The following is a 270890-nucleotide window of genomic DNA, read 5'->3' as shown; positions in this document are numbered from 1 at the left end:
CAAAGAGAAAATGGGTGTGAAACACTTAGTCATGTTTCCAGAGGTTCTTTTTTTTTTTTTTTAAAAAGATTTTATTTACTCATTCATGACAGACACAGAGAGAGAGAGAGAGAGAGAGAGAGAGAGAGAGGCAGAGGGAGAAGCAGGCTCCATGCAGGGAGCCTGACATGGTACTCGATCCTGGGACTCCAGGATCACACCCCAGGCTGAAGGCAGGCGCTAAACCACTGAGCCACCAGGGCTGCCCTGTTTCCAAAGGTTCTGATGCAGCTGTAGAAGCCTTCTGTGCAAGGGCTTGCTTGGCTTTGGGTGTGCCTTTGCATCCTCTCTGATGCTGACCCAGGAACCGTGTCTTCAGAGCTGAAATGCCCTTTCCTCTCCTCCTCCCTTCTCTGCCCTCAGGCCCCCATCCAGACCCTCTTCTGTGGCCCTTGGAGAAACAGTGGGTAAAGGCCACATATCGCAGCTTCGGCCCAGGGGTCTATGCCTCAGGCAGGAGCCATGTCCCATATCACACTGAACACCAGTGGAGATCTCTCACCTTCCCCCAGTAGGCGGGGCTCAGGTGGTTTCTCCCACTTCCAGATCTACCCAAAACCAGTGCTAAATCCAAGCTCAGTGCCTGAAGGATGTTCCATCCCCCCCAACCCCCCATCTCCATCCACTACAAACAGGAGAGGAGATAAATATCAAGAGATATAGAAACAGGGATCCCTGGGTGGCGCAGTGGTTTGGCGCCTGCCTTTGGCCCAGGGCGCGATCCTGGAGACCCGGGATCGAATCCCACATCAGGCTCCCGGTGCATGGAGCCTGCTTCTCCCTCTGCCTATGTCTCTGCCTCTCTGTGTGTGTGTGTGACTATCATAAATAAATTAAAAAAAAAAAAAAGAGAGATACAGAAACCACTAGAGATGGAAGAAATGAGAGGTGAGGCAGGAGAGGTCCCCAAACTTCACACACCTGAACAAAGAGGGGATTTTATTTCTTATGCTTGTGTTTAATTTGTACAACGTGCCCCAGTAACTCATGGAAGTGAATGCAAACAAATACATGTGGCCTGACTGCCTCTGGACAGTTAGGTCAAGTCCTCAGGGGACTGTAGCTGTTACTAGGGACGGTTGGGAGACCCAGGAATCCCTAACCAAAGGAGGATTCTAGACTCAGACACCACATGCCGGCACTCAGGGCAAGGGCCAGTGCTAGAGCACACAGCACTGTTTTGTACATTTTATTATTAAATGTGCCTTCTTTCACTTTTGCAAGTATCCCAGTTTGCTCCCCATCAACACTCCACAACTGCTGACTCTAGTCTCCAGGCTTTGTAGAAGGGGAAATGATACTGTGACATCTGACAGTTGCAATAAACTTGGCATCTAGAATTCTGCTGAGTGTCCATTGGGGTTCCCATAGGGAGCTTTCTTTCAACCTCAGCTTTGAAGGGGGGGTGGGGAGGACAGCCCTATTCAAGAGTCAGCTGAGTAGTGTGAAACTTATTAAGCATCTACTATACGTAAAACATAATATTTAAGCCAGGAGTTATAAGGTACACAAAGATGATTTACTGCCTTTAAGAAGTTTATATTCATGGGCAGATATACGAAAATAATGTTATAATATGTAAGGAAAAAGGAAATAAAAGTAGATGTGTAAGCAAAGGGTTATAGGAACCCAAGGGAATCTGAAGAGAAAGGCTAGTAAAGGAGATAATAGTTGATCTGAGTTAAAAAAAAAAAAAAAACATGGCTTGGGATGCCTGGGTGGCTCACCAGTTTAGTATCTGCCTTTGGCCCATCTGCCTTTGGCCCAGGATCCCAAGATCGAGTCCCACATCGGGCTCCCTACGTGGAGCCTGCTTCTCCCTCTGCCAGTGTCTCTGCTTCTCTCTTTCTCTCATGAATAAATAAATAAAATCTTTAGAAAAATAATAAAAATAAATAAATAACCATGGCTTATTTATTTAAGTGCACTCAATGCCCAATGTGGGGCTTGGACTCACGACCCCGAGATCAAGAGTCATACCCTCCACCAACTGAGCCAGCAAGTGCTCCAAAACATGGCTTTTTTTATTTTTTTAAAGATTTTATTCATTTATTCATGAGAAGCACACAGAAAGAGGCAGACATAGGCAGGAGAGGCAGGCTCCCCGAGGGAAGTCCGATGCAGAACTTGATCCCAGGTCTCTGGGACCATGCCCTGAGCCGAAGGCAGATGCTCAACCACTGAGCCACCCAGGTGTCCCCAAAACATAGGTTTTTTAAACAAGAGGATTGGGGCACCTGGGTGGCTCAGTCAGTTAAGGGTCAGACTCAATTTCAGCTCAGGTCATGATCTCAGGGTTGTGAGATTGAGCCCTGAGTCAGGCCCCACAACGGGCATGGAGCCTGCTTGAGATTCTTTCTCTCTCCCCCTCTTCCCCCCACCCCATCCTTCTCAAAAAAACAAACAGGAGAGGATCAATTGTTTCCAGGCTAATAGAAAAGACTTCAAGGTGTGAAAATATTGGACTGTTTCTAGGAATACCGAGTAGAAATAGAGGGTTGGAGCCAGGTAATAGACACCGTGAATGCCAACCTAAGGAATATGGGCCGTTTTACGAGCAACTGTCCCCTGAAAATTTTTGCTGGGCAAAGTATTTGACCAACTTGCATTTTTGGTCAGCATTTTGACAATAGTATATACAATGGTCCGGAGAAGGCCACTGAAGCAGGGAGACTGGTTATGAGCTGTAGCCACAATATGAAAAAAGAAGGGAGGTGGGCCTGAATTAGGGCAGAAGCAGAGAGAGAAGGGGGTGGTGGTGGGAATGTGTAGGCCCTGTAGTAACGGATTTTATCAGGAAGGGACAGGAGAGCTGAAATCATTCAAGGTTTCTAGACTTAGTCTAGAGGCTAAGGAGGCCAGAGGACTGCTGATTGAGACAAGGAGCCCCATTAGACTTCTGAGAGGCTGTCTGAGGCACCCAGAAGATGCCGCTGGAGGCGCTCCCACTGAGGAGGAGACAGGCCAAGCCCGCAGCTGTGCCTGTAGGAGTGAAAGATCCATGGCGGGGGATGCAGTGGGCAGAAGGCAGGAAGTGCCTCCCTTTAAGGGGCTAAGCAGTGAGAGAGGTGAGGGAGACAGACGGGGAGATAGAAGAAGAGAAGGGCAGTAAAGGAGGGGCTCCTTAGGGGGGAGTCTCTCACATGCAGCAGGGACTCGCTCGCTCGAACAGGACAAGCACACAGGAGCTCTTCCACTGATACCGTTACCTTCTTGGAAGGTAAACCCAGGGAATCAAAAAAAGGGGCTGTTTACCTTAGTGCCGTCCAACGGGACATTGTGCAACGATAGGGACGTCTCATACTTGCACCACCCAGGACATGTGCCACGGTCACAGGTGCCTACTTAGCACTTGGTACATGGCAAGGAGGAACCAAATTTTAACTTCAGGGCCAGCCCCCTGAATTTTTAAGACGGCAGTTTACAGAAATGGCTAGGTTTAAGGTACGATTTCCGCTGATGATCAGCAGAACCAATACAAAGAGTTTAAAAGCCTTCTTGGCTGCACTCGACACGATATATTGAGAAGCTTTAGAATGAGTACCTTTGGAATGGTGTTTAATTCTCAAGGAGTTCAACTGAATGAACTGGCTGAAAGGGCAAATGCATTGTTTGAATCACTGAGAATTCTCAACAAACCGCTCGTTTAAAGTATATTTCAGCACAACTGCTTGCCTCCCCACAACCATTCACACCCGCCCCACCCCCCATTAGCAGCAGGGCAGCTTTATCTGGTGACTAGGCCCAGGAACACAGGCTGAAGGGACTAAAGCCCCTGCCATGATGATTCCAGGCATGCTGGAACCCTGGTAACCAACCTGCTCTGTCACTGGTCTTTCCAGCATGGGACTCCATCATTGGATATTCAGAGCCAAGGCTCTTGGACCCCAAAGCCATTCAAAGACATCTTTTAAACACCAAGAGTGCTACAAAATCCAAAATAATTTTATTCACTTTTTCAGATTTTTGCTTCCACAAGGTGTTCAGCAAACATGCTAAGGCGACAGAATGTCTAGTTGGTCACGACATGCAACGCTGACCATTCAGTTGATGACAGCAGCGACCACGCCCACCTGAGCTACTGGTCCCACAGCACAAAGGGGGTTTGCGGGAACACACGGAACCACACAGCAATCAGCAACCTGAGGTAGGTCTCTTTACAGTACAAAAAACTTCTACACCAGTGTGAGACACTGATTAGCAAGAGCTGCTTAAAGTTGCAGACTTTGGAGGGAGACAGACTGTGTGACAACTGCAGTGAGAGAGAACAGACCCACAAACTCCTGAACCCTGTCACTGAACTGCGGAGGTGTGAGACCAGGCAAATGAAAAAAGTACCACTGATGAAAGCAGCAGCTGGCCCCAGGGTTTGGAGCCAACAGGTGTAGGAGCTGGAGAGCTCTGTGCAGTGGCCAGCGTTAGGAACCTGAGGCAGTGGGACACTCTGTGAAGAAGAGACTTGATTCTGGTTAAGAAACAACAGCAAAAAGAGGAAGGCAGGAAAGAACCTCCCCCCGTCCAAGGAATGTTCTTCCGTGATTCTCATTCCTGACAGAGGGAGTGAAGGGGGTTCTGGGGGTCTGGGGCTTTGCCCCACTGCTCTCCCGACGGAAACAGTGAATGACAACAGGACAGAAAGCAGGAGCCCTGAGAATTCACGGCGCTCTGCGTGGCCTCCAGCAGCCCCCTCCACCTGCCCTGGGTGTGGGTGTGCAGGGACACAGAGGGGGCCCCTGGAGGGCCCGCTATTGCCACACATCTTCCTTTTCAACACCCAGAGAACCCGGCACCGTGAAACCACCAGCCGAAGAAGAACAGTATGCTACCCTTCCTACAATCTAATAGCAAAATCAGATCTCTAGTACAGCAAACTGTACAAAAATGATAGAAAGGAATTTGCACTGTTATCAGGACAGTGCTTATTTTAATATAAAATAAACAGCTTACATTTTCACTGTAAATATAGGCTATGTACAGAATTATATATAGATATAGCTACACATATAAAGCTTCATTATAGGCCTCTGATACATTTATAATAACGGTTCCCTGAACCTTTTAGAGTGCAATTAAGAACAAAAACTAAATTTTGTTTACATGAATATGGAATAAATACAATAATCAAAATATGACTCTCCCTAAAATTGAAACACACAAGCCAATCCTGAACTGCTGTGCGAAAGATAAAATTGGGAAAGGCAAGGTTTCGGCAGGAGGACGCGATGAGGGGCCTGCCCAAGGCAGGGGATGGCAAATGCTCCAAGGAAAAGAGACGTTGGTGGCGGGAAGGAGTTAGCCCTTGACAGCGACCTTGTTCTCCACAGCAGCAAACATGGCATAGAACCGGGAGCTGTCATTGGACAGAAGGACTGATGGGGTGTCGAACTCCACCACCTGCAAAGGAAGGAGACACGTCACTCAGAGTCATTCAGAGGACCACTGCCCCAAAGCCCCCTGGGGGCAGAATCACAGTGACACACAATCCGATGAGTCCTGCCATGCCCCTGTGTGTTCCACTTTTGATTTTTTGTTTTTACTAACCAGGGCATAAGCAAAGGGTTAGAGTCAAAGACATCCAGACCTCCTTCACATCAGTCTCAGGGGGAAAAAAAATTACAGCTCAAGTCAAATGCATAGTAGGCAAATGTCATCTTGTGTAAATTGACCCTAACCTATGGATGGAAAAGGAACAGCTCAAAATACCCACTTCACAGAATAAAAAGGAAGTAAGTCATTTGGTCAATTATCCATTCCTATGATGGACTTCTATGTAGCCACGGAAAATCATATTGCAATAAAAAAAAAAAAAAAAAAAAAACCCTGAATGATTTGCTGGTAGAACCTGCATTCCATGATAGAGGCAGAAAATGTCACATACTCACTTTCCCAGCCTTCTTGCTAGCGGGCCAAGGCATGGGGCACAGCCTTGACCAAGGAGAAGTCTCTGAGATGCTTCTAGGAAAGGCTGTTCTGCCCAATATAGGCATGAGGACAAAGTACACTTCCCCAGGACTGCTTGTGTGAGGATGTGATGTTGGGTGCTAGCACAGACATCCCACACCATGAGGAGAGGGAAGGTGGGCCTTGGGTGGAAGCTGACACAGAACCTGACCTCGCTGAGCTGCTGAAGAGCCAGCCACCCCTCTGGCCTCTGGCCATGGGATGACAGACTCCTACTATTCACCTCTTTCATTCCAGAATTGTGTGTCCGCAGCAGAGCACATCCTACCCACTAGAGTCTGGGTGTATAGGGGCATGAAAAATGCTGGCAGGGGATAAATTAATCTATTATGAATTACTGATGCTTGTCCCTGAGGAGGTAAATGACTTAACTTATTTTTGCCTTTATGCTTTTTTCAGGTTTTCCTAAAATTACAAGGCAATTTCAATTCACGCGAAACAAAAATTAAGGGAAAAGAAGGACAGAGTCCTTCATAAAGAGCCAAACAATCCCCATTCCAAAACATTAGGCCACTCGTAGAAACAATGTGGTCTAGATGTGCATCTTTTTTTTTTTTTAAGATTTAATTTATTTATTCATGAGAGACACCGAGAGATAGAGAGGCAGAGACCATAAGCAGAGGGAGAAGTAGGCTCCATGCAGGGAACCCGACGTGGGACTCCATCCTGGATCTCCAGGATCATGCCCTGAGCCCAAGGCAGACGTTCAACCACTGAGCCACCCAGGGATCCCTAGATGTGCATCTTTAAGAAAGAACTTCCCAACTGTTCTTGGTCCCCTCTACTTTATTATATTCTATTTAATACCTATGTACAGAGCAGTAGCTCTGTGTATCTAATGCATAATAGAATCACAGTAAACATTTAGGATAATGCAAACAAAGATAGTAACAAAACACACTAACATTAATATAATTTCAAAATGAGGAGAAAAATAATGAATTCCTATGTTCTCTCAAACTCCACTCTGAAGCCCAGCTTACACCTGTTATATTAATTGCTTTTCTCAGTACTTCTCCACAGAAGGACAGAGTGGTCCTGCAGTGTAAAACACTGGCTTTGGAGTCGCTGGCCTAGCTCAGCTCCAACTCTTCCTTCCTGTGGGCTGGAGATAGGTTCAGTTCCCTGAGCCCATCTCCTCTTTTGGAAGGCAGGGTTAAAACATCTGTCTCTTTCTCAGTGGTTGTGATGATTAATTACATGTTGAGAGACAGTATGTAAGGCCCCTAGCGTGGTGCCTGACACGCAATAAGCATTCGATGGAAGTGGCTATTTTGGTGGCCATTATTATTAATCAGAGTTACACTTGTAACTGGCTTGTTATTTCTGCTAAACCGTGAATCTACTGCCATCCCAGGTGCACACAAAGGAGGTATCTGTTCAACATAAATTTACTTAACATCGTGAGTGACATACTAAACATCTACCATGTGCAAAGAATGTGGTATGGAGCCCTGCCCTAAGAGAGTTTACAGTCTAATAGGGGAGATGGGGCATTAGCCAGCTACCATCAGAGGAGGCAGAGGAGCTACACAAGAGGGGCACATCAAGTTTAAGGTGGCAGAGGCAAATCAGGGTATTTAAGCTGTGTCTTTCAGAGAGACAAGCAGGCTGTAAGCAGACAGATGTGGGGATGTAGAAGAGGGAACGAGAGGAAAAGGCATTGGGGGGTAGATGGAACCGAGTGAGAAAAGACCTAGGGGAACCAGCTTAGGGAATGCAAGATTGTCTACAGCCATTGGCACCTGCAAGGAGAGAGTGGGAAAGGAAGGCAGCGGGGCTGGGCCAGATTGTGGGAAAGCTTGGAACACGAGTGTAAGAAGTTTGGCACCACCAAATGATTGCAAAAAGCAAACACGAGGGGGCCGGATTCAATACACCTTGGGCAATTCTTGTGTACATGAGTTAATTAGTCAAGTGCTTGAGCTCTCTGACCTAAGTCAAAATGTCACTTTTACAAGCAACAAAAAAGCAGGTATTAAAGCAAAATGAGAACCCAGTAAGAGTGCCCTTACTCGATCTCTGGCTTTGGAGGGCTCTGTCCCTCCCAGTGGCAGCCAGATTAGAGTTGCTAAGGCTGCTTATCTGAAAGCTAAGAATAGCACTAAGATGGCAATCAGCCCAATCCTGCCAGTGGCCAGTTTTCCTCCCAGATGAGGCCACATGCCAGCCTCAATCCCCCAGGGGCTCAGTACCTGTCCCTGGGCCAGCACCATAATCCTATCAGAGCCTAGGACTGTATGTAGGCGATGGGCAATTGTCAGCATGGTGCAGTCAGCAAATGCTTCTCGGATGGTCTCTTGGATTAATAAATCTGTCTCTGTGTCCATGGCAGCAGTGGCTTCATCTAGAATCAAAATCTGCCAGAAAAGAGGAGAGAAAGAAAGATCCAACCAATTCCTTAGGCATTCTACTTAATCTAGGTTTTGCTGAAATATATTTCATTGCTTGAATTTTATACCATAATCTGTCTTTCCTAAGTAGGTACACACATGTGTAAAAGGATCATTTTGCTTAGAACAGGTACAACTCCAAACCCATGCATTTGCCTTCATTTCCACAAATAAAAGGCTATGCATGTGATACTGATCTAACAAAGTGCTTGCCCCTGCTTGTTCTGTGACTCTAAACATGAATAATCTTTCTGGATCTTCCTTTTCTGGTTTACAAAACAAAGTGACTGTATTTGATAGCCTGGAGGTCTCAGTCTATAGTTTCCAAGAGTACTACAACTACTCACTGGCCAGAAACAAAATTCACCCTTTGGAAATTAAAGGCTCAGGGAAGTCTGAAGGCTCAAAAACACCTGTATACTCAGATTGGGTCAAGGTGAGTTTAAAAACATCTTTGGGCATGCTCCTAAAAAGCTCCACTGGGCTTGGAGCCAGAAGTCCCTTTGGACCTCATGCCGCAGGGAAAGGCCATCCTTCTTCCCTGCCACTCCACAAACCACCTTACCTTACAGTGACGGAGCAAGGCTCTTGCTATGCACAGGAGCTGCCGTTCCCCCACTGAGAAGTTATCTCCATTCTCCATCACTTCAGATTCAAGTTTCAGAGGTAGCTGAGCAATCTAGGGAGAAAGGCAGTAAAGACTAGAAGAGTCAAAAAGTAAATTTTTGGGGAAAAAAACAACTAAATTTTGTCAAAAATTCAGGGGCAAAAATAAACTATTTTGAAACAGCTGAAACAATTAGCCAAGAATCTGGCTCATCTAGTAAGAAGGTAAAGGTGTGATGATCACGTGTACTAGGACTCTCATTTTTTATGACATTCCATATTTCAAATATACTATTCTGTTAGCCTCATACCATTAAAAGGTCTTAGAAATTCCAGTATTTTCATGTCCCCAAATCCTGTCAGATTGTGGCCCTAATTTTTGGTTCTGAAAATATGGTCATGGAATAGGAGATGGAGATAGCGAGATTGCTTTTCCTGTATTCCAAGGTTATAGGTTTATGGCTGTCAAACTTGCCTTTATAATAAGCTATGAGCCTACCTGTCAAATGAAATTGTTTGAAGAAGCCCAATATATAAGTGATTAAGGCAGAACTGACCTAGTTGAATCAGGACAGGGGATCCTGAGCTTGACTCAATTCAGGGGCATGAAAGATCCTATTCCAGGTCAGGGATATCATGTAGACTGTGGCCTCAGGAAGGTGCGTGCTGAGTTACTCTAAGAGGTTAATGACTCCCTTTGCATGCTGCATGCTTTCTGTAGGCTGCATATACAGAGGTTTCAAAAAAGCATGTTATACTTAAAAGAATTATGGAATCTGAGTGTTGGTCATTAATATCTTTGTTAATCAATGGATAGCAAAAGGGCAATATGACCATGGTCAAGAGATATCAACTTTTATGCCCCTTCTGAAATGCCTGGGAAGCCTTATCTAAAGTGATCCTACACAGCTATCCTGGAAACAAATGGACAGGCCAGGTTAGACAGAGGCAGCCAGAGAAGCCTGAGGAGTGACCACAACATCACTACATTTCCACTCTTGAAATTCCAGCAAAGCCCTTCCTCATTGCTTCACTTACACATTCTTTCATGTGTGTCCTTTCTAGGGCATCCCAAATCTGGTCTTCAGTGTACTGGTTGAAGGGATCCAAATTTGACCTAGAGAGAAGCACAGTAGAAGTTTCTCAGTGATCCAATACGTAAGTGACCATACCACAAAGGCTGTCTGTAGTATAAGTTGAAACACACCTGGGAAAAGGAGGGATCAAAGTCCTCAAAGTCACAGAGGACTCACTCCCCAGCCAGCCTTAGGTAGACGTGCGGCTGTTTGCCTGTTACAGGAATGTATCTGAGAACAGGTTAGGACTCTCTGTCTTCTTTATAAAACTTCTTTTTAAAAGATTTTATTTATTTATTCATGAGAGACAGAGAGAGAGGTAGAGAAACAGGCAGAGGGAGAAGCAGGCTCCCCACAGGGAGCCGTGGGACTTGATCCCAGGATTCTAGGACCACACTCTGAGCCGAAGGCAGACACTCAACCGCTGAGCCACCCAGGCGTCCTCTTCTTTATATTACTTTTATTATGTAAATAATACAGGTTACAGGAAAATTAAGAAATACAGATACATGAAACATAAAACCGAAACCAATGATGTTTTAATCACCTCTAATCAGACCGTCGGAAGCAAACACAGCATTTTGGTATATACATGTTGAAATACATCTTTGTGTATTTTGGAAAAACAACTTCTTTCTTCTTGATGCACCAGGGTGAGAGCCTGTCACTGTGAACAGACTTGAGGGTGACTGGCTGACCAGGAGGAGGAGCTCCAGCCAAGCAGAAAGGAGAGCGTCAAGAGCAGCTCAAGAGGAAGGAATTTACTGGTACAGAAAATCAGTCTGGGAACTATTCTTGCTTACTGGACCAATAGGGGCTATATCAAGAACATCAAGGATGATACCAGAAGAATAGAACTAGACATTTCTGGAAAAGGCTCTTTGTCATGGAGGATGAAAGTGGAGAGGTGGTAGTGGAATAGATAATTGGTGGAAATTGGGAGATTACATTAATTTTGGGGTGTCTTGTTTTCATCTAAACATGACATTTACAAGTTTTAGGTGTAATTTGCTTAGTTTAGAAAATTATACTTCCCATATGGGAAACAAAGTCTTTGGGAAAACTTCAGCTCCATGTCTCATTTGTCTCCATGTCTGGGGTTACTAATCCCAGGCAAGGCAAATGCAAGCAGGACATTACCCCAGAACTCCACCTGACAGGAGGAAACATAGGCTACCACCTACCTTGCCCATCCCTTTGGGCCCCCTCTGGATTCTCCAGAGAGACTGTAACTGGCTCTGTTCTCTTGTGCCTCTTGCCCTTTGCACATGAAACATGCACCTCACCCCTATCCTTTTGCTTAAGAGACGCTGGTGAAAGCAAGGGCTCTGGGGACAGACTTACTGATTTCTACACAGGTTCTATTACAAGTGTGTGACTCTGACCAAGTTAGCCTAACTTCTCTATGCTTCAGTGCCCTCAAAAGGTTGTGACAGCTGCATTTCACATGTAGAAAGTATTCAGAGCTGCGCTCACTGCATGGTTGTGTGTGCAGGAGCTACTATTAAGATGATATTATTGTCATTGCTGTGACTCCTTGCCTATGATTCTTTCTTGTCCTTCAGGCCACAACTTAGATGCAGAAAGCATCTCCTGGCCCTTAAAGCCTGATTTAGGTGTCCTCATGCTCACTCTCATTATGGCACTTGTCACTCTGTTGATTTGTCTCTGCCCCCATTGGATCAGGATCCTTGTCTGGATCTTATTTACTGTTGAATCCCATGTACACGGTCTAATGTTTGTTGTAAGAATAAAAGAACATATGGCCTTACTTGACTTCCTGATAGGAGGCATCAGTATGTGACAATTTAAGCATTTTCTGTAATGACAGAGGAAAGGAACAGTGTGGTGGAGCATGTGCACATGTAGATCCAGGCAGATTGGGCTCAAATCCCCACTCTGCTTCTTATTATCTCTACAACCTAGGGCAAACCACTCCTCAGTCTCTTCTATACAATGGAGATATAGTGACATGACTCAGTAGTTTCCTGTAAACATTTCAGACAGGATGTACAGTACCTGGAACACAGCAAACATTTACTCAGTGGCAGCTATTAAATTCACAAGGTACATGTGGACATGTTAGCTGCCTGGTTCCAATGCTTGATGGTTTTCTGATTCATATATTCAATGTACTTTCCAAAGTACATTGAACTTTGGAAGAGTTCAACTCTTTCCTTAGAAAGAGTTCTGATAAAGTCCTATCTGTGAAAAGTCTGGATGGGGAAGACCAATTTTCTATAGGCATACCATCTAATATCTAACATCTTTGCAGGCATAATTCTTAAGAAGGTGGTCCAGTTTACTGATAATCTAAACTGTGAAATGACAGACCATGGGCTAAGTCTAAGGAGAAGTACACCTGTTTCTATTCACACTGGAAGCCCCAACCCTCCCTAACACTCTAGAGTCTGTCTGCACAAACATCCGGGTTGACAAGATTAACATTTATTGTTCTGTTTTGTTTGTTTGTTTTTTTAAAGATTTTACTTACTTGTTTGAGAGAGAGAGAAAGCACGAGCAGGGGGAGGGGAGGGTCAGAGGGAGAGGGAGAAGCAGACCCCTCGCTAGGCAGGGAGCCCAGTGCAGAGCTCCATCCCAGGACCTTGGGATCATAACCTGAGCCGAAATCAAGAGTCGTTTGCTTAACTGAGCCATGTAGGTGCCCCTATTGTTTTGGGCATTTTCTGTTGCCTCTTAGGAGAATCTTCTACACTTACACACTATCAGTTTAGGGACAGACTGAAACCCATGCTCGCTGTCCCGCGTCTGAAGGATAAAAGATTAATTATACTTTTGCCTGGTTCAACAACGACTGCTGAGAATTCTCGTGGGGCAAAGTTAGCAAGACAACTTTCTGAGTGACATTTATCTATGTGATGATGCAAGTTTTCACAATATTCTCTCTCCTATTTGTGTGGCCTCATATTGGACCTCTTCATGTTCTATAGCAGAATTCCTGACCTTTGGGGTCATAACAGAGGTCCCATTTTTGAATCATAAACTTCAGAGTTCTTTAAAAAAACTCACTTTATTAACTTATTATTATTATTGTTCTACCTTTTAAAAAAAAAAAAAGTTCCTTAGAGCTCTTTGTAAGAGCCTTTTGTAAGTTCTTACTAAACCTAGAAGGAAGGGTACTCCACCAAGGGGAAATTATGACCAGTTACAAATAGGGGTAATGTTCTAGTTTGCTTGGTCTCCTGCTCGTCACCCCCACCATGGTCTACATGCAGCCAAGCCACAGACCCAAGCTGAAAAATCACCCTTGCCCTTTATAGGGAATCAACTCTGATCTTTGGCTGTAAGAGCTGAAGTCAGGATTAATATGTGCTTTAGTGCTGGGCTGCTCTACATCTGCATTCTGCTCTGACTCTAGTTCTCATTTAGAGCTTCTGGTCCCTCTTCATGGGCCTGAATCTCCTCTTGGCAATCCAGTTCCAGTAATTCAATTCCTGTTGTGCTTCAATGTACCGAGTTCTCATCTTGAAGAGAACTTCTTTGGTCTCTGAATGCTGTTCAGTCTCCACTGTTGAGGTCTAGTTGCCTGTGGAAAATCCATATTACTAAAGGCTGGAATTTCCAGCCCCAGTAACTTGATCAATTGTCACCTATGGTTTGACATTTCACTTTCTCAATTTCTAGTTGAGCCCATCACCTACTGCTTAAATCTGCCCCTTCTTTACCTGTTCCTGGCAGGATTGTTTAAGTTTAGGTTCTGGATTTTACCACTCGTTCAGGTTCCTTCTACTTCTTCTAAGATGAGTCCTTTGCACAGAGGAAGACTTCAATAAATATATGCTCAAGACCGAAGGAGTCTATAATGCTAGTTTCCAGGCTAGGAACATGTAGATAATTCTCCTAGACTTTTAGTCTAGGAAGTGTTCTTTAAAACTGCACAGCAATGCCTATTATTATGGGTTGAAGTATGTCTTCCCCCAAAAGAGAAGTTGAAATCTTAACCCCCAGTATCTTTTTTTTTTTTTTTAATTTATGATAGTCACAGAGAGAGAAAGAGAGAGAGGCAGAGACACAGGCAGAGGGAGAAGCAGGCTCCATGCACCAGGAGCCTGACGTGGGACTTGATCCCGGGTCTCCAGGATCGCGCCCTGGGCCAAAGGCAGGTGCCAAACCGCTGTGCCACCCAGGGATCCCCAACCCCCAGTATCGAAGAATGTAATCCTATTTGGAAATAGGGTCAGTGCAGGTATTAATTCATTAAAATGAGGTCATTCGGTAGAGTGGAGTAGAGTGGGCCCTAAATCCAATATGACTGGGGGCACCTAGGTGGCTCAGTGGTTGAGCTATCTTTGGCTCAGGTCATGATCCCAGGGTCCTGGAATTAAGTCCCGCATCAGGCTCCTTCCATGGAGCCTGCTTCTCCCTCTGCTTATGTCTGTCTCTCTCTCTGTGTGTCTCTCATGAATAAATAAATAAAACCTTAAAAAAAATCCAATACAACTGGTGTCCTTATAAGAGAGGGTCACATGAAGGCAGAGACACAAAGGGAAAAGGCCATGTGATGATGGTGGCCGAGATTGGAATAATGCACCTATAAACCAAGGAGCACCAAACACTGGTGGCAAACCACTAGAGGGTAGAAGAGGCAGGGAAGGATCCTCTCCTAAAGGTTTCAGAGGGAGCACAATCTTGCTGGCATCTTGATTGCAGACGTCTAGCCTCCAGAACTGTGAGAGAATAAGTTCCTGTTGTTTTAAGCCATCCAGTTTGTGGCACTTTGTTGTGACCTCCCTACAGAACAAATACACCTAGGAAGCCCATCATGTACCTCTTACCAGACACAGTACACACGCAGTAGCCTGCTCACTGAGGAGCCTGCCCCTTCAGATTCTCTGTGGGTGACGACTCAGCAGAAACCATGGATAGGATTGATGCTCAATCCTCCTAAGCCCATCATACCAGCGGAAGGAGCCACCATAAACCAAGCAATGGGTCCCAGATATATAAGGAATATTTACACACACCAGGAGGTGCCATACACACATTAAGCCACACCAGACTGATCTCAACAGGGAGCTCAATCAGGAATAGAAGAAAATACACCCTCTTTACGGAAGCCAGATGGCCCGGAGTCTGATCCACAAACAGAAGTGAAAGCAAAGTTATGCATCCATAACATCAAGAGTCTTGGCTGGGTGGATGGATAGAGAAAAAAGGCATCTGAACAGGAAGGCACCTATTTTTAGTAGTCAGAAGTCCTAGGGTCCTAATGTTGCCAGAACTGCATTTTCATCTTTGGTTCTTCATATTTTATTTTTAGCAGTATTCTACGCTTGCCTTTTGGCCACTGCAAAATGAGGCCATGAATCTCTCTGAAAGTATGAGAGGAAGCAGGAATGCCTCTCTGACACGTGGGGAGACACTGCTGCACCACACTGGCCTGTCATCATGATAGGTGCCTCCTGGACAGCCTAGGGCCTCAGAGCAGGAGACCTGGGACCCACAGTCCTTCTGCTATCCGGGAGCAAAAGGGGAGCTCTAAATAGTTATTCAGGAGATTTTGAAGATGCCGGAGGGAAAAAAAGGTAACTAAAAGTCAGGCCCTGGGGAAGCAGGCTTACCTCTGGCTTTGGAAACACAACCCCTCCCATCACAGGGTTGTGATGGAGAGTGGGGGTCATGAGAACTCCAGGAGGGGATACAGCATGTGGTGTGTGAGGGCCCAGACAGCCCAGGTTCAAATGCCTATCTTTGGGCAAATTATCTAACCTCTCTGGATTTCCATTTCTTCATCTATAAAATCAGAATAATAGTACCTACTTCATGGAGTTTTGAGTATCTGAAGAATTAATACATTAAAATGCTTAGGACAACATCTGCCACATACTAAGTTCTCAATAAGCTTATCTACGTTCATTACTGTTGTTCTTTAGAGCAGCAGTGTCTGGCACAGAATGACCTTTTCCCTTTTTTTAAGATTTTATTTTATTTACTTATTTATTTATTTGTTTGTTTGTTTGTTTATTTGACAGAGAATGAGAGAGAAAGCTCACAAGCAGGCAGAGTGGTAGGCAGAGGAAGAAGCAGGCTCCCCGCTGAGCAGAGAGCCCAATGTGGGGCCTGAGCACCTCTTCCCTTTTTTTTAAAGAGCCAATTTAGGTTCACAGCAAAACTGAGAGGAAGGTAAATATTTCTTATATATCTTGCTCAGAATGACTTCAGCAAATGTTAGAGAACACTCTGTGTTCTTGATACAGTTATTCTAGACTTTGTATTATTTTCTCATATTAAGACTAAGAAGCTTTTGGGAAATCCCAAGTTCCAAAGAAACTAATACTATCAAAAACAAAAAGAAAAAAAAAAAGAGGGAGAGAGAAAGAAAGAAGGAAATAAAGAAAGCAAAAAAAAAGTTAAAGGGGCCCCCTTCAACAACAGAATAATTCAGAGAAAACCGTAAGACCTTGAGGTTCTTTCTTTTCTTTTTTTTTTTTTTTTTTTTTTTAGGATTTATTTATTTATTCATGAAAAACAGAGAGAGAGGCAGAGACATAGGCAGAGGGAGAAGCGGGCTCCTCAGAGGGAGCCTGATGCAGGACTCGATCCCGGACCTCAGGCCCTGAGCCAAAAGCAGACACTCAACCGCGGAACCACCCAGGTGTCCCAGACCTTGAGATTCTTTTTTTTTTTTTAAGATATTTATTTATTTATTCATGAGAGACAGAGAGAGAGAGAGAGAGGCAGAGACACAGGCAGAGGGAGAAGCAGGCTCCATGCAGGGAACCTGATGTGGGACTTGATCCCAGGACTTCAGGATCATACCCTGGGCTGAAGGTGGCGCTAAACCACTGAGCCATCTGGGCTGCCCAGACCTTGAGATTCTAAGAAAGAAGCTGCTTCAAATTTAGAACATCTTCCATTCCCCCTAGAGTGCTAACTGCTTCCGTCTGAAGGCGTGTGGGCCCAGAATGAACCAAAGAAGAATGGGTCAGTTGGGCTCAATTTTGCTACGATTTTGAGTTAGGAACTAGAAATATTCCTCAAAAAGTAAAAATTTCATGGGTAGATCAAAAGGGAGAGAGGGCATCTGAATAGGAAGAAAGAATACTGCTTCTTGCTAATGAATGGCCACCAACAGAGATGCTCCAGGTGATGAGAAGATGCCCAGCCCCTGGAAGCAGAGTGAGGCTCACAGACAGTGATAGCTGAGGACAGATTCACTGTCAACCACGCGGAGCTGTCAACTATCTCAAAGGGTGGAATGCACTGCAGGAGGGGCTGGTTAGGGCAGAGGGGAAGGCTCTCAGGAAGCACAAGATCCTCTGGGGAAAGGAAAGGAAGGTACCGTCAGGGCCATGAAGGAGGGAAGGTCGGCAAAAATGTTTAAGGTCAAGATGAGAAGAAACCTCTTGTCTTGGAGCCAGCTATCACAGCAAGAGGCACAGTAAAGGGACTAGTCACAGAAACATAGGCCTTATAGCTGGATAAGGGAGGGCTAGATGCAGCTATTGTAATGGACAGAGAGTCCGGCTAATCTAGGGAGCAGTATGGCCCCAAATGATCTGGTCTGTAATTTAGATTATATTTGTATGAGAACAATTAGACATTTTTATTTCATCACCTTAAGTTTCATTTGATTTCGGTTTCATCTTGCTTTCACTCTGAGAGTTCCTTATGTTTTTTTAAGATTTGTCTTATTTGTTTTTTTAAAAAGATTTTATTTATTTATTTGAGAGAGAGAGAGAGAGCAAGAGAAAGCATGAATAGGGGGAAGAGGGAGAAACAGGCTCCGCGCTGAGTAGGGAGCCCAATGCAGAGTTCAATCCCTGGGATCAGGACCTGAGCTGAGGGCAGATGCTTAACCAACTAAGCCACCCAGGCAGCCCTATTTATTTATTTGAGAGAGAGAGAGCAAGAGAGTGAGCATGAGTGTGGGAGGCAGAGGGAAAGGGAAAGAGAATTCCAAGCAGACTCCGTGCTGAGCACAGAGACCCAATTTGAAGCTCAATCCCATGACCCCGAGGTCATGACTTGAGCAGAAACCAAAAATCAGATGTTCAATTGACTGTGACACCCAGGCGCCCAGAGAGTTCTTTATGTTTTAACTGCATGTTGGTATCTCAAGATGAGTCCACCCTCAATGCTGGTTAATGGCAGTAAACATAGTTTCCCAGTTCAGGGTCTCCAGGAGACCTCTGAGAACAGCCGGTCTACTCTGTCCTTGCCTTGGGAAACTCGTCATAGGCTTTCTAATTTTCTAAGAAAAGCAAAAGAACACCAAAAGCTGAATGTTCTTTGGGATTTGTATGAGGCCTGAGAGAATAAAAGGAGGAAGATGATAGGTCTGGGATTTAATTTGTCCTCAGTCTCTACTATCGATTTAAAAAGCCAAAATTACAGCTAGCAGAACATGAAACTTACGTGATTTCCTAAATTTGTGCAGCTGACTGCCCAAATAGTATTCTGAGCTCAATAACTAAAAACTCAGGGCAGTAGCACACCAATTATAAGCTTGTCCATCAAGTAACATCATGTCTCTAGAGCCAATAACAAATGGCCCCAACTCCCATGAAAGCTGCACTTCCATGATGTTCTATGAACACCAGCTGCACATTCCAGCAGGTCAGTTCTTAACCATTAATGCTAGTATATGTGCTGCCAAAACAAGCGCTTATCCATTAAGCCTCTGATTCACAGCCCCAAATGAAATGCTATAAAATTTAAAAATGAAAAGTGAGGCTTCTGGGTGGCAATGCATTTAAGAGTCAAGTTTAACAAACTGTGTTTTTAATTCTTTTCCAAATGATGACTAAAAAATGGTTCTTTTGTCCTGAGCCAAAAACTGTAAGGCCAATTATATTCTCCAAGGCATTCTTCTGGCATCTAAAAATAGAGATTTATGGGAGGGAAGAGCAGATTTGGCGACACCTCTCGATTTCTTAATTTTAGAACCGAGTCTTCAATAAATTCTCATTTTCTTCTGACATTTGACCTTGTTATTTCAGTTCCCAAAGGGAATGACTGAGCATCATCAACAGATCCAATCTATGCCACCCAAACTAATCAGTGTTTGGAGAAAATGCCAAAATAAATAAACCCAAGAGTGTCGACCCTACTTGCGGGTAGGTGGGAATTCATTTTATCTACCAGACCTCCTTCAATCAGTGGGTTCAGCTGGCATTTCCAAAGAAAGGGAGGGGACCTAATTTTAAAGACAAGTCTGTGCTTATCTGAAATTAAGTTGGTACCAATTTTTTGAAGACTGCTAAAAATTAAAGAAATTCAATTTAAAAAAAAAAAGAATCCAATTTAGGTCAGCTATATAGTTAAAGCTATTTTTAGTTCAAAGGAGAAGCAACTTGAATAGACATGGACATGAATCATAGAACTTCATTGTTTCAAGAAGGCAAAAGCTGAAGTCTAAGGGTGAGGAAGGATAAGGTATAGAGAAAGTCAATGGGATTATATTTCCTTCTTCATGACTACTTTAACAGATCAAGAGGAGGAATTTTATCTTAGGTATCCTGGCAGATTTCAGAAAGAGGCATCATTCCAGAGTCAGAACCAAAGGTGGGGGAAGATAACTGGAAAATAAAAACACATGAGTAATAACAATGCCTGAAAACCACCGTGAGGACTGCAATTTAGAGCGCACATGGCACAGATGATAATATGGAGGAGGAAGATGAAGGATGATGGGATGAGGCTGCCAGTTGCTACTGCTCACTGAAGCTCACCATTTGCCAGAGTCAGTGTGTGCATAATCTGTATGAACCTATTCAATCTCCACAACCAGAGTTCTTTTTTTTTTTTTTTAAAGATTTTGTTTATTTATTCATGTGAAAGAGAGAGAGAGGCAGAGGGAGAAGCAAGCTCCATGCAGGGAGCCTGATGTGGGTCTCGATCCCGGGTCTTCAGGATGATGCCCTAGACTGAAGGCGGCGCTAAACCGCTGAGCCTCCTGGGCCACCCCACAACCACAGTTCTTAATAATATCCCCACTTTATGGATGAGAGAATGAGCTTAGGCGGGGTCAGGTAACTTGTCTGAAGCCACAGAGCAGAGATCTGAACCCAGCTCTCTCTGACTTCTTCACCACCATGCTCTGGGGCCCTCAGCCCCCGTTTCATTAATGAGGTGGCTAGTATGGTGGAGCTGCCCCTTACTTCTGCAGGAGGAAACACACAGTGGTGGGAAAAGCACGAGATCAAAGGCCACTAGATGGTAGTCCCACACAGGGGCTCTGAAGTGCCCATCTGGCCTGAACTGCAGCACAAAGCACATGAGCACTCAAGATCCTTACCTGACAGTGCCACTGAACAGCACTGGTTCTTGAGGAATAATGGACAGTTTGCTTCGGAGGTCAGCAAGCCCAATATCACTGATTCTCACTCCATCAATCTTGATGCAGCCTCCAGATAACTCCACCAGACGGAAGAGGGCCATCCCCAGAGAGGACTTGCCTGAGGAGTGAAAGATATGCAGAAAAGTAGTTCAATTAGCAAATTTTGTGACAACAAAAACTGGTTTATTCTCCTGGGACAAAATCATCTGTTTTTCAAGTTCTATGCAATTATTTCATCTGATTAACTAAGATAATTGACTAAGATAACTAAAATGATAGCCAGAAACAGGAAAAAAAGGCACTCTACTGAGCTACTGAGTATATACATTCAAATCTCACAGCTTCAGCCTGAGAGGGAGTCTGACGTACTACCATACTTTCATGAGAGTAAATAGGAAAAATGCCTGCTTTTCACCTTAGGAGTGGGTACACAGGCTTTAACACATCTCAGGCAAAGTAAGAACAGAGTTCTTAGAGCAAGGAGCTAGGGGCAAACCAGAGGACAAGATGTTTTCTCTCTCTTTTATCCTCTTATGGTAGCTGAGAGAGAAATAAGACAAGACCTTCCACAGTTTTGGGGAAAACACACAGGGAAGGAGTAAATAAGTGCCTATAAATGACTCCACCATGATAAGGAACTGTGATAGAAAAGCAGGTCTGAGGGAGAAACTGATGAGGGCAGTGTTACAGTGATGAGTAGGACAGCTTCTCTTAATTGAATATTTTATTTTATTTTATTTATTTTATTATTTTAAGATTTTATTTATTTATTCATGAGAGACACAGGGAGAGAGAGAGGCAGAGACACAGGCAGAGGGAGAAGCAGGCTCCATGCAGGGAGCCCGATGTGGGACCCGATCCCGGGACTCCAGGATCACACCCTAGGTGGAAGGCAGGCGCTAAACCACTGAGCCACCCAGGGATCCCCTGAATCTTCATCTTAAAAGTTATATAAGAAGGGGGGCGCCTGGGTGGCTCAGTCAGTTAAGCATCTGCCTTTGGCTCAGATCAAGGTCTTGGGGTCCTGGGATAGAGCTCCACATTGGGCTCCCTGCTCAGCGGGGGGGCCTGCTTTTCTTTCTGTTCCTCCCCCTGCTTGTGCTCATGCCCTCTCTATCTCAAATAAATGAAATCTTAAGAAAAAAAAAAGTTATGTAAGTAATCCAAGAAGATAACATCAATCTCCCATAATCTCACTACTGTTACTTTTGATACATTTTGTTTCAGTCCTTTTCTCTAGTGTAATTGAGATTACACTAGAGATACAGTATTATAATTGCCTTTTTCTACTTGACATTATATAACAAGCACTCAACCATATTATGAAAAATTTTACAAATTAAAGTTTTAGTGGCTACAATATATTCCATAGTAGGGATGTGCTCCTACTTATTTGACCAGTCCTCTAACGTTGGACACATAGTTTATTATAATAATGTTACTGCATATGGATTAGTACTCAAATTGTGCTCTTGCTTCAGATGATTTCCTTGGGATAGATTCTCAGCTCTGAGATTACTATGGCCAAGGATATAAACATTTAAAAAGCTATCTCTATAGTGCCTCCACCCCCGCTCCCCCATCTAAAAATTAGACATAGTTGGGTCTGCCTTTCTGCAACTCAGATCCGTGGTTTAGAGTTATAACTATAGGTTTTTAAGGATGCCTGGGTAGTTCAGTGGTTAAGTGTCTGACTCTTGATTTTTGGCTCAGGTCATGATCTCATGGCTGTGAGTTCAAGCCCCACATTAGGCTCCACCCTGGGTATGGAGTGTACTTTTAAAAATAAAGAGAACTACAGGTTTTTAGCTGTTAGACAACTTTACCTTAGCTAGATGCCTGGTTCTCAACCTTCCTGCTCTTCTCCTGCCTCCATGTCCTGAAAGTCCTCTTGTGAGAGCCTCATGACTTTGTCTATTCAGTGTCTATTCAAATACCCTGCCTTGCCCTCACTATTTCCTGCCATATCTCCACTGTTGGGATTTGTTCCCTGGGCAGACCCCTGTCAAACAACTAACGGGGACCCTGAGAAATGTACACGTTCCTTTTTTTTTGGTATATAAATTTATTTTTTATTGGTGTTCAATTTGCCAACATATAGAATAACACCCAATGCTCATCCCATCAAGTGCCCCCCTCAGTGCCCGTCACCGAGTCACCCCCACCCCCTGCCCACCTCCCCTTCCACCCGCCCTAGTTCGTTTCCCAGAGTTAGGAGTCTCTCATGTTCTGTCTCCCTTTCTGATATTTCCCACTCATTTTTTCTCCTTTCCCCTTTATTCCCTTTCACTATTTTTTATATTCCCCAAATGAATGAGACCATATAATGTTTGTCCTTCTCCGATTGATTTATTTCACTCAGCATAATACCCTCCAGTTCCATCCATGTTGAAGCAAATGGTGGGTATTTGTCGTTTCTAATGGCTGAGTAATAGTCCATTGTATACATAAACCACATCTTCTTTATCCATTTATCTTTCGATGGACACCGAGGCTCCTTCCACAGTTTGGCTATTGTGGAATGTCCACCTTTCTAAAGCAGCAATCCTTGCAACCATCTATTAGAAATGAGCTGGGAAATCAAATCCATGCAGCAGGAATCTTTTATTTATTTATTTTTGAAGATTTACTTATTTGAGAGAAAGAGGGCATGAGATGGGAGTGGTGGGGGCAGAGGGAGAAAGAGAGAGAGAGAATCCCAAGCAGACTCCTCACTGAGCACAGAGCTTAATGCCAGCTGGATCCCAGGATCCTGAGATGACCTGAGCTGAAATCAAGAATCGGGCACTTAACTGAGCCACCCAGGTGCCCCACAGCAGGACTCTTAAAGAGGAGTTTTCCTCATACAAGTGAATGGCTTTATTCAGAATTGGGGGGTCTGGTTAGTGGCCCCCTACCCTCATTTAAGGGATGCAATGGGACTCCCTCACTGCCAAGGCAGTGCTTTGTTTTAAGATCTAAACTAAGGAAGGAACCGTCCTCAGATAAATAGACCACGCTGTTCCACTTTAACAAAAGATGTCACCTGGACTGGAAGATTTTATAGTTCTCTGGATCTAGATAGGATATGCTAGTAAAAGAGGCCATGAAGTCCTCACAGTCATGTCCATGGTCTAAGAGTCTTTGAAGAAGCTTGTTAGGATTAGTGTTTAGACTTTGTAAGTCAGGCTATTTATAATCTTTTTTTTTAAATTTTTCTTCTGTCACTGTTTATAATTTAATAAAGTCTTTTTAAAAAGATTTTATCAAAAAAATAAAAAATAAAAAAATAAAAATAAAAAGATTTTATCTATTTATTTGAGAGAAAGTGTGCACACATGAGAGAGGGGAGGAGCAGAGGTAGAGGAACAAGCACACTCTGCTCTGGATGCAGACATGGGGCTCGATCTCATAACCTGAGATCATGAACTGAGCTGAAACCAAGAGTCAGTCGCTCAACTGACTGTGAGCCATGCAGGCACCCCTGGTTTAATCAAGTCTTTTTTTTTTAAGACCTTATCTATTTATTCATGAGAGACACACATAGAGAGAGAGGCAGAGACACAGGCAGAGGGAGAACAGGCTCCATGCAGGAAGCCCAATGCAGGACTCGATCCCGGGACTCCAGGATCACACCATGAGCCAAAGGCAGACGCTCAACCACGGAGCCACCCAGGTGTCCCAGGTTTAATAAAGTCTTAATAGTTCAGTCTGTCTTACCCATATTAAAGGGAATCACAGGAGATATCAGTCAGAGCTTTCAGGAGAGCAGCGTACCCCCAGGAGCCAATGTAGCGGAGGGAATTTGAGGGAGAAAGCAAAGGAAGAGCTTTGAGGACAGCCACCCTCTTTGGCTGACCATTATCCTTCCAGCATAAAAAACTTACAGTGTATTGTTTGGACATGAAATAACTCCTTCAAATAGAAAGCAGGAAATGGCTTTTTCTTCTCATCTTAGCAAGTTCCTTAAAGTAAATTGGCTAGAAAAGATACAAGGCTTTCTTTCTTCTTCTTTTTTATAATGGAGAGAAACAAAGCTAGAAGAGTTTTGATGCCAAGGAAGCATGGAGCCCAAAAACTGATGAGGAGTGAACCAGAGGAGACTTCTCATACCAAGTAAACCAGTTAGTAAAAGAAAACAAGACTCAATCTTTGAATTGAGGAAGGTAAGAGGGAAAGAAATGAATTACTCAAGTCTTGACCCTAGAATTCTAAAGGGCATAGAAGTAATATGAGAAGATTTCTTTGAAACTAATGTCAGATTAAGAAAATGATTTCTGTCTTAACACAGGTTCCTTATTTAGAGCTGCATTAGCATCTGATAAATATGAGGCAACACTAGCAATATGTCACAGATGACTTAAATTTTTTGTGAATTTTGACCTCACAGAAATAAGCATATTCACTGCAGTACTACTCATAATAGTGAAAAATTGACAACAACATCAATGCCCTACAATTGGACTGGTTTTGTGTGTGTGTGTTTTTTAAGATTTTATTTATTTATTCATGGGAGACAGAGAGAGATGCAGAGACACAGGCAGAGGGAGAAACAGACTCACTATGGGGAGCCCAATGTGGGACTCAATTCTAGGACCTCGGGATCACACCCTGAGCTGAAGGCAGACACTCATCCACGGAGCCACCCAGGTGTCCTGGGAACTGGTTAAATACAAATTATAGTATTTATTATTATATGGTATTCCATATAAAATGGAATTTTATATCATGCTGTGTAGAATTCATGTCATAGGCCACTAATGGACATAGAAAAATATTTGATAGATTTAAAGGCACACCATGAGACAGTGTTTGTAAAATGACCTCGTTTTTGTAAACATACTTGTAGATAGAAAAAGCCTGACAAGAGGCGCCTGGGTGGCTCAGTTGGTTGGGCAGCTGCTTTCGGCTCAGGTCATGATCTCCTGGTCCTGGATCCAGTCCCACATCAGGCTTCCTGCTCAGGAGGGAGTCTGCTTTTCCCTCTCCCTCTGCCCCTTCCCCTGCTTGTGCTCTGTCTCTCAAATAAATAAATAAAATCTTCACACACACACACACACACACACACAAAGCCTGACAAGATACCCACCATTGTATTAACAGTAATTATCTCTGGGTAGTGGAGATAGGGTGCTTTTCTCCTTTTGTACTTTGCTATATACTCCCAAGTTTTCTGCACTGAGAATGTATACTTTTATGATCAGAAAAAAACACTGTTACAAAAACAGAGTTGAGAATACACTGAGAAAATTGGCTTCAGAGATACCATTAATACAGAGCTGCTTTGAAGCAATGAGAGTAATATTCAATACACAGCAAATCACAGACCCCAAACTTAACTCAGATAGGTTCAAACATTTCCCCAGAGACCTCTGCATACTCTTACCTGATCCGGTCCGCCCCACAATGCCAATCTTCTCCTTGGGTTTGATGGTGAAGGACACTTTCTTTAGAACCAGAGGGAGATTCTCTTGGTACCTCATCTCTGCATTCTCAAAGGTCACCTCTCCCTCCTGGGGCCAGTCAGGAGAGGGAGCCTTGTTCTTAATTCTGGCAGGTGCTTCCAAAGAGAGAGTCTGGGGAGACAGAAGTGACTGGATCAGACTGACCAGATTCTGTGGGAGTTGAAGGCTTCTGAAGAGAAATAAAACCCAGACAACAGCCCACAGAAGCAGCTGCTGCTCTCTTCCCTTCCTATGGGAGATGCTCTCGGCAGTAAGTGCCTCTTACTGCTAAACTAGACAGTATGATAGTGACTAACTTTACACTTAGCAGTTTACAGTGGCCACCAAGCAGCATCTAGGGGAGGGCAGTCGGCTTTCAAATTGTTTTCTATCTTACAGAATTTCTCCACAAAACTGAAGGTCAAGGGTGGCGCATGAAGTCTTCCATGAGCTCCTCAAATACAGCACTTTTTATCGGAATTCTTTCAAAATATTCTACTTGAAACAAGATTCCACCATTTGAAAGCCAATGGCCCAAACCCAGAGGAAGGAAACTACCATTTACTGAGCATTTTATCAGATCCTGGCATTTGGATGTTATCAGTCACCCCAGGAGATATAAGACCTAATTCCAATTTGCTACCAGTTGCTGTGTGATCTGGGTATATCTATCACCTCTTCACTCTAGGTCTTAGTTTCTCATCATGGGGACTGGATTAAAGAATCATGAAAATCTATCCAGCTTTAAAATGCTGTGTTCATGTAACTGGGTAGTTTTTGTTACCAACACCTTGCAATGTTTTGAAATTTTCTGGCGACTAGTCATAGGACTTTACAGCCTTATGGGGAAGTGAAAGCCAATAATGGCTATGGTGCTCTGGGAGGGGTAGGGGGTGTGGGTGTGAGTGCAGGTGGAGCCTGAAGTCTTGAACTCCAAACTGGAAGGGCTCCATGTTGGCAGTGGCATCCAGGCTAGGAACTGGCAGTGAGAGCCATTCCTCAGAAATGTGACTGGTTTGTGCAGGATCCACTCTACTATGGCTGACCATCACCCTGACTTCTCCAGCAAGAGACTCTCACCAACAGCAATATTAAATGCTCCATATACATATCGTCCACAGACATGAGCACTGGGCAAAGAAGCCAATGGATAAATAAAAGGAACAGCTATTAGCAGATATATTAGATAGCCATCTGCCATTCTTTCTGAAAATAATAATAATATGTAAGCTTAAGAAATATCCTACAATTAATGAGGTTCATTGTCAAAACAATTCAGCGAAGCATGTCTGCTGGAAAATACAGTTTACATAATATACCAGTTCTCAGCTGAACATAATATACTAGTTCAAAACCATGTTTTCATTATTCAATTATTTGGAAATTGATGATAAAGTCTCTGGGAAATCCACAAAATAGGTAACTCCTATGAACTGAGTTAAGTTGGAGAATCTTAAGTACTCATGCCTCTGCTTCTCTCTATAGAAAACTGCCTTCAGAGTTCCAGCTAGGACATGCCATGGCAGCAAAATGCTGCAACCCCCAGCAACACTGCAGGGGTCACTAAGGCAAGGTGTGGGAAGAGTCAGTTCATTTTGGTATCAACTAAGTTAACTGGTTTCTAAACTATAAATGCAGTTTAGAATTGGCTATGGAGCTTTTAAAACTTCAGAAGCCTGGGTCTCACCCCAGACTGACTGTATCAGAATCTCCAGAGATGAGTGATGCCCAAGCCTATCTCTGCTAAAGCTCAGCAGGGAATACAGATGGCCAGCCCCAGGTAAGAACAAATGAAGTAGAATAAGATTTAAAACAATACACGGTTTTAAACAATGTTAAGGAAAATGTTACAGTAGTCAGCTTAACTCAGCTAATAAAATTCTAGACATTTTGTAAATTAGCTGATGAACCCACATCCTTTAATCAGACACAGTTCACAAGAACGTTTAGAAACCCTTAGGATAATCTCTTCTCCATTCCACACATGCTGAAGAGAGTGCTGGTCCTCCCTTATGAGAAAAAAAGCATCCTCCTTGCACAGCCCCCTGAGGAAGCCAAAGGATGAAAGGACCCTGTGAAGGGTCGGACCACAGTAATAGGCTTTAGCTTCCTGACCTTGATGTAGTGGTTGATCCTCTCCACTGAGGTGAAGCGGGCTTCTGTCTCGGATGCCAGTCTGACGGTAAACTGGAACAGCCCCGTTAACTGGTTAACAAGAAGCAAAATCCAAGAAAGAATTCCTTATGAACACATGTCAGGACACCACTAGAAAACCTCTCCCATCTAGAGGATGACAGTTCAATATATGAACTGAATTGGGCACCTGCAGCAGCTGGTTTTACAGACCAAGTCATTCTCTAAATGTTCAACACAATGCTTATTATCCCCCAATCAACTGCAATTCTCAGTGAATGCAGGTGGCATTGTGGTACTGCTGGCACTGGCTTCCCTGTATCCAAAGGCTTTCCATCCATCCTTACATTTCCAGTACACATATCTGCAGCTGAGTAACTTCTGGGCTTCATTCAGAGAAGCCTGCACCTGCTCTGGCTGTCACAACAAATGGAGATATTTATCAACCTGTGAGCAACTACTGAGAATGCAGAACCCCTGTGTGCTTCAGACTGAGGATCCTGAACCACAGTGCATACAACATATATTCTCCCCCTTCAAATAATCAACTAAGTCTGTGTAACATGGACAGACATCTTTGGGAATCTGTGAAGATACATATCTCTTCTTGGTTCTCATGGCTACTTATTTATTTTGATCTTTCTGATATGGAAAAATGTCAAACATAAACAAGAGTAGAAAGGGCAGTATAATGAACTCCCAAGTACTTAAAAACCTGTCAACCTATAGACAATATTGTTTTATCTATAGCACACCACCCTCTGTATGTGAAAGCAAATCCTAGACATCCTATCATTTTATCCTTATTTTAGCTTGCATCTAACACATACTCTTTTTTAAAAATTTTTTTTAATTTATTTATGATAGTCACAGAGAGAGAGAGAGGCAGAGACACAGGCAGAGGGAGAAGCAGGCTGTATGCACCGGGAGCCCGACGTGGGATTCGATCCCGGGTCTCCAGGATCACGTCCTGAGCCAAAGGCAGGGGCTAAATCGCTGCGCCACCCAGGGATCCCTCTAACACATACTCTTTAAAAACACAATACCATTGCCCAATACCATGATGATATCTAAAAAATTAATCATAATTCCTTAACATCTTCAAAATACTTAGAGTTTAAGTTCCCAATTATTCTCTGAGCTATTTAAGACCTTATACTATCCCTAGGGGCTGGGTCTGCATATGTAACAGTTTTGGGAAAATCAGGGGCCTGATAATAAAATGCATATAAGAAGCATATTGAAGACATAGTATTTCTTAGAAGACCAGGAAGAGGCCAGAGATGAGAGGGTGGTGAACACAGAAACCCATAATTAAGAAACTATTTTCAAAATCATGTTTATTTCTAAATAAATAGCACCTATTTCTTTTGTTTTTGTTTTTTTGTTTTTTAATTTTTTTGCACCTATTTCTTAAACACGTGCAACAGGCTTAAATCCCTTTGTTCCTACATACCACCCGTACTGTCTCCCATCCTCCCCACCCTAGCCAAGTCCAGGATGTTACTAGCAAAGCAGGTGGGCAGAGGCTCTAGGAGTCAAAGACTTAGGGAGAGCCCCCTACCGTGCTTTGCAGAGGACTCAAGCGAGCAAAGGTAATGCTCCAGCCCAGGGCATGGAGACTGACCTGGACAGCATAAGAGATGGCAAGACCCGAATAGGCAGGGGGAATCTGTCCGTGCATGAGAACGATCATCAGCCCGGTGGTGGTGATCAGGGCAATGCTGATGAGGTCCAGCCGCACAGCCAGCCACCGCATTGCACACGTGAACAAGAAGAAAGGACCTTGGTTGTTATCCAGTAGCTCCTGGTACCTGTGAGGGAGACAGAACACCTAAGAGGCAAACAAAATAGCACAGTACCCTGGGAGTGGGTGATGTCAGAGCATTGGTGAATTACGGATGGAGCGCTTTCAAGTATTTCCTGTTTGTCACTAGGAGGATATGGGAACCTAAGGACTACAAAGGATTCCAGGCGCCACACATAGGACAACTTGAGGTTTTCTAGTTTTACTAGTCTCTAGTTTTCTTAGTTTCAAAGAAACATGTTCAAAATATTAGTGGAAAAAATATCTATGTTGAAAGTATAACAAATGCACAGGGAAAGGAGACCAAATAAAGAGGTTGGTTAAGCTTTAGAAAAATATCTTAGATCCGGGGTGATTTCCTCAAAGAGACAGGCTACATAGGCAAATTGCAGAAATGCCCTAAGACCTGGAAAGATAAACTTGCAGACTGAACATTGTCAAGTAGAAAACATCTTCTGAGGCATTGCTGTTGGGTAAAACGGTACTTGCTTCCAAGACCATGGAGCACAGAACCAGAAATTAAATGACAGTAAAAAAGATCTGGACAATCTTTGCCACTGAAGGAGCAAGACACTACTGTCAGCAGGGGTCCCAGGGAGAAGAACAGACCCCATCCAAAGGCTTGGGTGTCACATACACATATAACTAGAACTCCCTTTTTTTTTTAAGATTTTATTTATTTATTCACGAGAAACAGAGAAACAGAGAGGTAGAGATACAGGCAGAGGGAGAAGCAGACTCCATGCAGGGAGCCCGACGTGGTACTCGATCCTGGGTCTCCAGGATCATGCCCTGGGCTGAAGGTGGCACTAAACCACTGAGCCACCCAGGCTGCCCATAATTAGAACTCCCAAGCAGGAAGTCTTGCCAGGCAAATAATGCTTTGCTTTAAGAGAGACAGATGACAGACAGACACACAGACAGATAAAACCACTTTTCCTCTTCATATAAGATGTTTGGAGAAAATTTAGGAAATGCAATAAAGAAGAAAATGAAGTATTCTCATGGGATCCCTGGGTGGCGCAGCGGTTTGGCGCCTGCCTTTGGCCCAGGGCGTGATCCTGGAGACCCGGGATCGAATCCCACGTCAGGCTCCCGGCGCATGGAGCCTGCTTCTCCCTCTGCCTGTGTCTCTGCGCCTCTCTCTCTCTCTCTCTCTCTGTGACTATCATAAATAAATAAAAATTAAAAAAAAAAAAAAAAGAAAATGAAGTATTCTCACCACTCAGTTAAAACCAGGGTTAATATTCTGCTGTATCTTCTCTCAGCATTTATTTTCAATACACTTCAATGTATTCATATGTATGTATGTACATATACCTGTTTGGAGCTTATTTTACTGTTTTTCTCTTAAAGTTAGGATTATTTTTTTGAATTGTTTAACCTAAACTCACTTTTTTTTTTTTCTTTTTTAGAGAGTGAATGTATGCACAAGTGGGTGGGACAATGGAAAGAGAGAATCCCAAGTAAGCTCCAGGCCCAGCACAGAGCCAGAAACGGGGCTTGATCTCAAGATCATGACCCGAGACAAAAATCAAGAGTTAGATGCCTAACTAACTGAGCCACCCAGGCACCCCTGTCTCATTCTTTTTAAGGGTCACATAATAATCTATATGGGTATACCATAGCTTATTTAACTAGCTCTCTCGAAGAACATTTTTTTAAATTTTTATTCCTTTATTTATTTTTTTATTTTTTTATTTATTTATGATAGTCACAGAGAGAGAGAGGCAGAGACACAGGCAGAGGGAGAAGCAGGCTCCATGCACCGGGAGCCCTATGTGGGATTCGATCCCGGGTCTCCAGGATCGCGCCCTGGGCCAAAGGCAGGTGCCAAACCGCTGCGCCACCCAGGGATCCCTCGAAGAACATTTAAGTTAGTTCCAATCTCTTGTTAAAACAAATCTCCACAATGACAGTCTATGTATATAAATTTCTCATCTAAATCATATTCAGTAGCTAATATGCCAGTCTAATGTCAATGACCCTCACTATTCCAAAAAGAAAAAGAAAAAGAAAAAAATAAAAAAAACCTCTTTCAATTATAGCCATTTAGAGTCCAAAGCCAATAGACTCCAAACCTATATTTTTGTCTTCTCATTTGCTTCAAAAGGACTTCTGGCAAATGAGTGAATTTTAATCAGAGACCATTAGATCACTAATCCTCTTGGTAACAAGCTTTCCAATCCCCAACTCTGGCCGTGAAAGGCCTCTTAGGCTTATTAAATGCTGGGATGTTGACTCCACTTGGAGCCCTCCGGCCACCATCAGCACTGACCTGTGCAGAAATTCCTGCCCTTTGTTGTAGGCATGAATGGTGGCAAGGCCCTGTATGCTAGATGTGATGTGGGAGAGGAAAGGCGACTGTGTGATATTGTCCAGACGCTTCAGCTCTCGAATCAGGACCCTGGAGAGAGAATGAGTTCTGTGTCAGAGCAGTAGACAAGCAACCCTGGCTTCATCCCTGGGAGACATGAACACTTCTTTACCTGGAGACAATGTGCAGAACTGAAAAGAGGATGAAGAGGGGTCCCACTGCCACCAGGAACCATGGGAAAACTCCAGCGATCATTCCAACACAGAAGAACACCAGGATGACATTCTGGATGAACATTTCGGCCTGGAATGGCAGGCGTACATCCACTGGAGAAACCATAAAGGAACAAATGTCAGACTGTTGGGATCCACAAATAGGAAAAACGAGGCCAAAATTTTTTTATAAACACAAAGAGATTCCACAAATTCTCTTTCTGAAATGTCTGTTGTCTTTTAAATCAAAGAAAAATCTAGAAATCTGGTTGATCTAATTTTCTCTTGTTCCAAGAAAACCTAAATGATCTTTCTCCCCCAGGCCCCCTCCTAGGTTTACTAGGCTACCCAACCCCTTTGGGTTTTCTTCATCTCCTCTGGGCTATCTCCTATTCCCACTTTTTTCCCCCACTTTTGGCTGGAGTATTTTCATAAAAATCCCAGACATGTTGGTATCACTGATTTTTTTTTCTTTCCATCTTTTCTCCATTTGTGTGTGTGTGTGTGTGTGTGTGTGTGTGTGTGTGTGTTTAGCAGAAATGGGATTATATCATGCATCAGTTCTGTGTATCAGTGATGGTTCTGATCCCTTGTTACCTCCAGCCATGGCTTTCTGTTGGCTTATCAACATCTGAAACAAACTCCTGTGGAGGCAGCACAGGAGGGTGATAGTTAAAAGCATTAGCTCTAGGGTGAAAAGATCTGGGCTCAATTCCCAGTTTTGTTATCTAATAGCTGTGAAATCTTGGGCAAGTTATTTAACCTTGCTAGACATTAGCTTTCCCATGTATTCAGTGGGTGAAACAATACCCATCCCATAGGGCTACTATGAGGATTAGGATAATGTATCTGGAACATTCAGCACACTGCTGGTTACACAGTAAGCCCTCAATAAATATCAGGTGCCATTATTATTATTATGGGCCATGAGAAGTATTTAAGTTCTGGTGCTGGCACAGCCCATGCAGCATCCAGAAAACCTGCCAGAGGTTGTAGGTGTCCAACATCCAATGTACTACTCTCAAAGTAAACATGTTTTGGAATCTCAGATTCTCCCATCCAAAGCATTTATGCAAACTCAGTCCTCTGAACTTGTTTTCAGGTTAAATGAAATCAAACAAGAACTTAGACAACAGGTGAAAGCAATCAGATGGGTCTTTAGCCTAAGTACAAGCTGCAACCCAGAGAAAGTCCAAAAGCAAAATGTTCCTGGTGTGGATGCCAGTAACTACCACACTCTCTCAAGAGTGTAAAGATGGACAGATGTGTACACCTGGTGCGTCACTTAGAAGGCTAGAGAGCACAAGAAGCTGCAGCTTGTGCTCCAGAGCATAAAAGAAGCAGTGAGAAATACCTTCATCCATGTCTTTGGAAAACCTGTTGAGAATCCTCCCCGTGGGGGTGGTGTCAAAAAACTTCATAGGGCTTCGAAGGATCCTTCGGAAAAGTTCGTCATGGAGCCGGGAGGAGGCTCGCAGTGTGCCCTAGGAGCAAGGGACAAAGTGATCAGGGCACAGAAACTCAGGGACTCAGGAATACTCAGTTCCTATTTATCCAGATCACAATTCCATAGGACATCCACTCCCAAAGCTGGAGAGGGGCAAAGGGTCATGGAAGAAAGAGGTGGGTACTAAGAAAAGGCTGAGACTAATGGGCTACAGATCATTTCAGCTACAGCCATCCTGCTTCAGAGGAGTTCCCCTGTTCAGAAATAACCTGAGAGAGGCCATGCCGAAGCCTCACCACATAGTCACCCCCGAAGCCACCACTGCCTACCTTGACAAAGACAACTCCTCGAATGGCTTTCAGGATCAGCATGACTGCCATGGAGAGGGCGTAGATGCTGGCATAGTACTGCATGAGAGGATTGTCCTTCATGCTGCTGCTCATAGAGGTCTTGTTCCCCTGAGTCACTGTGGTGTTCTGTTTGGAGGCAAGGCTCTGTGAGGCAAGATTCCTAAGGGCAGCCAAGAACTCCTACTCAGGGCCATTCTCAGCTCAAAGGAAGGTGCAGGATAATGACTGTGCAAGCTGGTTGTGGCAAACACAAGGCAGGCTTTGCCCCCCACTTCTCTCTTTTCCAGTGGATGAGGGCAGACAACCTTCAGGTGTCCTACTGCTCCATGAGTTCATCAGGGAGCAACTATTTTTTTTAAAGATTCATTTGTTTATTCATTAGGGACACACACACACACACACACACACACACAGAGACAGAGACACAGGCAGAGGGAGAAGCAGGCTCTTCGCAGGAGCCCAATGCAGGACTTGATCCCAGATCCCATGATCACGACCTGAGCCAAAGGCAGTGCCCAACTGCTGAGCTACCCAAACGTCCCAAGGGAGCAACTATCTTGTGAGATTACATTAGGGGCTTGTGTTTTTCATCCCAGGTAATCCTTGTTCATTAGTTCTTTCGATTGAAAACTAGAGCAGTTTTCCTAAGAACAGCCAGAGAACACAAAGAAACAGCCACATTCTTAGGCATATAATTTTCCCATTAATGAGTAACCTTACCCCACTTCCTTGCTTGATCCAGTAACTCAACCACCAATTGCTGAAGGCGGTGCTGCCCACATTCAGCATGAAAAGGGAGATAATGACCAGGAATGCCAAGGGGCCCCCAGCAGCCTGGATGTAGACACCATACACTGACCAGGGCACCGAACCCTGCCCCTTTTCTTCCAGTTGTACCAGCTGCCCTAAGTAGGAAAAACAAAAACAAAAACACATGAACTCAGCAGGAAAAGGCTACTTTTCCAAAACTAAGTACCTATAGAAGAGCAGAATCAAAGAAAACCTATAGTTTCACATGGATCTAAATTAGAATTATTTCATCCTTTTTAGAATATTCTTCCATTTAACACCTACTAAGCACTACCATGAACCAGGCCCATGATGAGGCCCTGGAGCAGTAAAGATAATTAAGACTACATCCCTGCCCCTTGAAATCTGGCGGAGGACCCTTCTGTAGGACAGACAGATAAAATAAAACACATAATTATAATAAAATATGCTAAATACAATGCTAGAGATATATGCGGGGCAGCATGGGAACATCCAGGTGTACCTAACCTCCTTGGGGGAGCTGTTTCAGGGAAGACTTTCTGCTTTCTGTATAACTTCAAAAGGCACAGCAGGTTTGACCAGGGAGGGCAAAGGTGATCCCCGAGACAGAGGTGGGAAAACAGCAGTATGTACAGCCAGCCAGTTCAGCAAGGCTAGAACATGAAGTGCACCTGAAGAGTGGCAGGAGATAAGGATGACCAAGGAGCCCGTGGTCAGAGGATAAAGGCATCTGAACTTCATCCTTCAGACAAGAACTTCTTAGGTGGTCTCCACACATGTGAAAATCAGACTCCCAGGCTGTGGTTGGCAGTATCAGCCACCTCTGGCAGTGAGCAGCCTCATCTATGCATCCCAGTGTCCCATACAAATGATGACATTTTTCTATGTGTGCCCTATCAGGACCGAGATTAGAAAGCACTGCTTTGAAATGGGAGGCTGCCACAAGACTTCCTGCAGGAGAGTGAGTCGGTTGGTCTCAGAGAACTCAGTTCTCTGCATAGAGGACAGATTTAAAAGGAAGCAGCGGGAACACTCTAGGTGCAAGATAATGGCAGCCAGAACCAGGGTCATGGCAATGGGGCTGGCATTTCAGGAGGTAAATTCAGTAGGCCGTGTCAATCAGTTGAGGAGGGTACCTCCTGGAGGCTCCCTGGGATGGTCAGGTGACTGATGCTGATGCATTAACCCAGAGAAACAGCCCTACAAAATGCCAGTGCCTCTCTATCACGGGCAACATTTAATTATCTTGGAACAAGCCTCACGTGCCTGGAGTACCTGAAGAGTTGTGAGTATCCAGGTCAGGAGCTCTGTATGAGAACAAATGCTCCCTCAGGGTTTTCTGGGGTTTTTAATACTGCCTTTGCCAGGAACTGACAGATGACTCAGCCTTCTGTGTGGTGTTTGTGTGCGTAAAGGTATCTTAAATCACACCTAATTCAAAGTCTCATACACGGTTTAAGAAAGAAAAGTGGCAGGGTGTGCTAAATCAGGATGGTCAACTCTTAACAGCAAACATCTGTGCAGTTTTAAGAACAAGGAAATGAAAACAGGCCCAGGGCCAAAGCAGCGACAAACTCAGAAGTCCTGGATTCATAACATGAGGTGACATGGTGACACAACAAAAAGAGCTTTAAAACAGGGCTGCATTCTTTTTTCTTTCTTTCTGGTAAACTGATAGGCAACTTAAAGTTCACAAAGATGATAATGCCAGAGGTATTATAAATAGCCTTCCTAACTCAATATTTTTTTTTAGTTGATAAGATAAGGGATTTAAGAAACCGGAGCCAGGACTCTGGCTGGGGAAAGTCAGAAGGGAAAAACCTGTGCTGTAACTCTTCAGCCTGGTCCTGCTGTAGCCTCATCAGAAAAAGCCATGAGTGTATCATTCTAACAAGGGAGACTTTGAAGATATAGGCATTGCTGGTGCTGAGCATCTCTGCCTAGACTAGCACCAAGTTTTATTTTATTTTTAAGATTTTTATTTTTAAGTAATCTCTACACCCAACGTGGGGCTCGAACGAATAACCCTAAGATCAAGAGTCGCATGCTATACCGACTGAGCCAGCCAGGCGGCCCCATAGACTGGCACTGACTTTAAAAGAGCAGAGGTCAATCACAGGAGGAAGGGTGTACCTCAACCCATCATTCCGTTTTTCCTTACTCAAGATGACTCAGCTATGATTACAGACACCTGACCCACAATGTGTAGAGAAGAGGATTAAAGGTCATTCTTACTGCTTTGGTCTGTTTAAGCAAACAGAAAGCGCCTCATGGTCTCCCAAAATTATACAAGAGTTTGTTATTCCAGAAATATAAGGCAAGAGACTTACAACACACAATGCTGTCAAACATTATGAATTACCACTTGGCATACTTTCTGATAAACTTGAATGATAATCTAAAATCTTGAAAAAGGTCATTACCTTCTTCCGGCTTCACTGCTTTCTCCTTTTTTACTGATCCTGTTTTAGGACCCTTGTCTTGTGATTTCTTCTGTGAACCACTGGTTTCTTTTTTGGAATTAATCTAATATTAAAAAAAAAAAAAAGTGTCTCCAGTTACAGTATGGCCATTCAGAAAAATGCCCACAGGACATACTGGAGAATGATCTGTCAAGCTGCTGCTATTCTTGAGAAAAGATACATCAAACCTCTTAAAAGGGCCACCGCCTTGTGCTTTCTCAACTTCTCCAGTCTTTGAGATTTGGGTTCCTATCCTGTTATTCCATTGACACTGCTCTCTCCAATGTTCTCATCCATTCCAACTTGCCCAAAGTTTTAGGGCTGGGGTCATTTCCATTCCTCTCATCTCTGATCTCCACATTACTCAATCAAATCCTAGATCTGATCATTTCCCACTGCTCCCACAGGATACATTCAAACTCCTCAGCCTGGTTTTGCAAAAAAACTCCACATTCTGGCCCTTGCCTGACTCCACATGTTCCTCTCCCACTCCTGTGGCTTCTACTCTTCAGCCATACTGGATTTCATACCATTCCTCACACCACACTGTCATTCTCCACTTCTGGACCTTTGTCCACACCGGTTCTTCATTTGGAATGCCCCCCCCCCTCTTGTCCCAACTCAGTTACAGTTGTTCTCATTTGGAAGGATTCAAATCTTATATCCTCCCTGAGGCTATTTAAACTCCTCTAGAACTCACCCCTCCCCTGTTCTCCCAGGCACTTGGTTAGTACTCCATTATAGCATGTTGCTGCAAATGTGGCCTGGTGTTTTACAATTGCCTGTAAAAGCATAGAGCATCGGTCTTTCCTAGGAGATGGCGAGTCTCTCAAGGATGAGATGATGTCTGATGCGTGGTAGTAACCTCTACCAGGCATAGCACCAAGCACTGCCTGTAGTAGGGCACAAAGGGACTTAATAAACATTCATCACTGAACCTGAGATAATGGAAGCTGCTTAATGCTCTCCTTTTGAAGTTCCTCTTATTATCTTTATATAGAAAATTCCCTTCTATAGTTTAACTTCATTTACTTCTTAAAAGATTTTACTTTTAAGTGATCTCTACACACAGTGCAGAGCTCAAACCTATAAGCCTGAGGTGCCTCAGTGGCAGTCGGTTGAGCATCTGACTTAGGTCACGATCTTAGGGTCATGGAATTGAGCTCTCCCTCTCATTTTCCCCTCCATGTCTACAGTGAGGAGGAAAACTTCTGAAGAGTCCAAAGTACTCTGAGAGTCATAGGGAGAGTCATAAAATGGATTCAGGTGTCTCTATGGAAGTTCCCGGTGACACTCTAGAATGCTTGTTATTCCCAGAAGCCTAAAACACATCGGTCACAAACAGTTAGTTGTACTGTTTGTGAAATCAAATAAGATGACACCCAAAGACTGAAATAGGGCTCCCTGACTTAGGTCACGATCTTAGGGTCATGGAATTGAGCTCTCCCTCTCATTTTCCCCTCCATGTCTACAGTGAGGAGGAAAACTTCTGAAGAGTCCAAAGTACTCTGAGAGTCATAGGGAGAGTCATAAAATGGATTCAGGTGTCTCTATGGAAGTTCCCGGTGACACTCTAGAATGCTTGTTATTCCCAGAAGCCTAAAACACATCGGTCACAAACAGTTAGTTGTACTGTTTGTGAAATCAAATAAGATGACACCCAAAGACTGAAATAGGGCTCCCAAGAAGTCCTGATACTCTGTTTTTATCCTGTGCACACATCAAAATGACCTGGTAGCTAAGAAGTAGCTTTTAGCCTAGCTTGAGTGCACCCCTAAGATCCAAGGTGACCACAGAATAAGGAGCTCAAAATGAGAGTAGGTTGGCGGTTGGCAAGAAAAAAAAAAAAAAAACTCTTTGGCTAGCTCTACCTAAATATACTCTATTTTTTGCCTAACTTGGAGTCTAGAGTAAAGCTCTGGTAAGCTGTCATCTTTCTGTGTTGCCACAAGAGGCAGGATAGCAAGGCAGAAGGAGCACTGTGGAGTCAGGCCGCCCTTTCAGCAAGCAGCTTACTTTTCTGATCTTCCATTTCCTCAGCTTGTAAAAGTGGGGGATAATCCTACTTCACCACAGAGCTCTGTTAAAATGACTAAATGGGATGACATCTATAATGTGTCTCATCCAGTAAGTGGGACACAGTAGGTGTCAGTTAATGAGTGCCAAGTTAGCAGCCAAGGCACCAGGGATCATTTTCAAATGTATGCAGTATTTCACTTCTCTTCCCCCACTCTTTATTCACTTGTTTATTTAAAAAGGAGAGTCATAATGCTTCAATCAGGAATGACGGAGTTTACAAAGCTAGGTTATGACTAAACAACAGCACACACTGAACCTATATCCTTCTCCCTGTCATTGCCTCAGTAATTTGTTCTCAGTGGCAGAAGACACCAGCTCAACCAGCCCCATAATCCTGCTCTCATAGAGCAGCACCGGTATGTGACCTAAACATAGGACCCTGGTCGCCAGAAAATAGGGCCCCTGCCTATTAGACAGAGACACTGGGTTCAGCTGAGATCTTTCCATCATCTGACTATGGTCATGTCTCCCTTGCTAGAAAAGAGGAGATGCCCACGAATGCCATGAGAATCTTACCTCAACAGGTGGTGTCTCTCCCAGCAACAGGTTATTAAAAATGGTAGCATAATCACCATTTAAATTCATCAGTTCCTCATGGGTGCCTCTTTCTGTAATACAGCCCTCTTTCATGAAGATCACTTCATCACAATCGGCCAGGTACTGGAGACAAAGGCAGGGACAACACAGTGTGGCTGATATTGTGCAAATACGCTGAATACCCACACCCTCCTTCAGAGGTTCTCATCTGGAGGCAACTGAGCCTCCCATGGGACATCTGGCACTCTAGGAGACCTTTTTGGTTGCTGGGGATGGGTATTGCTGTCATCTAGTGGATAGAGGCCAGGGATGCTCAGGACAGCCCCCCACAGCAAAGGGCTATCTGCCCCAAAATGTCAATAGTGCCAAGAGTGAGAGAACCCCTGCTTTAGTTTACTGTGCCTTGTGATGCGGTTCAAGGAGCATCACCTCTAGTGTTTGACAGAAATCTGTTGACAGAGCCACATGAGCCTTGCATTAAACTTCACATCCTTTCGCCGCAACCAGAAGTACATATGACTACAGACTTTCTGCGGCAGAGTGGGGGATTAGCCCCCTAAACTTGACAGCATATGCAAAGCAGATGGCAACATCCTGGAGCTGCTCTCCAAAGTGGCTGCTTGTCTTGGCATGCCAGAGGGAGAAGAGCTTGTTTTCCTTAAACAGTTCTCACTTGCATATAGATATTAACACAATGCTTTCCAAACCATCTCATACCCAAACTCCAGTTGCAGCCTACTCCTCTCAGCCCTTTTACTGACTGATTTATATGCAAAAAGCTGACAGGCTCCAAGGCTCTCTCATTCAGATGGCCATCTGGTACATGGGTACAGTGAGCTTTATTGGTACAATGGGCTGGGGGCTATTTGCTGAGGAAATTAACACTGATGATTCCAGGAACCTCTAGGGAGTTCTAGAGAGGGACTCAAATCAAGCCCACCACCCTGTTCCTGATTTCCCAAGCCAAGGTGGGCAGCCTGGGAAAGGACCCGCCCCATACCTGTAACTGGTGGGTAACAAACAGAACCGTCTTAGACTTGAGGTGCTTCTGGATAGCACTGTTGAAGATATGGTTGCCCACATGGGCATCTAAGGCACTGAGGGGGTCATCCAGGATGTAGATGTCCCGGTCACTATATAAGGCCCGGGCCAGGCTGATCCTTTGGCGCTGCCCACCACTCAGATTTGCTCCTCTCTCACCAATCTAGAGGAGTCCAGAAAGCACAGTGAGTACCTCCAGCTCAAGTCCAGTACCATGCTCAGTGATCACCGTGGTCACTGCTCCTCTCAAACCAGCTCCTTCTACTGAATTCCCCACCTGGAGGAATTGCCACTCCGATCCTCCAGGGTTCACATTGGAACTGGGGGAGCCAGACCAGAGGAAGACAACTCCTCCTCTCCCATAAACAGCTGGTTACTCATCTTACCTCTGGCCTTACACTCCCCCTGGACATACCACTCCAATCCATTCTCTGTGGGCAGAAAGATCTCTCCAACACACAAAGCTGACCATGTCCCACCCTTGCTAAAAAGTCTAACAGCCCTAAAAATAGAAATCTAAACAAACATGTCATAGAAAGCAGGCCCTTTACCATCTGGCTCCATGGCAGTTTTTTAGCCTCCATGGCCAACCAACCTCTCTTCCACTCCCTGGGATCTAAGCCATTTTTTTTTTAGTTTTTTTATTTATTTTGATAGTCACAGAGAGAGAGAGAGAGAGAGGCAGAGACACAGGCAGAGGGAGAAGCAGGCTCCATGCACCGGGAGCCTGACGTGGGATTCGATCCCGGGTCTCCAGGATCGCGCCCTGGGCCAAAGGCAGGCGCCAAACCGCTGTGCCACCCAGGGATCCCTCTAAGCCATTTTAAATTATGTGTCTATTATGAACCTTTGCACGACTGCCATGCCTTTTTTTTTTTTAAGGATTTTGTAAACTTTTATAAAACAATTTATTTATTCATGAGAGACACAGGGAGAGAGACACAAAGAGACATAGGTAGAGGGAGAAGCAGGCTCCCTGCGGGGAACCCGATGTGGGACTCAATCCCAGGACACTGGGATCGTGACCTGAGCTGAAGGCAAATGCTCAACCACTGAGCCACCCAGGTGCCCCTTCATGCCTTTTCTGTACTATACCTGCTCAGCTCCAGCATCCTATCCTCTGTGAAACCTCCCCCACTCTCTTCTTTACTATTGCCCAAAAGAAAGGGTGCTCTTTATTTTCTTTTTTAATTTAAGTTTTGAAAGGGGACTCTTTTATCAGCTTATTTTGTGCTTATTTTGTCAAGTATCTTATCCTTTCCACTGTAAGCTCTTTGAGGGCACAGATCATTATCCTATTCCTTTATATTCCCAGTGCCCAGCAGTTCCTGCACATGGGGCTGGCACACAGCAAGCATCTGATAAAAGTTACTAAATGAACACATGGATAAATCAATTGTCAAATGGTAACTGGCTCTATAATTTAAAAACTTGTCTTTAAAAAAAAAAAATTAATCAAATTCAGAGATTTCAAATTTGAGCATGTATCAGAATACCTGCAGGGCTTGTTGAAACAGATGGCTGGGCCCTGGCCCTAGAATTTCTGATTCAGTAGCTGTGGGGTGAGGCCTAAGAACGCATTGCTAAACCACTTCCCAACAAAACTATTGCTGCTGGTCTACTATGGATCTGGGGACCAAGATCTGACAACAAGTGAACGAATGAAACCATTCACCAAATCTGGTTTGAAGGATTTCATTGAAATCAGCTGAAAAAAGTGCCAGCCCCCAGAGACCTTCAGGGCACGTCATGGGAAAGAAGTGTCCAGACCAAAGAACACAAACCAGTGTTAAAGACACACCTCTGCAAACTGTTCCAGGGCAGAAAGCCAAAAGAAGATAGACTTTTGCTAAGGCCTTTTCCTTTCTAATTGAAGAGGGCTCTTCTAAAGACTGTATATGGGTAAGGAGGCTGGCTGACAGAACCAAGTTCAGAGAAGAACAAGCACATACTTGACTTATGGTTTTTAAAATGAATAGTGTAGAAAACATTAACTCCGAAGTAACAATGGGATGTTGTTTAAAACCCGCATGACATATGGAGCACCTGGGTGGCTTAGTCAGGCAAGCATCCGACTCCTGATTTCAGCTCAGGTCATGATCTCAGGGTTGTGAGATCAAGCCCAGCATTGAGCTCTGCACTGAGTGTGGATCTGCTTAAGATTCTCTCTCTCTCCCACTCCCTCTGTCCCTTCCCACACCCCTTTGTGTGTGTGCATGCTCGTGCACTCTCTCTTAAAAAAAATTTTTTTTTTAAAGATTTAAAAAATCTACATGACATATGAAATATTTGGGGCAGCCCAGGTGGCTCAGCGGTTTAGTGCCGCCTTCAGCCCAGAGCGTGATCCTGGAGACCCGGGATTGAGTCCCATGTCAGGCTCCCTGCATGGAGCCTGCTTCTCCCTCTGCCTGTGTCTCTGCCTCTCTTTCTCTCTCTGTCTCTCATGAATAATTTTTTAAAATCTTAAAAAAAAGAAAAAATGTATATGCTTCAAACAAGTAGCATTGATAACCCTGCCCTAAGGATCAAATGCTTTCCAATATAAAGTCGCAATGAAAGCAAAACTCCCTGTGTAGGCACTCCCACACTTAAGATACATTACTAAGAGGTGGCTCTGGCACAGGCCTGCCACCTATCTTCCTCTCTGCTAAACACATTGTCCATCAGGGGCAGAAGGTCTGTACCTCAGTCAGGTCACTGTTGGGAAGAATGGCCAGGTCAGGCCTCAGGCAGCAGCTGTTCAGCACAGAGTTGTATCTGAAGGACATAAAGAGACTTAGCATCAGGGTCATGGTTGGAGGAGAGCGTGCTGACTTGGGCTGCCTTGTGTCTCACACGGCCAAGACGGAAAGCATGACAGAAACCAAACATTCCTTGCCTTTCTTCATCAAATTCCTTCCCAAAGAGGATGTTGTCTCTCAGAGTGGCATTGAGGATCCAGGCCTGCTGGGCCACATAAGCGAAGGTTCCACTGACTGCAATGCTGCCCTCTAGAAGTGTCATCTAGGGAGACAGACACCATCCAATGGCATCATGATGCAAAACCACCATCCTAAGCCAACAGAACCCCCCACAATTCCACAATGGAGTTCAACATTTGGGTAATTTCTTTGGATGCTCTTTGGACCCGAATCCAGACCTTGCCTTCATTCCACAGAGAGCTACAGCAGCAAAGAAAATAAAAGTACTCCTTGCTAAAGTGTGATACAAACCCAGCATAATCTACGACTTGAATGAACAAACAATTCATTCAGCAACCCATAAGCTACTCTATATCCTTTCTTCCTAATTGCAAACTATCTTAACTGAGGGAAGCACTAGAGCAGAAGGCCCTTTCAGAAGGCCCCTGGGGAGGATGCTGCAAGGATTTAGAGCTAGTTCCTGCCTCAATTCATCTATAGAATTAATTAATCCAGGCTGTTGGCTAAACCAGCTGCTTCTGCAAAATGAGGACCAAAGGGAAAAAAAATCGTTAGACATCAACTAGTATTATGGAGTATCCATATAATGAGGATGGACCCTCTGGTTCAACATGAAGAGACTGCATGATGAGCCGTGTGCTTTGAGTTGTGTTTTCAGCCACAGTGATTGATATTATTTATCCATTTTATCCTCTGTCGGGGTTCCTTTTGGGACAGACATTAGATATCTGTCTTGGATAAGGGATGTTACAGCTTGAAACAAAGTTTTGTTACCCATCCTTCACATCCAAGCTTGCCCTCTCAAACACTGTTAACACACAGTGTACGTACATGGGTGTACCCACCACACATCATAACAGCGGTACAAACTGCCCACAAACTGGTAAGTGCCCTGCTTTGCACCCAAAGTGCTCAGAAACCCATGGAGGGTCTACTGCAGAAACTCAACTCCTCTGGCTGTAGCAGCAGGAACACCCACACTGCAGACTGCCAACACAGAATTAAACTCCCAAGAAGTGAGGCCGACCAGCATTACCAGCCTCCCTGTCAGAGAGATCGCTGTCAGGATTTGATCTAGAAGCAAAGCCCCACTCATTTTCAACCTAACCATCACCCACTCAACATCACTTCCCCGTTCATTTCCCCTGTGTCTCTTATCATTGATCCTTAAATCTGACCCTGAAATTATCAGAACACCTAGGAGGTTTTGGCTGTTTCCAAAGCCCAACCAATGAAGAGTCTCATGAAGCAGTGGGGTGGGGGTGCTATCATTCCAGATGATTTGAACCCAGCTTTCCTCAGACCACACTGGGTACCACTGCTCTGGAGGAGAGCCACACTCTACCAACTGTGACAGTGACACTGAACAAGACAAAATATTCCATAACAGGGACACCACAAAACAATCTTCCGCAACTCCCTCTTGCATGTGTTTAATTTCCTCAATATGGATAAATAATTCATTGGACCTTATCCGCAGGCAGATAAGAATAAGTTCAAGTTTATCTGCATCTTGATCATCTAAGCCAAGCTAGTTTAATTCAAGATTAAAAGCAGGTGGAAGTACCTTGTTCCTTTTCCCTATTATTTGGTTTGAAAACATAGGAAGACATACATTTGTCTTAGCTGGATGACCCTTGCACCTGCCCCACTCTAAATGCTGACAGCCCTCTGCCAGCCCCTCTGCAAACCATTCACATTTTGCCTTGTGCTATGCTTGTATGTCTAGAAGCCATAGCTCCCAAGCTAGACCATCAGCTCCCAAGGGCATAATTCTTTCAATGGTTAGGTTGAAAACAGAGTGGTGCTTTGCTTCTAGATCAAATCCTGACAGCGATCTCTCTGACAGAGAGGCTGGTAATGCTGGTCAGTCAGTTCTTGGGAGTTTAGTTCTGTGTTGGCGGTCTGCCTCTCATCTCTGACATTTCCCAACACGCTGTCTGGCATACATGCAGCACTCAATAAATATATGCTGAATAGAAGAAGGCAGGAGGAGTAGATGGCTCCAGCTATGTATCAATCATTCCTTAGGTATCCACTGAACCCACTCCCAGATGCGATGCTGCTAAGGGATGGGAATGTGGTGGGGGGGCAGGGGGCATAACACAGACCAAGGGTTCATTTTGTTTCTACCTTTCCTGACTCTCTTCGGGAAGTAAATTCATTCTTCCCAAGACTCTTCCAGAGAAGAAGCAGATTCCAGAGAAAGAAGCAGAAAAGGCCAAGGACAAAACAAAAATATTACCTGGCCTAAAATGGCTGAAATGAGAGAGGTTTTTCCACTTCCCACACTGCCACAGATTCCAACCAGTTTACCCTGGACAAAGCACATAGAGAAAGGAAGGTCATTAAAGGGCCACTGACCACTCATCTCTAGGTACTGCTACTTCTTCGAGAAAAAACACATTAATGACAGTCCATCTAGAGGGGAACTATCCTCCTGATGACCCTGCAAGTCACTTACCTGTCAGCCACCTACTTCACAGGGTTTTTGTGGGGATACATAGGAGAAAATATCTGTATAACATGTAACATGTTAAATGTTACATGTAAGCCATTTAGAGAACTTAAATATGCCACACACAGGAAGGTATCCCACATCACTTTTAGAAAGGCCCAGCCTCTTTCTTACTTTTTTGGCAACCCATGGTTTTTCTGATTCTTTATTTTTGTTGTTTTTAGAAATGGGGGCAAGGCTCTTGAAAATTACTGCTTTGCATTTGATTTTATAGGATTTTTTTTCTCTAGGGCTTATGAATTATTTTCAATAAAAACTCTGTGCACCGCTGTTTCCATTTTTTTACAAAAGATTTCCAAGAAGTCATCAATCTCACTTAAAAATTAAAAGTGAGGGGGATAGCCTGATTTCCCCCTGATTCAGTGATTAACTGAATCTCCCCAGGCAAAATAATGAGTTCTCAATAGGTGGTGTTGAAAGTTTTCAAGAATGGACAGGCAATTTCAAAAGGGCCACTCGTTAGGGCAGCTGGGTGGCTCAGTGGTTGAGCATCTGTCTTTGGCTCAGGTCATGATCCCGGGGTCTTGGGATCGAGTCCCACATTGGGCTCCCCTCAGGGAGCCTGCTTCTCCCTCTGCCTATGTCTCTGCCTCTGTGTGTCTCTCATGAATGAATAAATAAATAAAATATTTTTTTAAGAAAAAGAGTATGGATTCTGGAGGCAGACAGGTCTTGATTTGAACCCCCAGCTCCAGGAGCACCTGCTAACTATGTGATCATGGTCTGGTGACTTACAGGGTTTCTCACTGGGCTAAAAGCAACTTCAGGGAAGGAGTGATCTTTATAGACAAAGTACAGTGTCTTGGACAATGTTGGACAAACAAAGTTTCTGACACGGTCCCAGAGTTTGAAAGATTACAGCCTTGTAGGAATGAGGAAACCAAGTCAAGGGTTCAATCTCTACTTAAATCAGTTAGGTTTTACAGAGAGAAAACTCTGTTCTCATGACTCGGTGGTGACTAATAGAGATAACAACAATGAAGTGCCCCGGGCCCAGAGGATCTCATGCAAACATTAACTTCCCTTCCCCTCCCTGAAGAGGGGGGGCTGGAAGAAGTAAGGGTACCCCTCTCCAAATAGCTAAAGGTCTGTCATGTGAATGTGGGCTCTAAAGGGTAGCATGAGAATCAAAAGAAAGAGTACATTTCAGATGAATATAAGGAATAATCCTCTAAGAGGGCTGATTATAAATGTAATAGAGCTGCCTCAATAATCAAGAAAACTCTTATTAAATAAGAAGCCTGTTGTTAAAAGTTAACACTACACTAGTGGTTTCAGGTGCTCTCACTAAGGACCATCTCCCACTCTTGTTTACAGCTTTCAAGAGCTGGGAGCTTTGTTGTTCTCTCTCCAATTTGGCTCTGGGTCCATGTAACATGCCTCAGCTGATATTGATATATGCTGCATTGAAACCCACCACTCCCTAGCTCAGTTATGTAGGTAAACATGTCTCATCACCACTCTTGGTCCAAGATATGCTTCTCCTGGATTAACTGTTCTCCTACGTTGTTACCCTCCATACTCTTCTGAAGCCAGAAGCTAGAATGTTTCTCTTCATATGTAAGTCAGATCTTATTCTTTTTTTAAAGATTTTATTTATTTATTCATGAAAGACACAGAGAGAGGTGGAGACACAGGCAGAGGGAGAAGCAGGCTCCTTATGGGGAGCCCGATGTGGGACTCAATCCCAGGACCCCAGGATCATGACCTGAGCCGAAGGCAGACGCTCAAACCGCTGAGCCACCCAGGCGTCCCAGATCTTATTATTCTTCTCCAAACCTTGCAATGGCTTCTCTTCCCACTCAGAGTAAAAGGCAAAGTCACTACGGGAGGCTCTGGCACCCCAACTGCCTCTCTGCCCCCTGCATCTGCTATTCTGTCCCATGCTCACTCTGCTCTGGAAGAGGCACACTGCAGACTTCAGAGCCTCTGTGCTTCTGTTCCTTCTGCCTAGAATGATCTTCCCAGATATCCATATGGCTCTCTCCTTCACCTCCTGGCTTTTGCTCAAATATCACTTTTTAAATGAGGCTGCCCTCAGGCAGCCTGTTTAAATTGCAACCACACCTGCTGCGGGTCCCAGCACTCCATGGTCCTCAGAACTCTATCATCCTCACAGCCCTTATCACCATCTGACATACCATATATTGTGCTTGTTTACTATCTGTCTTTGCCCACTAAATCATAAGCTACAGGAACACAGAGAGTTTTGTCTAGTTGGTTTTCTGCGGCTCTAGCCCCAGACCCACAACGGGGCCTGACATAAAGCTGGCATTCCAAAAATAGTCGATGAACAAATAGATATACATCTCGGACCTTCTGAATGGTGCAGGTGGTTCCCTGTCACAGACTATCTGCAAAGGCCTGACCTGGAGTCTGTTGTTGTCACTCTGCACAGAAGCCCCTCTGAGAGACGCTAGTCCTCTGCAACCCGGGCTGTGACATCATTCATCATAATGATCCTTCATTATTGCCAATTGTTAAAAATAATTACAGAACCAATACGTTGTACACCTGAAACTAATACATTGGCTATTAATTATGCTTCAATAAAAATATATAAATAATCACATAGATTTGTCAATAACAGCACGGAGAGTTCTTATATGGACCAGAGTCTATGCTATGCACGGCCTAGTGGTAATGAGAAGCTCACCCAGAGTTATAATAACCAGAAATAATTATTAGAACTTATAGACAACTGTAACAACTAGAATCTATTCAGGGCAGAGTCTTAGAAAATCCACTTGAATGCTTCATTTCCTTGCTTGTAAAATGAGCATCTCATGAGATCAGTTGGTATTAAGTTCTCCTGTTAGATGCCTAAATATTCCTTTGTAGAGTTGGAGCTGGCCAGATTTGCTCTTTAGTTCAAAACCAGTCCCAGCCACAAGGTACTCAGGTGTAAGGAAAGCAGCCACTGGCTCTTGCCGGAGAAGATGCCCTCAGATACCTGCAGACAGACGGGTTGCACGTGGGGTATGGGGAGGCACAGGGCTTACCTCCTCAATTTCCAGGTCGATGTTGTACAATGTCCTCTGCAGGCGGAGGTTCCCCAGGTGAATGTGCTTGCCCTCATCCTCCTCGGGACTGGGCCGCTCGTCACTGTCCAGGAGGAGGTGGCCTTTCTGTTCTGCCAGCACTGCCTGCTGCTCAGCACGCTGCAGCTGTCTCACCTTCTCTTTCTTGCCCCTGGCAGCCCTCTTGTCTTTTTTCGTTTTGGGGGTCAGCTTGGGTGAGTTCTGGATACTGGAGTGGGAGGAGTCCCATGCCAAGGTGGCATTTTTCACCTCTATCTTGATGTGAGGGCTGGCTGGTTTTTTCTTTATCATGTGAACCTCTTCCATCAGAAACAAACTCTGATAGGAGTTGTGAGAGAGGTGCAAAGATGAGACACTGGATCAAGACCAGGGGGACAAGCCTAGGGCGCACACTCACGTGGCAAAACACATCAGGCTATACAGTGGAAGGAAGCTGAAGGGCAAAAGGTAGCTCATTAGTGTAGCCCAGTCTCGGGCCCGGCAAGAGGTCATGGGGGTGTGGGGACACCCTCAGGAAGGACAGGGGCCTTCTCAGTGGCTCCACTCTCTATGCTACCAATCACATCCTAATCTGCCTTTTCCTTTCTACCAATCTACTGTGGTCAAAGTGCACTTAACTAACCCATATATGCAGCCCTTTGTTCTCACCCATGACTTGCTGAAAAGCAGGTAGTAAAATGCAAGCAGAAAAAACAAAAGGCATGTTGCTCTCCTAGACGGGCCCTCAGCACACCGTTTCCCTTCCAGAACACTCCTGCAGAACCTCAAAGTCTGTACACATCCCTCACCAACAACGTGACATGTGTGTGTGGGGAGAGGCAAGCTGAGATGGTAACCAGACCTAGCTTGCTTGGGTTAGAAGGGAGTACCAAAGGTTTTATCGCCAGCAGAAGGCCTCTTTTTTTGCCAAGTTCTCATGTCTTCAAAGTTCTGCTTTGGAACTTGTGAGGATTCAAACCAAAGGAATGGACTTGGGAGGAAGTGAAGGATCTCTCTCTCTCAGAAACATCCTTGGGGAGACAACAAGACTTTCCATCCTCTCATTCTCAGAGTCCTTTTGAGTTATGTTAGGGAAGAAAAGTGGAATGATTGAAAAGCTAAATATTTCTGAAATTAGATTTGAAGCACTGACCATAATAAACCTAATTATTTGTGCTCATGATTTTGAACCCAGTTCCAACAGCTCTCTAAACTGCAAATCTCCATAGAATGCTATCCCAATTGGATTCCCAATATGATTTTTAAAAATTTTTAATAAAAAATATTTTAAACATTAGACTTTAGATAAAAGGTGACTTTCAGGGTCAAGACTCTGCTTATTTACTGAGAACCCTCAACTATTTTAAAGTTTGAAGGTGTTATTAAATGTAACATATAATCTCCCTCCCCTAGAGTAAGCCCTTTCTCCTACATCCTAAACTTCAAGCTTTGATTGCCACATTCCTAATCTCCAATCTTCCCAGAAGTGTCATGGTTCTAAATACCCTCGATAACCTTCACTCTTCATCAAACTTAGGTTTAATTTTCCAAAACAGCTGTTGCTTTCACTCATTCAGAGCCTTCTGGAGAGACTGAGCTAAGAATAACCTGCCAAATATTTTGACCACCTTCACAGAATAAAACCGTACGCTGATAGAATTCTCATCATTTGTCTCCTACAAGGAGTTATTAAAGGGATCCTTCAGGCCTCAGTGGACAATGAAAAAAACAAGCCAGTGCTCTACTTTGCACAGCTCCTTCTCCACATTTCCTTCCCATGGGCTTATTGCAGCCTGTCTTCCTCTTGAGACATGCAGAGGCATACAAGGGCCTAACAGCACTTGAATTTATATCTACCTGGACTGGACTCTGCCAGGACAACAGAATCTTAGATGTCCATAAACCATAAACCTCAATTTTACTATAGAATACCGACTATCAAAACACAACCCTCATTCACTCAGAGTGTATCTGTTGAGCAGAAAAGAGGACAGAAAGTTGCAGATAAAATACAGGACATCGGGCAGCCCCGGTGGCTCAGAGGTTTAGCACCACCTTCAGCCCAGGGCGTTATCATGGAGACCCGGGATCGAGTCCCATGTCGGGCTCCCTGCGTGGAGCCTGCTTCTCCCTCTGCCTGTGTCTCTGCCTCTCTGTCTCTCATGAATAAATAAATAAAATCTTTAAAAAAAAATACAGGACATCTAGTTACATTCTGATTCTAGAGAAACAATGAATAATTTGGTAGTGTAAGTATGTCCCATGCAGTTATTAACTAACTGGGTGTCCTACCTGTCCTACCTTTTTATTTGCTAAAAATGAGCAACCCTATACTGACAACAATCTTAACAGAGAAGTCTCAAGGTGGCTTCTTACTGTCTTTCTACAATGTTATCATCCTCCTGATAGAAGGTGGAGAAAGAAGGGGAAGGGGAGAGAGAGAAAAGAAGAGAGAGAAGAGAGGCAGGAGGAGCCTGCCAAGAAGAATAAGACAGAATGGAACTGAAGTCTCAAGGGGCATATAATACAGCTATGGGTGATTTTGCTTCTATTATTAACTCTGAAGTTTCCTGGATAGAGGAAGGAGCAGTGGTGTGAAAAGCCACCTGCTAATGCAAGTCCTCATTAGTAAATGAAGAGAAGCCTGTCCTTGAGAAACAGGGAAAACAAACCTATACTATAAACCCTTATTCTTTCATCCAAAATGTTACCAAATCCCTTCATTAACAAGGACAGGGGGACAAACTTATGGTCAAAATATATGCTTTCTAACATGACTAGGTATTGTAGGTTTAGCAAAATAAAGCTCTGATTACAATTAGACCATTTCTTTTATATGGCTCTGGCTCTTAGCCTTCTAGCAGCCAGGCTGGAGTGAGAGAGGGCACAGGGCTGGGGGATGCATTATTGAGGACTGGCTTTCTTGCCCAAACAAAATTCATCTTGTTAACTATAAATAAGTAGCATATAAACAAATCTTGGAAAGCTATTCTCCATTCTTCATATTCTCCATTATTCTCAATTGTTTTCTCCTGGAACATGTAAGGTGAGGATGTTAATGCCTCAGACACCTGAGCCTCAAAAGCCTTCAAGTGACCAATGTTGCTTTTGCATTGTTCTCACTAGTTAAGAAGGCTTGGCAGGAGTGTAGGAGCTACTCCCTATAGGGGCATTGTCACAGAATTCTAGCCCATACAGGTGCTGCTCCTTTTTAAAAAGTATTAACCACTTTCAAATATCCTCCCACCCTCCAGAATCTCTATCTCTCTTATATCATCTATTTGTATTGTTCTGAAGGCATAAAGAACACAGTTGAAGTGTGATCAACTAACCACCTCTAGAAAAGACCTGATACTTTCCTAGCTGCACTTGCGACATGATCTCATTATATGACTATTCCCAGGTCACTGCATTTCCTGCATCATGAGCAGCAATTACAGGGAAGGAAAAAGAAAGTATCGTAAATGGCTTAGCATCCTGACCAATCAAAATGACGACAGCATTTTGGTAGAGGTCGACAACAGATCAAGGTGAGGAAAAGCTGACAGTCACCTAACAGTTCTGATCTTCCAGGTTTGAATTACTGAAAGTCCCAGGAAGTTAGGACACATACCCATGTCAGGCCCAAGAAGGGCCTGCCTCCGAAGGGGAACACAAATCCTGGGAGCACAGAATTGATGGGCTGTCCACAAAAGGTAAAACTTCACATTCACTTGAAAAGTTAACTAGCCCCCTCCCTTAATTCACTCTCCTCCACTGCTCCCTTTCTTACCAACTTGACCGAAGGCTAAAAGTGAACAAAAACCAAGTTTGGCCAGCCTTGTGTGGCCCATTGGAATAAAGGCAGCAGTTAGTTTTGCCAAGGATGGCTCCTGCCACGAAGGAGGGGAAGGGAGCCACTTACTTTAAATCTGTCAACAGCAACTGATGCTTCCGAGAGGGATTTTACAGAGAATGGTGTTACTTTCAAAGCAAAAGTCATGGAATTGAAGACAGTCACCACTGTGAACGCCTGAAAGTAGGAAAAGAAAAGAAACTAAGATGGATTAGAGTCTGCAACAAAAATAACAAAACATCATCAATTTTCTTTCAGATTTAAGGAAGGCTGCAACTTTATGTCAAAGTTGGTATGAGTCACATATGCTTTTTTTTAAAGATTTATTTATTTATAGGGAGGAGAGGCAGAGAGAGAGGGAAAGAGAATCCCAAGCAGACTCCCCACTGAGTGCGAACTCAATGCAGGGCTTGATCTTGTGACACTGAATCATGACCTGAGCTCAAATCAGTAGTCGGATGCTTAACTGACTGAGCCACCCAGGCACTCCACATACACTTTTTTTTTTTTTTAAGGTACAGCTTTTATGAGACCTTCAGTTAAAATTCTAGTAAATCTGGGACACCTGAGTGGCTCAGTGGTGGAGCATCCGCCTTTGGCTCAGGGCGTGATCCCGGGATCCCAGGATCAAGTCCCACATCCGGTTCTCTGCAGGCAGCCTGCTTCTTCCTCTGCCTGTGTCTCTGCCTCTCTCTCTGTCTCTCTCATGAATAAGTAAATAAAATCTTAAAAAAAAAATTCAGTAAATCTGAACCAAAGGATGGTCTGAATTTTCAGAATTAAATCCAAAGTTGGGTTAACTTAAAACAAACCATATGTTATTTATATTTAGGGCTGAATCTCCACTCTTCTACTTCTTGGCTTAATCCCATGAAAGAAAAATAATGATTACTGGTAGCACCTCCAAATCCAGAAACAAGAGGACCAGAGCATCTCTATGTGCGGTATTTCTAAAATCTTCCCGAACCCTGAGAATCCACTGACCTGTGCTGCTGTGAGATCAAAGCCAAGGGTCATGTGAACAGAGAAAGTCACCACACTGGCAATCACCATCACAATGGGAGCCACACCAACAGTGATGCTCTGAAAGTACCCAGCTTTTTCCAATATCCGACGTTCCTCCTCTCGGATTTCTAAGAATAAAAAGCAAGCCAATTGCTGAAAAGCAAGCCAATTTGAAAGCAACTCAAAAGAAACCATGGGACATTGGTCCTCTGTCACTAAAGAACACTCGGTAGGTCTTCAGGCACATAGGGTTTAAAACAACTCTTTAAAACCTGTGATGCAAAAGCTAGGTCAACATGACTACCAATTATTACTACTAATACCAGTACATAAGCCTGGGGTTTGAAATGGAATCAAGTCACAGAATGAACCTAACAGAAAGTAGTCCCTACTTATCAGTGCAATGATCATCCGCCTTACTCTGATTTTGCTTGCAAACATCTTCCATCTAGAAGGAATGAACACAGTAATTGTATCTGCAGTTGGCAGTTTCGTTTGCTTGCCTGGTTGTTGTGTATTTCTGGCCAGGTAATTACAGAAAAGACCATACCATGGTAATGGAGAATTAAAAAGAACTCAGGTTAAAAAAAAAAAAAGAAGAAGAACTCAGGTTTATGACCGTGCCTACCATACATCAGTGCTGGGTAGAGGCTTTCACACAAAAAGCAGCGAGGATGATTGACAGAAGGTGAGTGAAATACAATTTTTGTAGGTAGAATGATTTTTCTGAAGTATTTGCAAAACTGAGATCCTTATTAACAGAGCAACCCTAGAGTATTAAAGACCATGTTGTAGGAAGTAGGACAATAGTGGCAAGTTTTGTATATGTGTTTTTTTAAGTTTTAAACATAAAAGCAATTTTCTGAGCAGCTTTGCGCTCACCTTAAAGGTATTACCACTGCCCAAGAAGTTGGGAACTACTTCAGAGCTAGCTCCTAAATCATATTTGAAAAAAATCTAACCCATTGTTTTCACATTTACCATATACCTTGCCTAAGTCCATAATGAGAACGAGTACTCTTTTCAAACTTACACAGGTAAAGATACCAAATTCAGGGGCTGAAGGATAAGTAGACTCTCAGAAAGAAAATTATAAAACCATATAAAAAGAGAGGCAGAAAGGACAGCTGCCTACAACATGCTTGGCAGATATCCAATTAACATCCATTGGTTCCATTCTACTGGCAATGAATTCACTACTTAACAAGGCTGCCTAACCCACTGCTGGACACCTCTCAGTGGCCACCTCCTACTGATGACCACTGATAAATAAAGTTTATGAACTGGACACAATGTTCCTGAAGGTTTAATTGACAAGCCAAGCAGTTAAAATAAAACAGCTTCCTTGATCTGAATGCTGGATTTCAATTCAACGGAAAACTCCATTAACTGTTGCATCCACCACGTATTGAGGTTAGTTCACTATGAGGTGGTCAATTAACAGCCCATATCTTTTATACTTAAGTTTAAATGTAAATATGTCTTCTTTTTTCAATTGTGAAGTGTCTTTAAATATACCCCTCTTAAATGTCATCTTTTTTAAGGCCCATCATTCTAACTTTTGTTGAGACCTTTTTGAATGTTCCAGTCTCTAATTACTCCTCCAATCATTGTGGCATTTACATATTAGACATGTTTATGTCTACGTTGAATTTACTGATAGGATAACCAGGATAGGCCTTGTTACTCAACATAAGTCTATTGTTCGAAGATAAAAATAAAAAACAAGCCAAAAGCCCCAATGGCTGAGCAGCTGAGCTAGGCCCAGAGTCCAGCTGTCCTGACCCCTAGTGTGGCACTTCTTCCGCTCCTCCAGGATCTCACACCTCACTTACTACCTGTGATGCACATATACCTGTGGCAGGGAGGAAAGGGTGGAGCTCTCAGGAGCCACTTGATATTGTTTTCTATGATGTCTTCATGGCCAGGCTACAAAATTATGGGCAGGATGACAGTATAGATAGGGAGCTTTGAAACTGAACGTGTTGCTTATAACTAGTGTAGTTATCTTGGGAAAAATCACAATTTTCTGGTCTTAGTTTTCTCCTGTGTGAAATGAGATTATGAGTTCAAGTCTCTAAGATCCCTTTCAATATAAAGATTACAAGATATTATAATATCTGTAAAATATTATGATCCTATGATATTAGGATCTAGCAGCTAACATGCTCAGGGAGCAAAGACATAAAGCTCTTCTACCACATGCACATATGAAATCTGAAAACTCACTTTGAACAATTTGAGAAAATGCCTTGACCCAGGCATACATTTTAATAAATTTAATGTAAGTGAGAACTTCATTCATCTTCTGGACACGTTCATCTGTGGTAGTCACACATTTTCTCCTGAAATATGCAGTGATTCGTGACACAAACATCTGAAAGGAAAAGCGAGGTCATGCCAAGTCAGAGTTTATTCAAACTTAAGAACTGTCTAGTCTTTCTGGGAAATAAATTTGCTCAAGATTATTATAAATAAAATGAGCATCTGTAGTTGCACTGCCCTTTAGTAAAAGTGGTCTATTAAATTATAATAAAATATTATTTAATTCTTATCTCTTTGTAAGGAAGTTAAGTATTTGTTCTCATAGTAATTGTGGATATTGAGTGCTACCAAAGGGAAGCAGAAGAGCCATATCAGTTAGCATCAAATTGAGACAGACTCAGACACTCCCATGTTCTCAAGGACAGAGTTCACCTGCTGGCCTCCTCCTTCTCTCAGACTCTCTTTTTAAGTCTCAGTGAGAGTCTGGGCCTTTATTCACAGGACACCTTCCTCTCAAGACAAAATTCTGCCCACATGGACTGAATACTGTCTAGCTCTTTTCAGACTTTTCCAAACCAGGTACCTGCTCTGAGGAAATTTCCAATCAGAGATGTGATACCTCAGCAATGTCTACTATATAAAACCTAGTGGAAGTTAACTCATGTAAGGAGAAGCTGCTGTGATACAGCAAGGAGGCTTACTCACCATTGCTGGATAAAAGAGGATAAAAACAGCTGATCCTAGGAAGCCTGTTGGTCCTAGAATAATTACGTTATAAATCATGCCTAAAATGGCAACAATGGGTCCTCCAGCCAATAAGCTGCCAACTGCGGCTGCTTCGAACATCCTCTGCCCGTCGTTGGAACACAGGTTGATGAGCTATAAGACACAAAGGGCAATGAGAGGACCCTGCAAGAATGCTGGCCACTGGCCTCAGGAGGAAGAAGAAAGACAAAGCAGAGATCCAACAGAAAGGAAGAGCTCAAGCAGGGAGCTCTCTCTGTTCTGAAGCAAACACCCTTTACTCACCTCACCCACAGACTTCTCTTTAATGTTCTTTAACTTAAGGATCTTCTTAAACGCCATGGTGAGGATGGCCCCCCGCAATCGGACACCAGTTCGGTAATTCAATGCCCAAGTCAGTGCCAGCGACCAAGAGCGCACGACTTCCGTCAGGAGGAGGCCCAGGACCAACAGCAAGCTGTACTTGAGGTTAGAATCTGTGACCTGGGTGTATTCCAAGAGGTGTTTCACCACGAAGGCCTACAGGGAGAAACACATGCTGCTGTCAACATCTCCACTGCACCCACACACCACGCCACAGTTTTATGTTAAGTTAGAAAGAGGAAGCAGCTCCACCGTACAGTGGCACATACAATATGCAGAGGAAGACCCTAAAGGACCAGGTACGACTGACTCTATGCCTGCGGATATTTACTCAGGGCGTTTCGCAGGAGGTAGGCCTAAGCTGAGTTTTTCTTCCTTAAGGACACCACCAAAACCGTTACTCTTTCTAATGTAACATAAACCTGTCCAAGAGCTGAAATTAATTCTAAACACCGGTCATTAAAAAATATATATTGGACCTTATTCCAGTATCTCCACACATTGATACATGTCTTTAAAGGAAATTAAGACCTTTTTTTTTTTGGATCGTTTCAAACGTGCTTATTTGATAAAAAGGAACAGTGTACCTACAGTTGGACTGGGGAAGAGTGAGAAGTGCATTTGCAAAACATTCCTGAAAATAAACATCGGCAGTTTAATAGTACAGAAGAAAGCAAACAAAGCAGACTATCCAAAATCCAGAAACCCACCCGTGGGCCCTCCCCCGCTCCCCGCTCCCTCCCAAAAACAAAAACATGTTACCTCAGGTAGCATATGTCTAACACCACCTGCAGTGAGGGAAGGCAGCCAGCCCCCAAGAACCACCGAGTGCCACCTCCAGCTCTGAGGTCCTGCAACGCCGGAGCACACACTCACACAAGGCACATTCAGCAACAGGATTAAATACCAGGAAGTGGGAGGTAATGTACTTTTATTGAAAATGAAAAAAAAATAAAAGTACCATCTTCAAAGAGCATCTCACAGACACTGTACAACAGGAGGAGCATTGCGGTAACATACATGGGAACATACAGAGTCGAATTTTACAAGGCTAGCCATCTAACAGGTCATCTGGCCTCCGACTGTCGTTTTAGCTACACATAGTGGAAATACAGAATAGAACCGATATCTGTTTCCAGAGTCCGGAGTAGTACATCAAGCTGACAGCACTTAATCGATTAAGGCTCCTGAAGCTGCAGTGAGTCTGCAATGGAGTAGATTCTCCAGGAATAAGACCTTGCTGCTTAAGGAAAGAGAATTAAAAAACAAAGCAAAACTAAAAACTCCCCAAAGCGGTAACTCTGCTTAAAATCACTGGGTGCTACTGGTTCAGCAGGCTGTATGACGAGTGACTTCTGTTCAGGACAGAATACAAAAATCTAGGCCTCAAGGAAAAACTGGCGGCATCCTTCAAGAGTCTTTTTTCAAGTCCTTGCAGCTAAAATTGATCTTGCCGAAAATGAAATAAAAACAAGCCACAACAAAAGAAAGCCAAAGCGATCCCCCACCCTGAAGGAAGGAATAAAAAATAAAAAAAAAAAAGGAACGAGGAACCCATCCACCCAACTACCCCGGATCCTCATAGCACAGGGTACTGTAGGTGGAAGCCAGCTCTGAGTGACAGACAAAAATGGAGGCCAGACACAATTGTCCTGAGGCGGCTAATGCTGAATTCCAGAACCCAGATGCTCTCTGGGCTAACTGGCATTTCTCATTTTTTCCTGAAAGGAAATTAATACCAGATGTCCGCTAGATCCTAAGAGATCCCCACCAATCAGATTTCTGTCAAGCGTCGGTTAAGTAACCTGATCAAATAAATAGGAGGTTTCAGATTCCGAGAACTATTGTATTCCACCTCTCCCCTCCCTCAGATTTTTAGGTTTATATCCACTGTTTGGGTCACCACTGCATACAGCTGGGTTGTTGGTTTACTAGCAAGAAGATTGGCTTCTTTTCCAGTATGCAATCCAAAATGTGGAACTGAGTCACTGAGTGGCAAGGTCAAGACCCCATTTTTCCTCACGTGAAGCAACTCAGTAAGATGGCGGTGCCGTAAAGCATTTTCTCACACACCTCGGCACTGATGGAACAGTCTCCAGAGGAAGGCGTGAAAGGACAGCAGGTTGTAGTTTGGGGTTCCTTCCTTCCCATACCTTTACAGTGCCATTTTTCAGCACTGGGTAATAGCATTAGTACCTCCCAGAGGTGGGGAGCCCGGAGGGAAGGTAAAAAGACATAATAACGAAGGCTTACATTATGTAAAACTTTCAGGGGCGGGGGAGGGGAAGAGGAAACAGCAGATTAAAAAATTTCCAACACAGAGGGTTTTTTTTTTTTTTAAAAAAAGAAACAATTACATTTCAAACCATTTTGTATGGAATAAAGAAAAAAAGGTTCTCATGAAAAATCCAAGCAAAATTTAGCTTTAAAAAGTTACAAACTTAGCATTTAAATGTAAACAAACTGGGAGAAAACTCGAGATTGTCAGCATAGCTGTCTGGCTGTGGAAAGCATTCCCAGTGAATAAACATTACCTTACCTGAACTCTTGGCGAGAGATTCTGCTCAGCTTGACTCTCTCATTCTGACCGCAGAATACAGCCATCCTGAAAATTCTAAAGAACAGCTTCTGTCACTGGTTCCACTACAGAGAGACTCCCCCCAAATCCAGATCCTGACAGCACCAAGCAAGCTGCAGCTGGGGAGAGGTTGGGAAGGTGGAAAACTTACCTCTCTAGAGGCTATTCACTGCTCTTTCCCCAAAAGGCCCTTGAGCAGAGTTAGCATTCACCAAGATATAGCACTGCAGGAGGTAGCCTTCTCTTGCAGATCTACAGGGTGGATGCTAATTCTTTACACAAAAATCAGAGGTCAGGCCTGGTCTTTTTAAACTGTTCAAATCCAAGAAGGCCACATATCATCTCTGTAACTTTAGCAAGTCTGGCCACTCTGCATGTTAGGTCAGGACCATACCCTTATACATTCTGGTACTTCATTAACACTATTGTGACCTCTGGACACTGCACAGAGCTCTGGTCCACTGGCATCACTAAAACCTCGGATCATCTTGATGTACAGATGTCTGGCCAGTTAAAAAACATACATACACACTAACTTGGTGGTTTCATATATTCTGAATATGGCTATCAAGGTTCAGCGATGCCTGAGGGGAGAAAAGAACTATCCCCATATTTGGAGAGTAAGTTCTTTACATGGATTTCTGTAAGGACAGACTAAGCCAGTTGGAAAGTTGTGCCATATTGGAAAATGTGCAGAAATCTAAAATGGATGTCCTTTGAAAGGATTTAAATCCACAGAACAGAAGGTACGCTCATTGCTAGCATGAATCTCAAAACCAGGCTGATTCTTTAATTTCCAATTAAAGATAAATTTATTAGAATTGGTACTCCAAAAAAAAAAAAAAAAGAAGAAGAAGAAGAAGAAGAAGAAGAAAAAGAAGCTTGCTTTGCTTATAGTTTTAAATCTTTCTATCATTTAGAGAGACTATGGATGGGACCATTGCTTTCTCAATTGTTCGAGGATGGCATCCCATGAAATAACACAGGCCTTAAGTTGCTCTTCCCCAACAGGGTAGAGAGAAGGAAAAATGTGTTGCTGTTTTCCTATTAAAGGAAGGCTCTCAGTGTTTCCCTGGCATCTAGAAGAGTTTACTAGAGTAAGCATTCCAGTATGCTGTAGCTGAAAAGAGAGAAAAAGGAATAGGCAGATGCTCCAGGGAGTGACTGTAGGCCCCCAAACTGAAAATGCATAGGTACGTTTTATTCCCAAATAAAAAATTAAAATCTCAACAATCTTTGGAATTTCTTCCCTTTTTGGTTTTGTTTTTTGTTGTTTTTTCTTTTTCTTTTTTTCTTTTTTTGGCATGGGGGGAGCCAATGAACTTCTTGCACTGGCCAAATAGAATCAAGAAAGCTTACATATTGTGCTACCCAGTTCCAAGAATTCTACAGAAGATTCAGAGCAGCCACCAGCCCTGTAGTGAAACAATGACAGAAGCTCTTCTTGGGGGAAGCTGGTCCTATGAAAATGTTTGCCATTTTGGTCAGTAACATAATATTCACTCACATGGTCTCTCTTACTTAAAACTTATACAAAAGTGTGTTAGTTGGTCAATTAATATAGAAACCTAATACCAGAAAAGTAGTGTTCTCTGCTTGAGAAAAGAGATCAGAACTTTTAAAGGCATCAAACATTTAAAAAACAAAAAACAAACAAACAACAACAACAAAAAAAAAACAAAAAACTGCAAATTAGTTTTACCTAATCACCATGCATCTTAGGCATATACTTACCAAAACCATGAACCTCCAGCTTACCCACACACGGAAAATGCACAGTATAAGTAGTACTACTGCTCCGATGCCTCAAGGCAAATATGTAGAAAATAGATTTAATCAAAGTCTCAAGTGTAAAGCAGCACAGCAGGTGTAAGAAACAGGTGTCCAGAAAACAGTGTGAACATCACTCTCTTACCTACTCTGCTTCAGTACACGCTAGGAAAAAACCACGGCTGCCACCCCGACACCTGCCACACAGTTTACACTATAAACCAAAACTTAAAATAGACTCCAGGTTGGACTCTAAAAACCTCAACACTCATCTAGTTTCTTCGGGCTCATTGGCCACAGAACCACCAAACACCTGACAACTCTGCCTCCAGGCATTCAGTGTGTCACCAGCACTAGCTCAGCAGCCTATGCCACACAACACTGCTCTCGCCCACTCACAGCACCACAAGACACATCTTCCCAAACCAAGACTGTCGTTTCATGTCAACACACAGCAAAGAAGCACAGTCCTGCGCGGAGCCAGAATCATTCATCTTCACCCGCCCCAGGAAAGCAAGCCAGTTCCAGCTCTTCTCTGGCAACACGGCCGCTCATGCTTTCAGCTGCTGACCAGCTACCATTCATTCCAAAATCAATGGTTCCCTTCCAACAGACCTAGAGGCATCTCTAAGGCTGCTAACTAGCCCAACGGTGAGTACAACCCCTGCAACAGAACAAGAGTGTTAGAGCTGGCCATGGCCGGGCCCCTGGAGACTGTCAGAAGGGATGGTTAGAACTTACTGGTCCACTGAAGCCAGCCAGCTGCGTGATCATCAGGCACACGATGGAGAGGATGAGCCTTGTACGGCAGAAGATCCACACAACCCTTCGGAGGGAAGCAGCGTCTGGCCCAACTTCATTCAGCTCTTCTTGCCACAGTCTCTCTAGTCTTAACAAGGGCACATGTCCTCTGTTACACATCTCCCCAGGTGATCAGACACCCTAGTTTCCCTCTTGCCATTGCTTTTTGTCTCCAGGCTTTGACACCACTCACACCAGCCTCTTCTTTGAACTAATGAACTATGTACACAGACTTCACCTTCTGGGGAAAAATACCCTTCCTGGGCAACTACATATTTACCCTCGGGAGCCTCTCAGGAGACAGGAAATGATGAGAACAAAAGTCCTTCCTTCCACCCCAAAAAATTATCCCTGAATAGAATTCATTTATGGCTAAGAACTTCCTTTCTCAAGGGTCCCCAACTCTTTCTGAAGGATCCTATGGTCAACTGCAAAGTTGCAAACTAAATTTTAATCATGATAATCAGCTACCACAAAAATGCATTCTGTCACAAGGCAGCAACATAATTTCCCTGTAGACTCAGGAAGAGAAGCAGGGCTGAGAGAGAGAGAGAAAGCCCGTGGTTAAAACAGGATTAAAGGTGAAATAGGAGATAAAGCAGAAGAGCAAAGAGAAAGTCATCCCCAGTCTACCCTCCCTCCACAGGACAGCTCAGATCCTAAAAGAACACAGAGCTGAGGGCGTCACACTGCTGGACTCCCCCTGCTAGCTCAGGCCCTATACACCCGGTATGTGGGAGACAAGGGTGGACCAGAGACGCCTACCTTCTGCAGTTCACGTCAGAAGACTCGTGCTTGGACAAAGACCACACATCCTCCATTGAGAGCTCCCCCTTCCTGTGGGCCATGCGGGCCAAAGGAGAAAGCCAAGAAAATGTCATGCAGGAGAAGAGCCCAGCATTGTCCACTGGGTGCTGGTGTCTAAGGAGAGAAAACCCAAAGCACGAAATTGTCAATGAGAGAGGCTAGCCAGCATTTATAATACACTGTTTATTAAACACAGTTCCTGACTAAAAACAGGTCTTCCCCAGTAGTCGAATCCTAGCCCAAATTTTCAAAGATGCTTTTGATGCTTCACAGCAAGTCATTAACCGGCAGAGTCTCTTACTTGGAAGTGGTCCGGATGGGCTTCAGAGCACTTAAGCTATGATGGTACTTTCCCTTGGGATGTTCCTCATCCAGGATTCTGAGCTGAGAATGCATGGAGGCATCCAGAGAAAGGCCCTCAGCTCGGGCTGCTGTTTCCAAGGCATCTTGGCATTCCAACTGTTTCAACAGATAGCGAAGGCAAAAGATAGAGAGAGGGGGCAAAAAAGCACTGTTAATGAACGTTAGAGGAACAGAGGGGCAAATCTACCTGATGTAACAGTTTCAAACTGCAAACCAGATTCCCCTCATCTGAGAAATCCCAAGGGTCAGGGTTAAACATGAACTCATTTAACCACTTACTTAAAACTTTTCTTTTCTTTTCTTTTCTTTAAGATTTATTTATTTATCATAGAGAGAGAGAGAGAGGCAGAGACACAGGAGGAGGGAGAAGCAGGCTCCATGCCGGGAGCCTGACGTGGGACTCGATCCCAGGACTCCAGGATCGCGCTCTGGGCCAAAGGCAGGCGCTAAACCGCTGAGCCCCCCAGGGATCCCCTTAAAACTTTTCAATTCTTGAGCACTTTTAGGTTCAGAAAAATTGAACAAAAAGTATAGAGAGTTTCCATAGACCTCCTCATCTCCCTGTCTCTTCCCGGTCTGCTTCCCCCATTAGTGACATCTTACATGAGGGTGGTACATTTGTTACAACTGATAAACCAATATTGATATGTTACTATTGACTAAAACTACAGTTTACATTGAGATTCACTCGTTGTGTTGTACATTCTAAAACTTATGTTTTTATCACCAATGTGTTTTATCTTTCATTTCCCAATGTGGAGTGAGAGTCAATCATTTCACTAACTGCAAATTCTATTGCCCATTTTCTATGACAAAAACTTCACAATCACCCCCCAATTAAACAGCTCTGTCACAGAGAAAAGCCAGTATGAACATATATCTCCCCTCTCTCTTCCTTATCAGCAACAGGGACAGCAGAATAGGGGCCCACACCCTGGCTGCACAGCTAAAGAGCTCCAACAGCTAGATGTCTGCTCCATGAAGCAGAGGGTCTCATGACCTGACATACAAAGTTAACCATATTTACCATAAAGCTTAAAATACCAATTAATCACATTAACAAAAATACATATAACCCAAAGTCTAACTGAAGCAGAAGAGGGTGGGCCAAGAATCTGAACACTTCTACCCTTGTTTACTCTAAAAGTACTCAAAGTTTATCCCTTCTTGTTGCGGAAGCAGAAGCATTGTTTTCCTCAGATAAGGATTATAAGTACGCCATCATTTTTCTCACATTATCACAAATATTTCCAGCAATGACTGGAAATAGCAAGAAAGAACAGGTCCTCAAATCAAGAAAAAGTTAAATGGTGCAGCCCCTTCCACACTGTGTCTTACACAGGCAAAGTCTCTGTTTTTATGCACCACCTCTTTTCCACACAGAGCAGAGGCCACTCAAATATTAGCGGAAATGGATTTGTGCATGGAAGTACCTGTATGTCTAGGTGGCTCTCTCCTCAAACACAGCAGCTTTAGTTCATAAGACAGTTATGCATCTTAATATAAGGTATTGCTTAGTATCAGTAAAGTACACAGCCTTGGCAACTGGGAAACACATTTTTGTCCTTTTGACAAAGGCAAGGTAGACAGTTCAAGAGAATAACAACATACCATAACAACAACAACAAAAAAAGTCAATATCAAGAATTAACTCTTACATAAAGTCCTTAGGCATAAGGTGAACACTTATTTCGTGGTTAGGGACTGTGGTTGCTGAGAGTCAAGAATACAACAAAGGTAGATTTTTTTTTCTTTTTTGGTTTTGTCTGTTTGGTTGGTTGTTGTTTTTTTTTTAATATTTTATTTATTTATTCATAGAGACACAGAGAGAGAATGAGAGGCAGAGACACAGGCAGAGGGAGAAGCAGGCTCCATGCAGAGAGCCTGACGTGGGACTCGATCCAGGGTCTCCAGGATCACAGGCCGCAGGCGACGCTAAACCACTGCGCCACTGGGGCTGCCCTGGTTGGTTGTTTTTTGAACCTTTAAGCTGCCTATAACCACAAGGAGAAGAAAATCATTGGATTAAGAAAGGAGAAAGATACACTAAAAATACAAACATACCTATTATAAGGAAATAGAAACTGGGAATATGTACAGAGTAGGTACAGAATGTTGTAAGGATATCAAAAAGATCTCCAAATATTTAGAAATTATGTAGGGGTGCCATTTTGGCTCAGGCAGTTTGGCAACTGGCTCGTCATTTCTGCTCACGTCATGATCTCTGGGAATCAAGCCCTCCAACAGCCCCCACGCTCTGCAGGCAGTCTGCTTGCGAATCTCTCTATTCCTCTTCTTCTGTCCCTCCCCCTGCTTGCACACTCTCTTTAAAAAAAAAAAAAGTTTTGCAACACACTTCTAAACAACATGAGTTAGGAGCGCTTGAGCAGCTCAGTCAGTTAAGTGTCTGCCTTTGGCTCAGGACATAAACCTGGGGTCCTGGGCAGCCAGGAGTCTGCTTCTCTCTCTGCCCCTCCCCCTGCTCCTTCTCTCTCTCTTGTTCACTCTCTCAAATAGATATATAAAATCTCTAAATAACATGAGTTAAAGAATATGTCAATTGGAAATTAGTAAATATCTTCAACTAAATGGTAAGAAATTATAGCACATCAGAATTTGTGGGATAAAACTAACGCAGAACACAGAGTACAGATGTGAACTCTTCAAAATAATATATTAGAAATGAAGAGAAAGTGAAAAATCAATGCTCTAAACTAGGGGTCAGCAAAATTTTCTGTAAAGGACCAGATAGATAGTAAATATTTTAGGCTTTGTGGGCCAAGAGGCAAAATCAAGGGCATTATGTAGGTACTTATATTACAAAGGAAAAGAAATTTCCACAAAGTGTTTGACAAAATTCAAAATACAGTAATAATTGAAAAATTTTTGGTAATACAGATCTACTAATGAGAAGAATGGAGGACTAATATTTCACTTAACTGGGGTTTAAAATAGTTTTCCCTAGGGATCCCTGAGTGGCGCAGCGGTTTGGCGCCTGCCTTTGGCCCAGGGCGCGATCCTGGAGACCCGGGATCGAATCCCACATCGGGCTCCCTGCATGGAGCCTGCTTCTCCCTCTGCCTGTGTCTCTGCCTCTCTCTCTCTCTGTGACTATCATAAATAAAAAAAAAAAAAAAAAATAGTTTTCCCTAGAATTAAAATCGATCAAAACCTTCATCTCTTAATGGCTGATTTGTAATAAGATTTTACAATTTCATCTTTGAAAATGTCTTTTCACAGAGACAGGTACTGCTAAATACTGAACATCAATCCACGAGTACATGATTTTAGTTGAGCATATTTATCTTTTGGAAGGCATAAGAGAATTCTATTAGACTTTTCTCTTGACATTTGCTTTTATTATGTCATTATATTCAGATTAATCACTTCCAATTGAAAGGTAGAGGTTTCTAAAAGACATCATTAAATGGATTTGTTTATTGTGGTAAAACACATATGAAAACTGCCATTTTGACCACTTTTAAGTGTACAATGCAGGGGCATTAATTATATTGAGAATGTTGGACAACCATCGTCACTATCTCTAACGTAAATGGATTTTGAAATATGGAAATTTCCTTTGTCTTTTATTGAGGGTCTAAACACACTGCCAGAACCGTAACTTAAACTTGGCAAATACAGCCACTACCAATCTGTATGGGAATGGAGATCTCATTTCTTATTTTAACTTTGAAAGTATAAGAAGCATATAAAGCAGCTTGAGATTACCTGTGATTCAAACATAGTTGTCACTGAAATTACTTTATTGCAGAATCATTTTACATTCCCACTCGCAATGTATGAGAGATCCAGTTTCTCCACATCCTCACCATCACCTGGTATTATCATTTTTTTTTATTTTAGCCACTCATTTAGGCATGATTCGATATCTCATTTTGATTTTGATTTGCACTATCTTAATGGTTAATGATGTGAAAGATCTTTTCCTGTGCTTATCTGCCACCTATACTTCTTTTTTTGGTGAAGTATCTGTTTACGTCTTTTGCCCATTGTCTAAGTGGGATGGTTTCATCGTGTTGAGTTTAGAGAATTTTTTATCTACTATGGACTCAAGTCTTTTGTTAGATGATTCGCATATATTTTCTTTCTTAATTGGGCCATTTACAGAGCACAAGTTTTATTTTTTATTTATTTATTTTTTTTCAGAGCACAAGTTCACAGGCAGAGGGAGAAGCAGGCTCCATGCACCGGGAGCCCGATGTGGGATTCGATCCCGGGTCTCCAGGATCGCGCCCTGGGCAAAAGGCAGGCGCTAAACTGCTGCGCCACCCAGGGATCCCCCAGAGCACAAGTTTTAAATTTTGATCAAGTTTAATTTGTTGATTTGGTTTTATGGATTGTGCTTTTTAATGTTATGTCTACAAATGCTTCATCTAGCCCTAGGTCATGAATATTTTCTTGTATGTTTTCTTCCAAAAGTTTTACAATTTTTACACTTAGAGCAATATTTCACCTTGAGTTAATTCTTATACAAAGTGTAAGATTTAGGGCAGCCCCGGTGGCTCATCAGTTTAGCGCTGCCTTCAGCCCGGGCATGATCCTGGAGACCCGGGATCGAGTACCACATCAGGCTCCCTGCATGGCACCTGCTTCTCCCTCTGCCTGTGTCTCTGCCTCTCTCTCTCTGTGTGTCTCTCATGAATAAATAAATAAAATCTTTAAAAAAATCTAAAAAAAAAAAAACAAAGTGTAAGATTTAAATGATTCTTTTTTTTGCCTATAAATGTCCTATAAATGTCCAACATCATTTGTTGAAGACTACCATCTCTTCATTAAATTGCTTTTGTACCTATGTGAAAATCAGTTGCCCATACGTGTGAGTTGATTTCTGGACTCTATGCCATTGACCTATTTTTCTCTCCCTCCAATGATACCACTAACTTGATTACTATAGCTAGATAGTAAGTCTTAAAACAGGGTAATGTGATATCTCTAACTTTATTCTTCTTTTTTAAAATTGGTTTAGCTATCCTAGTTCTTTTGCTTTTCTAGGAGAATCAAGTTTAAGAGCTAAGGGAGTTTTGTAAAATCTTTTTTTTTTTAAGATTTTATTTATTCATGAGAAACACACAGAGAGAGGCAGAGACATAGGCAGGGGGAAAAGCAGGCAGACACTCAACTACTGAGCCACCCAGGTGCCCCGTAAAATCTTTTGACATTGCAGCATCAGAAAAGGAAAGCTTGGTATGCCACCTCTTACTATTCTTACATGAGAATGGCACAGTAGCATTAAGAGGAAACAAAAATCTTCACATCTTGTTTAATGCATTCTTTCAAGAAATGACTTACTGAGCACCTATGTACAAGACTGTTCCAGATGCTGGGAATAAGAATATGCCAATTTCTATGTGTATAGTACACTAATTTTTCTTCATCTCTAAAATGCCAACTTCTAGTTTTCAACAAAACCTATGAACATTAAAGTGAATGGACTTAACAAAATCCTCTTATTGCATGAGTTTTGTTCCTTTTATCATTCATAATGATGTCATATTCCATCACCTCCTGGGTCATAAGTAACTTTCTGTGATGGAGAATGTCAAATACAGAGCCTTTTTTTAAAGACTCAGATGAGGGACGCCTGGGTGGCTCAGTGGTTAAGCACTTGCCTTTGCTCAAGATGTGATCCCGGATTCTTGGGATTGAGTCCCATATCGGGTTGCCCGCAGGGAGCCTGCTTCTCTTCTGCCGATGTGTCTGCCTCTCTCTGTGTGTGTCTCATGAATAAATAAATAAAATCTTTAAAAAAAAGAGACTCAGATGATGGGGCACCTGGGTAGCTCAGTCGGTTAAGTGTCTGACTCTTAAGTTCAGCTCAGGTCACGATCTTAGGGTTGTGAGGTCCAGCCCCACTTCAAGCTCCACACTAGGTGTGAAGTCTGCTAAAGGCTCTCTCTCCCTCCCTCTTCCTCTGCTCCATCCTCCTCCTTCTCCTAAATAAATAAATAAATAAATAAATAAATACAAAAAGACTCAGATGAGTGTTGACAGGCAAGATTTCATCACCCCAGAAATACCTTGAGTACCATTTAGCATTTAGTAATTTAGCGTTAGTAAATATCTGCAACATAACAGCCACTGAGAGCTCTTCTACTGCTTTTGATTTTAGAACAAGAAACTCAGTATAATTTTACCCTGACAAAAATTAAACCCCCATTAATATGGTTGAAATTGCACTAATCCTCAAATTTTCACATAATAATAAAACAGGGAGTAGGAATTCCCACAGTGTAGATACAAAGAAGTCGACATTGTTGACCTAAGAGAATCAAAAGCTGCCACTCTAAACCACCCACCTTCCAAATCATATCCCATTTTTCCTATACTGCTTCCTATACTGTCTACCTTGTCATATCTTACCACCTCAGTGAGGATAAAGAAATATCTGCACCTAGCTCCTTCTCTTGAAGGTCTCTCAAAGCAATAAGCAATAGATGTTGTAGCTGTTGGCAAGAATTCTTGAATGTTAAAATAACATTAGCAAGAAATCAAGAGAAAATCCTCTTACTCCAATAAAACTATTTCTCTTAAAGTAGTATTAATACCTCCATAGGTACACTTTCCTCACAATTGGAGGTCATTGTGAAGTATAGTGACTTTGAACATGGATGTTAGAAGACAGACGACATGGGTTCGTGTGCTGATTCTGGTGCTGATTCACCAACCTTCAGCATGTTACCTAGCCACTTTAAACTCGTTTACTCATTTTTACAATGGTGCATGCACTTACCACATAGTGTTGAGAGGAACTAATGAGATAATGAAAAGTGCTTAGCAAAGTATGTGCATATAGTAAACATTTAACACGTACTAACTACATTACCAATTTATTCATCTGATAAATCTTACAGCCTATTTCAACTATTTCCTCTCTTCTTTAGCTTTCCCTGACTCTTTTATTTATTTATTTATTTATTTATTTATTTATTTATTTATTTATTTATTTTATTTATGATAGTCACAGAGAGAGAGAGAGAGAGAGAGAGAGGCAGAGACACAGGCAGAGGGAGAAGCAGGCTCCATGCACCGGAAGCCCGACGTGGGATTCGATCCCGGATCTCCAGGATCGCGCCCTGGGCCAAAGGCAGGCGCCAAACCGCTGCGCCACCCAGGGATCCCCTTTTATTTATTTTTGCAGTTGTTATTCTTTTCTTTCTTTCTGCAAACCCTTGTGTCAAGTGCTGACTCTTCATAGATCCCAGCAATGGAGGTGTTCTACTGGATACAAACCCAGACCCAGAAGCAGCTTGTCTACAAATGGTTTAGCTCAGGTGCCCCACCAATGTGTGTGATAGGTGAGGGAGTGACCCTCTTTCTGGCCCCACCCTGTTTCTCCTGAGGAGCTGCAGTCTCCATGGAGTGGCCCTCCTGCAGGGATGGTGGGAAACCAGTTACCCTAGTTCAACCAAGGCCCAGCGGTGCTGTTGATCCTTTCACCTGAGCCAGATTCTGACTTAGAGGAATTCAGTCATAATCTCCTGACTCTTCTAGGATCAGAAAGTTTATTTCCTCCCTCCTATGTCTTTCCTGTACCTGTGGTTGCCTCTAGTAGGAGTTCCTGAGATATAGGCTGTCTTATCTTGCTTGTATCCGCCCTGTGTGTGGCTCGGAGTTGAGCGTAGAGCCTGCGTAGAGACTCTCTCTCTTTCTCTCTCTTCCTCTGCCCCTCCCTCCATGAGCTCACTCATGTGTACACTTTCTCTCTCTCTCTACATATATATATGTCAATTAAAATATCTTTATGTTGACTCACAATCTACATTATCATTTAATGCTTCATGATATACCACTGAGGAAACTTCTTAACCATCCTATTTCTGTTTAGATTCCCCACTGTTTTTGCTTATCATTAACAGTATGATAAATAATTATAATTTATTTTTCTCTTTCTGAATTATTTAGGATAAATTCCTAAATAATGGAGGATTACAGGATTAGAGAGTATAGCTCCTAGCAATTAGACATCTATCCCATTTGCCTGATTAACCTTATTACAGAACACGTAATCCAGAATTATTGCAAAAGAACTGCTGCGTTGCAAATTGGTCCCTGTACATGCAAGGCAAGGGGAGCCTGAAGAAAGAGGCAGACCACTTCAGACTGGTAGGTGGCAAGTTCAAGCAGGAGGGGAATTTACATGAGGCTTATCTTAGGCAGCCACAAGACAAGTAGATCTCTGTACCTGCCCACTAAACATAAGAGTTTATGCAAGGGCCTTCACTGGGTCTAGTCACGTATACCACCCAATAGTCTCAGCAACACACTACCATCTCACAGCAATGTCCTAAGAATAGCTTTTTGGAGTGGGTAAGACAAGTAGAAGCTACATTCCAAGGACAGGGGAGTGGGTAAGGAACCTGTGATTGCCTAGGTCGAGCTCACAGGTCAGCTGGCAGTCATATCCTCCTGATGACCTTCCCCAACACTCTAGCCTTTACCTCCAGCTCCTACAATCTCACATGTCCCTTCTTCCACAATGTGCCCTAAGTAGTAGTCAGCAAGGACTTTCATTTGCATGGTGGTAGCCCCTTTGACAGCTAACTGGCTGCAGTGAAGGCAGATGCCACAGCAATTACACAGGCACATAAAAGAGAAAACCCAAATTAAGATAATGACCAAAATCAGTGCTAACTTTTCCACCAAAAGCCCCATGTTCCAAGCCACTGATTTATTAAGTCCCCTGGGCTGGGGGTTGGATCACTCAGGGCATTTACATGTACCTTCATCTGATCTAATAAAAATGATACATTAGAGACTCATCGGGTATGCACATGTAGCATTCTGTCTGGATAATGGTACAGGTGCCTCAATGCAAGGCAGTAATAATGTCCAAGGCCATTCTATTTTGGAGGACAGCTTTTCTCATTAGAGACATTCAGTGTTCAATAAGGATGGGCATTGTTGGCTATCATTTCCTTAATGTCCTCCAGGCCAATAGAGGGAACAAAGAAGGTGGTCAAATGATTGTGTCAGGGGAAAAGAGAACCTACCCACCGAGCCTTGAGGAGAGGGAGGCTGGCAGCCTTAGTAACTTGACCTTGTTATACAGACTATATACCTGGCCAGGGAGGCAGCACTGTTAGGCATGAGGGAATGGACTGGGGGTGGGATATACCAGACCAGGATGCCCACCTCTTTCCTTCTTTCAATGGCACAGGTTCTACTCTAGCATAGTGAGTTTCAACAACAGGATCCCAGTGGAAACTGAATAGTTCCCCATCATCCAAGGATATGAACTAACTCGCCAATCCAGGTGAGACATCTCATTGCAAATTCCAGGGATGATGGGGCTTGGTGTTCTCAGTAGCACAGCATGTTAATCCATGGTGAAAGTGGGACAATGGCTCTTTACCATGTCATCCATACCTGTACAGTGTTGGATGCCTGAGCAGGGGTCCCCAGTCTGGCATATGGGACAAGAGGGCCTAATGGTTGACCATACAAATGTATTAAAGCCTGGGGAAGTACTTGAGTCCACTTGACCAAAGTGGTTTTATCTATTAGTAATTATATCTGCTGCTTTAAGATTCCATTTTTCCTTTCTACCAACCTAGTACGTGCAGGCAATAGGGGCGATGGAACATGAATATGTCCATTCAATGTCATATTCTTTTGTTCAGGCTGAAACACCATGACCTTTGCCATGTGACCTCTGATCACTGTCTAGTTGATTGACAGTATCTGTACATGGTACTCAGCTTCTCTAATCCCCTTCTTTAATTCCCTAATGGTGGCAGCCAGTTTGTGTGGCAACAGGGGAAAGCTTGGGTGAGATCAGATGCAGTGTTCACACAACCCAAGGCATATTTAGAACCCTCACTCTGACAGAAGCCCAATAGAATCAATTTGCCAATCTCTCACAAGTTGAGAACTACAGTGGATTGCCCCAGATTCCTTTGGCAGTTGCCTTGGGTATTGTTTGGAACACAGAGAACATGCTGTTCTTACATTAACCAAATCACTGTATTTTAAGAGCAATCTGGCATCCTGAGCAATACAGCATCCCACCTGGGCACAATGGTGGCTCTTCCTTCTATGCACCTAGTCTGCTATATCTACTAAAGGGCTCATACCAGAGTTAGGGTATCAGTTTCTTACTGTAAGAGGGTGTCAGTACCTTATAAGCTGGAAGACATTGAGGACTGTCTCAGGCTCTTGCAGGTGAACCCAAATGTACCCTCGCACATCCTGACCACACAAAGACCCACTTATAATCATCTACTTCTCAGCTTCCTATTGTCCAAACCACAGGGCTAATTCCTTTAGAATAGCCCAACTGTTGATGTAAAGGGTTAACAGTAGGACTCAATGAATGACCACCAGCCAAATCACTCTGAGTTCAGCCCATTGGCTGTCACATTGGCTTCTGTCTGAGATGCTCTACCTGGAGGAGTGTTCTATACACTGCTAGAAACTATTGGTGTAAGGGGTTATATCAGGTTTCTGTTTCTTTATACAGCTGGGACCAAATTCTATGGATACTCTCTGCTGTTGTCTTTGCCACAACACCTGACTCACATCTTCCAGAGTCACAGACATATCTAACTCAAATGGCAGTCCTCTTTGGGAGATGCCCACAGCTTTAATCTACTTCATTAGGTTTTTGTCATCTCAAAGGAGGCTAGCTACTCTGATCCCCAGTCCCACACATGCCCTTTCTTTACCAGGTAGCGGTGGTAAAGGGGTAAGGGGTGGAGGCACTGTGTCAGGTGAGGAATAAAAGTCCTCTGAAATTCTCAAACCTCTACAAAAGTTTATAGCTCTTTCACATTCTTAGAGGATGAACAGACTTATACCTTATCAATACAGTTTCTGCGGGACGCCTGAGTGGCTCAGTTGTTGAGCATCTGCCTTTGGCTCAGGGCATGATCCTGAAATTTCGGGAATGAGTCCCACATAGGGCTCCTTGCATTGGAGCCTGCTTCTCCTCCCTCTGCCTATGTCTCTGCCCCTCTCTGTCTCTCATGAATAAATAAATAAACTCTTTATAAAAAAAGAATACAGTTTCTAGGAAGATGCCCATCTTGACTCCCAAAAATTTCACAGCCAGTGCCTGGGCCTTAAATTTTCTATAGGTACACTCCTATCCTCTCCCTCACAGATGTTCCAGCAAAATCTGCAGAGTGTCCTGCAGCAGAGGCAAGTCTTCACATGTTAACATTATATCATCAATTTAATGGGCCCATTTTACTGATGTGGAGAAGGTGAATAGGGTCAGGTCTTGGACTACTATCTCATGACATATTGTGGAGCTATGTGTGTAGCCTTGAGGAAGCACATGAAAGGTCCATTACTGCTCCTCCCACATGAAGGCAAACTGATCATGGTTATCAGAAACCTGTACTTGTCAGTCTTTTCCGTGAATCTCTTTGAAGATGAAGTACTTTTGCAGGAACACTTTGGCAAAAACATCAAAATAAAACAATAAATGTCTGTAAATGACAAAAGACTTAGAAATGGCCATGGTTAAGGATCTGATGAGAGTTCATTATAACATGATTGACATGAAAATTTGGTTATTTCTGTGACACCCTTTTGAAAACAATAATGAGAATTATGACTGAATTTATATCAGATTTTTAGAAATGTACAATTTCTGGAACAATTTAAAGAAAGTTTAGCATCACTTATTTGACAATGCTTCCCATGAAATTTAATATACCAAATAAGCCCAATTAGTTCAATGTCTTCCTTTCACAAGGACAGAGAATACATCTTTTGCGATGTCGCAGGGATCCTCTGAAAAATCCCAAAGTAAGTTCATTCAACAACAACAAAACTTCATTAGAATTTTATTTATGGGAAGTTTGTCAAAAATACCAAAAGGTTTAAAACACTCAATTAGATTACAAGCCACTGTGAAACAATACTTAGTTATCCGTTCTGCCAAAGTGACAGTTATAGACTTCAAAGTCTAATACAGAAAGTTACAGAATTGTAAAAAAGAAAACACAAAACAAAACAAAACAAAACAAAAAAACTAGCTCTTTTAATAGAGAAGACTCAGTTTTCTAAAATAATCAAAGACCTGATAAAGATAACATGAGGCACAGGAAATTATTTCCAAAAAAAACATAGAATCTTTGTTTTCTAGGCAGATTACTTGAAAAGTAAAGAAAAACCATTCACAGTCTCATCAAGAACGTCAGACCAATAGTCCTAGAAAACTTTGTCCTTTTAGCAAATGAAATAAAATTGTTTCAGTTTTACATGAGTACATTATTGATGTTAAAAGTTATTTTTCCTTAAACCAATTAAATAAAACTCCCTTTACATAATAATTTTGGCAACGCCCTCGGGAGATAAAAAAAATCACATACATAATATATATCCAGAGACATACATAATATGCAGACAGACACAAACAGAGATCCGATAGCTTTCATTCCAAAAGTCTAGCCATGAATCAGATATCACTCACATGGCTAAAGCTTTTTGGGGCAAGGGAGCTTCTACAGCAGTTTGTATTTTGAAAAGTCCCTTTTTCTGCATTTATAAATTCAGTCTCTGTGGGCAGTATTCATTTTGGTTATCTCCTGGGGTGTTTACATTTCAAAGACATGATAAGATTTACAACCTCAAGGGGGGGGGGTGGCACAGAAAGACTGTAAGTTTTCTCCTAGGAGTTTTTTGAGTAATTGCTATTTAGATCTTTCTTCTGTATTAAGGGTTAGACAGCACTGGGCATTTTGTCTGTTTCACTATCAAACACCACAATATCATCCCTTTCATTCTATTCTCTTCACTTTCTAGAAATCCCCCTCATAGAGTCCTAATCAGGCTTTGTCACAAGAGCTTAGACTTCAATGCATGGCAGCCCGTACCCTCCTAGCTTTGCAAAATGGCACACTATGGTCTCTAACCCTACTCATCTTGTAGCCACTCAAGAACAGTCTCGTATGTAAGTTCCCTTGTATATTAAACCACCTACCAATCTGGAGTGGTCTGCTTCTTTCTTTGGTGTCTTCTTGCCCTGAATGTATGGGGGCTGGTTTACTGCAGGAGAAGCCAGCTCACTGTGACAGCCATTCTCTTCCCTCCTTTGCCACAGTGTGCTATGTGTGGTTTCTCAAACATGCATCAAACCTACTGGCATTTTCAGGGTGTCCCAGGACTCATGTGGGGGTCCACAAGCATCTAAGATATGGGTCTTCACCCCCATATCAAGGTTGATAGCCAACCAGGGTTCTATCCCAAGGAGGATGCCTCTTTTCCCATTGTCATTTCTTTGGTCTCCTGGCTGGCTTGCCAACTGTATCAGCCCCAAACCAAACCAGCACCCCCAAGGAGACACCAAAGAAAGAGGCAGACCACTCTAGATTGGTAGGTGGCAGGTTTAACAAACCAGGGAACTTACATACAAGACTTTTCTTGAGTGGCCACAAGATGAGTAGGTCTCTATACCCACCTGCCAGAATCTTAAAAGTTTCTATAGAAGCCATAACCAGGTCCAGTCCTGTATACAATATAGATGGTTGGTCTCAACAACACATTACTATCTCAAGCCTACATCCCTGAGGCAGCTTCTGGGAAAGGGGAAGGCAAGTGGAAGCCACATTCCAAGGGCAAAGGTTGGGGTGAGGAGCTTCCAATTTTAAGCGTCCAGCTCATGGGTCAATTGGTAGTTGCATCCTCTTGATGACCTTCCCCCAACAGACTATTAGCTTTAGTACTTTCAGGTTTATTTTGTTGACCTGAAGCTACCTCTATCTAACCTACCCTGGGGCTTTAGCAAGAAATAGAGGCAGCTAGGGTAATCTTTCTTGTTTGTAGCCAGATCTCATGACTAACATGTATCTGTAAAGGCAAACTGCTTACTCGAAGATGACAGATTATTTGGGCAAATTAATTTATAACAAGCCAACACAGCACTTACTATATGCCAAGCATTATGTCAAGTACTTTATAGATATCACAATGCCACATTCCTTTCAAAGAAAAAAAAGCCAATAAACCACCACTCTACAAGATGACCTTAAATGTACCTTTATAGACAGCTCTCCTGTTTTCCCCAGGATGAGTATCAGATTAAAATAAACTATGACTCTAACTCTGACTCTTTTCAACTAACCTCATGATAAGCAAATGGTAGTTTCCAAAGTCAAAGTCACAAGTACATGATTAGAACAGTAGAATGTACATAAACAATTTTACTTAATTGCAAAAGAGTACTTCTTGTTTTTAAACCAAAGATAAACAGGTGTTAAAAGATAGATACATTATACTTATATTGAAACATAAAATTTAAAAAAAAAGAAACATAAAATTATTTTTATATCACCCTGCCAGTAACTGCACAGATGTCTCATCCTCCTAACTATTCTACTGGAGGCCTAACTTCTCTCTAGGCTTCCCACAAAAGTTTATGTGGCCATGCAAGGCAGGAAAAAAAAAAAAAAGTTTATCTGTTTAAAGGTAAAGGAAAACTAATCCTACCATATTAAAGTAAGTTGCCAACATTCTAAGGTTGAATGGATTAAAAACGGAAATGAAGCAAGAGAAAAGACTTAATATACTCAAACTATAAGGGCTTACTATGTGAAAGTGTAAATAATATAATAGAGAAAAATGATTCAGTGAATATTGTGGGACAAATAACAGATTAAAGATGAATAAACTGAGATCCAGGTTTCACACTGTGATACTGTGATTTATAAGAAGTATATATCTGGTGACTTAGATAACCAAAATATATTTCTCCTATGTATTTGATCTTCATCCACAGCTATTGGATCATGGCTCCAAAACCTCTTAGAATTTTCTCAGTGCTGAGAGTGATAAAAGCGCCTTTTACTGTCTTAATCAAAGTGACTTTTGGCACCCAAAGTTGGGGGCTGGCTGCTGGGAGGACCAACCATGTGATTAAAGGGTTGGAACATTCAGTCTTGCCCCCACCCTGGGGCTACAGGTTGAATTAGCCTATGGCCAGTAACTTAGTCAATAATGACTATGTAATGAAATCTCCATAAAAACTCAAAAAACACGGGATTTGGAGAGTTTCCAAGGATGGTGAGCACATGGAAATTTGAAGAGACTGACACACCTGGAGGTCCATGCCCTTTCCCCATATCTCACCCTGTGTTTCTCTTCATCTGGCTGTTCATTCAGATCTTTTATCCATAAAATGATAAATGTAAAAGTCTCCCTGAATTCTGTGAGCTGCTGTAGCAAATTAAAAGGACTTTAAGGAGGAGATTGTCGGAACCTCCCATCTGGAGCCAGCCTGTCAGAAGTACAGGTAACAAACAACCTGGGGCTTGTGGCTGGAGTCTGAAGTTGTGAGGTGGGCACCTGTTTTGTAGGACTGAACCCTTATTCTGTAGAATCTGATGCTGTCTCTGGATAGTGTCAGAATTGAGTTGAACTCTCAGACATCCTGCTGGTGTCCAAGAATTACTTGATGTTGTGTATAGGGGATGCCCCCACCCCCCATGTTGGAAACTGGGAACACCAACATCTAAAGGATATGCCATGTATTAATCCATTTGGGATTAATTCCAAAAAGTTACATTAAAAAGATGAAATAAATAGAAGAAAAAGAATTAAATAGCTTATTTAAGCTGAGCTATGGGAGGGAGGTAGTCTCCATTTTCGCCCAAAGCCAGAAACTTATCAAAGGCAAAATGGATGGTTTTAAATATAAAAAGGAAAACTTCTGCAGAATGAAATTTACATTAAGGGGAAGGGAAATAAAGCTAAAGAAGTGACAAGGTAACATATATTTGAACAGCCCACTTTTATTGAAAAATATATGATTTTTTTTAACCTATTCATTCAACAAGCATTTATTGAAAGGCCTCCTGTGTGCCAGGCATTGCTCTAGGTGCTGGGGATGCAAGAATGAACAAAGAGACCCCATACCTCTATATCACTACCCTCCAGCAGGTTACTTTCTTGTATTTATAAAATGTCAAAATACAGAATAATCTACTAAATTGGTTCAAAAGCTTCTATCTCTCAGCCTCTAAATTCAATGTCACCAACTAAAAATTCTAAATTTTAAGATACAATTCTACATACCTCCAATACAAGGAGGGAAGTGTTAAGACAAACATACATCATCTGAACATGATCTAATTTTTAATATGCCACCAGCAGGTATCAGAAGAATAAACTGGTAATATGTAGCACTCTACAAGCTCTTTGTCTTTATAATAGTAATGTATGAAGGAAAATTTACCAAAGAAAAAAATAATTTAAATCCAATGGTTCTATAGGAACTAAATACCTAAAACAAAATTAATGGCTAAAGTACATTAGATCAAGTACATCAGGCTCATTGCTGTCCAATACAAATACAACGCAAGCAACAAATGTTAATATAAGTTTTTCTAGTAGCCACATTTTTTAAAAGGTGAAATTAATTTTAATAAAATATTTTATTTAATCTGATAAAAAATGTTTTATTTTAAATATGCAATCAACAAAATTGTAATAATGCAAAATTATGTACATTTTAATATATGTAATAAATAGTTCATTAATTACATAATGTGAAAGTGTAGTAATTAAAATTATTAATGAGATGTTTTACACTTTTCTGTCCAAGTCTTTGAAACCCAGGGTATATTTTATATTCTAGCAAATCTCAACTTGGACCTCATATATTTCAAATGTTCAGTGACACATGGCTACAGTATTTCACAGTGTATGTAGTCCCTTAGTTCTCAAGGAAGGGTGCTTTTGCTTGCCCCAGGGGCATTTGGCTATGTTTGGAGACATTTTTGTTTGTCACAACTATGCATCCAGTGGGCAGAGGCCAGGGATGCTGCTGAACATCCTACAATGCACAGAACAACCTCCCACAACAGAGAACTAACTACCTGGCCCCAAAATGTCAGGAGAGCTAGGGTAGGATAGCCCTAATTAGCTAACCAGCTCATATAGTATTTGATATATGATGATCTAGGGGGATGTCTTTTATGAGGCCTATTTATTTTTGATGTTAAAGTATTTTAACAGGAATTTAACAGTATTTTTAAGGTATTTTTTAAATCCTTTTTAGAAGTAATTTTTTCAAGTTTCTCCTGAGATGGGATAAGGGCACCTATTTCTCTAAATGTGCACTGCAGACTGAAAAGACTTTCCACAGCCAGATGACTCGGCCAGAGAGAGGCATCTGCAGCAGTTGATTCGTTCCAAAGGGAAAAATACTGCTTGATCCAGGAGCTGAGAAAACACTAAACAAGGAAATACTACTGCCATTTATATCCTCCTGAGGCTTTTGTAGCTAGGAGATGCTGAGCATTTTTTGTCCTACTAAGGCGATGGTGAGGGGGCACAATGCGGGGTACTGGGGAGCTAAAAGGGGTCCCTGAAATCCAGGTTCTGCTCGGTTCAAATAAAGGTCAGGGAAACACACAGTCATATTCATGTCCATCTGGTGAAGTAAACAAGGGAAATTTGATCCATTAGCAAACAGAGATACTTGCATAAGACTTCCTCACCTCTTTGCACTCTAACACCATCCCCATGGCTGGGACAATTGGCGCACCTATCGCACAGCTTGACCACCGTTTAACTGGTTTGTCCCATCCCATTTTAATAGGCTGCCAGAGCGGAATGCCTGCTGACAGGGCAACCATGGGCTTTTCCCTGAATGGAGGCCGCTGGGACAAGATACCAGGGGCCAGAAATCATTCCCCAGACTGAACAATCCCTTCCTGACAGCAGGACAACAGCAGGACAGCCTTCCTAAGCCAGGGGGCTGAGGATTCATCCAAGTTGTCCCTGAATGCAGGGATGGCAGGAATCAACTGGCAGTGCAGAGGCGCCTCTCAGCTTCTGAGAGGATTAAAGGCTGCAACACTCCTGTCTGGCACACTCCACAAAAAAAAAAAAAAAAAAAAAAAAGAAAGAAAGAGGTATTTGGGGCACAGTCAGAATAGACTGGCTTCAGATCTTACAGCACATTCTCCCTCTCCTCTCCTTAATTCACAAGATCTTAACACAACCACAGAATGGGCAGCTTCTGGCCCAAGTAAAAGTTTTTTCTTTTTTTTTTTTAAGATTTTATTTGTTTATTCATGAGAGACACACACAGAGAGGCAGAGACATAGGCAGAGGGAGAAGCAGACTCCCCACAGGGAAGCCCAATGTGGGACTCAATCCTAGGACCCCAGGATCACGACCTGAACCGAAGCAGACACTCAACCACTGAGCCATTCAGGTGTCCCTCAGGTAAAAGCTTTTCTATAGATGTCTTGGCCCTGTAGCCACCTTTATGACAAACATCTAGAGAGACAGACTTATTAAGGGCACTCTTGTATGAGCACACATAGATCTCAAGAGACTAAAAATACTGAAAATTAAATTAAAAAGAAATTAACATTTTCTTTTAAATTAGCAAAGAAATTTAAAAAGTTGATACCCTCCCAAGACTAGCTAACTTCAGGTGTTCACATCCTCTCTACCTCTAACAAGGTAAAGAAAACTACAAAGGACATTTCCTTTTTTTTTTTTTTAAGATTTATTTATTCATTTATGATAGACATAGAGAGAGAGGCAGAGACACAGGCAGAGGGAGAAGCAGGCTCCATGCCAGGAGCCCGACGTGGGACTCGATCCTGGGACTCCAGGATCGCGCCCTGGGCCAAAGGCAGGCGCTAAACCGCTGAGCCACCCAGGGATCCCCCAAAGGACATTTCCTCTCCCAGTTCCCATCCCATCCTTACTCCAGTGGGTTAGGGACATGATCTTGACTATCTCAAGCTCTTCCTTTAAGAATTTCCGTATAGGGGCAGCCCCAGTGGCTCAGCAGTTTAGCGCCGCCTTCAGCCCAGGGCCTGATCCTGGGGTCCTGGGATCAAGTCCTACATCGGGCTCCCTTCATGGAGCCTGCTTCTCCCTCTGCCTATGTCTCTGCCTCTCTCTCTCTCTCTCTCTCTTTTTCTCTCTCTCATGAATAAATAAATAAAATCTTAAAAAAAAAAAAAAAAGAATTTCCAGATAGTGGCCACTTCAATCCAAAGGGACAGCAAAATTCTAGAAGGCAACATTCATGGATTAATCCATAAGACCAATGGATAGAACTTAACACCAACACCATGGTAAACAGGTATTTTTCTACAGTTCATAACCTAGCATTATCCAATAATCAGCAGGAATTTGAGGGCTTTCAGTTGTTTCATAAGCTAAATTCCAAGGAACTTATTCAAAGTTCCTATTACACTGGGGTGTGAGATTAACGTTGCTATTACAATGATAAAGTCTTAAAGGATTAAACTGAAAAATCCATCAGAAGAGAAAAAAGGACTCATAGGAAACACTTGGAACCCCATTGGTTGAGGGGATAGAAGAAACTTTATTCCATGAGATCTACAACAGAGGTTCTCTGCAATGGCTATATATTAGGATCACCAGGGCAGCTTTAAAACATGAGGGCAGCCTGGGTGGCTCAGCGGTTTAATGCCCCCTTCAGCCCAGGGCCTGATCCTGGAGACCCGGGATTGAGTCCTGCATCGGGCTCCCTGCATGGAGCCTGCTTCTCCCTTTGCCTGTCTCTCTCTCTCTCTCTCTCTCTCTCTCTCTCTCTCTCTCTGTGTGTGTGTCTCTCATGAATAAATACATAAAAAAAAATTTTTTTTAAATCTTTAAAAAATAAAAATAAATAAATAAATAAATAAAACAACACGAGACCTACTCCAGAGATTGGTTTAATTGGTTTGGGATAGGGCGCTGTATTGTTTTAATATTTTTCAAGTGATTTTAACATGCAACCTAGACTCGGATTTAGATTTAGATTTAGATAGAATTTTGCTCTTTTGCATTTGACAAAATCTCATCAAGACTGTCAGGCTTTAGCTTTCAAAGAAAAAGAAAAAGAATCCAAAGTAAAATCTGTACATAAGACTTCCCTTAGTGCTTAGTACCACACATACAGCCACATCAGATCCTTAGTGTGAGACATTAGCAGTTCTGTCACGTGACCCCAGTACTGCAGAGCGAGGCTGTAACCGCCAACCATGATGAGAAACAAACACAAAAATAAAGATTTGGGCAGCTTGGCTACTTTTCTGCTCAACACTGTATCTGCTTTGGTAAGCAGAAGTTTTCACCTGATATCTAATAACAGAATTAAGTTGATTCCCTGAACAGCTAATTCACAAAATAATCTTAAATAATTAAAACATATATAAGATCTAATTACCTAAATAGGCTAACTCCCTAAAAAAGAGGATAAAGAAGGGATAGACAAGCTTAATTCTGCTAATTAGTGAATGTTGGTGCACCAAATTAACTTCACATTAATCTGTAATTTTGATATTGAGAGGTTTGACCAATGCAAAGACTTCTAGAGGCCTTGTTTCCTGTTCCTGGTATTGACCTTTTTATTTTTGATTAAGAGAAAGGGAAATAATGTTGAGACATTAAAGAGAGCATCAGCAGAAGGTGACCTAAAAGCAAAACCAAGATTTCATTGAAAAAGTTTTCATTAATCATTTGTAATGTCCAAATTATATATCTTAACACAATAAAGACTTCGGTATTTAAAGCTGCTTAAAATACAGGAAGCTGTTCCAATACTTTTCTTCCACTTTGACAGAAAGCTTCCTTAACTCAAGCCAACAGGCTATATTTATTTCCCTTAAACAGCATTTCCTAGGAAAGAAGCAGCAGCCCTACTGCAGACAGCATAAAAGAGCTCATGATCATGGCAGCAGGCCAACCTCAGGAGACCCATGGCACTGTAGATTCATTTCACCATGCAAGAAAGCCACTCAGGCTCTGCACCAGTAACAGTGCTGTTGTCACCTCCACCAGAGGACTCTGGGCTGCTATTGGAAACCAACATGTGGCACCAAGCCAGATAACCGTATCACACTTGTACTGAGCTTTATACAGCTTTATAAATGCCTACAGGGAAAAGAGGAAAAAAAAAAAAAAAGCAGGTGTTCTTACTCATCGTATCACTGACTGTCCAAAAAAATCTGCTGAGTCACTAAGTACCAATCAAGAGAAAAATAATGCAGAGACTGCAAATACTAATCTCCTTCATCCTGCTCTCCTTCCTAACAGCAAGTGGACTCACAGGTAATATTCTTGACTCTGAAAATACAAGGACATAGACAAATTCACATACCCTTAGTCCATACAGAAAAGCTTTCAGAGTCAAATCTCTCATAACAGTAGTTGTTCTAGGTAGAGGGGTTAAGGGTAATCTATGTTTTCTGCTATCACCTTCTACAACTTTGCACAGTTTCTACAGTGAGGCCATAATTCTTTCTTAATAATATGTCTTAGAGGGATCCCTGGGTGGCGCAGCGGTTTGGCGCCTGCCTTTGGCCCAGGGCGCGATCCTGGAGACCCAGGATCGAATCCCACATCAGGCTCCCGGTGCATGGAGCCTGCTTCTCCCTCCGCCTGTGTCTCTGCCCCTCTCTCTCTCTCTCTCTGTGACTATCATAAATAAATAAAAAATTTAAAAAAAAAAAAAAAGGATTCTCTCTTAAAAAAAAAATAATAATATGTCTTAGAATCATATTTCTCAGTAAGAGATTAGACTCACATCCTTGACCCCTAGGATATAACTTCAGCTCACCAAAATACTTCAAATCACTAATTATGAAAACTCCAACCAAGGTTAGAGGGCCAGTCTCACACGGAACTAGGAGAAACACAAGTGAAGATCACTGGACTTCATGAATACTTGCTTTGTTAGCTTTTCTACAGGCAAAACATTCTAACTTGATAGAAAATTCCACCACAAATTTCCACTTGAGAAAAGGAAAAAAAGAGTGAGCAGTCATAATGGCATATGAACTTGAGTTAACTTCTGCTTATTTTCCGTTCTTCCTCTTTTCCTAGATTAGACATGTTTTGTGAAGAACAAGTCACCCTTGGCTTTGGCTTGAGAGCAGCAAGCAAAAATGACTACCTACAATAAAAAAAAGCTTATAGAAGTGCCAAATAGCTTTGTCTTGCTCAAATTCTAATTTTAAGCAACTAAAATCCAAACTCTTTGGCCCGTGATTCAAGAACACACATCATCTGAAACTCACTGACCCATCCCTCTACATCTGTGACTCTACACTTCATGCATAAAGCCAACAGGGCCTAGTCCTCTGTATCTGCAGCAATTTCTTCTGCCAGTTCTTTACTTCTCCACCACATTACCTATACCTCAAGTACCGGTGAATGCCACCTCCTCCTGAAGTATTCCCTGACCTCAAAAACCGAAGCACTCTTTCCTTCTTATTAATTTCCACAGCACCTAAATTACAATAATCTGCATATGTGCCTATGAGTTTCAGGTTCTACAGCAGGGCAGGCAGGACCCACACCAGTTTATTTTCATCTGTACCAGACCACTTTGTTCAGAGCTGTGTGTGCAGCTTGGAGACTGCTGAATAAAAAGATGAATAAACATCTCATCTTAAAACAAACCAACCAGGGCTTGTGGAGTGGCGTGATCTACATGTGCATACTGAAAGCAATTGTAAGAAAAGGAGCCATGCCAGGAGAATCATGCTTCAGACACAGTCAGTGTATAGGAGCAGTCTAGACATAAATCTTCATGTGGGTTCAAATAATGCCGGCCTAATGCCAGCCAAGGTTAGGACTTAGGCTCAAAAAATTTACAGCAGCAGAAGACACTGCCACATGCACTTCAGGATTCAAGGATGTCTGCTAAACATTAAATCATGTGTGGCCACAAGCATTAACTCAATAGTCCTAAACAAAGGTAAGTGTAAAGATGAATGATTTTTACCTGAATTATCTCTATGTTGATGGGATACAAATATTTGAAGATGTGACTGATGAGAGCATTTTTTCCAAAGGGTATTCCAAAAGTTTCGGCCACAATATTAAGAAATGGGCAAACTGTGTACTATGAATTTGTTTACAGCTTGAGAAAAAAAAAATCGCTGGCCAGTTCAAAATCAGAATTTGTTCCTTGGTGCTTTGCTTCTGATTTATGGTTTGACACAGTTTCATGTTTGCATGTCAACTAAACCCATGAAAGGCTAATGGTGGTAAATAAAACCTTGTTTGCCAACTAAGAGCCACAGATGTATCCTTATCTTTTGTTACTCGGAGGTGCTGTTTTTTATTTCTGATGGATACCTCGCATCTGAGAGGCCCTATCCCAGATTTCCTCCTTAACAGCTAATACAGAAATGATAGTTAACAATCAAGTGACATGATGGGATCCCTGGGTGGCGCAGCGGTTTGGCGCCTGCCTTTGACCCAGGGCGTGATCCTGGAGACCCAGGATCAAATCCTACATCGGGCTCCCGGTGCATGGAGCCTGCTTCTCCCTCTGCCTGTGTCTCTGCCTCTCTCTCTCTCTCTCTGTGACTATCATAAATAAATAAATTTAAAATAAAAAAAAAATCAAGTGACATGAAATTGTAATCTCTAACCAATTAGCTCCTTTCATTTTTTAAAAATATATGTTTATATAGCCATCCTGCTTCCCAACTACTTAAATTATCCATTTTTATACCATCTCTGAGCCAGAAACTTTTTATCACCTTGCTAGTTCTCTCAGCAAACTGCTAACATATGATATAAGTTCAAGATAAACGTGTCTAAGAAATTTGGGGTTTCAACAGGTAATAAGATCCTAGGGGGAATGTGAACTTTTAAAAACACCTGATAGTTATATATATATATATATATATTTATATATATTATATATTTATATATTATATATTATATAATATTATATATTTATATATATATTATATATTATATATTATATATTATATATTTATATATATATATATTATTTATTTACGATAGTCACAGAGAGAGAGAGAGAGAGAGAGAGGCAGAGACATAGGCAGACGGAGAAGCAGGCTCCATGCACCGGGAGCCCGACGTGGGATTCGATCCTGGGTCTCCAGGATCGCGCCCTGAGCCAAAGGCAGGCGCTAAACCGCTGCGCCACCCAGGGATCCCCTATTTATTTTAATGTATATAAAAACCAGCCTGCATAAACCTATGATTTTATTGCTTAGGTCAAGGATGAACAAAAAATAGAAACCTGGTAGATTAAAAGAAATACTTTCACTAAAAAAAAAGTTCAGAGGGTACAAGGATAAGATAAAAATCATGAAAACAGAACTCAAATTTAAAAGTCTGGGAAACACGAAAGGATAACGAAAACGAAATTCATGTGGACTTCCGAAATTTTATCAAAGTGGTATTAGCCTTCCTGTTTCTTCAAGATAAGACTTAATCACATGAAGGAAACTTGCTGTCTGGGAGCTGACTTAATTCAGGGGACAAAAGGCACAACAGTGTCTCTATTTCCAGCTCTTCTCCACCTGCAGAGGAAAAGCTGGGCTGTCACTACCACATTCTAATGTCAATTTTACTCTAACCAACTAGACAGAGACCCTGGCCCCAGAAATTTCACCAGACCACACATAGCTTCCCAGGTTCCACCTCTCTCTGGTCTAGAAGACATCCTTGAGCAAGCTTGCTCACTCTCAAGGCTTCATCTACATGATGCATTAATGACTTCAAATTTTTCCCCCTACTCCTTGCCTGTGTTCTATCTACTGATCACTTTATCTGGACACACTCAAATTCAACTTGTTCAAAGCAAACTCATTCTCACCTCCTGAATCTTCTTTTCCCATACGTTAGTTTGGGGATTCACAGTTTTAAATTCTTATCACCAATCCCATGCTCCACCCCCAGTACTTCCTTCTCCTTCCAGAGATGTCCCTAAGTCTCTCATCCATCCTCACTATTATGCTTGGACACGGACCCCTGGCCTCTCTCATGTAATTTGGCATAGGAGCCTCCTGACCACTCCTTATATTTTTGTCTCTCCCTCCCATATGGTTTTTTATCACACTGTCTCAAAACTAATCTTCCTAAGATAAAAATCAAGTCTTAAAAATCCCTTCTCAGCTTAGTATCATTAGCCATCAGGTAACACAAATGAAAACTACAATGAAACACTACAATGAGATATCAGACATACCCATCAGAATGCCTAAAATATAATAATAATAACACCAAATACTGGCAAGAATGACAAGAAACTGGATCATTCATATATTTTTGGTGGGAATGTACAAGTGTATAGCCACTCTGGAAAAGAGTATTGAAGTTCCTTATACAACTAAACATGCACTTACCATATGACCCAGCAACTGCATTCCTGGGCATTTATCCAGACAAATGAAAGCTTATTCACACAAAATCCTATACACAAATGTTCAAGGCAGCTTTATTTGTAACAACTACACACTAGAAATAACCCAAAATGTCCTTCAACAAATGAATGGTTAAACAGACTATGGTTCCTCTATAACATGGAATAGTACTCCCAGTTAAAAGGAAAGAACTATCTATAACATAGAATGCTACTCACAAAAAGTACGGATATGTACAACAAAGTAGATGGATCTCAAGGGAATTATGCACAGTGAAAAAAGCCAATCTCAAAAGTTATATACTATGTGATTCTATTTATATAGCATTCTTAAATGACAAAATTACTGAGGTGGAGAACAGATTAGAGGTTGCCTAAGGCTAGGAGAGAGGGGCAAGTAGGTGGCTGTGGCTCTGAGGAAGGTGAGGGTAGCATGAGAGATCTCTGTGATGCTACTGTCGTGTGTTCTGACTACAGTGGTGGTCACACAAATCTACACATGTGAAAAAACTGCATTGAATACACATACACAAACCAGTGCCCACAAAACTATAAAACCAGTTAAGTCTTAATAAGATAGATGGATTGTATCAATGTTGAGATACTGTACTACAGTGATGCAAGAAGTTACCATTGGGGGGAGCTGGAAAAAATGTATATGGAATACTGGGGCACCTGGGTGGCTCAGCTGGTTAAACATCTGCCTTCGGCTCAGGTCATGATCCCAGGGCCCTGAGATTGAGTCCCAATTTGGGTTCCCTGCTCAGCGAGGAGTCTGCTTCTCCTTCTCGCTCTACCCCTCCTCCCTGCTCATGCTCTCTCTCTCTCAAATAAATAAATAAAATCTTTTTTAAAAAAACAAGTATATATGGAATCTGTTTGTATTATTTTTTTTGTTTGTATTATTTTTTTGCAAATGCATGTGGATCTACAGTTATCTCAAAATAAAAAGGGGGAAAAAACCCTCCCCAATAACTTCCAAGAGCTCCCAAATGGCCATAGTAAAACATTCCTTAGCATGGCATGCAGAATTTTCTCCTTCACACCCTAAGCTCTAGAAAACTATTCTAAGATCTAACATTTACTGAGCACAGGCTATGTGGCAGGCATCATTCTAAGCATTTTGTATGTATTTGTATTTGTATGTATGTATCTAATTTAATCCTCAGTGATCCCATGAGTTTGGCTCTACTACTAGTACTATTTTATTCATAAACCACTAAGCACAGATGACATAGTAGCTTGAAAGCATCTCCACCCAATCATTCTTCGAAACCCATTTCTAATGCTACTTTTGTGACTTTTTCCAGAGTTAAGAGCTATACTAACAGTGCCTAGCACTCAGAAGATATTCAAAGATGTTTAATATAAGGCCCCGATAAATGACACAAATCAGTTACAAAACTGGCATCTTAAGGATTTGACAGTGATTGTGTTGACTATGTTTCTCCAAAGTTAAGCTTGAATAGGAAAGCACTGTATAATATACACTGTGGACAGAAAACACCTATTAGTGAGAAAATGTTGATTAATAAAGCAACAGCTTTCATATATCAAAGAGGGACAGATAATGTCAGGCTAATGAAACTCCAGTGTCAGCTGCAAAGTCACATGATTCTCAAGTTTTCACATAACAAATACATGAATGCAAACTTCACCTTCCCAAATCCAATCACCCCCATCTTCCTTATTAGTTACTTTTGCAATTGAAGAAAAGGTATAATTTTTTTTTCAAAAGAAAGATATCTCTTCCAGTTTAAAATGTGTATTTCATTATTTCCCTTGGAGAAAACTAGATTCTTATCTAAAGGCTCCTTCACATTCACGGATTTCCTTAGAAAACTTAAGAATTATACTACAACAATCTAGAATTGTTCTAATACTCTGAAATCTGACTGAGTCCCTCCAAAGATTCACATTTTAAACACAGACAACAGAGGTAGAAGGAAAAAAACAATTTTAAGTACACTCATGAAGTTTAACGGTTCATATTCCCTCTGGTCCCTCCCCAGCACCTCCACCCCCATCCCCATAAGCTGACTTCTCTTAAGCAAAGCCTTTTCAGAAGGCACCAAAGGGCAGTATAAGCCAGAGAGAGAACTCAGAGGAAGAAATAGGTGGGAGGCCGAAGCCAACCTCTCCTCCTTCACATGCAACCATAAATTCTTACCAGTGACCTAGAGCCAACAACAAAAATGAAACTTCTTTTTAATGATGCATTAAATGAGAAGAAAAAAAAAAAAAAGGTGTGGTGTAGTATAGCAAGTAGGTAAGAAAAGGGATTCAGGAAAGGAAATACTGACCGGTCGAGTTCTCTTATATTTGGAGTCCTCGCGGTCTCTATGCTGCCCAGAAGTACTGGTTCTCTCCCTCACATTTCTATAACCAGGACTAGGGATGATATACTCTTTTCCTATGTCGATATCCTTCATCTTCTCTGAGTGGAGGTGCCAGGGCTCACAGACTTTTGGTTTCACTTGAGAATTTCTGAAATTAAAAATTATCAAGGAATTACACTGTATGTTAATTATACCAGAACTTTCAAAATACTTTTAGGAACTTTAAAAAATTTCATCAGAGAAAGGTATTTCCTATGTTTTGCATGTTCCTATGCAAAAGTACTTTAAAATAGGAAAAAAGAGGGATGTCTGGCTGGCTCAGTCAGAAGAGCATGCAAATTCCAGCCCCATACTGAGTGTAGAGATTAAATAAATAAATAAACTTAAAAAAAAAATAGAAAAAAAAAAGGACAAAAGTTTTCTTATTGTATCTACAAAAAATAATTCTTCAGAACTTTTTCAAGTGCCATTTCATTTTTTAAAGAAAGAAACTTCAGTGTAGGAGAATCAAGAATGACTACTTCCCACCTCTAAAGAGGGAAAAGAATTAGAAAAAAATAAACACATTAGTAAAGAGATACTGACCCCTTCGAACTAAGCTCAAACCCAATGTATAGAGAGCACTTAGGTAAGTCTCTTAAAAAAAAAAAAGGCTTTAAGCCTGTTCCAAGCATTCCAAACTTCACAATTTTAAAATGGATATCATTCCTTCTGCTAAATGTTACTAAATGAAAACTTGCAAAGCACTTATTCTACCAACAATAACTCAGCATTTTTATAATCGGGTAACAGATTTGTTGATGTTATTTTAAAGCTCCATGAATTTACACAGATAAAATACAAAACAATATTGCACCTTAACTTTACAAACAAATTCCCCTTGGGGTACTGAAAGTGGTCTAAAATTAGACAGTGGTGATGGTTGCACAACTCTGTGAATGTACTACTGAAACACTGGGCTGTATATTTTAAAGGGGTGTATTTCATAGTATATAAATTATAACTCAAAAAACCTGTTATTAAGAAACAATAACAAAAACAGATTCCCCATCCTGTCCTACAAAATTTTAACCTAGTATTTCCCTGAAACTCTGTTCTAAACCCCTGCTTGCCTGCCTAACTTTAATCAATATCCTGTAATGACTCTGGTAAACGTTTTTCCGACTCAGAGACTGTTCAAAGTTTCCCAGACACAAGCTGAGAAAACACCTTTCGTACCAGCCTCACTAAAAATTAAAGAAGTGTAGATGTCTGTGCTGCCTTTCGGATGCCATAAATTCCTACCTATCACCACGTCTTAAAAGTACTACTCTGCGGATAAAATTCTGACAGCTACAATTCATTTTTCAAGATATCAGAGAAAAGGAAAATACTTACTAAACAAAAAAGGAGTAACTCTCCCCCATACAGACACACTTCTAGCACACAGAAAGCTTGACTTCTGGCCTCTCAGAAGTCTGGTTCATGTACCCTGAGTTGATACTGCTAGGTTACTTATCTTTAAAAAAAAAAAAAAAGAGTCACCTTGTCCAAGGACAAACTGCAACATAAAGAACACCAGCTCACCATCGAGAGCACAGCAATCACGTCACTGAGACCTCATTAAGCCTAAACTATAAACAGACCTGGCATCTGCCAGGGTCCCTGATGTCGGATGCAGCTGCGGATCAGAGTAATCCCTCTTGTTTTAAGGACCACAGAAGTTCAGCCTTCCTATCAAAAGGTTCCCTAATGTAGCTGATTATGTGGAGGCTGACAAGATTAGACCTCCTTTGAAAAAAGGCAGGAGAGAAGTGAGTTTGAAAGGGACACAGCCAAACTAATTCACAATACCAAATGCCATGTCAAGAGGAACATAAAGCACATCTCAATTGTCTAAGGGCTCCTGATACCCAAAATATGTTTTCAATCACTTTATTCAAGTTCTGTATGTACAAAGGGGGTGGGGAGCAGCGTCCTATTAACTCTAACACTCTGGTTTCCTTAGTGTCCTGGGAGAAGAGGCATAGTGGTGAGAGAAGGCAGGCCTTCAGGAGGTACAAAGTTACTATCTCTTGGCCTTGAACATAAGGAGGATTCCATCTTCTGTGTATCAGGGTTATAAGCCAGGGCACCCCACATGGAGGCCACCAAAGAGCTAGGAATCCCTATAGGCTGTAGAAAGAAACAGGCTCAAATCTGAAGAAAGCAACCAAGAAAGGATCAGTAGGCTCAACTATTTTTTATTCTACCTGCATTTCTCTGTTTTCCTCTCTTCTCCCTCACAGTTGTTAAAAAGTTGTTTTTCAATGGTAATTTGCTTCAGCTTTCAAGAAAGGAAAAAAGGATTTTTTTTTTTAATTTTAATGTTGGAGTCACAGCTATACAATGGCACTAGCAGAATAACTAAAGTGGGAGAACCCCAAGGAAGTGACCAGACTCAGAATCAATAGAGTGGAGGCCATCCGGTCAGCTGCTTTTTTTTTTTTTTTTTTTTAACCAAGGCTCTCTTCCAGTGGTAAACGTGTAGACATTCACCCCGCACAATGATGCAGAGGAAACTGCATGGGGGGGGGGGGGGGGGTTCACAGGACGACAGGAACTGTAACCAGCCAGACTGGTGTGTCCAAATTGCCTTCATTACAACATTCCTTAGGTATCCGACCTTAGGAATCTCATTCAGGCCCTGAAGCTGCACAAGAAGACCTGAAGCTATTTACCACCCTCCAGTACTCCACTTGTTGTGCCTCCAACCTTCCGCTCCTTTCACTCCGGCCACGGACCCCATTAAAACCCCTCCATCTCGCCCTTCAAAGCCTTCTGAAACTTGGCCAACCATCCCGGTGCCCCGCTGCCTCCCGCCTCCCCATGGAGCCAGATGACCCCACACACACACCCGTGCAATGAACGCAAAGCAACATGCAGCCTTGTGTGGTGGGAGTGGAAAGCGACTGATGACAGCCAGGAGATTCGGATCCCATTCCGGGGGCTCTGCCCGGGGTTTGCTGTGCGCACTTAGGTCACGAACCTCCATTTATCCATTTGCAGAAAACAAAAACAAACAGAGGAGGACTTCTAAGGTCGCTGGCAGCTCAGAGTCGCCGGCGTGCGGCCTGAGCAGGGTGCCCCAGGCCGCCCTCCCGGCGAGCATGAGCGTGGGGGCTTCTCCGCGACCAGCTCCGCCTGGGATGCCCTGACCCTGGGGCGTTCCCACGGCCGGTTCGGGCCCGAGGAGGCCACGGCGACCCACACCCACGGGGCGCGAGCGCAGCACCCCCTGGTGGCCGCAGCCCGGAATGTAGCCAGCGCTCCGACCACTCATCCCACCCCACCTGCCTCCAAACGCCAGGACCTCACCGCGAGCGCTGGGGTGGGGGGGCTGCATCCCGAGGAGGGGCCGGCAGCAGACCAGGAGGCCAGACTGCGCCTACCAGGTCTCCGTGTCCCCGGGACCGCTCTCACCCCCGATCGCAGCCCGCCACCCCCGGAGGGAACACACAGGGGTGACCCCCGTGACAAGCCAGGGAGACGGAGGGGGTGAGCGGGAGCTGATACCTACCCGTGCCCGGCTCCAGGACGACCGCACCGGCCACTCGACCACGCTCCCGAGCATCAGCCCCGGAGCAAAACAAGCCTTTATAGCGGCATTGGCCGCCGGACTGCGCAGGCGTGCTGCACAAAGACTCCCCAAGACTGAAGGGAATTGTAGTCCCCCTTCCCGAAGCCCGAGGCTCGACACACTGCAAAGGACTATATTTCCCAGAAGCGCCGCAGAAGCCCCGGAGGAGGTGTAGGCTGCTCCTCCTTTCCAGCGCGCTCCTGGCTCTGCACCATCCTTCTCAGAGCTTCTGCGAGCCTGTCTGGAATCTTCTCCGAGGCCGTGTGCCCCAGTGGGTGGCCCGGAGGCTTGACAGTGGCCGTGAGTGGGCGGGCAGCTCGGTGTTTGTAGGCAGGGCGGACCGACGGTGTGCGGCCGTGTCTACACCAGGAAACACTGTGAAGGTCATCAGCCATCAGCCAGCCCCAAATCTTATCTTCATATTTTAACGATTGTTTGCTCAGGGTTCGATACTGCATTCTGCGCTGATACCACCTTTGTCACTTTTATTCCATTGCCCTTCACATATTCTTGGGCTACCTGGTTTCTAGATACCAAAAGGTGAGGGTCACAGTCTCTAGAGTAGCAAGAGCCTTAGGCTCCTTTTCGTAAATCAAATTGAGGTTCCCAAAGAGTTTCATCACAGTATTTCTCTTTGTGTTTCATCAACACGACCATAACATCACTAGTCTGTTGAGTGCCTACCTACACGTATGTGGTGCTTTACATGAAATTCTTGTTTCCTTTAATATCCATAACAACACTATGTGTAGGTATAGATTTTCCATTTCAAAGATTAAAAAAAAAGAAGGTAAAGTGACTTGTCCATCTTTATACAACGGGCTAGTGCGAAGACGCTAACGTATCATAAAGCTGAATTAATTAACACGGTGTTCCTGCGTAAGGATGGATTAATAGGCTGATCCAACAGAACAAAGAGGCTAGAAACAGATTCATGCATATATGTAAACATGAACTGTGATGGAGAAAACATTACAGATCAATAGAGAAGATAAGTTTGGATAAACAGTGCTGGGACAACTGGTTATCTTTATTTTTTTCAAAACTCAGGGAATTACGTCAGCCCACATAGAAAGATCAATGTAAGGTAGATCAAAGGCCTACCTGTGAAAGGCAAAACTTTAAAATGTTTAGAAGAAAATGTAAAATATCTTGGTGAATTTTGGAATAGAGAAGAACTTCTAAAACAAGTTGCAAAAGCAAATCATGGAAACGTTGACATATTTTTACTACATTAAAATTTAAACTTCTGTACAAGAGCCATAAAGTGAAAAGTGAAACCACAAGTTGTAACTGACATTTTTTGATACAAAATATACAAATAATTTCTACAATTCAATAAGAAATGGCAAATAACCCAGTACAAAAATAGGCAAATAGGAGGTACCTGGGTGGCTCAGACAGTTAAGTGTCTGCCTTCAGCTCAGGTCATGATCCCAAGATCCTGGAATGGAGCCCCGCTTCGGGCTCCCTGCTTGTCCCTCTCCCTCTGCCCCTCCCCCTGCTCACCTTTGCACTCTCTCTCTCTCTCTCTGCCAAATAAATAAATAAAATCTTTTAAAAAGAAAGGAAAATGGTAGAAAGTTTACAAACAGTAAAGAGATCTGAGCAGCTATTCAAACATGAAAAGATACCCAATTAGGAAAATAATCAGGGAAACTGAAGTTAAAATATCAATGAGATACTATTTTATGCCTATCTTATGGGAAGACATAAACACCTGACAAAACCAACTGTTGTCAAGGATCTGGAAAAACAGAATATTTCACATGTTGCTGGCAGAGTGAGTATCAATCAATAGAACCACATTAAAGAGCAATTTTGCCATACTTTGTAGATTGGAAATGGGCTAGAGGGCTTTACTGTTAGACCCCTAGCAAATGCCCAAAATTTAGTGGATTGAAGTCAAGTTTATTTCTCTCATAAGTAAAACTTTAGGTAAGTATATCAGATTAGTACTATAGTCCTGCTCCTTGCAAGCAGTCAGAGACCCAGGGTGTTGGTGGCTCTCTCAGGGTCAACATATAGCTTCCACAGTTGTCCTACTCATTGCCACCACCAGTCACCCAGGTAGAACGAAGGAAAAACAGAATATGAAGAAGCGTGACCTGGTGTTGAGGCACCAGCAGGGAAGCAACATACATCATTTCCATTCACCTTCTTTTAGTGACAATTTAGTCACACGGACACATCTAAGTGAGAGAGAAACTGGAAAATGCAATCTGGTTGGGCAGTTATGAGCCATCTACAATTCCATTACAATGGAAGTAGGAAAAGACTAATAGTTTCCAACTCAAAAACCTGTCCTTAAACCCAGCAATGCCACTTCTACATATATGCTGTAGGGTAGCCTTTTTCAATGGAGGCTTCTGTAAGTGAATTAAGTTCTAAACGAAATTATCAGAGTTGCTATTTTCTTAATTCTAAGGATAACACATATCTAGTATCATTCTAGATGTCCAAGGGAGAAGTTAATTCATTCTACACAGTGAATACCTTAGGGCATCAGGGCTTAATGCTATTAGCTGAGAAAAGCCGCTCTAAAGAGCCTCCCCCAAGGAGGTATATTCATTGTGCATTGTTTGTAGTAGTGAAAATAAGTTCCGTTAACAAGAGAACAGATAACTAGATTATGGTATTCGTACAATGAGATACTATGTAGCAGTTAAAGAACAGGGGCTATAACATATCAGTATGTATAAGTCTCAAAAACAATGTTGAACCAGAATAAGTTACAGAAAGACTCAAATTGTATAGCCCCGTTTGTCTTAACTTTGTAAATATGCAAAAGCGTGATCTGTTGTTTATGGATACACGTATATGTACTTAAAAATATAAAATATACCTGGACATGATAAACAACAATTTCAAGGTATAGTTGGAGGTAGAGCTGGTGTTGGAGGTACAAGAATAAGATCAGAGAGGGATACACACAGGGCTTTGTCTGTTTCTGTAATATTTTATTTCTCTTTTTTTAAGATTTTATGTATTTATTCATGAGAGACACAGAGAGAGAGGCAGAGACATAGGCAGAGGGAGAGGCAGGCTCCCTGTGGGGAGCCCGATGCGGGACTCGATCCCAGGACCCCAGGATCACGACCTGAGCCAAAGGAAGACGCTCAACCACTGAGCCAGCCAGGGCCCCTATTTTATTTCTTTTTAAAATAACTTGTAAATGTTAAAATTTAATAAAGCTTCGAGTGGGTATACAGGTCCTTCTAATATCTTTTGCTATATTTTTATTAGCCTTAAGAATTTCACAATAAAAATGTTTTAATATCATAGAAACAAACCATTTCTCCTCTCAATGGGTATATGTGCAATTAAACAGAAGAATCTTGCAGATACCTGTATTATATTTATATCTACTGATGAGGATTCCTGAAGCACCTCTGGCCATCTGGTTGGATAAAAAACACTTTTCCTCAGCACACCTCAAGCCACCTTGCCGAGGTATACTAGTACTTCCAACCAGGCCTCAAACACTGTAGAACTCAAAAGCTGCATATCTGAGACCCTCATATCAAATTAAAAGTTTCTAAATTCTCCCTGAAATATGTCTAATATACTGATTATATGTTAAAAAAAAAAAAAGCAGCAGATGAGCATTATGCAGCCCTGGTGCCAGGCCTCAATATGCTATGATACTGTCTATATACTGTCAGTCCAATGGCCTGAGCCAAAGACTTATTTATAAGTATAACAAGATTTATACTTATTTACATGGTATTGATTACAAAGCATCCCCTCCTATTTTAAGGGGATGCAAAACACATTTTAGTGTTTGTATCGTAAAATGTTTTGGGGGATGATATTCTCCAACCCTCAGGCAAGGCACTAGAGTGGAGAATCTATGTCCAGACTTGTGCATATATTCTAAAATAATATTTATGTTGTGTAATATACTAAAAATATTCATTCAATATTTATGGAGATACAATGGACTAAAACATACAAGTTTCTTGCCCTCGTGGGGCTTAGAGTTACAAGTAAACATTAATCCAAATTTAAATTATAACCGTGGTAGGTACTAGACAAGGAGGGTATGAGTTGCATCTGAAGGGTAGTAGGAGCTAGTGAGGTGAAGACAGTGGAGGTGGGCAGAGCTTAGAACACTCTGCACAGGGGGAAAAACAAAAACCAAGTGGTAGGAGAAGGAAGGGAACGTCTCCAAAGGCATTATAGACCATGTTACAAATCTTAGAGGAAGAGCAAAAGGCAACCACTGTAAGGTTTTGTTTTGTTTTGTTTTAAGATTTTATTTAGTTATTCATGAAAGATACACAGAGAGGCAGAGACATAAGTAGAGAGAGAAGAAGTCTCCCTGAAGAGACCCCAATGCAGGACTCGATCCCGGACCCAGGATCATGCCCTCAGCCCAAGGCAGATGCTCAACCACTTAGCCACCCAGGAGTCCCTCACTGCAAGGTTTTAAAAGGTGAGTGGGTTAAGGGTTGAGAAATCAAACTTGCATTTTCAAAACTGTACCATGTCTGGCAGACCAGAGGAAGAATTAGAAGCATCTAGAATGAAAGAGAAGAGTCTAGCTAGGAATGTGTACTGTCATCCAGTGAAGAGATGATGGTGGTTTGGACTAGGATTGTGATAGAAAAGATGGAGGGAATTGGATGGCCTCGAAAGAAATTTAAGAGGTAAAATCAGCAGACCTTGTTGATGGATTAGATAAAGTGTTGTGAGAAAGAGGCAACACCTAGGTTTGTGGTCGCAAAACTGGATGGATGGTGGTACCATTGCTCACTGACAGGAGAAATGTTCTACTGTGATAGCCTCTGATGGCCTCCTCTACCCAGGTTACCAGGACCTAATGTCAAATGGCAACAATCACTCCATATCTGCTCTGACACTCACATTGAATTCTCCTGCCACTTATGAAGACAAAATTTTGGGGCACCTGGGTGGCTCAGTGGTTGAGCATTGCCTTTGACTCAGGTCATGATCCTAGGGTCCTAGATCAAGTCCCACATCAGGCTCCCCACAGCCTGCTTCTGCCTATGTCTCTGCCTCTCTCTCTGTGTCTCTCATGAATGAATTTAAAAAATCTTTAAGAAAAAAAAAAGACAAAATTTCACTTTTACAGGTCAATTTCATAATGAAAGTCTTTTTAATGAAATAAAACTTTTTTTCTTCAAGTTAGCTAATAAATTGAATCTTTATTTGACATCACAGAAACAACAATGTGAGAGAATGATGAACCTCTTTAACGATCTCCAGCAACTTAGAAAAGAGAAGAGGATTTAATACGTCAAAGTGCCAAAACAGGTGCAACCACTGTGGAATACAGTATGGGGTTTACTCAAAAAATTAAATATAAAATTACTATATGATTCATTAATTCCCCTACTAGGTATTTACCCAAAGAAAATGAAAATACCAATTTGAAAAGATACATGCACTCTATGCTTATTGCAGCATTATTTACAGCAGCCAAGATATGGAAACAACTCAAGTGTTCATCCATAGATGAATGCATAAAGATTATATATATTACATAATATATATAATAGAATATTACTCAGCCATAAAAATAATGAAGTCTTGCCATTTACAACAACATGGATGGATCTAGAGAGTATAATGCTAAATGTAATGTCAGTCAGAGAAAGCCAAATACTATATGATTACACTCATATGGAATTTAAGATAAAAATGAACAAAGAAAAAAAGACAAATAAATAAAAACCAGCCTCAAATATGGAGAACAACTGGTGGTTGCCAGAGGAGTGAGGATGGGTGGTGGTGAAATAGGTCAAGGGGATTAAGAGTCCCTTTATCATGATGAGCACTGAGTAATGTATAGAATCGTTGAATCACTATATTGTACACCTGAAACTAATATATCACTGTATATTCATTATACTGGAATTGTTTTAATGTTTAAATAAGTCAGGAAAAAAAAAGATGTCAACAATGCCGAATGAAAGCCAAATGACATCACTGCATGTTATACAGACAAAGGTTTCACAGTATTTTCAACAGAGAACCACAATGAGTAGGGTGAGTGTTCATATGGTACACAGCAGTATAGGAGCATTATGATAAATCATATCACATAGTCACTTTATGAAGGAAAGAATTACATACTTCTCACCTTCACAGTAATAACGTCCTAAGTTCATTAGCGGTAAGGATAGTAGTTAGAAAGAAACGAACTGCTATAAAAAAAATTTCAAGTACTGTTATATTGAGAAGCACTATCAAATTGACCCAACACAAAATAATAAATAGGTGTTCAAAAATTAGCTCCTTGTTAAAAAGAGGGGAAAATAGACAGCAATTATCTAATTTTAGCAAAACAGTATTATCCCATTAAATTAGTGTTGTGTTCATTCTACAGTCTTGTATAATTTGCTAAATTTATTCTGATTTTATACTAGTATAAGAGCTGTGAGTATAAGGACTTTATACATGATTTTATAAATATACATATTTAAGTGATATTGCAAATAATTCAAGTCATTATCAGGGGCTTAGGAGTTTTGTTTCCCTTAAAAGATGTCTGAACCTTACTCAACTTTGAGAACCACTGAGTGATAGAATAAAATCAAACTCCAGCTTGGTATATATACAAGGCCTTCCATGATCTGGCCCCACATAATACCACAGTTTCATTTCCTGTCACTCTCCTACTCAAATCTGAGGTCCTCACAACACTGTAATTTCCATGTTTTTACTTTAGCTGCCCCCTCCACGTGAGCAATCATCTAAATCTGTTCAGCTAAAATAACCATCATAGCCCGTAGACAGACCTTGGGATTTTAATCTTCCCAGAATGACAACTGATGGTTACTTACTCAACTGAAAAAAATGATGCTATGAGTCTGACATCTCTCCTGGTAAGATGTACATGGGACATTCTCTTACGTTATGGAGAAGTGTGGAGTGGTCACCTGTCAGGCCACAAAGTGGAAGGCAACAGGGTCCCGCTAAACCAGAGAAGCCAAACCAATAGTGCAGGCAAGATGGTGCCTTCTCTCTAAAAACAGGCCCTCACAGGCTGGAAGAGTGGTCACTCCCAGGCACTCCCCAAAACTTCTCAAGTGTTTTACTTTATAAATATGGGCTTCTGGTGAGAAAAGATAAACCACTTCAGTCTACATTTGTGATAACTATTTTTGGGCATGAATATCTGTTCAGGAAAATTAGAAATCTATTCAGGCTGTATTTATTTTTCACTCAAAGTAATTCATTTATTGAACACCATGAGGAAAAAATATGTACTCTTAAACACAAATTATATACTTGATTGATTATAAGACTACCAAGGAGAAAAAATCAGCGTTGCTTTTCAGCTACTGAAATGTTACTGTCTGAGCATATTTGAAAAGTAACAATACCAAAACATGTTTTTAAACTTTCATCCTAAAATTAGATCTAGGTGAATGACATGTGGTCTACAGCTGGTAGATCACTGATCTAAAGAAAAAGAAAAAACAAAAAGATTCCTTCTTGAGCCAAAGTTTATATGGCTCATGGATTCAGAAACAGCTTGAAATTGTATCTTTTTTACTTTTTATTTGTTTGTAGGTTCTTACATATCAAACTTCAAGTTTTATAATGCTTATCTAAAAAAACTTATCTAATTTATTTTTTGATCTCTTGATTTATTTATATATACCTATTTGCATTCTATATCTCATCTGTAGAATTTTCAAGTTTTTTTCTTCTACATTTATTCTATTTACCTAAAGCAGTGTTTTCCCAAAATTATGGATGAAGTGTTAGTCCTGCAAGATATTCTGAGAAAAAGAAATTCCCAAAGTCAACTAAGTCTGGGAAATTATATATATGATATTCAAGTCACATGAACATTTTGGCTAAATATTCTGAGAAATCCTAAAATAATAAAATCTATTTAGCCATCTTTTTTTTTTAAATATAGATTTTTTTTATTTATTTTTTATTTATTTATGATAGTCACACAGAGAGAGAGAGAGAGAGAGGGAGGGGCAAAGACATAGGCAGAGGGAGAAACAGGCTCCATGCACCGGGAGCCCGACGTGGGATTCGATCCCGGGTCTCCAGGATCGTGCCCTGGGCCAAAGACAGGCGCCAAACCGCTGCGCCACCCAGGGATCCCTATTTAGCCATCTTAATTCAGTATTTCCCAGACTTATTTGAACTTAAAGTAACAAAAATAATTTTTTAGACATGCATTCAACATCCTGTAGATATAATGTTCTGCAGAAAATGCTTTGAGAAATGCTGATCTAAAGTCACCTTAAAAAAAAAAAAAAAAAAAAAAACTTCCCATAGGAGAAAGGATTCTCAAATGATGCAAAGGGTTGCTGAAGAGAGTGAGGGGTGACGCTTTTGGTAACCTAAAGCTGAGCAAAGCTGGGAGAAAAGACTGATGCTCACAGAGACCAGGATTGTTTCAGTCAATGCAGACATTTTAAGTCCAGAAGATTCCATTCAGGCTGAAGCAACCTGAGCAATCTAAAGAGAGCCAGAGTAACAATAAGGACTACTATTACTGCCATTTTTACATTTATTTCTACTTCAATTCAGTAATTGCTTTGAATTGGAAAGGTACCACACAGACATTATCTCTAACCACAATATGAGAGATAAGGAAACCTTTGTTAGTGAATCATTCCAGTTCAGTCTGTAAAGCTTCTTCATTGAAGAAATTGCTGTCCCTCTTTTTAAAAAAGATTTTATTTATTTATTTGACACAGAAAGAGAGAGAGAATATGAGCAGGGGGAGGGGCAGAGGAAGAGGGACAAGCAGACTCTCCCCTGATCAGGGAGCCCTATGTGGGGCTCCATCTTAGGACCCCAGGATCATAATCTCAGCTTAAGGCAGATGCTTAACCAACTGATCCACTCAACTTCCCCTTCAATTGTTTTCCCTTTGTTCTCTAAGGCACTCATTACCCTCTCTAGAGCCTTCCCTAATGCAATTAACTCTAGTATAAAACAGGTTAAACCCCATTGATTACTTTGGTGTACTTAACCATACCATGTCTGGTTTCTACCATGAATCAAATAGTTGAACATACTAGGGGCACCTGGTTGGCTCAGTGCATCTAACTCTTGATTTCTGTTCAGATCATGATCTTGGGGTCATGATCTCAGAGTTATGAGATTGAGCCCCATGTCCAGCTCTGCGACCAATGTGTATGAAATCTGTTTGCATCTCTTTTTCTTCCTCTTTCTCTGCCCCTCCCCCTGCTTGAGCATGCTATAAATAAATAAATAAATAAATAAATAAATAAATAAATAAAGTCTTTTTTAAAAAATGGTTGTACATGCTAAATCTGATGAGACCTGTGATCACTTAGGCATGGCATGGTATTTTGAAATTACTTCCCAAAGCTCTTTTAAAACTATACAAGAAAATCAATCTTCACATTCAAAGCAAACTCAAATGCCTAGAGAGGCCAAGCAGGTAACATAAATGAGGGGAGCTGGTCAGGAATAATCAATAGTTGGTGACAGACTGTGTTGATCTAGAAAGAATGTTCCATCTAAAGGGCATAACATTAGCTTTAGCAGATTGTTGTCAACATGAGCCCAGTATTGCTTAATTTTATTTTTTCAAATGCAGCCAGAAATACAAGTTTTGCATGAAATCTCCCAATTTTTAACATGTTGACAACTAACTAATTTCTTACAAACATTAGCAGGGCCAAAGCAACATTAATTTGCAAGCTGTTTGCTCATATTCTCCTAAGTCAACTTCACTAAAAATTGTGTTTCCTTTACCACCTCTTGTCTACCCCACTGATCACTCCCTCCATCTAGTATACGTGGGTTGCTTTTGACACACTCAAAAAATCAAAAGCTTGACACACTGAAGTCATATTTAAAACCTCAGAGTCAGGGACACCTGGGTGGCACAGCGGTTGAGCGTCTGCCTTTGGCCCAGGGTGTGATCCTGGGGTCCTGGGATTGAGTCCTGCATCCAGCTTCCTGCAGGGAGCCTGTTTCTCCCTCTGCCTATGTCTCTGTCTCTCTCGCTGTGTCTCTCATGGATAAATAAATAAAATCTTTAAAAAATAATAAATAAAACCTCAGAGTCAGAAGTCAATTATAAAAGGGAGGCCCCTGTTTTTTGTTTTTTTGTTTGTTTGTTTGTTTTTTTGAAAGATAGTAGCAAGGTTAAAGTAAATGCATGTACCACTTGAAGACTGGCAATTATTATGTGCCTTTTCTGATGCATTATATGCCAGACTGACTCAAAGTATGAGGAGACCATTAGCACTGTTTTAGTTACCAAATATTTTTTTCTTCCTCCTCTCCAAACTGATTTGCCAAATTACTTTTGGAGATGAGATTCAGGCTTACTAGGGCACAGGGTAGGGTAGTCCTCTGTGATATTCTCTTGTCACCGGGGGTGCTTGTTAGAGAGTTGGCCAATGCCACCTGATACATGTATTATTCAAAGCTAGGGTTCAAGGTGTGGCCTGTGGTCTTTTAAGATCAAAATCATCACTAAGTCTCCAGAGATCAACATTATCTCAGAGAAGAGCCAAAGAGAAGATGGGAAGAGCTTGGCTCCGTGAGAATGGATTCTGCCTCTGCCTCATTCTCCACCTGCTTCTTCAAGGTAAGAAGGGACAAGAGCAAAAACAAAGCAAACATATAATGTCTAAGAAACAGACAAACCAGGCTAATTTTTGTTACTCCTAGAGAGCCAGTTCCTGGATATTCATTTTGGTAAAAACAAAAACTCAAGACACTGGCAGCTTTGTACCTCTTTAAGATCCTTCTCCCCCTGCACTTCTCTTGGCTTCTTCTCTCTCCCCATGTCTTTCTCTTTCCAGGCACATAACCCAGTTGCATGTTTCTGAGTATCAACTAATGTTAAAAAGGAGAAAATTCTTTCTCAGCTCTCTTGAAGTAAATTAAATGGAACAGAGAAAATGCTAAATGGGAGAAGGTGATGAGAAGATCTGTCATGAAAAAGGAAAACATTTTCAGGAAAAAATTTTCAACAGATTATTTTTTCTCATTCATTATTGCAAATGAACAATGAGGGTTGGTACAATATCAAAGACATATCTGAATAGACTCTACCAGAAGATGCTATCACATAATTCTCTATTTCTGCATCACAAAGTTTATGACTAGAAAAGGGCCAGGTATAAGATGGGCAGGGAAGTCTCTTTAAGAAAGTCTCAGTGGTGGGAACCACTGTGGTTTAGAGGAGAACAATTGAACAGTGTAGCAGAAACACAGTAAATTCTTATTAACTTGAAAACCTGAGTTTCTTCTGCAAGGTCCCACATACTCATCCTGCCAACCTGATTGCCTTCGTCATTAATTGATGATCATCTATGCTGTATTAATGTATTTAGGAGAAGAACCGTGATTCCAAAAATTATCACTGACATCACCTAAGTGTATCAAGGACAGAGAGGAGCAATAGAAGGACACTGAATAAAGGTGGAGAGGTTTGTGGTAAGATTCAGGACACTGAAAAGTGGTGGTCAGGGCTGAGTTTGCCTATATGTTTGGACAAGTTTTGCATAGGTACAGAAACAATGGAATTGAGGATGGAGCCCTGACTCAGCTCACCTCATCAACTTCCACCATTTGCCTACCAGCCAGGCCACACTCCCTGGCCCAGGAAGAAGGAGCTCACATGCTTCTCTCATGCCCCCTGTTTTCTCTGTGCAGAAACACTAGCCAGTCCCAGTCCTGGCACTCTTCTCACAGGGTCTCTACTCTCTGCAGGAAGAGGAAACACATTCACCATCAATTGCTCAGGCTTTGACCGATATGGAGTGGATCCTGCTGCCTTCCAAGCAGTGTTTAACAGAAAGGCCTTCCGTCCAGTCATCAACTACAGCATCCCCACTCTTGTCAACATCTCCTTCACTATGTCTGCCATTGTGGAAGTGGTGAGTCCTGACTCAACATAGCAATGGGATGAGCAGTAGTAAGCAGTGGGTTCCCTGCTTGAATATTGTAAAGTGAAAAATCTCATTCTTTGGCGTGGGAAGATATGACAGGGCATAATGCTTCAGTGACATCATGGCAGATAAAATCTGTCCCTTTTTGGACTCTCCATAAGAAACATAACCCCAATGGACTTTCATACTTTTAATTTCACTTATTGTACCCTGGGTTATTTGACCTCCGTTTTTCAGTGGTTTATGATTAAAAATCATAATTGCCACATAGAACAGCGTTGGAAATGAGTAGGAGGTAGGTGGTGGCATTGGACTTGATCTCATGGAGACCATGATCCCAGATAAAAACTGTTTTTTTCAGGACGCACAGCTTCAACTGATGACGTCTTTCCTGTGGCTAAACCTGGTATGACAGACTGTTTCCCCTTTACTATGGTACCTCTCATTTTCTACTCCTGGGTGCAGATTACAGTGGATAAAGCTGAGAATACTCACAAATCAGACAAGTTTAAACAGAGCCAGACTAACAAATGAAAACACAAAACTTCCTGATTATTTTGCCAGTTTTGGAGTGCAGAGATGGGGCACAGGGAGAAGGTATAATAAACCAAGATCATGAAAGACGAGACTCAAGTGTCTCCATCCCAGGGACTCCAAAGCTAAGGTCAAGGTCTTCTTTGAGAGCATCGAGGGAGAACTAGAAGAAGGACTTTGTTAAGGACATAGTGGCAGCTGTCACCAGAGAAGGCGTAGGAGAGTGAGGAAATGAGAGAAAAAAGGAAATGTAAAGTACAGGAGGCGGAGTGCGATTAAAACTAGTTCCCACCCCATTTGTCCCACACCATGGTTTCCTATAGATTTGGTACAATCCATTCATCAGGTGGAACCCAGAGGAATGTGGGGGCATCAGGAAGATCAGCATAGCAGCTGAGAATCTTTGGCTTCCAGATATCTTCATCGAGGAGTTGTGAGTATCAGACCTGGAAAAAAGCAAGAAGAAAACCCTATCTCCAAGGAAGGGATTGATATAACCAATAAGGGGCATGCAAAGACTCAACTTAGAAGGAGCAATGTCTAAATTGAGCATACACACACCCCCTCCCAGAATATGGCTATAGGTGGAAGGGGGAAATCAAATGAGTGGGGTTGGAGCACAGGGATGGTTTGCCCTGAGAAAGAGGGCCAAGACTGACAGGGAACCCACAGTGTCCATCTTCCTATCCCTCTCCCATACATACAGCATGGATGTGGATCAGACAGCTACAGGTCTCATGGCTTATATCAACAGCGAAGGTCTCATCAAATATGATAAGCCAATGAGGGTGGTGAGCATCTGTAACCTGGACATCTTCTATTTCCCCTTTGATGAACAGAACTGCACACTCACTTTCAGCTCATTCATCTACACAGGTAAGTGAGGCTGTTTATAGTGGCCTATTGAGAGGCAGAGAAAGGGTTTTGAGAAAGAAGAGGCCAGGAAGCTGGGAAGAGTAAGGGGATCTCACTGAAAGGGGTGTGGAAGCTAAGTGGTAAGGGATCAACAGTCTGGGCAAAGGGTTTGGGAGCATTTTGTGAGGCTGAGTTGTCTGGGTCTCCTTTGCAGTAGAGAACATGGTCCTTGGCATGGAGAAGAAAGTGCAGGAGATTTCGGACACATCACGGAACCTTATTCGGAGCAAGGGGGAGTGGGTACTTCTGAATATCCACCAGAGAATGGTGAAGATGACTGTGGGCACCAACCAGTATGACCAAATCATTTTCTATGTGAGCTCAGGGGCCATGGTTATGGTCTTCTCTAAGATGCATAGCTTATGTCCCCCACCAGAATTTAAGCTCTCCCACTAGAACGTAAGCTCCATAAGGGTGGAGATTTTTATAATTTTTTTCACTAATAAATCTCCACTACCTAAAATGGTACCTGGAACTCAGTAAATCTTGATTGAATAAATCCTCCCTGAGGAAAAAACAAAGTTCCTATGGGAGTGACTCATAGTGAAAATGAGCTTCCCAACTCCCATGTCTATCAGAACTCTTTGGAAAGCAAGAATTTTTATATTTATTTTTAAAAAGAGATGGTAGAAAAGTTATGAAACACTAAGTGATATTATGCTTTCAAATCCAAATTATCTGCCACTGCCTTGCTTTACCTCCCACTGGTCTTGAATGGCCACTGGCAAGGTCACTAGAGGGTAGACCTTGATAAGGAAAACAAGCAGAAATACAAGGATAAAATGTACATGATACCTAAGAATTTGGTCCCACAGTCCTGCTAAGAGCCCTACACTGGTAGGGCTAAAAATGGAAGTGAAGAAAGTTGACACGTTGGGCCAACAAGGTATGAGATACATTTCAGTGATAAGCAGGATGGCAGAAGCAAACCCTGGAAAGGGAGACTGGTGATTAAGATGACTTTGTTGGAAAGAGAGGAAAGTGAAAGGGACTTGAGGTAACATTTCCTTCCTAGACAGTTTGGTCTGAGACACATCTCAACTCTTGCTCTTAACTGGCTCAGCAGCCTCCCAGCCTATTCCTCACTTTCTCCTCCCTCCAGGTGGCCATCAGGCGCAGGCCCAGACTCTATGTTATAAACCTTCTGGTGCCCAGTGGCTTTCTGGTTGCCATCGACGCCCTCAGCTTCTACCTGCCGGCAGAAAGTGAGAATCGTGCTCCATTCAAGATGACACTTCTCCTGGGCTACAATGTCTTCCTGCTCATGATGAATGACTTACTCCCTGCAACTGGCACCCCCCTCATCAGTAAGGTCCCTCCCTCCATCAGAATAATAAAAGCAAAGTGGGGGATGGGGTGGGGAGATGGTCCAGTGAAACCAGGTCAGAGTAAAAAGAGATCCTGGAAAAGGGTTCCCTGGGAAAAGAGAAAACACAAAGTCCTGGGAAGTACCTCTGACCCTCATGCAGACTAATTTTCCCTCCAGGTGTCTACTTTGCCCTGTGTCTGTCCCTGATGGTGGTCAGCCTGCTGGAGACCATTTTCATCACCTATTTGCTGCACCTGGCCACCACCCAGCCCCCACCCATGCCTCGGTGGCTCCACTCTCTGCTCCTCTACTGGGCCAACCCAAGGACATGCTGCCCCACTGCACCCCAGAAGGGAAATAAGACCCTGGGCCCCACCCCCACCCACCTGCCTGGTAAGGGAGTCAGCACTGCCCACACTTCCTTTTCCCACACTTCCACTCCTCTGCTCCTGCCTCCTTCCCTGGCCCCCTCCATCCCTAAGTGCACTTCATGACCCATGGCTGAGTCTCTTTCCCTCTGTAGGTGTGAAGGAGCCGGTGGAGTTAGTGGGAAAGGTGTCAGGTCCCAGAGAGGCAGAGTTAAATGGGTGTCCTGAGTCCACAAGGGCCCAGCAGGAAGATGAAGCTCAGAGGCAGCACTTGGTCGACTTATGGGTGCAGTTCAGCCACATGATGGACACCCTGCTCTTCCGACTCTATCTGCTCTTCATGGTCATCTCCATCACCACGGTCATTGTCCTCTGGAACACCTAGGCAAATGCCCACCTACAAGCTCTAGTCTGGAGCTTCTCTTGCCTCTGGAACCAGCCAAGCTCCCATGTGTGCCCAAATCCCAGCCTAACAGCCCTGGCAACCACCTTGTTTTCAGGTGTTTCAGTTGTTTTCAACTCAGTCCTCTGCAGTTTCAGACAAGACCTGGATGATTGCCTGTGCCTCCTAGAGAGGGTCCTTGCTCCTACACGCCATCAGCCCTCTTCATGCCTCCGGTACATGCTGCCTGCCTGACTCCTCAAGATTCAAGTTCCTGGAATACTTTCTTGATTGACTCACTCCCAATAAACCCCTTTGCAGAAGGCATTGGCTCTTTCCTGCATTATATTACAGTATTAAAAATCTTGGATTGAGAGTCTTCTTGGAGAAGCTACTCATTACCAAAGTAAAAAGGATTTTTAAGTCTTGTAGACAATTTGTGAAAACAGGGAGAGGGGAGAGAAGGGTTCAAAACCTATTATAAGGAATTATAATAAAATAGAGATTAATCTCCTAAATCTAGTTTTTCTGGATTTAAGCTTTAGAAATTAATAACGTGCCAGAATCAGGCATCTCTTACTTAAAGTGTGAAGCATTTTGTCACAGCCTGACATATGACTCATTCATCCTTAAGCATTTAGATGTTAACATAATCCCGAATTACCATTAACTGTGTTGCAATCAAAGTGGATGTGCCCTTAATTGTGTGAAGTAAAGAACATGAGGCCAAAGACAGCACATTTGAAAATGGCATCTGCTTTACTTACGAGTAACACAAATGCCCCCATGTGAACTGGAAAATTCCCCTTTCCAGCACTTGCCTTATGATTTTGCAAGTGTTTGTCTGTTGACCCATCTATCCCATCTTCCCCTGTCTGGGAGAAGCAGAGGCTCCACTATGTCACTCTACATGGGAGCTGTGACATGATTTGCTGGACACCCTAGGTTCAGAAAAGCACAGATATGAGAGCATATGAATTAAAACTCACACAAAATCGTTTATTTTTAGCAACCATTTATTTTCCTTTCTTTTATTCTATGACTTTCTATCGCAAGATAGAAGATTAACGTAATGTTTACTAAACAGCATTTAGCTGGTTCCTCCTCTCTGCTGCTCTTGCTCAAACTTCTTTGGCTCCCTCTACAGGGAGCTGTAGATGCCCAAAGGTTAGCAAGGCTATCAATTTTCACTGGAAGTGGTGCTGTTGGTGATGCGGGCCAAGGTCCTACCCCTTGTTTGCTGCAGGAGCCCAAGCCAGTAAGGGCAGACGTCCCCAGCTGGGTGTTGAGTCACCAGGACCAGCTATGACTTGTTCTTTCCTACAGCTGGCCCTCGGGCAGAAGTCCATAGGAAACTGGAATATTGAGGCAGAAGCACCCTGTTAAGCTCTAAATTGCTACTTGCACCCAGGCCCATGGTCTTCCAACTCAACTTGTGTTCCTTAATTCTTTTTCTTTCATTCGCATTTTTTTTTTCCAAGAATGTCTTTGGTTTCTCAGTTTCTAAGGCCCTGTCAAGCACCCCCTCACCATCACCAGTGTTTTAGGCATGTCCAAAACCTAGTATATACACAATCCAGGCTCAAATTGGGAGGCCCTGGCATTCACCCAAATAAATCAGCATATCTGTTATTATTTCTCAATTCTTCAACTCACAGCTTTCTACAAAGTGAGCCTTTAGAAAGGACACAGTATAATAATAATAATAATAACTGACACTTAGTGTTATGAATATGTGGCAGGCACTCTCCTAAGTGTCTTAGATAAATAATCACATTTAATCCTTACAGTAACCCTATGAAGTATGAATTGTAGATCCACAAACCCTTGCAGCCAAATGTGTTTTGGAATCTGGAATTTTTCATATTTTTAAAAAGATTTTATTTATTCGTGAGAAACACAGAGAGAGTCAGAGACACAGGCAAAGGGAGAAGCAGACTCCCTTTGGGGAGCCCATTGGGGGACTTTATCCCAGGATCCCGGGATCATGACCTGAGCCAAAGGCAGATGCTCAACCACTGAGCTACCCAGGTGTCCCAGGAATTTTTCAGACTTCAAAAGGAAATAATGATGCAGATGGGGTACAGGGCAGCACCCTATGATCAAACACATTAACATTTCTATATGGGGTACAGGGCAGCACCCTATGATCAAACACATTAACATTTCTGCAGTGAAATCTATGAATATTCACAGTAGGGAACAGAAATGATACTAGGGATAGTCTCACATCATTTCAGGTCAGGTTTAGCCACCAAATAACTTATGAAAAATCATTTGGTTTTCAAAGCTCTTTAGGTTATAGTGCTGTGGTTTTGTATTAATGTCCCCAGTTTTATATATTCAGATACAAGAGATGAAATAAATGAAGGAAATGAAGCACAGAGGTGAAGTGACAGCCACTGAGCTGTCTCCTAGGTGCCACAGCTAAGTGACTGAGCCATGGTTAGATACTGGGCTCTGAGCCTCTGCCTCACTGCCCTCCAAACTGAGGACGAGAACTGGACAGGTTCTCTAAGAGCTCCGAGCTCCATGCTGAGATGTCAGTTCCGCTGCATATCTTTATCAGCTAACGTCAGAATTAAAATAAACCTGATCAGGGTCCCAAAGACAAACTTTCTTTTAAATTTCCTTTTACTCCCTTCCTCAGGCTTTACCACTCCTCCCATCTCCCCTCCACCCCCTTTATACATAATAGGTAAGTTCACTACTTGCACTTTCTCCACTTCTTTCTGTAGTGTGTATTTCCCCAGATCTCATCCCGAAAATCCACTTTTCCTTTGTATCCTCCATAGATTTCGTTTTTTGCTGCTCATACATATTCTACGGCCAAATACTTGGATCTTCTTCTCCTATGCCCTTTCCCAAGACAGTCATCTCACATGTCACCTGGAAACTCATTCTTGACATTTCTAAGTAGCTCATTGACCCAGCTTTTGAGGGGATTCTGAAATTCTTTAAGATCAATATGTGGCATTTTAGTTTTCCCACCCATCTTCACGGTACATATTTTTACGCTTATTTTCTTCACATTTGTTCTGGCACATGAATTAAGTGTTTCATTTGAACAGGAGCTATGCAATTTGTCTTTTTTGACACATGAATTAAGAGGCTAGATCTCCTTTCAGTAAGAGAAGGCATAATATAATTATGGTGATTTTATCTTCTCCTCAAGCAAAATCTGAACACACGATCTTAACACACAAACAATAATCATGTGGAACCTTGAAACCAGAACCCTCCCAGAAAATTGACTGATATGGTTGCTGCCTTTCTGTTCCATCTATAATAGAATTGTCTGATAAGTACACTTGGTGATAATGACTCTCCTCTTGTTATGGGGCAAACGTCTGAAAGGCTTTGCAAAGTAATTTAGGAAAATCTTTAGAAAAATCTGCTGACAGGAAACTGGTCCTGCCTGGGCTGTCTTGCATTTGATGGTTTGTCTCTGCATGGTAGCCATTCATCTTATCCATTCATCAGCAGTGTTATCCGTGGTTCTTGCACATACCTGTACTCACTTCCTTTCTCTAAACTATTATAAGCAGTATTTCTCCATGTTTTTCACATTTTCTTTCAGGTCCATATTAACCTGACATTAAAATGTATTATCTCATTACTGTCTTTGCTTTCTCTTCTCTCCCTTCAGGTCCACTCTCCCATGTGTAGTCACAGACTTCTTTTTTTTTTTTTTTTATGATAGTCACAGAGAGAGAGCGGGGGCGGGGGGGGGGGGGGACACAGGCAGAGGGAGAAGCAGGCTCCATGCACCGGGAGCCCGACGTGGGACTTGATCCCGGGTCTCCAGGATTGCGCCCTGGGCCAAAGGCAGGCGCCAAACCGCTGCGCCACCCAGGGATCCCAAGTCACAGACTTCTTATCAAGCCCATCCTTTTCCTCTCTAATTTCTGACCCTTCCTTTAATAACTTCTCCTATTTGATCATTCATTAGCACTGCTTCTTCTAAATGGCAGAGGGAAAAATAGTTTAAAAGGGAGACTTTGGAATCCGGCAACCCTGGGTTCTAATCTGACTTTTTTACTTGTTGGGTAAAAACCTGTATAGGTGGATTCACCCCCACAAGTTTCAATTTCATTTATGAAGTGGAACTAATAACACAGATTAAATAATTTTAAAAATATGGATTAAAAAATCATTTACAAGCTTACAGAAACTAGAAAGCCAAATGTGATGCACCAGAGAACATCTATTCATCACGCAGACTGAGACTCAGTATGCAAAATCGACTTCTAGGTGGGAGGCAACAGACATAAAGAATTACCGACTTTCTGGTTTAGCCTCCTCATTTTTCAGGCGAGAAAAATGAAGTGATAAGTGTGGGGTTGTCATATTTCAAGAAAGCCTAGGATCAGAGTCTGGGCCTGTCAGAATGGCAGGTCAGATGAGTGTTAGTCCATGCGACTCTCTTTCCAGGTGTATTTCAGAGTCCCAAGACCTTCCTTCTCTCCTGCTCCAGACACCACAGCCAACCTGACCCCAGCTAGTGACCCACTCTGCCGTTTGGGTGTTCCAGTTGCTTCTGTATTCCTGGATCCTTAGCCCTGGCCGATGGCCTCTGTGTGTGACTGCAATCCATCAGGGCTGCAAAACTAATTTCCCCCTTCCACCATCTAATTCTGCCCTTGCCAGGTTACAGCTAGATTTCCAAGCCTAATCCACCAGGGTCCTAGATGAGTAGGACCATGTAGTGTGATCCTGCTTGGAATAAGCTAAGGAGAAAGTTATTGGTGTCTGTGACTTGAAAAACTACAGCTCCTGTCCACACCGATTACCCCGGAATCCAAGGATTGTCTAGGGATTTCACTGGTGGGATAACCAGGGGCCTAATAATCCAGTCCACAAGACTTCCCAGCTGTGGAGTAATAAAAAGAGCAAGGAAAGAACACTGGAATCAGATCTGTGTTTGGATTCTACCTATTTCTACCTGGGTGGACAATGAACAAGATTTTTTACCTTCTTTACCTTAGTTTTCTTAATCTATAAAATGGGAGTAATACCACTCAAAGCAGTTGGGAGGATAAGAATACTGTAAGTAAAGTGCCTAACGCAGTGTAGGGCACATGGCACAAACTCAATAAATGGTAGCTCTGGTTAGGCCTTCATTGGAAACTTGGAGGAGCAATCAAAAAGAAAAGGCTGGGCCCTGGCTCTAGGCCTCTGCACCTCCTCTGTAGTGCATTTTCCAAACCCTATCTCTACCAAACTGCACACAAGATGGAGGGCCACACCTTAGCAAGGTGGGAATAGCAAGCAACTTCTCTGATGTGGCCTCAGGACCCCCACGAGGTTCCCTACTATTTTTCTTACATTTGCCCAAGGTGCTTGTGTGTCTCTCCCCATCCACAGTGAACTGATGGGCCAGACATTTAAATAACATTTGCTGACTGCTAATTACTATATGCTACACCCTGGGTGGGGACAGTGGGGGGGTCAGTGGATAGAACAAGATGTGCCCCCTGCTTTCTATGAGGTTATAGAGCAGGAGAGGAGATGCCTTACTGCTCTATTTCTTCTGCCTCTATCATATGCATTTCCTGGCAGCTAAATCTACTTTTTTAAAAAAGATTTTATTTATTTATTCATGAGAGGCGCAGAGAGAGGCAGAGACATGGGCAGAGAGAGAAGCAGGCTCCATGCAGGGAGCCCCACGTTGGACTCAATAGCAGGTCTCCAGGATCACCCACGGGGCTGAAGGCAGGCGCCCAACCGCTCAGCCACTCAGAAGTCCTGAACATGTTGTTTTGTAAACAAATTAAAATATTTATCTTTTCTCCCTACCTGTGACCCTCCAGAATTCTGAAACTCTCCGCGAGTAATCTTTCTTTTACGGCCATTGGAAATCATCTGCAGAAGTTCCACGGGAGGGCAGCCTGGGTGGCTCAGCGGTTTAGCGCCGCCTGCAGCCCAGGGCGTGATCCTGGAGACCCAGAATCAAGTCCCGGGTCAGGCTCCCTGCATGGAGCCTGCTTCTCCCTCTGCCTGTGTCTCTGCCTCTCTCTCTCTCTTCTCTCTCTCTCTCTCTCTCTCCTCTCTGTGTATTCTCATGAATAAATAAATAAAATCTTTTTTTTAAAAGGAAGTTCCATGGGAATCTGTTCTCATTGTAATCAGACATCATTGGAAGGATTGGTTGTATTACCAAGGCCTTGAATAGAATGGCATCTGTTTTTCTTTTTCTTCTTCCCCCGCCACCCCCCACTCTACTTTTGAGTCCAACCTTTTGACTTAGGTCCAGTTTTTCAGCCAACCTTGATAAAAGCAAGATGCACATCAACTGTCCTCAGCTGCCTTTCATCAGGGCTTGAAGTCAACCCCCTTTCCTAGACTCAAGGTCTGATAGCCAGCCTACCTGTGAAACTCAAGTGTACTTGAAAGACTTTCACTCTTAGCCAATCTAGGAGTCCAGTGCATCCATGTGGATATAGACACAGTAGTACTTTGGTCCTACATGGCATGATGGCCCAATCCTCTGGCCAAGTTTCCAAAACAGGGAAGAAATACCTTACAGAGCTGGCGGGGCTGAAGCACTGCAGATGTTTCAAACCTTCAAACCAGACAGAAAATATGTCTTTCCTATGTTTCCCTAGCTTGAGCCCCTCAGTCATTCCTGCCTTCCTCAGCTCTTTCAATTTAGGGCCGTCATAATCTTCTTTCTGAACAAAGTTTCTTTTGTATTCTAGATCTGATTCTTCCCCCTTTCTGCAAGAAAAAAATTTCTAGGGCAGCCCGGGTGGCTCAGTGGTTTAGTGCCGCCTTCAGTCCAGGGTATGATCCTGGAGACCCGGGATTGAGTCCCACGTCAGGCTCCCTGCATGGAGCCTGCTTCTCCCTCTGCCTGTGTCTCTGCCTCTCTCTCTCTCTCTCTCTCTCTCTCTCTCTCTCTCTCATGAATAAATAAATAAAATCTTTTTTTTAAAAAAAGAAAAATTTCTAAGTCTTTCTGGAAATGTAACTAAGATACTTAATATAACAATGCTCCAATTCATTCATTTGGCCCAAGTGTGTTTTCTATATAGAGATGTCACATAAGACATACTATTGATACATGCCATGAATATTGATGTTATCTGAGATTACTAGTTTATGATACTGCATAACTCTACAGACAACACAAAGACATTAAAATTGGTTCTGCTACCTTAATTTTATAACTTCCATAACCATGTAATCAATGAATAAAGTAAAAAATATATATATAGAAAATTTGGTTTAGGGAAAATGAATCAGAAAGGCAAAGGGATTGAAAGGAGGAAATCTTGGTAGGGGCTGTTGAAAAAATATAGACAATAGATGATGAAGGCAGGAATCAAGCTTTATAATTTGGTACTTGTAATTACCCTTAATGAATACATAACAAAATCACTAAATATTGTCACCTCTCTAAATCTGAAGATTCCTTGGCCTTAGAAGAACTTAATTCTTACTTCCCCAGCCCTCACCCTCTCATTAAAGTGAGTTGTTTTGTTATTGATCTCAGCACATTGCTGCCAAGCAGGTGCTTCTCCCTTCATCTTGGCCCAACTCCCACCCCTGCCTGGAGCCCGGAAGGCATACCAACACAGGGGCAAAGCAGGACACTCTGCTGTGACCTCTCTGGCCACAGCCTCTAACCAGGGAGTGGTCACCTGTCATGAGTACTATTCAAAACCAGGAACCAAGGTGTGGTCTGAGCTCCTTTAAGTTCAAGGTTTTGGGGGCTCATGGTGATCCCCAGAGAGACGTCCAGAAGAGAAGGATGAAAGGGGGGCGGCCTGTTGGGGGGAGAGTCCTGCTCTGCCTCACTGTCAGCCTTCTGCTTCCAGGTAAGATGGGCCAAGAACAGGGAAGACCAAAATGTGGTTCTAAAGGACATCTAGGAACTTCCCTTCAGCAGTTGGAGGACATTCCGAAGTAACATGTTAAATACTTCTTCCCTGATATCTGTGTCTTGACTGTTTGTGTGTGTGTGTGTGTGTGACCGATAGACATTCCGCTGATCAGATCACAGCCTTCTGTTTTCCTGTCCATATAGAGATCTGCCAAACTGTCCTACTTCACCACCTCTCCATTTCCACCTTTTCATTTACTACCAATGTCCCTCCCACCACACCCTCATCCTACTCTCCCTGTCTTCTTCCCTTGATATGGTATCTGTGAGAAGAGTAGCCATAGATTTTAAACATGCCATGAAGGAATAAGTGTAAAACACTGAGGGAGGGTAAGCATCAATCTGAGAAAAAAAATCAATCTGAGGTAGGAGTAGATACTTTGCTTCCATGAGGGAATATCTGTTCCTAGTCGGGATATATACCTTAAATATTATGGAAAGAGATAGAGTTGTAGAGAAACAAGCAAAGCAAAATATCTCACAAAGCTCAAATGGGGAAAGATTCTGCCCAGGTACTACCAAGATGGGTTCCTGGTCATAGCCAAGAGACAACACCTGCAGAGGCCACATTATATGATTGGCATGTGGTATAAGCTCAGTGATATCACCTAATTATCCCAATGCTGGAAATAAACCCCAAGATATCTGGTCACTAAATCTGAGAAGGGCAAAATAAATGCATAGTGCCAAGGTACATACCAATTCAGAATACCTACTACATGTTACCCATATCTACCTAGAACGTAAAATTATTTACTTCCTTTATTTTCTTGATAAATCACTTACTGTCTTCAGAAAATGGAAGTCTCTGAGAATAAGGAAGAGAAATGCACTATAGCAGATTTCTAAGTGATTTGGATGATGAGTTTTAGGGCAGTGCTGAGAGGTGCTACTAGGTAGATCCAAGCAGCCTGTGATGGGTACACTTGAGGACTTGTTGAAGTAGCTGCCATCGTACCAAGGCCAAGTTTGCATACAGATTTGGGCAGGTTTTGCATGAGGACGAAACAATAGGAATGAGAATAGAGCTGTGGTTCAGCTTACCACATCAACTTCCACTATTTGCCTACCAGACCTGCCTATCCCCTCTGATCTGGCAGGAAGGGATTTGGCCTTGGGGAATCTTGGCCCAGGAAGGAAGGCTTCCCACTCCTCCCAGTATGTCACCCGTTTTCTCTCTACAGAGAGGCTTCAGCCCTAGCCATGGAGGCCTCTCTCACAGGGTCTCTGCTCACTACAGGAAGAGGCGACACTTTCACCATCAATTGCTCAGGCTTTGACCAATATGGGGTGGATCCTGCTGCCTTCCAAGCAGTGTTTGACAGAAAGGCCTTCCGTCCAGTCCTCAACTACAGCAACCCCACTCATGTCAACATCTCCTTCACCCTGTCTGCCATCCTGGAAGTGGTGAGACCTAGTCCCCACTTTCCATTTTTCTAATAGGGAACGAGGATCCTCTGCCCTGTCAATACAACATTGTACTCGTCTGGTAGTGAACAATAGGTCTTCTAAATGGATTCTGCACAAATTAGAGGATTTTCCTACAGGATGAGGAGAAATAAAGAAGAATGTTACAGTGGTATTTTTTTCAGGAGGGATTTGTTCTTGAGTCCTGTCCTTTCTGGAATGCTCCAGGAAAAAGTGATCAGTATGTCAGTTAAAACCTGAATTGTCCCTAGATACAGGGGCAGACAAGTGAGGAAAAGACAGTCGAGTATCTAGAACTATGCCTGACCCAATAAATTAGTAAATATTGGTAAGAATATGAGGTGGGCATGAGCCAAGTCTTTTTGTACTAATGATCCTGGATGGCGATCTCTTTACCAGAATGCACAGCTCCAGCTTCTGACGTCATTCCTGTGGATGAATGTGGTAAGGCAGATTCAACCGTCCTCTTCCCACTTCCATTTGTAAGTATAAAGGTGAGGAGTAACTTAGCGGTTTTCTAGTCCAAACCTCTACTCATGTACAAATCTTTCCAGGACCAAATAATTCCATCTAGAACTGGACTGACCTTGAGGATACAAATATCCCCAGGCAGTTTACAAAAGTGGAAATGGTTATCCAAGAAAATGGCCAAATGGTTTGCAGGCCAATATGTTGGTGTGCTCCTGGGACCAAGGGGGTTTTAGGTTATAATTAAGGTCTATCGGGGAAAAAAAGGCCATTACCAGGTACTTTACCAATAGCACTTAGCTGGGTAAAGAGGGGGAGACCCGCTGTGGTCACAGGGACATGAGTGGGAGAAAGAAGATCAGAGCTCAAAGAAGAACAAGAAGGTAGGAGAAGCTGGCTGAATTAGCTGCACCACTGCTCACCTCTTTTCCCATTGCCCTGGCTACAGATGTGGGACAATCCTTTCATCAGTTGGAACCTGGAAGAGTGTGTCAGCCTCAAAAACCTCACTGTATCAGCTGAAAACGTGTGGCTCCCAGACATCTTCATTGTGGAATCGTGCGTATCTGGGTTGGGGAAAGCCAGCACAAAGCCCATCTGCAAAGAACAGCTGAGGGTCAGTGCAGAGCACAGGAAAACCAAGACACTCAGACAAGAGAACAGTTAATCTCAATTAATTGATTGGCACAAAACACTATGAGCTGTACAAGAGACAAGATGGCATGACAGTAGAGAAAGGGTCCAAAAGGAGGGCACAGTAGGGAAAGATATAGGAAGAAAGGGAAACAAAAGCTAATGAAGGCACCACAGCACCAACTCCCTCCCTCTCACGAGCAGCATGGATGTGGATAGAGCACCTCCAGGTCTCACGGCATTTGTCAACAGCGAAGGTCGAATGAAGTATGACAGGCCAGTGCGGGTGACCAGCATCTGTAACCTGGACATCTTCTACTTTCCGTTTGACCAGCAGAACTGCACTTTCACCTTCAGTTCCTTCCTTTACACAGGTGAGCAAGACATGTATTGCCAGTTATTCAAGATTTGGGGAAGATATTTAAGTGGTGCAGGTATTGTTAGGGAAGGTTTTATTTATTTATTTTTTTAATTTTTATTTATTTATGATAGTCACAGAGAGAGAGAGAGAGGCAGAGATACAGGCAGAGAGAGAAGCAGGCTCCATGCACCGGGAGCCCGACGTGGGATTCGATCCCGGGTCTCCAGGATCGCGCCCTGGGCCAAAGGCAGGCGCCAAACCGCTGCGCCACCCAGGGATCCCCGTTAGGGAAGGTTTTAGATCAGTGTTTCTTAACTCTGGCCACCCACCAAAGCTTTTTTGAAATGTCAGTAACTATGCATCACTCTAGGGATTTCGAATTAATTGTTCCAGGCGGGGCCCAGGTACTGATTACTTTTTATATGTCCTCAGGAGATGCTAATGTGCAGACAGAGTTAAGAATCACTGCTTTAATTTCTCAATAGAGTTTATTTAAAAAGAACTACAGAAGGGGGCAGCCCAGGTGGCTCAGCAGTTTAGCACCTGTCTTTAGCCCAGAGTGTGATCCTGGAGACCCAGGTGGGCCAAGTCCCACATCCGGCTCCCTGCATGGAACCTGCTCCTCCCTCTGCCTGTGTCTCTGCCTCTCTCTCTCTCTGTGTCTCTCATGAATAAATAAAATATTTTAAAAAAAAGAGAGAACTACAGAAGGGCACTCAGGTGACTCAGTTGGTTGAGCGTTGGACTTCGGCTCATGTCATGATCTCAGGGTCCTGGGATTGAGCTCTGCATGAAGCTCTACACTCGGTGGGGAGTCTACTCTTCCCTCCCCCACTGCCCCTCCCCCTCCATGCACACACACTGTCTCTCTCTAATAAATAAATAAAATCTTTAATTAAGAAAAAAACTATAGGGGCACCTGCGAGGCTCAATCACAAGTGCATGTGACTCTTGATCTCCAGGTTGTGAGTTTGAGCCCCACAGTGGGTATAGCAATTACCAAAATAAATAAGTAAATAAAAGAAAAGGAGGGATCCCTGGGTGGCGCAGTGGTTTGGCGGCTGCCTTTGGCCCAGGGCGCGATCCTGGAGACCCGGGATCGAATCCAACGTCGGGCTCCCGGTGCATGGAGCCTGCTTCTCCCTCCTCCTGTGTCTCTGCCTCTCTCTCTCTCTCTATGTCTATCACGAATAATTAAATAAATCTTTAAAAAAAAAAAAAAAAAGAAAAGGAACTTTTTAAAAGGACTGCTTGAGATCTTGGGTGGCCCTTATGCCAAATGAGGCCTATCTGACCTTGAGCTGCTGTAGAGCTGTTGCTCTACAATTTTTAGCTGAAAACTTAATTTTGATAGCTAACACACTTAAACCAGTAAACACACTGAATACCTCCAATTGTCATGTGGCAGATTTGGATAAATTAATCATTATAGTGGGCATGCATGTAATTATAAAAAGGTTGAGCTGTTCGAGTTTGATTCCACTAAAACAACATCATACAACTGGGAAATGAAGAAGGAAAATAGGAATGATTGCAAAAGTTCTTGACTCACTTTGAGTCACACCCAGTATTCCCATAACAACTTTGATTCATTCTTGTTTTCAACCAGAAAAAAAAAAAAAAAATCAATGCTGCAGCCTGCATACACATGAATTGTGGTCCTATAACCCACTCTTGAAAAAACTTTCTTTCCCCCTCCATTCTTTCTCTTTCTTCAAAGACCAGCTGTATTCCCTTGTACTTCCTGCATTGAAGTCCTCTCTGAATACTTCAGACTGCATTCACTTATTCCTTCTTAAAAAAAAAAAAAAAAAAAAAGTCTACCATGAAATCCAGCACACTGAAGCATTTTCTAATTGTTTTGTCTGGTCTCCCAGGTAGGTTGTAAAGTTCCTTGAAGAAGAAAAGGAATAGAGAGGAAAGTTTGCCGAAGAAGCTCAGGGGGGAACTTAACTTGGGTGCAGGAAGCTTGGAAGCACTTCTGGACTGAGCTGTCCCCGGTCTTCCTTGTAGTGGATAGCATGCTACTGGGCATGGACAAGGAAGTGTGGGAGATAACAGACACATCTCGCAACCTCATCCAGACTCAGGGAGAGTGGGAGCTCCTGGGCATCACCAAGGCCACCCCAAAGATGCTGGTGGGCAGCAACGTATATGACCAGATCATGTTCTATGTAAGTCCAAGGGTCCCTTTCTGACTTCTGAGCCCAGGTCCTCTGTGATTTTCCTCTTGACCTAAGGCACTTTGAAAGTAAAAAGGATTTCCAGGGGGTTAAGCACCTGCTCCCCACTCTACCCTCTATCCTAACTGCCCTAAAGAAGGATCACCAGGGCCTCCTCCTTCCCCTCCTCCCCTCTTTCCCCCCTCCTCCACCCTGCAAAGAGGAGGAGTAGCTCAGCTGTAACAAGCTCTACTGTTCAGAATAGAGCAGCCACCTCTGTGATGGCCCAAAGGGCTCTTCTTGCCCCTGAAAGTCTACAATTGTTGTGTTCCCAGCAGGTTGGACACATTTACCACTGAAAATTAGACAACAAAGCAGGACACTTCAGTAGAGGATACAATTAAATGCATGCGTTACCTAAAGCAATCATCCCACAGCCAGCCTAACAGCACATCAGCAAGGACTATAGTCAAATATACAAGAACCCCCTGGCATCAGTATATTTGCTACCTTCTCCATAATCTCTCTGCCCCACAGGTGGCCATCAGACGCAGGCCCAGCCTCTACGTCATAAACCTTCTGGTGCCCAGTGGCTTCCTGATTGCCATCGATGCCCTCAGCTTCTACCTGCCAGCAGAAAGCGAGAATCGTGCCCCTTTCAAGATAACCCTTCTGCTGGGCTACAACGTCTTCCTGCTCATGATGAATGACTTACTCCCAGCCAGTGGCACCCCCCTCATCAGTATGGTCCCTCCCACTTCCCAGGGAAGCAAAGGCAGCAGGGCATAGGGAGGGGAATCAGAAACTGGCTGCTTCTCCACTTAAGGAGGGAAGAGGTTCTGTGGAAAGATTCAATTTGGAGATGGATGCCTGGGTGGCTCAGGAGTTGGGCATCTGCCTTTGGCTCTGGGCCTGATTCCAGATTCTCAGGATCAAGTCCTGCATTGGGCTCCTTGTATGGAGCCTGCTTCTCCTTCCTCTGCCTGTGTCTCTGCCTCTCTTTCTGTGTCTCTCATGAATAAATAAATAAAACCTTAAAAAAAAAAAGATTGGATTTGGAGAAAGTCTTAAGAAAAGTGTAGAGATGAAATTGCCCTGGTTAACTTATAACTTGTTTTGCTTTCAGGTGTCTACTTCGCCCTGTGTCTGTCCCTGATGGTGGTCAGCCTGCTGGAGACCATTTTCATCACCTACCTGCTGCACCTGGCCACCACCCAGCCCCCACTCATGCCTCGGTGGCTCCACTCTCTGCTCCTCTACTGGGCCAACCCAAGGACATGCTCCCCCACTGCACCCCAGAAGGGAAATAAAGGCCTAAACCTCCACCCTGCCCACCTGCCTGGTAAGGGGAGTCAGCTCTGCCCATACTTCCTCTTCCCACACTTCCACTCCTCTGCTCCTGCCTCCTTCCCTGGCCTCCTCCCTCCCTAAGTGCACCTCATGACCCATGGTTGAGTCTCTTTCCCTCTGTAGGTGTGAAGGAGCCCGTGGAGTTGGTGGGAAAGGTGTCAGGTCCCAGAGAGGCAGAGTTAAATGGGTGTCCTGAGTCCACAAGGGCCCAGCAGGAAGATGAAGCTCAGAGGCAGCACTTGGTCGACTTGTGGGTGCAGTTCAGCCACATGATGGACACCCTGCTCTTCTGCCTCTATCTGCTCTTCATGGCGACTTCTGTGGTCACTGTCATCATCCTCTGGAACACCTAGGCAGACATCCACATCCACTCCTCCCTGAAAACCACAGCTTGAAGTTTCTCTTGGTGTTAGAGCCAGCCAGACCTGGGCTCCTTTTCTGAACTTCTTCACTTACCCCAGTGACTACCATGCCCCATCAATACCCCCCGAACTCCAACACAACCCTACTGTACAGGTTCAGAACTGCCCCCAAACAATTTCCTGATTTCTCATATGCCTTGGTCCTCATTCCTACACACTTAGTGTTCCTTAGCCACACCTAACTTCTGACTCTGTTACCAATGGAGGTCAGGGTCAGCAGTCTCTCCTTGAATGATTGTCCCAAAAAACAACTTTTCACGAAGCACTGGCTCCTCAGTACATTTACAATAGGTCCATAAACATTGGGGCAGAGAGTTCTCTTGCAGACACTGATAGTTCACTCTAAGTGAGTGTAATCCAATTTGATTTGAAGTCTTTCAGACACTCACAGTTTTAAAAGAATGAAAGGGTTAAGTCTCATTTATAAGAAATCACTATAAAATATTTACAATCGCAAAATGTTTCTTTCATCAATCACTTTCATTTCACTTGCCTTTACCTCTCTCATTCCAGAAATTGCTCTTTGAAATAAATGATATATTGTATCTTCCCCACCACCACCCAGAATTCACAAAATCAAACAAGGAGGGCCTTCTGAATACATGTTTTTGGAGGCACTTGGGTGGCCAGTTGGTCAAGCATCTAACTCTTGATTTCTGCTCAGATCATGATCTCAGGGTTGTGAGATCAAGCCCTCTGTGGGGCTCCACATTTAGTGGAGTCTGCTTGAGCTTCTCTTTCTCACTCTGCTTTTGCCCCTCTCCCTACTTGCACTCCCTTGAGCTCTCTCTCTCTCAAAATAAATAAATAAAATATGATATACTTGCTTGGAGGAGGTCCAGAAATACTAGTTAGGGACCTCAATTCAAGGATTCAGGTTAAATAAATTGTCATACAGCCACACAATTAGATGCTTTGTAGTCATTTAAAGTGAGAATATAGGTCAATGTTAATACCATGGAAACACATTCATGATATATAAAGTGGAAAAAAACAAGTTATAAAACAGTTTTTATACATAAGTTCTGTTTTTAAAAAAAAAAGAAAAAAAAAGAAGGCTGGAGAGAAGTGCAGAGAAAAAAGATATAGATGGCTAGAGACCAGAGCACAAGCAAACTTTGTCCTGGATAATAGGATTAAAAATTATTACTATTTTCTTTTATATCTTCATCGGTGTTTTCTTAATTGTTTTCAATGAGCATGTATTATCTTTACTATCCAAAAAAAAAAAAAACCTATTTTTTAAAGTGTTCCTTATAATAGTACTTCACAACTTCATAGGCAGATATGATCTTGGGGAGGATTCTAACAGCTGGCCCTGAGGAGAGACGGAAATTGAAATGGGAAGTTAAAAGAATACCAAAGACAAATTTATGAATTATATTTCAATTAGGTGAATACATTTCAGAGATTTATTTATATTTCTGCCTTCCCTAAGAGACTATGTTTTTGGGTGGGTCAAGTACAATGTCTCATTCATTTGTATAACTCAGAATATGGCATTAATGCCTGACACACAATGGGTGCTTAATACAGACTCACTGAATGATTAAATGTATGCATGAATGCCAGTCAACCAAGAATCAGCATTTTACTATTTCTAGGTATAAGCCCTTTATCCCATCCTGGTATATTTTATTTTGTTTTTCCATATCTAATGTGGAAAATTAGCAACCCACTTTTATGCATCAACTTTACTTTTGAGTTCTTAGAGATATTAATTATACACAAACAGGTATTTCTGCTTGCACATTCTCATGTTTCCTTCTTTCCATTACTCAGAACATATTTCTCATGCAGAAACTTGTCCTTGACTTTTGCCAGTAGCATAAAATGAAGAATGTTTACCACATCTTTGCAGAATTTCAATTTTTTTTTGAATTTCAATTTTTTTAAGATCACTTTTGCATCATTTCTTTTCCCATCTCCACATTTGTATTTCTCTACATGTCATTTTGCAATTTTTTTCCACCTCGTTGAAATTTGACTTTAGGTTTTCTGTGCCAAGACCATTATAATTGACAATATCCTTTGTGAAAGAACATCCTGTTCATATGTTAGGGTTGAGATGAACTTTGTGATCTAAAATATGATCTAAAAAACAAAGCAAAATATTTTAAGCTAGTACTAGCTCAGACATGTCATCAGGAACATTAGGAGTATTTCACGGGATCCCTGGGTGGTGCAGCGGTTTGGCGCCTGCCTTTGGCCCAGGGCGCGATCCTGGAGACCCGGGATCGAATCCCACGTCGGGCTCCCAGTGCATGGAGCCTGCTTCTCCCTCTGCCTGTGTCTCTGCCTCTCTCTCTCTCTCTGTGACTATCATAAAAAAAAAAAAAAAAAAAAAAGAGTGTGCATGAAAGTTTATGAACTGTTTGTAAAAACCAACCCACTGGCCCTGGATATATTACTGTCCTCAAATGTTTGATCATATTTCTAACTTCTTGGGTTGTGCTTTCTACTAGCTTCTCACTCTCTTTTCTTTAGCAGCATCCAGCAGTATCCTCACAACCTTTTCACATCTCAGTGTTTATTTTCTTATCTTTTTTATTTTTTAAAGATTTTATTTATTCAGAGAGAGAGAGAGAGAGAGAGGCAGAGTCACAGGCAGAGGGAGAAGCAGGCTCCATGCAGGGAGCCCGATGTGGGACTCGATCCGGGTCTCCAGGATCACACCCCCGGCTGCAGGCAGCGCTAAACCACTGCGCCACTGGGGCTGCCCTATTTTCTTATCTTTTTTAAACTCAAGTATAGTGGACACAAAATGTTACACTAGTTTCAGGTGTACAACATAGTGGTTTGACAAGTCTATATGTCATGCTGTGCTCACAAGTGTAGCTACCATCTGTCACTATACAACGCTATTACAATACCCTTGACTCTATTCCCTATGCTGTGCCTTTCATCCCCTTCACTTACTTACCATCCTGAAGCTTGTATCTCCCACTCCCCTTCACCATTCTGCCCATCCCCCTCCTCTGTGGCAACCATCAGTTTGTTCCCTGTTTTTGTGTGAATATCTTTTTGGTTTTTGTTGGCTGATTGTGTTTTCTCTTCTATAAAGTGCCAATTTATGTCTTTAGTCCATTTTCCTGATAGGGTTTCTTTCTTTTTCTTTTTTGTCATTATATGTTTTGTGTATTTTCTACTATTCTTTTCTCAGTTATATGTTATAAAATTATTTTCCCAGTTTATGATTTGGCTTTTCATATTTAGTGTCCTTTCATGAAAATAAGTCTAAAAATTTTTTAACTGCTGTACTTATCAATCATTTCCTCTACGTTTGTGATTTTTAGGGTCCTATTTTCAGAAGTCTTTCCTTATCCAAAGTCCTAAACCTTGAAAAATGCAGAGGAACTGGATCATTCATACATTCATGGGTGGAATGTAAAATGGTACTGCCACTCTGGAAAAGAGTATTGCAGTTTCTTTAAAAATCATACATGCAAATACTATACAATCAGCAATTCTACTTCTGAGTATTTATTCCAGGAGACTTTTGTTCACACAAAAACCCATAGACAAATGTTTATAACAGCTTTCCATGTAATAGGAAAAAACTGAACAACTCTGTGAAAAAATGTATATTTGGTCTCTGCTCCCAGTTCCTGACACAAAGTTCATAAATCCCTTGGAATTTTGTGGATAATAAGAGCATCTTTTATTCTAGTGAGATGACTTTTGTTGGACTCCTAGATAGCTTCAGGATGGGGACTGGTCACCAGAAAGACCAAGCCATGACTAAAAGCTTGAAACTCTCAGCCCTAATCCCCATCCTCTAGGGAGAGGAGAGGGGCTGGAGATTGACTTAATAATTGATTATGCCTACATAATGAAGCCTCTGTAAAAAATCTTTAAACTGAGACACCTGGGTGGCTCAGCGGTTGAACGTCTGTCTTCGGCTCAGGGCATGATCCCAGAGTCCCACGATGGAGTCCCGCATCAGGCTCCCTGTGTGGAGACTGCTTCTCCCTCTGCCTATGTCTCTACCTCTCTCTCTGTGTGTTTCTCATGCATAAATAAATAAAATCTTTTTAAAAAAATCCTTAAAGGGATCCCTGGGTGGCGCAGCGGTTTAGCGCCTGCCTTTGGCCCAGGGCACGATCCTGGAGACCCGGGATCGAATCCCACGTCGGGCTCCCGGTGCATGGAGCCTGCTTCTCCCTCTGCCTATGTCTGCCTCTCTCTCTCTCTCTGTGACTATCATAAATAAATAAAAAATTAAAAAAATAAATAAAAAGTAAAAATCCTTAAACTATGCAGTTTGGAGACCTTCCAGATTGGTGACACATCTACATGTTGGAACTCCACAGAGACAGAAGCTCCTGCCCTCAGGACTGTTCCAGATCTCACCCTGTGTACCTTTTCATCTGGCTGTTCATCTGTATACTTTATTATATCCTTTTCAGTCAGTTAACAGAAGTAAATGTCTCCATGAGTTCTGTGAGCTGTTATAGCAAAAAATTGAATCTGAGGAGGGGGTTGTGAGGCTCCCCCAATTTATTGTCAGTTGGTCAGAAGTATAGGAGGCCCTGACTTACAACTGGCACTTGAAGTGGGGGTAAGTCTTGTGGAACTGAGCCTTTAACCCAAGGGGTATGCGAGAAGGGGTAGCGTCAGAATTACTTGGTATGAGGGGAAAACCCACAATTTGGTGTCAGAAGTATTGTGGGAGCACCTGGGTGGTTCAGTCGGTCAAGCATCCAACTCTTGATTTCGGCTCAGGTCATGATCTAAGGGTCATGAAATGGAGCCCCATATCAGGCTCTACGCTTAGTGGCAAGTCCGCCTGAAAGTCTCTCTTCCAAAGTCTCTCTTCCTCTCCCTTGGCCCCTCATTCCTTCAAATAAACATATATATATTTATATATATAAATATATATAAATATATATATATATTTTTTAAGTGTTGTAAGTAAAGTAGAGGAAATAAGTGTTTTCCCTTAAAACTCAGAAGTCCTTCAATTGGTCGAACAATTGAACCACTCAACAGGTGAGTGGTTGAACAAACTGTGGTACATTCCTATCATGGAATACTAATCAGCAATACAAAGGAACGCATACTGATACACACAACCATCTGGGTGGATCTCCAAAGAATTACACTCAGTGAAAAAAAAGCCATTCTCAAAAAGTTTATACTGCGTGGTTTGACTTACGTAACATTCTTGAAATGACAAAATTATAGAAATGGAGAACAAATGAATGGCTGCCAGACAGCAGGAGATTAGGGAGGAAGGGAAGTATTTACAGCTATAAAAGGACAACATAGGGATCCTGGTGTTAAAGTTATGTATCTTGACTATATCAGTTTCAGTATCCTGTTTGTGGTATGGTAACATAGCCTAGCCCAAAGGTTTTCAATGAAGTTAAGTGTGAATCAAAACCATCTGGGGAGCTTTTAAATACACACACATACACACACACACACACACACCTCCATAGGGGCTAGGGGTGGGAGGGGCAGGTATTTTCAAAAAGATCACTGTGATTTTTAATTCACACATTCCCCCACAGCCCCAGGTCTGTAGGCCTCTAAGAGACATAAGGTAAGGAAGGGCGTGTAGGAGAGTTCTGTGTTAAGAGAATGGCAAAATGAATTGGACTGGGAGAAAACTAGACAGAACAAGCCTTATGAAGATGTTTTAATAGTGCAAAAAAGGGATGTTGCAGATCTGCACTAGCTGTGCTAGCTGTGGGGGCAGAGGTCTGCTAGTCAGACTTTCATCATAAAAAAGGAGCTTACTCTCTCAATATTTTTAACTCACTATTGACAATAATCCCTAATGTCCACAAGTAGATAAAGGATACATTTCTAGGTCTGCAGCAAAATAATTATGTGTTCTTGCCTTGTGAAATTAGTAGGTGTCTCTACCATCTCCCTTTCTGAGTGATCCATATACTTTCCCTGAGGCATAGTTAGTTCCTGAAGGACCTGATGAGACCCCTTACCTGAAGGCCTTACCTGCCCAATCTCCCATGTCTCCAATTTTCTCTGAAAAAGTACTTGGAATTCAGATTTAGAACCACTCATCTAGACAAGGCTGCTAAACAGATGCTATTCCCCTGGTCTTGGCCTAACATCCTCCCTGCCTGGAGCCCAGAAGGCATACCTGCAGAGGGGCAAAGCAGAACATTCTCTGGCCACAGCCTCTCACCAGGAAGTGGTCACCTGTCATGAGCACTATTCAAAACCAGGAACCAAGGTGTGGTCTGAGCTCCTTTAAGCTCAATGGTTTGGGGGCTCGTGGTGAATCCAAAGAGAAGAGTCCAGAAGAGGAGGATGGAAGGGGGGTGGCCTTTTGAGGGGGGATTCATGCTCTGCCTCACTGTCAGCCTTCTGCTTCCAGGTAAGATGGGGCAAGAACAAGGAAAGACAGAAATGATGTTCTGGGCAAAATCCATAAACCCTTTCATTCTCCAGACCTAGAGAGCATCTAAAATAGCTAGGTTAAACATTTTATTTCTCTGTAGTATCTATGTTATGGCTTCCTTGGAAACAGACAAAAACCCCATTCCACTGATCAGTACACATGGCCCCTCTCTCATTTGTCTGCCTCGGCATCTACTATCCTGTCTATCCTTCTATTCACCACCTCTCCAATCCCACTTTCTTTAGTCTACAACTTTTCCTTTCTACCAAGATACAGTTACTATGAACAGGGTGGTTTGGGTCCTGTTGACTGTAACATAGCTCCTTTCCTACCTCACTCAGAAGATCTTGCAGAAGAGATGATGTAGAGGGGAAAGGACAATATTTTCTTCCCTGGAATGTGTTTCTCTTTGGTTTGGAGATGTACCTTGGAGTTAGCTGGTACGGGGGAGTAATGGATGGGGCACAGAAGAACTTGCTGGGCTGTATTGACAGGAATAATCACAGAGTATCTGCGGCTGGGATGTGGGTGAGAGGGGCCAAGGAGCTTCTATGTTTCATTGCATGGCTCCACCAAACACATGGTAGATGATCAGTGAGATCTTCTCAGAATGGTAATGATGAAGATGGATCCCACAGATCTTAGAGGAAGCCACTGAATTTGGGAAGGGCACAGAGTGCAGCACATAGTGGGCAGTCAGTAAATTCACATTCAGTACAACATTAAGTCCCTGTGTGTTTCACACTGCACTCATGTTGACTTCTTTCCAAAATTTTCTTTCCAGAAAATGGAAAGATATAAAAGCATGAAGGGGAAATTAAAAAACAAAATTTTAGGGAAATTTTGTTCAGTGACTATGAGAACAAATCATAATAGAGTTAGAAAGAAAAAAAGTATGGTCAGACAAAGCCAAAACTTCAGGGTTGGGACTGTGGAAGGAATAGGACTCCCCAGAGAGGCTGTTTGCATAGAAATTTGGATAGGCTTTATACGGGAGCAAAGCACAGGAAGAAAGGTCTGAGCCCTGGTTCAGCTCACCACATCAACTTCCACCATTTTCCTACCAGACCAGCTCCTGCTCCCTAGCCTTGGCAGGAAAACTTTGGCCTTCAGAAGTCTTGGCCCAGAAAGGAGGGGCTCACATGCTTCACCCCGTGTCCACGTTTTCTTTCTCTGAGGAGAGGCTTGAGGCCTCAGCCCTGATACTCCTCTTACTTAGGAAACATAAAAGCCCTATTCCCATCTTATAGGTCTCTGTTCTCTACAGGAAGGTCAAACACTTTCACCATCAATTGCTCAGGCTTTGACAAGTATGGGGTGGACCCTGCTGTCTTCCAGACTATATTTAACCAGAAGGACTTCCGTCCAGTCATCAACTACAGCATCCCCACTCAAGTCAATGTCTCCTTCATTTTGTCTGCCATCCTGGAAGTGGTGAGTTCTGACTCCTACATTCTTTCCAGAGACTGCTAGTAGGGAACAAGGAGTCTTCACCCTGTCAACTCAACCTTACACTGGTCCAGTGGCAAGCAATCCATCCCCAAATGCTCTGCAAGTTAGATGTCCATCCTAGGGGGTGGAGAGACATGAAGGGGAACATTGCAGTGAGGTGTCTGCAGGGAACATTTGTCCTGAGTTCTGCCCCTATAGGTGGATAAAACATATTTCCAATGGGACTTCATGCTGTCCTTTCCCCTACATTTTCAATGTAACCTGCATTTTTCGGACCCACTTTTCTTTTGAGATTTGTAACTGAAAAGCTGAACAGTCACACAGGACCACGTAGAAAACAAAGGCAAGAGGTAGAATGGGACCTGATCTCGGCCTCATCCAATCATCCTGAATGGGGACTTTTTTTTGTCAGGATGAAAAACTCCAGCTGCTCACATCATTTCTGTGGTTAAAGTTGGTACGTAACTCCAGCTTAGTTCTCTTCCCTTTTATTCCCCTCTTTTCTGGGCTTGTTTGCAAAAATCACATTTGTTGAAATTGGCAGTGCCCGAGGGAATAGACAAATCCAAACAAAATAAGGCTCATGCTGATGACAAATCACTTTCTCAGCTGCCAAACAACTTTGAAAGACATAGATGGAAAATACAGGAAGACGGGGGTGGTATAGTTGAAAACCCCTAGGTAAGCTCCAGGGCCCAAAGGTATTCAGCACCCAGCTTAAAATTTCCTTTGAAAAAAAAAAAATTTCCTTTGAGTGGGAACTGAAAAGCTAACAAGACTGTTAGGTAGAGAAGGGAAACATTATCACCAGGTAGAGAGGAGGAATCAGAGTTTAAAAGGAAATGAGGGTTTGTTTGTTTTTTAAGTGACATGCACAAATATCAATGTGCAAAGTATAAGTCTATCTGTGTAAGTAAAAATGAATGATGGAATATGTATTAATTAATTTTCTAGAAAGATACCCAAGAAACTGTTAATAAGGAGACTGAGTTGAGGTTATAAACTGAGATGGGGGGCAGCCCGGGTGGCTCAGCAGTTTAGCGCTGCTTTCAGCCCGGGGCCTGATCCTAGAGACCCGGGATCGAGTCCCATGTCAGGCTCCTTGCATGGAGCCTGCTTCTTCCTCTGCCTGTGTTTCTGTCTCTGTCTCTGTCTCTCTCTCTCTGTGTATGTGTATGTGTGTGTGTGTGTCTCATGAATAAATAAATAGAATCTTAAAAATAAAATAAACTGAATTGGAGTGAATCAAGGAGGGAATAGCTTGCTTTTTATATTATACCTTTCTGGAATGAATGGTTAAAATTTTATCATATGCCTGTAGTCAATACATTTAGGGAAAAAAAATTCATACACATGTATATATATTTAAGGGAATGGAAGGGTAGATGCTGACATAAACTAGCTCCAGGTTTCAGCCACCTGTGCTCCGTGATCTAGGTCTGGAATAACCCGTTCATCAGCTGGGACCCAGAAGAATGTGGAGCTATCAGTAAACTCACTGTGACGACTGAGAACCTGTGGCTCCCAGACATCTTCATCGTGGAATCGTGAGTGCCAGGGCTAGGGAAAATTGGAGGGGAAACCCTTCTGCAAGGAGCAAGCCAGGGCAGTATAGGGCAAACCCAGTCACTGGGGCCACCAAAAACTTATTTCCAAGAGGAGCACTATCACAGCTCATTAACAGTGTCTCATTTCTAGAAGACATTTATTCCTGGAAATGAGAAAGTGGTGGGCAGAAAAGATGGCAGAGGAGCCACAGTGAGCAACATTGGGAAGCTCCGCCAAAGCTGATATGAAACCCAGAGCATCTGCCTCTCTCCCCTTCTGCCACTTAGCATGGATGTGGATCAGACCCCAGAAGGCCTCTCTGCATATGTGACTAGTGACGGTCACATTGTATATAACAAACCAATGCGGGTGACCAGCATCTGTAGCCTGGACATTTTCTACTTCCCCTTTGACCAGCAAAACTGCACCCTCACCTTCAGCTCTTTCCTCTATACAGGTGAGGTGTGGGTGGGGGTTCTGGGAGGGGGTAAAATGAGCTCAATCGGTGGGGCAACAAAACATCACACACAACAAGGTTATTATTTTTTTTAATGCCTAGAGAGGGACAGTGGGGTATTTGCTAATTGGGGGGGTGTGGATGGTGGTGGAGAGTTGAACTTAGGAGGAGAAAGCCCAGAATTAAAAGGAGGCGACTGAGGAGTGAAGGAGCCATGTTACTGGACAGCCAGAGACAGGGAGCTAAAGCAGTTTTCTTGCTCATCTCTCTGAGCCCTGCACAGAGCAGATGCTGAACAGTGTGCTGAATGAGTGTTTATCTCCCCTGCAGTGGAAAACATGTTACTGGGCATGGCAAAGGAAGTGTGGGAGATAGCAGACACTTCACGTGACATTGTCCGTACACAAGGGGAATGGGAGCTTCTGGGCATCACCAAGGCCACGCCGAAGATGTCTGTGGGCTCCAGTCTTTTTGACCAGATCATGTTCTATGTAAGCCTAGAGATTTGTGAGATGTGTCCATCCCCCTTACTGTTCTTCATCAGATCTTTCTAAATCTCACACCCTCTCACATCTTACCCCAAGACCAGAAAGCCACTTGGTGCCACAACCCTCACAGCCTTTCTCTCTCCCAAGTCCCCCAAAGCCACCCTCCTGTCTGAAACTGCCACTTCCGGCATAGGTTTTCTTTGGTGGGTGTGGCAGAGTTTTTTTTAGTCATGTGAAGGCTGCTTTTCACCCAGGAAGAGCCCCTGCTGGGTTGAGGACACCAAGGGAGAAAGGAGCTGTAATCATCCCTCAGTCTTCCCTCAGCCCTAGCTTCACCTGGTTCTCTGCTCTCTCCTGCCTCCAGGTGGCCATCAGGCGCAGGCCCAACCTCTACATCATAAACCTCCTGGTGCCCAGTAGCTTCCTGATTGCCATCGACGCCCTCAGCTTCTACCTGCCGGCAGAAAGCGAGAACCGTGCCCCATTCAAGATAACCCTTCTGCTGGGCTACAACGTCTTCCTGCTCATGATGAATAAACTACTTCCTGCTAGTGGCACCCCCCTCATCAGTATGCCTACCTCCTTACTGTTGGAAAGTAGGGGGTGGATAAAAGGAGGCAGGGTACACAAGTGCGCTGGCTAGACCTGCTGACACAGCTAAGGCAGAAAGGAGAAAGTGGTCATGGTCATTTCAGAAGGGCTTTGTGTGTGAAACAGAGAAAAGCGGGGGATTGCTGCTTCTTCTGGGCCCCACTCATGCATGCTCCATCCCCCTGCCCCAGGTGTCTACTTTGCCCTGTGTCTGTCCCTGATGGTGGTCAGCCTGCTGGAGACCATCTTCATCACCTACCTGCTGCACCTGGCCACCACCCGGCCCCCAGCCATGCCTCGGTGGCTCCATTCTCTGCTCCTCTCCTGGACCAGCCCAAGGACATGCTGCCCCACCAAGCTCTGGAAGGAGAATATGGGCCCAGGCCTCACACCCCCTCACCTGCCGGGTAAGAAAAGTCTGCACCGCCTACACTCTCTACACTGGAACCAGCTTCCTCAGTCCCCCACCTCCCCAATCCTGTCTCCTTCCCACTTTGAAGCTGAGTCTCTGTCTTCTCCACAGGACTGAAGGATCCGGGGCACTTGGTAGGGAAGGAGCTGGCACCCAGGGAGGCAGAGCTGAGCGGGGACTCAGGACTGATAAGCACTCAACTAGCTGGCCTGTGGGTGCGGTTCAGCCATATGATGGATACCTTCCTCTTCCGCCTCTACCTGCTCTTCTTGGCCTCCTCCATCATCGTGGTCATCGTCCTCTGGAACACGTAGGAGGTTGATTCTATGGTACAAGAGCAAGCCAGGGTTCAAGTTTGTTCAGCTTCAACTGACCATCCCAGCCCCTGTTCCTCTGCTCCAGTTTGCATACATAGACCCAAACACACCATGATCCAGGGCTTAAGTAGAACTTCTGCAGACTCTCAGAATGTACATGTATATGTTAGAAATGTAACTTTCCTTGGATAAGGAAGGCTTTGTAATAAATAACTAAAAGTATTTACCCCCCCAAAAAAACAACTCTCAAAAAAAATTTTTTTAGAAAAAAAAAAAAAACTCTCACACTGGTGTAGAAAAAAGGGATTAAATTTCTTTTTAAATATAGGCTGATTTATTTATTTATTCTTTTAATAAATATTTATTGAGCACCTACTATGGCTAGGCACTATTCTGAGTGCGGAGGGTACAGCAGTGAGCCAAACTGACAAAAATCCCTCCCCTCAGGGAGAGTGGGTGGAGACTGACAATAAAGAAGATAATAAGTGAAACATAGAGCATGTGCTAAGTGCCAAGGGAAAAAGGCAAATTAAAGAAGGAAGAATGGGGGATGCCTGGATGGCTTGGTAGTCGAGCATTAGCCTTCAGCTCAGGGCATGATCCCAGAGTTCTGGGATTGAGTCCCACGTTGGGCTCCCTGCATGGAGCCTGCTTCTCCCTCTGCCTGTGTCTCTGCCTCTCTCTCTCTTTCTCTCTCTCTCTCTCTGTCTCTCATGAATAAATAAATAAAATCTTTAAAAAAAAAAAAAAAAGAAAAGAAGGAAGAATGGGAAATGGCGGAGGGTGGAGACTGCAAGTTTAGGTGGGTGGCCAGGGAAGGCTTCATGAGAACTTGTTGTCTGGCTGGTTCCTATGCATTATTCCTCAATAGTACCAGGGGGAGCCCAGGTGGTGCTATAAACAGATGTCCCTTGACAAATGGAGACTTGAGTATGAGTCAAACACAGCTCTGTCCTCAAAGAGCTTGTGGCCCAGCTGGACAAATAAAATACATATGTTAAATAATTGCAATTAAATATGGGATCTATTTTTAAAGTTTTGGTGAGTGCCATCGAAAAGAAACTGCTGTAAATTTCAGAAGAGAAAGGATTCTTCTAGTGGAGTGGAAGCAGAGCTGTGGTTCTCGATTCGGTCTGCACATTAGAATCATCTGAAGTGGCTTTTAATTTTTTTTAATATTTATGTATTTATTTGAGAGAGAGAGAGAGAGAGAGAGATCATACACACTCAGGTGGGAGCGGGAGAAGGAGCAGAGGGAGAGAATCCTCAAGCAGACTCCCACTGAGCACGGAGTCCCACCTGGCCCATGAGATCATGACCTGAGCCAAAAACAAGAGTCGGACGTTCCACCAACTGAGCCATGCAGGAGTCTGGAAGAGACTTTTAAATAACCCTAGCCCCCAGGCCTTATCCCAGACCAATTAAATCGGAACCTTTGGTGTGGACCCTGGATCTGCTATATTTAAAAGCTCCCCATGAGATTCTGATGTGCAGTCAGAGTTGAAAGCACTGAGCTAGCAGAGGAGGCAGTATTGACTTGGACTCTGAAGGATGACTAATATACGAACAGATGGAGGACCTGCAGGGACTGACTAATGGCAATACACCTCTGGGGTTACAATAGTGCAGAATCACTGCAGGTTAGGCCTCAGGGACCAGGGGGTTTGTGCAGCCATAGTTGAACAGCAGGATCCAGGCTGAATCACGACACACTTGTTCTCATGATACTCAGATGGCTCAAGGGCCCAGAACAAACTCATAAAATCATCTACCAGAACAGCCCCACAAGAGAATGCAAAATAGTGCAGGCACTTTGGAAAACAATTTGGCAGCTCCTCAAAAATGTTGAACATAGAGTTACCCTATAGCCCAGCAATTCTACTCCTAGATACAAGCCTAAGAGAAATGGAAACACGTCCACACAAAATCTGGTATGCAAATGTTCATAGCAATATTATTCAAAATAGCTAAAACAACCCATATGTATATTAATTGATGAACAGATAATAAAATTTTATATATCTATATGATGATATTATTATTATTTGGCTATGAAAAGGAAATGAAGCACTCATACATGCTACACTATGGATGAACCTTGAAAATATTATGCCAAATAAGAGAAAACCCAATCACAAAAGACCACATATTATATAATCTCACTTAAGTGAAATGTCCATAATCTGCTAATCTATAGAGACAGGAAGTAGGTTAGTGGTGGCCTAGGACTTGGTGGAGAAAAGGCCAGGTGAATGAGGAATGGCACCAATGGGTATAGGATTTCTTTGGGGAATGATAAAAATGTCCTAAAATTAGACAGGTGATGATTGCATAACTCTGCAAATACACAAAAAACATTGAACTATATACTTTAAATAGGTGAATTTTATGGCATCTAAGTGATATCTCAATAAAGTGACTAAACAACAACAAAAATACATAACCCCACCACATAATTCTCTGTGCTCACCACTTCCTTCCTGCTTATTTCATTCCCCTGTTCCCTGCTGCCATCTCCCTGATTCCTGCCTTCATATATTGAGTTTCAACAGTGTCTGTCCCTGGTCCTCCTCCATCACCATATGACTCACCAGGAGCCCACAGACTGCAGCTCCCCACTCACCTGTCAGCTCTGCATGCTTCCTTGATTTGGAAATCACCCACAACTTTAGGCCAGACACAGTTTCCACCATCTCTAACTATATGAAACATTCACCAATCAGACCAACTCAGACACTTGATTGGAGATGGCACATGCCATCAGGCTCAAATGAGTCTCTGCCTCTATGGACCATCTAATCATCTGGTCCCAGAACAGCAACATGGAATGAGTGAAGCATTCATTCATTCATTTATCCAATCTTGGGATCCCTGGGTGGCGCAGCGGTTTGGCGCCTGCCTTTGGCCCAGGGCGCGATCCTGGAGACCCGGGATCGAGTCCCACGTCAGGCTCCCGGTGCATGGAGCCTGTGTCTCTGCCTCTCTCTCTCTCTGTGTGTGTGACTATCATAAATAAATAAAAATTAAAAAAAAAACATTTATCCAATCTTATGCTTATTTATGTAGTAGGCATTTTATCTAAGAGCTGGGGATAAGCCAGTAAGACTTATAAGACTTATAAGCCAGTAAGGCATGAGGCAGCTAATCTTCTAAAGTAACAAACTGATGATTTCATGTACTGATAATTACTCCGGAGAAAATAAAACGGGGTAATAGGACAGAGAGTGACACACAGATTAACAGGATGTTCTAGGAAAGCCTCTCTGAGAAAGTGACATTTGTGCCAGCCAAGAAATAGATGATCATATAATGATGGGATATGTCCTCAGATTTGTACTGATGTATTCATACAGGGAGGCTGAGATGAAACATGATAGACAAGCACTACATTTACAGTAGATCCGGGTAGCCAAGATCTTTGGATGAGCAAGGTGAGAAATTGAAAAGAGGTCCCATGTTGATTATTTTGATGCTCTTATGTAATATTTAAGGACTGAGGGTAAACATTTACAATCCACTCAAAGGGTTTAGAATAGAAACTTTCAAATGGCTTTAATCACCGAAACTATTTTACTTACCCATGTATACAGCCTCACTCAAAAAAGAACTAGTGAGGGGCACCTGGGTGGCTCAGTTGGTTAAGTGGCTGCCTTCCTCTCAGGAGATGATCTTTAAGTCCCAGGATTGAGCCCCACATGGGGCTCCCTGCTGAGCAGGGAGTCTGATTTTCCCTCTGCCCCCTCCCTGCAGCCCCTGCCCCCAAAGCCCTGCTCGTGTTCTCTTTCTCTCTCTCTCTCTCTCTCATTCACTCTCTTTCCCTCTCAAATAAATAAATAAAATCTTTAAAAAAAAAAAAAAAAAGAACTGATGATAATAGAATTTAAAAAGATGGGGCACCTGGGTGACTCAGTTGGTTAAGTGATTGCCTTTGGCTCAGGCAATCACTCAATCCAGGATCCCTGGATTGAGCCCTGCATAGGGCTCCCTGCTCAGCAGAAAGTCTGCTTCTCCTTCTCCCTATACCCCTCCACTTGCTTGTGCTCTCTCTCTTTCAAATAAATAAATAAAATCTTAAAAAGATAAAAAAGAATAAAATTAAAAGTTGCAGAAAAGTTATTGCTAGAATTGCTTACTATATACTATATGAGAGATTGTGAGTTTATCCATTTAATTATAAAACAATGTCCTATAAACTTTAAAATGGGTAATACTTTTACAACATTTGTCTTCTTTTTTTTTTAAGATTTTATTTATTTATTCATGAGAGACACAGAGAGAGAGAGGCAGAGACACAGGCAGAGGGAGAAGCAGGCTCCATGCAGGGAGCCTGACATGGGACTCGATCCCAGGTCTCCAGGATCCTGCCCTGGGCTGAAGGCGGCACTAAACTGTTGAGCCACCCAGGCTGTCCTTGTCTTATTTTTTAAAATATTTTATTTATTTATTCATGAGAGACACTAGCAGAAGGAGAAGCAGGCTCCCTGCAGGGAGCCCAATGTAGAACTCAAGCCCAGGACTCCAGGACCCCAGGACCTCAGGATCACGACCTGAGCCAAAAGCAGATGCTCAACCACTGAGCCACCCAGGCACCCCTATAACATTTGTCTTGATATTATATTACAAATTATTTAGCTTCTATTCTTTGGAAGAACATCACAAGTGTCACTACACAGGTAGACTTTTTTTTTTTTTTTAATTGTATATATTTATTCATGAGACACACAGAGAGAGAGGCAGAGACACAGGCAGAGAGAGAAGCAGGATATGGGTCTCCATCCCGGGACTCCAGGATCACACCCTGGGCCGAAGGCAGATGGGCCTAACCACTGAACCTCCCAGGTGTCCCCAATACTAGCAGATTTTGAGGGAACTTGTATATATCCACAAAGTGAAATTGCTTTTGATGCAAATTCATCACAACACCCTGAACGGGGGAATCAAACGATCCATGTGGTGTTGAATAAATGATGAAGCAAAGTAAGCAGTTTATTAAAGAGCATGAATAGCAATTCGACTATCTCAGACCAATGCTGCTGATGCACTAAGAAAAAGTCCTGGAAATTGAGAGAATCCCAACAAGCCCCATGTCTGCTAGCAGGTAGAGGCTTTGTGACTTTCTCATAGGTTGCCAGATCATACTAGAATGCCAAATTTAAATCTGGAGAACATCAAGTAATGTGTAAATTTTAGTTTACAAATGCCTCCTTTTTAGTAATCCTGAATTAGCAGGTCCTTAGTTATGAAAGCTGAAAGAAGATCTGAAGAAAAGTGGAAAAGTGTTTGTCAGCCCTTCGGGAGATCCATATCACCCTCTAGTGGGATCCCCTACTCAGACTCTTCTGAGATCATTCATTACCTTAGGATATACGCAAAAGAGCATATTATGCAGAGTATATTATCCATATTTTCCTGACTAAAATTTGGACATATTGTCAGATAATTTGTAAATGTGAATAGGTCTATAAAAACCTATAAATGAAATTCTGTTCATAGACTTGGTGAATTGCTTTTATTAAAAACAAAGTTACATGAGGGGTGCCTGAGTGGCTCAGTCAGTTAAATGTCTGACTCTTTTTTTTTTTTTTCTTTCTTTCTTTTTAGTGTCTGACTCTTGATCTCAACTCTGGGAACCTTAAAAACTGGCTTGTTTGATCTCAGAGTTATGAGTTTAAGCCCTACACTGGGCTCCACACTGGGCATGGGGCCTACATTAAAAAAAATTATGTGAAAAGAAATATGAAAGTGGCAAAAAAAAAAAACCCACAAAGAACATGTATTAACATGCATGTGGTCTTCATCACTGACCTACTGTTGAAGTTGATAAGTTGATGAACTATTATTCCATCTATCTTTGTTGACAAGAACTAGGTTTGTCTGAGTATTAATGGGTCTGAAGTAAAATAGAGATGTGGTAGCTTCTACAGTTTTCATGAAAGATTGTTAGCTTAGGCATTTCCTTGATGATAAAAGAAAAGTTATTTTAATAATAACCATCACTGGGATGCCTGGCCTGCCTTCAACTCAGGGCATGATCCCGGAGTCCTAGGATCGAGTCCCACATCAGGCTCCCTGCATGGAGCCTGCTTCTCCTCCCTCTGCCTCTCTGCCTCTCTCTCTCTCTGTGTCTCTCATGAATAAATGAGATCTTTAAAAAAATAACAAAATAATAATAGCCATCACTTACCGAGTACTGTCTATATGCCAAGTCTATCACATCTATTATCTCATTTTTTTCTCACAACAATTCTATGAGGCAGATATTAACATTATTCCTAGTTTGCAGTTAGTGACAACAGGTAGAAGGAAGTTAAGATCCTTCCCCACAATCTCACAGCAAGTAAATGATAGAACACTTTGAACCCAATTATGTCTACCTCTTAATCCTATGTTTTAATACATGTAGATCAGTGCCAAGGAATGCAGAAATAATTATTGGATAATTCTTGAATAAACTAAGCTTTAGACTCTCAACCCAGAATGATCTCTGCCAAAAGATCCATCCCACCTCACTCTATCTGATAACTCTTAACCTCTGGGTGTCAATCTTCACTGTAGGCACCACCAGTCTTTGGACTTTACATAGCTCTCCTGATCTCCCGGTCTCTCACTGGGAACCTTAAAAACTGGCTTGTTTGCACTCACGAAGATGAATGCATGTATATCTGGTGAAATCTGAATAAGCTATATGGATCATATCATTTAAAGACAACTTTTAGAAAAAGGCAAAATCATGGCTCTCATACAAATATAAAAAGGAATACATATTGAAGAATTGATTGAACTTATACATTATGAGAACAAATGTTATAACTGGTTCAAAGGAAAAATCAAAAAGCACAAATTTATATGGAGTAAAGATACTGAATTGTAAATAGAGGTTATTTTTCCACAGGAGGAGGAAAGTCCATGGGAACTATACAGGACAAGGCAGAGTTTACATATTGACAATGCTGAATTTTACCTGAATCCTGTGTTCCCAGAAAATATGAATGTTTAAGAAATCTCCCCAAACTTTTGCTTTCTGAAATTCCACCAATCTTTTTCTGTTCCAGAAATGGCTGATGGAAATGAACCACCTTCCTGAATGACTTAGATAAGATTCATTCACTCACTATCCTTTTTCTCATGACTCCCGTAAGACTTACAGATACCTCCCTTGTTTACTTGTGAGAAGACCAAACAAACTTTTCCCCTTTTGCCTGAACCCACCAGCAAGTCAAGATACAGATCCTCCAACTCCCAGTTCTTTGTCACATGAATGATTAATTGAGATTAGAGTTGTCTATCCCCTAAAACTAGCCAGACACAGAGGTAAACATTTCCTATTTAACGGACTGAGACTTCTCCTGATTATGAAGCAATCCCAGCTGTAAATCATTCTGCCTGGGGCCCCTGGGTGCCTCAGTGGTTGAGCATCTGCCATTGGCTCAGGTCATGATCCCAAGGTCCTGGGACCGAGTCCTGCATCAGGCTCCCCATGGGGAGCCTGTTTCTCCTCTGCCTATGTCTCTGCCTCTCTTTGTGCGTCTCTCATTTATAAATAAATAAAATCTTTAAAAAAATGATTTTACCTGTAACTTGTCCACTTCTCCCTATAAAAAAAGTCTAAGATAAAACTACCCTGCTGAGATACTCTGATCTACAGATCTGGGTGATCTCCCTACTGCAATAGACTAAATAAAATCAGTCTTCCTAATTGTTTGGTTTTTGTCATTGGCAATATTCATCAGTCATCTGCAATTTAAAAAGAGTTGACCAAGAGCAGCCCAAAGACAATGAACAGGGCTCATATCAGAATGCTGGGAACCATTACTATTGACAATGCATAATTTCTCATTGAAGTATACACACTTTTTCCCTATAATCTCCTCCCTTTTGATCAAAAATAATCTCAAAGGTAGATTATTCTCTTTTTAAAAGGTTTTATTTATTTGAGAAAAAGAGAGCACATGAGAAGGGAGAGGGGCACAGGGAGAGGAAGAGAGAGAAGTAAATTCCCCACTGAGCGGGGAGCCAGATGCAGGGCTCAATCCCAGGACCTCAAGATTACGACCTGAGCCAAAGACAGATGCTTAACCGACTGAGCCACCCAAGTGCCCTGGAAGATTATACTTGATCACAAATAAGGCTAGTCTCTATTTACATTGGTGCAATAGGAGTGATGATAATTTGCCACTTAGGCCTTCTTAAACTTGCTTTGCTAAAAGACTTCCCCCAAAATCTCAAATTTAACTTTTAAAGGCCTCTGAGGCTAGATAGCCACACCCAGAACTCAACATCAGATTTCAGCTGTGGTAGCCACTGGGCGAATTTGTCTTTTCTTGAAGTTCCCCAAATATCCTAAGATTCCTGGATCTGACAAGAAAGTGACTTACCCACCCAGAAGCTGAGAACTTTGTAAACCAGGAATCAACCAGTTTTCCTGGAAGGATTTATAAGCATTGGCTCCATAAAGTCAACCTAGTTCCTTAGATGTGTCTGGCCATACATATCTGATTAAAAGAGCATCATACCCAGGGATAACATTCTAGGCAAGGCCTTGCTTGCATACTCAGTGTTTCAAATTATGCCCTGGTAAAAAGGAGGACAGATTCTTATTGATTCTCTGCCAGTAACTATATTATCATGAAAAGATGATAATTATATTGTCATGAAATAAAGAATATTCAATAAAAGTTTCCAAATTCCAGAGGGCTCAGGCAAAGAAAATGAGTTATCATTCATAAATGTTTCATTTCAGTGTATAAAAGCAGAGTCTGAAATAAAGCAGAATTATAATTATTAAATTGTTATGAGTTATATATAGTTTAAGATAAAAGAAAAAGGGCTTCCTTCAGTATCCAGAAAATAGAACATTACAAAAAAATCAACAATAGTTTAAACAAAAACAATAATCATCCCTCAGCAATTCATCACTCCAATGCAATTAATTCTTGTTTCAGTGGATATTGGGCTAGCAGTCTTATGAACCCACTGGCTTCTTTAGAGTTCTAGAAATCCTGACTCAGTCCTCTAATAGGGTCTCAAAATTGTTTAAGTGATGCTATCAGAAACCTGTACCTCAAAGTATCTACCATAGTCCTTTTCCACAGAATTCTGAAACACTCCTTCATTGAAGATGAAGTACTTTGGCTTGTAGTCGATTAAAAAGCTTTCAGAGAAGCATCAAATAAAAAACAATCTGTATATGACTGACTGACTGACTGACCAACTGACTGACTGACTAACTTACTTACTTATTTAGAGAGGGAGAGAGAATCTTAAGCAGGCTCCATGCCCAGCAAAGGGCCTGACTCGGGGCTTGATCTCACAACCTTGAGATCATGACCTGTGCTGAAATCAAAAGTCAGACGCTTGGACAACCTACAGAATGGGAGAAGATATTTGCAAACGACATATCAGAAAAAGGGCTAGTATCTAACATCTATAAAGAACTTATCAAACTCAATACCCAAGAAACAATCAAATCATGAAATGGGAAGAAGACATGAACAGAAATTTCTCCAAAGAAGACATACCCATGGCCAACAAGCACATGAAAAAATGCTCCACACACTTGCCATCAGGGAAATACAAATCAAAACCACAATGAGATACCACCTCATACCAGTGACAATGGTGAAAATTAACAAGACAGGAAACAACAAATGTTGGAGAGGATGTGGAGAAAGGGAAACCCTCTTGCATTGCTGGTAGGAATGCAAACTGGTACAGTCATTCTGGAAAACAGTGTGGAGGTTCCTCAAGAAGTTAAAAATAGAGCTACCCTATGACCCAGCAATTGCACTACTGGGTATTTTTTCCAAAGATACTGATGTAGTGAAACACAGAACACCTACATCCCAATGTTCATAGCAGTAATATCCACAATAGCCAAACTGTGGAAGGAGCCACGATATCCTTCGACAGATGAATGGATAAAGAAGGTGTGATATATATATATATATGGAATGGAATGGAATGGAATGGAACACACACACACACAATGGAATATTACTCAGCTATCAGAAAAGACGAATATCCACCATTTGTTTTGACGTGAATGGAACTGGAAGGTATTATGCTGAATGAAATAAGTCAATCATAGAAGGACAATCATTATATGGTTTCACTCATATATGGGATATAAGAAATAGTGAAAGGGATTATAATGGAAAGGAGGGGAACTGAGTGGGGAAAAAAACCATGAGGGACTCCAAACTCTGGGAAACAAACAAAGGGTTGTGGAAGGGGAGGTGGGTGGGGAGATGGGGTAACTGGGTGATGGGCACTGAGGAGAGCACTTGATGGGATGAGCACTGGGTGTTATATTATATGTTGGCAAATTGAATTTTAATTTTAAAAAATGAAAAAAAAAGAGATGCTTAACTGACTGAACCACCCAGGTATCTTAATCTACTATCTTAGCCATTTTTTTAAAGTAGGTTCTATGCCCAGTGTGGAGCCCAACATGGGGCTCAAACTCTTAGCCCTGAGAAGACCTGAGCTGAAATCAAGAGTAGGTCACTTAACCAACTGAGTCACCCAGGCACCCTTGTATACGCCAAAAAATTTTAAATGGTTGTAGTAAGGCCTACTAGCTTCTTATTCATAATTTTCAAAAATGAAAGAGCGGATAAGAATATATTATAAGAATTATGCAATATAATAAGGAACTTTGGTTGTTTCTATGGCATGCAAAACAAGACAATAAAGTCAATCTAAGGGTGCCTGGGTGGCTCAGCTGGTTAAGCGTCTGCCATCAACTCAGGTCATGATCCTGTGATTCTGCGGTTGAGCATCATTGCATCTAGCTCCCTGCTTACCAGAGAGTCTGCTTCTCTATCTCCCTCTATTGCTCCTTCTTCCGTCCGCATTCGTGCTCCATCTCCAGGGAGCCTGCTTCTCCCTCTGCCTGTGTCTCTGCCTCTCTCTCTCTCTCTCTCTCCCTCAAAATAAATAAATAAAATCTATTAAAAAATAAAAAATTAAATAAAATCAATCTAAGAAAAGCTTTAGACAAAATAATTAGAAACGTGATTAACTATTTTCAAAGAAGACAGTGAACATTACAACTAATTTATAAAAATGGATGAACACACTTTTTATTTCTTTTATTTTTTTAAAGATTTTATTTATTTATTCATGAGAGACACGGAGAGAGAGAGAGAGGCAGAGACACAGGCAGAGGGAGAAGCAGGCTCCATTGAGGGAGCCTGATGCGGAACTCGATTCCGGGACTCCAGGATCATGCCCTGGGCCGAAGGCAGGTGCTAAACCGCTGAGCCACTCAGGGATCCCCTGAACACACTTTATAAAAAGGAAAAATAGTAAGACATAACATATAATAATCCTGACTTTATATATTATGAATATATCAAGCTTTTTGTAAGAATATACCAAGAACACATCAAGAATGCTTAGAGATTCAATAAGTCTTAAGTCCTAAATATCTGTATATTAATTAAACTACATAGATAATATGAATCTCCAGTTGAAGCCCAGAAGATGCTAGATTCAAATTTAAAAAGTAAAAATGTGACCATGCTATATTAAAAAGAAATAATAACTGAAATTATGACCAAAGGCTCCAACCACATAGCCAAGAGATCTGCTGCCCTCTTCTGGAGGCCAATATTCCATGATTCAGTTCTGACTTCAAGGAAAGAGGACACACGCAGAACCTGTAGACTTACTTTTGCTTTTTCTTACTTTCTTCCTATTAAAAAAATAATGCTAAATTCACATAAAAATTGCAAAAATAGTACAAAGAGCTCCTGTGTACCCTTCACTGGGATTCCTCAATCATGGGTATTTCTAAGTCATTGAGAAACAGTTGCAGAATTGATGATCCATTAACCCCGAATATTTCAAAGCATATTTCCTAAAAACAAGAGTCCTATACAAACCACAGTACAACCATCAACATCAGAAAATTAACATTAGGGGTGCCTGGGTAGCTTAGTCATGTGTCTGCCTTTAGCTCAGATCAGGATCCTGGAGTCCCAGGATGGAGCCCATATCAGGTTCCCTGCTCAACAAGGAGTCTGCTTCTCCCTCTACCCCTCACCCAACTCAGGCTCTCTCTTGCTCACTGTTTTTTTCTCTCCCTCTCATATAAATAAAACCTTTTAAAAAAAGAAAATTAACATCAGTCCAAAATTACCATCTAATCTACAAGCCCTACTTGAATTTTGCCTCTTGTCCCAATAATGTCTTCTATAGGTACAGGAAATAAACACTGCATTTAGCTCCAGTCTCCTTCAATCTGAAACAGCTTCTCAGTCTCCTTGTCTTTCATGATCTTGACATTTATGAAAAGTACTGCCAGTTACTTTGAGGATTCTCCCTCAATTTGTATTTGTCTAACATTTACTTATAATTTATGCATTTTTTGCAGGAATACCCCAGAAGTGATGCACGATGTCAATTTGTCCCTTGACTGATGATATAACTGTTAACTAGTAGTTAAATGAGTTAGCTGATTAGTAATTAAATTAGTTAGTAGTTAATGAGTAATTAAAGATAATTAATAAGTATGGCATGCTTAGGGATCCCTGGGTGGCGCAGCGATTTGGCGCCTTCCTTTGGCCCAGGGCGCGATCCTGGAGACCCAGGATCGAATCCCACGTCGGGCTTCTGGTGCATGGAGCCTGCTTCTCCCTCTGCCTGTGTCTCTGCCTCTCTCTCTCTCTCTCTGTGACTATCATAAATAAAAATTTTTTTTTAAAAGTATGGCATGCTTATTAATTAGTAAGTAATTAATAAGATTTGTGAAAAGATGCTTTGAGACCATGTAATTATTCCATTCCTCATCATAATGATTCTTATATGAATTACTTATTTGGGGATCTTAACAAAATCATTCTTTTCTAATTCCATCATTTCTTCTACACTTCATTGGTGCTCTAATGTAAAGTAGAGCTTTCTTTTTATTTTATTCATTTATATCAGAACATATTCATGGATCGTTATGTTTTTCAAAGAGTTAAATCCACTATTATCAATATTTATTTTGTTTTTATTCTTTTTAATATTTTATTTATTTATTTATTTATTTATTTAACAGAAAGAGAGAGAGTGCGCACGTAGGCAGGCAGAGGGAGAGGGAGAAGCAGGTGCCCTGCTGAGCAGAGAGCCTGACTTGGGGCTCAGGGCTCAATACCAAAACCCTGGGGTCATTAACTGAGCCAAAGGCAGACACTTAACCAACTGAGCCACCCAGGCACCCCTATCAATATTTATTTGGGGGGTCAATTGTTTGTACTTACTCTGAACCAACAAAGAAGAAAGCAGTAGTTGACGATATGGCAATGACAGAAATATGGGGGAAATGACCATTTCATTTGTCGATGCCCTTCTGCCAAAGACCACCATAAACATTCATATAGTTAAACAAGCTGGCTTTACCACTCATTGCAACAAGAGAGAACACAAATTATAGGTAATCATGGGATATCTCAGTGAAAGAGAATAAGAAAGAGTCTGTTAGAGGATTTGGTCTTCCCTTGGGTGATTTGGGGAGAGTATAAAGAAGCAAGAAATTGTTCAAAATTGAATACTGTCAGAAATCAACAGTATGAATACATAAAAAATAATAGTCATTCATTTAGCAAGAGGAGGGTATTTTGTATTCTGTGGTTTTACATAGTTATCTTGTTTTTGTATGTGAGTACAAAATTATGAAGCAGCTTGTTTTGTCCATTTTATCATGATCTCAGGGTAATGATGTCTGAGGTTGGTATTCTGCAAGATTATTTAAAATGAACAAATGGCCTGTGAGTGTCAGGTCACTTCTGGACATCAGAGGCTGCTTCTTTCTCATTATATAAGAGTGGGAGTGCATGATTGTGCAATGTCACACATCAGTATTTTAGTAGACTAGCACAATTCATAATTCAGCTTTATATGGCCATATGCATCACAGACTTTATAACTTCTCTAAGTGGCAAAAATGAACATGTTTATATTGCCTCTTCATAGCATATAAAGTAAGAAGCTGGGGAATGTGAAATGGGTGAAGGGAGCCAAAAGGCAAAAGCTTCCAGTTATAAAATAAAGAAGTCATGGGGATGTAATGTACAGCATGGTCACTATAGTTAATAATACTGTACTACACATTTGAAAGTTGCTAAGAGAATAGATTTTAAAAGTTCTCATCACAAGAAAAAAACTATGTAACTATGTGTGGTGACATGTTAACTAGACTTATGGTGGTGATTATTCTGCAATATATCAAATATCAAATCATTATTTTGTATACTTGAAACTAATATAACATCATGTCAGTTTTACCTCAATAAAAACAAACAAAAATATATATGGCCTATCTTAATAAACCAGGGGAGGAATTTACAAAGGGGTTTCAAGAGCCTAGCCAGTAATAGTACTGCCTGAAAGTTAGAAAGTACAGCTTTATAGTTAAGATCATATTCTCTGGAGTCCAACTACCTGGGCTCACCTTCCACCTCTGCTTCTTACTAGCTATGTGATCTTGGGCAAGTTTCTTGGCAACCCTGAGCCTCTGTTTCCTCACCTAAAAAGTGGAAGACTGGGAGGCCTGGGTGGCTCAGTGGCTGAGCATCTGCCCTCAGCTCAGGATGTGATCTGGGGGTCCTGGGATAAAGTCCTGCATTGGGATCCCCATAGGGAGCCTGCTTCTCCCTCTGCCTATGTCTCTGCCTCTCTCTCTCTGTCTCTCATGAATAAATAAATAAAATCTTTAAAAATAAACAATGAATACAAATTTAAAAAATTAAAAGTGGAAGACTAACAGTTCCTGTTTCATAGGGTTGTTCTGAGGATTGAATCAAGTAATTCTCATGTTACAGAACTACGCGCTCAGTAAATGTCAACTGTTATTACAAAACAAAAATGAAGAAGCAAAAATATATAAAATAAACTTCAAATTATGTTTAGTAAGCAGTGTTTCAATTTAGAAATGATCTAAATATCCAATAAATATCCATTAACTCAATTTATTGTCAGTCCAAAGCTAACCACATTACAAATCATCTTCAAGCTGACATACTACAGAAGATACTGTTGAAATACAATTGTCAATAAATAAAACTTTAAAATAATTACTGTCAGAATAATGAATCAATTTGCTTAAACACAAATCTGTATTTTTCATACCTTAAAAATTAAGTAGAAGTAATGCTAGCTTCTTTGAGTATATCTGTATACATTTAGGAAGAACTTACCTAAGTTGAATAAAAACATAACCTTGTATTATAATCTATATTGATAAATCAAAAAAATTGCTCTTTCTATTAACCCAAAGTTAACCAGCAATGTATAAGTTTTCCAGTTTATTCGTGTCTTCCACACATTGGTTATTGTATGTCTTATTCTAGAGGGCATAAAATGGTATCTTACTGTGATCTTAATTTGCATTTCTCTGATGACTAAGGATGTTGAGCCTATTTTTATGCACTTATTAGTCAGAAGTCCTTTTAAAAGAATTTTTTTTTTTTTTTTTTTAGAATGTGATTTTCTTAAGAGTACTGACCGTGCTTGCACATGCTCCTGCTCACTCTCTTGCTCTCCCTTCACCTGCTGCAAGAGACTTACAGTATCTCACTTAATGTTGGAATCACATACACACACATTATAGTAAACATATGAAAACTCACTCCTATCTCACATATTATTTACACAAGAATGAAATCCTTGATCTAATTCCCTTGGGTAGGTATGCTGTTGGAATTCAGAATTTTTCAGATTTTGAAATGATAATAGATTGCACATACCACATATTACATAATGCTTCCACAGGGGCTTGGGATAGTATTCATAGTCAAATACATTTCTATTTCTGCAGAAAAAAATATGAATATTCACACCAAGAGGAATAAATAGAGATCATAAACAGCTTCAGGTTATGCTGTGCTGCCAAATCAGTTCACCCCAAACTAGCCAAAAAATTTTTCATTTTCAGAACTTTCTGGATTCCAGAATTGTGGATAAAGACTTGTGGGAGAAAAAAAAATAAAGACTTGTGGGGCTATTTATATCAATGTAAGAGTTGAATAGGCTACCTGACAATGTTCAGGTTATTTGACATTTAATTAAATATTTATTAATTTTGAATTTTCAATTTTCTTTTCCTATTTTGGAGCCAATAACTTTTTCCCAAATATCAACCATCTAATAGGCTACTAGGAATCTCTTAAACTCTGTGCACTATACCCCCAGTACAGACAAAATACTCCTGTTGATTTATGTAAACATGAGAAGGGACTCAGAAACAAGAGCAAAAACAAAAGAGTAGCATGAACTTGTAAGAACAGTGAAAAAACGCTAACGGCCAGAATAAGTGAGTGCTTAAGAATAATGCCAAAATGAGGAAGGAGAACATTTACTCAGTACCTGTGAAATATCCAGCACTGAGCTAACTTTTTTCAAATGCCATCTCTTTAATCACCATTCAAAACCTAATAAGAGGGTATTATTATCCTCATTTTGGAGATGAGATCAAATATTCAGAATTTAAGAGCTTTCCCCAGAATTAAACAGTCAGTATGTGATGGAACCAGGATTTGAATCTATGTCTTCCAAATCCAAGGTCAATACTCTTCCCATAATAATGTCTTGGTATATTCAGAATAGAATACATACAAAGAGAGTAATCCGGGATCCCTGGGTGGCGCAGCGGTTTGGCGCCTGCCTTTGGCCCAGGGCGCGATCCTGGAGACCCGGGATCGAATCCCACATCAGGCTCCTGGTGCATGGACCCTGCTTCTCCCTCTGCCTGTGTCTCTGCCTATCTCTCTCTCTCTCTCTCTGTGTGTGTGTGTGACTATCATAAATAAATAAAAAAAAAATTAAAAAAAAGAGAGTAATCCTTGGGGAAGAGATTTACATCTTTTTCATTAGGTAAAATAATTAAGCCAACTGGAGATAAGCAAAAATGACCAAGAGAATTGAATACTAACAAATAGGAAAGAGGAAAAAGACACTCAACTAATTTAAGAGATTTTATATCTCTAACCCTCAATGAGTTTTCATCAAAGGTTAACATAAGAGTTTGCAGATATAATTTCAGAACCAAAGTTAGTAATAGTCACAAATCATGAAGAAAAGAAGGAGTATCTGATAATGCACAAACATTTTCCTTATTTCTAAAATTGGGGGAGGGGGGTAAATTCCAAAAACATTAGATCACTAAAGTTTGACCTCAGTCTTGAGCAAAACTCTTAAGTGGAATCCTAAACGAATGACTTATAGAGCACAACATTGTGATCACTATTTCACTAAAACCAATAAGCATACCAAAATAAGCCCATTTTCTCTTTTATATGGTTCTTTAACTGATTCTAAGAAAAGGGTCTTAAGTTAAAGTCCGTGGCTTGTGAACTTTGAAATCACACGCAAAATTTAGTGCATGTGAACATTTTTCTGGCTGGACAAAAGGTCTTTTAGCTTTCATTAGATTTTCAAAGTTGTAGACTCAGAGGCTTTTGTGATCTCATGGCAGTGAGAAAAAAATGAAGTCTCCGATCAGCCTGTGCACGTCCTGTGAGTCCTCTCTTGTCTCCATGGTGATCTCCTTTGCCTCTTGGTTGCTGGGTGCTCTGATGGTACCTGCTGCTTAAAATCTATCACTTGTGAATTCTGATCAGTCTTGGCTCTAATAGAGTTTTCCTTAACTTGTTTGATTCTACCTCCGCAATTGCTGTTGCTGTAGACTCTCTGAGCCTCATACAGGGCCTCCATCTGGCCTCGACAGTCTCCCCTACAGCCTCTCCTGCAGAGGTGCTTCATCTGCCTGAGGAATTTCTGGTGCCCTTCCATACCTCATGGGGACCAAAGGAGATGCAGGAGTGCTACCCCAGGCCCTCTCTCTGCCTCACCACTCTGTACTCTGCAACTTGCACTTACCAGACTGGCCCCACAGGAAGTAACAGTCTCTTTCCAGGATCCCAAATGAATGATGGAGCACAGGCCTCCTCTGCTTTTTGGCATTTCTCTCAACCTACCCACCCCCTCTCAACCACACACATACACATGCACACACAGAGATTTCAGCACAGAGAATCAATGTGTGTATGATCACACTTGAATGTTATTGCTTACTCTCTTCTCTCTTCTCTTTGTCCCATATTCTATCAGATCAGAAGAATTAGGATTTCCATCACCTTATACTGCAGAAGAGATGTTCCATAAGTTATATTCTTGTAGGGGTAACATTTATCCTTCCCCAGGTCTATAATAGCAGAAGGGTTACAGAGAAAACTGATTTATGGGCCTGCTAGGAGGTAGATGTATGTGTGTTGGAAGGGAATGGTGAAGATTGAAAATTTCATAGCCTTAGTATTTTTAGACATTACCCAATTACATGTGATAATTGTCCTGAAATATTTGAACGATGTGATCCAGAAGATAGAATTAACTTATTCTTTATTCTCTAATGGGCTGAAATACACCAGTGGTGTAAGCTACAGGAATGCAAATTTAGATTTTTTTTTAAAACTTTCCAGTGAACAGAGGTTTTGTTCAAACATAAAATAGGATAATATAAGAAATAGGGATGCCTAGGTGGCTCAGCGTTTGAGTGTCTGCCTGTGGCTTGGGGCGTGATCCTGGAGTCCTGGGATTAGGTCCCGCATCTGGCTCCCAGCATGGAGCCTGCTTCTGCCTCTGCCTCCATCTCTGCCTCTCTCTCTCTCTCTCTCGGTCTCTCATGAATAGATAAATAAAATCTTTTTTAAAATTATCCCTTCCTTTAAAAAAAAGGATAATATAAGAAATAATGGGATGGTGTCACTGGAAATGTTAGTATTAAATCACAAGTTTGGATGGCTGCTGATCAAAGATACATAGGGGAAAAAATCCACCTTGGTTTAAAGATCATAATAAATGACCTTAAAATTACCTAAGGATACAGACTGTCATCTTTTTTTTTTTCCAAATGAGATTTTAATCATTTCTCTTCTGACATTATTAGCAAGTAGACTGCAGACTGACATGTCTCTAAGTTGACCATCCACTACTCTATCTCAGACTAAAGGTAGCCAAGACTTGAGGCTAGCAGTAGAGAGGAAAAGTCATATGCAAGGAATTGAAACACCAAGCCCGTGTCACATATTGGCATGCAGTCTAAATTTACACTACTCATATGGTGTGGGATTCTTAAAAATTCACATACACACACAAGAAATAACTGGACCTGATTAAAAATTCAAAGGCTATGTCCGAGACAAATGACAATTTTCTTTGTAGGGAAACTTCACAACCCAAGCATGTGAAATCCCCACTGAAATAATCTTCTAAAATGAGTTTACAATCAAGAGTTGCAAATTATGAGGAAACAAACTACAAAACAAAGTTAGCAAAATAGCATACCAAGAACTAGATGTAATAAAACAATCTGAATGTAATGTAAAATAAATATGTTCTATCAAAAGAAAATTCAGAAATCTCTACTTAACATGAATATTTTATTGAGCAAGGAACAAACTATTGGAGAATAGGGAGACTTCCAATCTAAAGTAGTTAAACTCCAATCTCAGCAGTTACAGCTCAGTTTATAAAGCATGAAAACAGGAGTGCATTTTCTGTTGTGTCCTGTACTAGAAACTTACACTCTTTTTCATCCCAAGCTCACTTTGTAGCTGATTAGCTAGGGAGCATTTTTTTTCTTAGTAAGGTTTACACCCAACGTGGGGCTTAAACTCACTACCCCCCAAATCCAGAGTGAGCCAACCAGGTGCCCTCCAGCTATAAAGCTTTAAGGTCATACGGACATGAAGAAATCTTAACTTTTTAAGGTCAGAGTAAGCGTTTGGGGAAATCAGGACAGTTTTAACTTTTGGTTGCATGATTATGAGTGGTCTAAGAATATATTCAAACTGTGGTCTCCATTTTGGTTTTGCTTTAACAGTTACAAATAATAAAAGATTAAAGAAATATTTGGATCCAAAATGAAAGAACAATACAAGAAAGAAAGAGAGTAAGAAAGAAGTTAGGGAGGGAGAAAGGAACGAACCAAATTGATTTCTTTTTTTTTTTTAATTTTTATTTATGATAGTCACACACAGAGAGAGAGAGAGAGAGAGGCAGAGGGAGAAGCAGGCTCCATGCACCGGGAGCCTGACGTGGGATTCGATCCCAGGTCTCCAGGATCGCGCCCTGGGCCAAAGGCAGGCGCTAAACCGCTGCACCACCCAGGGATCCCAAATTGAGTTCTTAAAAGAACCAAATAGAACTTACAGAAACAAAAAATATAATCACTGAAATTGAAAACTCAGTAGACAGATTAGATAATAGTTTAAATACAATTGAGAAGAAAATGTGTTACCTGGAAAGTAGATCTGAAAGAATTACTAGGGACATAGATAAATGGATGGAAAACATAAAAGAGGGATATAATAGGCAGAATAATAGCCCCCCAAGGATGTTCACATCCTTTTTTTTTTTAATTTATTTATTCATGAGAGACAGGGAGACAGAGACAGAGAGAGAAGCAGGCTCCATGCAGGGAGCCTGACATAGGACTCGATCCCAGAACTCCAGAATCACACCCTGGGCTGAAGGCAGGTGCTAAACCGCTGAGCCACCCAGGGATCCCGGACGTTCACATCCTAATCTCTGGAACCTGTGAATATGTTACATGGAAAGGGGTGAATTAAGGTTGCAGATGGAATTAAATTGGCTAACTGGCTGACCTTGAGTAGGGAGAGTGTCCTGGATTATCCAGGTGGGCCCCTTGTAATCATCAAGGTCCTTAAAAGCGAAAGAGGAGAGAGAAGAGCATAGGAAGCAGACAGATGGCTGTGTGAAAAAGACTTGCCAATGTTTCTGGCTTTATTTTTTTTTATTTATTTATGATAGTCACACAGAGAGAGAGAGAGAGAGAGGCAGAGACATAGGCAGAGGGAGAAGCAGGCTCCATGCACCGGGAGCCCGACATGGGATTCGATCCCGAGTCTCCAGGATCACGCCCTGAGCCAAAGGCAGGCGCTAAACCGCTGCGCCACCCAGGGATCCCTGTTTCTGGTTTTAAAGATGGGAAAATGGGACCATGAACCTTCAAGGAATGCAGGCAGCCTCTAAAAACTGGAAAAGACAAGGAAATGAATTTGCTCCTAGAGCCTCCAGAAGGAATGCAGCTGTGGCAAAACATTGATTTTATCTCTGTGAGACTCATTTCAGACTTCTGGCCTATAAAAATGTAAAATAATAAATTTGTGTTTTTTAAAGCCAACTAAGTTAATGATTTGTTACAATAGCAGTGGGAAACTAATATAAGAGGTTAAAGCCATGTGAAGTGAAAGGAATGATCCGACATATATCTAATAAGAGAAAACACATAGAGGAAATATAGTATTTTTAAATGGCTGAGAATTTTCCAGAATTGAAGAGATGAGTCTTCAGATTGAGAAATCACACAAAAATCTGAATGTGATACCTATCTACTAATCCACAACCATGAACATTGTAGTGAATTATATGAGATAAAGTCTTTTTTTTCTTAACTTTTAAAAATTTTATTTAATTCAATTAATTAACATATAATGTATTATTGGCTTCAAAGGTAGAGGTCAGTGATTCATCAGTCTTATGTAATACCCAGTGCTCATTATATCATATGCCCTCCTTAATGTTCATCACCCAGTAACCCCACCTTCCATCCCCTCCCCTCCAGCAATCCTCGGTTTGTTTCCTATAATTGAGAGTCTCTGGGATGCCTGGGTGGCTCAGCCATTGAGCATCTGCCTTCAGCTCAGGGCGTGGTCCCGGAGTCCTAAGATTGAGTCCCATATTGGGCTCCCTGTAAGGAGTCTGCTTCTCCCTCTGCCTGTGTCTCTGCCTCTCTCTGTGTGTCTCTCATGAATTAAAAAAAATTTTTTTAAAGAGTCTCTTATGGTTGTCTCCCTCTTTGATTTCATCTTGTTTTTTCTTCTCTTCCTCTATGATCCTGTTTTGTTTCTTAAATTCCACATGAGTGAAATCATATAATTGTCTTTCTCTGATTCACTTATTTCTCTTAGCATAACATCCTTTAGTTCTATCCACGTCATCGCAAATGGCAAGATTTTTTCTTTTTTGATGGCATAGTAGTATTCTGTTGTATATACATACCACATCTTCATTATCCATTCATCTGTTGATGGACATCGAGGCTCTTTCCATAGTTTGGCTATTGTGGACACTACTGCTATAAACATTGGGGTGCAGGTGCCCCTTTAGATCACTACATTTGTATCTGTGGGGTAAATACCCAGTAATGTAATTGCTGGGTCTTAGGGTAGCTCTATTTTCTTTTCTTTTTTTTTTAAGATTTTATTTATTTATTCATAGAGACAGAGAGACAGAGAGAGAGAGAGAGAGAGAGAGAGAGAGAGGCAGAGACACAGGCAGAGGGAGAAGCAGGCACCATACAGAGAGCCTGACGTGGGACTCGATCCCAGGTCTCCAGGATCACGCCCTGGGCTGCAGGCGGCGCTAAACTGCTGCGCCACCGGGGCTGCCCAGGGTAGCTCTATTTTCAACTTTTTGAGGAACCTCCATACTGTTTTTCAGAGTGTCTGCACCAGCATGCATTCTCACCAATAGTGTACAAGGGTTCCCCTTTCTTAGCATCTTTGCCAACATCTGTTGTTTCCTGACTTGTTCATTTTAGCCATTGTGACCAGTGTGAGGTGGTATTTCATTCGGTTTTTATTTGTATTTCCTTGATGCCAAGTGATGTTGAACATTTTTTCCTGTGTCTGTTGGCCATATGTATGTCTTCTTTTTTTTTTTTTTTTTTTTATGTATGTCTTCTTTAGAGAAATGTCTGTTCATGTCTTCTGCCCATTTCTTGATTGGATTATTTGTTCTTTGGGTGTTGAATTTGAAAAGTTCTCTATAGATTTTGCATATTAGCCCTTTATCTGATAGGTCATTTGTTTGTTTCCTTTGCTTTTTATCTTGATGAAGTTCAAATAGTTCTTTTTTGACTTTGTTTCCCTTGCCTTTGGAAACGTGTGTAGCAATAAGTTGCTGCAGTCAAGGTCAAAGAGATTGCTGCCTGTGTTCTCCTCTAGGATTTTTATGAATTCCTGTCTCACATTTAGGTCTTTCATCCATTTTGAGTCTATTTTTGTGTATGGTGTGAGAAAATGGTCCAGTTTCATTCTTCTGCAAGTGGCTGTCCAATTTTCCCAACACCATTTATTGAAGAGACTGTCTTTTTTCCATTGGATATTCTTGCCTGCTTTTTTGAAGATTAGTTGATCATAGAGTTGAGGGTCCATTTCTGGGTTCTCTATTCTGTTCCATTGCTCTATGTGTCTGTTTTTGTGCCAGTACCACACTGTCTTGATTATTACATCTTTGTAATAGAGTTTGAAGTCCAGAATTGTGGTTTTCTTTTTCAACATTCTTTGGCTATTCGAGGTCTTTTCTGGCTCCATACAAATTTTAGGATTATTTGTTCCAATTCTATGAAATAAGTGGATATTTTGTAGGGAATGCATTGAATGTACAGATTGCTCTAGGTAGCATAGATATTTTAACAATATTTGTTGTTCCAATCCATGTGCATGGAATATTTTTTCCATTTCTTTGTCTTCCTCAATTTCTTTCATGAGTGTTCTATAGTTTCCTGAGTACAGATCTTTTGCCTCTTTGGTTAAGTTTATTCCTAGGTATCTTATGGTTTGGAATAAGTAAATGGGATTGACTCCTTAATTTTTTATAAGAGAAAAAGTCTTAAAAACAAACAGACCCTCCAGCATGGGCAAGAACAAGACATCCAGGACTCTCTTTCCAGGAAGGTAACAAATGTCAGTGGTCAACCAATGCTATCAATATTCAAAATTAGACTCTAGGTGTGGCCTGTGATCCTTTAATCTAGGGATTCCTGGGTGCTGGCACACTCTCAGGGAAGAATTTAGACAAAGAAGATGGAAGGAAGCTGGTTCCACAAAAACAGATTCCCCTTCTTCTTTGTCCTCAGTCTTCTAATTCAAGGTAAGAAAGGGGCAACAACGGGGGGAAAAAGCAAAGACTCTCTGTAGTTGAACACCTAGAAACTTCTTACAAATTTTCAATTCCCAGAGATTACCTAAAATGCGCATTCTTATTTCATAATTTTGTTATAATAATGCCTGAATAGACTTTCCTTCTCTGAAAGATAGAAAATATCCTTCCAGAGATGTGCCACACAGAAACACTTCTATTTCTCTTCCCATGAACCATCCCTGATTGTCTTCTCTACCATTTAGCGTAAATGTCCATCCATCTTTTTACACACAGGTACAATTCTTTTTTTCTATAGCTATGAAACCCACCCCATTCTAGCAAAGTGCTCATTTTAAGCCATAACTTGCCCATCCACCTACAGAATCAAGTGCTCTAGGTTAGGTAAGATGCCAGAAGGTAGCAGGTGGAGAGTGAAAATGGAGTGTGCTTCTCTTTCAGGGAGTTAGCATGGTATAGTAGAAAGAACATGGGATTTGGAGACAGACAAACCTAGGTTTGAATCTTGGTCCCTCACTTTGCTCCTTATTTAACCTTGGGCAAATTACCTGGCTTCTCTGAGCTCCAGTTTCCTCATATGTAAAACAGAACCTACCTTTCAGAGTTGTGAGGATTCAATGAGAGAAAGTGAGTAGCAGTGGCTGCCTGGCATTTCATAGGTATCAATAAATGTCATCTCTCCCACTTATATTGTCATATAACTTCTGGATAAGGGTCCATAGAGGAGGGCTGTACCAGTGGTGACTTTAGGGGCCAGTACAAAAAAGAGAAAGAAATTGTACACCTAGTCTACTCAGCAGAAAACATTAGAAATGTTCATCTGGTTACTCACAGACCATGCTTGACAAAAAAATACTCATTGCTCATAGAATGATTCAAGGATTTAGCTGGAGAGCACTGTGACTCTGGGAATGGATAAAGCTCGATGTTCTTGGCACACAACCCTCTCTCTCGTTCCAGGTTGTTATTCCTCTAACAAATTTCTACCAGTAGAGAATTGGAATATCTATTAGTCAGAAAAGAGGGGAAGGAAATACCTCAAAAGCCTCAAAGTAGAAAACTGATAGACAGTTGAGCAGCAAAATAGGGAGAAGGAAGGAAATAAGGGGCAGTGAAGATGAAACAGGTGCATTCTCTTTGCCCCCTCCCCCCAGTGGAATCCTATCCGATGGCTATCACTGTCCCAGGGCTCAGTTTGCATATGGATTTGGGCATGCTTTGCATGGAAATAGAAACATTAGGAAGATGGCCAGAGCCCTAACTCATCTTACCACATTAGCTTCCATCATTTGCCTTCCAGCCCAACCCACCTCCCTGGCCTTGGTAGGCAGCACCCAAGCTCTGGGTGATCCTCCTCCCCATTCTCTATCTCCTCACTGGGGGTGTATGCTGCAGCAACATCAAACAAATTAGGGTTCAGATCAAGTCCAGTTTCTGCCCTTTATATATTTGACCTCAGGAATTTAATTCCTCTTATTGCATCTCAGTTGACTCATTTATTACATAAGGATAAAAATCATTTCTACGTGATAGAGGGTTGGGAGGATTAAATGAGGTAATTTGTTTTAAGAGCTTAGACTATACCTGGCACATAGTCAATGCTCAATAAATTTTAGCTATCATTATTATCACAGGCAACCCCCAAGATCCTGTCATAAGGACCTTTCCTATAGGCAACATGAGACTTCCCTCCTTCTCACACATTCTATATCCACTACAGGAAAGGGCAGTACCTTCATCATCAACTGCTCAGGGTTTGGCCAGCATGGGGTGTACCCCACTGTTCTGGATTCAGCGTTTGACAGGAAGGCTTTCCGTCCAGTCACCAACTTCAGCATCCCCACTCTAGTCAATATCTCCTTCACTATGTCTGCCATCCTAGATGTGGTGAGTGCTGACCTCTCTGGCCCTTAATTTTTTCCCACCCTGGCAAGGCAACCACAAAAGCCCTTGTCTGCACTGCAGCTTCCTCTATCATCGCTATATGTCATTTGCCCAATGGGGATCTCAAAGAAACTGTGTCTGGTTCAATAGGATGAGATATAACAGCACATAGAAAATTTCTTTTCACCCAGTGATTCTTTACCCTGGCTGCATACCACTGTTCAGGCTCCACTCCCAGAGGTTCTGATTGGATGGAACCCAAACTTCAGTATTTTTAAGCTCCTCAAGTGATGCTAAGAGACAGCCAGGGTTGAGAAGTCCTCCTGTCAACTCTCCAACCCATGGCCCAACACATCGGTTTAATCAAGCTCTTGTACTTGACCTACATGTTGGTCTTGATCACAGCACTTTTACATACCCTAAGGGTTGATAAACAAAAGTGGGGAGTGGGAGGAATGGACAGACTTCTTAACAGCACCATACTGGAAACAGGAAATTCTTTTGACAGGATGAACAACTACAGCTCTTGTCATCATTCCTGTGGCTGGAAATGGTATGGCCAATACTGTTTATTTTATTTTCTCTCTTCATTTATAATCAGAAAGGATTTTAAACAAAGATATAATTATGACCTTTATGTACCTAACAACATATCTTTGGAACACATGATGGAGAAGTTGAAAAATCTACAATGATGGTGAGAGGATTCAATATACTGCTTTCAAAAATCAAGTAGAAAAAGAATAAAAATATTGTGGTTTTTAGCAGCTCAACTAAGAAACTTGATTTAAGGGCACCTGCATGGCTCAGCTGGCAATATCAACTCTTGATATTGGCTCAGGTCTTGATCTCAGGGTCATGAGTTTAAGCCCCATGTTGAGCTCCATGCTGGACATGGAGCCTACTTAGAAAAAAAAAAAGAAAAGAAAAGAAAAAAACTTGATTTAATAAACATCAACCTTTGTGCCAACGAACAGGTAAAATCTCTTTTGACACGAATGGAATATTGTCCCACACTGACCATATTTTTGGCCACAAAGAAGATCTCAATAAAGTTGAGAAAACAGAAATTAACTAGACCACAATCTCTGATCACAATACAAGAAAATGAAACTAACCAGAAAAAGATAGCCCTCCCAAAGAAAACCTTATTGTCTGGGAATTTAAAATTAAACTTCCCGATAATTTGGCCTAAAGAGAAAACAGGGGCACCTGAGTGGCACAGTCAGTTAAGCATCCGACTCCTGCTTTTGGCTTAGGTTGTGATCTCAGGGTCATGACATAGAGCCCTGCACCAGATTTGGCACTTAGTTCAGAGTCTGCTTGAGACTCTCTCTCCCTCTCCCTCTGCCTCTTCCCACTGTGTGCACACTCATGCGTGCATGCTCTCCTCTCTAATAAATAAATAAATCTTTAAAAAAATAAAGAGAAAATAAGGCAAATAGAAATTATGAACTAATTAGAAATGAAGAGTCCTACATATGAAAATCTATAAATATAGCCAAAGTATAGCCAAACTCAGTAGAAAATTTCTATCTTAGGTGCATTAATTAGAAAACAAGAGGGGATGGGCAGCCTGGGTGGCTCAGTGGTTTAGCACCGCCCAGCCCAGGGCCTGATCCTGGAGACCCGGGATTGAGTCCCACGTCGGGATCCCTGCGTGGAGTGTGCTTCTCCCTCTGCCTTTGTCTCTGCCTCTCTCTCTCTGTCTCTCATAAATAAATAAAATCTTTTTTAAAAAAAGAAAAGAAAACAAGAGGGGGAAAATGAAAGTAAATGAAATAAGTTTCCAATTTGAAAAGCTTGGTTGAAGGGAAGGAGAGAGGAGAGGAGTAATTGTAATGGTCACCTAATATTGCTCCCAAAGTATAGTTACCAGATGGGCAGCACTGGTTTACTACACCAGCTGGAAACGTAGAAATGCACACAATCTTGGGTCTTGCCTAGTGTAACCAACCATCCCAGGATGCCCAAGACTGAGGAATTCTCAGTATGTGGAATTTCCAATGCTTAAACCAGCAAAATCCTCAGGGTAAGTTAGTCACCCAACCTACTGAATCAGCTTCTACAGTTCAATACAATCCCCAGGTGTTTTATATACAAAGTGAGATTTGAAAAGCACTGATCTAGTACAAGTCTTCATTTAATGTGCATAGAGCCCTGTGCCCTATGTTGTGGCTGTGGTTTCACTGCAGCTGCTGTTGAAAGTGTCCTTAGATGAGACAAGCACACCCAAAATTGGACAATCCTTGGAAAAGAGAGTTAGGAAAGGTCATCCCAGAGACAAGGGAGGGTGGTGCCTGGTACCTGCCAAGGAGAGGAAGACCACTAAGTCTCTTGACTTCAAAGAACCCAAGGGTTTGTTCAAGATCTCCTTACAATAAAGACTGGTGAAAGGGGTCCTGAAGACAGTTGAAGCCATGCTATATATACTAACACATAATACCTATGAACAACATTAGTTTCAAAATCCATTGATTAGCCTTATTTCACTTGATACTTACTAATCCCCTTATTTCACACTAAGGAAATTTTAGCTCAGAGAGGCTAAGTTACTGATCTTCAGCTCTGAATCTCATTCCTACTGAAGAAAGGAGGGGATTTCTCTGATCACCAGTAGTTTCTCACAGAAATGGGAAAGGAGAGGAATCAAAATTTATGAAGGAAAAAAAATTTATGAAGAAATGAACACAGAGTGTTTCAATTCTATATGTAATTCTTATTTCTTGAAAAAAGCTAAAGTAAATTTATCAAAATATTTACTCTACAAAGTTTGAGTGATAGAAACACATGCTTATTATATTATTTATCTACTTTTGAAGTGCTTGAAATATTTCATAACTCTTTTAAAGAAAAATCAAAGGACAGGAAAAAATAGCCTCAATTCATATCAGGCTCTCACTTCTCCTCCACTGGGCTCTAGGTCTGGGATAACCCATTTATCAGATGGAACCCAGAAGAGTGTGAGGGCATCACGAAGATCAGTGTGGCAACCAAGAACCTGTGGCTCCCAGACATTTTCATCGTTGAGTTGTGCGTATTAAGGGCTGGGAAAAGCCAGAGGGAAGCCCCATTTCCTGGAATCAGTAGAATTTACAATATACCATTTGGAGCCACTATAAGTGGTCTTAGATGGCTGAGAAATGACCAGAAAGGTAAGAAGAAAAACCATAATACCTACATCCCACTCCATCTCTCTTACAGTATGGATATAGATAAAACCCCAAAAGACCTCACAGCATACGTAAGTAATGAAGGTCGCATCAGATATAAGAAACCCATGAAGGTGACCAGCATCTGTAACCTGGACATCTTCTACTTCCCTTTTGACCAGCAGAACTGCACACTCACCTTCAGCTCATTTCTCTACACAGGTAAGTTGCAGTGGAGTCTCAGGGATGTGGGTGAATGAGAGCAACCAATACAACAGAAAGTAAAATATAAAGAAATTATGAACAGATGGTGACCAAGGTGTATAGGTAGAGCAAAGATTAAGGCTCTATGGATGTTTAAATATTTTCCATAAAGGCAGAACCCAAATCTGTCTTGTTGATACCATTCCCTGTTGCAAAGTTTCTGCCATATGGTAGATATCAAAAATATGTGTTTAATGAAAGGATGGAAAAAAAGAGTGCAGTTGAGTTGATAGGCAACTATATCCTTGGGAAATGACCTGGAATTCCCTTTCAGTAGAGAACATGTTACTGGGCATGGAGAAAGAAGTGTGGGAAATAGCAGACACGTCCCGGGACATCGTTCAAACACATGGAGAGTGGGAGCTCCTGGGCATCAACAAAGCCACCCCAAAGATGTCCCTGGGCACCAGCCTATATGATCAGATCATGTTCTATGTGAGTTCAGAGGTCCTTGCTTTTTCCTTCCTTGCTTGCTTCTACCCTTACCTAGAATTTCCACCAGGTGGGTATCTCCCAAGTTTCAGGGTTTCTCAGTTTTACTTCTGCCAGACTTGAACCTTATCTCTTGGCTGCCTAGCCATGCTCTTTTCCCTAAAGCTCACTGTTCTGGCCTAACTCATCCCTGGAAGATTCTGTACTTAATTATGAAACTGCATTCTGCATACCTCTAGATCTCAGGGTAATATCAGACCAACAAGAAAGGGAGAGATATGGAGCATCTAGGTGGCTCCGTTGATTAAGCATCTGCTTTTGGCTCAGGTCATGATCTCAGGTCCTGGGATCCAGCCCCCAGTCAAGCTCCCTGCTCAGTAGGGAGTCTGCTTCTCTCTCTCCCTCTGCCCCTCCCCCTATGCGCTCTCTCTCGCTCTTTCTCTCTCTCTAAATAGATAAATAAAATGCCTATTTTATTTTAAATAAGAAAAAGAAAAGAAAAAGAAAGGCAGAGACATAATCACTACTATTCCTGGCAGCCTCCAAATACTTTATCCACTGCCTTCTCTTCCCTCTCCCAAGGTGGCCATCAGGCGCAGGCCCAGGCTCTACATCATAAACCTTTTAGTGCCCAGTGGCTTCCTGATTGCCATCGATGCCCTCAGCTTCTACCTGCCAGCAGAAAGTGGAAATCGTGCTCCATTCAAGATAACCCTTCTGCTGGGCTACAATGTCTTCCTGCTCATGATGAATGACTTACTCCCGACCAGTGGCACTCCTCTTATCAGTATGGCCTCCCTAGCCTTTGTGAAAAGGGTGGGAAGGATTGGCTGAACTAGCTCAGTGGAGGGAGATATACTAGGAATAGAAAGCTCTATGCCTGCTGGGGTGGGATTGGAAGAGAAGTCCTTGGTTGGTGCCTCTGGACCACATGTAGGCCTACCTTCCCTCCAGGTGTCTACTTCGCCCTGTGTCTGTCTCTGATGGTGGTCAGCCTGCTGGAGACCATTTTCATCACCTACCTGCTGCACCTGGCCACCACCCAGCCCCCACCCATGCCTCGGTGGCTCCACTCTCTGCTCCTCTACTGGGCCAACCCAAGGACATGCTGCCCCACTGCACCCCAGAAGATAAATAAAGGCATAGGCCTCCCCCCTGCCCATCTGCCTGGTAAGGGGAGTCAGCACTGCCCACACTTCCTCTTCCCACAGCTCCACTCCTCTGCTCCTGCCTCCTTCCCTGGCCCCCTCCCTCTTCAGGTGCACTTCATGGCCCATGGCTGAGTCTCTTTCCCTCTGTAGGTGTGAAGGAGCCTGTGGAGTTGGTGAGAAAGGTGTCAGGTCCCAGAGAGGCAGAGTTAAATGGGTGTCCTGAGTCCACAAGGGCCCAGCAGGAAGATGAAGCTCAGAGGCAGCACTTGGTCAACTTGTGGGTGCAGTTCAGCCACATGATGGACACCCTGCTCTTCTGCCTCTACTTGCTCTTCATGGCGACCTCTGTGGTCACAGTCATTGTCCTCTGGAACATCTAGCATGATGTCTATCTTCTTCTGCAGATCCCAGCCAAGAACTGCTTCTGGCTTCCAGAGACCAGCCAGATCTTTACCCCTTATTGAGTATTGACTGTCATAGCCCAAAGATGACCAGTTCCCTGCTGCATTCCATGCTTCTCAATCCAGCCCCACTGATCAGTCTCAACCCAACTCCAGACATTTTCCTCTTGTATCTACATTGTGTTGGCTTCCCTCAGTCTTCCCATGTGCTTCTAGTCCCACTTCCTCTGCTTGCTTACTTGTCCCAATAAATCATTCTGCAGAGATATCTGGTTCCTTGTCATATTTTCAGGTAGCAAATTAACTATTCAGAACTGATAGTTTCAAAATATCACCTGTGCATCCCTCTGCCTGTGATAAAATTTTGATGCTATAACAAACTCTTCTCTTACCTTCAAGTTCAATGTGACAACTCTCTTGTTTGGGAAGTTTTAATTTTCTTAGGCATTTTTATTTCTTTAAAGATTTCATTTTTTTTATTTCATTTATTTTTATTTTAGAGAGTGAGAAAAACAGAGCATGAGCAGAGGAGGAGCACGGGGGCGCGGGGGGTGGGGGGGATGGAGATAATCTCCAATAGACACCATGCTGAGCATGGAGCCTGACTCAGGGCTAACTCCCAAGACCCTGAGATCATGACCTGAGCCGAAACCAAGAGTTGGTCGCTAAACCAACTGAGCCACCCAGGTGCCCCTCTTAGGCATGTTAAAAGACATATTTCTTACTTGTAGATTCTTTTACTCATCTTTTTCATTATTATACAGGCATACTGCAGAGATATTGCAGGTTAGATTCCAGACCACAATAAAGCAAATATCACAATAAAATGAGTCAATGAGTGTTTTGGTTTTCCAGTAGATCTAAAAGTTGGAGTCAGTTCTCTCAAAACCTGCCACTGCTTTATCAACTAAGTTTATGTAATGTTCCAAATCCTTTGTTGTCATTTTGACAATCTTCACAGCATCTTCACCAGGAGTAGTTTCCATCTCAAGAAACCACTTTCTCTGCTCATCCATAAGGAGCAATTCCTCATCCATTAGTCTTATCATGAGATTGCAGCAATCCAGTCCCATCTTCAAGCTCCACTTCTAATTCTAGCTTTCTTGTTATTCCCCCACACCAGTGGTTACTTCCCCCACTGAAGTTTTGAGCCCCTTCATGTCATCCATAAGGTTGGAATCAACCTCTTCCAAACTTCTGTTAATGCTGATATTTTGACTTCTTCCTATGAATCACAAATATGTTTAATGGCATCTAGAATGGTAAATCCTTTCCAGAGGTTTTCAATTTACTTTGTCCGAATCCATCAGAGGAATCACTAACCTTTGCAGCTACAGCCTTAAAAACTGTATTCTTAAATAATAAAACCTGAAAGTCAAAACTACTTTGACCCATTCTGGCTGCAGAATGGATGTTGTATTATATCAGGCACGAAAACATCAATCTCATTGTGCATCTCCGTCAGAGTCTTGGTGACCAGATCCATTGTCCGTGAGCAGAAATATTTTGAAAGAAATCTTTTTTTCTGAGCAGTAGGTCTCAATAGTGGGCTTAAGATACTTAGTAAACCAGGGAGGCCTGGGTTTACTAAGGCAGTTGAGCATCTGTCTTTGGCTCAGGGCATGATCCTGGTCTGGGGATTGAGTCCCAGATCAGGCTCCCTGCAAGAAGCCTGCTTCACCCTCTGTCTCTCCGTCTATGTCTCTGCCTTTCTCTGTGTCTCTTATGAATAAATAAAATCTTAAAAAAAAAAAAAAAACCTTAGCAAACCATATCAGATGCAGATGTGCTGTCATCCAGGTTTTGTTGTTCCATTTAAAGAGCACAAATAGGGATCCCTGGGTGGCGCAGCGGTTTGGCGCCTGCCTTTGGCCCAGGGCGCGATCCTGGAGACCTGGGATCGAATCCCACGTGGGGCTCCCGGTGCATGGAGCCTGCTTCTCCCTCTGCCTGTGTCTCTGCCTCTCTCTCTCTCTCTCTCTCTCTCTGTGACTATCATAAATAAAAAAATAAAAAATAATTTAAAGAGCACAAATAGAGCAGATTTAGCATAATTCTTAAGAGCCTTGGGATTTTTGTAAGAGTAAATGAGCATTAGCTTCAATTTAAAGTCACCAAAAAAAAAAATTAAAAAAAAAATAAATAAAGTCACCAGCCACATTAGTTCTTTATAAGAGAGTTAGCCTGTCCTTTGGAGCTTTAAAGCCAGGCATTGACTTCTCCTCTGTAGCTATGAAAGTCCTAGGTGGCATCTTCTTCTGATAGAAATCTGTTTCTCTATCTTGAAAACCTGTTGTTTAGGGTAGCCACCTTCATTAATTATCTTAGCCAGATCTTCTGGATAACTTACTGCAGCCTCTGCATGAACAATTGGCTGCTCCACCTTGTACATTTATACTATGGAAATGGTTTCTTTCCTTAAATCACATGAACCAACCTCTGCTAGCTTTACATTTTTCTGCTCTAGCTTCCTCGCCTCTCTCAGCCTGCACAGAAGTGAGAAGAATTAGGACCTTGCTCTGGATTAGGCTTTGGTTTACGGGATTGTTGTGACTGACTTGATCTATCCAGACCACTCAAACTTTCTCCATAGCAGCAATAAGGCTGTTTTATTTTCTTATCATTCATGCGTTCACTGTAGTAACACTTTTCATTTCCTTTAAGAACTTTTCAAAGATTTTTTATTTGAGAAAGAAAGAGAAAGAGTGTGCAGGGGGGAAGGGGCAGAGGAAGAGGGAGAGAGAAACCCAGGCAGACTCTGCACTGAGCACAGCTCGATCTCACAACATCTGAGATCATGACCTAAGATGAAACCAAGAGTCCAAAGCTTAACCAACTGCACCACCCAGGTGCTCCAAGAATTTTTCCTTGGTATTCATAATTTGGATAACTGCTTGGTGCAAGAGACAAGGCTTTTGATCTTCTCATTTTTGGCATGCATTCCTCACTAAGCTGAATCACTTCTAGCTTTTGGGTTAAAGTGAGAGAAGTATGACCCTTCCTTTCATTTGAACTCCTAAAGGCTCATTGGCTTAATTTCAATATTGTTGTGACTGAAGGAATGAGGAAGCCAGAGGAAAGGGAGAGATGGGGGAATGGCCAGTTGGTGGAGCAATCAGAACACAAACATTTATTAAGTTCACTGACTTACATGGGCATAGTGTGTGGCACTCCAAGACAATTATAATAGAAACATCACAGATCGCTAATCACAGATCACTGTAACAAATAAAGCAATGAAAAAGCTTGAAATATTGAATTACCAAAATGGACAGAGACAGAAAGTGAGCAAATGCTGCTTGAAAAATGGTGCTGATAGACTTGCTTGATGCAGGATTGCTGCAAATCTTCAATTTGTAAAAAAATAATAATAATAAAAATAAAAATCTGTGAGGTACAATAAAACTAGATGTGATAAAATGAAGTATAACTGTAAATGAGTTCTGCAAGATTATAGGATACAAAAATCAACATACAAAAAGCATTATATTTACATACATTAGCAATAAATAACCTGACAATAAAATTAGGAATCATAAAAAATAAGACATTTAAGAATAAATTTAACAAAAGTATAAGATTTATATATTGAAAACTACAAAATACTACTGAAAAAATTAAAGAAAATAAAAATAAATGGAAATAGGGTAGCCCAGCTGGTTCAGCAGTTTAGCGCTGCCTTCAGTCCAGGGCGTGATCCTAGAAACCTGGGAGAGTCCACATCGGGCTCCCTGCATGGAGCCTGCTTCTCCCTCTCCCTGTGTCTCTGCCTCACTCTCTCTCTCTCTCTGTCTCTCATGAATAAATAAATAAAATATTTAAAAAATAATAAAAAATAAATAAATGGAAACATATATCATGTTCTAGATTTGGAAAACTTAATATTGTGAAGATGGCAATATTAACCTACAAATTCAACACAATCCTTATCCTGCCTTTTTTTTGGAGAAATTGACCAGCTTGATTCTAAAATTCGTAAGGAAATGCAAGAGACTCAGAATAGCCAAAATAATCATGGAAGAGAACACAGTTGGTGGTCCCATAATACCTGATTTCAAAACTTCCTACAAACTAAAAAAATGGAGATAGTGTGTTGCTGACATAAGAACAGACATAGAGATCAATGAAATAGAATTGAGAGTTCATAAACAAACCCTAATATTTATGATTAGTTTATTTTTTTACAAAGGGACCAAGACAGAAGCACCTGGGTGGCTCAGGTGGTCAAGCGGCCAGCTCTTGATTTCAGCTCAGGTCATGTTTTCAGGGTCCTGGAACTGAGCCCTGTGTGGGGCTCTGCACTCAGCTGGGAGTCCTCTTGAGAATTCTCTCCCTTTGCCCCTCCCCCCACTCAACTCTCCCTCTCTCTCAAATAAATAAATCTGTAAAAAAAAATTTTTAAAATTAAAAAAAGAAAAGAAAAGAAAGAAACCCCAAAACTGGACACCTAGGTGCCTCAGTCAGTTAAGTAAGCATCTGCTTTGGCTCAGGTCATCATCCCAGGGTCCTAGGATCCAGTCCCACGTGGAGTTCCCTGCTCAGCAGGGAGTCTGCTTCTCCCTCTCCCTCTGTCCCACCCCTGCTTGTGCTCTATCTCTTTCACATAAATAAAATCTTAAAAATTAACTAATTAATAATTTTTAAAAACCCAAAGAGACCAAGACAATTCAAAGTGGACAAAGAATAATTTTTTCAGCAAATGATAGTAGGACAATTACATTTCAATATGCAAAAGAATGACTTTGGATTCCCAACTCACCTGCACAAAAAATTAACTCAAGGGTGCTTAGGTGGCTCAGTTAATTAAGTGTCTGCCTTTGGCTCAGGTTCATGATCCCAGGGTCCTGGGCTCCACCAGCCTCTGGTTGGGCTGCCTGCTCAGCAGGGAGTCTGCTTTGCCCTCTCCCTTTGACCCTCCCCCTGCTCAAGCTCTCTTGCCCTTTCTCTCTCTCTCAAATGAATTAAGAAAAAAAAATCTTAAGAAAAATTAACTCAAAGTAGATCACAGAACTAAAAGTAAAAGCTAAAACTCATAGAAAAGAGGGTTTTTTTTAAAAAAAAATAGGAGTTTTTATATAGTTTTTTACATAGGAGTAAATCTTCATAATCTTTGGTTTGTTAATGGTTTCTTAGATACATCAAGTGCACAAATGATAAAAGGTAGATAAATAGGACTTCATCAAAATTTAAAACCTTTAAAAAAAAAATTTAAAACCTTTGTGCTTTAAAAGAATCATCAAGAAAGTGGGAGGGGCACCTGGCTGGCTCAGTCAGTGAAATATGCAACTCTTGATCTTGGGGCTGTGGGTGTGAGCCCCACATTGGGTGTTGAGATTACTTGAAAATAAAATCGGAAGGAAGGAAGGAAGGAAGGAAGGAAGGAAGGAAGGAAGGAAGGAAGGAGAGAAAGAAAGAAAGAAAGAAAGAAAGAAAGAAAGAAAGAAAAGAAAGAAAGAAAGAAAGAAAGAAAGAAAGAAAGAAAGAGAAAGAAAGAAAGGAAGGAAGGAAGGAAGGAAGGAAGGAAGGAAGGAAGGAAAAGGAAAGGAAAAACAAACCCCACACACTGGGAAAAAAATATTTGAAGTTCATATATCTGATAAAGGACTTGTCTCCAGATTATATAAATAATAATAATATTATTATATTCTTACAACCCAACAGTAAGTAGATAACCAATTTTTTAAAAAAGCAAATAATTTGAATAGATATTTCATCAGAGGAGATATACAAATGGCCAATAAATATTAAAAGATGCTCAACATCTTAGTCATTAGGAAAATGCATATCAAAATCACAATTAAAAAAACAATATCACAATGAGACACCATTCATACTCATAAGGATGGCTATAATTAAGAAGACAGATAATAACAAGTATTGGTGAGGACATAGAGAAAGTGGAACCTTTGAATATGAACCTTTGAAACTGAATACTTTGCTGATGGGAATGTAAAATGGTTCAGCCTCTTTGGAGCATAGTTTGATGGTTCCTCAAAATGTTAAAACAGACTTACCACATGACTCAACAACTCTACTCCAACGTATATACTCAAGACAAATAAAAACATATGTTCACACATACTTGTATACAAATGTTCATAGTAGTATTATTTATAATAATTGCCAAGAAATGGAAACAAGCCAAATGCCCATCCACTGATGATAAACAAAATCTAGTATATACTTATGATGGAATATTATTTGATCATTAAAAAAGAATGAAGTACTGATACATGCCAGAGCATGGATGAACTTTGAGAACGCTATGTTAAATGAAATACACAAAAGGCCACACTGTGTCATACCATTTATATAAAATGTCCAGAATAGGCACATCCACAGAGATACAAAGTAGATAAGGAGCTGGCTATGGCTGGCAGAGGAGACAGCATTCAGTTGGGAGGAAGGGGGAGTAACTGCTAATGGGTATAAGGTTTCTTTATGGGATGATGAAAATGTACTAAAGTTAGATTATGGGGGTAGTTGCACACCTCATTTAAATATAGTAAAAACATTGAAGTGTGCATGTTAAATAAGTGGACTATATGGTACGTAATTCTAAAGCTGCTACATAAAATGAAATTGAGTGATATTCTACAAAATAACTGATCAGTACTTATCAAAAGTATCAAAGTCAAGAAAGACAAGGAAAGACTGAAGAATTGTCACAGATTGGAGGACACTGCAGGAAGTGAAAACAAATGTAACGCAATGGGGGACCTTGGTGGAATCCTGGAACAGAAAAAAGTGATACTGAAGGGGAAAATTGTTAAAATTCTAATAAACTCTGTAGCTTACTTAATATTATACCAGTTCATGGCTTTCATAATGGTACTACGGTTAATGTTAACATTACGGTTAATGTTAATGTTAACATTAGGGAAAGAATATTAGGAAACTCTATACTATTTTGCAACTTTTCTGTGAATCTAAAATTATTCCAAAATATTTTTTTGAAAAGAGAAAAATGGAATGCCTGGGTGGCTCAGTGGTTGAGCATCTGCCCTTAGCTTGGGGCGTGATCCCAGAGACCCAGGATTGAGTCCCACACAGGACTTCCTGCGGGAGCCTGCTTCTCCCTCTGCCTATGTCTCTGCCTGTCTCTGTGTTTCTCATGAATGAATAAAATCTTTTTAAAAAATTATTTTTAAAAAAAGAAAAGAGAAAAACTTGGGAGATATTTCAACAACTGCATGTATGAGCTTTCTTCTTTTGACCCTGTAAAACAATAAACTGTTCAAAGAAAAAGCACAGGGGTGTCTGGGTGGCTCAGTCAGTTAATACTCTGACTCTTGGTCTAGGTTCAAGTCATGAGCCGCTCTCATTAATAAATAAATAAAATCTTTAACATAATAATAATAATCCAAAGGGAGTGGCACCTGGGTGGCTCAGTTGGTGAAACATCTGCCTTTGGCTCAGGTCATGATCTCAGGGTCCTAGGATCAAGCCCTACATCGGGCTCCATGCTCAGCAGGGAGCCTATTTCTCCCTCTCTCTCTCTGCGCCTCCCCAAGCTCACTCTCTCTTCTGCTCTCTCTCTCTCAAATAAATAAATAAAATCTTTAAAAATAAAATAATCCAGGGATCCCTGGGTGGCGCAGCGGTTTGGCGCCTGCCTTTGGCCCAGGGCGCGATCCTGGAGACCCGGGATCGAATCCCACGTCAGGCTCCCAGTGCATGGAGCCTGCTTCTCCCTCTGCCTGTATCTCTGCCTCTCTCTCTCTCTCTGTGACTATCATAAATAAATAAAAAAAAAAAAATTTAAAAAAAAAATAAAAAAAAAAATAAAATAATCCAAAGGGAAAGGCAAAAATGGGGGGGGGGGGAGTACTACAGATGGAATAAGATTCTTTATGAGTTGATCAGTGTTTTATAAGGTGCCAGGTACACAAGGATTCATTATACCACTTTTTCTACTTTTGTATATATTTGAACTTTTACATTATAAAAGGTTTTAAAATAATGCTGTTTCTTGGGGTGCCTGGATGGCTCAGTCAGCTAAACCTCTGCCTTTAGCTCAGATCATGATTCCAAGGTCCTGGGACCAAGCTCCCTGCTCCGTGGGGAACCTGCCTCTCCCTCTCCCTCTGCCCCTTCTCCCACTCATATTCTCTCTTGCTCACTCTCTCAAATAAAGAAATAAAATCTTTAAAAAAAACTATTGGGGCACCTGGGTGCCTCAGTCAGTTAAGCATCTACCTTCAGCTCAGGTCATGATCCCAGGATCCTGAGATCAAGCCCTGTTTTCGGAGCCCTGCTCAGCAGGGAGTCTGCTTTTCCCTCTGCCCCTCCCCCTGCTCATGCTCTCTCTCACTCATGCTCTTTCTCTCAAATAAATAAAATCTTAAAAAAAAAAAAAAAAAAACTTGCCTTTTTCTTTCCTTTTGTCTCCTTTCTGTGACACATCCTAATCTCTTCTCAGGCAGATGCAGACCTCAAACCAGCTATGATGATGTCACGTATTCAGAAAGATAAAAAAAAAAAAAGCACATTACTTGTTCTCAAAATATTATCTACAGTTAAACTAGTATTATGGCACAAAGTTTGAGGCAGTGATTCTCAATTTTGGGGTTACAGACTCAGGAAACCAGCCAGGGTTGACAAATACACAAGTATTATCTGCAGATGGAATAAACTGTATCATATATATATGTATATATATATGATCACATGTCATATAATATACACATGAGATATATATGTATGTATAACTATTTTCAGAGGTGTTTTTAATTTCCAAATACATGGAATTTTCTTAATTATCTTCATATTATTGATTTCTAACTTAATTATACTGTGGTTAGGAAACATGCTTTGTGTTGTTGTGAGTTTAAGCCTCATGTTGGGCTTAGGAGTTTACATTTTTTTAAAAAAGCCTTCTTATGGGGTGCCTGGCTGGCTGGGTTGGAAGAGCATGTGACTCTTAATCTCAGGGCTGTAAGTTTGAGTTCCACATCAGGTATAGAGATTACTTAATTTTTTTTTAATATTTATTTATTTATTTATTTACTCATTTATTTATTTATTCATGATAGACATAGCGAGAGAGAGAGAGAGAGAAAGAGAGAGAGAGAGAGAGGCAGAGACACAGGCAGAGGGAGAAGCAGGCTCCACGCAGGGAGCCCGACGCGGGACTCGATCCCGGGTCTCCAGGATCGCGCCCTGGGCCAAAGGCAGGCACCAAACCGCTGAGCCACCCAGGGATCCCCGAGATTACTTAAATTTTTAAAAAAATTTTAAAATACATTAAAAAAAGAAAGAGGAACAAGAAAACATGCTTTGTATCAAACTTTAATACACACATGAATCCTCTGGGGATCTTGTCAAAATGCAGATTTTGACCCAGGAGATCTGGGGGTGGGCCTGATTTTTTTACTTTTTTTTTTTTAAGTAGGCTCCATGCCCAATGTGGGCGTTGGACTCAGGACCCTGAGATCAAGAGTCATATGGTCTACCAACTAAGCAAGCTAGGTGCCCCTGAGCTTATACATTCCTTTTTTCTTTTTTTAGCTTATACATGTCTAACAGGTTGTCACATGATGCTGATGTTGCTCTCGGACCATATTTTTCATGGAAAGGGTCTATATAATACCAATTAGTTGATATCTGTTGAGATTTGCTTTATGCATGGTTAATACTCACAAATGTCCCACAGGCATCTGGAAATAATGTGTATTATTCACTTTTTGAACGGTGTTCTACATATATCTATCAAATCAAAATGGTTAATTGTGATATTCAAGTCTTCTGTATCCTTATTCATTTATCTTTTTGATCTACCAAATACTGAGAGAAATATATTTAAAACCTTTTACTATAATGGTGTGTTTGTCAATTATTTCTTGTAGTTTTGCAATTTTTACTTCATATGCTTTGAAGCTTCATTTTAGGAGCACAGAATTTGAAATATTTTATCTTCCTGGCACATTAAAGCTTTATCATTATAAAGTGTTTCAGGGATCCCTGGGTGGCGCAGCGGTTTAGTGCCTGCCTTTGGCCCAGGGCACGATCCTGGAGACCCAGGATCGAATCCCACGTTGGGCTCCCAGTGCATGGAGCCTGCTTCTCCCTCTGCCTATGTCTCTGCCTCTCTCTCTCTCTCTCTCTCTCTCTCTCTCTGTGACTATCATAAATAAATAAAAAATTAAAAAAAAATAAAAATAAAGTGTTTCAATTTCTTGTAAAATTTATCAACAGATTTGTTTTGAACAATATTTGTCTGGTGCATCTTTTTTCATCTCTCTTAGCTTTTCTGAGTCCTTATATTTAAGTGTGTTGCTTGTAAACAGCATATTGTTGAATTTTTTGATCCACTTTTTACATGAATAATAAAAAGATCTTAGAATATTTTAACTCTAATCATCTCCTTCTTGACTTATATGTGCAAGTAATTTGGCACTTTCTTTTTTAACCCTCCTCAGTTTAGACATTAATATTATTTATATCCTATAAATCCTATATATGTGTGAGATTTACTCACACATTTACTTTTTTTTTTTTTTTTTTTAACTAGATCTTCCATTCTGCATCTCAGACCTTTGTTCTGGAATTTTCTCCTTCTGCTTGAGGTAGATCTTTTAACAGTGCTATTCAATATGCTGTTCAAAATGGTGGAAATCATCAATATCTGTACTGTCCAATATACAAGCTACTGGCCACACTTGATTACTGAACACTCGAAATGTGGCAAATGTGACTAATCACTGAATTTATTATTTTATAATTTTATTTTATTTATTTTTTATTTTATAATTTTAACTTAAATAGCCATATGTGGCTAGCAGCTACTGCACTGGACAGTAGAACTTAAGAAGTTCCATTAATAAAGGTCTTTTGATGATTAATATATGTTTTTATTAATCTGAAAATATGGGGCACCTGGGTGGCTCAGTGGTTGAACATCTGCCTTCAGCTCAGGTTGTGATCCTGGAGTCCTGGGATCGAGTCCCACATTGATTTTTTTGTTGTTGTTGTTCCACAATTCATTTACTGAACTGGGACAGGTGATTTAACAGCAGATTGCAGGATAAGACTGGAAGGGAAGACTTCTTGCTTCCCCTCCCAGGAGCCAGCTGTGTCATGGATGCTTGTAAATTTTCCAAAATAGCCACCTGTTGTTGGGCAAGTTGGGTCTGAAGCTGGAGGTTGGTATACATACATTCTAGGAGTCCCAGGCATTCCTTGTGCTTGTGTTCAACTCCTGAGGGCAGCTTTGTTCTTTGGATGTTCAGGAAAGTGGCCGGTGGGGAATTTGCTTGAAGATTAATAAAGCTTGACACAGAGGCATGGCATTACTTTCCTCTTTGACTTTTCCGTTTGGGTGGCTAGCATGCTGCTCCATCTGGACACCAAGAGGTGTGGTGCCTTCAGAGTCTCCCAGTAGCAGGGCTTCCCTCAACGTTTTCCTTCTGCAGCACCAGCCCTTCTTCTGTCCTCCCCCACAGGGAGCCTGCTTCTCCCTCTGCCTATGTCTCTGCCTCTCTCTGTGTGTCTCTCACGAATAAATAAATAAATAAATAAGATCTTTTTTAAAAAAATTCTGAAAATGTATGTATTTCACCCTTGTTCTTGAAAGATAATTTCTCTGTGAAGAGAATTCTAGGCTGACAGTATTTTCTCTCAACACTTTAAAGATGTTATGCTATTATCTTCTGGCTTCCATTTTTGCTCAATCTAATTTTTGTTCCCCTTTGAATATGTATTTTCTCTCTGGCTGCCCTTAAGCTCTTTTTGTCTTTGATGTTTTGCAGTTCTGCCACCAGTAAGCGCCACAGTGTTGCTAATATCCTCTGGCCCACCAGACTCAGGGTCTCCTTCTTGTCCAGGTATTGAGGAAGCTCTGGTTATTTCTCCAGGTAGGCTCTTTAAGGGGAGAGTTACCACAGCAGAACTCCTGACGCCTAGTGACCTGCCTCTATGGTAACCAAACATTCCAATTTGCCAAGGACTGAGAGTTGCTTGAGTTCAGGATATAGGACTTTCAGCGCTAAAAATGGATTAGTCCTGGACAACAGGGACAGATGGTCACCCTACCTGGTTCCTCTTCTTCATACCATAGCCTCCCCCTCCAGAAGCACATGTCCCTTGGGGGAGGCTGGATAAAGATCAGGTCAGATATAGTATCATACTGTTCCTATAATCCCTGCTCCATAGATTCAAGACTCTGATAATCAAGCTGATCCATTAGCCATACTTTTTTTCTTCTTGGCAATGCTGTCTCAAGAACCCTATTGGCCCTCTCTCCATCCACAAAGCTCAAGGTGTCTTCAAGAAAACTGGTTTCAGAGTAGCCAAGTCAAACAGCTTCCCACAGGTATCCTGGGGTAGATACACTGTACATTGTAGATATGGTGAGGCCCTCTTTAGAGTTCTGGGACACTCTATCAAAAGGTACCTGAGTAAGTCTAAGATAATTGGAGAATAGGTTGGTGCACAACACAGCAATGATCTCTAGGAGGTAGTGGTGCCCAACTCCACATGCCACCCTCTAGCACCTTATCAAGGCCCAGCCCAAGTAAAGTATTGTATATGTCAATGACTTTATTTTCTCTTTTTTCTCCTCCCTTCTTCTCTTAAGTTTTTTTTTTTAATATTTATTTATTTTAGAGAGAGAGAGGGGAAGTGAGTGCATATGTGAGTAGGGGGAGAGAGGGAGAGAGGAAGAGAGATAAGCAGACTTCCCACTGAGCATGGAGCCCCAACAAGGGGCCCAATCTCACACCCTAAGACCACAACTTGAGCAGAAATCAAGCGCCAGACGTGCTTAATGGACTGAGCCACCCAGGCACTCCTTCCCTTAAGCTTTTGAGTGAAGTTTCTTTTGAATAACTCCAGCTTGTTTTGACTGAGCTATAGAAAGTTTACAGGATATTTTTTTCCTTAATTCTCAGCCTGGAAGACAAAGATGATTGTTATACCTATAGAAACTAGTTTTATTACTGGAGGTGAGAGTTAAGATAAAAACAAAAACAAAAACAAAAAACAAAACAAAAAAGCAAAAACCCAGAATGAGAGAGAACTCAGACCTTTAGTTATTCTGTCATTTTCTAGCAAACTAGGACATGAATAGTAGTAACCTCAGCTATCCTATAACATATTTAGAACCCTCAACTTTCAGAACAACTCCAGCTCCAAAAGTAACTAGAAAAATAAACACTTGTGGCAGTGAACAACTGATTCTGATAAGCCACAAGTAAGCCCAGCTGAGAAGCACTAAAGGCTCTAAGATTTACTATCAAAGTGTTCAATTCACCAATTTGATGCATTCAATCACCAAAGCCCTGACTCTTTAGCAATGCATGGAAACAGCCAGCTCTTGTGCATGTATCAATGGTATCCAGCAGGGGACATATCCCACGATTATTTTGACATCTCTATCATAGAACCTGAAGAACAAAAGGGGGGGGGGTCATTTAAAGGTTAAAACATAGAAGAAAAACCTCATGGCATTGGATTTGGCAATGACTTCGTGGATGTTACACCAAAAGTACAGGTAACAAAAGAAAAATAGATAAGTTGGACTTCACCAAAGTAAAAACTTCTGTGCATCAAAGGACATTATCAATGGAGTGAAAAGGCAACCTATGGAGTTGGAGGAAATATTTGCAAATAATGTAACTGATAAGAGATTGATATCCAGAATATATAAAGAACTCCTACAACTTAAAAAAAATTAAAAATGGGGAAAAGACTTAGACATTTCTCAACAGATAAACAAATGGCGAATAATTATGCACATGGAAAGATACTGAACAGCACTAGTTACTAAAGAGATAAAAATTAAAACCACAATGAGGTATCACTTTATACTTACTATGATGACTATTACAAAATAAAGTTTTATTTAAAAATCTAATAACAGGGGACCCCTGGGTGGGTAGCTCAGCGGTTTAGTGCCTACCTTTGGCCCAAGGTATGATCCTGGAGTCCCCGGAACGAGTCCCGCATCAGGTTCCCTGCATGGAGCCTGCTTCTCCCTCTGCCTGTGTCTCTGCCTCTCTCTCTCTCATGAATAAATAAATAAAATCTTTTTTAAAAATTAATAAAATAAAATAAAAAGCTAATAACAAGTGTTAGTAAGAATGTGGAGAAATTAGAACCCTTGGGCAGCCAAGGTGGCTCAGCGGTTTAGCACCACCAGGGCCTGATCCTGAAGACTCAGGATCGAGTCCAACGTCAGGCTCCCTGCATGGGGCCTGCTTCTCCCTCTGCCTATGTCTCTGCCTCTCTCTGTCTCTCTCTCTCTCTCTCATGAGTACATAAATAATATTTTTAAAATATAAATAAACCTTTAAAAAAAGAAATTCGAGCCCTTGTGGACTCTGGTGAGAATACAAAATGGTACAGCTGCTGTGGAAAAAAGTAAGGTGGTTCTTCAAAAAAAAAAAAAATTAAACATAGAATTACCAAATCATCCAGCAATTCTACTTCTGGATGTATACCCCCCCCAAAAAAAAAGTGAAAGCAGGGACTTAAACAGATATTTATATGCCCATGTTCACAGGACCATTATTCACAATAGCTAAAACATGTAAGTAACCCAAATGTCTATTGATGGATGAACTGATAAATGAAATATGGTGTATACATACAATGGAATACTCTTCAGCCTTACAAAGGAAGGAAATTCTGACCTACACTACAACATGCGTGAACCTTGAAGATATTATGCTAGGTGAAATAAACTGGTCACAAAAGAACAAATATTGTATAATTCACTTATATAGGTATCTAGAATACCCAAATTCATAGAGACAGAGAGTAGAACACCGGTTGCCAGAGCGGAGGGGAGAAGGGAATGAGGAGTTGTTTAATGAGTACAGAGCTTTAGTCCTGCAATATAAAAAGAGTTCTATGGATGAGTGGTGGTGTCAATAACACAATAATTGAATGTCCTTAACACTACTGAACTGTGCACTTAAAAATGGTTAAGACGGGAAATTTTATGTTGGGTGTATTTTACCACAATTAAAAAACAAAACAAAACAAAAAAATGAGCCTCAGCATGGGAGAGTCTGAAATTACTTTTATTTATTTGCCTCAAGTTGTCTCATCACAAGCCCTAAGAGACTCTTAATCATAGGGAACAAACTGAGGGTTGTGGGAAGGGAAGGGGAATGGGGTAACTGGGTGATGGACAATAAGGAGGGCACATGGTGTAATGAGCACTGGGTATTATATAAGACTGACGAGTCATTCACCTCTACCTATAAAAATAATAATTCAATATCTGTTAATTAATTGAATTTAAATTTTAAAAAACAATGTTGGTTTGGGGCTTTAGAAATTAAACATCCTTGAATAAAGACCATCATGAGTTTTTCCTAAAATAAAACTCCTCTTTATTGTGAACAATTTAAAAAAAGAAGTTGTCTCACCAGACTCTCACTTACTGACCAGCAAAAACCAGTCATTCATTCATTCAGCAAATATTTACTGAGCATGTATGTTCCATGCGCAAGTATTCCTCTAGACATCTGGGATACAGTCGTGAATAAAACAGATTGGAAAGCCTTGGTATTCACAGAGCTTACGTTCTAAACTGATTGATACTCAAGATCCATTTTGAAACCTTAATGCTAATATATTAATTTACAAAAAGAATCAGAACTGATAGTTGACCAAAGAAATACAAATGGTCTTTTACCATGTGAAAAGATGTTCAACACTTCTCAAAATAAGAAAAATGAAAATTAAAACTACACTTCTTTTTCTCTGTGGATTGAAGAAACTCCAAATTGTTGACAACCTCTTCTGTTGGTGAGGCTGCAGGGAAACTGGTACTTCCATACATTGCTGTTGCAAGGACAAAAAGACACATTTTTCATGGATAGCAATTATGTAATAATTAAGCAATTCAGGCTTAGCAGGCTTCCCAGTGCGTTCAATAGCCTATCAGTCACCATGGGAATTGTATCCAATTTGAACCTGTCACTCTCCTTTAAGAAGGAATTATAAGAAAATGAATGCAAATTTATAAAGATATCAATAGGAGGATGCTTTTTGCAGCATTACCTGCAATAGCAAAACCTGCAAAAAAAATCTGAATGTTTATCAACATGCATTCTCTTTCAAATAAGGGCTAGTCCTGGCCACCCTTGCAACCACAGTCTACTATCTGTATGATTATGACTCTTCTAGGTACCTTATATAATGGAACCATACAGTATTTGTCTTTCTGTGACTGGCTTATTTCACTTAGCATAATGTCCTCAAGGTTCATCCATGCTATAACTCATGTCAGAATTTCCTTCCTTTTTAAGGCTGAATAATATTCGGTCATATATGTGGATACTTGGGTTGCTTCCCTGTTTTAGCTATTGTGAATAATGATGCTATAAACGTGTGTATAAATATCTGAGTCCCTGCTTTCACTTTTTTGGGGTATATATCAGGAAGTAGAATTGCTGAATTACATAATAATTCTATGTTTAATATTTTGAAGAACCACTGTCCTGTTTTCCACAGCAGCTGTACTGTTTTACATTCTCACTAACTGCACAAGGATTCCAATTTTTCCACATCCTCACTAACACTTGCTATTTTCCGTTTTGTTTTGTTTTGGCTTTTGGATAGTGGCCATCTCAATGGATGCAAGGTGACACCTCATTGTACTTTTATTTTTTTTAAATATTTATTTATTTATTCAGAGAGAGCGAAAAAGAGGCAGAAACACAGACAGAGGGAGAAGCAGGCTCCATGCAGGGAGCCCGATGTGGGACTGGATCCTGGGTCTCCAGGATCTACACCACGGGCTGAAGGCAGCACTAAGCCGCTGCGCCACCAGGGCTGCCCTCATTGTACTTTTAATTTGTAATTCCCTAATGTTTAGAGATGTTGAGCATCTTTTCACATACTTGACTCATTTTTGTTTGGATTGTTGTTGTTATTGTTATTGAGTCGAGTAAGTTTTGAAACAAACATTCTCCCTGAGACCCATCCATTAAAACCCTTATCTACCCAGTTGTCTTCAGAATTAGAAGGCCTGGTTTTATCACTTACCACTTTCCTGGGTCACAAGAGTCATTTAAAATTTTCCAAAATTGGGGCAGCCCGGGTGGCTCTGCGGTTTAGCACCACCTTCAGCCCAAGGTGTGATCCTGGAGACCTGGGATAGAGTCCCACTTCAGGCTCCCTGCATGGAACCTGCTTCTGCCTGTGTCTCTGCCTCTGTGTGTGTGTGTGTGTGTGTGTGTGTGTGTGTGTGTTTCTCATGAATGAATGAATGAATGAATGAATGAATACATAAAATTTTCCAAAATTGAACCTGCTTTCCATATGCTTTACCTCCACCACTACCACCATCACCCCACCTCTGTCTCTGTGTCTACAAATCACTAGTCCAATTTATTATTTTTTTTAAAGATTTTATTTTATTTATTCATGAGAGACGCACAGAGAGAGAGAGGCAAAGACACAGGCAGAGGGAGAAGCAGGTTCCATGCAGGGAGCCCGATGTGGGACTCGATCCTGGGTCTCCAGGATCACGCCCTGGGCCAAAGGCAGGCGCTAAACCACTGAGCCACCCAGGGATCCCCACTAGTCCAATTTAATCATCCTTTTTTTTTCTCTTCCTGCCAATGGTTTTGTAGGACAGTAGAATAGCATTCTTTTCAATGTACATAAATTTAATTGAAAACATTTACTAAGTTGCCTTCTGCCTTTCCTTCTCCAGGCTACATTTTCCAAAATCCTTAAGAAATGGATTTTGGGGACGCCTGGTTAGCTCAGTGCTTGAGCATCTGCCTTTGGTTAAGGGCGTGATCCTGGGGTGCTGGATGGTGTCCCACATCGGGCTCGGTCCAGGCACCTGTTTCTCCCTCTGTCTATGTCTCTGCCTCTCTCTGTGTTTCTCATGAAGAAAGAAAGAGAAAGAAAGAAGAATGAAAGAAAGAAAGAAAGAAAGAAAGAAAAGAAAGAAAGAAAAAGAGAAAGAAAGAAAGAAAGAAAGAAAGAAAGAAAGAAAGAAAGAGAAAGAAAGAAAGAAAGAAAGAAAGAAAGAAAGAAAGAAAGAAAGAAAGAAAGAAAAAGAAAGAAAGAAAGAAAGAAAGAAAGAAAGAAAGAAAGAAAGAAAGAAAGAAAGAAAGAAAGAAATGGTTTTTGCCCAGTGCTATCATTCACTAGTATGGGGAAGAAATGAAAGATCTCCCTGGTCCTATATGAAAACAAGAAATCTAAGCCTTCCCACGTGCAATCCCAACGTGCAACGCTGGCCTGGGAACAACGTTTGCAGAAACTGCAGGATAAGTGGATCGTGGAATTTGGGCAGAAAGGGCGGGGGGCCTTACTGGAAAGCTCCTGACCTACCAAATGACGCCCAAGCTGCATTGCCTCGCTTCCACTGAGTCCCCACAGTCTGGCTCCCCAGCAGGCCTGGTTTTCTCCCTGCAGCCGCCGCCTTTCCTCCCAATCCTTTTTTTTTTTTTTTTTTTAAGATTTATTTATTTATTTATGATGGACAGAGAGAAAGAAAGAGAGGCAGAGGGAGAAGCAGGCTCCATGCTGGGAGCCTGATGTGGGACTCGATCCCGGGACTCCAGGATCAGACCCTGGGCCAAGGGCAGGCGCTAAACCGCCGAGCCACCCAGGGATCCCCTTCTCCCCCCAATCCTACCGCACCTTCCGAGCCTAGAGCTTTGCACCTTTGGGCTCGCAGTTCCTTCCGCCTCCAAGGCTTAATTCCAGTCCCACTCAACTTTATGGGTGTTCCTGGATCCGCCCCAATTCCACTCTAATGATCAGTAGGGTTTCAATAAATGCTGATAGGCCGAATGAACGAAGAAATGAAATCATAAAATCGTAACTTTCATCCCCACATCATTTAAGCAGAAAGACTGTGAAACTACGAAGTCAGACAGATCAGGCTCCAGGACCAGTTCTTCCCTTAGTAGCTGGGTGGGAGGATCTGAGAGTTCAAGAAATGAATGAATGAATGAATGAACGAATGATAAGCCGTTCTTGCAGAAATGTGTGAAGAATTAAATGACTTAACGCTCGTATCGTCCCCTGGCCACCATCAGCGCTCAACAGAACTACTACTCTCCCTCCCATACCAGGCTCTGTATTTAGGTGGACCGTGAGTTCCCTGAGGGACGGGGATGACAGACTGGGTTCCAGCTCCCCAAGGTGCCGGGTCACATTTAAACGCCTAGAATGTAGATGGAGGACTACAATTGTTAATGCTCCGCGCGAGGCTGATTACATACTTAATGGACCTGGCCCCTTCGCAGAGACCCCAAGTCCTAGCATCCCTCAAGAACCTCCGCTTGCTCCCGTACAAATGAAGGCCTACTATACCTGCAAATCGAGTCTGAGGTCCTTAGGACTGCAACCCACCCCGCGCCTCGGCCGGCGGTGCGCTCACTACTAGCTCCTCCCCGCTCACACCCCAGGCGGGGCGGCGCCTACGGGCCACGCCTGCGCACTGCTCTCTCCTTAGTCTCCACCCCCCTTCCCTTCTTTTCTCCTTCGCGTTTCGAGAGCCGGGCCCTTTTTGTCCCCTACTGCGAGCGGTGTCAGCTTCCGTGCGGAAGTGGCGGCCGCGAGGGAAGATGGCGGCGAACGTGCCTGCTGCAGTGGCTAGCCGGGCCAACAAGCGCAGCGGCCCCGGGCCGGGAGGCGGCGGCGGCGGAGGCGGTGGGGGAGTCAAAGGGGCGGAGGAGGAACCGCCGCCGCCCCTGCAAGCAGTTCTGGTGGCCGATGGCTTCAATCGCCGCTTCTTCCCCATCTCTAAGGACCAGCCTCGGGTGAGCGCCGCGCGCGGGAGCAGCCGGAGAGCCCGAAGGTGGCCGGGCTAGAGCAGGTTATTCTTTCGGCTGCCTAGTGAGGAGTGCTCTGGCGGATGGGCTCTCGTAGCACTGGCCACCTCAGGTTTGGAAGGCATGCAGAGGGCTAAATGTAGAAGCAGCTCTTGTGAGCAGCCTTCGCACGGGGATGCAGTGCCTCAGAGGGAGGCCGTAATGCCTTTAATTATGCTGTGGAAAAGGAGATCCTTGGGTGAGTGGGAACAGCACCTCCTTTTGCCTGCAAAAGGGAGGCCGTATGCTTAAAAATAGAGCAGACCGGTTAACAGTCGGATCCCATAGTAACAGCTGTCTTGAGTCTCGATGGGTGTGCTTTTTTTCTTTCTTTCTTTCCAGGTTTTAATGACAGCCGATGCCATCTGTCAAAAGGAGGACAGAACAGGTTTAGTGGTTGGTTGCCAGCAGACCCCGTGTTGTCTAGATGCTGGGGGAACTGGACGGAGCTAGTTTTAGGGATTGCTGGGTCACTCAGGAGTCCCCAGTTCAGTCAGACGGGGAGCTGGATTAGGTTCGTGAAAAATCCTAACTCCCACTCCTGCCCAAAAACACCTAAGAATGGTTGTTCATTTGGGACAAGTGATTGGAGTGGGTAGCCTCTGACTCCCCTTAGCAAGAGGTCAAGGGAGGAAATTTTATGGGGAAAATGGTTTTATCACTGCTTAAGTTTCTGGAGATATGATTGATTTTTAGCATTGTCCTTCGCCGAGGTGGCCTGCTGTTCTGTAGCAGCTATGTCCCGTGCTAAGCAAGTAGATTCCATGCTTTACTAGATTCTCATGCCATGAGCATCAAAAGCAGGGGCCTGATTACTTTAACTTGCGGAGATAAAGTAGAACACTGGTAGGGAAGTGAAAATTGTGCTTAAGCGGAGGAAAGAGTAGTATCCAGAGGGCCTTCGTCAATTCAAGACTTCAGACTTTTTTCTTCTCCTCCCCTCCAGGTCCTCTTGCCCCTGGCCAATGTGGCACTAATCGACTACACTCTGGAATTTCTGACTGCCACGGGTGTACAGGAAACCTTTGTCTTTTGTTGCTGGAAAGCTGCTCAAATCAAGGAACACTTACTGTAAGGTTCTGCAATTCTTCTTTCCATGTTTTGCCATTTTTTCCAGTTTCCTTAGGATGGTTGTAGCTAAATAAGGGGCAGTTGTGAGGAGGAAAGATATGTCTGTTTGGATTCCATCATAAAGACTAAGGGTCTTCTCTTCACTTATCAGAAGGTGAGCAGCTGGGGCAGCCCGGGTGGCTCAGCGGTTTAGTGCCGCCTGCAGCCCAGGGCCTGATCTTGGGGTCCCAGTATCGAGTCCCACATCGGGCTCCCTGCATGGAGCCTACTTCTCCCTCTGCCTGTGTCTCTGCCTCTCTCTCTCTGTGTCTCTCATGAATAAATAAATAAAATCTTAAAAAAAAAAAAAAAAGAAGAAGAAGAAGAAGGTGAGCAGCTAAAGTTGTAACAAAGATTAGAGAATAATATTTGGATTTTTTCTGAATCTCACTTATAAAGTTTGGTCCTATAGGTTTTGCTTTTATTTAATGGCTCCAGTATGGAAGTTATAATACTAACATCTTTCTTTTTCCACTGAGCTTCTAGATATTGAGCTCTTCCTCATCTTTGTATTCCCAGTGCCTAGCTTAGTATAAAGCACATAATAAATATTTAACAAAAGTTTGATGAAATCTTCTTGAAAAAGAGTGTGTATCAGGATTTATGGAAGTTCAGGGGAAAAAGACTAGAATATTAGCTTGATGTCCTTTGGACAGTTCCTAAATTTGGTTTGGACTTTGGATGGAGAGAAGGGGCATGGAAAGTGTGTTCCCAGGATATTTTGTATACTCTAAATCTCAGCAGGATTTTGAATGCAAATCCATGTTAGGGAACAGGTGTCAGGGTTTGGAGAAGAAATAACCATGTTTCTCTAACCCATAAAACAACACTGGTGACACAGGATGCTGAAACCATTAATTATAGTTTACAAACCTCTTTGAAGTAGAAAATGCTGGCAGGAACCCAAAAAAAGCTATAAAGAAGGCGTGTGAATGTTGAATGGGTGAGAAAAATAAGGAAGCACTACATGATCTTTATGCCTGATTTGCTCGTTCCCCTCATCCCCTTCATTTAGGAAATCCAAGTGGTGCCGCCCTACATCCCTCAATGTGGTTCGAATAATTACGTCAGAATTATATCGATCACTGGGGGATGTTCTCCGTGATGTTGATGCTAAGGCCTTGGTGCGCTCTGACTTCCTTCTGGTGTATGGGGATGTCATCTCAAACATCAATATTACCAGAGCTCTGGAAGAACACAGGTCAGGATGGGAAGATGGTAGGGACAAAGGGTTTGTGACTAGCAGCAGAGCCCTAAGACTGCTATTTTGCTGCTCTCTCCCTCCTATCCTTAATAGATTGAGGCGGAAGCTAGAAAAAAATGTATCTGTCATGACAATGATCTTCAAAGAGTCATCCCCTAGCCACCCAACTCGTTGCCATGAGGATAATGTGGTAGTGGCTGTGGATAGTACCACAAACCGGGTTCTCCATTTCCAGAAGACCCAAGGCCTTCGACGGTTTTCTTTTCCTCTGGTGTGTGGGTATCTGGGGTCCTTGAAGTGGGAAAGTGACAGGCTTCAGCAGGAGATAGGTTAAAGTCCTGGGTGGGTACCTGGGTGGCTCAGTTGGTTAAGCATCTGCCTTTGGCTCAGGGCATGATCCCAGGGTCCTTGGATCCTCCTCTGCTTAGCGGGAAGCCTGCTTCTCCCTCTGCCCCTCACCCTGTGCTCTCCCTCTCAAATAAATTTTTAAAATTTTTTAAATCTTTAAAAGAATAAAGTCCTATACCTTTTCCCCACAGAGTTTGTTCCAGGGCAGTGGAGATGGAGTAGAGATTCGCTATGATTTACTGGACTGTCATATCAGCATCTGCTCTCCTCAGGTGAGCTTTTCAGGGCCAGGGCTGCACATCCAAAGAGTAGAACTCTGAGTTCCACAATAAAAAGTCGCTGTCATCCTGACTCCAGTATCCTATTGGGAACCTTTTTGGGATTCTGGTCCTTTTCCAACCATCAGAGGATCTGATAGATCTGTAGGGACTTATTTTTGTTTCCAGAGTATAGCACTCACCTTAGCCTAACCAAACGTCCTCCGACAGGTGGCTCAACTCTTTACAGACAACTTTGACTACCAAACTCGAGATGACTTTGTGCGAGGCCTGTTAGTGAATGAGGAGGTAAGAAAAGGTTCCCAGGCCTCTTTAGAAGAGGTCGGTGGTATTATCCCATGCTGATAACTTTTGGTCCCCTTTTGTGTTTTATTGAACCTTAGGATGAGGGAAAAGAGCTGCAACAGAGAGGGAATGAAACCCAAAGAAAAATCTTGCCCATTTGGCTATGACATTGAGGGGGAGAGGGTAACTTAAGTTTAGAAAAGAGTTGTACCTGAGTGTGTTCTTCCTCTTTTACTTGCTTCAGTGACCTCCCTTTTCTTCTCCCTATTCAGATTCTAGGGAACCAGATCCACATGCACGTGACAACTAAGGAATATGGTGCCCGGGTCACCAACCTGCACATGTATGCGGCAGTTTGCGCTGATGTCATCCGCCGATGGGTCTACCCTCTCACTCCAGAGGCGAATTTCACTGACAGCACAACCCAGAGCTGCACTCATTCCCGGCATAACATTTACCGAGGGCCTGAGGTCAGCCTGGGCCATGGCAGCATCCTAGAGGAAAATGTGCTTCTGGGCTCCGGTACTGTCATTGGCAGCAATTGCTATATCACCAACAGTGTCATTGGCCCTGGCTGCCACATTGGTGAGCACAGGTGGGGAAGTCAGGATGATCTGGGAGCAGGAACCTAGGGGATCCCAGATAAGGACACAGAAGGATAGTCCCTGAGAATAAGGAATAAGAGTGTCTGCCTTAATAAAGGAAGGAATGGGGATGTGAAATTTGTGGCCTATGGGCCTCTTATTGGGTGACTCTTCACATTCCAGAGTACCCTATTCACATTCAGGACCAATTGGATACTTAACATGCAATAATAATATCTGTTTGGTGCACTGTAGTTTACAAAGGGCTTTGGCATACATTGTTTCATTTATCTTCACAAGGTTTTATTTGTCTCTAGTTTATAGCCAAGTAAACAGGCTCAGAGGTTGTCTCCCTCAGGGTCAAAGCTAATGAGAGGCAGTGCTAGGACTTGAATCTAAGTATTCTAAGTCCAGTGTTCTTTTTATTCAATCAAAGCTGTCTGGTTGGCTTCTTGGTAACTCACTTTGGTTATAAGAATGTGATGCTTCTAATGGAACTTTCCCTTTAAAAAATGTACAAGGAGAGGGGCGCCTGGCTGGCTCAGTTGGTAGAGGGGTTGTGAGTTCAAGCCCCATGTTGGATGTAGAGATTACTTAAAAATAAGTCTTTAAAAAAATAAGTTAAAATGTATAAGAAGAGCTAGAGAGCTTTACTTCTACTTCTAGACCTAGATATGATTCTAATAAGGTTTTTGTGCTGAAAGAGATCCTAGATATCTTGAAGGTTCTTAGGTTCTTAAGTCCAGTATACAGTCTTAAGTCCGGTATATAGTGATTATTGTAAACCTTGTGGAGGATGGTCCTGCTAAGCACTATTCTATTTTCAGGCTGGAATATAGAGAGGGAGAGGGTGTTTCTGATGATTTGGTAGATAGAGTATCAGCTGGGTGGGAGCTGTGCTGTTACCAGTTAGCCCCATCCTCCAGGAATGGCTCTGATCTGGAACCCTGAGTGACCAGGAGTACTTCCTGTCCTGAGCCAGGTGATAACGTGGTGCTGGACCAGGCCTACCTGTGGCAGGGTGTCCAAGTGGCTGCTGGAGCACAGATTCATCAGTCTCTGCTCTGTGACAATGCTGAAGTCAAGGAACAAGTTACACTGAAGCCACGCTGTGTCCTCACTTCCCAGGTGAGACCTGCTCCGTACTGCATGAAAACTCCAAATTGAGCCAGAGAGGCCTTATGTCCACCCATGATCCAACCTGAATTGAGAGTTCAAATTCAGCAGATTCATTTGTCTTCGAGTTAGCATAGTAAAAATAGTCGCTTTCATTATCACGATGTATCTTTCCCCAACACATTAATGGAGCTGTGCCATCCACTCTTTTCGCATCCTCTAGGTGGTAGTGGGCCCAGACATCACATTGCCTGAAGGCTCGGTGATCTCTTTGCACCCTCCAGATGCAGAGGAAGATGAGGATGATGGCCAGTTCAGTGATGATTCTGGGGCTAACCAAGAAAAGGAGAAAGTGAAGCTGAAAGGTGTGAGGCTAATCAGGTGTGGGGCATCTGTGTGTCTCTCTGCCCCATGAGAAAGCCAGTGTTTCCTCCTAGAGGGATTGTGCTTCTCTTGTGTGTTCATTAAAGATCAATGCCTTTGCCAGGTTATAATCCAGCAGAAGTTGGAGCTGCTGGCCAGGGCTACCTCTGGAAAGCTGAAGACCTAAACATAGAGGAGGAAGAGGAACTACATCAGAATCTATGGGGTAAGTTAGGCTTTATTCCTGTCACCTCCTGCCTCTAAGTCTGATATTTTTTTTTTTTTTTAAGATTTTTATTTATTTATTCATGAGAGACAGAGAGAGAGAGAGGCAAAGACACAGGCAGAGGGAGAAGCAGGCTCCATGCAGGAAGCCTGACGTGGGACTGGATCCCAAGTCTCCAGGATCAGGCCCTGGACTGAAGGCAGCACTAAACCGCTGAGCCACCCGGGCTGCCCCTAAGTCTGAATATTTTGAAGAAAAGTGTATACTTCAGAATGTGACTACTTATTCATTACTTTATTCATTCAGACAGGGCAGATATGTTGCTCTCTGTCAACAGCTCTTTCTTTACTTTTTTCTCACCTATATGGGTTCTCAGGACTCACGATCAACATGGAAGAAGAGAGTGAAACTGAAAGTGAGCAGAGTATGGATTCTGAGGAACTAGACAGCCGAGCAGGCTCCCCACAGATGGATGACATCAAAGGTGATTGGCCAGGGGAGCAGTGTGCTAGGACAAAAGAAAAAACCTTCAGTTCATTCTCTGTCTGGGTCAACTAGCCAAAGACTTGTGTTTCTCCCAGAAGGGTTTGGTATAAAGTCAGAACTAGAGAACTTAAAGCATTCTGGAGTGACATATTGGTTCATGAACTTATTCTTGCTTTGATTTTAGTATTCCAGAATGAAGTACTGGGAACACTACAGCGGGGCAAGGAGGAGAACATTTCTTGTGACAATCTAGTCCTAGAGATCAACTCTCTCAAGTAAGAGCAGCCCTCCCTCTTCTCTCCTCTGGGTAATCCCAGGCAGGTAGAGGTTCTCTCCTGTTTCTTTCCCAAATAGGAACCAATTCCTTTAACATCCCAAATGGACAAAGCCAGTAGCATTTGGAGCAAGGAGAGCATTAGGTTCTGGCCTCAGCACAGACTTCTGTCTTCCAAAGCCTTCTCCTTGCATGTTGTTCCATCTGCCTTCTTCCCCAGTGTCCTGCCAAAGTCATAGTCCTACAGCATGCTGAAATGGCCAGTGAAGGCTCTCGTGTTACCCCCCACCCCCGTCTCCCCACAGGTATGCCTACAACATAAGCCTAAAGGAGGTGATGCAGGTACTGAGCCACGTGGTCCTGGAGTTCCCCCTGCAACAAATGGATTCCCTGCTGGACCCAAACCGTTACTGTTCCCTGCTGCTTCCCGTGAGCAAAGATTGGGGCTGGGTACACGGGATTGGCTGGAGGCAAATCCATGTCCTCGCCATGTTTCATTTTAAGGGAAATAGGGAGTAGAAGGTCTTATTGTGGGATTTGTTACTTGTGGTTCCTTTCTCCTTGCCTCTGGATGCAGATTGGGTAGTAGAGCAGGCTTGGCTGGTCCAGAGCTATCAAGTTAGATTCATACTGAGTACTCTTTGAAACTCCAGGATTCAGACCATTACTAGACCCCAAAGGTATGCCCAGAATAGACCTAGACTTTTATATTCTCTGACTGAAATGATTTGACCCAGAATGAGATCAACCTGTCAGCTGGTAATAGGTATTTTGAGGCACCCTGTAGGATCTGACTCCCTTTCACTTTCCCTGGGAAATCTTTTCTTTTTCTGCCAACCTTGACCTCCAGCAGCTCCCAAGTCCCTCTGACATGATTCCTCAGGCCTGTATCATCTCCCCTCTTGTTTTCCTATATCCTAAAAGTCCCATATTTCCAATATTGACTTTCTTTGCTATCCGGATGTAGGTGCATGCTCAGGAATATATTGCAGCTCCCTTCTCCTTTCTTCCATAGCTGCTTAAGGCCTGGAGCCCTGTTTTTAGGAACTACATAAAGCGTGCAGCTGATCATTTGGAAGCATTGGCAGCCATTGAGGACTTCTTCCTGGAGCATGAAGCTCTTAGTACTTCCATGGCCAAGGTGAATACCACCTCAAGCCCCATTGCCCTGGATTTCTTTTGAAACAGGCCTTGGCTACCTCCACGGAGACACAAAACAGGCTAACATGAATCCAGTATGGGATTTGATTAGTAGCACCATCCACCCCTATTATTGTGCTGATTGCTGCAATAATACAGCTTGGAGTCAGGCTAGTAAGGCAGCCTTTTGGAGATTATCTTGGAGACCCGCAATAATTCCAGAGGTTATACCAGGCCCAGTAGCAGAATGAAAAGCTCATTTTTATTTGTTTTAAGAGCAACTGCTTGGTGTTTTAAAGGAAGCTGATAGTCTGGTAGAGAGAAGTGCTAAGATCTTGCCCCCTCTTCCTCTGTTATATCTTGCTGGATTCTGCAAGGTCCCTGAGATCTCTTCTGCTGGCCTTCGGCAGGTACTCATGGCTTTCTACCAGCTGGAGATCCTGGCTGAGGAAACAATCCTGAGCTGGTTCAGCCAAAAGGATATGACTGACAAGGGCCGGCAGTTGCGCAAGAACCAACAGGTGAGTCAGGCTGCCCTCCTGTCACCAAGGCAGTTGTCTGGTCCCGTGGTTCATAGGGAATGAAAGGCCTAGATTCTTTTCCAGCCTCTGTAGCTGTTAAAGCTACTTATATCCCCCTCCCTCAGTAGCTCTCCACTCTGCTTCCTTACAGCTGCAGAGGTTCATCCAGTGGCTAAAAGAGGCAGAAGAGGAGTCATCCGAAGATGACTGAAGTTGCACTGTCTGCTTCTCTTGGTGTAGTTGATAGCCCTCCTGGCTTCTGGTTGCCGAAGGATGAATGACTGCCATCTAAGCTGAGGCCTAAAGGAGCAGAGGCTGGAACTACAGTATTCGTCCTACCACCAGCAACCATGTGCCTCCCATCCTGCCCGGGGACTTGGGAAAAGGAAAGTTGGGCTGGAACAAAGCTCTGCCTAAGAAGGAGCAAGGCAGGCTCCGCAGTTAGAGGAAGCCCAGAGGAATAATTTTGTGCTCTGGCCTTCCCTCAGGGAACAGCAGAGAGCAGCTGGCCCTTTCTGCTGCTTGTATTTGTTAATATTAAAAAAGAGACAGGGGGATGTATTTGGTTTCTCTCCAACTATGACTGATCAGCTCTTGATGTAGGTGACCAGAAAGTTCTGAACCTGGCAGCATTTCCCGAACACCTGGGGGAGAGGGAGAAGTGGGGTGTTACGGCCACTAGGTGGTACTGTGGTCCCTTGCTAATTGACCTTTGCCATGGCTCATAGGGAATGAAAGGCCTAGATTCTTTTCCAGCCTCTGTGGATCAGTCCGTGTTCCTGGAGTGATGTGCCTGAGGCTATTTCCATAGAGAGTTCTAGTCCCAACACTTTCCTGCCGGAGGATGATGATCCAAGCAATATGTAAAGTCCATTACGCTCCCTCACAGGATCCAACTGCCACTCCCTCACATGCTTTGTCCAGTTGATCCAGTACTACTACCAGGGAAGCTGGGATGTTCAGATAAGGAAAATTTGCTTAAGGTCTCAAGATTCTTAAAAGGAGTAAAGCTAAGGACTTGAATCTCGTGATCAAGAATTCTTTCTGTTTCAACATATTCAGTGTCACAGTGAAAAAAAATTGCCTCCAGAGGCAAATATAACGCCAAGCCAGCAATAGGTATCCTAAGAACAGAGGAAGAACCTATGAAATGGGCTTTCCCCTAATATTGAGAGAGTGCTTACCATATGGTAAGAATTTTGCTAAATACTTTTCATGTGTTTAGTTAGCCTTCACAGTAGATGATGTAGGCCTTATCCCCATTTTCAGATGAGGAGCCTAAAGTTCAGAGATGTCCCATAACTGGTCGTTGATTGAGCCATGCTGGAGTTCACCACTGCTGTATAGTCTCCTTTAACCTCAACTAGGAGACCTGCCTTTCTGTCTCATCTTTCTTGGCTTTCTTGTCCTAAAACCCATATCCTATTGACACTTAAACCATGGCAGATGTTACTGTTAATAAGTGGCCCTCCTTGACATCACAGATAAAATGGTTGCCATTGTTCATTTTAGTTGGGTAGAAAAGAGTAAGCTAAGGAAAATGATACTGAATTGTATTCAGGTGTGAAGGGCATTACTGAGTATTTCTAAAGTATTTCTAGAGTATTTTTTTATCTCGTCTAATTTAGAATTTGGCTTAATTTACTTTTCTTATTCAGTAAATCTCAGTTTGTGCTTTTCAGATACAGGACCTAGAACCTAGAGGGGATATGAAGGTTTTGGCATGGCCTACCAGGAGCAATTAAATACAAATAACTTATAGGGCACTTCTGATTTGTACCTAATGGGTGGCAGAGATCAGAGGTGGCCTATAGAACTTTTTAGAAGGAAGAGATTCCTTCCAGTGGAGTAATTGAGGAGACTTACAGGATTATGACACCTGAGTTGCCTAAAAGTAGAGGTAGAAGGGGACTTTAAAAGCAAAGCAAAGGATTTCCATATAAATATGGTACACTAAACATGTGGGGTTTTTTACTTTTTCCAAAAGCCCATTCAAATGCTAGTAAAGGAATCTTCAAAAAAAGTTCATGACTCAATAAGGAAAACCAGAGGTGATCCCAATGATTGAGAGACACTGACATTTTGGAAAATGAAAAATAAATGAAAGAGTCAAAGTTGACTTAACAGAGCAGAATAAGATGGGTTCTATCTGCTGAGGTGACTAACAAGAAGCAAACCCAATGTGCCCTTTTATTTATTTATTTAAGATTTTATTTATTCTTGAGAGAGAGTGAGGCAGACACAGGCAGAGGGAGAAGAATCTCCCTCCATGCAGGGAGCCTAATGTGAGACTCCATCCCAGGTCTCCAGAATCATGCCCTGGGCTGAAGGCGCGCTAAACTGCTGAGCCACCCGGGCTGCCCCCAATGTGCTCTTTAAAACCCAGAATAGGTGTAGCAGAGCAGATAAGGATTGGTTGCTGACAACAGGGTTGGGTGGAGAGGAATCGGAGATCTATATAAGAGAAGGACTCCCAGGTCTACCTCATCTAATTTAGCCAGGTGATTACCCCCTACTCTCCTGCAAGAAGTGGGAGAATTAGTCTCTGGAGAAATGATAGGGAAGAAATTATCAAAGATTTATGAAGGCTTCCTAAACTCAAAGGTATTGGGTTTTCAGACTGACAGAGTTCATGAGCCTAGTAGAATGAGTGGAATAGCCCCATGAAATTTCAGAGCCTCTGGACAAGAGCAGACATGGGGATGGGGGTTATCAGCTAGATTGGAAATGAGGCATTAAGTATATGAGGGCTCTGAATATCAACAGAGGCAAAAACAAACTGAAAAACGGGGAAAGCCTTTAAATACTTTTATTTTTTTGTTTCCTCAAAACAAAAAGGCATCTTTACCCCGACTTGATTACCCTACAGTGAAATCTGTTAGTTAATAAGCCCTGTACACAGGGGTACCTGGCTGGCTCAGTTGGTAGAGTTTGGGACTCTTAATCTTGGGGTTGTGAGTTCAAGCCCCACTTTGGGTAGAGAGATTACTTTAAAAAAATTTTTTTAATTAAAAAAAAAAAAAAAGCCCTGAACAAAGACAGAGCTTCCAATCAGCTGCTTAGTGTCTCACTCTTAAATGTGAATAGACTGGGCAGCCCCGGTGGCACAGCGGTTTAGCGCCACCTGCAGCCAGGGGTGTGATCTCCAGGGGATCTCAATGCAGAATCGAGTCCCGCATCAGGCTTCCTGCATGGAGCCTGTGTGTGTGTGTGTGTGTGTGTGTGTGTGTGTGTGTGTGTGTGTGTGTCTGAATAAATAAATAAATAAATAAATAAATAAATAAATAAATAAATCTTTAAAAAATATATTTTAAATAAATAAATAAATAAATGTGAATAGACTGCCAATGGCCATCAGACATTTGAGAAAACTTCCAACATGAAAGGTGAAGACCAAAACAAAACTGAAATCAAGGAAACAATGAGCAAATGGGGAGCTTTTTTAAAACCTCAGGGTGGGGGGAGCTATAATTATTCTCAAAACTCAAAGAGGGAAGATATTGTATCTATGAAGAAAGTTCTATGAAAAGGGAGGACTAGATGACAAGGCTTTTAGAAATTTAAATAAATTATTTCCTGATAATTTGAGGACTAAACAACTGAATAGGATGGAAACTATATCCATCCTTATGTAGTTGAATTTTGAATTGTGAACATTTTACCTATCCAATTGGATAGAAGGAAGGTTGGAGATAATAAGAAAATCTCACAAAAGTGCTGTTATTTAAAAATAAGGGGGGAAAGGGGCACCTGGTTGGCTCAGTGGTTGAGCATCTGCCTTCCACTCAGGTTGTGATCCGGGGTCCTAGGATCGAGTCCCACATTGGGCTCCCAGTAGGGAGCCTGCTTCTCCCTCTGCTTATGTCTGCCTCTCTCTGTGTGTCTCTCATGAATAAATAAAATATTTTTTAAAAAATAAGAGGGAGGGATCCCTGGGTGGCGCAGCGGTTTAGCGCCTGCCTTTGGCCCAGGGCGCGATCCTGGAGACCCGGGATCGAATCCCACGTCGGGCTCCCGGTGCATGGAGCCTGCTTCTCTGTCTGCCTATGTCTCTGCCTCTCTCTCTCTCTGTTACTATCATAAATAAATAAAATAAAATAAAATAAAAAATAAGAGGGAATAGATAGTAAAGGAGAAAAATAAGGATCAATCTAGAAGGGCCAACATCTAACGAGTCGTAAAAAGAACAGGGAAAATGGTAGTGATGTTATTAAATAATTCAAGGAAATACTGCTGAATTTCTAGATGGAAAGATCTCACCAAGTGCCTAGCATAGTAAATGAGCACCAAGACGCATCACCGTGAAATTTTAGAGCCCCAGGAATAAAGAGAACTTACTAAAGACTTCCAGAGAGTAAAAACAAGCTATGTGCAAAGCATTAGGGAAAATAGAGATCAAACTGCTTAATAGCAACACTGGATGCTGGAAGACAATGTAGTGATACCTTCAAAATTTTGAAGGAAAATTACTTGGCAGTCATTTTCAGATTTGCAAGTTCTTAAAAGGGGTTTTATTTCCTGTGCTTCCAAAGTAAGCCACCATAGGTGTGCAAATGAATAAAATATCCGGGAAACAGGGATCCAACATAGTGGAGGTAAAGGGAGTTCTGAGGAGGATGCTGTCCCAGGATGACAGCTGTGCATAGGCGGAGACAGCCAATAGTGCAGACCAGAGCAAGAGAATGGAAGGCCCTAAGGGGGAAAAATGGTTGGATTATCGAATTTATTTGGCTGTGTAAGCAAAATATGCATGGAAAACTATTAGATTATAAGACTTAATGGTAGATATACTATATGAAAAAGCAGAAGTAAAGCAATGATTAATGCCAGGAGAAACAAAAAGTTGTAAAAAGGAAGCATTTACTCATAGGCAAAATGTCAATACTAAAAACTATATTCGCTTAACCAAAAGTATGATTTTACTATTTTAAAAGGTTAGGGGGAGGTGGAAGAAAGATAAATCCATCAATCAAATTTGGAAGTAAATATGCAATGTCCAGAATGCATAAATCAATAAATAGCATGAGGCTTAAAAATATGTATATACTGGCATGGTATGGAAAATGGAACAGAGAACTGCTGTTAAGAACTTTATTAATATGCACATATATTTAATTAAAAAAGTAAAGAGAAGGGTATGAAATGAAAATACACAAGGTATGTGCAGAGGCTAGCAAATAGGTTGATTTGCTGAAGTAAAAAATTTAGCCAGTATATAATGAAAAAATAGCTGTAGAGGTAGGTAGTTTAGATTATGGAGAGTTTTGAATATTCTAAGAATATTTGGAAAGCACTGGGGAGTGTGGAGATGTTTCTGAGCAGGAGAGTCTGGAAGAGGTACTTACTTTGAAAATGCTAATTTGGCAACAGTGTATAAAATGGAGGAGGAGGAGCCCACACTTGTTCCTGTGGCCTTAAAGGACCTATGTGGTCTGGTCCCAGCCTACCTCTCCAGCCTCATTCTACCACTATCACTATAGTCACAATGGCCTTCTTGTTCTTCAGATTGAGAGTTCATTCTTGCCTTGAGCCTTTATACTTGGCTGTGCCCTCTGCCTGGAATGCTTTTTCCCCCACACCAGACCTTCTTCTAGCTGCTTTTTTCCTTTTTTTTTTTTTTTTTTTTTTCAGATTTTACTTATTTCAGAGAGAGAAGCAGACTCCCCGCTGACCAGGGAGCCCTATGGGCTTGAGGCTCCATCCTAGGACCCTGAGGTCATGATTGTGACTTGAACCAAAGGTATGGTTAAGGGACCTAGCCACCCAGGTGCTCCTCTTTTTCCATTTTATGCCTTCGCTCAAGTGGAAGAGGCTTTCTCTAATCACCCATGGTTCTCTTCTCCGTTTTACTACCACATCACTCCATTTTATCTTTTTCATAGCGTTTGTCACTCTGAAGTTATTTATTACAAGCTTGTGTGTCTCCTTTCAGATGAGTGAAAGTCCAGACTGAGGTCAGCCTTATCTGTCTTGTCTTCACTTTATCCCCTGCAGCATGCCTTGCACCTTAGTGGGCACTCGTTTATTAAATGAATTAAAAGCTAAGAGGTGGGATGCCTGGGTGGCTCAGTGGTTGAGCACCTGCCTTCCGCTCACGTAGGAATCCTGGGTCCTGGGATCGAGTCCTGCATCAGGCTCCCAGTGCCGAGCCTGCTTCTCCCCCTGCCTGTGTCTGTGCCCTGTGTGTCTGTCATGAATAAATAAAATCTAAATAAGTAAATAGATAGGTAGATCAGATAGATAGCTAAGAGGTGAGGAGATCTATCAGGGATAGATTATACCTAATTCTGGTCTGAGACTTACCGTCCCAGTCATGCACTCATTTTCATTCTTGTGCTCATTTAGCCTCAGTCCATTTATGAAGCCCCTGACTGCTCTGCACCTAGAAATTGCAGTGAGGCTAGAAGAAGGAATCAGAACTCGATTCTGTTCTATTCTCAAGGAACTTAATCTGGAAGACTCAGTGACAGCAGCTATGTTTCCCAACAGACCCTAAAAGGCCCATGTGAAGGTCACTTCCCCCCATCCACACCTGGTCAGAGCCCCCCCCCCCCCCCCAGTGACCCCGGGCTGCTGGGGCACAGCGCACCGCCTCGTCCCGAGCGAGGCCCTGATGAGTCCGAGAAGGCGGCCGTCCTGGTGAGAGCCGCCCTCCGCGGTCCGGGGGCCCGGCGCCCGCCACCAGGCTCCCCGCGGGCCCGGGGCCGCCGCGCTGCGGCCGAGCTCCGCGGCCGGCGGGTGGGCGGGGCGTCCGCGGGGCCCCGGGAGGCCCCGGCCATCTGCGCGGAGGCCAGCGCGGCGCGGCGGCGGCCGGGGGCGGGGCTCGCGCCGGGGCGGGGCGCGCCGGGGGCGGGGGCGGGGACGGGGGCGGGGGAGGGGAGCGGGCGAGCCGCGGCGCAGAGCCGGGAGGGCCGCGGCCGCCGGAAGAGTCGCCGTCGCCAGCGGAGCGGGGCGAGCGGGGAGCGGAAGCGGCGGCCGCGGCGGCGGCGGGCGGCGCTGGGACCCGGGAGCGGCCGGAGAACAAGGGAGCTGGCGCCGCGGCCGGCCGCCGAGCGAGGCTGAGCGCTGGGCCCGCCGAGCGCCGCCGCCGCCGCCGCCGCCGCCGCCGCCGCCGCCGCCGCCGCCGGAGGCCCGGCCCGGCCCGGCCGCCGGAGCAGGCCGCGCGCGGGCCGCGGGCCCCGAGGCCGGAGCCATGGGCGAGACCAAGATCATCTACCACCTGGACGGGCAGGAGACGCCGTACCTGGTGAAGCTGCCCCTGCCCGCCGAGCGCGTCACCTTGGCCGACTTTAAGGGCGTCCTGCAGCGACCCAGCTATAAGTTCTTCTTCAAGTCTATGGACGACGATTTCGGGTGAGGATGGCCCCGCCTCACCTCGGGGACCCCGGCCCTTCCGGCTTCTCGGCCCGCGGCGCGGCTCGGACTCCCCGCGCTGCGCTGGCCTCTGGCTCTACTCTGGATTCCAGGCGGCGACCTGGCCATCTGGGCCCGCTGGCTTCTTCAGCGGCTGGAGTGCTGGCCCCTTTAGGGACTCTCCTTTTACCTTGGGGGGACCTAGCCCCCCGTTGTAGGAGGACGTCCAGCGCCCCAGAGCAGCCAGAGTTCCCAGCCCCCTTCACCTCCTCAGAGACCAGCGGCCCGGAGCCGAGTGCCCGGCCTTCCGCCTGCCTAGGGAGCCACCTTTTTAGCATAGAATCGGGGTGTTTGGCGCTCGGCCTCTGCCCTCTCCATCCTTTCAGCTCCACCACTCAGAGCCATATTTGGAGTCGTGCATACAGGGGCTATCAGTGGGACTTTGAGCTGGGGGGAGGGGGAGTTGAAGGGGTTTTCGGGGGCCAGGTTGCAAGCTAAGCCAGCAGACCTAATGTTTATTTAGCTGCCTCCCCTTCCTTGTGGGGTGTTCAGGATGTTGTCAGGGAATTGGAGTGCCTGACCCCTGAGAAGTCCCCCCTGGCCTAGGTGCTGATTTCCCCTCCAGATGGCGGCGGCCAAGGGGGAGACCTTGGAAAGGGCCTCAGAGCCTGGGTGGGAGGGCCAGGAAGAGTCTCTTGGTGTTCTTCATCTTCTCCCTGGCGGGGTCTTCTCCACCCAGCTGCAGGGCTTTGGACAGGCGGAGTTTGGAAGCAGCCACTTCCCCTTTAAGAGGGGATGGAATGTTGGAGCCGGAAGGTTCTGTAGCAGCTGGCCTGGGAGGGGGAGTCTGGCCCATCCCCTCGCCCCCCCCCCAACTCCCAGGGGACTGGGGGAGGGGGAGGCCCCCAGACTTGCCTGTCCCACACTAACTGGGCACTGGGCCTGGAGGCCTGTGGGGAAGGCTTTCCCCAGCCCTCCAGGCCTAAAGGCTGTCTCTGCAACCCCAGTCTGAGGCCTGCACTGCTCTCAGGAGCTGAGGCCTCAGAGCTGAGTGAGGGGAGACATTCTCCTTCCCTGTGTTGATGAGTCTGGCTTCTCTTCCAGGACCCCTGCCCTCTTGGCCCTAGAAAGCAAGCACCTTCTCTCTTCTACCTAGCATGTTTTGCTGTCACCTTTCCCCACGGAACTCAGGGTTTGATGAGCCCATGAGATTCTGTGTGAGAGTGCTTTGTACAGTGGGAAGTGCTCTATGCAGCTTTTGACCATTCTTCTGTTGTTGTTCCTACCGTGGGGTGGGGTATTCCTGGTGTTGTAATGGTTGCCTGGCTTCAGTCCAGAGACGGACACCCCTGATTGGAAGATTCTGAAGAGGGATCGATCTGCAAGGGGTGAGAGTGAGGGGACAGATGCCTTGGCCTGGTAAGAGAAAAATAGATTTGGAAAAGAACAAGATGCAGCCTCAGGGTATGGGATAAGGGCAATCAGCTAGAGTGTGCTGGAGCCACCCTGGGACCAGATGCCTTTGAGGGACTAGGACAGGCCTGTGTCTCCACCCTTATCTCACCTCTGAACCCACTGGGCTTAGCCCCCACCTCCTAAACCTATACCTCTCTGGGCTGCCTCCCACTACCCCCAGGCTGCTGTCAAGCCAGGCCTAACTGCAGTTATAGGAGAAACCCCATTACATTTGCTCACTGTTGACTTATTCTTTAAATCTACTGTCAGTTCACTCATTTTTTCTTAGCTTGACCGAATCAGTAATATGAAATCAAGGTTTGATTTTCTATTTGTATTTCTCAAATATGTTAAAAATAAATACTTAACTACTGAATTAAACATTCAGGTGCACTTGAAGCAATCTTTCATACATTAGTGGTACTTGAGTCATCTTTTGCAAAATATTATAGTAGACTGTTTTAACAGGCTTGAGAACAAAGCTAAAGGAGGAGATTTTGTTTTTATCCACAGAAGGATTATTGAGCAGGAGAGGGCTGGTAGGGCTGTCTTGTCACAGAAAACTCGTGACTGAGAAGTATATATATTTCACTTATTTATTTAACAGACTCTTTCTATGGTGCTTCAGTGTGCATGCACTGGTCTAAATGCTTTTCAAATCTTTACTCATTCAATCATCTTAACAGCCCTATGAAATAAGCAGTAATATCTCCCGATTTATAGTTGAAGAAACTAGAGCACAGAGAAAACTTAATTAACTCAAGGCCATACAGCTAAGTAAGTGGCAGAGCTTGATTCTGCATAAGAAATTGGCTCCAAAATCTATGACCTTAATCACACAATGGTAGGTGTTATTATCACCACTGAACAGATAGATACATGCTCTCTGAGGGAGATGGGCTGAGCCTTGGCAAACTGTAAAGGTGATAGGGCTGCCACTTATCCTGGCCCCATGAGACCAGGGTCGGGCAGAGGCCATCGACCCCTGCTGACAGATGGGACAGTAGGTCAGAGCCTGCTCTCCAGGCTCACCCTATGAAGTTCTGGTTTGTAAGGCCTGAGGACCCCCCATCTCCCATATGGTCTCCAGAAGTACTTGTCAAGCTAAAACAGACAGGACCCTCTTAAATGACTTGGGAAATGGAGGAAAAATAAACATTTTCAGCACTGAGGGAGTTGGTGGATGGATGCTAGAGTGACCTTGAGCCATGGGCAGGAGCATCTTGGGAAGTTGGGCTACCAACTGTGCTGCTCCCTGCTCCACATCACATACTGCCCAGCTTCTGGGCCTTCTACCCAGAGCACACTGCTCTTCCCTTGTCTTCCCCAGGTCCACAATTTCCCATCCTCTGCGTTTAGCTTTTAAAGTTATAGGACTTTATCCTCTTTATCCTTACACATACCAAGCTCCTAGCCAGGACCTGACACCTAAGTAATACTCAACAGCTGTCTGTCCAGTGAACACATCTGCTGCTCTCAGGTTCTGACCACTTCCCACTTACCATATAGTTGTATGAACTATCCATTGGGCCATAACCTCTAAGGACAAGGTAGACTCCTGGTCTTTTTTTTTAGACTCCTGGTCTGATGCTTCTTGAGGTTTATACAATGGCAAGCGCAGGATTTAAAGCCTGCTGGGTTGTTAGTAAAGGCTTTTTAATTGAATGAATGACGATGAGTGATACGCAGATTTGTTTGGTCCCTGCCCTTAGGAGCTTACACCTAGTTGGAAAGAGAGTGTGGAACTTGCTAAAAATTGACACGGTTAATAACAAGCTTTTATTGTAAGCCTAGATCATGCCAGGCATTCACAAATCCCAGTTACCTGGACAAGACAAAGGCTTGAAAAGTTAAGAAACTTCTCTAAGATAGGAGGGCTAATAAGTGGCAGAATTAAAACCCAGATTTGTCCAACTCTGCTTGGGGCGTGTGTGTGTGTGTGTGTGTGTGTGTGTGTGTGTGAGAGAGAGAGAGAGAGAGAGAGAGAGAGAGAGAGAGAGAATGTGTTAATGCTGTGCAACGCTGAGCCCCTGAGGCATTCATCTCCATGGTGGGAGGGGAGGACTGTCTGAGGTCCCCCAAGGCTGTTGCTGAAGATCAGCTGATCCGTATGAGTCAGCAGAGCCTTGGCGACCTGTTGGTGACCCCTAGAAAGAGAGGAAACATCTGTAGCATGGAGCTGTGTGATGGGGCCTGCTGGGGAAGGGGGTGGTGGGGACTTAGCAGCAGTTTCCCACCACAGGGAGACCGTCTCCAGAGCAGATCATCTGCCATGTGACCCACATACCCCATTTTCTTTTGAGCCCCAGTTCCCATAATGGGGTGCAAGTTTTGGGTACCCTGTAGCCAAGACTGGCTGGTGACTCTGAGCTACCTCTGTGTCCCTTCTTTTTAGCACATTCTATCCCTAGGCTTTCTGCCATTATGGCTTGACCAGGATAATTAGAGCTGCTTTCCCAGGGTCTTTGTGGGGTTGGAAATGATGGAGGAACCAGAGCTGGGTGGGAGGGAGAAGGGCAGGCTCGGTCTTCAGACTTGGCGGTGAGTCCAAGAATGTGAGCATCACAAAGAGCCAAGCACGTTCCCGGCTCTGGGCAGAAGCTGCTCCAAGAACAGGACTAGGCTTCCCAGCTTCCTTCCTTGCTATCTTCTCTCTCTGCTCACAACCCCAGGCATGTGTCCCCGATCTTGTCTTGTCCCTGATCACATCTTTCCCTCTCTGTACTCCTGGGTTATTTGACACAGTCTGCAGCCCTCAAACTTTTCCATTCCTTTCCCTGGCCCCAAACTGTAATCATGGTCTGACTTCTTGCATTGATGCATCCCTTGAGCCAAACTACATGCCTGTGTACACATCCACCCCCTCCATATCCCACATCACTGTCTCCCCACACCCACGCCACACACACAGATCCACATCACCTGTCACTGTATGGGGAAAAATGTGAAATACTATGAAAAGACCATGGGTTTTGGAGTCAGGAGAGCTTGGCATTGAATTCCAACTCTGACATCTTCCAGCTTTGTGACCTGGGACAAGCTTCTCCCAGGTCTACTGAATGTTTCTCCATTTCTTTATTCATAAAATGAGGATCTTGTCCATACAATGAAGGTGATGTGAATATTACACATTCTTACTACAGGAAGATAAGATGGTCTAATAGGTAAGAATAAAGGCTGAAGAATCACACTGACCAGGATTCAAATCCCAGTTCTTATTAGTGGTGTGACTGTAAGTGAATCTCTGAACCTACTAAGCCTTAGTTACTGTATCTATCTTAGCATTGCTGTGAGTATAAAAAGAAGTGATACAAGTAGCTTAGTGCTTGGCCCATGATACATGCTCAGTAAATGAGAGCAGTTTGTACTATTATCATAGTGGCAGTGGAGGATGTTCAGTAAATACCTTTCCCCCTTCTCTTTCCTAAACTCATCATCCACACCTCCCAAAAGAATGTCAAGATTCCCAAGAAGGGAAAGACAGAAATAAGGGTGTGCTTTTTCCTTGTTTAGGGTCAGAGGGAAAGAATAAGTCCAGCCCAGAAGAGCTATGTTGGGCTGGGCTAAGCACTCTCAGGTTCTAGGGAGTAGCCACTCTCAGGGCAGACAACACTTTGTCAGGTGTAATTTGCAATCACCTGATGACTGAGAGAACACCCTAGGATGACACATGGCCTGGACAGGGCTGTTGTCTTCCTGGTGGTGCTAAAGAGCTGTCCCTAAGTGATCCCCACTTCTGCTCCCACTTGAATAGGCTTAGGTTAGTGGCATGATTCCCCGTTTAGGGTGGAGAAAGGAGCCCCTGAGTTAGGATTGTGAGGACACTGCCATTTCTACCCCAGAAAGCTCATTCTGACACCCCCACCCTTTCCCTGCAGAGTGGTGAAGGAGGAGATTTCTGACGACAATGCCAAGCTGCCCTGCTTCAATGGCCGGGTGGTGTCTTGGGTAAGGAGCCCTCCTTAGCGCTCTCTCTTCCTGCGTTCCTGTGGTGGGCTAGACAGAGGAAAAGCATTACTAAGATTATAGCTGGTGGGTTTATCCTTCAGTATCTGAATCTCCCCTGAGTTTTCTACCTGAACTGTTTCTCAACCTGAATTCTGTAGCCTTAGTGAAAGGTGAGGGGTGGGGGTGGAATGTGGGGAAGGAGGGGGTGAGAAACACTCATTGGAGACACAAATGTCTCCTTTGCCCTTTGAGGCACTTTGCCTGAGGTTCCAGCCAACTTCTCCCTTGGACCTGACCCTTATTCTCTGTCCCCATCCCGCTACAATAGCTCATGCCCCCCATCCTCACCGTCTACCAGCAGTGAGTCCGTTCCTCATCACAGCTGACCTTTCACAGACCTATCTCTTCTACCTCCATGCTCCCTGCTTCATTCTCCCCAAGGCTGCATGCCCGGCCAGAAGCCAACTATCTGCTTTTTCCCTGGTGCCCCTGTACCACACTACCCACCCATTCTATCCCCATCAGTTGGTGTCTGCTGAGGGCTCACACCCAGAGGCAGCTCCTTTCTGTGCTGACAACCCATCAGACCTGCCACCGCCCATGGAGCGCACAGGAGGCATTGGGGACTCCCGGCCCCCATCATTCCAGTGAGTGTGACCTGAGAGTGGAGCGGGCCCATGGGAGAGGGCTGCATCTGCTCAGCCAAGGGCTGGGGGAGGAGGGAGCCCCCAGCCTGCCCCCTCTCCCACCAAGTCTTCTCTTCCCTGTAGCCCTCATGCTGGTGGAGGCAGCCAGGAGAACCTGGATAATGACACAGAGACGGACTCCTTGGTATCTGCCCAGCGTGAGCGGCCACGCAGGAGGGACGGCCCAGAGCACAGTGCGTCTTCCCTAAACAGATGTCTCCCCTCCCCATCCCTACACCTACTTCACTGCTTCCATTCAGCTATCCACTTCTCTGCCCTGTCCTGAGCTCTGGATGTGCCTGCTCGCAGCACAGCCCTTAGTCCAGCCCTGTGTCCTCCCTTCCCTCCTGTGTCAGCACTGCGAACCCAGCTGCCTCTATTCCCACAGCAACCCGGCTAAATGGAACTGCAAAGGGGGACCGGCGGCGAGAACCAGGGGGTTATGATAGCTCATCCACCCTTATGAGCAGCGAGTTAGAGACCACCAGCTTCTTTGATTCGGATGAGGATGACTCCACCAGCAGGTGGGGCTTTGGGTTCATTGGTACTTTGGGGCAGGTGACCCCTGAACAGTCCTGACCCCCTCACCTCCCAGGATGGTGGTACCCTGGGAGGGCAGTGGGTTTTGCATGGGGGACTTGGGCCCCGCAGTGCCTCTTGTGGGGCAGGGCTGGGCCAGCCTGGTGGGGAACGACTGTGGGCCCCCCAGGTTCAGCAGCTCCACAGAACAGAGCAGCGCCTCACGCCTGATGAGAAGACATAAGCGGCGACGGAGGAAGCAGAAGGTTTCACGGATTGAGCGGGTACGGGCCTGAGATGCCAAGGATGGGTGGGGGCACGCTGAGCCCTGTCCAGGCAGACCCAGGGTGTTGTGTTTCCTTAGTCCCCCTCCTATCGGGCCAGCGTTTGAGCCTTAGAGGGGAGGGAGTGCTGAGGGCTCACCTCAAGGAGGAGCTAGGTGGGAGCAGTGAGTTCTTGCCACCCCAGCGGCCACTGCGACAGATGGGGCCTCTGTCTATTCCAGTCCTCGTCCTTCAGCAGCATCACGGACTCTACCATGTCACTCAACATCATCACAGTCACTCTCAACATGGGTGAGTCTGGTGAAATAATACTCTTGAGCTCCTGCTGTATGCCAGACACCAGGCAGGAGCTCAGCGAAACACAAGATAATGTTTCCTGCCCCTGAGTAGCTCTCTCTCATGAACATAAACTAGTACATAAACTGGTCATTTCCATATCCCAAGATCAGGGCTATGGCAGAGACAAGCACAGAGAGCTGTGGAAGCAGAGGATGACAGCAGGGAAGGCTTCCTGGAGGAAGTAATTTCTGATTCCTATCCCCCTTCCGTTTTTCAGCATTGCTTGTTGTTCTCTGATTTCTGCCCTAGGTACTGTCTTTAGGAGATAGCTCGATGTAGTGAAAAGAGCCCCAACCTTGGAATTTAAGTCTGAGTTTGAATCCTGGCTCTGCCACTTAATGGCTTAGAAAAGTCATCGAAGTTCTCCGAACCTCAGTTGCCTGCTTTGTAAAATGGGACTAAGAATCCCTGCAGCAGAGCTAGCAAGGACTAAATGGAAGTATGCTTGACCATGCTGAACACAGGGCCTGATTCAGGTTCAGTGAATGTTCATCCCAATCCCTTTCCACCCTTTTCTAATAAGGGGTTCAGAATCTGGGTAGGAACCTTGTTTCCCTCTTAAGGTTGTATCACTCTCTGTAGAAAAGTACAACTTTCTGGGCATCTCTATCGTGGGCCAAAGCAACGAGCGTGGTGACGGAGGCATCTATATCGGCTCTATCATGAAGGGTGGGGCTGTGGCTGCGGATGGACGCATTGAGCCAGGAGATATGCTGTTGCAGGTACCATTGCCCACCTGGAATGGTGGTGTGGATGGGGAGTAGGGAGATAATCCCTGTCCCCTGCACCCTGCTCATTTAGAGCCCACTTCTTGGTAGGGGGAAGACCTCTTGATCCACTAAGGTCAGCCTCCCTACTCACCTCCCCAACCCAGCTGCTTATCCCACTTCTGGCCTTCTCACCCAGGTAAACGAGATCAACTTTGAGAACATGAGTAATGACGACGCAGTCCGGGTGCTGCGGGAGATTGTGCACAAACCGGGGTATGGATGGCATGGGACATTGGGAAAGAGGGGGCAGGAATTTCTGGCCATCATGCCGGGGGATTGGTCTAGACTCCATGTACCCTGCCCTTACTAGGGACACCCTTGCTTTCAGGCCCATCACCCTGACTGTAGCCAAGTGCTGGGACCCAAGTCCACGTGGTTGCTTCACACTGCCCAGGAGTAAGTGGTTGGGGGACTCGGCCCTAAAGCTGGTGCTTGGCACATGTGAACCCTGTCTCTCCTTCCTTCTATGTTGCCTGAACCCTCATACCCACCCTATTGGGCCTGGCAGTGGGCAGGGTGGACAGCCCCTGACCTCTCATCCTCCCTGCAGGTGAGCCCATCCGGCCCATTGACCCTGCAGCCTGGGTCTCCCACACTGCAGCCATGACCGGCACCTTCCCTGCCTATGGCATGAGCCCCTCCCTGAGCACCATCACCTCCACCAGCTCTTCCATCACCAGCTCCATCCCTGACACAGAGCGTGAGTGCCCAACCCTGCCCCCTAGGCCCAGCAGATGCGGCCAGGTGGGAGGGACTGATTAAAGCCCACATGGAGACTCTTGCTTAAAAGTCATAGCGGGCTGGAGAGGAGGCTGAATTCATTCCAGCTACCTCACACTGCAGCTTCTTCCCTCAGTGGACACCCGACCCTCACTAAACAGTGTTTGCCTCTGAACCTGTACTGAACACCCAGCAAGCCTCAGTTTCCTCTAGTAAAATGGGACTAATGATATGCATTCTACCAGGTTCTGAGGCGAGGGATGGAGGTTTAATGAGAGGATATAAATGAAGCTTCAATTCTAGTATGTGGCATAAAGTAAGCACTCAGTAAAAAGACTGCCATTTTTACTCTAGCACTCATATTATACAGTATGCTAAGCACCTTCACTTACATTATTTAGTTCTCTCTTCAAATATCCTTGCAAAATATGGGGTGCCTAGGTGGCTCAGTTGATTAAGCATTGGACTCTTGACCTCAGCTCAGGTCTTGATCTCAGGGTTGTGAATTCAAGCCCTGCGTCAGGCTCCACATGGGGCATAGAGCCTACTTAAAAAAAAAAAAAAAAAATCCTTGCAAAATAAATATTAAAGTCCCTATTTTTACGAAGGAGGAAACTAAGTGTCCTAGAAGTCAGTAATGTGCGCTCAACATTGGTCCATGATTTTTGGGTGGTAGAACTGCAATGTAGACTCCTCTCTACCTAACTCTGTAGCCCCTTTCTGCCTCACCATTCTGCCTCCCACCCCCAGGCCTAGACGACTTCCACCTGTCCATCCACAGTGACATGGCTGCCATTGTAAAAGCCATGGCCTCCCCTGAATCTGGGCTGGAGGTCCGTGACCGCATGTGGCTCAAGATTACCATCCCCAATGCTTTCATCGGTGAGAGGGCCCCATGGTGGGATGAAGGGCAGGGTGGGGAGTGTTGGGAAGGGCAGGCTGGGGGCTGAAGATCTCCCTTGGTCCACTTCTTTGAGCTGGAACCAGCCCCAGCCTTGTGGCTTCTGTGAGGTCAGATGAGCCCAAGTCAGGTGGGCCTCCCACTCAAGTGGCGGCCTTGCCCCTAGGCTCGGATGTGGTGGACTGGCTATACCACAACGTGGAAGGCTTCACTGACCGGCGAGAGGCCCGCAAGTATGCCAGCAACCTGCTAAAAGCCGGCTTCATCCGCCACACTGTCAACAAGATCACCTTCTCTGAGCAGTGCTACTACATCTTCGGTGACCTCTGTGGCAGTATGTGCCTCCCCGACCTCCTTGCTTGTCTCCTGGCTGGGAGTGGGGAGGTGCCCAGGGATGTGGCAGCAGACCCCCAGGAACCCATGGGAAGCAGGAGTGGGCAGCCAAGCTGGGGGCCCAGCTCGAGCGCTGACCCAGGCTTCCTTCTCTAGTAGTAGCAGAGCCCAGTTGGGCCTTTTCACCTGCTCTGTGTCCCATCTTGGGGTGGGCATTTTCAAAGTGCCTCCTCTGTTTTTGGCACCATGCAGGTTATTTCTAAGCATCATGTTGCTCTCACTCAGTCCTCACAACCCCCGCCTCCTCACCTTCAGGGAGATGGATCACTATCCCTATTTCAGCTGAGGAAACTGAGACTTCGAGAAGTTCAATAGTCCACCCATTCTCACAGCCAGATGCAGAGGAGTTAGGCCTTGGGTCCAGGTCTTTCTGGCTCTAGAGCCCTTTTACTTACTACCATCTGGAGCTGTGTAGGTATGTGGTGTTGCAGAAGCATTGGTCAAAGGTCCTACGGTTGGCCCCTGATCACCCTCCCAGCACCAAGCAGGTTCCACCAAGGCCAGACCTGGGGCTGGCCTGAGGCCCCAGGTCCCCAGCCTTCTCAGACCCTTGAGGGCGGGCCAGGCCTTGGGATGAAACTGGAGAAACTGTCAGGGCCAGCTTATAGAGGGACTCTGCAAGCTGCACCGAGCAGTTTGGACTTGATCTCGAGAGAGTGCAAAGCTAATGAGGGCTTTTAAGGAGTAAAAGTGTGCAGGGAACCCCCTCTTCTCCTGAGCATGTAGATAGCCCTTGGGAAGGAAGGGGGGTCCTCAAAACAGAACAACATTGCTCAGGGCTGGGAGCAGAGGCCCACTCCCAGCAGCCGCCTCTACCTCAGGGAGTCTTTGGTTAGTCCAGTGGTGCTTACTGGCTAAAGTCCAAAAACTAACTTTTAAAATGCTTCAGATTAGGATCTAAGACTAGAAAGGCTATTACTGCAGGGCATAAGTTCATGATGGAGGGTGATAGGTGCATAGGGTTTTGAAGTTGGACAGGTCTGAGTTCAAATCCTAGCTTTGCTCTCACTGTGAACATGATTAAGTGACAGCCTCTCATTCCCTTAATTTCTTGATCTGTAAGTTGGAGGTAATACTAGAAACTCTCAGAGCTGTTTAGAGGTTAAGACCTTGTATAATGCTTTGAGCACCATGTTCGGCCCACAGTAAGTGCTCTAAAATGTTCTCCATTATTCATAAACTTAATTGATTCTAAGATGAACATTTCTTTCACATTTCAGTATCTCTGAAATTGGGGTGCATCTTGTAATTAATGGCTTCTTACTCTATCCTGTGTGGTTATTATTATCATCATTAGAAGAAGTCATCCCTGGCCCTGAACCTCCGAGGATCCCTATAGCTTCTCAAGACAGCTGTGATTTTTGCTTAAGAGATGTTGTTCTATCCCTGGAGCCTCCTGGGTCTTCTACCCATGGCCAAGGCCCCCAGAAGCCCAGGTTAGAGATATGCTGACAGATCGGTCTTTTGCTTCTCACTGGCCAGGGTCTCCTCAGCTGGGAATGTGGCAGGCTCAAAGGAAAGAGCTGGAGATCTGGGATCCCCAGGAACCCACAGTCACTCCCTTCAGGACAATAGCCTGGAGGCTGAAATAGTCACCAGCTCTTGGGGCATGAGCCAAGGCAGGCCCCTGCTTCTCACCACCACTACACCCTGCTAGCTACAGGCCTTAACATGTTGATGGCTTGGCCAGTAGATTCCACAGACCACCTCTCCTGACCTCTTCTCTGGAAGGTTGGGCTGGCTTATTTAAGGACTTGGAACGAAGGGCTCCATCTGTATCCAGCACCTGGCCTGGAGGGCAACTCTAGCTCTCTCAGAGCTCTGGGACCTGGTATGATGAGGTGTGAGCAAGGGGTGTCCCAGCCAGGTAATCTCTTTGGTGGCCCCTTATATCCCCTTTTAGGTAATTCCAACATTGGTCGGGGCAGCCTTGCCTTTAAGGACTGCACAGTTTACTGTGGGAGCCAGAGCCATGAAACAAGTAATGTTAATACCCTGAGATGAGTGCTGTCAAGAATGAGGCCTGGCTGGGAATGGAGTGGAGGACACAGAGGAGCACCTAAGTTCTCTTTCGGATCCCTTTCCACCTTCCACAGCAGCACCAGAAAATCGATCTGAGCCAAGGGCTTTCTTTTGTATGGGGAGGCTCTGAAAGGCCTGTTTGTTTTGGCCTATAATGGGTTTTTTTTTTTTTTTTTTTAGCCCTAGATGAAGGGTGAGGGCAAAATTTCACCTAAATTTCCCCCAAACTGCTCCCTACTCCTTACTAATGACTCACCTGGAAAGGTAAGAAGAAAGTAAGCAACTCCTAGCTTCTGCTCTGGCTACAATTTGGATTGACCTCAGGTGGGTCATTTAACCTCTCTGGACTTCACTTTCCTCACCTGGAAAAAATGTGACTAATTCCCTCTTCATAGGATGGTGGTAACATTTGCATGAGTTGAAGCGCTTTGTATTATTTGCAATAATACAAATATTACAGTGCTTTGCACTGCCCAGTGACTTGCAGGTTTGCAATACCTGTCTGCTATTTCAGTTTCTTATATTCCCTTAAGTGAACAGAAGAGAACATTGCCCATCTAGTTTACTGAGGAAGGAGAAGAAACTGTCAAATACTTGGAAGGGGGCCTCCCTGGGACTGGGAGTGGGGTGTCAGGATTCAGCATGGAGCATCTGAAGTGGGGTGGGGACTCAGGGCCTTCCTGAGGAAGGTTTTTCTTGGTGTTGTGTCTGCAGTCTCCCTCTCCACCATCTCCGGTGGGTGGCACAGGGTGGGTCTGAAGAAGTGAGAGATCTGTGACCTCTGCCTCCTCTCATTTAGGGAATAAACTTCCACTGCTGTTAGGTGTCATAGTAAATGTACCTACCCGACCTAGACTGGGGACCTCTCTCTCCTGACCTAGGGGTGTGGGGGCAGGGCACAGACCCAACTCATCTGGCCCTCCCCTCCCCTCCACAGACATGGCCAACTTGTCCCTCCATGATCACGACGGTTCCAGCGGAGCCTCTGACCAGGACACTCTGGCCCCTTTGCCACACCCTGGGGCTGCGCCGTGGCCCATGGCCTTCCCTTACCAGTACCCGCCACCCCCACACCCCTACAACCCACACCCAGGCTTCCCAGAACTGGGGTACAGCTATGGTGGGGGCAGCGCCAGCAGTCAGCACAGTGAAGGTAAGGTGGAGGGGGTGCGGGGTGGCGCACAGCCCCAAACTGCTTCTGCAAGCTCTGAACATGCCCCGCTGGGGGCCTGCCTGTCGCCTATAGGCAGCCGGAGCAGTGGCTCCAACCGTAGCGGCAGTGACCGGCGGAAGGAGAAGGACCCGAAGGCGGGGGACTCGAAGTCGGGCGGCAGCGGCAGCGAGTCGGACCACACAACCCGCAGCAGCCTGCGGGGGCCTCGGGAAAGGGCACCCAGCGAGCGCTCGGGCCCTGCCGCCAGCGAGCATAGCCACCGCAGCCACCACTCCATGGCCAGCAGCCTGCGCAGCCACCACACGCACCCGAGCTACGGCCCCCCTGGCGTCCCCCCTCTCTACGGTCCCCCAATGCTGATGATGCCCCCACCGCCCGCGGCCATGGGGCCCCCAGGAGCCCCACCGGGCCGCGACCTGGCCTCCGTGCCCCCCGAACTGACCGCCAGCAGACAGTCCTTCCGCATGGCCATGGGAAACCCCAGTGAGTTCTTTGTGGATGTGATGTGAACAGGACCCTCCCCTACTTCCGTCCCACCCCTACACCTGGGCGGCTGCGTCCCTCTCTCCATCCGTCCATCTTTTTTACTTTGTCTGGTACCTGAAAGGGAAATAAATCGAACTAAATTCAGGCGCGCTAACTGCTCGCTGGGCGCAGTGAGGGCGGGTGCACCCACCAACTGCCGCTGCGGCCCCTAACCTGCCACCGGACCCAGCTTGTCCCTCTGCCCACTAACCGCTGCGCAGGACTCCCAGGACCCTTCATGTCACTGGGACCCGACTTGCTGGTGCTGCTCCTTATTCCCCACATACACTTCAAGAATTGACCCCCGCAGGCCCCCTGAGGGCCTGTTCACCCCTTTATCCCCACGTTTCTCCCCTCAGGAACCTCGCACCTTTCCTTCCAGCTACATCCACCCTTCATTAACCGCATCGCCTCCAGCATGTGTGCCAATCTCTTAACTTTTTCCCTACACTACTGACAACAAAAAATACTTGCTTCATCTACCCCCCCATCTAACTGCCCAACCCACCCTACTCCACCCCAGCCACTGCTTCAGTGCTGCATACTAGAGTTGTGGTCACTTCCAGTAACCATCCACACTATCCCAGCCTGTGCTAGCCTTTACTAGAAGCCCAGAAAGGCCTCCTAAGTTGCCTGAGCTGCTAGCGGCTTCCAGGAAGCATAACTGTTCTACCCCTATATCCATACTCCCCCATGCCTGCTGTATGTGCTGGTTCCTTCAGACCCCTAACCCTACTAACCAGGCTCATCTCACCTCTGGGCCTGAAACATTTCTTTTCTTTCTTTTCTCTTCCCTCAATTTTTCCTGGGCCTGGAGCAGCCAAGAATTTCGGGCTGTTTGACTTTCTGTGAGCCCCCAGCAAAGGGAGGCCCAGCCTCCGAGGAGACCAGGAGCCCTGCTTCAGCAGCCCCTCAGGGCTTCCCAAGGATGTTCAGCTCCCACACCTACACTTCAACATGTTGAGTCACTAGGCTTTTGTGGAGGGCTCCAAACTCTCACCCATGTATGAGAGACTCTGTTCCCCTTTCCCGAGAGTGCCCCATCTCTCTCTCTCTCTCTCTCTCTCTCTCTCTCTCTCTTTCTCTCGCTCACACACACACACATACACACATGTGCCTATGCAAGTTCACTTAAGCCTCAGGGCTGGTCCCTACCCAGAGGGCCGGACCCTCTCTCCCAGGTCGTAGGGCTGGTCCCCTGACTTCCCTGTCCCCTCACTTATAGCCCTCAAGCCTCCCACACATGTCCCCATCATCCTCCTACCTGGATAAAGCTCATAAGCTGGATCTCAGGTTAGGCTCAGCAAAGGACTTCCCAAGCAACTGACAGGTTGTTCTCACCCTGCCCCTTACCCCACACAACCTTCTGTGATTTCACAATCGCTATGATACCCCAGAGAAAGGTTGGGCAGGGGGACTTTTGGGAATCCTGAAGTGCTAGGTTTTATTTTTTACCTTATTCTCCAGTTTAAGCAAATCATGACTTTCTCTTTAAGCCTCTTCTATAAATTCTCCTGGCTGACCGAGGCATCTGTATTTTTAGGACTGGGGCGTCAAGAGTAGGATTCAGTCTTAAGCTCCAGGCTCTGGGGCAAACCAGGGTAGAGATATTTTGGCATTTATTCATTTAACAAGTACTTCCTGGGGTATTTGGTGACCAAGGGCTGTGTTGGAAACATGACTCAGTCTTGCCTACGTTCTCGGAGCTCTAGATTTGCTCCCAACCAAGGCCATGGCTTTCTCCCACCACTACAGGACTGGTTCCTATACTTTTCCTTTTCTGATTCTGCCTTGTTCAACTCCCTTGAGAATTCCTCCACTATTGCTCATGCCTTCCATGTTGGTGCTCCCAGTGTTCCATCTTTGGTTCACTTCTCTTTCCTCTAAGTTTACTACCCAAATGGTGTCATTTATCCTGATGTCCTCAATTGCCACTGATACACTGGTGATTCTAAAATGCCTATCTCCAGCCACAACTTCTCTCCAAATTTTAGATCTGTATTATCCACTGGATGTCACCATGGACATATCTATATGGACTCAACTCATTTCCCCCATCAAGTGTGTTCCTCCTTAATTCCAACTCTTCCAGTCTACATAGGCATACCAGCTAGGAACATTTATGGACTTAAATTCCTCCCCAACTCTTACTAGTCAGCATATCATATCCATTCCACTTCAACAGTCTTTCTTGAATATGGTCCTTCTTCTCCCCCCGCCTCTACCCTAATTCATAGGAGCTCGGGATTCAGAGTCAGATTGTTCTGGGCTTGAATCCCAGCTCTACTACTTTTTGGTTTCGTGATAAGAGAGTTACTTAATCTCTCTGAGCCTCAATTCCCTCATATGTAAAATGATGATAATAATACCTACCTCACAGGGTTGTTGTGAGGATTTAAATTAGACTTGTACGAAAAGTGCCTAGCACAGTGCCTGGCACAGAGTAGAATAGGTGCTCAATAAATGGTAGCTATTATTATTATTATTACTACTACTATTATTATTTATTCTAAATTGGTAGGGTATTATTGATTGAAGATAAAGCTTTTGGAAAGGTAGCAGTGAAGATTTGAGTGCCGGTTCAAGAAATAGAAATGCCTGTATTCAGTCACTTAATGGATTCACATGGTGACCACTGTTTGAGGAAGGCCAGATCTTCATCCTGCCACATTCTGGCTTCTAGCAGGAGGATGCTGGGACAGTAGGGTTTGTAACCAGGTTTGTCCTTTTTTTGCCCTTCCTCCCATGATGGGCTCAACACCAGTGAAGGCATAAGGGAATCTCTCCGTACAGAAAGAGAAGAGCTAACAGATTTTCTTCGGGTCCTGTAAAAGTCAAGCAGGGCTTTCATATCTGAGGGTTTGCTCTGTCTCTTCTTCTCAGCTTGGGTGTGAAGATTAACTGTTCATTAGAGAAGGGATTTCAAGTTCCATGTCCAGCTAAACTTGCCAGCAGTTTTTTAAGCAACATATATGCCATCACTAGAAGGCACACAGGTCCCGGCCTCAAGGGGTCACATAGGTATGTGTAGTTGGGATAGAACAGACATTCTTGAAAAACTTTGGCTAGTTTCTTACAAGTATTTGCCTCCTCCATCTTTGCCCTTTTACTTGGGTCTTGATCCCTGGGAAGAGGCTCACATCTGGAACAAATATTTGATGAAAAGTCTTGGGAAAATCAGAGCTGGTGTTAGAAAGCAGTAAATTTAGTGCAAACACTTCTGCCAAGTCGTGTGTGTGTGTGTAAAATGAGCACAGCCAGTGTTCGGACTCCAGAGACGGAAAAGGCCTACAGCAATCTCAAGCTTAACAGATGGGTTTCAACAAATGGCATTAATCCTCTGAAGCTCTCCTAGACACTGAACAGGATGGATTGCAGACTACAATTCCCAGAATGCTCGGTAGGGAAAATGAAGCGAGTGGAGCGGCGTATGATGGGATGTGTATTTCGTGTAATGCATGCCGGATAAGGCCACGCCTATCCCTCCCCAAGGCACGCCTAACCCGCTGAAGGTAGTCGGTAGTTGTAGTCTTACTAAACCTAGAAAGGCTAAAATTGTAAGCTAGAAGGCCGAAGGGCCTGACGGGATTTGTAGTCGGCGCGGTCGCCGGACGCGCACGCGCAACTGTGTTCGGGGCGGGGCCACGGCACTGCGGTGAAAGCCGAGGCAGCGGGCTGGCGAGCAGGGGGCGGGCGGACATCTTGGGATCTGGAGAGTGGCCGGGCGGGCCGAGCAGGCGGCCGCGGACGCCAGGTAAGCTCGGAATCCGGCGGAGCGTAAGGGAGAACGCGTACTCCGCTACCCAGCTTTGCCCTTCCCTGCACTGCGCTGCGCGAAAAGCTGCCCACAGCCGCGAGGGGCCTCAGCCTTCTGATCTGGAGCTGACGGCGGGGCGGGGGCGCCCGGGGCGCGGTTGCAGGGTGGGCAGGGAGCGGCGCCCTCCACCGGCCGTCCGGCGCCTTCCGTGACAGGGAGACATCCTGGGGTCCCCCCGGAGCCAGGATGTCGCGCGGCGCCCCCTTCCTCGGGATCGTGACAGCCCCCCTGGTGCCTTGGCGCCGCCTCCTCCCAGCGCAAGGACAATTCCCCCATCTCCTAGGACGGTGACACCCCCTCGGGCCGTCTCCCTGGGCTGTGACAGGCCTCCCACCAGCCGCACCCCCTCCCCCCAGTTGAGTGACACTCCTCGGCTCTTCTTCCTCAGACCTGTGACAGCCCCCGCAGCCCCTTGGAGCCATGTTTGTCCCCGCGATGTCTTGCCCCCCACGACGAAGAGCCCACCACCCCGTTATGCCTCCACACTTGAACCCTAAAGCAAGTTAACGCCGCCCCAGCTTTCCCCTATTCGCCACTTGTCAGTCTCCTCCCTGCTGTTTCAAAGTCTTGACCTTTGCCACACTGGAAACTCCTTCCTCCAGATGTCCCTGTTCCCCCAGCCCCAGCCCTCTTGCTGCTGCAGGTTCACCTTACTAGACCGCCTGGCTCCCTCTGCCCGTCCTTCCCCTTAGCTCAGTATTCCCTTCCTGCCCTGGGCCCCACCTCCGCTCCTTCGGTGCCCTGCGGCCCCTACCACTTGATATCTGTGAACTTGCTTCTTTGCCCAGGGCTCTACCTCCCATTTTTCATTTCCTTTCCCAGCCTTTTTTGGGACTCAGGGGTGGAATGTGTCCACCACCACCTTGAGAGACCTCTCACTGAGTTGGGGAGACCCTGATGGCCTCAGTAATAGGGCTTTATTTTCCAGTTTAGAAAAGTCTGCTAAACTCCCTCTGCCCTGTAAAATCAATACCAGAGCTAATTCAGGAAATCTAGAATTAAATTAACCCTTTTTCTCCTTGCAAATAATTTGACCCAAATAATTTGGATAATGCACACCTATTCTCTGCCCTTTCCTTGTAGGTACTCAGGCCAAAAATGAGTTGTGTCATGGTTCTGGAATCATAGAATTTCAGCTGGATTGATCTTTGTGTTTTATGAACCTGTACTCCCACCCCCTTATTTTTACTGCACTTGGGAACTGAGAAGGATCCTCCCTTTTTGAAAGGGAGGTGGTTAAAAATAACTAATAAGCAGCTTGGGTCATTGAAGTGTAGTCGGCCAAGGCTGGGCCCTTTCTCCTCTGCTCTTTTGCCTGCTTATCTGACTGCCTGGGATTGGTTGGAGCCACACTCCAGGGTCTGTGTCAGGGCCTAAGGCCTCCCTTGTCTCCTCCCCACACCCTGCACACCCTTTCCTGGAATGTTTAGACTTCTGTGAATTAGAGAGCCACAGGTTCAGGCCCTGCTGTCTTCTCCGAAGGGTTAGTGGAGCCTGAGAGACCGGGTGCTCCTAAAGCCGTGCCTGGGGGCCCCAGGCCTGAACCAAGTGGAATAATTCCTACCGCCATTCCTGCAGCCGCAGGCAGGCCTTCCCAGTGACTCACCGGCTAGAGTCTGAGTGAGAGTCTGCACAGGAAGGGGCCAAAAAGGATCTGTGCTGAGCTCAGCACTGAAAAGAGGGGGAGGGGGCTACACTCTGGGCTCAGCCCCAGGAAAGGGAGGGTCAAAATGGCCTTAGAATCCTGGGCCCAAGTCCCTCTCCATTTCTTTCTCCTTTCCAGTGTGAGATAAACAGGAACTGGAGCCTGGCTAAGGGGAGGGGCATGACTGGGGAGGGCTTCAGGGTCACTTACTGGAGGGTTGAGTCAGGAAAAAAAGCCCAGCCAGTGACCTGCACAGCCCCACAGGGGATGTTGGCAGAGGTTCTGAGGCCTTCCCTTACCCTGCCTCCGCCTGTCCTAGGTCTGTTCTCAGAGCGATGGGCCTTGGAGACTGAGCTGCCGCCATGATTGGAGGCTTATTCATCTATAATCACAAGGGGGAGGTGCTCATCTCCCGGGTCTACCGAGATGACATCGGGTGAGTCCCCTGGCTGAGCCAGCTGTGTCCCCACCTCTCATCCCTCCTCCCCAGCATGCAGGACCAGGTCCGTTCCTACTAGAGACTGGACTTTGGCCACCCCCATCCCTCGCTGCATCTTAGAAGCTCAGCTAATACAATCTGGTTCCCATTAGGTCTGGTGGTATTGGCCTGGCAGCCAGTTACTGGCCAATAGGTGGGACCTGTGGAATGGTGTGGCCCCCCACAGTCTTAGGAACTCTTGTCCTTCCTGCCTTCTGCTTTCCTTAGTGACAGACCTAGTTGCTAGAAATGAGTGCTTTTGCCCTGGTAGATGAATTCCTCCCTTGAGGAGGAGGGAGATCTTTCTCCAGGGGGTGAAGTTAGTGGACAGGCTAGTGGTACTAATCCATCTAAGTCTTGCTCTCAAAAGCCCTTCTCACGGTGAGAGCCTTCACTGAATTCTCTTGAAAGCTTCTCCAGGCTGCCAAATCCTCTCCTACTCCCTTTCTCAGGAGGAGGCAGGCTGCTGACTCAGCTGTTTTCAGTTCCTCTGGGTCTCTCCTGGAAGAGAGGTTGTGAGCAAGCTTGGGGCACTCTCCGGGTCACTGAAGGAAGGGCAGGGAGGCCATGCTGCCCTTCCTGGCCTACCAGAGTAGACCCGGAATAGCTCCTTGTTCGAGGTCCCTCAGACCTTAGCAAAGAGCCACAGCCTGCCTTCTTACTCTGCCCCACACTGCATGCCACTATTCTTTCCTGAATGAGAGGACATGTCCTAGCCTCAGCAGCTCTAATGAGATTAGGCATCTCTGGTTCATGCTGCCGTGTTTTCCTTCCTCCAGGAGCTTAGGTTAAACAGTTATAGGATGGGCCTGCTGCAGAGCCCAATAGCTTCTTGGCTCCCAGCTCCCTGACTAGTGGGCTGGCCTGGCCTTTGTGGCTGTTTGTCCATTGGCTGGTGGTAGGGCATGAACTAGAGTTGTGGCAGTGCCTGGCTTGCCTGAACCTGGCTGGCTATACCCATCCACACCCCCTCCTGCCCTGCCCTGGATGGACCTGCTTAAGCCAGGGCACCTACTGTCTTGCATGACTTGCTATGCTTTCCACCCCTTGCCTCTTGCTCGTCTGCTTCCACTTCATGGTGTGTGCAGCCTACCCCAGGATGTTGTGTGTCTAATCCTCTCTCTCGTTGCTGTCACTCTCCTCTTCTTGCTGGCGTCATTTCTCTCATCCCATCTCATTGGCTGCCGTAGCAATAGGTAAGCAGCCTGTCAAGCTGCCGCCCAGGCACAGGTGGGGGGGGGGGCCTGCCCCCCATCATTGTTTTCTTTGTCTGTTTTCATTCCCTGAACTTGTTCTCGAATTGGATCCTGGATGGGAACAAATGGCCCAGCTCCATGGCCCCTTGGTGCTTCTTCCTTAGATTAGATTAGAGCCTACTCTGAAGTTACGCTGGCTTTGCCTCACTTCTAGAAGAGCCAGACCTCCTACTGGTGGGATCACAAGTGGGAGAACTGAAGAACAAGCAAGGTGTCTTTCTCATTTGGGCCTGGAGCTTACTGAGAAGCTGGAGAGGTGGCAGCTGGGAAATTGGGACCAGGCCTCAGCATCAGGAACATGCCTCCTTAAGTGTGATGGACTTCACTTTATTAACACTATACCTGTTCTCCTGTCATTCCCACCTGACTTACCTGTCTCTGGTGGCCTTCAGACACCAGCCCAGCTCTGGTCCTATTCCCATGCTGGGAGCCACAAGGGAACTGCCCCAGTAGTTTAGGCTTTGGCTTCAGATTCAGAGTACATGTCAGACTTAAGCAGTGAAGGGATGAAAAGTTGTTAGCAGCTGTGGTTGATCCCCATGGAGTGGGGTTTGCCTGGGTGCTGAGCAGCCCCTGTGTACTCTTTTCCCTCAGGAGGAATGCAGTGGATGCCTTTCGGGTCAATGTTATCCACGCCCGGCAGCAGGTGCGCAGCCCCGTCACCAACATCGCTCGCACCAGTTTCTTCCATGTTAAGCGGTCCAACATCTGGTTGGCAGCTGTCACCAAGCAGAATGTCAATGCTGCCATGGTCTTCGAATTCCTCTATAAGATGTGTGACGTAATGGCTGCCTACTTTGGCAAGATCAGCGAGGAGAACATCAAGAACAATTTTGTGCTCATATATGAGCTACTGGATGGTGAGGCTGGCAGGGCGGTGGGCCTAGGGTGGGGAGGAACCTGATGGGGCCTAGCCTGGAGGTAGGAGCACTTGTGAGGTTCCCTCCAGTGCCCTCTCAACTTTCTTTCCTGAATATCTGCTCTTTTGAGCCCTGAAAAGGCCAGTCTAAATTCAGCCCCAAAAGAAGCTCTGAAGTAGAACACAGAAATAGTGAGTGGAGGTGGGGAGAGGGGGCAGAGAACCAAAAGATTTTTCAGGGGACTAGGAACCTATCTGGGGCTTGGTAGCTGGACCTCCTACAGTTAAGCATGTTTCCTTCTTACCTTTGTAGTTTGGGCCTTAGTTCACTGTCCTTCCAGCTTTCTATCTCAACAGGCTCTGCCTCAGAGCCTAAAGGAGGGTGAGATATGACCGGCTTCTGGGGTTGCATTATCTTTGTTCCTTTGTAGGGTATGATTGAAAAGAACAGTCTTTCTACCTTCCCAGGGTCTGTTTGTTTTCTAAGGACTCAGCACTTCTTGAGCTCTCACCCACTGGCCATAAGATTCTTCTGCTCATTTTCTCTGTGAAAAAAATCTGATGTTTTAATTGTTGTCTTATGAAGCACAAATCCCAAAGTACATGCTACAAAGCTAGAGGACATTGCTGCAGATGATCCCACACTCTTCTAGAGCTCTGCTGGCCAGATTTGTCCAGGCCAGAGGAGATATTGGACTGAAGGAGCCTTCAGCTTTTTCCAGGGCTGATGGTTCCCTTCCTTTTGCAGAGATCCTGGACTTTGGCTATCCACAGAATTCAGAGACAGGAGCACTGAAAACCTTCATCACTCAGCAGGGTATCAAGAGCCAGGTACTCCGTTGTATAGCCACAGCAAGGGTTGGGCCCATCCTCCTCAAGCTCCCCCTAGCCTTGTCTCAGCTCACTCAAGAGCCTGCCTCTACCAGGAAGCACAGGCCTGAGCCCTCTACTGTGATTGCAAGCCAATTTTGCTGCATGTGGCTCTCCACCCTAGGAGCAGCCAACTCAGCATCTCTGTTACTGGGAATAGGGTTCAAACAGTTTCCTTCTATACTGGGGGAAGGAAGGGTGTGGGCTGCCCTGGAGGCCTGGTGTTCCTTGGGGAGAGAGCGTGGGCCTTCCTCTGGGATACAGGCCTTATAGCTGCCCTCTCCTTCTCTTCTGCCTGCCTCTTCCCGTCTGTGTCCCCCTACTGCTTCCGGTTGGCATCACATTGGCCCTTTGGCCTCCAGCATCAGGTAAGCTGTTCCCTCAGCTTCTACCTTTACAGCTTGGATCCAGTTTTCTTCGGGCCCTGCTTCATGGAGCTTATGAAAGAGATGAGTTACAGGATGGGGACTAGAAGGGAGGGGGAGTGAGAGTGGAGTAGGGACAGAGACGGGATCATTGAAGGTGGAGAGCAATGAGGCCATTAGTGTTTTTCTCGGTCCCCCCTGTGTAGACAAAAGAAGAGCAATCCCAGATCACCAGCCAGGTGACTGGGCAGATTGGCTGGCGGCGGGAGGGCATCAAGTATCGCCGGAATGAGCTCTTTTTGGATGTGCTGGAAAGTGTGAACCTCCTCATGTCCCCACAGGGTGAGAGCCCTCTCGTGATGAAGCTGGAGGGGCAGGACCAGGGCAGGATCCTCATCCTAACTCAGATGTTCCCATGTCTATCCCCAGGGCAGGTGCTGAGTGCCCATGTGTCAGGCCGGGTGGTGATGAAGAGCTACCTGAGTGGCATGCCTGAATGCAAGTTTGGGATGAATGACAAGATTGTCATTGAGAAGCAAGGCAAAGGCACAGCTGATGAAACAAGCAAGAGGTGCCTGAGGCAGGGTTGCTGGTGGGAGAGGGTGGACCTTGGAGGGCTCTGTGGGGCCTGGTGAATCACAGGTTCCTTCAGGATTATCATTTCTGCAGTAATGCAAACTCCCACTTTCCAAGGGTGTGCTTGGCTGGTTGCTTTTGACATCTGTGCTTAAGAGAGATGAGAGGATTGTTCTCATCTTAAAGAGTAGGCCCTTTGTTTGATCCCCAGGACTGAGACTGTTTTATATATACTGATGGCCTCTCCCCAGTGTGCCTGAAACCTCTGGGTCCCAAGCAGCAGAGTTCTCCAGAGGTGGTGAGCTTACAAAGCTCACACTTATCCCTAAGTCAGCATCAGGGAACCCTGAGGCAGAAAGCTGCATTCTGGTAGCTTTCCACAGTGTGTAGTGCAGGCCTCACCCAGGATGTACGCTTGGGGATGGGATAGCTTCCTAGCCCAACTCTTTCGTACCAACGAGGAGACCTTCTGCCCCTGCTCACAGTGGAAAGCAATCAATTGCCATCGATGACTGCACCTTCCACCAGTGTGTGCGACTCAGCAAGTTTGACTCTGAACGCAGCATCAGCTTCATCCCACCAGATGGAGAGTTTGAGCTAATGAGGTGCCACTGGGGTGTGAGGAGGCAGGGGGTGCTGCTGGCAGAGAGCGGGGGAGAGGGAGGAGGACAGGCTCTGCTGTGCCAACCTTGCTCCCCACCCCTAAAGGTATCGCACCACCAAGGACATCATCCTTCCTTTCCGGGTGATCCCACTAGTGCGAGAAGTGGGACGCACCAAGCTGGAAGTCAAGGTGGTCATCAAATCCAATTTCAAACCCTCTTTACTGGCTCAGAAGATTGAGGTAAGAACAAGGGACTTGGGGAGGAGGAAGCACTGTCTCCAGTTATAAAGGCAACTGATATCAGGGCTTAACAGAGCTCCCTAACAGGTATATCACTTCTAGGTGAGGATCCCAACTCCACTGAATACAAGCGGGGTACAGGTGATCTGCATGAAGGGGAAGGCCAAGTACAAGGCCAGTGAGAACGCCATCGTATGGAAGTGAGTCTTCTTCACGAGGCTGCAGGGCTCAAGATGTCTTGGTGTTTCCTCTTTTAAGTTTTACCTTCATTCTCTTGAGAGTGTGTGTGTGTGTGTGTGTGTGTGTGTGTGTGTGTGTGTGTGTATTGCAGTGGTAGATGTGCCTTTCTGCTTCTCCAGGAGCCTCTGCTTCTGCTTTCACCCCTATACCTCTGTGTGAGTGTGCACATGCCTGCACTTGGATGCCTGCATACATTTATCAAAATGCTTCAGTGTTTCCCCAGTTTGCTCTTGTAATATTTCTGTGAAATAGCAGGAGATAGCATACCTTTGTATCTAAGCTGAAACTAGCCCACAGTGCTAAAGGAATAGCAGACCCAAGGTTCCATAGCAAGTGGTTATCAGGGTCTTCACCATACTCTTTGGCCTAGCACTCCCACAAGCTCTTCAGTTCCCTTACCCTCACCCCTCCAGAAAGGGACTGTCCACCTTGAAACTCCTCCAAACTATCAGGGGCACTTGCTGCTTACTGCCCCTCTGTTCCCAGGATCAAGCGCATGGCAGGCATGAAGGAATCGCAGATCAGCGCAGAGATTGAACTTCTGCCCACCAATGACAAGAAGAAATGGGCTCGACCCCCCATTTCCATGAACTTTGAGGTATGGCAAAAGAGGAGCCTAGACCCATGGCAGGGTGTGCTAAGAAAGATCTTAGGATTGTTCAGGTCAGCTTCTGCCCCTTACCGCCTGCAGATGAGACCTACAAGGGAGAAGTGACTTTTAATTCATAGACCCATTCCTTCCTCTTCAGGCCTCTTACTAGAAATTGCTATTCACAACTGACAAAAATCTTTGACTTCTAAAGCTTGTTATAAAACAATTTTTTGGAAAAATTTAGATTGTCTGAATGGTAAATAAGACACAAAGTTTATCTGTAGACAGGAGAATGGGCTGACTTTGCTTTATGTGTGTTAGACATATAATTTTCTCCACCTTATTTTTTTAAGCCCATAATATTGAGCAGGATAAGTGTGTTCTACAGTGGGTCTTTGGTTGCTGCCTCTTGCTGATTAAAGGAACTGATTCAGGTTATCACAGTCAGGGCCTGACTTCAAACCCAAATGATTATTAGTTGCTCTTGGATATGCTTTCTTCTTAAGAAGACCCTTCTTAAGCTTCCCCCAGCTTCTTTCAGGACCCCAGTCATTCAAATACCTGTAGTATGAAGTAGGGCAGGGCTACAGAACTTCCCAGAGGAGAGCAGCTGTGAGAGGAAAACCACATTCCTAACTGGAGCTGTTCCTTATCCAGGTGCCATTCGCACCCTCTGGCCTCAAGGTGCGCTACTTGAAGGTGTTTGAACCGAAGCTGAACTACAGCGACCATGATGTCATCAAATGCGTGCACTACATTGGCCGCAGCGGCATTTATGAGACCCGCTGCTAGCTGCCTAGTAGCAGCCAGCCTGCCTCCCTACCCGCCCTTTTCCACAGGTCTGGGTGCCCTGGGCCACCACACTTCAGTGTCTCCTCCCTCCTGCTTTGCTGCCTTCCCTTTGCACCAGCCCCTGAGTCTAGGTCTGGACCAATCACGTTGTGAGCGGGACTGGTGGAACAGTCCCTGGGCTCCCTGGGCTCCCTGCGCAGGGTGGTTTCTGGGGCGCCTACTCCACCATCCATCTGTCAGCCCTGGCCCAGTGCCAGGCTCTGTGTTCTGTGACCAAAGCCAGGTGGGCTCCCTCTCCTCCCCTCCCCTGTGGCCACATCTCTGGAGTGGGAGGGTTGGCTGCCCCTCACCTCGGAGCTCCCCCAAAGGCCAGTAACGGATCCCCAGCCCTCAATCCCTATTCTGCTTTGGGATAGTGTGAGCTTCATTTTGTACACGTGTGACTTCGTCCAGTTATAAACCCAATAAACTCTGTAGAACGGAGTTGCTAAGTGTTCGTGCGGGAGCTTGATGGGGAGGGGAACTGATGGTATTGCTTTTCCCAGATGTTATGCTGCCTGCTATGAGTAGAAGTTTATATTCTGAACTCTCTTAAGGCTCTTCTCTTGTCATGTCTCAACTGTTAGGCCCCTTGAGGTCATCCAAGCCTTTATCCTGATTGGTGTTACCCCCAGTCTCCTGTCTCTCCTCCCCGCCCCCTGCAAAACACAATCTGAAGGGCAAGCAGCTCCACCTGGTTCCAGTTCCCAGAGAGTGGAGATTCTTTCCCTCATTCACTTTCAGTTTTAGGCAGGTATTTTTTCTTTTTTCCTTTTTCTTTTTTTTAAAGATTTTTATTTATTTATTCATGAGAGACACAGAGGCAGAGGCATAGGCAGACCCTGAGCCAAAGGCTGATGCTCAACCGCTGAGCCACCCAGACGTCCCTAAGCAGGTATTTTTTAGAGATTGAGCAAGGTTTACATTTTTTTTTTTCCCACTGTCCTAAGAAACTGACCTCTCAGTTCTGTCCTCTTCCCTATTACTCAAGCTTTCCAAACATTGGTGAGTGGGTGATAAAAGGATTTCTCCTTTCTATAACTTCCCTGTCCAAAGAATTTTGTGATAAGCTTGTCCTTACAGGGAATATTCCATGCCCTGCTGTGTGTTGGAGCAGATAAAAGCAAATTTGCTGTCATCATCTTTCCCTTGTTTGGCTCCAGCTGTTTTAAACCTTAAAAAAATCTGTTAGAGAAAATTTCAAATATAAACAGAAGTATCAAGATCCAGTGATTAAATTTTAGGTCCTGTCATTAAATTTTAACAATTATCAACTCATGGCACACTTAAGAGTCCTGTGGAATTTTTTACAACTTGCATCTGGATCTAAAGAAGGTCCATTGTGGTCAGTGAATGCAATCTATCTAGTCTAGGTATCTGTTTATCTATCTATCATCTATCTATCTATCTATCTATCTATCTATCTATCTATCTATCTATCTATCTATCTATCTAATCTATTTGAGGAAGGGAGCAGGAAAGCAGCAGAGGGTGAGTGGAGAGACTCTTAATCAGGCTCCTTGCCCAGCGTGGAGCATGTGACACTCAATCTCATGATCCTAAGATCAAGACCTAAGCAGAAATCAAGAATCCAACACTTAACGAGCTGAGCCACCCAGTCACCCTTCTCACTTTTTAAATCTTATAAACCATAGGTTCTACCCTTCAGCTCTTGGAATGCTGTTGAAGAAGCCATCATTTGTAGTTTCCCCATCAGAATTCCTTTCTATCGCCCATAAAGTGGTTGCTAAAACTAGTAGCTTAGCTTTTTAAGCTTTATTTTTTAAAGTTTTATTTAATTTCTACATCCACTATGGGGCTCAAACTCACAACCCTGAAATCAAGAGTCGCATGCTTCTCGGACTGAGCAAGTTAGGCCCCTCAGCTTTTTAAACTTTAAATAGTTTATAGTTGGACTGAATCTTCTCAATGGCAAAAGGATAATAGACCTTAGGTGAAAATCTTAGAGCTAGGTTACGGTAAATGTAAATGTCACGTTAGATGTAAAGCAGCGTCATTTGGGGGAAATTCCTAAATTCTAGAGGGAATTAGTGAAAGAAAGTAGCTCTATACGCTCGCTTACCGAGCTTACTGGTGGCGAGAAGTCTGTTTTGAGTGAGTAGGAAGGGAATAAATACCAATGAATTTGCACTGGCGGATCTCATTTTCTTGCCCTTTGGCGCTAAGTGAGCTTGTGCCCTTGGGCGATGTTAGGACTGCCGAACTGTCGGGTGATGAGGCTGGCCACACGGATACAAGCCCAGTCCGCAGGTCTCGGGGACCAGAACAAAACCGGTGGGCCGCCGGAACTGCGCAGCGGACTTGAGACAGCTTAGAGACGAGCATGAGTCAGCAAAGCTCTCGGTGGCCCCCAAAACCGGCCAGCTGGGCGCGATGAGACAGACGCGCTTAAGGGAATGCAGAGGATCTAGCGAGACCCGTGTGCATTATCAACCGCCCGACTCTTGGGAGGTTCCCACCCGCCGGACCATCCGTGTATCGCGCCCTGATAAGCCGCGAGCTCCCGTGCACCCCGCCCCCGCGGCCGCCGCCGCCGCCTCTCGGAACTCTGCCTCCCAGAAGGCAGCGAGAACCGCACATGTGGCTAATTTTTCAGCGGAAACAGCGTTGCGCAAGCGCAGAGAAGCTCTAGCGTAGGCTCCGAGTGGCGCTTGCGCACGGTTCCCCCAGCCCCGTCCACCCTGTCCACCGGGTTCCGGGCGCTCCGCGCCTTTCTTACGTCATCACCACGCATGCGCTTTGGAAGGAGAGGCGCGCTCTTGGGAGACCCGCGGGGGGCGCGTCTGGGCTGCGGTCTAACTGCGCCTGCGCGGACGGGAGCCCGACCGGAACATGGCGACTTGCGCTGAAATCCTGCGGAGCGAGTTCCCCGAAATTGACGGACAGGTCTTCGACTACGTGACGGGTGAGCCGAACCGGATCCGTGCGCAGGCGAAGCCGAGATGGAAACCACTGGGAGAAAGACTGAGGGAGGGTGGTGCCGGGGACCGCTGCTAGGCCTCTCCTCTGCGTGACCTCTCGTCCAGAGGGCCGGTTAGGTCTGGAGCCCGGACCGGGGCCGTGCGTGGCTCGGGGACTAAAACCGCTTGTATGTCCGCCCTTCCCTGTATCTTCCTTGACCCGCCATGCCCGGCCCAGGCGTCCTGCACAGCGGCAGCGCGGATTTCGAGTCTGTGGATGACCTGGTGGAAGCGGTGGGAGAACTGTTGCAGGAGGTGTCCGGGGACAGCAAGGATGACGCGGGTATCCGGGCTGTGTGCCAGCGCATGTACAACACTTTGCGCCTGTACGTGCCAGGGTAGGGGGGCTCGTGGGGGCGGTGGGAAGGTGGACGGTCAAGAGACAAGACGTAAGGGAAGAAGATCTGGTGGCCGCAGAGCTTTTTATTTAGTTCCTAACTGCACTTTCTGTTCCTGCCCTTAAGGGATGAGCCTCAGACCCAGGGAAACAGCCAGGTGCTACTAGACGCCCCCATCCAGTTGTCAAAGATAACAGAAAACTACGGTGAGACTGAGGGAAGACTGAACTAGCTGCTCTCCGCCTTTGTCTCAGCCTCCACCCCCCACCCAGGCAGCTGTCCCTTGGAACCCAGGACTCTTGGTACCCCTTTTCCTCACAAGAAGGATGTAGTAGCTAGTTGACGTTTTCACTGAGGGCGAAGAAGGCCACTAATAAAGGGAGTAGGGCTGGAGAGTTCTCCAAGCTATTAGGTGAGGTAGGAAGCTTATGGGCCTTGGAGCTGGACCGACTTAGGTTTATTTCCCAATTTTGTGACTTTCTAATCAGCTGCACGAGCTTCTAAGAGTTGCTTATCAGCCCCAGTCTCTGTATTCTCAATCTGGGAGGTGTTTTTTACTTTCATTTTTGAAGTATGGGGCAGATGATAGCTATTTCTGGGATTGTGAGGCTTTCCTTGAAATGTCTGTGTCTGTGCCTGCTTCATATTAGTTACTCAAAATGTTAGTTTCCCTTCCCTCAGGGAGAAGGTGACTGCTTTTCTTATCGCTTACAGACTGTGGCACCAAACTTCCAGGACTGCTAAAGAGAGAACAGTCCTCGGTGAGGAGGAGGAGGAGGAAGAAAGGGGGGGGTATCTCTGGTAGGGGTGGAGGTTGACTGTAAATACTGGAGGATCTTTCTGGGGGGTTTCTGATTATGTCTTTCCCTGAAAGCAGGGTGACTTAAGATGCTCTTTCTGGGGCTCCTTTCTGAGCCTACAACCTAGGCTGAAATGGTTGTGTTTGGACCTTTAAGACAGTGAATGCAAAGAAGCTAGAGAAGGCTGAGGCTCGACTGAAGGCAAAGCAGGAGAAGCGCTCAGAGAAGGACACACTTAAGACCAGCACTCCTCTGTGAGTTGAGCAAGAAGGGCTGAGAAGAGAATAGAGCAGTCTGTTGGAATGGAAGGGTGGCTGGGAGTGCTAACAGCCATCCATTTCTCTCTTTGAAAGAGTCTTGGAAGAGGCATCAGCCAGCCAGGCAGGCAGCAGAAAGGAGAGTCGGTTGGAATCATCTGGCAAGAACAAATCATATGATGTGCGAATCGAGAACTTTGATGTGTCTTTTGGTGATAGGTGAGGGAGTGGCAGTGGGGGAGGGTGCACTTTTCTTTTTCCAATTAAAAGAATTTGGACAGATGAAACAGGGTTAAAATAACATTAGGTTTTTGTGGTTAAATTTGCTATATACCTGTCTCTAGAGCAGCACCCTTTGTCTTGTTCCTACTACCCCTGCAGGGTACTATTGGCTGGAGCAGATGTGAACCTGGCATGGGGCCGCCGCTATGGGCTGGTGGGACGAAATGGGCTGGGGAAGACGACACTCCTGAAGATGTTGGCCACTCGGAGCCTGCGAGTTCCAGCCCACATTTCCCTGCTGCACGTGGAGCAGGAGGTTGCTGGAGATGACACTCCTGCCCTGCAGAGTGTGCTAGAAAGTGACACTGTAAGAGAGGACCTTCTGCAGAGGGAGCGGGAGCTCAGCGCCCAGATTGCTGCTGGCAGGTAAGCGCTCCAGGTGGGGAGCAACTGGCAGCCATGGCTCTTCTTCACAGAGTACCTGTCGTACTGCCACAATCCATAACTTGCACGCTCATTTTAGCAGCAGAGCTTAGAACTTGGCACCATGGAGCTATAAAGCCCTGTTCCTTCCGCAGTGCCCACTGCCCTCACTGACTTGAACAGGTGCTTCCTGTAGTCTGTTCCTGTCCTGGCAACAGGCAGTCAGTGATCTGCTTTCTAACTGCGTAGACTATGGGGCATTCCACCTAGAGTGCCCCCATTCAGGCTGAGTGATCTTTTTCCCATCCCCACTTTAGGGCTGAGGGCTCAGAAGCTGCACAGTTGGCAGAAATATATGCCAAATTGGAGGAGATTGAGGCTGACAAGGCACCTGCCAGGTATTTAAGATTTCCCCTTCCCTCTTTCAGATTTCACCTTTCCCTTCTGTTACATGTTTCAACCAGGTTCTTCAATCTCTTCACTTCTAGGGCATCAGTCATTCTTGCTGGGCTTGGCTTTACCCCTAAAATGCAGCAGCAGCCCACCCGGTGAGTGGCCCTTGCCATTCTTGGCCATGAACACTGTTGGCTCTGTCTCTACCTATTCTGGTGAACACCTATCCCTGATGTGATCTCTGTTTTTTTGTTGTTGTTGTTTTTGTTTTGTTTTGTTTTGTTTTTTAGAGAGTTCTCAGGTGGTTGGAGGATGCGACTGGCCCTGGCCCGGGCTCTGTTTGCTAGGTGAGTCTCCTGGGCCTATTGTGGATACTGTGGAGGATGGGCCTTGGCTCATGGGAGGTCACGAGCTGCTGACCTAAGACCTCAAGGCTTACATTCTTCTTTTCTATAGGCCAGATCTTCTTCTGTTAGATGGTGAGTTTGAAATGGGGCACCTTGACTTTGGGATGGGGAGGGATGGCAATATTCAGTCAGGTTCTACAGCTCTTCATCCCAAATGTATCCTCCCACACTTTTCCAGAACCCACAAACATGCTGGATGTAAGGGCCATCCTGTGGCTGGAGAACTACCTGCAAGTGAGTGCCTAGAGATGCTAGAGTAGGTCTAGGGAAGGTCTGCCTCTAAGACACTGGGGCGGGGGCTGGAAGATGACTGCCATCTCAAACTGGGCCTGCCATCCTGTGACCCCTCAGACATGGCCCTCTACAATCCTGGTCGTCTCCCACGACCGCAACTTCCTGAATGCCATAGCCACAGACATCATCCACCTGCACAGCCAGCGGCTAGATGGCTACCGGGGAGACTTTGAGACCTTCATCAAGAGCAAGCAGGAGCGGCTGCTCAACCAGCAGCGTGAATATGAGGCACAGCAGCAGTATCGCCAGCATATCCAGGTATGGGGGCAGGCAGGGCGGGGCGGGGGAGGAGGGGCCCATCCCATGGGTGTTAGAGTTTGCAGGAATGTTGGAAACCTGACCAGTGCCTAAACTTACCCACCCACAGGTTTTCATTGACCGGTTTCGCTACAATGCCAACAGAGCCTCTCAAGTGCAGAGTAAACTTAAGATGCTGGAGAAGCTGTGAGTAGGGTCCCTTGACCAGGCCGTGACTTCTGTTCTCTTAATTTCTTCTCTTGTTTTGCAGGGCACCCCTTGTCCTTTCATTATAGATCTCCCTTTTTCTAGAAACTAGCTTTAGTCTCCTCTCCAACAGGAAAGCAGAGCATTTTATACTATTGTTGGAAATTAGTATTGCTCCCCACAGGCCTAGGCAATCACTAGTTTACTTTCTCTAATCTATTTGCTTATCCTGGACGTTTCATATAAACAGAATCCTATGACGATGTTTTGTGCCTGGCTTATTTTACTTAGAATGTTTTTGAGGTTCCTTCATGTTGTAGCACATATCAGTACTTCCTTTCTTTTTAGTATTTCATTGTAAGGACATACAGCAATTTGTCCATTGCTTCGTAAGTTGAAGGATATTGGAAATGTTCTTGACAGTGCTGTGGACACTTGTGTACAAGTTTCTGCGTGCGTATATGTTTTCTGTGCTCTGAAGTGAATACCTCAGAGTGGAATGCTGGGTTACAAGATAATTCTATGTTTAACTTTTTGAGAAACTGCCAGACTTTTCTAAAGCAACCATATCATTTTATATTTCTACCAGTGATGTACGAGGGTTCCAACTTCTCCACATCCTTGCCAACACTTATTGTCTGTCTTTTTTTAATTTTAGCCAGCCTAGTGGGCGTGAATGATATTTCACTGTGGCTTTGATTTGCATTGCTTTAATGACTAATGATGTTGAACATTGGGGGCTTAATCTTAAAGCAACCTTTCTAGAGGTGTTAGTGGGTGTGCAGGGAGGGGAGCCTAAAATCAAAGGCTTAGGTTTTTGTGACATTGAAATATTTATCACAGTGTTTTAACAGGTGGGCCAAAAACCTACAATAAGGATGACCCTATTTTTCAGCATATAGTGAATTGGAATAAAGGAGTCTAAAATAAGAATGTGGTCTGGATGGTGGGAGTGCAAGCTTTTTCTAAGTTTTCTCTGGACATATATTACTTGTGTAATAAGAACAAATTAAGTTACTCTTTAAAGTCGTAAATCTGGTCTGCCCCCTCTCTCCTCAGACCAGAGCTGAAACCTGTGGACAAGGAGATGGAGGTGGTGATGAAGTGAGTGCTGGGCCAAGAGACTGGTGGGGAGCTTGTGTTTCTGGCTGCTCCCATGTTCCTCACCACCACCTCCTACAGGTTCCCTGATGGGTTTGAGAAATTCTCACCGCCAATTCTGCAGCTAGATGAGGTGGATTTCTACTATGACCCTAAGCACGTCATCTTCAGCCGTCTCTCCGTCTCTGCTGATCTTGAGTCCCGCATTTGTGTGGTATGGTTTCTGTTTCTCTGTTCTGTGAGCACTCTCACACACCAGCACGTGGTGTGGATTGGCCTAGATCCTACGACTTCAAAGGGAAATGGTATGCAGGAGCAGGAGTTGGCCTGGGCCAAGGACTCTGCTATCCTTCTCTGCAGAGATAGCCTGGCTGGTGGTATTTAATGAATACTTAGAGCAAGACTTTATCTTACTAGTTAGTCTCAGCTCTGAGTTTTCTCAAACCACGGAACATGGAAGAGAGATCATGGGCTTCAGGATCAGATTTCAGGTCTTGACTGCCGATTGCTGGCTCGGTTACTAAGTGGACCACTACCTCACTCTGTTATTGGGAGCATTAAGTTTCTTGCACTTAGTAGGTATTCAGGTGTCAGTTCCCTTGACATCTGTACTAGTTGTTCCATTTTTCTATATAGTTTTTAATATTCTGTAGTTGTTGAAGGAATCATTAGTCGGAACCAATTCTCTCCTTTGCTTCAGTGTTGTACACACATCCACTCTTCAAGATTCTCATGGTTCTTTTCACAGGTTGGGGAGAATGGGGCTGGGAAGTCTACCATGCTGAAGCTGCTTATGGGGGACCTGGCACCTGTTCGGGGCATCAGACATGCTCACAGGTAAAGCCCCCAGTCCTCAACTACTCTGTAGCTACATTCCTTTACAGTCATTGCCCTCCATTCCCTCTTTCCACCATTGTTCCACCTGTAGGAATCTGAAGATTGGCTACTTCAGCCAGCACCACGTGGAGCAGCTGGACCTGAATGTCAGTGCTGTGGAGCTGCTGGCCCGCAAGTTTCCTGGTACCTTAGGGATTTGAGTCGAGAAAAGAGGTGACCCCTACAGCTAGGCCTTTCTTGGGGTGGGGTGCAAGCAGCAAGCCCTGAGTCTAGGTATAAGGACATGGGCATTTGGAGGTAAGGCTGAGGGGGGAGTGTAGGGAGGGAGTCAGGTCAAGAACCCACTTGATGGGGTGAGGCCTCTTCCAGGGCGGCCTGAGGAGGAGTATCGTCACCAGCTGGGCCGGTATGGCATCTCTGGAGAACTGGCCGTGCGCCCTGTTGCCAGCTTGTCTGGGGGCCAGAAGAGCCGAGTAGCCTTTGCTCAGATGACCATGCCCTGGTGAGCTCTTGCTTTCTCCTCTATCCATCTTGCCTAGTGGAAAATGTTTCTCTTATCTTCATATCAGGGAAATTCATTTTCTCCCAACCCCCATAACTGCCTACCTCCCTGGGTACTGCCTTCCAGCCCCAACTTCTACATTCTGGATGAACCCACAAACCACCTGGATATGGAGACGATTGAGGCTCTGGGCCGTGCTCTCAACAATTTCAGGGTCAGTGTGCCTTCAGGCTGCCCAGTCCTCCCCAAGCCTCAGCACCTCAGAGGGCCCCCCTGAGTGATTCCTGGTTTCCTCTCTTTTCAGGGTGGTGTGATTTTGGTGTCCCACGATGAGCGCTTCATCCGGTTGGTGTGCCGGGAGTTGTGGGTGTGCGAAGGCGGCGGCGTCACCCGGGTCGAGGGGGGGTTTGACCAGTACCGCGCCCTTCTCCAGGAACAGTTCCGCCGTGAGGGCTTCCTCTAGGGCCACCAGGCTGAGGACTATGCCCAGGACATGGACTGGTCTTTCAGACCCCTGGGCCGCCATGTGGGCAACCATCTCCAGGCCACGGACTTCCCCCAACTTTGGGGACAGCCTTATTTCCAAATCTCCTTTTGACTGGAGCATCCTCTGCACAACCCTGGGAGCCCCATCTAAGTGTCTGTGAGGACTGATCTTCAAGGGAAGGGGTCGGGGGGGTGCCCTCTGGTTATAGATTCCCCCCCACTGCCCCAGCTCTGACTGGGCCCCAAGTGGCTGCTGTGTAAATTAAATCTCCCCCTGCATCTCCCTGGCTTCATCTCTGCTGCTCTCTGGCAGGGCTGCAGTGGTTGCCCACTGTTAGGGAGTGTGGGCTCTGTGGTTTGGGGTTTTTGTAACACTTTCATCAATCACACGGATGGGGCCGTGGCAGCACCAGCCTCGTCTCTGGAAGGAGACGTCCTTAAAGCTGTTGAGGCTCAGAGGTCACCTGCCTGACTTTGGGTGGGCTGAGCTGGTGGAAAGAAGGGCAGCATAGTACATCACTGGGGTGCTGTTCCCTATAGCCTAGGCTCAGCCTCAGCTGAAGGGGGGTTTGGTATCTGCTGCCTCAGTCCCATTGCTTGTGGGAGTGAACTGATGCTATAACCTGGCCTCCTATACCGTTTGTCAGCTGCTTAGTCTAGTGGTCTCTGACGTAGGCCCACCCTGCTTCTCTGATCTAGACCCTCAGATGGAGTTGAAAAACCAAGAAACTATCTTTGTCCCCATTTTGTTTGGGTGGTTTCATGTTGTTTATTTTCCCTCGAATCATGTAGGAAGGGCCTGGGAAGTAGGGAATTGAGAACAAGGTCAAATTTGAAGAAACAGCACTTTGTTTTCAAATTAAGTGATCTCCGAGAGGAGAGGAGATATTTAACAGAGGCCATGTGACTTGTAAATATTGTTTCTTAAGGACTCAGCTGCTATATATAATTGTTAGAAAACCAAAATAGGAACCGTGCGTTCCTGGGGATCCCTGGGTGGCTCAGCGGTTTGGCGCCTGCCTTTGGCCCAGGGGACAATCCTGGAGTCTCGGAATCGAGTCCCACATTGGGCTCCTGGCATGGAGCCTGCTTCTCCCTCTGCCTGTGTCTCTGCCTCTCTCTCTCTCTCTCTCTCTCTATCATAAATAAATAAATCTTTTTTTTTTTTTTTTTTTTTTTAAAAAGGAACCTTGCGTTCCTGAAAGACAGCAGAGAAACCAGAGTCCACAGAAGGAACGTGGTGGCTTCATGTGGAGAATTGTAGTCACAAAGCTCAACCTAGGATTCTTAGTCCCTGAGGCTATTGTAATGTGTAGGTAGCTGAAGGAAAGAGCCTGTTTTGCCAGAGAGAATAAAGAAGGAAGACTCTGGTTACTACAGAGCAGGTGCTGATGGACACAGGAAGCTGGCCAAAGGGCCGCCAATCAGCCAGCCTCAAACCACCCTGTCCACCACCACCCCCAGAAGTCCAGAGTTGGTGTTCTTCCAGCCATGTCTGTGGCCATGGGCACCATCAAAGCCGTGAGAGCCTTCTCACAGCTCCCACCAAACTCCCAACCTCAGGCCTACAGGTGGGCCAGTCGGGGGCCATCTGGGGTAGGCTCTGTGCCTGCCTGTTTGCCAGTCTCTCAGCCCTTTCACCCCTCAGTAACTTGTAAATCCCTTTAGGAGTCCTCAACTCCTCAGTCAGTGAAAATGTACCTGGAGGGTTCTGTGACACAGAATGTGCTTCTTTAGAGGTGGCTTTGTGTACAGAGAGCACAGGCATGGGAGTTGGGCCTGAGATCAAGCCCCAGCAATGTCACAATAGAGGGAACCACCAATATTAGCTCGGTAACCACAGGAAATCACTGAAGCTTTTTCTTTTTTAAGATTTTGTTTATTTATTCATGAAAGACCCAGAAAGAGAAAGGCAGAGACCTAAGCAGACTCCAGACAGGGAGACTGATATGGGACTCAATCCCGGGACATGATCTGGGGACTCTAGGATCACTCCCTGGGCCGAAGGCAAGATGCTCAACTGCTGAGCCACCCAGGCGTCCCTCACTGAAGCTTTCTGAACACTTTCTTCCTTAGTTTCTTTATAGGATTGTTGTGAGGATTAGCCAGCAAGCACATAATACATAAGCATTCAGAAAGTGATTCTTGGGTGACCAGTGTATGATTTGAAGGCTTATTTGAGAAAAGAGGTAGTAAGTTTTCTCTTGAGTGATTCCAGAAGTAGACCAGTTTGGTCTAGAAAACTTTTTAAATAGCTCAGGCTGCTTTCTAAGAGTGAGTTTCCCATCTCAGACTTGTTCAACCCTGCCAGGCTCTGAAGAAGGGCTCTAAGGAGGCAGCACTGGATAGCCTCTGAGTTGGCTTCCAGTTTTATGATTCCATGAAAGAAATGTGAAGAGCTTTTAAGTATGGCAGTATAAGCCTCTGCTGCAGGACTTCAGAAAGGTGGAATAAATGAATTGCAGCAGCTGAGAAAGACCACCATGTGTATAAAGTGAACTTCTGGAAATTAGGGAAGGGAGTTAGCAGAAGATGGTTGTCCTGAGGGATGGGAAATGTGGGTCAAGCCAACCAGCTCCATTCCAGAGAGCATGGGGCAGGGAGGAGAGAGGAAGGTGACACAAAAGACTGCCCTTGATCACATCAGCCAGTGCATCATGGCAGCCACCCCTTTCATGCTATGGAGGCCCTGTCTAACTCCCAACCGTTGGGAAGCTGATCCTTGCACAGTTTCTGGTGCTGGGGCTTTCTGGCCCCCCGTCACATCTTTGAACCAATCCAGAGCCAGCTGGATTGAAAGGCCTCATTCTGCAGGATCTTCACTGAAATCCTAGCCTCTCTGCTTCTCCCTACCACACTCACCAATGCCTTCTCAAACAACCTGGCTGGTCCCCAGTGGACCAGGGTGCGATGGGTCTCTGTACCAATCTCCACAACACTCGAAAGACGCCAGTCAGAATTATTTATTCCAGTGTAATATCACTGTCTTGAGATTTGCTAGATGTAGACTTTCTGGTATGCTCTCACTGGTTTCCAGGTAAATTTTAGCACAGAATAGAGAAGGTGCCTTTTACCCTTGTCTGGCCATGCCACAGCCTGATCTGTCATTCTGGGACAGAACATCCTACTAGGAGCTGCTCCCCAGACCTGGTCTGGTCCACCCACAGATCCAAACCAAACAACAACCTGCTCGCATCAGAGCATCATGGCTCTGCACCAGCCTGAGCTTGCAGACTGGATGACAGAGCCTCCGGGAGGTACCAGGCAGACTCACAGGGTAGGTCTGTAACCTGACTGAAGGGCTGCGAGGGTGTTTCAAACCTGGAGTGATGGATTCTGCTTTATCCACACTCTCCAAGTGGATTCTCCATCACTGTGCTTCCCCCGTGACATGCTGCGTGCTGTTACCATTAAGATCCTTGATACCTCTGAATGGCTTGCTCACCTTTGCATCTTCTGTGCATCTAAAGTTCAATTAAAATGCTTGGTAAGTGAATATTTGGAGAAAACTGAAGTGAGAAAAAGTGGAGAATGACACTGGAGGAGGGGAGAGCACAAGCAAGGAGACCAGCAGGGGGGCCATGACCAAAATCCACCCCTAGGGATGTGGGGTCAGGATGATGGAGGCAGTCGCGAGACCACGGAAGGTGGTATAGGGACTCAAGAAGAGGTTTTGAGCTCTGCCCAAATGCAAGATGGCTCCTTTCACTGGGCCTAAATCTTGAAAAAAGTGAAATGAAAGCTTTGGGACACTAACAGGTTGAAAAAGGATCCCGGTTTTTAAACCTCCCCTTGTTCCTTTCAACACAATGCTCAAATAATATTTGGAGTCTTTTGTAACAGGTACATTGTTAAGTGCTTTACCTACACTGAATCAGTCTTCACATCGCTATAAATTGACACAGTTATTATGCCCATTTTACAGATAAGGAAACACTGTTGACAGCGGGTGTCAGGGCTGGAATTCAGGCCAGGCTGGCTCTAGACTTCAACTCCTAGCTGCTACATAGCTGCCACTTAGCTCCTCCTGTGACATCAGTTGGGTTCTTAATTCTAACAGTTAAAACTTATCATTGATTGCATGAGGCAGGAGCCCAGGATTGAACAAGCTTCTCTCAGAGGGTAAGCTGATGAATGGAAATACCTGGCACAGGGGCTGACATGCTAGGTGCTCAGTGGATCATTTGGTGTTCTGAAAACAGCATAGTGAAAAGTCATGCATGGGGTTGGTGAGACCAGCTCTACCACTGACGGCAAGTCAACCTCTCCTGAGTAAATTCTCTTTATTCATCAAATGGGCATAATACTATTTGTCCTGCCTGCTTCTTTGGGTAATTGGATGGTTTAATTGAGACAATTAATTGCCTTTAATTGAGACAATCTTGTATAAACTGAATAATTTTTTCAATAAACTGTAAAGTGCTATGGATCCAACGGGTATCATTTCATGGGAAAACTGATGTGGCAACAGCCTAGAGCCTCCTCCAGAGACAGAATCAGACATGAGCACACTAATACTCAGGGCCATCATCAAGATGTCACCCCAGAAGGGCCACCCCACAGCCCTCCTTGTCTGCTGAGCCAGGCATCAGAAAGCACGTGTGCGGGAATGCAGCATGAGACTGACTGACACCTGCTAACTTGCATGAGGTTGGGCAGAAATCACCGTGTAATTCAAGCCCATTATAATATGTATACATCATGCCCTGTTGGTAATTCTAGGGTTTTGTTTTCTTTATTTTAAATAAATGGGTGGTTTGGGAGTGATTTCTGCTTTACTATATATACAGAGACCTTTGAAACCCTAAATTAGAGTACATAAATGTTTGTCAACCGACACTACAGCATTTTTAACCCTGAAGAATGCTTCACAAATATTCTTTTGGTCTTGTCCTCCCACTGATCTTGTGTTAAATGGCTCCTGCTGAGTTACTCCCATTTTACAGAACAGGTACTTGAAGCAGAAAGATGTTAAGTGTCTTGCTCAGGTTCAGATACCTCTTTGTGCAGAGAGGGCACCAAGAACCAAAGTATGTGGGTTTCCAGCCTTGCCACATCTCTCCAGATCACCCCATTCTCAGATTGTTCTGCAGCTTTACATACAATGGGTAATGTTCTACTGAGCACTCCCCGGGTCAGGAGCCCTTCTGCCCTTTTAGGGAAGTGTTTGAACCCGGGATGAGTGTAAGTGACTGTGAGTCTGATTTGTTTTAACTTGTAAATTAGAGAGAGAGCTCTGGAATCAGAACTGCACTCTAGTTTGGATTCTATTATTGAATGGCTATGTCACCTTGGCAAATGAAGCTGCTCAGTGCCTCAGTTTCCTGATCTGTAAAATAAGAACAGTAGTGGTCCTTACACTGTAGGTTTACTGTGAATATTTATTTATTTATTTATGATAGTCACAGAGAGAGAGGCAGAGACACAGGCAGAGGGAGAAGCAGGCTCCATGCCAGGAGCCCAACGTGGGACTCAATCCCGGGACTCCAGGATCATGCCCTGGGCCAAAGGCAGGCGCCAAATCGCTGCGCCACCCAGGGATCCCTATTGTGAATATTAAATCAGATAATACAAACCACACTCTCATCATGGGCCCACTAGTTCCATAAATGTTAGCCATTATGATGATAATTAATATTAGTTGTGACCTGCACTGCTTTACTGATTTTTAGTGAGGTAATATTTATGATGCCCTGTGGCTGAAAACCACTGTATTTAGTCATGGTGCCTCAACCAAAATGACAGGTACCTACACGTCCAACTTTGTGTCCTTGGGCCTAGAAAGGACTGCTTTTTGGATTCCTACCCATTGCAAAGACTTTTTCCCTAGATTCTTCTACACATGCACACACGCCCCTCCAGTTCTTTCTGGATATTCTCTACTCAATCTGTTCCATCACTCAATACTTTGTTCCAAGTTGGGAATTCTCCAACAGTAGAGGAATCTAGGTTTTTCCTAACTGCTAGGGACCTTTGAGTAAAATCATTCTAAACCTTCTCACCCCCAATGATTTCTTCCTTCTCTTCTTCCACAAGCCCTACAGTCAGAACAGAAGTATGACATGTCCAGAACTTGGAAGTAGAATTATCTAGAATACAACTCCTAAGAACCAACAATGATTGAGATGTAGAAGTCATTCAAGAGCTTGTACATTGTGTCAGGGTTGGAGGAGCATTTAAGAACTGTCATGAATGAGGCACAATTAAGGCAAGGAAGAATAAGTGATTAGAACAATACACGATATGGGATTGGAATCAAGAGTGCCAGGATCCCGCAATGGAGAAGAGAAAGTATAAGAGACCAAGCATTTTCAGTGGGTCCCCAGACCTGCTGAGAAGAGGCTGACGTTACCTGGTGACTTGACCTTCAAGCAGGTCTTGCCTTCAGAGGCCCTGGATGCCCTAGTCATTCAGAGCTTGGTACTACAGGCCCCAGAGCCTTATCCACTAATCCCCCCACTGCATTCCACCCTCATCTGGATTCTTTGGCTTGTGACTTGGTTTGGCCTTTCTCACCCAGAGAAGATGTACTGACCAGTAAAGTTGGATTTTCAGGTCTCCTGTCAGCTGCATTTCTAATGACATACTAATAAACTGATGCCTGGTTTATATAGCAGTCTCTTCTGAGACTGTGGCTTGATGTAACAACAATATATGAAGCACTATGTACCAAGCATTGGTCTAAGCATTTTATGTGAATTGACCAATCCTCACAACAAACCAGTGAGGTATGCATTATTTTTATAAGTGAGAAAATGAAGGCCCAGAAAAAACTTAAAAAGCAAAAGAAAACTTGCTTGGATCCAGCCAGCTTGTTGAGGGTCTGAGCTGGGCTTGCTCTGAGGTCACGGTGAACCCAAAGCTCCACTTGCTCACTGTAGCACAGCAAGGCACCTTGACCACGTTGATATTTAGTACCTGAGGTGGTGGTGAGCAGCTCTGTGCTGTGGTGACCTCAGCGAGTACTGGGGCCCTAGGTGGGCCACATCTGAGTGGCCTGCCAGCCCATCTGGGGCATATTGCTATGTTTCAAAAGATTATATGAAACAAATTTAATTTGTTAAATAATAATTATTTTCCCATTAAAATTTAATCAAAAACATAATACGATACTAATCACAGTTTCCGATCAGCCTTAAATAATCACAGTTGCCAACCCAAGTTATTTGATTCCAGCCCCAAGAAAAGAAATTGTTTAATCTAGGACTAATGTCTCTGGTCCCTTCTTACTGTCTTCTCAGAGCCCAGGCTGAGATGTTAGTGCCCTGGGAAATGCTGGGCTGCTGCCTCTACTTTCCACAGGCTGCCTCTCTGAACACTGGCTACTTCACCTTTGCCTCACTGGTATCCTCAAGAATGGGATAGCCAGGAAGGTTTGGTCTGGGGTGTTTGGGTGTCCAAGGAAACAGCATTCCATCTGACTTGACATTTACCATTTACCAAATAGCTAATCTTGAGGTTTAGCCTTCCCCTCTGTAAAACAGGTATGGCAACCACCTGTCCCTGGGCTGATTTACTCAATATTCTGATATGAACACTGTCCAGAGGTGAAGCTCAGAGAGGCCCCCCTCACTTGACAACTGGAGGGTTCTTCGCAGAACAACTTCTACACACCTATCATGGGGTATGTGCAGTACCAGTTCTCTGGGGAAGGCCTGCCTGGGAGCAACCAGCTCAGGTCCAAACAGCCCCACTGAAAACAGCTAATGGAGGTAATTCCAGGATGGCCCCCACCCCAAGAACTTGGAAATGAGGAGGTAAGCTACACTTTGAGAATCAAACTAAATGATCAGCTCCTAATGGACCAGAGAGAAGATAAAAAATAGCTGGTCCAAACTGCCTAAAAGAGGGATGTATCAGCTCACAATGTCTATCTCAGCACTGGCCAGAAAGGTGGCCTGGAGGCTGCTTCAAGTCCCAGAGCTCCTAATAGGACACCCTTTCCTGTGGAAAGGAACAGGTCAGGCCATCAGAGCCTGGTGCCATCAAAGTTCGAATCACACTGGCACATGAAATGATCCCTTGAGGGTCTCACTTCCCTGAGCTAGCCTATCAGGGAAGATGTGGTAAAAGCCTGAGCCCCGGACTGGGACAGGGCTGGCTGCCACCTGGCCCCACTGCTTATCAGCTCAGTGCCTCAGTCCGAGTTCTCTAGCTTCTCAGAGTCCAATTCTCCTTTGGACAATATGGGAGGATAATTTGGGTAAGATCATTGAAAAGAGGGATGCCTGGGTGGCTCAGCGGTTGAGCGTCCCTTCTTTTGCCTCTGGAATTCCAGGATCAAGTCCTGCATCGGGCTCCTGCATGGAAGTCTGCTTCTCCTCCCTCTGCCTATGTCTCTGTCTCTCTCTGTGTCTCTCATGAATAAATAAAGTCTTTTTTTTTTGAATAAATAAAATCTTTAAAAAATAAAAATAAGTTTAAAAAATATCATTGAAAAGATTACTTAAATTTTAAAGTCGATGGTGCCTAGGTGGCTTGGTGGGTTGGTTAGGCATCTGCCTTCTGCTCAGGTCCTATCCCAGGGTCCTGGGATAGAGGTCTGCATCTGGCTCCCTGCTTAGTTAGAAGGGAATCTGCTTCTCCCTCTACCTCTGCCCTTCCCCCCACCCCCACTTGTGCACTCCCTTGCTCTCTCTCAAATAAATAAAAAAAAATTTTAAGTGGAAAAAAAGATCATTGAAAAGATTAAGAGAATTGACCCACCTGGGCTGGGAGGAATACCTGCTAAGGAAGGTGAGTTCTGTTACATGAAGAGCCCTAATGTTCTGCATGCTAGGCTGCTTCAGGGCTGGAGAACAGAGCTATATGGCTTTGCCAAGTGAGGTGAGAAGATCGAAGTTGGGATGTCACTGGGGAAGGAGGAAGGTAAGAGAAGAGATGCACATGTCCTGGGTTTGCTCTTCTTACCCCTTGAGGACCAGTACATTTCCCAAAGGTGGGGTGGCCAAAGGACTTCTAAGAACAATGAGGGCCAATTCTTTGATTTGAAGTTGTTTGCATTTCTGAGATGCAAAACCCTCTTCCGGTTATCTCAATCTTTCATAAGTGGTTTCTGTTGCTTGTATTTTTGCTTTTTGAAATCAAGGCAGGAGCCAGATTAGTGTGAAACAAAATAAGGAAGCAGGAGGTCTGAGCTGGGCAGGGTCAAATGAATGAAAATACCAGTGCCCAACTGCTGGGAACTTGCAGAAAACTTAGAAAGGACTTTAGGCAATAGATACGGTGCTTTCCCTGCATTCAGGCTTTTTGGGATTCTCCATAATATGAATGTCACTTTTTTCTTTTCACATTAACATGGGCCTATAAATTTGAGATACTTTACTGATTAGTATTTGATTAAATAACCAAGTACTCTACCCCAGCTAAATTGATGCAAGAAGCTAACCACAACCAACCCTGTTTCCTTCTACCCTAGTTCTCCCCTTACAGAGTGGTACCAAATTCCTGGTACCTCACTCCACACGTGCTCCCCTTTCTTCAGTATCAGCCCATGCTTTCCAATGCTAATCCCTGCCCTTTTTATTATGAAGACAACATAGCAAAGGGCATTTGAAAGCAGAGAGTGAAATTACAATCATTTATATCTTGCCAGATCTTTATTTATGAACACACTATATATAATTGCATTTTTTTACATCATGGTACCCTTGCTGTTTTGTATTTGTCTTTAAAGTTAGCGTTACTGTTATATCAAAAACTCTTTATTTTTTGTAATTGCTACTACAGTTTACATAATTAAAAACCTTAATGGCTACAAAATAGTGTACTGAGCAGATTTATCCTAGCTTATTTAAACTTTTCTTTTAATTAATTAATTTATTTGTTTTTATTTTTTTTATTTTTTTTTAAACTTTGTTGTTGGGCATTTGAGTTGCTTCTAAATTTTCACTATTATGGATAAATGCTATAATAAACATCTGTGTGCATACTATCTCCCTGGGTTTTTTGTTTGTTTGTTTGTTTGTTTGTTTATAATCTCTACACCCAACATGGGGCTCAAACTCACAACTCCAAGATCAAGAGTCGCATGCTCTACCGACTGAGCCAGCCAAGTGCTCCTCTGAGTTTCTAATTGGTAATACAGGGATTAAAATATTTCCACCAAAGAGCTATAATAATTAAATGAGATAATTTGTATAAAGCACTTGATATAGAGCTTTGCATACAGTAGGCACAAAATAAATGGCGGTCACTATTATTATCAGAACTTAATTCATACTAATTTGGACCACACTTTTCTTTTTGTGTACATGCTAAAGACTTTCATTTTTTTTCATTTTTTTAAAGATTTTATTTATTCATGATAGACATAAAGAGAGAGAGGCAGAGACACAAGCAGAGGGAGAAGCAGGCTCCATGCCAGGAGCCCGATGTGGGACTCAATCCCGGGACTCCAGGATCGCACCCTGGACCAAAGGCAGGCGCCAAACCGCTGAGCCACCCAGGGATCCCCTGCTAAAGACTTTCAAGAGAGGAAGAAGAAGCAAGGAAATTTTATAGAATCTGAACGATGTATCAAGGGCTCAGTCATTTGTTAAAGAACCTCTATAACTCTGCATGCAATATCTCACTCACACTTTAACTTTCCTGAACTTTTTTTTTCTTATTATATACAGTAGTTTTATTTTTCTACAGTATCTTAGAAATCTTATTCAGAGAAATTATGCTAAGAATTTTAACATCAGTTCCCTATCTCTATGCATCTCTGTCCTGGCATTGGATTCCCTCATGCCTATTGATCACTAGAGATTTTAAGCTTCTGAGACAGTGCAAATATAGACAAATTTTGTGCAGCAAAATGCATTCAGCTGCATAGAAAAGGTAAAATTACCCACCCTCAGAGAACAGTTGAGCTTGCAGAACATGCTAGAAGGTAGACAGTGTCAGAAAAATAAACAGAGATTAGGGTAATTCCTGATAAAGAAGAAAAGCGGCATAATCTGTCTCAAGGTAACTTCATCTATCTATCTACTTATAAAAACGCCTCCCTCCTGAAACAATCTCCCCTTTCTCCTCCTGGATTCCAAAGGCACTTGGCATCTAACCCCATTAGGGTGTAGAATGTGTTTTCTGCCTTGAAAGGAGCATCCATTGTGTCCAAGTTGCAGGACAAGGGATTCCTCTTGAAATCCCTCATTGGGCCAACACTGGGCAATGTACACAACAGCAATCTCAGAAAAGGTTTGTGGAACATGAGAGACTCCTAACTCTGGGAAATGAATAAGGGGTAGTGGAAGGAGAGGTGGGCAGGGGGTTGGGGTGACTGGGTGATGGGCACTGAGGGGGGCACTTGGCAAGATGAGCACTGGGTGTTATGCTATATGCTGGCAAATTGAACAATAAAAAAAAAAAGAAAAGGTTTGTAGGAAGAAATATTCTTGTCTCCATAGCTACACGTCACTGGCCTTGCTGGCCTGGATCCCAGCAAGCCCACAGGACTATTTGCATTATTTGGTGATGTATGCAGTTCTTTTGGTTGGAACAGCTTGTGTGGCAACTTTGGGAGAAGGAATATGGCAGGGCACTTATTTGGGCATCCCTGTCACCCAGGTTGCTAGTGAAGATATTAGTTGTGCATTTCAAGGCTTGATCTTGAACTTAAAAAAAAATGATGCCATATGTTCTTTTATTTTGCAGTAACTATTTTAAGGGATTTATTATGGAAAATTGCAAACATAAACAAGAGTAGAGACACAGAATAATGAACCCTATGTACACGTTACCTACTTCAACAATTATCCTTCATGGTTCAGGTTGGTTAATCTTGTTTCATCTATACCCCCATGTGCTGCCTGCCCTGTGAATCCTACTCCTGTCCGTCAATTTGCCTGCTTCATCCTCACCTCAGAATGATATGTAAAGGCATGACATATTTCCATCAGGAGGAATGTAATATTTGATTGCTATTTTGTTTTTTTTTTAATTTTTTTAATTTTTATTTATTTATGATAGTCACACAGAGAGAGAGAGAGAGAGAGAGGCAGAGACATAGGCAGAGGGAGAAGCAGGCTCCATTCACCGGGAGCCTGACGTGGGATTCGATCCCGGGTCTCCAGGATCGCGCCCTGGGCCAAAGGCAAGCACCAAACCGCTGCACCACCCAGGGATCCCTTGATTGCTATTTTGTGATACTTTTAATATTTACAACAGAATAAGGTTCCAGTTTTTTTTTTAATTTTATTTATTTATTCATGAGAGACAGAGAGAGAGAGAGAGATAGGCAGAGACACAGGCAGAGGGAGAAGCAGGCTCCATGCTTTGCCATTTGCAATTACACAATCGAGAGCCCGATGTGGGACTCGATCCCAGGTCTCCAGGATCATGCCCTGGGCTGAAGGCAGATGCTCAACCGCTGAGCCACCCAGGCTGCCCAAGGTTCCAGTTTTTTTTTTTTCTCTTCATTTTTCTTTGCAGTTTATAAAAGGTTTTCTAATAGAATTAGTAATGTAAAATGTCAAGTTATTCATACAGCCATTTTTCAGTAATAATGATTATATAAGTTAAAATGTCATAGAGATGCAATTGTCTTGCAAGAAGTAAAAACTTTTTTTATTAACTTTTTAATTTTAATTCCAGTGAAGTTAACCTACACTGTTATATTAATTACAGATGTACAATAAAGTGATTCAATAATTATATACATTACCCAGTGCTCACTATGATAAGCGTACTCTTGAGGCACCTGGGCAGCTCAGTCAGTTAAGTATCCCACTCTTGGTTTCGGCTCAGGTCACCATCTCAGGGTTGTCAGGTTGAGCCCTGTGAAGGGCTCTGTGTTCAGCACAGAGTCTGCTTGTGCTTCTCCCTCCTCCTCTACCCGACCCCCCTCCTCCCCCTTCCATGCATTCTCTCAAATAAACAAATTAATTAATTATTTTTTAAAAGTATATTCTAAGTCCATTCACCTGTTTCACCTATTGCGTCACCTCTCTCCCCTTGCCTAACCATTATTTTGTTCTCCACAGTTAAGACTTTGTTAGAAAGTCTGTCTCTTTGTCTCTCTCCCTCCTTTTTTATCTTTGCTCATTTGTTTCTTAAATTCCACATATGAGTGGAATCATATGGTATTTGTCTTTCTCTGATTTATTTCACTTAGCATTATCTATCTAGTTCCATCAGTGTCATTGCAAATGGCAAGATTTCATTCATTTTTATGAATGAATAATATTCCAGTGTGTGTGTGTGTGCACATATGTGTATACACACACACACATATATATGTGTATGTATGTATGTATGTATGTATATATGTATATATATATCACAATTCATCCATTCTTCTATCCATGGACACTTGAGCTGCTTCCATAATTTGGCTATTGTAAATAATCCTGTATAAACACATAGACATACAATTTTCTTGCAAGAAGTAAAATTCTAACCTATTTATTTATTTTTTTAAAAAAGATTTATGTGTTTATTCATGAGACACAAGCAGAGGGAGAAGTAGGCTCCTCTCAGGGAGCCCACTGCAGGACTCGATCTCTGACCCCAGGATCACGCCCTGAGCCAAAGGCAGATGCTCAGCCGCTAAACCACCCAGGCATCCTAAAAATTAAAAATTTTTCCTTCCTTTCCTTTCTTGAGCAATTCAGTCCTGAAGCTGACAAGTGAGGTAGAGCAAGGTAGGTGTTCACATTGGGTGAGGTCTACCTCGGTGACCCTGAGCGGGATGTCAGAAACTGGACAGAGTGAGGAGGGCATCTGTGTAAGAAGGTGGCCTAATTGTGAAGCGTCATAGCTGAAGTGAGGTGAGGACATGCATGCGTGGGAATGGCCTGTGGCAGGTATCAGAGACCCAAAGGGTTAAGATGGAGTGCCCATAGCAATGGGGGTTGGGGGTGCAGCCTGGAGTGGAGAGTCAGAGCCAAAGGAGGGCACTCTTGAGGAGAGAAAGACCAGGACAGGGTGTTGGAAAGGTCGATGTGGGGGAAGGCCTTTGCTGAGGGGGCAGGAGGACAGCAACACAATGCAGAGGGTTGGAGACCAAGCAGGGAAGAAGGGACCTGGATGTGGAAGAGGGAAGCAGCAGGGGAGGGGGGGTTGAAAATATGAGTAAATGTGGGCAGCCTCGGTGGTTCAGAGGTTTAGCGTTGCCTTCAGCCCAGGGCGTGGTCCTGGAGACCCGGGATGGAGTCCCACGTCGGGCTCCTTGCATGGAGCCTGCTTCTCCCTTTGCCTGCATCTCTGCCTGTCTTTCTCTCTCTGTGTCTCTCATGAATAAATTAATAAATTCTTTTAAAAAAAGAAAATACAAATAAATGTATTAGGTAAAATGGGAGCCAGATTTCTTACAGTTGGAGATGGAAGCGACGATATGGGAAGAAAGAAAACTAGAATAAACATTGTGATCCTGGATTAAAGTTGGAGATATTTGTATGAACTTGTGGTTTTCAATACAAAGAGATATGGAAATAAATGCAGACTTAAGTGTGCATGTAGCTCTGTCCCAGCTCTGGCTATCGAGAGGATCTTGAAGGAGTGACACCCCCACCCCAACTTCAGTGAGCACACACAGTGCCCACAACCTGGCTTCTAAATACCATTCTCTGCTATAAAGTCCCAGCACTCCCTAGTGCAAAGGCTGGTTCTTGGACTGAGGAATGAAAGATACAAGATTAGTCTAGAAATTTTTTTTTTTAGATCTTATTTATTTGAGAGAAAGAAAGAGAGTACAAGCAGGGGGAGCAGCAGGAAGAGGGAGAGGGAGAAGCAGGCTCCTCATGGAGCAGGGAGCCCAATGTGAGGCTCCATCCCAGGACCCTGAGCTGAAGGCAGACACTCAACCACTGAACCATCCAGGTGCCCCCAGTCTAGAAGTCTTGTACTAGAAAACAAAGACATGAGGAAGGAATGATTGGGACATTTAAGAAGCACACAAAAGCCAGCTGGAAGTGCTCCCATTGGACAAATTAGGGCTGGTTTCAGCATCAGTATAAATAATGATAGCAAGAGATTATAACCCATGTATATAATATAAAACCATGAGTCTATACTGATATATATATATATAAATACATGGATAAATTAAAAGTTTGGTGAGGAATGAGATACTTACATATTTTCAAAATACTTCCACCCCAAACATTTACTTACTACAGAGGGAAAAGGAGTTAATTTATAGTAGAGAAGCCTAGCAGACACTACTGTAAACACGTAAACAGTCAAAATCATCAGTAATGTAAAATCAAAATCTTTTTTTTAAAAGATTTTATTTATTTATTCATGAGAGACACACAGAGAGAGGCAGAGACATAGGCAGAGGGAGAAGCAGGCTCCATGCAGGGAGCCTAATGTGGGACTCAATCCTGGGTCTTCAGGACCACACCCTGGCCCGAAAGCAGGCGCTAAACCGCTGAGCCACTCAGGCATCCCTAAAATCAAAATCTTGTGCCACCTGATAGGATGCAATCAGAAGAACACAGCATCCCTTCTGCAACATTCCTGCCAGATGCATAACCTGAATCTAATCATGAGGAAGCATCAGTACTATTTTTTAAAATATTTATTTATTTATTTTGGAAAGAGAGATAAAGAGAATGGACGCAGCAGGGAGGGGCAGAGGGAGAGAGAGAATCTCAAGCAGACTCCCCGCTGAGCATGGAGCCCCACTCAGGGCTCCATCTCATGAGATCAATGACCTGAGCCAAAATCAAACGTCAAAAGCTAAAATGACTGAGCCACCCAGACACCCCTATATTGTACTCTTTCAAAATGTCAAGGTCAACTTTCTTTGATTAAAGAAAAACTGAGGAACTGTTCCAGAGAGAACAGACTACTGATAGATGATAAAATGCAGCACATGACCTGAACTGGATATTATTTTTTATATATTATTATTACAAAGGACATTATTGGAACACTAGACAAAACTGGATTGGAGTTTGAGGATCAGATGGTAGAAATGTATCAAGTTAAGTTCCTGTTTATGATGGTTGTGCCATGGTTATGTAAAAGAATGCCTTTGGGGTCCAAGTCCCTGCTCTGCTGTGTCAGGTATACTTGGACCCAAGCTTGAGCTTGTTAATAAATCCTCATGTACTCGGGGGAAAAAAAAAGAATGCCTTTGTAGAAAATACACATTAAATCAAGGGAGGGGGATCCCTGGGTGGCGCAGTGGTTTGGCGCCTGCCTTTGGCCCAGGGCGCGATCCTGGAGACCCGGGATCGAATCCCGCGTCGGGCTCCCGGTGCATGGAGCCTGCTTCTCCCTCTGCCTGTGTCTCTGCCTCTCTCTCTATCTCTCTGTGACTATCATAAATAAATAAAAATTTAAAAAAAAAATCAAGGGAGGAAAGGGGTACCTGGGTGGCTCAATGGTTAAACATCTGCCTTTGGCTCAGGTCCTGGTTCTGAGGTCCTGGAATCGAGTCCTGCGTCGGGCTCCCCACAGGAGTCCTGCTTCTCCCCCTGCCTATGTCTCTGCCTCTCTCTCTCTCTGTGTCTCTCATGAATAAATAAATAATATCTTTTTTAAAAAAATCCAGGGGGAAAAGGTCTTTGTACTGTACTTCAAGTTTTCTGTATACTTGAGATTGTTTCAAATTTTAAAAATATTCTTAAAATATAAAAGTAATACATGAGTGCTGAAACAAGTTGAAGAATGCAGTGGTATATTCAAATAAAATTGATACCCCTCTAGGCCATTGTTACCAGTTTCTTAGACAGTTTCCCAAACTCCACCTATAATCATATGAATATGTAAACCTATAAATTTATATGTATGGAAACTTTCTCTCATTGTGCCAGCTATTAAATTTCTCCTTCACTAAACAGAAATCCTTAATTTTTGTAACATTTTATTTTGAAATAATTTCCGACTTGGAGAAGCGTTGCAAAATGTTACAAAGCATTCTGCTCTTCCCCTCAGCCAGATTCCCCAAATGTTACCATGTTGCCACATTTGCTTTATCATTCTGTGTATATTTGTGTGTGTGTGTGTATAATTTTTTCCTAAACTGTATGGGAATAAGCTGTGAACATCATGTTCCTTTATTTCTAAATAACCCAATATGTTGTTTTCTAAAAACAAGGACCTCCCTTACATAATCACGGTACAATTATCAAAATCAGGAAATAAACATTGATATAGTATCATTATCTATAGAGTTTATCCAAAATTTACCAGTTGTACCATCAATTCCCTTTATAGAAAAAGAAAACAATATTTTCTTGATCTAGGATCACACATTGCATTTAATTGTCTTATCTCTTTAGCCTCCTTAATCTGGAACAACTCTTCAGTCTTTATCTTTCATGACCTTAACATTTTGGAAAAGTACAGGACAATAATTTTGTAGAAAGTCCCTCAATTTGAGTTAGTCTGGTGTTTCCTTATGATTAGATTCAGGCTATTATTTTTGGCAGGAATATCACAGGAGTGAGGCTGTGCCTTCTCAGTGCGTCTTATCACAAGGCATGTGATGTCAATTTGTCCCATTACTGGTGATATTAATTTTGATTACTTGGTTAAGGTGGTATCTGGAGGTTGCTATGCTGTAAATTGCATTTTTTCCTTTGTAATTAATAAGTATTTTGTGGAGAATAAATACTCAATTTTTATGTAATCGAAATTATCAAAGTTTCTGTGTGTCAACTATACTCAAATAAATAAAAAATAACAAGTAAAGCAAAATCATAAATGTTTTGCAAAAATGATTTGTTCTTTTCAAGGGTTTAGGCTCTCGGGGTGCCTGGGTGGCTCAGGCAGTTAAACGACAGAATCCTGATCTCAGCTTAGGTCATGATCTCAGGGTTGTGAGCCCCATATCTGGATTTGCACCCAGTGGAGAGCTCAGTGGGGAGTATGCTTAAGATTCTCTCTCCCCCCCACTCTGCCCCTGCCCCCTAAAATAAATAAATCTTTGAAAAAGTAGAGATACAACCCCTAGGTATCAGAGATATTCTGCAACGTTATTATTTTTTTAAGATTTTATTTATTTATTCATGAAAGACACAGAGAGAGGCAGAGGGAGAAGCAGGCTCCCTGCAGGGAGCCCGAGGTGGGACTCGATCCCAGGACCCTGGGATCATGCCCCGAGCCAAAGGCAGACATTCAACCACTGAGCCACCCAGGTGCCCCAACATTGTTTTGTTTTTTTTTTAAATTAATTAATTTTGCATGAGAGAGAGCGAGATCAGGAGAGGGGCAGAGGAAGAGAGAATGAGAATCTCAAGCAGGCTCTACGCTCAGCACAGAGCCCAACACAGGGCTCAATCTCAGGATCCTGAGATCATGACCTGAGCGTAAATCAAGAGTCAGACACTTAACTGACTGAGCCCACCCAGGTGCCCCAGCATTACTTTTCTAATAATTGTATAGTTTTATTTTTTTTCATGTAGGTTTACTCCATCTAGAATTCACTCTTATATGTGATGCTGTATAGGAATATGGTTTTCACCTTTTTTCCATCTAGTGAACCAGTTTTTCTAACATATCTACTAAACAACCTATCCTTTCTTTAGTATTGTTGGTGCCATGTTTATTGCATATTGTATTCTCATTTATATTATACACATGGGCTAGGTTTTCTATTGGCCTATTCTTGAAACAGTACCACAGTGTTTTTGTTTTGTTTTGTTTTTTACCACAGTGTTTTGATTACTGTTGTCTTGTAATCCGGTAAAAAAAAAGCCCCACTCTTTAATCTTCTTTTTATATACCGACTTTACGAATTTGGAAACTTTATTTCTCTGTATAAATAGTAGAGTAATGGGGCACCTGGCCAGCTCAGTCAGTGGGGGACAAACTCTAAATCTCAAGGTTGTGAATTCAAGCCTCACGTCCAGCATGAAGCCTACTTAAAATAATAATAATAATAATAGTAACATTAAATAAATAGTGGAGTAAGTATATTATGTTTCAGAAAATCTTCACGGATTTCAATTGGGATTGCATTGAATGTATAGCTAAACTAGGGAAAAAACTAATACTGTTAACTATTAAGCCATTCCATCCAAGACAGTGGAATATCTTTCCAGTTATTTTCAGTCATTCTATGTCCTTTGAGTTTTAAAGTTTTCTTCAAAAAAAAAATAAAGTTTTCTTCATAGAGGTTTCATATAGTCTTGGTTAAGTAGATTTCTAGATTATAGTTTTTGTCATTATTGTAAAAGACAATGCACTTTTTTTAGTTGGTTAGAGCTGATGTAGATTTTTGTAGATTGATCTTATATCTGGCTACCTTGCTAAATTCTCTCACTAGTTGCAATAACTTGTTGATTACTTTGGCACACACAAAAAATTTATTTCTACCCTTCTAGGTTCTTTGGATGGTCTAATAATTAAACTAACATAGATCAAATTAATAGGAGGAAAACAAATTTAATTTCATACGTATGGGAGCTCCATAAGAATATGAGACCCAAAGGCAGTTAGGCAGTTGAGGCTTACATGCCAACCTGAACTAAGGAATGGGATAGAGGCCTGGGGCTCCAAGGGGAGGAGGGCAATGCATAGGAAGATAAGAAAAGCAGATGTTTGATAATTAGATTTTGCCCTACCATGCAGGTAAATCTTTCTGATAAAAAGTTATCTCTTGTAATAGCTCTCTTTCTGGGCCAAGCCCCCATCTAAATTCTTTTAGGCAGTTATTAAGGGAGAGGTCAAAGTTGTTATTAAATCTGATGGATCTTGATTGCCTTCTGCTCAAAATAACCCTTATGTCAAAATGGCACCTTTTGGGGGTGGCATATTTTGCTCCCCTTCAATTCTATTGCTTTTTGATGTAGATAATTATATCACCAATAGTTTTATATATACATTTTATATATATAGTTTTAAATATACACATATATATTCCTTTTTTTTAAGATATTTATTTATTTATTTATTTACTTATTTACTTATTTAATTATTTAATTATTTATTTAGAGAGACAGCACAAGCAGAGGGATTGGCAGAAGGAGAGAGAGAGAGGCAGGCTCCCCACGGAGCAGGGAGCTCGATGAGGGACTCAATCCCAGGACCCCGGGATCATGACTTGAGCCAAAGACGCTTAACCAATTGAGCCACCCAGGCTCCCCTAAACATACTTATGTATCTATAATTATCCATCTGTATCTATATTAAGCTAAATAAGTTCCTACTGATGTCTCCAATTCTAACTCATTACCATATAAATCATTCTAGCTATCTCCTTTCGTTTGTAACCTCTCACTACAACAGTAAGAAACCTGTCTCCGACTATCCACTATCCATTGACTTAATTAATCAAAACCAGTATACATGTATGGTACTTTCAAATTTGTTAATGCATTTCTCCAAGGCAAACAACTTTATCAACTAGAGTACAGTACTTACATACAGTTCATCTACCTTCAGTCTTAGACTACTCATTTTCATTTCCAAAATAACTTAGCACCATTCCCCACTCCCCTCCTTCAGTGAAGCTATTTTATGCACATGTAATACAATTAGATCTTTTGTCATGTTCTTCATTTCATCCTGGGATCCCTCAATCTCCTAAATGACTTTTAAAGGTTCACTGTAAAAAAAATATAAAAAATAAAAATAAATAAATAAATAAATAAATAAATAAATAAATAAATAAATAAAGGTTCACTGTGCTGTAATATTCTATGGGTTTTGACAAATGCAGAGCGCCATGCACCTATTATCATGGTATCATACAGACTAACTTCACTGCCCAATGGTGCCTGGCTGGCTCAATTGGTGAAACATGCTACTCTTGATCTCAGGGTTGTGAGTTTGAGCTCCGCCTTGAGTGGAGAGATTACTTAAAAATAACATCTTCAAAATAACTTAAATTAAAAAAATATTAATAACTTAAGTACCCCCCAAAATCCCCTGTGCTTCACCTATTCAACCCTCACTGCACCCTCCCCCACAACAAACCCTGACAATCACTAATTTATCATCTCTATAGTTTTGCCTATTCCAGAATGTCCTATACATGCAATGCAATCATACACTCTGTAGTGTGTCAGTCCTCTTTCACTTAGCAGTATGCATTTAAAATTTGTCTAAATCTTTATGTGGGTTGGTAGCTCATTCTCTTTATTGCTGAATAATTATTACATTGAAAAATAAAATAATTATTACATTGTATGATGTATCATAGTTCATCTGTTCACCTATTGAGAGGACACTGGTTGCTTTTAGGTTTTGGTGATTATGAATAAAGGTGCAATAAACATTTCTGCGTTGATTTTTGTGTGGACATTTGCTTTAAGATCAGCTGAGTAAGTAGCTAGGAGTGTGATTGCTCGATTGCGAGCTAAAACTATGTTTAGCTTTGTCAGAAAACTACCAGCTTGTCTTCCAAAGTGGCGGTACCATCTCACATTCCTGCCAACAGTGAGTTCACTGCTTCACACTCTTGTCAGCAACTGCAGTTAAGGTTTTTTGTTTGTTTGTTCAGTATAGTTGACACACAATGTTTCATTAGTTTCAGATATCCAACCTAGCCATCGGCAAGTTTTTTTTTTTAAGATTTTGTTTATTTATTCATAGAGACACAGAGAGAGAGAGAGAGAGAGAGAGAAGAGGCAGAGACACAGGCAGAGGGAGAAGCAGGCTCCATACAGGAAGCCTGACGTGGGACTCAATCCCAGGTCTCCGGGATCACACCCCAGGCTGCAGGCCGCACTAAACCGCTGTGCCATCGGGGCTGCCCAGTCATCGGCAAGTTTAAACACTGTGCTATGTTCACCACAAGTGTCTACCAGCTGTCCATTACATCACTGTTACACTATCATCCACTGTATTCCTTAAACTGTGCCTTTAATCCTACTGATTTACTCACTCCATACCTGGAAGCCTGTATCTCTCTCTCCTCTTCACCCATTTTGCCCAACCCCCCTCCCCAGTTGCCTCTGACAATCATCCGTTGTTCTCTGTTTAGGTCTATAAATATAGATTTGATTCTGCTTTTTGTTTATCATGTGTGTTTTTTTAAGATTCCATTTATGAATGGAATCATGTGCTATTTGTCTTTCTCAGTCTGACCTACTTCACTTAACATGATACCCTCTAGGCCCATCCATGTGTCACAGATAGCAAGAACTCATTCTTTTTTATGACTGTATAATATGGAATTGTCAGTTTGGGGATATTATCCATTCTAAAAGGTGTGTAGTGGTTATTTATGGTATTTTAAATTTTTTCCTTGTATTATTTTTAGTTGTGGTGCATTGTAGTTAGGGAACATATATTGACATATTGGAATGAATTTTGGTCTGTCTTTGTCACCTAATACGTGACCTATATTTGTAATTCTTTTGAATGCACATGAAAAGAGTGTTCCCTGTTTGTGGAATGAAGCATAATGTGATGGTTCATAGTGTAGGATTTTTTTTAAGATTTTATTTATTCACAAGAGGCACAGAAAGAGAGGCAGAGACATAGGCAGAGGGAGGAGAAGAAGGCTCCATGCAGGGAACACGATGTGAGACTTGATCCCAGGATTCCAGGATCACGTCCTGAGCCAAAGGCAGATGCTCAACTGCTGAGCCACCCAGGCATCCCCAGAGCGCAGGCTTTGAAGTCAGATTGCCTAGTTTCAAAACTTGCTCTGTAGATTAATAACAATATAAACTCAGACAAACATTTAATTTCCATGTCTCAGATTCTTTACTAAATGGGAATAATAGCAATATTATCTACCTTTTAGAGTTGTCATAAGGATTAAGCAAGTTAATATCTGTAAAGTTCTAGAACCATGTCTGACAAATATTGTGTGATCTAGTGTTTGTTAAATAAATAAATGTATCTAAACTTATTATATATTCTAGATCTTTTATATTCCTTCTTTTTATTTTTTTAAACCTATCAGTTTGGGGCACCTGGTTGGCTCAGTTGGTTAAGCCTCTGACTCTTGACTTTGACTCAGGTCAGGATCTCAGGGTGGTGAGATCGAGCTTGGCTCCACACTCAGTGGAAAATCTGCTGGAGATTCTCTCTCTCCCTCTCCCTCTGCCTCTGTACCTACTCCCCACCCCTGCACACACACACACTCTCTCTCTCAAAATAAATAAATAAATATTTTTTCAAAATCTGTCAGTTTGCAAGGAGAGTGTATTAAAATCTCTACTATAATTGTTGTTATATTTATTTGTTCTTGCTAGCCAGCCAACTGTCATTTAGTATATTTTGACATTCTATTGTTATATTCGTATATGTTTGTGATATATATATCTTGTTGTTCTATTTGGGTTTTTTTTTATTAGGTATACAATGTCCTTCCTTGTTCTTTGTAAATTATTTATTTTTCTTTGTGAAATTTTTAAAATTTAAATTCTACTTGGTCAGATATTAATATTGCTACTCCAGTTTTCCTTAGGCTATATCTTCTTGCTGTATCTTTTTTCATCATTTTATTTTCAACTTTTATGTTTAATTTTCAAAGACATGTTTGAAAGCAGGTAGGGCGGAGCAAAGGAAGAGGGAGAGAGACACCCAGGCGTCCCTAAAAGGCTGGGATTTTAGAGTTTTGCTGTTTTTATTTTGGATTGTTGATAAGGGATTATGGATCCATAGTTCCAGTTGGTTATTTTTTTTATGATTTCCGGCTTTTTTTTAAAGATTTTATTTTATTTATTCATGAGAGACACAGAGACTTAAATAGAAGGAGAAGCAGGCACCTCACAGGCAGCCTGATGCGGGACTCGATCCCAAGATCCTGGGATCATGCCCTGAGCCTAAGGCAGACGTTCAACCGCTGAGCCACCCAGGCATCCTATTTCCTGCTTTTGTTTATATTGCTGGTACCTTCCTTTCTCTCCTTATATATTGATCAAAACCTATTCTAAATCTCTCTCTTTTTTTTTTTAAGATTTTATTTGTTTGAGAGAGCAGGAACAGGGAGGAGCGGCAGAGGGAGAGGGAGAAGCAGATTCCTCACTGAGCAGGAAGCCCCATGTGGCTCGATCCCAGGACCCCAAGATCATTACCTGAGCCAAAGGCAGATGCCTGGGCGGCCCCAGTGGTGCAGCGGTTTAGCGCCGCCTGCAGCCCAGGGCGTAATGCTGGAGACCCTGGATCAAGTCCCACATCAGGCTCTCTGTATGGTGCCTGCTTCTCCCTCTGCCTGTGTCTCTGCCTCTCTCTGTCTCTATGAAAAAATAAATAAAATCTTTAAAAAAAAAAAACAAACAAAGGCAGATGCCTAACCAACTGAGCCACCCAGGTACCCCATAAACTGTTCTAAATTCCTGATTCATCTGCTTGAATATTTCTCCTTTAGAAAGGATATATCATCTAGTTTGATGTCTTTCACCTGGACTTCTCAGGTGTCCTGTCATTTTGGCCTGGGAGCTCATATCTCCCTTGGAGTATCAGCCACTCTGGTGAGGTTCGGGAAGGGTCTGTAAGGCCCATTCCAGTCCATGTGGGTCCTAGGGAGTTCAAGAAAGTGAAGGGAAAGACCCTAGGGCAGAGAGCACCACCCTACCACACTTGCTCACTCCTAGCTGCAATTACCCACCCAGATGTATAAACCTTTTGACCCCTTAGGGAGAAGCAGGAGCCCATGAGGTAACTTACCATCCCTGGGGTGTAGAAAGAAGAAATGGAGTGACTGCTCAGGTGACTTAGTCCCCTTCCGTTCTGCTAGTTCCTCTCCTAGCAGAGCCTTTGCACTACCCAATCCTCTCTGCAGAGGGCTTTGATAATTACTTATTTTTATAAAAATGCAGTATTACTACACTCATCATTCTGCAATTTGCTTTTTTCTTTTCTCAGCATACATAAGTAGAACTCATTCTTTTTAATAGCATCACAAAACAACACAATATCTCATGATACGGGTACACCTTCACTTCCTCAACAGTTTTCTTGTTGGATATTCAGGTTGTTTCCTTCTTTTTTTCATTCCTAAACACAAGTTTGTGTCTTCGACTATATCCCTTACACACCTAGTGTATTTATTTCTGTAGGATAGCTTCCCTGATGTGGAAGGTTGCATAAGAAGTACTGGTAACAGTGGTTACTTTTTTTAAAAAAAGATTTTATTTTTTTAAAATAATCTCTATACCCAATGTGGGGCTTGAACTCATGACCCCAAATTAAGAGTCAGATGCTCTACCAACTGAACCAGCCAAGGGCTCCAACAGTGGTTACTTCTAAGCATAGTCCAGAGGAAGGAAAGAGAGGTTCACTTTTTGTTTTCACTGAATATTCATTAAGACTTTATATCCTAGGGATCCCTGGGTGGCGCAGCGGTTTGGCGCCTGCCTTTGGCCCAGGGCGCGATCCTGGAGACCCGGGATCGAATCCCACGTCAGGCTCCCGGTGCATGGAGCCTGCTTTCTCCCTCCACCTGTGTCTCTGCCTCTCTCTCTCTCTCTCTCTGTGACTATCATAAATAAAAAAAAAAAAAAAAAAAAAGGAAGACTTTATATCCTATATAGAATTTAAGAAACAAAACAGGAAAAAAAAAAAAAGAACAAAACAGGATCATAGGGGAAAAGAGGAAAATATAAACAAGACAAAAATTAGAGAGGGAGACAAACCATAATAGACTCTTAATCATAGGAAACAGATTGAGGGTCGTCGGAGGGGAGGGGGATGGGGGATGGGGAAAAAATAAAATGCATTTCTGTTAGTAAAAAAATTTTTTTAATGAATAAAAATTTTAAAAAGACTTTATAACCTGACAGTGTATTAATTTTACATTACTAAAAAACAGCACCACAGGGGCGCCTGGGTGGCTCAGGTCTTCAGGTTGTGATCTCAGGATCCTGGGATGAGCCTCTGCTCTGTGGAGAAGGAGTCTGCTTCTCCCTCTCCCTCTGCCCCTCCCCTCCCCACGTGCTTTCTCTCTCAAATAAATAAAATCTTTTTTAAAAATAAAAAATAAAGCACAACAATGTGAATGTACTTAACACCACAGAATTGTGTGCTTAAAAATGGCTATGGTGGTAAATTTTATGTTATGTATATTTTACTAGAATTTTAAAAAGTAAAGATATAAAAATTAACTAATTGATTAAGTTGAAGTAAACCCTGTGTGATCTTACCATTACCTAGATTAAAAGCCCTCTGATGCCTAGTTTGAAAACTAGTTCCACTAGCTTTCAAGTAAATTTGAAAGTCCTTAGCAAGGTTCTAAAGCCCTGAATAACCAATCTAATAACTACTGATCTCTCCAGACTCTCTCTCTCTCTCTCTTTTTTAAAAAATATTTATTTATTTACTTTGTGGGGAGGGGAGAGGGAAAGGGAGAGAGAGAATCTCAAACAGACTCCCCACTGACAGAGGAGCCCAGCACTGGGCTTGATCCCAAGATCTGTGAGATCAGGTGCCCCTCCAACCTCTCTTATTTCACTCATTGCTTTGCTTTCAGGTCACCAACTACACAAACTATTCCCTGTAAGACTCCAAGCTCTCTCCCAACTCATGGCCTCTGCACACACTGTTCCTTCTGCCAGGAACTTTCTCCCCATCCTCTTTACCTCACTAATTCTCACTCCTTCAAATCTCAATGTTCAGAGTAGCTATCTTTGACTCTTTCCCCCAAAGTCAAGTTCCCTTATCATGATAATTGTATTGAAACATGCATTTTCTTGTAGCCATTATCATAATTATGGTTTAAAAATCTATAAATAAATAAGATCTAAGCAAATAGAGAAACATACTGTGTTTGGGATTGCAAGATCAATATAGTAAAGATGTTAATCCTCCCCACATAGATATACAGGTTTAATGCAATGCCTCTCAATATCCTAGCAAGATTTTTTGTAAATATAGACAGGAGTATTCTAAAATTTAGATAGAAAAGCAAAAGAACTGGGATAACTAAGAGAACTTTGAAAATAAGAATAAAGTGGGAGGAACCAGTCTACACAATTTCATGATTTATTTTATATCTAGAGTAATCAAGACTGTTTGGTATCAGCAGAGGGACAGACATACAGGCTAATGAAGCAGACGAGAGAACCCAGAAATAGCTCCACACAAGTACAGTCAACTGATTTTTTTTTTTTTAGTCAACTGATTTTTTACAAAGATGCAAAAGTAATTCAGTGGAGGAAAGACGGTGTTTCCAACAAGCAGGAGCAAGTCCTGGATATCCACATACCAGAAATAAAAAATAAAAACCTTGACCTAAACCTTACACCCTATAAAGAGTTTTTTCAAATGGAGCAAAGATTAAAATGTGAAACTGTAAAAACTGCAAAATGTTTATAAGCCAACATAGGAGAAAACCTTTGGGATCAAGGGTTTGGTGAAGAGTTCTTAACATAATACCCAAAGCATGATCTGTAAAAAGAAAAAAATAATAAATCAAGGTTTCGATTTGCTTTGGGGAGGATGTGGAGAAACTGGAACCTTTGTACACTGCTGGTAGGAATATAAAATTATTCAGCTGGTATGAAAAACCTAAATAAATTAAAGAGAATTACCACATGACCTAGCAATGTACCCAAAAGAATTGAAAACAGCAAACAGGTGTTCAAACAAAAACTTGAACACAAAGACTTATAGTAGCAGCTCTGCTCACAATAGCTGAACGGTGGGAGAAACCCAAGTGTCTGTCAACCTGATGAATGGATAAACAAAATGTGAATATCATTACAATGGAATATTGTTCAGCCATAAAAAAGAATGAAGTACTGATATACGCTACAGCATAGGTGAACCTTGAAAATATTATGCTAAGTGAAAGAAACCAGACACAAAAGGTAATGTATTATGTGATTCTATTTATATGGGATATCCAGATTAGGGAAATCTAGAGAGAGACCAAGAGCATATTAGCAGTTTCCAGGGACTGAGAGGAGGCAGAAATGGAAAGTGACTGAAGGGTATGGGGTTTCCTTTTGGGGTGGGAAAATGTCGTGGATGGAACTAGATAGTCGTGATGGTTGCACAACATTGCGAATGTACTAAATATCACTAATGGTAAATTTTATTTATGTGTACTTTACCACAATATAAACAGTGAATTTTACTGTATATAATTTATACCTCAATAAAACTGACATCAAATATTCATTGGAACATGAATAAATGCCAAGACTTGTAATTGAGCTTTTAATGAAGATATCAACCTATCTCCCTTCAAAAGTGCTTATTAATTACAAAAGAAAAATAGCACTATAGTGGAAAAACCTGGCCGACACTACTTGTGACACTTCATGTGTCCACTTGGAGGGTGATTTGGGATGTGATTAATATTTAAATTGGTGAACTGTAAGTATGTAGACTGACTTCCGTACGTGGGTGAGACTCATCTGAAAGCTTGAATTTAACCAAAAGATCAGCCTCTCCAACAAGAGGGGATTCTCCAGCAGACCACCTTCAGATTACCTCCGTACCATCCCTCTCCTGGGTCTCCAGCCTGCCAGCCCACAGGGCACATTTGAACTTTTCAGCCTCATAATTGAGTGACTTAATTCCTTATAATAAATAAGTAATATAAGTATAAGCATAAACACACACGTTATAAGTGATATAGATTATCTCCCATTGGTTTTATTTCTCTGGAGAACCCTAACACATCACCTTAAGCAAATGATCACAATTAGTAACTCCAGTAGAGGCGCCTGGGTGGCTCAGTGGTTGAGAATCTGCCTTCAGCTCAGGTCATGATCTCGGGGTCCTGGGATCGAGTCCTGCATGGGGCTCCCCGCAGGGAGACTGCTTATCCCTCTGCCTATATCTCTGCCTCTCTGTGTGTCTCTCATGAATAAATAAATAAGATCTTCAAAAAAAAAAAAAACAAAAACAAAAACAGGTTACCTGGCTGAGCTTCATTTTCGGATCCCATTTCCCTTTGGGTTTACCCTTTCCCTGCCTCCTATCCCTTGGTAAAGGTTGTTGACATGTTCCAGCTCCCACCTGGGCAGAGTTAGCCTGAGTAGAGGAGTGAGTTTGAACCCTCCTTCTCCGGCCAGATCAGAGGAAGAGCAGCACCCTACAGTCAGCTTGGTGGTGGCCAAGGTGGGTAGATGTCCTAGACAGGCACTTCAGTGGCCCAGTTGGCTACCCCACACAAAGATTAGAAAATTGGGTCAGTTTGAGTTTCCTCACATCATCACTGCACCTGAGTCAATCAACGTTTATTGGGCACCTGCTGTGTTGCAGGCTGTGGGGTAGGATGAGGGAGTCACTCCTAGGGGTTCTCACGGGTTCAAGAGAACATGGGCTTTCTAACTTCAGTTCCCCTTCCTGTCCCATTCCCTGCCTGGGTCCCATGAACTCCCCTATCTGCCCACTGGCTTGGCACTAGGTCTCCTGTATGACAGTGGGACAAACTCTTTCTCTTCCTGACCCCTGCCTTTTTGGGTCAGCCAAGACTGATGAGTATTTTCTAAAGGAAGTATATTAAGAGACATATAGGGAGGGAGGCCTGGGTGGCTCAGCAGTTGAGCGTCTGCCTTTGGTTCAGGGCATGATCCCAAAGTCCTAGGATCGAGTCCCATATGGGGCTTCCTGCATGGAGCCTGCTTCTCCCTCTACCTATATCTCTGTCCCTCTCTCTATGTCTCTCGTGAATAAATAAAATCTTTAAAAAAAGAGAGACATAGGGAATCTAAATGGATGGTGGTGATCATTTTACAATATATACTACATATATCAAATCAGTATGTTATATAACCTAAAACAAATGCAATGTTACATGTCAATTATATCTCAATGAAAAAACCAGGAAAAAAAGAGACTTAGAGAAAATCAAAGAGAAATAAACCAATAAATAACATCAAGAAAACCATATTGTCTATGGTGATAGTTTAAAAACAAGGCTGCTGGGGCCAGACCATCTGAGTTCCACATCCATCCTGGCTCTACCACTCTACTAGCTTATGATGAGCGAGTTACTTATTCTGTCCCGCCTTGGGTTTTCTCATCTGTAAGATAATAATAATACCTATTTCTTGGGCTTTCTTGATCATTAAAGGAGGTAACCCATACTTAGTGCAGCACCTGGCCTTATACTTTCCTTAGTCCCTCTAGCTCTTTCACCTTTTTGTGAGCTGATTTTTCTGCCTGAAATATCTTCTCCTTCACTCCTTAACTTCTATTTAGGACTTGGCTTAAATGGGAACCAGCACATCACCACCACCACTAAGTTAGGTGCCTCTCCTAAAAATTCCCTGTTAAAAGCTTTCTAATATCCCTTATGGCTAATGCAGCACTCATCTTAATCTAGAGTAACTATGTATTTGCCTTCTTCACTAAGTGGGAGCTTTCAAGGCAGAGGCTATGCCTTTTATCCTACGCTCCCTCCCCTATGCCTGGCACCTAGCCAACCACTCAAGCTCCATGCCATTCCTTAGGCCATTCCTTAGCCCGGCCAAGGACCTCCCCCATCTCCTGGAACCTGGTTCTGGGGCCCTCTGGGACTGTGCTGTCCTTTCTCATCCTCAGCTGCCTGTCATACTGCAGCCCCACCACCAAAGCAGCTCCCATCTGGGCCTTAGAGATCCCCTTACTTTTTTTTTTTTAAGATTTTATTTATTTATTCATGAGAGGCACAGAGAGAGAGAGGCAGAGACACAGGCAGAGGGAGAAGCAGTCCATGCAGGGAGCCCGATTTGGGACTCGATCCTGGGACTCCAGGATCACACCCTGGGTCAAAGGCAGGTGCTAAACCGCTGAGCCACCCAGGGATCCCCTAGAGACCCCCTTAGAGCCCACTGCAGAGCCCACTCCGCTGGTGGTGGCAGTGGGGGGGGGGGAGCAGCAGCCTGCACTGCCCTGCCCTATCCTGCAAGATGCTTTACCCCTCTTGCCCTCTTGATGAACTTGCCTCAACTAAGACAGCCTTTCCAGCAGGATTTCAGGGCTGGCTCAGCTTCCCGACAAAGCTTGGCTTCTACCAACGTGTTGTCTAGTCTTTGACAGGGACACCATCTTCCTGCGAGACTGTCTTACATCTGATAAGAACCTCAGAACCCAAAACAAGGACCTCTTTTTCCATTTCTATATATTTGATTCTCCCTAATGACTTCTTCCTGCAGCTTCGTGTTGGCCTGAGTGGGTCACATGGAGCTCTTGGTCCATTTGCACAAAAATGCCAGTTAAGGAGGTGGCCACTGCCTGGACTTCCAAGGAGACCTCAGGACCAGGCTGGTCCTGGCTGGACACCTGGGTCCCCCAGAGGGGAAATCAGCCCACTCACCATCCACTGTTTCTCCCCTAAGCCTGGAAGAGGGACCCTAACTCTGAATGAGGCTGGGGGCAGGTTCAGCAGAGAAGGGAAGGGAAGAGTCAATGGAACCATAGTTCAGATGGTGTGGAGAGAACAGACCTGGGACCCAGGTGGAGCTCCCTGTGAACTGGATGGTTCATTGCAATCATGTCTATGTTTCTTGTACTGTCCTTTTGAATTTTCACCCATGAAGTTTCCTGGGAAAAGGTCAAATTATCTCCATCATGCTAAGTGGTTTGAGCAAAAGAGAGTGTTGGGGTCGAGGGCTCAGGTGCTCAAGGAGGCAGGAGATCCCCCTGTGATCAGTCATCATACTGATCTGATAGTGACCAGAATCAGAAGGACGGAGTAGGGATCCCTGTGTGGCTCAGAGGTTTAGTGCCTGCTTTTGGCCCAGAGTATGATCCTGGAGTCCCGGGATCCAGTCCCACATCAGGCTCCCTGCATGGAGCCTGCTTCTCCCTCTGCCTGTGTCTCTGCCTCTCTCTGTGTCTCTCATGAATAAATAAAACCTTAAAAAAAAAAAAAAAAAAAAGGACAGAGTAAAGGGGAAAGGTAAGAACCCTGAGTCTTGCTTGAAAGACCACGCCCACTGGCTGCCCCAGGCCCAGCCCCCAGTTCTCCTCAGAGCTCTTTTTTTGCAGAATCTAAGTGTGGCCTCTGCAAAGAAAGCTTGCATGGGTGACCCCCAAACATATGCACTTCCTCAGGACTCCCAGATTCCCTGAGGGATCCTGGGAGAGGTTTACAGATTTCCCTAAGCTTTTGTACTCTAACACTGTCAAGCTGTAAGAGTGTTCTGCCAATAACAAGAGACCTGTTTTCTCCTGTGGGTGCTGCCGTGATGGGGTGAGGTGGGGGTCGCTGCTATGATGGGGCAGTCTCAAGCCAAGGGAAGGCCTCACTTCCAAGGCGGTGAGCCCCCGGAGGTAGCAGGGAGTTAGAAGCCTGAGGGGCTGTTCCTGCCTCCCACCGTCTCCACTCCCAGAAAAGGGGGAGGGGAGGCAGCACTGCAGCGGCAGGAATGCTGGCTGCTTGGGGTTGGGGGCAAATCGCTGCAATGATGAGGGGTCCCTACTTGGAGTGAGTGGTCA

General features: G+C 43.5%; 8 protein-coding genes, 1 long non-coding RNA gene and 1 pseudogene across 15 annotated transcripts; 7 read left to right on the top strand and 3 right to left on the bottom strand.

Moving 5' to 3' along the window:
- Window positions 1–3963: 3963 nt before the first annotated feature.
- ABCC5 (ATP binding cassette subfamily C member 5) lies at window positions 3964–95266 on the bottom strand. Of its 5 annotated transcripts, none has more exons than XM_041731495.1 (30): window positions 94963–95266; window positions 91389–91572; window positions 63886–64043; window positions 63543–63698; window positions 62718–62865; window positions 57551–57784; window positions 57227–57400; window positions 56486–56633; window positions 54236–54384; window positions 53321–53428; window positions 49399–49755; window positions 46124–46195; window positions 43836–43960; window positions 43642–43714; window positions 40917–41120; window positions 39896–40039; window positions 37262–37364; window positions 34788–34972; window positions 34047–34193; window positions 33625–33754; window positions 32231–32384; window positions 32020–32148; window positions 29562–29748; window positions 27917–28006; window positions 25744–25933; window positions 20337–20496; window positions 10038–10116; window positions 8959–9072; window positions 8196–8360; window positions 3964–5433 (listed from the first exon to the last, which is right to left on the bottom strand). In XM_041731495.1, the coding sequence occupies exons 2-30, from the start codon at window positions 91515–91517 to the stop codon at window positions 5332–5334; spliced, it is 4314 nt and encodes a 1437-aa protein (XP_041587429.1). In that variant the 5' UTR covers window positions 91518–91572; window positions 94963–95266; the 3' UTR covers window positions 3964–5331. The 5 variants fall into 5 exon arrangements, with proteins under 5 accessions (XP_041587429.1, XP_041587430.1, XP_041587432.1 ...); XM_041731496.1 differs by lacking the exon at window positions 94963–95266 and adding an exon at window positions 92802–92916; XM_041731498.1 differs by lacking the exons at window positions 62718–62865; window positions 63543–63698; window positions 63886–64043; window positions 91389–91572; window positions 94963–95266 and adding an exon at window positions 58216–62691.
- Window positions 95267–106871: 11605 nt separating this feature from the next.
- On the top strand, window positions 106872–110445 carry LOC121477540 (5-hydroxytryptamine receptor 3C-like). Its single transcript, XM_041731942.1, has 9 exons — window positions 106872–106892; window positions 107266–107310; window positions 107762–107871; window positions 108145–108314; window positions 108508–108632; window positions 109091–109093; window positions 109456–109660; window positions 109840–110055; window positions 110186–110445. Exons 1-9 carry the CDS (start codon window positions 106872–106874, stop codon window positions 110413–110415), a joined length of 1125 nt encoding a protein of 374 aa, XP_041587876.1. The 3' UTR covers window positions 110416–110445.
- Window positions 110446–118087: 7642 nt separating this feature from the next.
- LOC121477483 (5-hydroxytryptamine receptor 3C-like) lies at window positions 118088–125378 on the top strand. Its single transcript, XM_041731855.1, has 9 exons — window positions 118088–118235; window positions 119541–119707; window positions 120128–120172; window positions 120645–120754; window positions 121034–121203; window positions 123204–123364; window positions 123890–124094; window positions 124479–124694; window positions 124826–125378. Exons 1-9 carry the CDS (start codon window positions 118169–118171, stop codon window positions 125053–125055), a joined length of 1371 nt encoding a protein of 456 aa, XP_041587789.1. The 5' UTR covers window positions 118088–118168; the 3' UTR covers window positions 125056–125378.
- Window positions 125379–125961: 583 nt separating this feature from the next.
- On the bottom strand, window positions 125962–187464 carry LOC121477484. The gene is made up of 3 exons (XR_005984237.1): window positions 187295–187464; window positions 136687–136769; window positions 125962–126442 (listed from the first exon to the last, which is right to left on the bottom strand). It is a non-coding gene; the product is annotated as an uncharacterized LOC121477484 (long non-coding RNA).
- Window positions 160502–168264, top strand: LOC121477481 (5-hydroxytryptamine receptor 3E-like). Its single transcript, XM_041731854.1, has 9 exons — window positions 160502–160705; window positions 162435–162601; window positions 163107–163151; window positions 165522–165631; window positions 165803–165972; window positions 166289–166449; window positions 167029–167233; window positions 167401–167616; window positions 167748–168264. Exons 1-9 carry the CDS (start codon window positions 160639–160641, stop codon window positions 167975–167977), a joined length of 1371 nt encoding a protein of 456 aa, XP_041587788.1. The 5' UTR covers window positions 160502–160638; the 3' UTR covers window positions 167978–168264.
- Window positions 178967–180016, bottom strand: LOC121477482 (annotated as a pseudogene).
- A 31-nt stretch (window positions 187465–187495) lies between the features above and the next one.
- Window positions 187496–196306, top strand: EIF2B5 (eukaryotic translation initiation factor 2B subunit epsilon). Its single transcript, XM_041731853.1, has 16 exons — window positions 187496–187743; window positions 188741–188865; window positions 189920–190105; window positions 190202–190379; window positions 190648–190728; window positions 190945–191022; window positions 191292–191604; window positions 192586–192731; window positions 192943–193084; window positions 193207–193308; window positions 193685–193792; window positions 193979–194069; window positions 194374–194497; window positions 195084–195209; window positions 195619–195729; window positions 195881–196306. The coding sequence occupies exons 1-16, from the start codon at window positions 187549–187551 to the stop codon at window positions 195938–195940; spliced, it is 2166 nt and encodes a 721-aa protein (XP_041587787.1). The 5' UTR covers window positions 187496–187548; the 3' UTR covers window positions 195941–196306.
- Window positions 196307–202634: 6328 nt separating this feature from the next.
- DVL3 (dishevelled segment polarity protein 3) lies at window positions 202635–219256 on the top strand. Of its 2 annotated transcripts, XM_041731820.1 has the most exons (16): window positions 202635–203082; window positions 208416–208485; window positions 209011–209132; window positions 209256–209365; window positions 209560–209695; window positions 209881–209974; window positions 210196–210265; window positions 210896–211035; window positions 211220–211296; window positions 211412–211479; window positions 211634–211783; window positions 212554–212685; window positions 212871–213038; window positions 216057–216272; window positions 216366–216776; window positions 217639–219256. In XM_041731820.1, the coding sequence occupies exons 1-16, from the start codon at window positions 202922–202924 to the stop codon at window positions 217668–217670; spliced, it is 2157 nt and encodes a 718-aa protein (XP_041587754.1). In that variant the 5' UTR covers window positions 202635–202921; the 3' UTR covers window positions 217671–219256. The 2 variants fall into 2 exon arrangements, with proteins under 2 accessions (XP_041587754.1, XP_041587755.1); XM_041731821.1 differs by lacking the exon at window positions 217639–219256 and having other exon boundaries at window positions 202636–203082; window positions 216366–216923.
- A 1197-nt stretch (window positions 219257–220453) lies between these two features.
- Window positions 220454–229635, top strand: AP2M1 (adaptor related protein complex 2 subunit mu 1). Of its 2 annotated transcripts, XM_041731753.1 has the most exons (12): window positions 220454–220572; window positions 222600–222716; window positions 224609–224874; window positions 225622–225704; window positions 226106–226111; window positions 226315–226450; window positions 226538–226679; window positions 227170–227289; window positions 227393–227528; window positions 227631–227728; window positions 228255–228366; window positions 229018–229635. In XM_041731753.1, exons 2-12 carry the CDS (start codon window positions 222643–222645, stop codon window positions 229150–229152), a joined length of 1308 nt encoding a protein of 435 aa, XP_041587687.1. In that variant the 5' UTR covers window positions 220454–220572; window positions 222600–222642; the 3' UTR covers window positions 229153–229635. The 2 variants fall into 2 exon arrangements, with proteins under 2 accessions (XP_041587687.1, XP_041587688.1); XM_041731754.1 differs by lacking the exon at window positions 226106–226111.
- A 2324-nt stretch (window positions 229636–231959) lies between these two features.
- ABCF3 (ATP binding cassette subfamily F member 3) lies at window positions 231960–238955 on the top strand. Its single transcript, XM_041731752.1, has 21 exons — window positions 231960–232117; window positions 232351–232498; window positions 232637–232716; window positions 233225–233271; window positions 233467–233564; window positions 233664–233786; window positions 233949–234215; window positions 234530–234610; window positions 234701–234760; window positions 234896–234952; window positions 235062–235084; window positions 235191–235246; window positions 235364–235564; window positions 235674–235750; window positions 236810–236854; window positions 236933–237065; window positions 237600–237688; window positions 237780–237871; window positions 238058–238190; window positions 238317–238404; window positions 238495–238955. Exons 1-21 carry the CDS (start codon window positions 232045–232047, stop codon window positions 238651–238653), a joined length of 2130 nt encoding a protein of 709 aa, XP_041587686.1. The 5' UTR covers window positions 231960–232044; the 3' UTR covers window positions 238654–238955.
- Window positions 238956–270890: the final 31935 nt, after the last annotated feature.

Source organism: Vulpes lagopus, chromosome 17 (assembly GCF_018345385.1).
Source record: "Vulpes lagopus strain Blue_001 chromosome 17, ASM1834538v1, whole genome shotgun sequence".
In the NCBI taxonomy this organism is placed as follows: Eukaryota; Metazoa; Chordata; class Mammalia; order Carnivora; family Canidae; genus Vulpes; species Vulpes lagopus.
This window is presented reverse-complemented; position numbering and strand designations above follow the sequence as displayed.

Coding starts and splice junctions, on each gene's coding strand:
- ABCC5 (XM_041731495.1), bottom strand. CDS start 91,517: ATGAAGGATATCGACATAGGAAAAGAGTATATCATCCCTAGTCCTGGT. Junction 64,044..91,388: donor AATATAAGAGAACTCGACCG/GTCAGTATTTCC, acceptor CTGTTGAAACAG/TTGGAATGCCAAGATGCCTT. Junction 20,497..25,743: donor TGTGGGGCGGACCGGATCAG/GTAAGAGTATGC, acceptor TTCACTCCTCAG/GCAAGTCCTCTCTGGGGATG.
- LOC121477540 (XM_041731942.1), top strand. CDS start 106,872: ATGTCTGCCATTGTGGAAGTG. Junction 109,661..109,839: donor AACTGGCACCCCCCTCATCA/GTAAGGTCCCTC, acceptor TTTTCCCTCCAG/GTGTCTACTTTGCCCTGTGT. Junction 110,056..110,185: donor CACCCCCACCCACCTGCCTG/GTAAGGGAGTCA, acceptor TTCCCTCTGTAG/GTGTGAAGGAGCCGGTGGAG.
- LOC121477483 (XM_041731855.1), top strand. CDS start 118,169: ATGAAAGGGGGGCGGCCTGTTGGGGGGAGAGTCCTGCTCTGCCTCACT. Junction 123,365..123,889: donor ATGACCAGATCATGTTCTAT/GTAAGTCCAAGG, acceptor TCTGCCCCACAG/GTGGCCATCAGACGCAGGCC. Junction 124,695..124,825: donor CCACCCTGCCCACCTGCCTG/GTAAGGGGAGTC, acceptor TTCCCTCTGTAG/GTGTGAAGGAGCCCGTGGAG.
- LOC121477481 (XM_041731854.1), top strand. CDS start 160,639: ATGGAAGGAAGCTGGTTCCACAAAAACAGATTCCCCTTCTTCTTTGTC. Junction 165,632..165,802: donor GACATTTTCATCGTTGAGTT/GTGCGTATTAAG, acceptor TCTCTCTTACAG/TATGGATATAGATAAAACCC. Junction 165,973..166,288: donor CAGCTCATTTCTCTACACAG/GTAAGTTGCAGT, acceptor ATTCCCTTTCAG/TAGAGAACATGTTACTGGGC.
- EIF2B5 (XM_041731853.1), top strand. CDS start 187,549: ATGGCGGCGAACGTGCCTGCTGCAGTGGCTAGCCGGGCCAACAAGCGC. Junction 190,106..190,201: donor AGAGCTCTGGAAGAACACAG/GTCAGGATGGGA, acceptor TATCCTTAATAG/ATTGAGGCGGAAGCTAGAAA. Junction 193,085..193,206: donor GGAGAAAGTGAAGCTGAAAG/GTGTGAGGCTAA, acceptor TGCCTTTGCCAG/GTTATAATCCAGCAGAAGTT.
- DVL3 (XM_041731820.1), top strand. CDS start 202,922: ATGGGCGAGACCAAGATCATCTACCACCTGGACGGGCAGGAGACGCCG. Junction 203,083..208,415: donor TCTATGGACGACGATTTCGG/GTGAGGATGGCC, acceptor CTTTCCCTGCAG/AGTGGTGAAGGAGGAGATTT. Junction 208,486..209,010: donor ATGGCCGGGTGGTGTCTTGG/GTAAGGAGCCCT, acceptor TATCCCCATCAG/TTGGTGTCTGCTGAGGGCTC.
- AP2M1 (XM_041731753.1), top strand. CDS start 222,643: ATGATTGGAGGCTTATTCATCTATAATCACAAGGGGGAGGTGCTCATC. Junction 226,680..227,169: donor GCTGATGAAACAAGCAAGAG/GTGCCTGAGGCA, acceptor CCCTGCTCACAG/TGGAAAGCAATCAATTGCCA. Junction 228,367..229,017: donor CCATTTCCATGAACTTTGAG/GTATGGCAAAAG, acceptor TTCCTTATCCAG/GTGCCATTCGCACCCTCTGG.
- ABCF3 (XM_041731752.1), top strand. CDS start 232,045: ATGGCGACTTGCGCTGAAATCCTGCGGAGCGAGTTCCCCGAAATTGAC. Junction 233,787..233,948: donor GATGTGTCTTTTGGTGATAG/GTGAGGGAGTGG, acceptor CTACCCCTGCAG/GGTACTATTGGCTGGAGCAG. Junction 235,247..235,363: donor GGCTGGAGAACTACCTGCAA/GTGAGTGCCTAG, acceptor GTGACCCCTCAG/ACATGGCCCTCTACAATCCT.